The following is a 288,358-nucleotide window of genomic DNA, read 5'->3' as shown; positions in this document are numbered from 1 at the left end:
AATTCTTTGTTCATATAGCCATTGTACATTTGTGTCATTCAATAGTGTAGTTTTATAAACAAATGTTTCAATTTTTCTTTCTGTTCTTGTTACTTGTAGCCATTTAGGTGGTAATCTTAATTTTATTTTCACAAGGAAGTAGTCACTGCTTATTTCATATCCTCTGTGAACTCTAACATCTAGTGAAAATTTTGATGTCTTTTCATTTAATATGAAGTAATCTAATATTGATTTCCATCCTCTTGCTGCCCAAGTATATTTATGTATGTCTTTATGTTTATAGAAGGAATTCATTATTTTTAGGTTATTATAAACTACAAAGTTAATCAATTTTTTACCATTTCTGTTTAGAGTGTGTTCTCCATGTATTCCTATATTATTATTAATTTTCGTGTTTCCAATTCTTGCATTTAAGTCTCCTGCTAAAATTATGTAATCATTTTTATTTATTTTATTATATATGTTTTGTAGCTGATTATAAAAATCAATATTATCCTGTTCTCTTCCTTCTTCTGGGACATATAAACCAATTATTGTTAAATAGCCTCTATCTATTTTTATTCTAGCTTCTATTATTCTTTCATTCCATAATTTATAATGTTTTAACTGTTTTGAAAGGGAGTTATGAATCCAAATCATGACTCCTGCTTGTGCTCTTTGGTCTCTGTCGACTCCACTGTATATCACATTAAAATTTTCAGTTCTCATAGTTCCTTTTAATTTCTTTTTGTTTCAGTGATTACTGCTATTTTAAAATTTCTTTCATTTAATAACTGGTCTAATTCTATTTCTTTATATGCTATTCCTCTTACATTCCAGTTTGCTATGTGTATTATATTTTGTCGTTTCCATTTTTGTTTTCCCTTTTCCATTCCAGGGTTGTTTCCCATAGATTCAATCCGATTATCTTTTTCTGTCAGCTTACAAGTATGGTTATGTTCTCCATGTCAGGGGACTAGCCTGACGATGGAATAGTTCAGTGGTAGGGCTGCTACCTTAAGGCTTCTGAACTCGCCTTCTTCCGAATTTAAACCCGTAGGAGGAATAGGGTATATTGAAGGGGAAAGGGTAGATTATAAAAGAAATATAGTAAGGTTTATAGAGATGACATAGTTTTAAGGCCAGAAATGAAAAGACCCCATGGCCCTCGAGTACTCTAATAGCACAAGCATCATAAAGTAAGAAGAGTTGGCTGATAAGGCCTTATAGGAAAGATTAAAGTAAGTGGGTCTTCCTCAAAGTAGAAGATGGAGAGGATAGATGCAGCTAGGGGTCCATGGGAGTGATGCTTCCCTTACAATCAAGATGATTGCCCTTTATGGCCCTGTTGGTCCATGAGTCCTTATTCAGTACATTCGGACCACCCCACCATATATATATATACACACACACACACGCACGCGCATGTACACACACACACATGGTGGGCTCCCCTATCCGCCACCCAGGGGACGCGCTCTCTAGGGGTTACAGAGTCCCCTGAGCGTCTTAGGGTAATAATAATAATAATAATAATAATAATAAAAAATTTGCAAATTGAACTCGCATCCCCATTCCCGTACCCAATCACTCAATTTATTCAAGTCTTCTTGTAAGGCCACAACATCTCCTTTACTCTTCATAGTTCGTTCCAACTTTGCATCATTTGCAAACAACTGAATATCTCCATCCAAATCTTCACCAATATTGTTAACATACAAGTTAAACAGTAATGGCCCTAAAACAGACCCCTGAGGCACTCCACTAGTGACTTTCCTTTTCCAGGATATTGCTTCCCCCATATATAACTTGCTGATACCAGTCTCCAATCCAGTACTCTAATCTACTATCCAACCCCATCCGCTCTAGTTTGACTGTCAACGTTTCATGCGGTAATCTATCAAAAGCCTTTGCAAAATCTAAGTATGCTACTGTATGTCCCTCTCCTCTGTCCAAGGAAGCTGTCACCTTATTGTAATAAGTAAGTAGATTACTAAAACATGATATCCCTTTAGCAAATCCATGCTGTCCATCAAAGATAATACCATTGTTGTCAACCCAGTTCTCACAAGCTTCTCCAACAACTTAACCACAACACCTGACACACAGAGATAGACCTATAATTTGATATTTGAGTTCTCTCACCTCCCTTCCCAATGTCATTAATCTACAAATTGAGTAACAGTGTACCATGGACTGATCCTTTGGGTACGCTACTTCTTCTTCTTCTTCTGCAGCTTCTCCCACTTAAGTGGGGTCACTGTTTATTATGAGTCTCCTCCACACCTTCCTGTCTTGGGCTGTCACCACATCCAAGTTCTTCATCTTCAAGTCCTCTTCTACCAGCTCCCTCCATCTCTTCTTTGGCCGCCCACGCTTCCGCCTTCCTTGCACATCCATCTGCATGACCCTTCTTCCCACATATTCGTCCTCCCTCCTCATCACATGACCAAACCATCTCAACCTTGCCTCCTGTATTTTCGCTCCTAAGTTCGTAACTTTCACTGTTCCCCTGACTTTGGGTACGCTACTAGTTACCTTAAATCTTGCAGACTCACATCCTCCATGGTAAGCCCACTGGTGAAGAAGTTTGATTTTATATACTAGTAAACACAGTCCACCATAATAATTGTTTTGTATATTTGATTGTATTTTGCATTTTGAATATTCGACCAATATTCCACTGATAGTTGTGGGTGTACATATCATCATGTGTAAACATATTTCTTTGTTAATAAACCCATTTACTCTATAACATATATCATTGTAGTTATTCAGTACTGCTTTTTTGCACCATAACATGGCTCTTCAGTATTACTATTGTGATGTGTAGATTGAAAAATATATGTACCTGCATTTATTGAATGAATGGTTTTGGTGAAGAAGTTTGTTTTTATATAATAGTAAACACAGTCCACCATAATAAATGTTTTGTCTACCATTGTTTTCAGTATTGAGATAAAAATAGCTTTGAAAATGTTGGGATTCACTCTGGACCTCATAATTACTCACAATAGTGTCTGTAATTGTGTTATAATAGCATTTACTATGCAGATCTGTCTACTATAAGACTACAAGGCCATGCTGAACGTAAAGTCTCCTTTTCTGAAACAAATCCACTTAGCAGCATGGATTAAACTTCTATTAGTCTTCTATCAAGAAAAAGCAAGAGACAATCTATAAAATATCTGCACAGAAGTTTTCTAGCAAATGATATTCAAGACTACACCATCTGCTGGTAAGGTCATGCTCACTGTTTTTTTTTGGAATGTGAATGGTGTAATGCATTCAGCATTCATGTAGTGAAGATACAGTTCTGTCTTCAAGATTTTCTGATCTGTCATGAACTAAATAAATGACCTAAACATGGGCAGAACATGTGAAACACAGTATTGATTATATTGAGAAATAACCATACTACAGAAGTGGAAAGAATGTAAGGTAATCCCATTACACAAGGGTGGTGCAAAGACCAATGTATCCAACTATCAACAATTAGTATCTCAGAAGTAGTGGTGAAGATTTTAAAAAAGATTAGGGCTTGCATAATAAATGAGTTGACAGAGAATCTCTACTTTGCAATAAACAGCATGGGCTTACTAAGGGAAGGTTATGTTTTAGCAACTTGCTCACATTCTATAATAATGTTACCACCAAGTTAGACAAGGGGAATGGATACACCATGATACTTTTGGATTTTTCTCAAGTTTTTGACAGAATACTGCATGGAAGATTGTTACATAAATTGGAGAATATGGGTGTTGATTATAAAATATTAGCGTGGATAAGAGGATCGCTGGCTGACTGACAGATATATAAAAAAGAAAGTGGTATATGGAGGATGTGAGTCTTTAAGATTTAAGGTAAGTAGTAGTGTACCACATGGATCAGTTCTTGGTCCACTGTTACTCAATTTGTACATTAATGACATTGGGAAGGATTTGACAGGCAACATACAGCTATTTGCTGATGAAGCAGAGATAGGTAGGGTAATCAGAAATGCAGCTGATATGTAGTACTTGCAGAATGATTTGATTAGGCTGAAATTATGGACAAGAGAAAATGGATGTTGGTTCAATGTCAGTAAATGTAAAGTTATGCACTTTGGCATAATTAGATATCCACTGCCATATTATATTGGTAGGATTATGCTAGAAGAAACTTATCAGCCTAGGAATCTTGGAGTGTTAGTAGAGAGGAAGTTGAAGTTCAGGGGCCATGTAGCAAAGACTACAAATACAACTCAAAAGATAATTGCAATGCTAAAGCGAACTTTGACATGTAAAGATAAGGATGTCAAATTTGCCTCTTTACAAGACTTGATAAGCCCTTACTTGGACTATTGTGCACAGGTCTGGTCTTGTGGTTTCTGTTGTGATTCTGATACAGTGGAGAGAGAAAGTGCAAAAAAGATGTTAAAAATATTAGGATTATGGAATACTGATTATGAAGACAGATTGAGAATTTGTAGACTGCCGACACTAGCAAACAGGAGAAAGAGGGGTGATATGATTGAGACTTACAAACTTCTGAAAGGGTTATACAGAATTTCAGTTGATGGAATTTTCATTTTATGGAGAGTGAAGAAAGGACAAGAGGGCATCCTTGGAAGCTGAGAATGGAAGCCACCAAGAAGAGGGGAGAGATCAAGATTTTTCTCTCATAGAGTGGTTCTTGATTGGAATGGATTGCCATTGGATGTTGTGCGTGCAAGCAGTGTGAGGGAATTCAAGAACAATTATGATAGCTGGTGCATGTGGCCTCCTTCATGTAGTCCATAACTCCCTGGAGGTCTCTTATTAATAATAAGATGCTGACATCTGTCATGAACTAATGAAATGACCTAAAAATGGCAGAATATGTGAATCCCAGTAAGGAAATACCTTGAGTAGACATATTAATTAAAATTATAATAATGGAATTAACTCACGTAAAATATTATTTATTAGTAGAATTTTTTCTGATATAACAGGCATCTTCAGTACATGTATAAAGCTAATTAAACAATAACTGACAATTCCAAAAGATACTACCTAAGTAGCTAATGTAAGAATAAAAAAGGTCAATAAATTTCCTAACTTATTTTAAAAAAAAAACAGATAAATAAATAAATAAATTGTGTGTATATATATATATATATATATATATATATATATACACACACACAATTAAAAAAGTTAGGAAAGATTAGCTGATTTATAAAGTACTATCTCCCACAAAGAGGATAGACGTAGACCATCGGATCTGTTTAAGATAGGAGAGTGAAGTAAAGTTTCACATGTTTCTTCATAAAGCTGTTCCATGAGGAACCAACTTTTGTGAAGGACTCTTGTCTTATTCCAGTGAACTCTATGTCTAATGTTGATGGCATGCTCTGCAAGTCCAGACTGTTCAGGTTCAAGGTATTGAATAAAAGCAGATCTTCCTGTTTGTCTGAAATAAGATAACCCACAAGAGCAGGGAATCTGGTAGACACTTGGATAACTGAGATGTGGAAGCTTGTCCTTTGGAGAAGTGAGAAGGGTGGAGATTTTTTGATTGGTCGAAAGGCAACAAAAATATTTAGTGGTTATAAAACTTTTGCTATGCGTTCACTAATGCCTTGCACATAAGGGACAGGAATATGCTTTATTTCTTCTGCATTTGAAGAGGAAGATATATCAAAACTACTCAAAGCTTTTTTGATGAAGAAATTCTTATATCCATTAGATAAAAAAGAGGAAATAATATATTTCAATTCTTTCCGTAATAGTTCATCTGAAGAACAAAAGGAGTGATCCCGATGAACCAGTGTTTTAATAGTTCCTGCCTTTTGACTGGGATGGTAATGAGATTCAGCATGGATATAATAGCCTGTATGAGTCTTCTTCCTATAGACTGAGAAATGTAGATTACCATCTGGTTGGCGAAGAATTGAAAGATCTAAAAAGGCTAACTAACTGCTTATGTACTTCTGCTTCTAGGGTGAACTGAATCCTTGGATGAAGTGCATTTAATTTAGAAAGAAACTGTTGTAATTCATCAGAAGAGCCATTCCAGATAGCAAAAATGTCATCTACATATCTGAACGAATGAATAGGTCTAGGAGAAATGTTGTCAATAATACATTGTTGTTCAACATGCTCTATAAAGAAGTTGGCAATAGCAGGAGAAATAGGATTGCCCATTGCTGTTCCTTTGATTTGTTGATAAAACTTGTTTTTAAAGGAAAAATAACCAGAATATATTACAAAATCAAATATTTTAACAGTGTCTGAAGTAAATTCTTGTTGCGTAATTCAATGCTGTCAGTTAAAGGAACATTAGTAAATAACGAAACAACATATAAACTAATCATAATATCCAAAGCACCCAAATGAAGATCCAAAATTTTATTTCTGAAATCCAAATATTTTTTATATAAATAGCAGATATACAACCCTCTTCTAGTTGAAGAAGTGAGTAAATTTGATAAAATCAAATTTATAATGAAATTTTCAAGTAAATTTATCAAATTTACTCACATCTTCAACTAGAAGAACTGCTACTTATATAAAAATACTTTGGATTTCAAAAAGAAAGTTTTGGATCTTCATTTGGATGCTTCGGTTATTATGATTAGTTTAGATGTTGTTTCATTATTTACTAATGTTCCTTTATCTGACAGCATTGAATTACTGCAACAAGAATTTCCTTCAGACATTGTTAAAATATTTGATTTTGTAATACATTCTGGTTATTTTTCCTTTAAAAACAAGTTATATCAACAAATCAAATGAACGGCAATGGGCAATCCTATTTCTCCTGCTATTGCCAACTTCTTTATAGTACATTTTGAACAACAACATATTATTGACAACATTTCTCCTAGACCTACTCATTGGTTCAGATATGTAGATGATTTTTGCTATCTGGAATGGATCTTCTGATGAATTACAACAATTTCTCTCTAAATTAAATGCACTTCATCCAAGGATCCAGTTCGCCAATCAGATGGTAACCTACATTTCTCAGTCTATAGGAAGAAGACTCATACAGGCCATTATGTCAATGCTGAATCTCATTACCATCCCAGTCAAAAGACAGGAACTATTAAAATACTGGTTCATCGTGCCCACTCCTTTTCGTTCTTCAGATGAACTATTACAGAAAGAATTGCAATATATTATTTCCTCTTTTTTATCTAATGGATATAAGAATTCCTTCATCACAAGAGCTTTGAGTAGTTTTGATATATCTTCCTCTTCAAATACAGAAGAAATAAAGCATATTCCTGTCCCTATGTGTGCAAGGCATCAGTGAATGCATAGCAAAAGTTTTATAACCACTAAATATTTTTGTTGACTTTCAACCAATCAGAAAAATCTCCACCTTTCTCACTTCTCCAAAGGACAAGCTTCCGCATCTCAGCTATCCAATAGAAATAGGATTGCCCGTTGCTCCTTTGATTTGTTGATATAACCTGTTTTTAAAGGAAAAATAACCAGAATGTATTACAAAATCAAATATTTTAACAGTGTCTGAAGGAAATTCTTGTTGCGTAATTCAATGCTGTCAGATGAAGGAACATTAGTGAATAATGAAACAACATCTAAACTAATCATAATATCTAAAGCACCCAAATAAAGATCCGAAATTTTATTTCTGAAATCCAAAGTATTTTTTATATATGTAGCAGGTCTACCAGATTCCTTGCTCTTATGGGTTATCTTATTTCAGACGAACAAGAAGATCTGATTTTATTCGGCTAGAAGAACACCAGTCTTATATTCAATACCTTGAACCTGAACAGTCTGGACTTACAGAGCATGCCATCAACACTAGACATAGAGCTCATTGGAACAAGACAAGAGTCCTTCACAAAAGTCTGTTCCTCATGGAACGACTTTATAAAGAAACATGTGAAACTTTACTTCACTCTCCTAACTTGGGAGATAGTACTTTATAAATCAGCTAATCTTTCCTAACTTTTTTAATTGTGTGTATGTATATATATATATATATATATATAATTTATTTATTTATCTGTTATTTATTATTATTATTTTTAAAATAAGTTAGGAAATTTATTGACCTTTTTTAGTTATCTTACATTAGCTACTTAGGTGGCACCTTTTGGAATTGTCAGTTATTGTTTAATTGGCTTTATACATGTAATGAAGATGCCTGTGATACTCACACGAAAATTCTACTAATAAATAATATTTTATGTGAGTTAATTCCATTATTATAATTTTAATTCATGTAAATCCCAGTAGTGATTATGTTGAGAAATGACTTTCAACTTGCAGGAATTAAACTCAAGAAAAGCACAATTAACTCACACTATAGCAGACACCACTGTAACAAACTGCTGAAAAGTCCTGACCAATTATTTTAAATGAAATTTGATGCAGTAAACTACCTTTATAACCAACTGTTTTTATCATCTCTGTGAGTTTGTTCTAGAGATTGACTGTACCTGTTAATATTTCATTGAATAGAATTTTAACTACTTTGCATCATTAATTTTGACAGTTTGGTTGGCTGAGTGGTTAGTATTTTTGCTCTCCAGCCAACAGGCTGTGGATTCAATTTTTGCATTTTTGCCTTGTGCATGGATGTTTTGCAAATGTCATCAAGGATGAAGATGCATTTCATTGCCCCATGTATCATTCCATCACTCTACATATTTGAAGGCTAAGGTGGCTTGAAAAGTTTTCATACTTAGTCTCTGGAGGAGCATGCGCAATTTCCAGATTAACTAGCCCGTAGCCCATCCCCAGTTATTACTAGTAATATACTATAGGCTAACAGCCTTTCTTGGGTAGGATTCACATTAAAAAAAAAAAGTTAATATGAAGTAAGACTGGCTATAACAGGCAATTCATCTTAACTCATTAGACATTAGGCTTACAACAACAACAAAAAAAAAGGAAAAAGGGTGGGCACTGACATAAGAGGATAGTCTGAAAAAATAAATTTATAATTTCAGAATTATTTTTATTTTCCAACATAATTTCCCTTAAGACTAATACATTCATTCCAGCGATGCTCCAGCACCATTATCCCGTCCTTGTAGTGGTTCTCAGTAAGATCTGCAAAATACCATTCTACAGCTGCAATCACCGGCTGACCAACGAAAAAGAGTTTTGGGAAGAGATAGACGTCAGAGGGAGCCAAATCTGAGGAATAGGGTGGATGTTCTAAAAAGTTCATAGCGCAGATCCCTTAATTTTCCCATTGCCAAAACACCTTTGTGGGCAGGTGCATTGTCCTGACAAAAGATAATTTTTTTCTTCTGCAAACTGGGTTTTCTCACGTTTTCATCTAGTTTGGTTCAAAGATCAGAATAACATCCCCCAATCTTTGAACCAGACTAGATGAAATTTACCTTTTCAAGATAATTAATAAACAAAATGCTTTTAGCATCCCAAAACACCGATGCCATGACCTTTCCTGCTGATGGAACCGACTTTGTCTTCTTTGGCGCTGAACAACCGGCTTCTGTCCACTGTCTTGACTGCTGTTTGGATTCTGGTGTGTAATGGTGAATTCAAGTAATAAATCATCCATAGTAATAAATCGATGCACAAAATCAGTTTTATTCTTGTTAAAATGCTTCACGCACTGTTCAGAGATTTTCATGCGAGTGTGTTTTTGATCTGCTGTGAGTAAGTGTGGCACCCATCTTGTGAAAAGCTTTTTCATTTGCAATTCTTCATGCAAAATATATCCTACACGTTCTTTTGAAATGCCTATAGTCTCAGCAATTTCACGCACTTTGACTCGCCAGTCATCCAATACCATATCGTGCACTGATCAATGATTTCTGGTGTTACACTTTTTGGACATCTTTCACGTGGATCATCTTAAAGGCTGGTTTGGCCATGTTTAAACTTGGCAACCCATTTCTTAATTGTCGAAAACAAAGGAGAAGAGTGCGCATAAACTTTTATGAACTTCGAATGAATTTCTTTTGGTGTTAAACCTTCTTTTACAAAGAATTTTATAACCACATGATACTCAATTTTATCCATTTCAAGGTATACAGACAACACTTTTGCTTCAGACAACTGTATTAAACAAACTACTTGATAGAATGACTTGCAATTTCACATGGATGCTTATGACAGATGTACCAACTTAGAAAAAAAAATCTTGCCAATAGTGTTGCCATCTATGGCTGAGGCCAAGAACTTTTCACACCACCCTCATACTTATTGGGATATACATAATAGTTTTGTTTTTATAAAACAATCTTACATCTAAAAACTAGATGTAAGGAGAAAGTGAAAGTTTTCTAAGTAACACAGTTTGAATTACTTATAGTATAAGTAACTCAATAATAGTATAATGTGTAAATTGCAAGTTTTATAGAATTAGTGATTTATATTTTTAACATGATGCACATAAACAGTCATTGATTTTTTTTTAATATTGCAGTTGTACTTATTTAACAGTATCTTTGAATTTTAAATAAATCTTAACAGGTAAGAGCAGCTGGTGGACTTCTCAAATTTTTAGACCGCAAAAGAACTACAGTTCGTCTAGAAGATGATGACTTTGAAGTTCCTATAATTTCACTTTCAACATTTTCATTGTATGTTTTTAAAATAGTTTAACAATAGTATTTAAGTTTTCTTTGTTGATTATTTTATCTGGTAGGATACCATTTTTCAACTTGAGAAAACTGTGGAACAATTTTGGACTTGAAATAATTTGAAACAGCCCTTAAAAGTATTGATAACCCACATGTATGAGCATATGTTTCAAGGAATGCAGGACAATTATTATAATATATATATATATATATATATATATATATATATTATTATTATTATTATACATATACTCCCTGGAGTGAAGACTCATCAAGGGAGGCTATAGTAAAATGCATTCTAACAGAGATAATGTTATCATACCTCATCTTAAATTGATTCAATGTTTCCGCACTCGCCATCTCATTTGGCAATAAATTCCATTCACCATGTATATATATGTATGTATATATCTCTATATATTTTTTATTTATTTTATTTTTAATGTGGCTTTCACTCATGAAAGGTTGTTAACTTATAATACATTCTTACCATGGAATAAGAGATTGTTTAAAATTATTTTTTGCATAATTCTGAAACCATGCTCCTAGAGACCAATTGTGGAACATTTCAAGCTACTGAGGCTTCCAGTAATCAAGATACATACTGTATTTGTTGAAATTCATCTCGTATGTAGTGACATTCACAAATGTCCATTTTTGTGAGATTCATAATTGGCCAACCAGGGCAGCAATGATGTAATTACTTGTATGGTCTAAATACATAATTTTATGTATTGCATTCATTGATGACTCTCTTCATTTGCAAAGATCTGGATTTGATTTTAATTGTGATATAAGAGGAAAATTTATAAGTTTTTAATTAAAGGTGAATTATCCATCGTCATACTGAGGTGACAACATTTTTCCTCCCAGAATCTCAGATTTTTCAGTGATCTAACAGTTAAATTATTGTTGTCATTATTATCATTCCAAGACCACCATGGAGTGTTATTGCTGGAGGTCTCTGTCATACACACTGCTCACCATACTGTGTCTTAAATATATTCATCTGTGCAGGCAGTACATTCCGATTATTTGCAACCCCTCCATGCAAAAAAACTGCTGCTCACTCTCTTGTTCACACCCACCTTATACAGCTTCCAGGGATGATCGCTTGTTCTCCCTCCATCTCCCACCATTTTATGAAAAAATCTCTTCACCTTTTACCTTGTAACAGCCCCTTACCAACTTTTATGTCTCTATCATATTATTACCCTTCTTCCTCCTATTGGCTAGACTTAAATTGCATCTCCTCAACCTTTCTTCGTACTCAACATTCCAGAGACCAGAAACTATCTTAGTTAAATGCCTCTGGATCCTTATGAAGAGATATTGGAAAGGATAACAAGGCGACCAAATCCATGCACAGTCATCAATATGTGACATAATCAAGGTCTTATACAATGTAATGAATCAGAATCTCCTTACTTCAAGTTAGTGTCCTCTTCATCATTGCCAGAATTCATTGTGTTGTCCTCACAATTTTGGCAATTTGTCCTCTGAATTTTAGATTACTATTGGCCAGCACACCTAGATCCTTTTTTTTCTCCATCTCTTCCAATATATTCTCACCAGGGGTATGCTTTACATCCAAGTTTTGTTTTCCAAATTTTAAAACCTTATATTTCACAACATTGAACTGTCATTCCCATTTCTGTGCCCATTCACTAGACAGCAGATAGCAGACATTGCACATTATGGAGATGGGATTTACCATTAATATAATAGCAAGCAAGGTTATAGCAAGCTATTTATCATAATTTCATATTTATCTTTATAGAAGGAAAAATTCACAGTTGTGCTTCACAGTAATGAATATGAACATCATCAAAGGAATAAAATAAATTATTAAGTTGCTAATACTGGATTTCAAAACGCCATCTTCAGAACACAAAAAATATATATATGTTATAAATTATATATTTAGTTTAATCCTTTATCCAAGTGCAAGCAAACGAAGTTTGTGCCTGAAGTATCTTCAGGACTGGGGAAACTCATGGCAAAGATGGACTAAGTTCTCATCACTTTCTTTAGTATCCCATAATGCAAAGCACATCTCCTTGGAGATATGCATTATGGAAAGGGTCACTACCCAGACCGGTTTCGACCTTTATTGAGGTCTCTTCAGTGAGAGCCAGACCTGGAGGTGATACCAAAGTTAAAACAATGCAGAACTCATATTTCCATATGCCAGTTGCCAAAAGGTGTTATACCTTATTATTAAATTACTTTGGATTAGAGAAAGATGTTGGAAGATTTTTCCACTTGGTTAGACTTGATAATCTAGAGTAATTTAATAATAAGGTGTGACACTTTTTGGCAACTGGCATATGGAATATGAGTTCCGCATTGCTTCAGAGGTGATACCAGAACCAGAGGTGATACCTTGGTATCACCTCTGGGTCTGCTCTCACTGAAGAGAGACTTCAATCAAGGTCAAAACTGATCTGGGTAGTGATGCTTCTCATAATGCATAGCATTATGCATGACTGCAAGGAGATGTGCTTTGCATTATGGGATACTAAGGAAAGTGATGTGAATTCTGTCCACCTTTGCTATAAATTGTCCCAGTCCTGAAGATACTTCAGGTGGAAACTTTGTTTGCTTACACTTGGATGTTGTTTGCTGAGTTGAGACCTTCTATAAGTGTTAACTCCATAGAAGCTTGTTATAATGATAATAGTTTTATTCCATTATGTGATAATGTTTACAAATTTGGCTTCAAAGATTTGCTTGTTCCTTCCTATTTGAATATTAATTCCAGAATTCAGTTTTCACTATGTGAAATTGACTAATACATAACTGTTACTTTTGTTTACTCGTCCATCGCTGCCCCTCCTTAAAAAAAAAAGTCTTATTAATTCTAGCTTAGATGATCTCTTGAGAAAATCTTTTTGCACCAAGATCTTAATTAATACTTTTTTGTTTTGGTAAAAGAGGAAGTCATATTAAAATTTTGAAACCATTGATTTATTCCAATACATTATCAAAAAAATATAGTAATACTTTAAAAAAAAAGTTTACCGAAACATGTAACCCAACCATGGTTACACACAGAACACTGCTCAGGTTATTGCTATATGCACAATTGTTCTAAAGTGTAGAGTTCTACTTTCCTGTAATTAATATTAGAATATTATATATTAGCATACTGTTAAATATAAACAAAAATTGGATGCAGTAATGATATCTGCTGAAGTGTTAGTCAAAATAGGCACACATTATTTTAGTGAGCTGACCTTCAGCAGGGAAGCACATACACAGTTCACAGTAAGTTACCCTCCAAGTCAGCTAGTTGATATTCATTTATTCAAACTTAAAAGGCATCTATAAAATGCTTGTTCAGTTACAGTAAGTAACCTAATAATAGGTGACTTATTGCCTCAACTTAGTAGCATTTCAGAATCCATCTCTTTGATGAAATCCTTGGAAAATTCATTTAGAAAATATCTGATTATTCTAAACAAAACTTTCAAAAGTGTTTCATTGTTGTCTGTATTATTATTATTGTTCCGGGCAACTCCAAGGAGTCGACAGACTCATCAAGGGAGGCCCTAACATCATGTCAAGAACAACTATTCAACATTGACACAGTATCTATCATACCTTGCCTTGAACTCATTCACGGTCGTAGCACTCACAACAGACTCTGGAAGCTTATTCCAGTCATTCACCACTCTCCAAGTAAAAAACCTAGCTCTAACACCCTTGTCAACCACGCTCTTGCCCAGCTTCCATGCATGGCCCCTAGTCCTCCCACCACCAGTCATATTTTCAAAAATATCTTCTGGATCAATCTTATAGAAACCCTTCAGTAATTTGAATGTCTCAATCATATCACCCCTCCTTTGCCTATCATCCAATCTCTTCAACCTACAAATCTTCAACCTATTCTCATAAGGTTCATTCCACAGACCTGCTATCATCTTGGTCACTCGTCTCTGGATCCTCTCCACTTCCTCCCCATCACGAAGAAACCCTGGTGCCCATAACTGGACACAGTAGTCCAGATGGGGTCTTATCAAGGCTTGATACAGAGGAACAACAACTTGTTTGTCTCTGCATGTTAAAGTATTTTTCAGAAGCCAAGTGATTTGATGAGCTGATTTAGTCACTTTTGCAATGTGCCCCTAAACTTCAATTCCCTATCCACCAACACTCCCAAATCCCTGGCCTCATCAATCTCCTGGAGTACGGTTCCACCAATGTGATATACTGCTGCTATTCTTTTCACCCCAAAGTGCATAACCTTACACTTTGCCACATTAAATTGACATCCCTTTTTCCTAGCCCAGTCCTCCAAACTATCCAAATCATCCTGTAAAATTTTGACATCCTGTGCACTCACAATTGCTCTACCCAACTTTGCATCATCAGTAAACAAGTGAGCACTTCCTCTCAAATCCTTTCCTATATCATTGATGAACAAATTGAAAAGCAGTGGTCCAAGAACAGAGCCATGTGGCACACCACTAGTCACAAGCCATCTTTTAGACTCCACTCCTGAATAAACCACTCTCTGGTATCTCTCCTTCAACCACCCTCCTATCCATCTCACCAACCCTATATCTATCCCCATCTGCTCCAGTTTACTGATTAGGGCTTTGACAGGATACCATGTGGTATCCTGTCAAAGGCCTTGGCAAGGTCCAGTAGTATCACTGTAAACCCATTACCCCTATCCAGTTCAGCTGTTACTGTGTTATAAAACGTGAGCAAGTTACTGAGGTATGATCTACCCTTCACAAAACCATGTTGTCCCCCATACAATATCCCATTTTCATCTATCCAATCCTGTATTCTTTTCTTGACTAATTTCTCTAAGACCTTGACAATGATTCCTGATATGCTAATCGGTTGGTAATTTACAACAGCAGTCTTGGAACCACCTTTATGCAGTGGAACTATTTTCCCCTCTTTCCACCCCCTTGGAACTAACCCAGACTCGAGACTCAAATTAAACAAAATGGTCAAGGGTACTGACAATTCTTTAGCTACTTCTCGTACAACATGAGCTGGTATACCATCCAATCCCACAGATGTATTGACATTGAGGTTATGCAATCGACTACTCACCTCCACTTCATTCACCACAATTCCTGTATAATCTACTGGTTTATTCGTTTCTGCAATGTCACCACCTGGTTGATATATACTTGCAAAGTGCTCACTAAGTAACTTAACTATATCGACTGATGCAGTTACCTCCCTACCATCGGCATTCTTTAAAATCATTCTGCCATGTACATTTTTCCTTTTACTTGCTACATATCTAAAAAACTGTTTAGGATTCTCTTTAGCCTGCATGGCCAATGTTCTTTCGTAATCCTTTTTTGCTTTTCTTACCACACTTGTTACCCTTCTGGCCTGCGCTTTATACCGTTCATGTGCCTGCCGGTCACCTTTCTCCTTAAATTCCCTCCATAGTTGTTTCTTTTTTTGCAGCTCAAGCTTAATGGTGTTATTCATCCATTTAACCCCTACTTGATTTATTATTCGGACTCTAGGTATACAGTCAGCCATTGTTTCATGCAAATACTTCTTAACTGCCTCCCATGCACTATCAACTTCTAGTCCTTGCAGTTGTACATACCATGGCACTGAACCGATCAAATTTCTAAGCTTGTCATACTTTCCAGCCCGATAATTCCACATGTACACTGTCTTAATTGAAAATTCCACACCTTTAGCCACCTCCCAAGTCAACACCCTATGATCACTCTCACCAATTTGGTCATATTTTACAGCCAAATCCTCAGATGTAATTACTAGGTCAAGCACTCTCTGACCCCTAGTATTTTCCATTACATGCTGTCACAGATAGTTATCCCTTAATAACCACATAAAATCCAGTTCCTTCCTCCCGTGTGTCCTCTCCTCACTCCAATCAATGCGACCATAGTTGAAATCTCCCATAATAATTACCCTCCTTCCACTCATTTCTTCTATTTGCTTGTGCATACTATCTCCACCATCTTTACCATCACCTGGTCTGTGGCAGCACCCAATTGTATATTTAGTTCTGCTAGCCACAATCTCACACCAAATGGCCTCAAATGTGCTTGCTCTTTTTTCTATCCTGCAATTCAACTTCTATTCTCCTTGGCTGTAGCTCATCAGCTATCATCAACAATACTCCTCCCCCATTTTATTCTCCCTGTCATTCCTGAACACACTGTACCCATCACATTCAATCCCACTAGCTATATCATCTACAGTCAGCCATGATTCACTAATACCAATAACCTGTGGTCTGGAAGTGCCAACCATGGCCAAAAACTCTTCCTTCTTGTTCCTAATACTCCTATCATTAGTGTACACGAATTTAAGACCCCCATTAGCCCCAACCGTACCTTCATGCCTTATATTAACTATCCCACTCTGATTTGTTGTCCTTATTTGCTCGGGCATATTATATTCATTCGTACATTCAACTGCCTCCCTAAGGACTGTATATCTACCCTCCCCCCATAATAAATCTAGTTTCCCTTAATTTGCATATCCACTACATTCAGCAACACTTTCTCAAGTCTCCTTACGCCATAACCATTCAAATGCAAGCCATCCATCTTATATAGATCCTTTCGCCCATCGAACTCACTCCACACATCCACAAATTCCACACCACTCGTCATACATAATCCACGCATAAAGTCATTTGCAATTATGGCCCTCCTTTTAAACATTTCACTGTCATACCGTGGCAAAAGGCTAATCATTCTAACTCTCTCACTCTTTTCTTTTGCTACCTCACACAATTCATTCAGGTCTTCTATCATTTCCATTTTATCTCCTTTCAAATCATTCGTACCTGCCACAACAATCATTTCTTTCACCCTTTCCTTTTGCTCTCTAATAGATTCAGTTACATCCTTTATGGTCGCACCAGGTTGGTACGATTTTGTCAAATCCTCTACTAACACACCTCGTACTAACGAGTCTCCATACAGCACTCTATCCTTCATTTTGTTCATGTTCACACTCATACGCCTATTTTTCCTGTCATACTTTTTTATTATTGGCTGGTTCAATCAGTTCGACTTTTGCTCATATGCTCTAGCTGCTGTTTTGCCCTTTGTATCACACCATTCAACAACGCAATCTCACTCATTGCATCTATCTCATCTTTTTTATTCTCTGTAAAACCATTAATACTATCATTCACACTTTTTACATTCACACTCTCACAATTCTCTGGTACAACCTCGCCGTTTCTTATCATATTCCTATTTTCTTCATTCTGAAGTTTGACAAAATTATCACACTCACGATCTGAAATACACTTCAATTCCTCATTCTCTCTACATTTTCAACACACATTCACTCCTTTATTATCATCTAACAATACTGTGACTGCACTCCGTATTAAAACTATATGATTTTTGTATATTTTTTCTTCCATTCTTCATTTATGATTAAGTGGATGATAGCATAAATGAGTCCTTGTGTTTCCTTAAGGGTGTGTATTGAATATGAATTATATTGACTTTAAAGGTAATTTTCAGATGAACGAAAATTAACTTTTATACTACATATGTTCCTTTAGCTCACACAGAAATGTCATTTTTTTAAATTTGAAATACTACTAAGATTCTCTCTCTATGTTCACTGGGCATCTAGAGATGCCGTATGGTCACTCCAATGCTCGGTGATGTTCCACACCAGGCCTCGCCATGTAGTCCTGTTGTTTGCTTTTCTGGCAGCCTCAACTCTCTGAAGATCAGTCACTCCACACACGCCATCCATCCATCCATCTCATTGATGGTCTACCCCTGCCTCTTTTTCCAGGAACTTTACCTTCTATTACTGTTCTGAGAAGTCCTCCTTCCATCCTTTCTATGTGTCCAAAATATTTTAACTTTCTTCTGTCAATATCCTTAAGGAGCCTTAAAGTTCTACTAATGTTTTCTAACACCCATTCATTTGCACGCCTTTCAGTATATGATATCCTCAACAACCTTCTGTAACACAATGTCTCAAAAGCAGATATCCATTTCTTATCTGACTTCTTTAGGTTCCAAGTCTCGCATCCATAAGTCGCTGTTGGAAAAACACCTGCATCTAAAATCCTCTAAGATTAATCTAATAATTAAGTAATCTACTAAGATTACTGTCATTAATTTATTCATCATTAAAAGGTTACATAAAAAAGATCTAAATTTAGAATCATTTCTTTGGAAGAACAGTTTAAATAAGGTTGTACTTTTTTGTCGATCTCTGCAGAGAGCAAGGATTATGAATGATATGCTGGCTGAAATGTGTGAGGAGACAGGAGTACAATTTGTTAATGTGTGGAATGAGTTTGAGGGATGAAGTCAGCTGTATGGGAGTGATGGACTGCATTTGAGTGGTTTTGGTGTGAGTCGCTTGGAGAGACTGCTGCTGGAAGGTAGAGAAGTGAGTGGAGAGAATGAATCAGATCAAGTGGGAAGTGATGTGGAAGAGCAGGAGAGTAAGACAGGAGAGATTGAAGAGGTGGTTATCAATGGGGAAGTGAGTGGCATGAGTATAGAAAATGAGAGAATGGGTGTGCAAGAGGAACAGGAAAACTGGGAGACTCAGGGTGGACAGGGGTATACAGCGTGAGAAAGGTGGATGCTCCAAGAGCATGTGAGAGCATGTGTAGACAGGAGAGAGCCATGGGATGACCTGGGATCAAGAGGAAACAGTAGGAATTGAAGAGGTTTCTAAAATGAATAAACAGAAAGGGGAAATTGCCCCAGTCGAGCATGGATAGATCACATCAAGTGAGTGATATCATTGGAACTAGCTGTAGATCCAGAAATGAGCTGTTGTATTTGTATACAAATGCTAGAAGTATAAGAAACAAGGCAGATGAAATGGTTGCACTAATTGCATCTGTTCACCCAAAGATTGTCGGAATAAGTGAGACATGGTTGGAAGAGGATGACATCTTGACAAGAATAGAGATGGAAGGGTATGATGTGTTTCATGAGGATAGAAGGGGTAAAAAGGGAGGGGGAGTGCTATTGATGAGAGAGAAAGAATATGTCCATACAAAGGCAGAGATGCAAGAGGGAAATAGTGCCAGTGGTTTTGAGACAGTATGGTGTGAGATAGAGGTGAATGGAATCAAATACTTGGTAGGATGATGTTATAGACCAGGTAATGTGGATGGTGGTGATAATGAAATGTATAATCAACTTAGCCAAGCTAATAAGAAAAGGGTGATCATTATGGGCAATTTTAATTATAGCAATATAGACTGGAATGATGAGATAGCAACTGGAAGTAAAGAAAATGAGTTGAGTTTTTGAGGGAAAAATACTTCGAAGGTATGTAACAGAGGACACGCGAGGATTTGAGGGCCTTGGATTCGGTCATCTCATCAGAGGATGTAATTATAAATGAGGTGTCAAATCATCCACCAATTAGTGAGAGTGACCATGAGGTGATTACCTGGGTGGTTGTCAGCAGTGTGAGGACCTCTGTGAGAAAAAGGTATATGTTGAACTACAAGGGGGAGTGATTATGAAGAGCTCAGGAGACAGCTTGAGGGTGTAGCATGGAATGAGGAGTTAGCTGGAAAAGAGATCAATGCAGCTTGGGGGAGTTTCAAAAACTGTCTAGTAGTTGCAGTGTCTAAATGTATTCCAAGGGTCAGAAGGTTAAATAAAGTAGGTGTGAGATGGATGAATGAAGAGATTAAGCATGCGATACAGAGAAAAAGGGTATTGTGGAGGCAACATAAGAGAAGTGGAAATAACCAATTTCATGAGGTCTACAAAGACCAGGTAAGGAGGGGGATTGGTTGGTGAGGATATATTGCTACATATCGAAAGAATTCTAAGGAGTTCTTTCAATATGTAGCCAGCAAAAGAAAGAATAATTATGAAAGGATGACATTGATTGGAGAAAATGGTATAAAGACAGCTGTTGCGGAATGTGCGTGGTGGAGATACTTAATGAGCAGTTCATAAAGGTCTTTCAAGCTTGTGAATGTGACTTCATGGAGAGATTGAGAGCAGTTGATGATGGGGAGGAGAGACTGACTGTAAATGAGCAAGAGGTGTTTGGGGAGTTGAGTAAACTAGATGTTAATAAGGCTGTGGGACTTGATAATATATCACCATATATTCTGAAGAAATGTGCCAGGGAGTTGACACCTGCCTTGACATACTTTTTTAATCCGAGTCTTGCACTCAGTCAAGTTCCTAAGGAGTGGAAGGAGGGCAAGATTGTGCCACTTCATAAAGGAGGTGATCGAACTCAAGCATCAAACTATAGGCCTATCTGTGTGTCAGGTGTTGTGGTTAAGTTGTTGAAGAAGCTTGCAAGAACTAGGATCCAGAGTTGAGTTGACAACAATGGTATTATCTTTGATGGACAGCATGGATTTGCTAAAGGGAGGTCATGTTTTAGTAATCTACTTACTTATTACAATAAAGTGAATGCTTCCTTGGACAGAGGAGAAGGATACCCAGTAATATACTTGGATTTCTTTGTAATATGCTTGGATAGACTTTGTGTTTCTTACGGGGGACCTCCCCTCGATGAATCTTGATATACTTTCTGTTTCTTAGGAAGGACCTCCCACGATGAGTCTTTTGACTCCATGGAGGCCTGAATAATGATAATATAATAATAATAATTTTGCGAATGCTTTTGATAGAGTACCTCATGATAAGTTGACAGTCAAACTAGAGCAGATGGGGTTGGGTATGAGATTAGTGCATTGGATTGGAGATTGGCTATCTGATAGTATCAACAAGTTGTGTATGGGAGTGCGATATCCAGTAAAAGGAAAGTCACTAGTGGAGTGCCTCAGGAGTCTGTTTTAGGGCCATTACTATTTAACTTGTATATTAATGATATTGGCGAAGATTTGGATGGAGATGTTCAGTTGTTTGCAGATGATGCAAAGTTGGGACAAACCATGAAGAGTAGTGAAGATGTTGTGGCCTTACAAGAAGACTTGAATAAATTGAGGGATTGGGCATGGAAATGGGGATGCGAGTTCAATGTTGCAAAATATAAGATTTTAAAATTTGGAAAACAAAGATGGGATGCAGAATTTATACTTTGTGAGGATATATTACTGGAGGTGGAGGAAATAAGAGATCTGGGGGTGATAGTGGATAAGGATCTAAAATTTAAGGGACACATTGCCAAAATTGTGAAGACAACACAAAGGCTTCTGGGAATGATGTGGAGGACACTGACGTGTAGAAGTAGGGAGATTCTTGTTCCGTTGTGTAAGGCTTTGATTAGGCCACACATGGACTATTGTGCCCAGATTTGGTCACCGGGTTTTCAGAAGGATGAAGAGATGTTGGAAAGGGTCCAAAGGCGACTGACTAAGGTAGTTTCTGACCTCTGGAATGTTGAGTATGAGGAAAGATTGAAAAGATGTAATTTGCAGAGTCTCGTGGAGAGAAGGAAGAGGGGAGATATGATAGAGACCTACAAGTTGGTAAGGGGTTGTTATAGGATCAATGGTGGAGAAGTTCTACAGAGAATAGTGGGAGATCAGGGGAGAACCAGAGGTCATCCCTGGAAACTGTATAAAGAGGGTGTGAGTAGGGGAGTGAGTGGCAGTTTTTTTTGTGCAGAGTTGTAAATGATTGGAATGCCTTGCCTGAGAGTGTGGTGTCTGCAAGCAGTTTGAGTGAGTTTAAGACACGGTATGATGGGATGTGTGTGATAAAAGGACCTCCCAGATGAGTCTTTGACACCATTGAGGTCTTGGGATAATAATAATAATATACCAGATGTTTGATAACTCCGATATCATCAGAACTTAGTGGCAAGAAATAATTCCAGTTCCTTTCAACAGATTCATGGTGAGCAAATCACTATTTTGAGATGCTACTTCCATTCATTTGTAACTTGTGTAAAAATTATAAAAAAGTGATTTCTGTGAGCCTGGTTTGGATAAGCATTATAGTAAAATAGTAGTTTAAAACCCCTTCTCTAGTCCACACTAATCTATTTGGACATGGTACAGAAGGGGGTTAAGCACAAAAATCATATTAAAGAATTGACAGGAGGCCACAAATAATCACTCTGATTTTGCATTCTTGATTGATTCTCAACAAGTAGTTCATGTGAACTTTTCTTATGGACCACCAGAAGTAGATTTTTTATTGTGACAGTTCTTTAATCTTGTTGGCACCATCAGAATTAAAGAACTAAATTAACAAATAAAGAACAAAGCAACAGTTAAATAAGGAGATGAAGAAGAATTCAGCAATAATACAAGAGAGGGAGATAGAATAGTGAAGCTTTAGAGACTGTATTTTTAAATTATATCAGTTTTAAACCATTTTCTTACATAGTTATTTGTCCTTGAAAGTATTGCCATGTTGCAACTTACAAATTGCAACATCTCTAAAAAGAATTAATATTTTAACATTTCCTTCTTTTTTAAATATATGGTGTTTGCAGGTAATAAATGCTTACTGCTAGAAAATGCTCTTGAGTTTTGGAAATGTGATCTTTGCAAATTCAAATTTTCTCTTAGTTTCTGTTTCTCTTATTTTTGATAGTTTGGGGGTTATGTATATAAAAAAAAAAATCAGCTAACGCCTTTTTATTCCCCTATACGGGGAGTAGGCGAGGCCATTTAGCCCTATCTAACTTTTTGGAGACTGAGTGGGCAGTTCAGTCTCCACTGGTACCAATCAGAGATAGATGGCCCAAGGCTGTCACTAATTAAGCGGTACACAGTGAAGAGAGACGGCTCAAATGTGCCACCATCTCATGGTTCCTAACCCTAACACAATATATATTTAATGTCTGAAATGATGTGGGTTCTACGGTCGATTTTTTCTTGAGTTTACAGGACGAAAAACCCGAGTTTCCGGGAGGAAAAACCTGCTTGCCCGTGCCAGAGATCGACTAACTCGGGAACCGGTCGAAAAAAAGGCTTAGAAAAATTTCCTCTAGTCGCCGACTAGACTCGAAACCAAGTCTTCCTTCGTGCAGTCAAGCGCCGTGGTGTGCAAACGCCACATCCACTGAGCTACACAGGCTGTTGGGGTTATGTGATCTTTGCAAATTCAAATTTTCTCTTAGTTTCTGTTTCTCTTATTTTTGATAGTTTGGGGGTTATATATATAGCAGAAGAATTTTTTTTTCACACTAAATTATTGATTTTAATCTTAATGATACTGTAATATGGCTAAACTATAAGAAAATACTTAATAAAGCTTAAGCTTTGTGTTTTTTAACATGATTTTGATGAATGATTTAAATAATAGGGTGTGAGTGTGCATGTGTGTGTGTTTTATACTTGAATGATGAAGAATTCAGGGCAACCAAAAATTAATACAGTGACTGCATTTTAGTAAAACACTTGCCTTTAAAGTTTCATTATTTAAACAAAAATATTGATTGACATTAGAAAAAAAACAATTGACTTCAAAAATTGTGAACGAATATGCTTTGTTTATACATATAAACATTATTTTATTGTTGGTGATTAACACTATGAAAGTGTACACACCTGGTTGGCCGAGTGGTTAGCATACCTGCTCTCCAGCCAAAAGACTGCAGGTTCGAATCCTGCTGTGGGCATGGATGTTATGATTGTCTGTGAAAATACTAGTGGTAGGCAGTAAATGGCATTGGTGGATGATGAAGGTAGTTGCGATTGGTGGAATGGTGGAGACGGAAAAGCTATAGAGTAGGTGCCCTCCCTCGATGAATTTTTGGACTTCCTGGAGGTGTTACATAATAATAATAATAGTAATAATAAAGAATTAAACTAAATATATAATTTATAGTCTAACCAAGTGGAAAAAACTTCCAAATATATATATATTGTTATTTGAACAGAGAACCCTTCATCAGGTAGTCAAAACACATTTGGGCTTTCACAGTCAGTGAAAGCCCAAATGTATTATACCATACTGTCTTATACCATATACTATACCATACTGTCTTATACCATAAGACAGTATGGTATAGTATATGGTTTACTTATTCAAAGCTGAAGGTGGCCAAAAACCATATTTGCACTCCAAAGACATATCTTTCACCATGTAACATCAATTCTGATGTTTTCAGAATTAAGGCAGGCTTCACAGAAAGACCAAATGATCTTGCTGCCACTATTCTTTCATGTGTACCTACAGGTAATATGTGGGAAGCACTGCCAAAAACAAAGGTTGTAGAGGAGTTGGACAAAATTCTCCATCTATATGGCTAACTTATTCCTTCCTTCCTAGTTTCAACTCAACCTAAATAACCATGAAAATCTAGGAAAGAGAAAAATAGATTTCTTACAGGTAAAAGGCAAACCTACTAAAGCCTTTGATTAACTTCACCAGCATATGTGGTATTACTTCCAACCTCAATGTTCATTTCCATTTTCATCTAATAAACTGCACATACTTTTCTTAAGACAAACTCATTTCAGCTTCTTCGTGCACTGCTCATCTGAATTTTCTCAGTTGCTGCTTTTTTCACTCCTTTTGTTTCAAAAGTGGATTTGTGCATATCTTTGCTCTGATATACCATGTCATAGAGTTTCCAATTGATATCACCTCTTTGGCTAAAAATCTCTATTCCCCATTCTATCAAATTGCTGTATTTATTCCACTCTTACTGCCACCAATGATTCTAAATTTTTTGTATTCCTTTCTTTAAATGTTGATTTTCTCCATTCTTCCTTTTCTCATAATAGTGTCATCTTCCTTGGAGATTCACCGTGCACAGCTATAGTTGGTCTTCCTTTTTTCCAACTGCACTGATTTGGTAGACATGCCAGGATATCTACTATCACTAATAATCTTAAACATATAAACATATTGTTCAGATGAACAGAATGCCAGATAACTTTAAATACTCTCCGGTATGCTTCTAGGGAATTCAGACTCCAAAGGATTGATTTTTAGGATTTAATAGCTACTCTCATCCATGTGTTCTCTGGCATTATAAGAATGCCGTATAGACAGTTCTGTGACCCCATTTATCTCATTTCCTTTGATTATTGTTTTAATTCTTGAAATCCAAACATTTGCACTGCCGGTACCACTGAAACAATTATTATTGCTGTGGAAACATTTGAGTTGAAATTGTACCTAATCTTTGAGTTTGCAATATATTTGTGTGTGCAAGCATACACGTACATGCTAAAGCTATGCAGGGGTGAAGAATAGGTCATGTTGTAATTAGCTTTCATTGAATTCTTTTCTCTTTATACCAAACACCAAAATAACTACAATTAAACTATCACATTTGTGTAGAACTGATTTTGAAAGGGCTAAAATAAGGAAACTTGCATCTTGTCTAAATTGATGGTATAGTTGGCTGACTGGTTAACATATCCACTTTCCAGCCAGCAAACTGTGTGATCTTACCATAAGCATGTAATATTTGTGGTTGTCTTTAATCAGGAGATAAATTTCATCATAGATGGTAAAGTAGATATGGATGTGTTTTCCTTGTAAATTGATTTTTTGTAAACAGAAACAAGCATTATGTTTTTTGTTATGTTTTCTGGTTTAATTTTTATTTTTTATTTGCAATTATTTATGTAGCATGATAGATCTACACGACTCACCTGCAGAGCACTTTCTCATATTATCCATTGTATGTGATTGAAGTGCATTCTATATACTGTACTTAAACTTCCCCTGGGGGAACTAACTGAGTGATTGGAAGTTGGATTATTTGGAAGCTGGTCCAAAGTCCTAAACAGTGCCATTGTTTGACTGCTGAATCTTTAAAAGTATCGTAATGTATTACCATGTCCCATGTACTATTTATTAGCAAAGCCTGCATTATCACTTTATTGCTGTATCCCTTCGAAGTGGATGAGATTTAGGTTTCCTATAATGTGTTTGGCATGTCCGTGAGGTTGTCATTCACACAACTTGTATTGGTTGATGGATAAAAATAGCAAACTTTGCTCTGGCACCAAATCATCATCATCATCATCATTATTATTATTCAGGCCTCCATGGAGTCAAAAGACTCATCGCGGGAGGTCCTTTCTAAGAAACACAAATCTATCAAGACTCATCGAGGAAGGTCCCTCCTAGGAAACACAAAGTCTATCATACCACTCTTTAAATGAATTGACCGTTCTCGCTCTCACCACTCCGTTAGGCAATGCATTCCATGGTTCAACCACCCTCCATGCACAGAAACCACTCCTCATCCTCTTTCTCACAGTTTCCTTTCGTAACTTCCAGGGATGGCCCCTTGTCATGACTCCTTCCCGCTGTTCAACCAAGCAAAAGAACTCCCCAGTGTCAATCCTGTAACCACCTCTCAACAGTTTAAAATATCACTTCTCCTTCTTCTATCCACCAAACTCTGCAGTCCACATTCCCTCAGCCAATCCTCATAACTATCATTGTACAGTCCTGAAACCATCTTTGTTATCCACCTTTGTACCCTTTCCACAGTTAATGTATCCCCCTTCAAATCCTGGGGAGACGAAATCTGAGAACAGTAGTCTAAATGTGGTCTGATCAGGGTCTGATACAATGGAATGATAACTGTTTTATCTCTGAAGGTCAGCGTCCTTCTCATTATTGCAGCAATCCTCTGTGTTACCTTCACCACCTTTGCAATATGTCCCCTAAATTTCAGGTTTCTATCAATCATCAACCCCAGATCTCTTGTCTCCCCTACTTCCTCCAGTATAACTCCTCCCATAGAGTATTCAGTGTCCCATCGATGTTTCCCAAACCTCAAGACCTTACATTTTGCTGCATTAAACTGACACCCCTCCCCCCATTCATTTGCCCATCTGTCTAGCTTATTCAAATCCTCAATGGCACCAATAACTTTATCACAAGTCGGTGGTATTTCACTGGATAATGAAAGTCATCTACCACACAAATATGCATTTGGTATTTATTTCATCTAGGAAAAATATGCCATATTGAGTGAAATGCTTGCTGGAGTTACCAGAGCCCTGTTTTTGGAAACAGACCACAGTAGTTGTTGGAGTTAGCTTGGGTGGGATAGGCTACATGTCGTACATCACAAACATATTAGCAGTCCAAGATTGATGACTAGATCAATCACATTTTGACTAGTTTTTCTTTATTTCCAGTAATTGGATTTTCCAGATATTTGACTGCTGAATGTATTTCAACTTATTATGGCATTTATGTCAAATTCAAGAAGCCTTTAGAAATGCTGAAGAGGCATTTCTGTGCATAAAACAGTTTTTGTTTGTTTTTTACCAAGTTGTTTTGGTTTAGTAGACATTTTCAGAATGTTTAATTTAAAAACTGATTTATTTTAAAAATGAAATTTGATTTATTTAAGTGATCTACATTTAGTTTTGTATAAGAAACCACTCATTATTATGTTATGTTCATAAAATTTAAGTGTTTATATGCAAAATATTCACTTTTAAATTGAGAAGGTGAAATGTTGTTGTTAGCTGTGCTTAAATTTTTAAGTAGAATGAACATCACAGTACAGTCATACCTTGATTAACATTACCTCTGGTAACGAATCCTCGATATAACGAAGTCTGCAATTTCAAGCTCCATTTTATGTAAAAATATTAAAATTTCAAGGTCAATGCCCAGCAATCATCTGGTTGGCAAACGATGGCAACTCATCACTTACTCCCAAGCTGTGGTTGTGTCTGTTTTAACAATTTTGCGTGTCATCCGCAAAATTTAGTCATTGCTTACACTTCGAGAGTGTGTTTCAGTGTGGCGCATTGCACTAAATGATATATGTTCTCTGATAGCATTATTGTAGATTTTGTAAATATTAATATTTAGTTAAAATGTCAGAATCAAAGAAAAGAAAAGGAAAATTCTTTAGAAACTAAATTAAATATTTTACGTGTTGAAAGGTGTGAAAGAAAATCCGATGTGGCACATTCTTTAGGATTAGTGCAGTCAACTTTAACAACCATACTTAGTCAACCAGAAAAAATAAAAGTCTGCTGAGAATTGTATAGATGTTACAGCAGCAAAATTAACTTGCTTAAGGAGTTCCAGTTTTAGAACAAATGGAGAAAACGTTAAGTTTGTGGATAGATGATATGTCGCAATATCATATGCCTTTAACTCAAATGGTGATTCAAGGAAAAGCATTATTTTTGTTTAATCACCTGAAATCTAAACAAACTGAAGAAATTGCGACAAATTTTGTGGCAGCTTGTGGTTTGAGAAATTTAAAAAGTGGGCCAGAATTCATAGTGTAAAATTACCAGGAGAAGCTGCAAGTGCAGATGTTGAAGCTGTGAATAAATTTCCAGAAAAACTAAAGGAAATAAACGAACATGAAAAATTTTCCCCAAATTTGGTGTTCAATGTTGACGAAAGCAGTTTGTTTTGGAAATGGTTATCATCAAAAAGCTTCATTTCTGTTGAAGAAAAATTAGCAGCTGGGTTCAAAGCAGCCAAAGACCTTTTAACGTTACTCTTTGGATCAAATACCTCTGGCAATTTTAAATTAAAATTATTAGTTTACCATTAGGAAAATCTGAGGGCGTTAAAAGGTAACATAAAAACGAATTTACCTGTAATATGGAAAACTAATAGAAACACGTGAATTACCAAGGAGTTATTTACTGATTGGTTTGTTCACCGTTTTTGTCCAGAAGTGAAACGGTATTGCCAAAGAAATAATTTTGAAGAAGAAGCTTTTTTGTTGTTGGACAATGCTCCAGAACATCCTACTGATCTTAATAGTACATTAGACACTTGCATTCCTGTCAAAGTTGTCTTTCTTCCAGAAAACACAACTTCCCTGATTCAACCGATGGATTAGGGAGTAGCAACATTTAAAGCTTATTATCTGCGTGGTACATTAAGCAATTTAATTGAAATAGAAGATAAAGAGCAAATGTCAATTAAAACTTTTTGGAAAAACTACACCATTCAGTTGTACTATAGTTATACAATCCTCCCGCGATGAGTCTTCGGACTCCTTGGAGGTGTCACGAATAATAATAATAATTAAAGACACAATTGAAAACACTAATAGCGCTTGGTGAAGAAGAAGAAGAAAATAACATTCAAGAGATTAGAAATGAAGTTATCCGGATGTCTCAGTCAATAGGCTTTGAAAATGTCGACGAAGAGGATGTAAAAAATTTATTAAATGCAGAAGATGATGGTTTTTCATGGAAGAATTAGAAAAACTTGTTAGCAACAAAGCCAAAGAAAATGAAGACGAAATTAAAGAAGTTCCTACTGAAAAAGTGTTAGCAACCAAAGAAGATTTAAAAAGGTGTTTGAATGACATTGAAAACGTTTAAATATTTTCAGTGAAAATGATCTTGATTTAGGAAGTGTTATTGTTAAGCAATCAGTATTAAATTGCAATAAATCTTTATAGGCAATTGTTAAATGAAAGAGAAAAAAAGCATAAACAATCAACTTTAGATTTGTATTTTAAAATGTCATGATTTTATCTTTGTTAGGTGCATAATATTGTATATAATATGTGCAGACATATCCCTATTATGGCGATAGTATTTTTACCTCTGAGAACGAAGTTTCGCTTAGCAAAGTAATTTCGTAGAAACCATCCTCTTCGTTAATCGATGTATGACTGTATATAAATATACCGTGTTTCAGTCATATGGTATATAACTATATTTTTTTATTAATTGTTATTGCATATTTAATGATATTGCTTATTATCCTTTTAAGGAAAGAAATGGTCAACATTGATGAAAACACATATAGGTAATAATAATGTTTATTATTATTATTTTTTTTATAATGGCTACTTTTTTTATTTATTTATTTTTCTTTTTTATTATGTATATAATGATCATTAATTTTCTGTGCACAGATCTTTAGCAGCATAAAATAATGATGAGTAAAATAATAAATAAATAAATGAATAAAAATAATAAAAAGATAAAACCAAGCTTGCTTTCAGTAAAAGTTCTAGTTTATGGTAAGATTAGTAAGCAGTGAGTCATAATCAAATTCCTGATATATACCTGCAGTGGATGTACAGGATACTATGATAATACTACGTGAAAGGTTTACATTATTACTAACTTCCTACCAACAGTTTTCCACCAAATTAGTTTATCTGTCAAAACTCCATTACTGTCAGATTGTATATTTCAAGTGTTCAAAGGCATTTCTAACTGCATCAATCCAGCTAGATATTGGTCTTACCCTGGTGTCTTTTTCCTGCCATCTTTGCATCAAACACCTGTTTTGCTAACCTGTCCTTTCATATTCTATTTAAGTAATCATACTACCTGATATTACCAAAACACTCACACATTCTTGAAGATGACAGATCATCGGTCTATTCTCATAGGAAGCATTCCACAGTCCTGCCACAATCTTTGTCACTCACATGGATCCTTTCCACAACTTTATCACCACAGAATCTTTTAGTCCATATCTATATGCAGTAATCCAGATGTGGCCTTATTAAAGCCACATCCTATAGGTTATTGTTCCCCTATTAACCTTAAGGGGAACAGTAGCCTCTTTATCCTTGTTTGTTAGTGTGTTCTTCAACAACCACGTAACCTGATGTGCTGTTTCGGTTACCTTTGCAATATGCCCTCTAAAATTTAACTTCCTGGCATCATCAGTTATCTGCAATTCAGTTCCATCAATAGTGTACACAGCTTCTACTCTCTTCCTGAAGTGCATATTACTTTACACTTAACCATAACCATGCATTGAAAGTTTTTCCACTTGGTTATATATAAATGAAATAAATTATATTCTTGGCATATTTCATTATCTCTCAGCAGCTGTGTAAATTTCATTTCCTTTCCTGTCTGTGACCATTCAAACTCAGATATGGAGTTTGAATAGTCACAGACAGGAAAGGAAATGAAATTTACATGTCACCATAGTTGAAATCCCCATAATAATTATTCGACCTGTATTTGTCATGCTAATTTGCAAGTGTATGTCATCTACATTCTTCTATATATCCCCTGGATTATAGCATCAGTTAATTACATATTTAGTCCAGTTAATGTGTATCTCACAGATAGCCTCAAACGAACTGCCCTCTAAATCAGTGCTTCCCAAACTTCTGGATGTCAGGGCCCCCTTTGCAAAAATTAAAATATTTCACGGCCCCCCTCGAAAAAAAATCGTAATAGAGAGATATATTATTATAATATTTATTGTATTTATATTCAATACAAAACACACAGCGAATATTGCAAAAATCAAATGCATATATTACATTTTTTGCCTCTTACCGTTTGGTTCTGAAGACGATGCGGGCTGTTCTGGTAAAATATGAGATACTGTTCTTTTTTTTTTTTTTTTTGAGTCTGTTTCTGATTGTTTGCGGGAATTTTATTTTTTATCAGCCACTTATCCATCTCAGGGTTAAATTTTTTAATGTAGAATAGATCAAATAATATCATCACTTACCGATACTGGCACACCACAGACTGATAACATGAAATTAGTGAATATTACCTGAATAAGGGAATCCCCGGACCAGGAACATTTTTCTCTTTTGTGACTTTTCTCCCTTTACTGTAATTAAGCCTAACACGAAACAGCAAAGGCAGGTTATTAAAATGTGCATATGATTGGTGCAGTATTAACAAAAGATCGTGCAACCGAAAGATAAAAGCATAGCTGGCAATTGAGTTGAAATGCTAACTCTCTTCAACCGAATTCCATATGTGAAACTGCTATAACATTCATTATATATATATATAACTTAGTTTTAACACTTTTAGGAATTTTAACATGTTCGGTTGAATTGTATTGCTGCCTTGGGAAATCGAACTCACACACATCTAATTAATAACAATAGTTTTTAGTTAGATACTGTGTTTGCCTATGCAACATATGAAACAGCCTATGAAACAGCAAAGGCAGGTTATTAAAACGTGCATATGATTGGTGCAGTATTAACAAAAGATCGTGCAACCGAAAGATAAAAGCATAGCTGGCAATTGAGTTGAAATGCTAACTCTCTTCAACCGAATTCCATATGTGAAACTGCTATAACATTCATTATATATATATATATATATATATATATATATATATATATATATATATATATAACTTAGTTTTAACACTTTTAGGAATTTTAACATGTTCGGTTGAATTGTATTGCTGCCTTGGGAAATCGAACTCACACACATCTAATTAATAACAATAGTTTTTAGTTAGATACTGTGTTTGCCTATGCAACATATGATGTTGCATAGGCAAACACAGCATCCTGTTCCTTCTGTCCTCTTTGAAGACATTATATATTCTATTCCTATGACAATAACATCCTTGGTCAACCATGTCTCGCTAATGTCTATAACTTTTGCTTACCAATTTCAAAAAATCCTCAACCTTATTTTGAATACAACATCCAACGGAAATGCTGCCACCTTGTTCTAAATCCACCTTCAGGATGTAATGCTGGCGTATCTTTTCTTGCTACTTTAGCTACTTTTACACTTTTACTTATTACTTTGTTTTTGTATATTTTTATAATAAATTTAATTTAATCCTTTATCCAAGTATAAGCAAATAAAGTTTGCTCCTGAAGTATCTTCAGGACTGAGACAACTCATGGTAAAGGTGGACCAAGCTCTCATCACTCCTTGTCTTAGTATCTTCCATAATGCAAAGCACATCTCCTTGCAGACATGTATAATGCTATGCATTAAGGGACAGGCCAGTACCCAGACCGGTTTCGACCTTTATTGTGGTCTCGTCAATGGGAGCCAGACCCAGAGGTGGTGATACTAAGGTGGAAGCAATGGAGAAGTCATATTTACCTATACGAGTTGGTAAAAGGTGTCCCACCTTATTATTAAATTACTCTGGATTTAGAGAAAGATGTTGGAGGTTTGTTTCCACTTGGTTAGACTATAATAAATTTAGTTTAATCCTTCATCCAAGTGTAAGCAAACAAAGTTTGTGCCTGAAGTAACTTCAGGACTGAGGCAACTTGTGGTAAAGATGGACCAAGCTCTCATCACTCCTTGTCTTAGTATCTTCCATAATCCTTGCGGACATGTATAATGCTATGCATTAAGGAATGGGCCGCTACCCAGACCGGTTTCGACCTTTATTGAGGTCTTGTCAGTGGGTGAGACACCTTTTGACAACTCGTATAGGTAAATATGACTTCTCCATTACTTCCACCTTAGTATCACCACCTCTGGGTCTGGCTCCCACTGACGAGACCACAATAAAGGGCGAAACTGGTCTGGGTAGTGGCCCATCCCTTAATGCATAGCATTATACATGTCTGCAAGGAGATGTGCTTTGCATTATGGGAGATACTAAGACGAGGAGTGATGAGAGCTTGGTCCACCCTTACCATGAATTGCCTCAGTCCTGAAGATACTTCAGGCACAAACTTTGTTTGCTTATACTTGGATAAAGAATTAAACTAAATTTATTATAGTCTAACCAAGTGGGAAAAAACTTCCAAAATTTGTATATTTTCTTTGTATTTTCTCAGAGAGGAAAGAGAAATGAATACAATATCCTAATCAGTAATGAAAATGGGATATTGCAGTATCTGTTTATTAATGTCAAAAGGTTCAGAATAATGGGAAATCATTTTTAGCATTCATCAATTTGACTTAGCCAAAAATTTTACCAGTCAGTGAGACACGGTTTGATGCTAGAGGATATGTTTATGAGAAGAGAATGTGTCGGGACTCATTTCAAAAGTTATGCCTATTACACATGCATGGGTAGTAGAATGATGCAGTAGCTTCCACTTTCATGTCAGTTATTAGGCATATCTGTATAAAAATATTATGGTTGTATTCTGATATTCTTCTTTTGCAAAATGAAAGTTAGTCTGAAACTGGTTAAATAGCATGCATTTTGCATGACAGTACAAAACCACGTTTCATTTGAAATATCTGATATTATACCCCCCCCCCCCAATTCATCCCTGACATGAACTCTTGACAAAGTTTCTGCTTCAGTGACCCAACTAACAGATAAGTCAGTGACGACAACAACTGATTGGGTAAATGAGTAAAGTTACCCATTTAATTTCTTGAAATTTGGTGGGCAGTGTTGGGATACATAGTATACAATTAAGGAGCAATTTTCAAGGAGGTGAAAGAGATAAGAGTTCTGTGAATGATGGTGGGCAGAGACTTGAAGTTTAGGGATTACATTGCTCAAAGTACATGGGTGTTCTGAAAACTTATCAGCCTCAACCATAAATGGCAACAATATCGGCAAGATTTTTTTTTTTTTCCTAAGTTGGCACATCTGTCATAAGCATCGATGTGAAATTGCAAGCCATTCTATCAAGTTGTATATTTTTCAGTCAAAGTGTTGTCTCTATCCCTTGAAATGGCTGAAATTAAGTATCATGCGGTTATAAAATTTTTTGTAAAAGAAGTGTTGGGATACATAGTATACAATTAAGGAACAATTAACGGCAGAAGAAATTCATTCGAAGTTCATAAAAGTTTATGGGCACTCTTCTCCTTTGTTTTCGACAATTAAGAAATGGTCTGCCAAGTTTAAACACAGCCGTACCAGCCTTGAAGATGATCACAGGAAGGACGTCCAAAAAGTGTAACAACACCAGAAATCATTGATCAGTGCACGATATGGTATTGGATGACAGGTGAGTCAAAGTGCATGAAATTGCTGAGACTATAGACTTCAGACTGGTTTCAATATTTATTGAGGTCTTATCAGTCGATTCATCTGAGAGTTTTTTCAAATTGTCAAAATTTCTAAAAAAATTTCCAATATATTTATTCAAAAAAAACCCCCACATGTAAGTGGACTCGTGCAGTTCAAACCCACGTTCTTCAATGGTCAACTGTATTTCCTTTATACAAGTAGACAAAAGGTGTCGCATTATTACTAAAATACTCTGGATTTGGGCTAGTTGTTGAAAGTTTTTTCACTTGGTCATATTATAAGTTAAGTATACCAAGAAATTATATTTTTAGTTTAATCATTTATCCAAGTAGGCAAAGTTTGTGCATGAAGCATAATATAAAGTAGCATCATATATAGTATAATAATAGCATCTATATACAAGTAGCCCAGTTGTGAAATTACTTCGCATGCAAACTTTGTTTGCTTACACTTGGATAAAGGATGAAAACAAGAATATAATTTCTTAGAATGTTTAATTTATAATATAGCCAAGAGAAAAATCTTTCAATATCCGTCTCTAATCCAGAGTATTTTAGTAATAAGGTATGACACCTTTTGACGACTTGTTTATAGGAAATACGACTTCTGCATTACTTCAACCTTGCCATCTACTGAAAGCCTTCTATTCAAAAGAAAGCTGAAACAACACAAAATGCTCACAAAGAGCAGATGTAGCACAATACTACCCACAAACAAGAACTCAGATAAAGGGATAAGGAGTCAAGGACTCAAAGAAGTTAAAGGTTACCGGTTAACCTTGGCATCTATTCTAAGTCTGTAATGTGATGAGGCTGCATGCAGGATAGTGGAATAAGTATAGGATATGATTGTGTTGGTCAGAACAGAACAAATGAATTGAAAACATATAAATATGGTATTATAGAAAATATCAAAGAACTGTTGAATGAAGCAAAAAATAAATAAATAAATAAATAAAAGGAATCAAGATGGTGAGTTCATTGCCTCTTTCCCAGTTCAGTTGTGTCATACACAAGTGAGCTGAGACAGTGATGCCGAGAAGACATAGAGAACTGTTTTTTTGCAAATAATTCCATGGAATGACTGTGTGGGAGAAGTGGTGTGACATGTAAGGTGGAGATGAATAATGACTTCCTTATCTCCACTTGCTAGTGCATATTTCAATATTTAAGAAATCCTTTGAGCAATTCTGCTCACTTTGCAACATGCCCTCTGATCATCACTCTGATTTCTTGTGTTCTATTTTTTTCATTATCAGTCTTGCTTATTCATGTCATTATTTACATCCTACTCATCATTACCAAATCCATTTATGTTCTTAGTTGTTATAGTTACGGTTTGGTCTCGAAATTTGGTGGTCCATAAGAAAGGAGGCTAAGAGATAGTGCCACTGCACAAGGGTGATAAAATGTGAGCATCAAACTGTGGACCAATTTGTGTTTCTTCTGTGGCTGTTTAATGTTTTGGAGAAATTAGTAAGGGATCATATACAAAATTGGGCAGAGTGGGGTAATATTATCTCTGAAAGTCAGCATGGATTTGTTAAGTAACATTTGTTTCAGTAATTTGCTTATCTTTTATAAGTGACAAGAGCAGTTGACAGAAGGAAAGGCTTTGCCATTTTTTTGGATTTTGCAAAGGCATTTGATGGGGTTCCACATAATAAGTTGATAATTAAGTTTCAATACTTAGATATCAGATTTGGGAAGTCAAATTGGAATCGGCTGTCTGTTAGATATCAGGGTTGTGTGTGGGGAGCTGTAAACAGTTAGGGAAAGGTCACAAGTGGGATTCCTCAGAGCTCAGTATCGGGACCGTATTGTTTAACCTTTATATCCATGACATTGTGAATGGATTGCATGGAGATATTTGGAGGTTATTAGTAAAAGTTCTGATGTTTTGGCTCTTCAAGAGGATTTGAATGAGCTGGAGAGATGGGGCTGATGAAGGGGAGAAGGATGTTATTTTAATGCAGCTAAATGTAATATCTAAAAATTTGGGATCCACAGATGAGATGCTTCATACTCTGTTGGTGGATCTCCACTAGAGGAGGTGGACAAGGCAAGAGATCTTTGAATGATTTTAGATACAAATTTGAAGTTTAAGACAAATTTTGCAAAGGTAGTGAAGGCAACTCAGTCGAGATAGGAGTGGTGATTCCATTGTATGAAACTAAAAATGATGATCTGGATTTGAAGAAAATGAATTAACCCTGGAGAAGGATACAAAGGCAGATAACTAAGTGATATACTCTACAATGTTAGGTATGAGGTATTTAGAAGACTAACGTGGGACGGGAATTTTCATATAATAGAACAGGGTGGGGGGAGGAACAAGGACAATAGGCCATCTCTGGAAGTTGCAAAATGAGGTGGTGAGTAGGAGGGTGAGAAATAGTTTTTTTCATGGAGAGTAGTTTGACCATGGAATTCATTGCCTGATAGAGTAGTGAATGTGCAGACAGTAAATGACTTTAAGGAGTGGTATGATTTACTTTGTATTGTCTAATATGGCCTCCTAAGATGAGTAAAATGCACTGGACGAGATTATTATTACTCTGGACTCCCTGGAAGTCCAGAATAATAATAATCTTGTCCAGTGCATTTGTCGCCTTGTTTTTATTACCTCATATTTTTAGTATGTATGGTTTGCATAAGGAGATGAAAACCACTTATAGTTCATCATGTATTATTGCATTAAATACTTAATGGTTGGATCTTTAACATGTTATTTTATTATATTTGACTATATACTTAACATCAAAAATTTGTGAATGGAAGTAATAAAATAACCAAGGTATAGTATATAAATAGAAGAATTATTAAATATTTTATACATGTAAACTTTATTTCAGTGCATTACAGATCTTTCAACATGAATGGCATCCATCTGCTTACAAATATGACAGAGGAACGAAAGAAGGCTTAAGTCTTTTTGGTAGGCTGTGGTATAGTTATTTTGTTTTTCTATTATTTGATGACATTTTATATTACTTGTGTATAAAATATATATTGTGAATATGTTGCAGGTGTTTTCAATAGATGTAAATCTCTCCTAGGAATGAAAGACCTGAGGTAGGTTTTATTTATTTTAATTTTTATTAATTATAAAAAATTCCTTTAAAATATATGTTTAAAAATCTGGACTATGCATTCTGCAGGGAAAAACATGAAAAATGATACTTAGGGACATTTTTTGAAAATAGTTTAGTTCTTCTTTGTCCTTTCATGAATCTAGGCCAGGTGGCCTGTTTTTGTCTTGGCCCAGGTTTTCATTACTCTGCTCTGTTTTCTTAATTCTCTGGTTTGTAGTTTACTATCTTTCTGGGTATTTTATCACATGCCATTCATTTTAGATACTCTTTCCATTTGGTTTTGTATTTTTGTATTGTTTTCATTGAAAGTTTATTTTTCACTTGGTTAGAGTATAATAAAATTAGTTTAATCCTTTATCCAAGTGTGAGCAAACAAAGTTTGCACCTGAAAGTATCTTCAGGACTGGGATAAGGTGGTACAACACCAGGGTAACTCGTTACAACACCAGAACACCTGAAATTGCATATGTTAGTTGAGGAACAGTCTCTAAGGTTATGTCAGCATGGCAGTCAGCAGGACAAACATCCTCAGCGAAATGCAATAATAGATGATAGCACTTACTGCAAGAGTGGGACATTCAAGCATTAGTGCTCTGTACCAAGAAAAATAGGTGGGTTACTGTTGAGCAGTTGTGTGAAAAATTCAACACTGGCTGAGAGAAACCCATTTCAGCAAAAACTCTGTGCTGGGAACTACACGTATCATGGATATCATGGTGAGGTTGCTTTACACAAGCCTTTGATCACTCCCGTCTTCCAATGGTGCAAAGATCATGGGCAATGAACTACACAACAGTGGAGGGATATGACATGGTCCAATGAATCCATGTTCACATTTTTTGCTGCAAATGGATGAATACATGTGTGACGTCAGCTGAAGGAGGTTTACCAGCCAGAGTGCTTGTTTCCAACTGTGAAAAAGTTTAATGGTTCTGGAATGGTCTGGCATGGCATGATTTGGGTCCATTTATTGTATTGGATGCTGCACATTATATTTCAATCATAAGTGATGATCTTCGTCCCATGTGGACACACTTTTCTCCTATGCAGTTAGTCACGTTTCAACAGGATAATGCTCCCATTCATTGAGCAAATGTGGTCACCCAATGGTTTGCAGAACATAATAGTGAGATGTAATGTGTGCCGTGGCCATTCCAATTGCCAGACTTAAATCCTATAGAACATTTATGGGACATTTTGGAGCAAGCTCTCAGGTAACATTTCCCACCTCAAAAGAACAAAGAAGTCAAATTGATCTAGTTTCTGTTGTCTATCAACTATATATCAACTATAAAAGACTTTCTACATCTTTCTCTCATCCAGTGATTTTTATTAATAAGGTCAAGCAGCTCTTGTCTACCTTGTATATGAGATATATATGACTTCTGCATTACTTGAACCTTGATATCTCTCCCAGGTCCCACTGATGCGACCTCAATAAAGGTTGAAACCAGTGTGGATAGTGACCCTTCCCATTATGTATTGCATTATACACGTCCAAAAGGGGGATGTGCTTTGCATTATGGGATACATACTAAGGCAAGTGATATGAAGTCATTAAGCTCTATATACAAGTAGCTTAGATGTGAATATATTTTATGTGCAAAACTTAGTTTTGCTTCCTTGGGAAAAGGGTTAAAACCAAGTATAAAAATTTCTTGGTGTCTTTAATGTATGATAAACCCAAGGTAAAAAAACTTTCTACAACAGTGAATGAGTTCAAGGAGAGTTATAATGGGTATTATATGAATAATGGTTAGTGTGGGTCTCCCATGGTAAGCCTTCTAGCTTCATGGATATACTTCTATAATATTGATGACATGAACTGACAAATAGTGATGAAAAGATGGTTTATGCTTGAGCTAGCAAGACCTTGATCAGATTGCACATGGACTGTTGTATTCAGATTTGATCACCTTGTTTTTATTGTGATGGAAACTCTGGAAACAGTTTTTAACCCTTTAAGAGATAAAGTGACTCAGGTAATGTTAGTACCCTAGAATTTTAGTTTTGAAAAGAGGGCGATGAAATTTATTATTTTAATGCTAGTATGGGGATTGTATAGGATTATTACAGAAGAGATTATACAAAGAGTGGTGGGTTAGAGGGGGAGAATGAGAGCCATTCCTAAAAATTGTTTGAGGAAGTGGTGAATAAAGGAGTGGAGAGTAATTTTTTGTATATTAGGAGTGGCAACTGAATGGACTGTGGTATGAGTATAATTGAATAAATGAATATAATATTACTATGAGTATAAATGAGTTTAAGGTTCAGTGTAATGTGTTACTGGTTAAATGAGATATTACAGGATAATAAAATTAGTTTAATCCTTTATCCAAGTGTGAGCAAACAAAGTTTGCCCCTGAAAGTATCTTCAGAACTGGGGTAAGGTGGTACAACACCAGGGCAACTCATTGCAAAGGTGGAGCAAGCTACCAACACCCCTATCTCAGTATCTCCTATAATGCAAAACACATTGTGTTTTGCATTATAGGAGATTTGGTCTGGCATGGCATGATTTGGGTCCATTTATTGTATTGGAAGGCAAAGTGGAGTTGCCCTGGTGTTGTACCACCTTACCCCAGTCCTGAAGATACTTTCAGGTGCAAACTTTGTTTGCTCACACTTGGATAAAGGATTAAACTAATTTTATTATACTCTAACCAAGTGAAAAATAAACTTTCAACATCTTTCTCTAATTCCAGAGTAATTTATTAAAAAAGGGTGGCACACCATTTGGCAACTCCTATAGGTGGAGATGACCTGCTAATGCTTCTGCCTGGTATCTCCACTTGGGCCTAGCTCCCACCGAAGAGACCTCAATAAAGGTCGAAACTAGTCTGGGTAGTGGCCCTTCCCTTAATGCATAACATTAGACATATCCGCAAGGAGATGTGTTTTGCATTATAGGAGATACTGAGATAGGAGTGTTGGTAGCTTGCTCCACCTTTGCAACGAGTTGCCCTGGTGTTGTACCACCTTACTCCAGTCCTGAAGATACTTTCAGGTGCAAACTTTGTTTGCTCACACTTGGATAAAGGATTAAACTAATTTTATTATACTCTAACCAAGTGAAAAATAAACTTTCAACATCGAGATCTTACAGGATGAGTCTGTTGACTTGACTGAATTTGTTCAGGCTGTAGCTATTAGACTCTGGAAGTTATATGTGCATTCAGTCTGATTCTGTTTTACTCATAATGCATATGTATACATAAGCAACAAAAAAATAATTCTATCCTTCCTATTTATCAAAATTGAAAAAAAAAAAAAAATAAGTACAGGTAACCCCTGTATAATGCTGCATTCCTACAACACGTTCTCGCTCTAACACAATTTGAAAATTGGGGAAATCCTGTACAACACGGGATGTGATGAGAGCTTTTAAGAGGAAGCACCATCTCATTTGATCATGTGTGCTGTGTCAGATTTCCATACAGAATTTTAGAATTTATTAGAATTTTAAATTCATTTTGTTTGTGGAGTATTAAACATATTTTAAGACTTTTACTGTATTTTTCTTTGTACTATTTTTTGTATGTATTATTGAACCTTTTTTAAAGAAGTGTTAAATATTTATTTTTTCTTTGCATTAATTTGTAGTCCTGAACAGTGTCTGCTGGAAGTAAAAAAGTACCTCTTAAAAGACATTTCATCCTGCTAGAATTAAAAATATAAATACAAAATTAATAACGGAAAAACTCAATCCAAAATCTACGTGAGTAGATTTTGGATTGTCTTAAAAAGGGGGAAAAAGTATCATATGTTGCAAAAACCTTGGATTTAAATGAAGCAATAATCCAGACCATATAGAAAAATGAACAGAAAATTAGAGCTTCCATTGCTGCAGGTTGTTCTATCTCTGCAAATATGACAGCTCGTCCCAGAGCACCAATACTTGAAAAAAATGGAAAAAAGCTCTTAGTACTTGGATTGATGACTATTCAAAAAAACGGATCCCACTGGACACCAATGTTATTAAACATAAAGCTTTAAAAATTTACAACTACTTAAAAGAAAATGGAGAATCTGCTATTAACCCCGACTTTGTTGCTAGTAAAGGTTGGTTCAGCCATTTTAGAAAACACTTTTCATTACAAAACATAAAAATATAAGGGGAAAGCGCATCAGCTGATAATGAAGCTGCCAAAACTTATCCAAAGGAATTGCAAAAAATTATTGAACGGGGTGGATATACAATACATCAGGTTTTTAATGCCGATGTGATGAGCCATTGGTGAAAAAAATACCCAAGAGAACATTTATTTCAAAAAATGAAAAAAGTTGGACCAGGTTTTAAAGCATCAAAAGACCGTGTAACATTACTTATGTGCAGTAACGCTTCAGGCGATCACATGATAAAACTCCTGCTAGTTTATAAATCTCTCAATCCTCGTACAGTGAAAAACCTAAATAAGAGTGCTTTACTGGTATATTGAACTATAATAAATTTAGTTTAATCCTTTATCCAAGTGTAAGCAAACAAAGTTTGTGCCTGAAAATATCTTCAGGACTGAGATAAGGTGGTACAACACCAGGCAACTCGGAGCAAAGGTGGACCAAGCTGTCATCACTCCTTGTTTCAGTATCTCCCATAATGCAAAGCACATCTCCTTGTGCACATGTATACTGCTGTGCATTAAGGGAAGGGCCACTACCCAGACCAGTTTTGACCTTTATTGAGGTCTCGTCAATGGGAGGCAGACCCAAACGTGGAGATACCAAGGCAGAAGCAATAGGAGAGGTCATATTTACTTATACGAGTTGCCAACAGGTGTACCAAATAAATTTAGTTTAATCCTTTATCCAAGTGTAAGCAAACAATGTTTGTGCCTGAAAATATCTTCAGGACTGAGGTAAGGTGAGCTTGGTCCACCTTTCCTCCAAATTTCCCGGTGTTGTACCACCTTACCTCAGTCCTGAAGATATCGTCAGGCGCAAACTTTCTTTGCTTACACTTGGATAAAGGATTAAACTAAATTTATTATAGTCTAACCAATTGCAAAATAAACTTCCAACATCTTTCTCTAAATCCAGAGTAATTCAATAATAAGGTGGTTTAAAATCTAGATTTTAAAGTTCTACTGATATTTGATAATGCACCAAGCCATCTGAAAAATTTTAATCACCCAAATGTCAAAATAATTTTCTTACCGCCAAATATAAGTTCATTACTTCAACCATTAGATCAGGGAATTATAGCTACATTTAAAACTAATTACATCAGGAAATCGTTGCAATGAGTTTTGAATAAAGTCAACAGTGATCTATCGAAGTCATGGAAGCATGGAAACTTTTTACAATTTTGGACTCTATTAATCTCATAACTTCATCCATCAAGGAAATAAAATCGACAACGTTAAATGCCTATTGGAAAAATATATGGCCAGAGTCGGTTCAAAGCGAAAATCTAATCATGCCAGCAGAAAACAGAATGGATGCAATAATAGAACTTGCTAAGTCTCTAGGAGGGGAAGGTTTTGACGATATGAATGTTGAAGATATTCAAGAATTACTGTTGGAAGAAGAAACTGATGAAGCAAATTTGGTGGAAATGGCATCTGGGATAAACCAAATTAATTCAGAGGATGATAGCACAGATGGAAATGATGAAGTTAAACATTTTATCCTAAAAAGCATAAAGAAAGGCCTAGACTTAACCGAACAATTGGAGTTGTATTTTCTAAATGAAGATCCTTCACTGAAAGAAGCACAAAATTTAAGAGAGAGAGAGAGAGAATCACAAGTGCTTAGCTTCATACAACGAAATTTATAAAGATCTCTCAGCTAAATGCAAACAATCGAAAATAACAGATTTTTTGTAAAAAGTAGAGCATAGAACTCAAGATGCTGCTGAAGAAAGCTCAGAAGATGAGGATATTTTGCCAGAAAGAAAACTCCCTCGTTTAATGGTGCTTAGTAGTGATGACGAAGAAAACATTATGTAATTATGTTAACATTATGTAATAATATTAATGTGTAATACGTCTGATCAATTATTGTTTTAATAAACATACATTTCTCTTAGTTATAAAAAGAAAATAGGATAGCTTTTTTAACTTTTGGAACCTAACCCAGTTTTTTGTACTAGTTCTTTTTTTTTTTTTCAATATATATATATATATATATATATAGTACTTAAACACTCCTTGAGGGTACATATCAAGGAATTGATGATTATGATAAGAATATATAACTTTGCACAGATCATTACACCACACCCCATATTATATTTATTTCTTTACTAATTAAGAATATTTACTGTTTTGGACATATTAATAACTTCTTAAATTTAACTATATTTATGTTTGTGAAAATATTTATCTACAGAAAAATTTTTCTGCAACCTACAAATAATACTGATGTTTTAAAGCAAAGACTTGATGCAGTAACCTTTTTTGTTAATTCTGACAATACAGAAGTCATTGCAGCTTTACAGGACTGTATAAGTCATATAAAGAATGTATCAGTAAGTGGAAATTTTATATAAGAATTGCTTATTTAAATAATCTTCTTTTATTCTTATTTATTGTTATTATCATCATAGGACTTTCATGGAGCTAAGAATTACTACAGAAATTCTATTAAGTCCCACAAAACTCTCTACACGTGTGTTACCCTCTCAAACAATGCATTCTGCTCACTCCCCTCCCCCCCATGCATATAACTTACTTCCTACTTCTTATGCAGCTTCTAGGATATCTCTTGTTTGACTGTTTGGAACATCCTTCTCAGTAACTTATATCACAATCATATTACCCTCAGTCTGTTCTCATTCCTTGATATTATCTCCAATAGGAGAGCTGATATGTATAGTATATTAAAAATAGAACTTTTTAAGAAAAAGGGTGTTGAGAGAACGACAAGGATTATCACAATATTCTGGTGGATAGATGAACAATTTGCATAAGATTATTAGTAGTGCAGATACTTTGGCAGCATCTCTTCAAGCTTGATCTATGAAGTTAGTGAAGGGAATCTAGTTTGAGTTACAAATATTAGTCTCCAAAGGATGTGATCTCACTTCTTGGGTAATTATTACTATCAAAATCAGCTGTCATGAAAAATAGAGGTTGCAGTAGTTATCAGAATTTGAATTCTGCAAAGACAGCAAATGAATACAATAAAATGTGGCAAGAAAATTTTGAGCCAATACACATCAAAAAGAGGAGATTACAACTTCAGCAATCTCTAACATGGGATGTCAGAGACAGTACAAATGTACTCTTCTCTTATGACAGATGAAATTATTTAAGGTGTGCTTTGGATATTTGAGGCAGAGTAGTTTTTGAGGCTGCCAGATGATTTGAGAAATAAATCATATTGTCATGAATACTTATTGACAATATGTGGAAGAGATAGGGTCCTCACCACATGTCATTGCACCTGTAGTCAACCATGAGTCACATCATGGTAGTCAACCTCCTGGATAGAAGATGACACATGAATGGGGATGGAATATAGGAAATGATTTAAGGAGAAATATGAGTTGTTTGTTGGTGATCTAAAACTGAATAGAGCATTAGTTAATGTGTTATGGAGATCCCACAGGATGATTGAAATGGACTGGCAGTGTGGGCAAAGGATAATGGTTGTCAAGTTATGCACTTTGAAATGAAAATATTGTGAGCAGTATACTGCATTGACAGAGAACATAATTAAAAATTAGTAAAGTACTCAAAGTATCAGATCAGTGTTGAAGAACCCTTAGAAGAAGAAATAATTAGACCTTTATTTGCTCTTTGATACAGCTTATCTGGACTACTGTACACAGATCTGGTCACATGGATTCCTTGCAAATGGGAAAGTAGTGGAAGGATCCAGAGGCTAGTGACCTACATAGTGACAGATCTATGGAATGTTTCCTGTGAAGATAGATTAAAGTGGGTTAAAAAACTTAGTTGATTGGTAATAAAAATAGAAACATATAATCACTAAAGGGATTTTGCACAGGACTTGTTGCAGAGAAAATGTTCCAGTGAATGATAAGAGAGGAGAGAACAAAGAGCTGGCCTTGGAAATTGTGTAAGAATGTGATTAGCAAGGGCATGAAGATTGGGTGTTTTGCTTGGAGAGGTGAATGAACAGAATGGGTTATCAATTATTTGGGAGTGCATTGTCAGTGATTATTGAGTTTAAGGGGGGGGGGTATGATAGGTATTATATGAGTAATGTTAGTGCAGATCTTCTGCAAATGAGTCTTTGGACTCAAAGGAGATGTCTGAGTAATAATAATAGGTATGTTTATTATTATTAACTTTGCTGTTTTCTCAAAATGTTTCCAAAACATTTCTGTATGCCTATTAATTTCCTACTCTTCTGTTCAAATTCTCTAACAAGAACCAGCTTTTCCTTTTCTTTATGTCAGCTGTCTTCTTCAGTGACTTACTCTTCCACTTCTTTAGTGAAACTTTCTGTAGTTTCATATGCTCAAAATAAGTCTTTGTCCAATTTCCCCTTTTAAAATTTGTCCACATCAATATATGAAAATTAATTGCTATTCAAGATGTTTATCTTCATATACCGTGGCTGCTCTTTCTTATTCCTGATCACTGTTATCTGAATATAATGCTTTATACTTATTTAGAAGTATACCTCTATTTTAATTTATTTTTCTTGGTAACATCAGTTACGTGACGTAATGTTTCTCTGATAGTGATAGTATCTTTCTTTAATTTTGTTGTGTTTAAACTTATTATAGTAGCTGACTTTTCACCATTAGCTCTAGTTCCATTATGGCAACAACAAGACACTTGTTTAACCAGGCAATGCCCTATCCTATGAGATGTTTGATCATGTTGAACCATCATATTTGTTGCTCATTTCAGTTAGTACAAACTTTATTTTTAAAGAATTTAAAAAGCCAACCAAATTAAAGAAATATGAGGGAAGGATCTGGAAAGTTTTGATAAACACCTAGAACAAATATGATATTAAAGCAACTCTTCTTATATGTCCTAAAAGAAAAAGAACAAATTACTACAATTTGATGATACATGGAGTTGGGTTTTAAGGTATCTTCTTTCTTGTGGTTATATCAACTGCTTTAATATCATTTTTGTTCTAGGTGTTTATCAGAATTTTTTTAGCCCCTCCTCCAATGTATGGTTGTGTTAATCTTCCCAAGATTTGATAGAGATTATTAGACACACATATTCACAAGAATAAATAATAATTTTTATTATTGAAAATGTTTCGACCAAAAACTAACTGTCCATCATCACTGCACCAACAAAATTGACAAGGTAAAGATAGAACAAGGGACGTTAATCCTACTTACAGAGCTGAGCCATATGCTGAAATGCCACCATATGGGTGGTTACAAAATAAAATGAGCTTACAGATAAAGCCAAAATTAAAATGGGTTGAAATAAAAATTAACAAAATTTAGATAAATAATTGAATAGCACAGCATTACATTATTAAGTATTAATTAATTTTTTTGTAAGGAAGTTTACATAAATAGTTGAATGACAGCATTATATTAAAAAAAAATGGTGTGTGTGTGTGTGTGTGTGTGTGTGTGTGTGTGTGTGTGTAGAAAGGGACATTGCTGTTGTTTGCCATTTATGAGAATGAGACCCTCCCAAATTTTGATGATAGAGAAGCAGTTATTCTGATTTAAGTTTGGTCATTTGTAAAACTGCTTCCACATACTCTTTAAATAACTGCTCAGACCTAAACTTGCACCAATGTAAAAGGTAAATATTGGACCTGAGGATATTGTAGTCAGTGTCCACTCCATGCTGAGTAAGGCCAAATTTTTCAGGTTTATTGTTGTTGATATACGATTGGTGGTCTTATAGTCATTTCTTAAACAAATGTGAAACACTCACCATGAACCTGGTAAACACCAAGGGGGGGGAGGAGGAAAGAGGACTGCTTATCTTTTGTGGATGCTAATCAAGAGGAGATTTTGTTGCTAGAGAATTCAGATAGTCTTGTAAGTGTCCGGGATATCCAATGCATCATACACCATCCAATGTAGTATGATGCATTGGATGGTGCTCAATTTTTGTTGGAGAGCTTGAGTATTGGAGCAGATAATGTTCTCTATTGAGCAAAGATTTGAAGATCCTATTTTTTGAGATGGATAATGGGTTGAATTTTATTGTGTGTACAACATGTGAAGTTTATGGTGTATGTATTCTAGTACCCCTTCTGGAATACATACATGCATTCATAGATGATGTATTTATTCCAGCAGGGATACTGGAAAGGAGGACGTTCAGGAAGGCTAATTTTCCATTCTTTTCTTTTACCATGGTGAATTTGATGTTTGGGTGAAGGCTATTGATTTTGGTTAAGAAAATCATAGAGATGCTTCTGAGTCAGCCAGATGGCAAACACATCATCCAAGTATCATGCCCAAAAGGAAGATTGAAGTTGTATTGAAGAGAATAATTAGTCTTCAGGATGCTCTAAGTAGAAATTGGTAAATGCATGGGACAAAGGACCTCCCATAACAGTTCCTTCAAACTGTTTATAGAACTAGTTTCTGCAGATGAAATAGCCTGAATGAATAACAAAGTCGATCTGTTCGATTATGTCTGGGGGGTTAACTCCTCTGATAACAGTTTTAGTGTTGACCAGAGGTATTCTGGTAAATAAGAACTAGATATCGAAACTGACCAAGGTGTCTGTAGGCTGAAGGTTAGGTTTTTTTTATTTTTTTCAGAAATTCTGCTGAATTTTTCACAGAGGCTTATGCAAAGCCTGTATGGAGCTTTAAAGATGATTAAGGAATTTGGCTAAGTGATAGGTGGGACATCTATTCAGTCACCTATTGGTCTGAATGGGACTCCTTTCTTTATAGATTTTTTGTAGACTATAGAAATCTGTGGTTCTTCTAAAACAGGTCTTCAATTTTTTTATGGTGTCTTCAACCCAACTGATCATTTTGTTGAGTAAGGAAGTAAGTTTGCTGATTTGACTATTAGTAGGGTCAGAGTAATCTCCTGGTAAGTTGTCTGATCTTGTAATAGAAGGGAAATTTTTCTGTTGTATTCGGTAGTGTCCATGATTACTACAACTTTTCCTTTGTTTGCTGGTAGTTTATGCCTCAAGGATTTTAGGGCCTTGAATTTATCTGGAGATAAGTTGGAGGGGGGGGGGTAGCTCTGAGTAGTACTGAGAAGACTTCCAGATGGAGTTTATTAGCATTATCACTTGAAAAGGTGGTTAGGTTCCTCAGTATTATTCTGAAAATCCAGGTATGGAATTTTTTTAGGCACTGTAGCATGATCATGTCCTTTGGTGAGTACACAGGTTTTGTAGGAGAGATGCATTTCTTCTACAAAGATTTACAATATGACTGGATGGAAGATTTAAAAAGTGGCATGGATCAATTGGTGAAGTTGGGAATACAGTATCTGTGAATAGCAATGTAGACTATTATATTAACTAAAATAAATTGAATTAATACTTCCAATATTTCAGCAAATTCAAATTTCCATCATCAGGGAAAAAAAAACATAAGATACTTGCATGCAGGCACTACACTAAGTAATGAAGATGATGCATGTCAACTGAGAGTAGGACTAAAGTCCTAAATAGTGCTTTCTAGCAAACTAAATTTAGTGTTCCTTGTCTGTTGAGCTGAAGTGCAGAGGATGAGGGCTTCCCAAATTTGAGCAGTTTCATGCAACCGAATTTGTTGAGGTTAGGATAGTTTCGTAAGGCAAAATTAGATTCAAGGAAAAGTCTTTCATATTTATATATGCTCCAATGGAGTAGAGTGACTTTTTTCCCAGCTTATTCTATGGCTGGTGTCCAAACTAAACTATCCTAACCTCAACAAATTTGGTTGCATGAAACTGTCCCAAATTTGAGAAGCTTCCATTCTCCACACTTCAGCCTAATAGCCAAGGGTGCCCAATTTAGCCCACTGGAGGGCACTATTTAGGACTTGAGGCCTACTTTCAGTTGACATGCTTCATCTTCATTACTTAGTGTGCCTGCTGTTTATCTTATGTTTTTTATTCCCTGATGATGGCAATTTGACAATGCCAAAATATTGGAAGTATTAGTAGTCTACCTTGTAATTTCCTTAAAAAAAAATACAGCTATGAATATAGTCAACATAAAAGCCTTACCACAAGAAATGTCTCTGAATGAATAACAGGTGGGAATGGGTATTGTGTGTGAATCACATTTACTGTGGATCCTGTAATAAATCTGTGAACTCCATAGTGATGTCTAAATAATGAGGTAGTTGCATTTATTAAAATGTTTATGAAGTATATGGGAATTTGGAAGTTCTCTTTTTTAACATAACAGTGGAAATTCTAAATATTATAATTGGTTGTTTTTATTTATTATTCATTTATTTTTATTTTTTTCATTTCAGAAGATTTTGTCTCATATGGCTAGTGCTGAAGCTTCTTTAAATGACTGGCAAGCACTATATAAGGTATTATTGTGAAATGACTTATTTTTAATTTTCATTTATATTTAATTTCCTTTTATATTAATTTAATTTAAATAATATGATTAATAATAAAATTAATCATATTATTTTCATCATCACCATACCTCCCTGGAGTCAACAGACTCTGGTAGGATCCATTATCACGAACAAAGCTCATCAAACCTGCCATGAAATTAATCAACTTACACTTAGCATTTACTTTTCAAACAGAGCATTCCATCAGCCACCATTCTATATGTAAAAAACCACACTTACTACATGTCTTCCCAGAATTGCCTTTTGTTCTCCAGCAGTCTCCTCCCAATTCTATGAAAAACTTCTTCCACATTAATCTGGTAATAATCACGTAACAACTTAAATATCTCAATCACATTTTCTCTGTCTCGTATTCCTATCCACTAGCCTCTGCAAACTGTATTTCATTAGTCTTTTTTTTTTCGTTCACATCCAACAATTCAGAAACCACCTTACTTAATTACTTCTATACCCATCTTCATCCTTTTAAACATCATGTGCTGAAATCTATGTGCTATAATCCATGATCTAATCAAAGCCTTATACAAGGATATTATGATCTTATTTATACGTGTCATTGCCCTTTGCATTATTGCCCGAATCTGTTGCGATTCCCTTGCAGTTTTAGCAGTGTGACCCCTAAATTTTAGGTCCTTAACTACCATTACCATGCACAGATTCCTTCTCATTCAATTTCTGGATATCCCCTGTCAATTGTATTTTCTGCATATATCTGCTCACTTTTCACCTCACCAGGATATTCTTATCCTCTGATAAAGAAAGCTTCCTTGCTCAGTCAGTATTGACTATTGACAATTCCCTTCATTTGGAAAGATCTGGGGGGTCGAAATCTAATCTGGGACATAATAAAAAAAAGCTTTATAAAAGTTTTATCAACTGAAGGTGAGTTAGCTGGTCTTAGACAGATGTGGCAGAGTGTAGCTCAGTGGAAGTGGTGTTTGCACATATAGCACTAGTCTGTCTGAAGAAAGACTTAGGTTCAGTTCTAGTTGCTGCTTAGAGGAACTCTTTCTAAGCCTTTATTCGACATGCTTCCAAGTTAGTTGATCTCTGACATGGGGAAAGTGGAACAAAAAATCCAGAAACTCAGGTTGTTTTGTCCTGTAAACTCAAGAACAACCTTAGATCCTATCCACACTATTTCAGATAATAAATATAGTGTTATGATTAGGGACCACAAGATGATGGTGCTTGTCAGAGGTTTTTTTCACCAGGTGCCATTTATAATTAGTGATAGTTTGATAGCACTAAATGACCTAGCCCTTGCTATAGTGGAATAAAAGGCATTAGAGGATTTATTTATTTTAAAACAGGAAAATTGGCCAGACAAACACATGCAATTTACAGACAAGAATAACTGGCTTTATGGCCTTAGTTACTTCATCTATAATCCCAAATAAATAATCCCAAATAATAGCTACAGCAACATAACAATCTCTTGAAAAGCTACATCAGTTCTACTCCTCATACTCTTATCAACATTGCATCATCTGTAAACATTTGCCATGACCATTTGTACTTTCCTCAACATGTAAATGACTTGGTAATCTAGTAACAGCTCCTGTGTTTAGAGTGCTCCCAAAAACTAAGTTGCTTGCTTTAAAAATAACTAGTGATATTAGTTACAAATTGTATTTGAAGTTGATTATGTTGTGGTGTTAATTAAACTTAGGGTAATTTTGTCCTTAACCCTTTCTGCCCTAGTGATTCCAATTGGAATCACTAACTGTCTTGGCTTTCATAGCCCATATTACATGGCGAATGATTCCAATTAGTATTGTATGTCGTAGTTCCATTTCTTTAATAGAATAACAGGTATGTATTATACGTATAAATCTTACCAATATCGGTTTTTATGACTTAGTAGAATAATATGCATATATTGGATTATAGAGTATAAGCTCAGAAGTTGAATATTTGCTACCAGAATATAATGATTCCATATGGAATCAGTTGGTCAGAATTCCTATCCTGATAAGTATTTTTCATCAAAATACTTGATATACTCTTGCTTTTTTAGACCTAAAGACAAAATAAATAGAAAGAAAAATTTTTTTCACTTGAAAAAAAAATTCAGGTCAGAAAGGGTTAAATATCTATAGAAAGGGTTAAGTGTTGTTAATTATACATAATGATGCATCACAGTGTAATCAACACCAAGAAAGTTAAAACAATTTAGTAAACTCACTAATATTTACAGACAAAAAAATACTATTGTTGGTAGTGGTGGTGGGCAGTAGATAGTGTTGATGGTAGTAGTGTTATTGTGTAGTTGGAGAATTAAGTAGTAGGGGAGATGGTAAGTATGTAGCAGAGTAGAGTAGAGTGCCTTTCTACAATAAATTCTTGAATTCCTTGGAGGTTCACATAATAATAATAATCTGCTGGTTTCATACCCAGCATCATCAGAGCACAATTAACTGCTACAGGCACACAGCACTGAACTAATTGTGAAAAAAAAAACAGTTCAAATTATAACTGAAAATGGAACTAATGTCCTTACACAGCTCTCTCTCTGGATCAGATAACCATAAAGTTAACTTAGAGAACATCGGGCTATGAGATCTTAAAATAATACTTTACCATATTTTTAGTAAATTAATGCAGCTTCACTTGTTGAGGTTGGGAGAGTGCTTCATACTGATGCTGATTCCAAAAATAGTCTCTCAGACTATAACTTCTGTGTAATATACACTCAAATGGACACAGCATTAGAGATAGGGGAGATGGGAGGTTGACACTGGCATTCCTGATGAAATGTATCCAAATCGAATGCAGATGGTGAATAGGTAGACATTGGGACATCCCAGAAGTATATCACAATCGATGAAAACATGGGTAAATGTAGCAATCTCAGCGACTTTGATCATGGATGTATTATTTGTGCAAAACATGGATCATTCTATCATCCAAGTGGTAACAACTATAGGGTTCTCAAGGGTCTACCGCAAGTATACAATCAATAGACATACCAGTGCCCATCTAGTAAGTCATCAATGGCTGACCACATGCCATTGATGACCAGGGTCGATGTAGACTTCAGGCTCATACAGACAACCACAGAACAACAGCACCACACACATCCAGTTTCAATATCAGATGTCCTAGCATCATCATCGAGTGAATGGTACAGCATACCCTGCATACCATGGGCTACAGGAGCCGACAACCTAATCGTGTACCACTGTTGACAACTTGTCATCAGGCATTGCACCTTGCCTGGTGTCATGATCATCAAAACTGGACCTCTGCAGAGTGGACCAGAGTCATGTGGTCTAATAAATCTCTTTATCAGTTGTACTGAGCTGACAGAAGGGTGCTGGTGTGGCATCGACAGCATGAGGCCATGACCCCGTTGTGACAGGGCAGCTCTGTTCGCAGAGGTAGTGGCAGCTCTGTGATGGTTTGGGGAGCCTTCTCACGTGACACATTAGGTCTCTTAGTGTGTCTGGAGAGGTCCTTAAATGCTCTGAGCTATCAGAATGTGCTGGCTGATCACCTACACTCTTTCATGGCCCTTGCGTATCTTGCAGTGGATGGTCTGTTTCAGCAGGACAGTGTGCCACCCCACCAGGCCACAACCACCCAGGCATGGCTTGAGGAACACTCATATGAGTTGTGGATCATCCAAAGGCTCCCAAAGTCCCTGGATTTAAATCCATTCAAATCTCTCTGGGATTTGATTGTAGGGCGAGACATCAGATCCATGAATCCAGGACTGATGTCTAAGGTGCAGTTGTGGGCAATGCTGCAACAGGCATGGCTGAAATTACTTCTGGCATCTGGTGGAGTCACTGCCTTGCTTGGAGAGTATAGGCTATTATTCGCACTAGAGGAGGAAAGACACACTATTAGGTGGGTATCTCTAATTCTTTGTTTTAAGGTTACATAGTGGTCAGCATTCATAGTGAAGAATTTATGGAGATGCAACACACGTTAGAATAATTACTTATAATTAAGAAAGTAACATTCGACATTTTGACCTCTGTATTGAGGTCATCATCAGGAAAACATGTATGTACAGGACACAAGATTCATAACATTACACTACACAAAAGTAAGATCAATCTAAATGCTTGTTAATCATTGACCTGACCTCTGGTGAGGAAAAAAAAATTAGTGGAACTACATTAAACAATTTCTGAAGTCCTCTCATATTAGGGTTTTCTTCTGTTTAAGGTCAGGTTTAGCATCCAGAACAACCCTAAACACGAAAAAAAACCTAAAATGAGAGGACTTTAGAAAATGTTTAATGTAGTTCTGCTAAATTTTTTTTGTCATCAGAGGTCAGGATAGGGTAAATGATTATCACATGCATTTAGATTCATCTTATGTTTATGTAGTGTAGTGTCATGTAGCTTGTGTCATGTACATATGTATGTTTTCCTAATGATGACCTCAATACAGAGGTTGAAATGTTGAATGTTACTTTCTTAATTATAAGTAAATAATTATTTCGACACGTGTATGGTCTCCATAAATTCTTCACTAGGTATCTCTGTTTTGTCCATTGAGTGTAGGTGTTTTCCTCCATCTAATCCGATGTGAAGGTGTATCCAGAGCATGGTTTTCTAATTCCGACTTGCCATACAGATGATTGTGGATGTAATTTTTGTATTCTTCAAAGCAAATGTTCACTGATCTACCAGTGTATTCAAAGTAAGCTGAACTGCATCCATCAAGAACTTTATACAGTAGGATGTTAAAGAGGATACAGTTGATCTTTAGGAGAACATATGAAGGTAGCCGAATGAAAAGTTTGATAGTGGCATGGAGATCGTATTTGCGTAGAACTTTAGCTGTTTTTTTTCTGATTCACCCTTAACATATGGGACTGAATGGTTTTGCTGTGATTCTGTGTGCTGGATGTAAGAGGGAAGAAGGGGTGGGAATGTATGTAGTATTTTATCTATTTTATATGGGCTAAAAAGGTGTTATGAAAGTCCCTGAACTCACTTTCAATGGCTGTGTCATTTGAACAAGATATGTCTGGCTTAGTGAGTAGGTGTTTTGAGGTATGGCATCCTCAAAACACTTACTCACTGAGAAGAGTTGTGTGGAGAAGGGTGGCGATATGATTGTTTATGTAAATACCTTCCTGTATGAGTAGGTTTTTTGAAAATGGAGAAGGATAATGAGCCCTTAGGAAGTTATATCACTGGTATATCTAAAAAGGGAAGATAATTGTTACTTTCTTTTTCTATGGTGAAGTTTATTTTAGGATGCTGGCTGTTAAGATTCACCAAAAATGTATCTAATGTATTTGGACCAAACAGCAAACACATCATCAACATAGCATAGCTAAACTAAACTTGGTTTAAGTGTGGCTGTGTTGAGTTTCTTCAAAATGTTCTATACAGAAGTTAGCTGGAGGTGGAGAAAGAAGGGAACCCATAGCAGTCCCATCCAGCTGTTTGTATATTTATCATTCCTTAAGAAATAACCTGCATGTATGGTGAATCTATATAATTAATTATGTCAGTGGGAAATGTGGCTTAATGAAATCAAGGATCTCTGTCAAAGGTACTTTTAGTGAATAGTAAAGTGATATCGAAACTAACAATGTTGTCAGAATCTGTCTGTAAAGGAAACTGTTAGATTTTTTTTATTAATGTTTTAAAGTATGAAGAGTTTTTTAATAGATGAGGGAGAGTTGCCTGTATGGAAAGTGATTTGGATAAATGGTTTGGTTAGATATGTGAATTTTAGAGTCCTTGTATCCAGGTGATTTGACATACAAATGTGATCTCCATCCCATTTTCAAACATTCTACTTTCTTACATTCTTATAGAGATCAGTTGCATCCTATTGGACATCCTGGAGCATATAAACATGTAATGGCTGCAGTTTAGCCTACTTTGGATGTGCTGGTAGATCAGTTAACATTTGCTTTGAAGAACACAACAATTACATTTGCAATCATCTGTGTGGCAAGTCTGGATTGGCAAACAATGCTCTGGATACTTCACATAAGATCAGATGGAGGAAAATATCTATATTACATAGAAGTCGTTATAGGTTTGAGAGACTATTTTTAGAATCAGCATCAGCTATGAAGCACTCTCAACCTCAACATGAATGGTTACATTAATTTACCAAAGAGCTGGGAGACTGTCATTTGATGATCTGAAAATCTACTTGTCTAAATTAACTTTATAGTTATCTGATTCATAGAAGGTAGTGAGTTTCAATTATAATTTGAGTTCTTTTCCACAATTACTTAGTTTAGTGTTGTGTGCCTATCACAGTTATAATTATGCTCTGATGATGCTTATTATGAATTTGTCCTTAAATATAAGTTATTTTCTACAGTAACATACATTGCGTGGCACACAACTGACGCAAAGTAGAACAATGGTTCAAGGAATAAAACCTGAGGGACTTCATGCAGTGCATGAAGGTTTTATTATGGTTCAAAAGCAAGAGAGGTGAGAAAGTGTGTCAAAAATGTTACGAACATGTTATGATCATGTTACGAAAGCAAGTGTCAGAAGTTTGGGATAGATTGAGAGATTAAAGTGGTAGACATGATAGGGAATATGCATCAAAATATATGTGACAGTGTACTGGAAGCTAGGATTTAGAGAGTGAGAATAAAAGTGACAATCACAAGAATAGTAGTATGAATGATGTGAAGAATGAAGAGTTGGCCATAATGAAGGAGATAGTGCACTTATGTGGAGTGCTACAGAGAATGAAATGCGAGCTAGAGTGAATACAGAAAAAGCAAAAGTAATACTGAGATAAAGAGCCAAAAAGGTTATCTTAGTAATTCTTGGTGCACCTTTTGTCAACTCGTATGGTAAAGAATAGCTTCTTCATCACTTCAACCTCAGTATTTACATCTGGGTTTACCTACTCACTGATGAGACCTCAACAAAGGTCAAAACTGGTCTGGGTAGTGACCCTCCCTCCATAATGTATAACGTCATACATGTCCATAAGGAGATGTGCTTTACATTATGGAAAATACTACGAACAGTGATCAGAACTTACTCTACCTTTACTATGAGTCGCCCTAGCCTGAACCAGGTGTTGGCTTATGCTTGGATCCGCTGAAACTTTTATAGTTTCTATATATTCGGCATGAAACTCTTAGAGCAGTGGTCACCAAAGTGGTCAATATCGACCCCCAGGGGTTGATATAACATTGTTAGGGGTCGACAGAAACATATAAGACATCATTGTACGAGTAATATTTAATTCAGTTAACTTGGATTACCTCCATCCTGAATGACAACATAATTAAGAGTGAATTGTGGGAACAGTGTTGTATTCATCTTACATGAGTAGGACCTGTAAGATGGAGCAAGGTCATGAAAATAGTTATGGAGGCCAATCAAGTAGGCCAAAATGACATCTTTACCAATAAACTTATGTCGGTGGTTCTTGCCTGGCCAGTGGGGCGGGAGCGAGATTGCAACACGTGCTCAGTTGCTTATTTACTTATACTTGCATTTGATCCCAGTCTCATTTTTGTGCATCGACATACAAGTGAGTGTTAATGTTCTAAAATTATTTATCCCTCCTATCAAATATGTAATGTTAAGAAGGACATCAAAAACAAAAACGTATCCCTTTGACATTAAGCCAATATAATAATATATACTATATTATACATACAATAAACACTGTAACTATAAAATAAACAATCTAAAAACTCACATAAATGTCTTTTTTTGCTTGTCCTATTATAATTACGTAATAGTAAAATAGAGGGGGTCAATAAAAAGTCAAGAAACTCTTGAAGGGGTCGACGATCAAAGAAGTGCCATAGCATTGAATCAGTGCCATAGCATGTACAACTGCAAGGGCTGGACATCGATAGAGCATGGGAAGTGGTCAAGGAGCATTTACAGGAGGTTATGGCTGATTGTATACCCAGGGTCTGAATAGTAAAACAAGTAGGGGTTAAATGGATGAATAACACCATTAAGCTTGAGCTGCAAAAAAAGAAACAACTGCGGAGGGAATTTAAAGAAAGGGGTGACCTGCAGGCACACAAATGGTATAAAGTGCAGGCCAGAAGGGTAACGAGTGTGGTAAAAAAAGCAAAAGTGGATTATGACAGGAAACTAGCTATGCAAGCAAAAGAGAATCCCAAACAGTTCTTTCAATATGCTGCATGCAAGAAAAAACTGTACATGGCAAAATGATTTTAAGGAATGACAATGGTAAGGAGGTCACTGAATCAGTCGATATAATGGAGTTACTGAGCGCACACTTTGCAAAAGTATATCATCCAGGTGGTAACATTGAAGAAATGAAGGAACCATTAGTTTATACGGGAATTGTGATGAATGAAGTGGAGGTGAATAGTCTATTACAGAACCTTAATGTGAATACATCTGTGGGATTGGATGGTATACCAGCATGGGTCTTGCGTGAAGCGGCTAAGGAATTATCAGTGCCCTTGACCATGTTGTTTAATCTGAGTCTCGGGTCTGGTTTAGTCCCGAAGATGTGGAAAGAGGGGAAAATAGTTTCACTGCATAAAGGAGGATCCAAGACTACGGTTGCAAATTACCGACCGATCAGCATATCAAGAGTCGTTGTCAAGGTCTTGGAGAAAGTAGCCAAGGGAAAAATACAGGAATGGATTGATGAAAATGAGATACTGTACAGGGGACAGCATGGCTTTATGAAGGGTAGATCATGCCTCAGTAACTTGCTCAAGTTTTATAACAAGGTGACTACTGAACTGGATAAGAGTAATGGGTTTACAGTGATACTGCTGGACCTGGCAAAGGCGTTTGACAGGATACCACATGGAATTCTAATCCATAAACTACAACATATGGGAATGGATAGATGGGTGGTTGATGGAGAGATATCAAAGAGTAGTTTATTCAGGAGTAGAGTCCAAAAGACGGCCAGTGACTAGTGGAGTGCCGCAGGGTTCTATTCTTGGACCACTGCTGTTTAATCAGTTCATTAACGATGTAGAGAAGATCTAAGTGGAACAGTTCATTTGTTCGCTGATGATGCAAAGTTGGGTAGGGTGATAGTGAATGCAGAAGATGTCAAAATCTTGTAGGATGACTTGAATAGATTGGAGTTCTGGGCTAAGGAGAATGGATGTCAATTTAATGTGACAAAATGTAAGGTTATGCATTTTGGGGTGAAAAGATTAGCAGCAGTATACCACATTGGTGGAACTGTACTCCAGGAGATTGATGAGACAGAGACTTGGGAGTGTTGGTAGATAGGGAGATGAAGTTTAGGGGGCACATTGCAAAAGTAGCTAAATCAGCTCATCAACTCACTTGGTTGTTGAAAAATACCTTGACAAGCAGAGACAAGCAAGTTATTGTACCTCTGTCCCGAGCCTTGATAAGACCTCATCTCGACTATTGTGCACAGATTTGGTCACCTCGGTTCCTTCTTGATGGGGAAGAGGTGGAGAGGATCCAGAGGCAAGTGACTAAGATGATAGCAGGTCTATGGAATCAACCATATGAGAACAGATTGAAGATTTGTGGGTTGCAGAAACTAGTTGATAGGCGGAAAAGGAGAGATATGATTGAGACATTCAAATTGCTAAAGGGTTTCTATAGGATTAATTCAGAGGATATTTTTGAGATCAGGACTGGTGGTGGGAGAACTAGGGGACACCTATGGAAGCTGGGCAAGAGTGTGGTTAGCAGAGGTGTTATAGCTGGGTTCTTTACTTTTAGAGTGGTAAATGAGTGGAATAAGCTGCCAGAGTCTGTTGTGGGTGCTATGACAGTGAGCGAGTTCAAGGCAAGGTATGATAGATACTGTGAGAATGTAGTATAGTTGTGTGGACATATTGTTTAGGGCCTCCCTCGATGAGTCTAAGGACTCCCTGGAGTCACTTGAAATAATAATAATAATAGCGAGAATGTGTCAGAAGAGAGGATTGGAATATTATTATTATTATTATTATTACTATTATTACGGGCAACTCCAGGGAGTCATTAGACTCATCGAGGGAGGCCCCAAATCATGTTCATCACAACTATTTGACATTCATACAGTATCTATCATACCTCGCCTTAAACTCATTCACTGTCACAGCATCCACCACAGACTCAGGGAGCGCATTCCACTCATTCACTACTCTAAAAGTAAAGAACCAAGCTCTAACACCTTTACTAACCACACTTTTGCCCAGTTTCCATGGATGTCCTCTAGTCCTCCCACAACCAGCCCTATTCTCAAAAATATCTTCTGAATTAATTTTATAGAAACCCTTCAGTAATTTGAATGTTTCAATCATATCTCCCCTCCTCCGCCTATCAACCAATTTTTGCAACCCACAAATCCTCAACCTGTTCTCATACGGTTCATTCCACAGACCTGCTATCATCTTGGTCACTCGCCTCTGGATCCTCTCCACCTCCTCCCCATCAAGAAGAAACCTAGGTGACCAAATCTGAGCACAGTAGTCTAGATGGGGTCTTATCAAGGCTCGATACAGAGGAACAATAACCTGCTTGTCAACGTATTCTTCAGCAACCAAGTGATTTGATGAGCTGATTTGGCCACTTTTGCAATGTGTCCCCTAAATTTCAATTCCTTATCTACCAACACTCCTAAATCTCGTGCCTCATCAATTTCCTGGAGCATGGTTCCACCAATGCAGTAAACTACCGCCAATCTTTTCACCCCAAAATGCATAACCTTACATTTTGCCACATTAAACTGACATCCATTCTCCTTAGCCCAGACCTCCAATCTATCCAAATCATCCTGCAAAATTTTGACGTCATCTGCATTCACTATTGCCCTACCCAACTTCGCATCATCCGCAAACAAATGAACTGTTCCTCTCAGATCCTTTCCTATATCATTTATGAACAAATTAAACAGCAGTGGTCCAAGAACAGATCCTTGTGGCACACCACTAGTCACAGGCCGTCTTGTGGACTCTACTCCTGAGTAAACCACTCTCTGATATCTCTCCGTCAACCACCCTCCTATCCATCTCACCAACCCTATGTCCATCCCCATATGCCCCAATTTACTGATTAGAATTCCATGTGGTATCCTGTCAAAGGCCTTGGCAAGGTCCAGTAGAATCACCGTAAACCCATTTCCCTTATCCAGTTCAGCCGTCACTGTGTTATAATACGTGAGCAAGTTACTGAGGCATGACCTACCCTTCACAAAACCATGCTGTCCCCGATACAGTATCCCATTTTCTTCTATCCAATCTTGTATTTTCCTCTTGACTATTTTCTCTAAGACCTTGATAATGATTCCTGTTATGCTGATTGGCCGGTAATTTTCAACAGCAGCCTTGGAACCACCTTTGTGCAGTGGAACTATTTTACCCTCTTTCCACCCCCTTGGGACTGACCCAGTCCTGAGGCTCAAATTAAACAAAATGGTCAAGGGCACTGACAATTCTTTGGCCGCTTCACATACCACACGAGCTGGTATACCATCCAATCCCACAGATGTATTGACATTGAGGTTCTGTAATAGACTAGTTACCTCTACTTCATTCATCACAATTCCAGTATAAGCTGTTGGTTCTTCCATTCCTGCAAACTCTCCACCTGGATGATATACTCTTGCAAAGTGCTCACTCAGTAATTCCACAATATCGACTGATTCAGTTACCTCCCTACCCTCAGCATTTTTTAAGATCATTCTACCATGAGCATTTTTCCTTTTACTTGCAACATATTGAAAAAACTGTTTGGGATTCTCTTTAGCCTGCGTGGCCAATTTCCTTTCGTAATCTGCTTTTGCTTTTCGATTTTAACTACAGCAGTATAAATTGAGGAGAAGAAGATGCATTTAGCAATTAGGGAATGCAATTTCTAGAATTCTTGAGGGACAAATGTCTTAGGTACATGTAATAGAGGGAACAAGAGGTTCAAGAGTTTTGGATTTGGTTATAGCATCAGAAGAGTTGGTAATAACTGAGATGACATCTCTCCCACCAGTTGGAGAGAGTGACCATATGGTTTTGACTTGGAAAATGAATAAACATGCAGGAGTATCAAAGAGAAGGGAACATATGTGGAAATATAAAGCAAGTGATTATAATAGTCTTAGATGTCAACTTGGGGAAGTTTCGTGGAGGGAGGAATTGGAAGGCCGGGATATCATTAGTGCTTGGGAAATTGTGAAGGAATATTTGTTAGCAGCAATGGTAAGCTGTATTCCACGAGTGAAGAAGAGGACACAATTTGGAGTAAAGTGGATGACAAACAATATTAAATAGGAACTGCATGCGATAAAGAGGCTATGGAAGAGATATAAGGAGACAGGTGAAGAGAGGATGCGTGAAGAATATAAGACACAAGCCAGAAGAGTGACTAGTGTGGTAAGGAAAGCAAAACTGGAATACGAGAGGAGATTAACCCTAAGATCCAAAGAAAATCTTAGGGAATTTTTTAGCTATGTGGCCAGTAGGAGGAGAAATGACTGTGGAAGAATGACATTGTGGGATAAAAATGGGAATAGTGACTGATGCAGAGGACATAGTGGAATTGTTCAATGAACACTTTATTGGAGTATTTCATCCTGGAGGAGTCAATTTGAATACTAGAGGGATATGGCAAGTTCGAGGTTTAGAGGTGCAGGAGGAGAGTGTGTTCCACATACTGAGTACTCTGGATGTTAGTAAAGCTGTGGGACTGGATGGTATTTCACCACGAGTTTTGAGAGAATATGCTAAGGAACTGACGTGCCTTTGACCTGGCTTTTCAATGAAAGTCTGGCTGCGGGAAAGGTATCCATGGAATGGAAGGAAGGTAAGATAGTGCCTTTGCATAATGGTAGTAGCAGACTGGAAGTGTCTAATTATAGGCCAGTTTGTGTGTCCTCAGTAGTTAGTAAGATCTTGGAGAAAGTGGTGAGGGACCGTATACAGCATTTGGCAGATGAGGGTAATGTTATCTGTGAGAGTCAACATGGATTTGTGAAGGGTCGTACTTGTTTTAGTAATATGCTAGCTTTTTATGATAAAGTTACAAGAGCATTAGATGAGGGAAAGGCATATACTGCTATTTTCCTAGACTTAGCAAAGGCATTTGACAGGATGCCACACGATAAGCTGATATTCAAATTGCAGCACATGGGTCTCTGGATGTCAGATTGGTCAACTGTATTCAGGATTGGCTGTCCAATAGGTATCAGAGAGTTGTATATGGTGTAGCATTATCAAAGAGGCAGAAGGTTGCAAGTAGGGTTCCACAGGGTTCAGTACTGGGACCTATATTGTTTAACCTTTATATCAATGACATTGTCCGTGGATTGCAAGGGGATATTCAGTTGTTTGCAGATGATGCAAAGCTGTGAAGGGTTTATTAGTAATAGTGCAGATGTGGTAGCCCTGCAAGACGATTTGAATAAGCTAGATAGATGGGCAAATGAATTGCGGTGTCAGTTTAATGCAGCAAAATGTAAGGTCTTGCGGTTTGGGACACATTGATGGGACGCTGCATACTCTATGGGAGGAGTTAAACTAGAGGAAGTAAGGGAGACAAGCGATCTGGGGTTGATGATTGATAGAAACCTGAAACTTAGGGGACATATTGCAAAGGTAGTGAAGGTAACACAGAGGATTGCCGCAATAATGAGAAGGACACTGACCTGCAGAGATAAAATCGTTATCATTCCGTTGTATAACTCTGATCAGACCACACTTAGACTATTGTTCTCAGATCTGGTCCCCTGGATTTGAAGGGGATAAATTAACTGTGGAAAGGGTACAAAGGCGGATAACAAAGATGGTGTCCGGACTGTACAATGTTAGTTATGAGGAATGGCTGAGGGAGTGTGGACTGCATAGTTTGGTGGATAGAAGGAGAGGTGATATGATTGAGACTTTTAAATTGTTGAGAGGTGGTTACAGGGTTGACACTGGGGAGTTCTTTCGCAGCAGGAAGGAGTCATGACAAGAGACCATACCTGGAAGATACGAAAGGAAACTGTGAGAAAGAGGGTGAGGAGTAGTTTCTTTGCATGGAGGGTGGTTGAACCATGGAATGCATTGCCTGATGGAGTGGTGAGAGCAAGAACAGTCAATGTGTTTAAGGAATGGTATGATAGACTTTGTGTTTCATAGGAGGGACCTCCTTGATGAGTCTTGATAGACTTGTGTTTCTTCGAAAGGACCTCCCACGATGAGTCTTTTGACTCCATGGAAGCCTGAATAATAATAATAAAGTCTCAGCTCTGAGTTGGTGCCAAGGAAATGGAGAGGGGGAAAATAGTTTCTCTGCATAAAGGAGGCTCTAAGACTGAGGTAACCTACCTATTACTGACCAATCAGTAACTCAGGAGTGGTGGATAAGGCATTGGAGAAGTAGGTTAAGCGAAAAATCCAGGAATGGATAGACAGGAATAGGATACTCTGTTGGGGGGGTGGGATAACATAGTTTTGTGAGGGGTAGATCATGCCTCAGTATCTTACCTCTTTTATAAAGCATTGACAACTGAGTTGGATGAAGGTAATGGGTATGCGGTGATACCGCTGGACTCTGCAAAAGCTTTTGAAAGGATACCACATGGAATTCTGATAAATTGCAACACGTGGGAATGAATGTGAAGTTGGCAAAGTGGATAAGAGAGTAGTTGATGGAGTGATATCAGGCAGTACTTTATTCAGGAGTGGAGACCAGTAGATGGCCTGTGATTAATGGCTTGCCACAGGGCTCTGTGCTTGAGCCACTACTATTTAATTTATACATTAATGATATACGAAATGATCTCAGATGAAATATTGAATTGTTTGCTGATGATGCAAAATTGGGTGTAGAAAGAGTCAGTGAAGATGACGTTAGAATTTTGCAGGATGATTTAAATCAATTGGCAGTATAGGCAGAAATTTGGAGTTCTGACAAGCAACAGATTAATTTAGAAAAAAATATGAATATAAAAAAGTTGGAAGCCAGTAATAATGCTGAGTAATATTTTCATTCCTGATATGTAATTTGATGGCATGTAATATCAGAAATTTGATGGTGATGATTATATTCAAACAGTTAGGAGAACCCACATTATCCAACACTCATTTGACTTAATATTTAGAACACAGAATGATACCCTTCATTAGTAAACTGGCATTATGTTTAAGATTGCTTAATAAAATATTTTTTTACTATAATTACACCTGTTACAGTTTTTATTGTCAAAGTGATTCAAAATGATAATTCCTCCCCCAATGAAATTTAATGAAATAATTAATTGCAATCACTGTTAAAATTCATAGTCATTTCACTGATACCAGTAGGCCAAAAGAATTGCATATGATACATATCTCCTACCCCAAGAAGGAATAAACACTTGATGCAACTGTTGTGATAATGATATCACTCTAATGGAGTAAGATTAAAAAATGCATCTTTTTTAATGATCGTCTAGGATCATTTACGCTTGTATTTTAATCTGTTAGGGTTGATAAAGAAAATGGAAGAATTGAAGTACAGGTTGGTAGTGATTAAAAAAACAAACATTCACATAGAGAGTTTGTTAATGTTTTGAATAAAACTGCTTTCTCTCTCTCTCTCACATTCGAAGTTAAGAATAGTGGATAAGTCGATTCAAGTTAACCTATACTCTTATATGTGTCTTACATTGAATCTTTTCATTCTTATTGGGTATCAAAGATGTGCAGTGTGCATTACACTAGTTTTTGATGTATGGGTCATTGTGTAGTATAACAGAAAAGGATAAAATGAAATGTGTGTGTGTGTGTGTATTGTGGAACTGACCTAGTTTTAACATCCTGCAATAACAGCCATCTTGCCATTTTAGTTTATTCTCCACCATTATACATTCTTATTTATTTTTCATTTCATTATTTCCTTAAACTTCCACAATATCCTCTGTTAAATCTGCCTTCATCCTACCTAATAATTGCTTCATGTGGAATACAGTCTATCTTTGCTTTCTACTCAGTTTGAAGACATATATACCAAAAATAGAATATGTATTCCACTGTAATTGAGAGCTCTGCGTGTAACCAAAGAGATGGAATTATACCAAACAAAAGTGCAACATAAATAATGATAGTGTTTTGTTAAAAGGAGAAATGCAAAATTACTTGCATGCCACTTTTCATTACCAGCAAGCATCTCGTCATTCTCATTCCCTGTTGTTACATATGCATGTCCTCATGTACTCACAACACACTTTACTTTACATAACAACATGGTATGAAGTGTGTCATTATATTATTACATTACATACCGTATCAATTCACACTTTTTTTTTGTTTTACGAAACAAAGGTGCAAAGTGATATAATTAGTTACAAAGAAACAGTCTGGCTTTCAGATCCATGTAATTAATTGACAACTTTCAAAAAAAAAATAAAAAAACAGCATTATGAAAAAATATAGGAATCAATTTAGAAATGTGTGAAATATAGAAATTTGAAGGGGGGAAATGGTAACTAAATACTTAAAATTGAGCAGTTCTCTTTTAGTAATACTTTAATATGCATAGCACATCACTAATAAATAATTAGCAACTTTCAAAGGGAAATTTAATTAATTAGGCTATGAATCGGCTGCAAGTTGACTACTTTGCACAGATATAGTTACCTGGATTTCTTAGAGATCAGGAGGCAGTTAAGAGGATTCAGAGACAAGTGACTAAACTGGTGATAGGTCTGTGGAATGCTCCCTTTGAGGATAGATTGAAGGTGTGTGGGTTGCAAAGTTTAGTTGACAAGAGAGTGGACATGATAGAAACTTATAAGTTACTAAAGGATTTACAAGGGATCACCTCTCGAAATCCTGTAACAGCATGACTAGTAGGAGTTGCAGACTAGGTTCTTGGCATAGAGAGTGGTGAATGAGTGGAATGGATTGCCAGAGGTAGTTATGCGTGCCTCAAAGGTGAATAATGTTTAGTGTGGGTCTCTGTCGATGAGTCTTTTGACCCCCATGGATATACCTGTATAATAATAATAACATATAACAGTATATACATGATGATTGGGAATCCTTGATTATTTCTTCAGAGGATGTTGCATTAAATGGGATATCAAATTTTCTTCCATTTGGTGCAAGTGACTATGAAGTGATCCAAGATCACAAATGTGGAGGACAGAATTGTAGTATTAATATGCCTGAAAATTATTGGTGTAAGTGAAACATCCTCAGGATATCATCATCCTGAGTATGAGGATGATATTCTGACAGAAATGGTGATAAATGGGTTATAATGTGTTTCGAGAGGATTGGAAAGAGTGGATGCTATTATTATTATCTTTATTACTATTATTAACACCACACCTCCATGGAGTAAAAAAATTCATCATGTCACACAGAAAGCTCAACCTTGCTGTGCTTGAAACTTGAAACTTGCTGGGATGAGTGCTTCTGTTTCACACACTCCACTCAAAATCCTTGGCTCTTATACAAGCTCTGGTTCTCCAACAATGTGCCGCAGTCCAAGCCAAAATTCAGAATATGCCTAATGACTCAAGAATTCATAAATTCCAGCCACTTACTCAGCTTACATTATAGCATGTAATAACCATAAAAAAAATTATCAACAAATCCAAAGCAGGATTTCTTGATAATTTTTTAGTGCATTTGGCAGGATATGGGCCAAATGCACTAAACTTTTCTCCTGTCCATATGCCAATGAGCCTTCTGGTCCTTCCTAGGCCATGAGGCCCCAACTTCTATCCTTCCACATTCCCTCCCTCCCTCTTTCACATCCTAATGGGGACATCTCCTAAAGATAAGACAGCCCTGTTAAAATCAGTTTTTCCTACCAAATAGATGATCAAGGCACATCTCCTTCCACTATTCCATAAACTGTCCCTATAATGTCTCCTGAAATTTCACCAGAAGGACATCAGAAAAATGCTCAGTAGTCTTGATATCAGTAAATCTTCTCACCCTGATGGTATTCCTCCAGTTGTACTGAAACTTTGTGGTCCAGAACTTTGTGCATATCTTGTATTGTCTCGTTAAGCTCTCATACTCATCTGGTATCTATTCAATAGCTTGGAAGCAACTTTACTACACTTGTGCTGTCCTTATTAACTGAGTCACCTTCCTGGTCTACACTTTATACTTATTGTGCAACTGATTATTACCATTATTTATCTTGTGCTGCCTCTACCAGATTTCGTGTTTAATTTTTTTCACTTAGCAATTTGATACTTACCTTATTCAACCTTTTGACCATCAGAATATATTCTCATATTAATGCCATAAAATATCTCTTTGTCAGTACCTAAGCAGCATTTATCTTCTTCCTGCTTAACTCCTCATTCCATGCTATAGCTCCAAGCTATCTCCTGAACTTTTCCATAGTAAATATGAAAAAGCAGCCTTGTAGTTCCTTCTTTTTCTCACAGAAGTCTTCATATGGCTGGACACCACCCAGATTGTGATCACTCTTATCATCTGAAGGGAAATGCGACCCCCCCCCACTTGCATCTGCTGATGAAATTATCTGTGACTGTTGATCTGCACATGCCCTTCTTTACATACTGTGTAAGATATCTTATGTGTTTCTTTTTCAAGAATTTCATTTTCCTTATTTCCAAATACTAACTCTTCATTCCAGTGTATGTTACTATAATTAAAATTGTCCATAATGATCAACCTTTCCTTGTTCACTAACTCGAGTTTATACATTTCATCGCGACTGCTGTCCACATTCCCTGGCCTGTTACAACATCTACATGTCTATTAACCCTTCTGACTGTGTCACCCTTCACTTCACAAGATACCACCTGAAAAACAATTGCCATTATTTCCTTCTTGCATCTGCATACTATTGATTCCACTATATTCTGTTGATAATAACAGAAGAATTCTGGCTGCAGAAGGTGGTGATTACAAGAAGGAAATACCAACAGTAATTTTGAAGTCATATAGTGTGAGGAGTACAGAATGTAATGCTAATTTTTTTTTGTTATTATAGACCTGAAAATGTGGTGGCAGAGAAATGCATAAGCAAATTGGCTTAGCAAACAAGAGAAAAGTGATTATTATAAATCATTATAGTAACTTGGACTGAAATGAAGAGATGATAACCAGGAAGATGAACTTCTCAAGATTTTGAGGTCAGGGCACATGTCATACTTGCCATCATGGCTTTGATTATTTTGTTGGGAATGATGTAAATGAAATGTTGAATCTGACATCATTTGAAATGACTGTGATGTGATCACTTGGATAATGGTGGCAAGGTATGCAAAAACTTCTATGAGGAAGGGATATGTGTGGAACTAAAAATCAGCGATAATGAAAGGCTTGAGCAACATCATGGGATAATAGCATTTAATGAGGAGTTAGGTGAAAGGGGATGAAAGATTTTTGAGATTGGGTCAAAAACTGTTTCATAGCAGTAATGCTTGAAGGTATTATAGGACATTAAGTTAAACAGTTAATGTAAAATGGATGATAGGAGAGGTTAAGCATATAATCTAGAAGAAGAGGAGCATAAGGAAAATGGAAATAATCAGTTGCATAAAAGTATGAAGTACTGGCTAGGAATTGGACTTACTGGTAAAGATAGCCAGACTAAAGGATGAGCAACAGTTAGCTAACCAAGAAATTCCCCAGAGGGTTCTTTTAATATCTGGTTTATAGAAGAAAGAATGATGTGGGTTACTGGTAAATGGTAACCACCTCAAAAATTATCAGCATAGCAAAATTCCTTTTATGTACAACATTGGAATGTACAAGATACTATTATTATATGATTAAGTGTACATTATTATTAATCTCCCATCAACAATATTCCTCCAAAGTTATTATATTATCAGATCTTATATTTCAGTAATTTAGAGTGCTTTTAACTGCACCAAACCACCTACATCTTGGTATTCTTCTGGGTCTTTTCCTGCCATCCTGTCATCAAACACTTGTTTTGCTAATTTTTCCTTTCCCACACATTCATGAATGCTAACAATGTCAAGTTTCTTTCATATCTTTATCTGTTGTCTTTAGTATCTTTGATCAACTGCTTTATATCTAATTTAACTCTAAGATCCATAAGTTAAAATTGGTTTGAGATGTATAGTTGATTGTTTTGGCTAATTATTCTTGTGGTTCCCCACTATTCTACCTTTGCTTATTCTATTGCAGATATTTAATTTGCCATTTTCACTAAATATTGCCTAAATAGCAGAAATATTTTGTTTGTTCTGTACATTCTCCCTTAATAACATTGGTGATGTGTTCTGTGTTCTTTCCAATTTTCATGGTTTTTGTCTTTACTTTATTTTATTTATTTATTTATTTTATTATTTTTTTATTGCTGATTTTCATACCAAATTTGTTACAACAGTTTTTCAATTTAGTCATATAATCTTGACTTGCACTGGATTTATTTAGAGTATAACTTCATCTGCATAAAATAAATAGCTTAGTTAAACATCTCCAATTTGATATTAGGTTTAATGCCACTTTTCTTTATAATGTCATCCGTATAATAATAGTTGAGATAATGTCTTTTTGTTGTGCCTGGTTTCACATTAAACATTCTTCTTATATTGCCTCAATTTCTAACTGCTAATTTACAACTTCAGGACAGAGTATAGGATGATAGCAAGGGAGAGAGGAATTGGAGAGACATGGGAAGAGAGGAAATTGCAGAAAATCGAGAGAGTGTGAAAGCAAGGGATATAGAGATGAGAGAGAGGAAGGAAAGTGAGAGACAAAGGAGAAAGAGATTGGAAGCAGTAAGAGTCAGGGATGGTGAGAAGAGATGAATGATTCTGTTTGGAGTGTCATGTGTGGAGATATGATGATTGAGGCTGTGCAGAGTTCAGTGACAGAGGAGTGTTTGCCTGGTGGAATGATAGAGTTTAGTAATGGCAGTAAAGAGAGATGAAACCGTAGAGGAAATGATAGTAATGGCCAATGTAAATGACCTGAAAGGTGGCATGAATCGTTTAGCATAAGACGTGAAGTTGATGTTAGGGATAGTGCAGCAGGAATGTGTCTGAGGAAAGATGATGAGCATGTGTCCTTGTATTATAATACAAAGTGGAGGAGAAGAGTAGTGATAACAAATGAGATGATAGTGAGAGTTTATATGAAGAGAAGTCAGGAATCTGTAAATGTTTAGAGTATATTTGAGGAGAGAAGAGAGCTGTATGCAAGAAATAGATTACATTTGAATGCAGAGGGGTGCAATTTGGAGAGCTGTTGTTTTCTGGACAAGTGAGTGCATCAGGGCAGGAAAACTAGAATTCCAAGGGTGGGATATTGCAGGGATTCTCATGGGGATAGTGTCTTGAGAAATAATAGGATGTATACTGTATTACAGAGCCAGGTGGAATTATAAGGGAAGTAATAATGGCTATAAGAATAGTGGTGGTGCAATGATTTTTTTTTGTATACATGTGCTAGGAGCATTAGGAATAAAGGGAATGAGTTTGTAGCATTGATTGACTATCTCTCCAAAGATTGTTAGTATCATTGAAATTTAGTTAACTGGAATAGAAAGCTGAGGGTATAGCATATTTTGGCATGATAGGAAAGGTAAACAAGGTGGTGGAGTGTTACTCGTGATAAAAGATGAATTGAGCCATTAGTCACTATTTCTACTATGATTCTCTCAGGTGAGAATCATAGTAGAAATAGTACTAATGGCTTTGACAGTGGGTGTGAGAAGACAGATCTTTGTAAGACGAGAAGATATAAAACAGTTGTTGCAAGAAGCAAAAATGAAGAGTAAGGAAGTAAAAATTGTGACTCTGCTGGCTCAGTATTATAGGACAGAGTTGAAAAGAAGGGCCATGATTGCTAATGAATCCATGAGAAGATTGTTCAAGAGTTAGATATTAGGATAAAGTATTGCTTAGTGAGAGTTTGGAAGGTGTAAAACCAAGGAAACTAGAGATATTAAGGAGTATGCAATCAAGCATGTGTGTGTCTGGTCACCCTTGTGATAAATAACGGCACCTGGTGATTCCAGGTGCCCATACATTCTGTTATAGTTCCTGGCCACACAGGGCACTAATATGCTGTAAGTTCTGCAGCTGTCATAATGTCAGAGTGGTACAGATGCAGATAGCTAAGTGTGTAGGATTGAAATTAAACTGTCATTCATTTTGAAATTCACATGATGCTGCATTGAATACTATGTAATGATTTTAATCAAAAAAAATAATATGTGATATAACAGTTCTATGTAATGTATAAAGATATAAAGTATTTTAAATAGCTTTTAATATTTAATAAAATAATTATACTCAATACAGAATATTCTTTTAGACAATTTACAACGCTATGCTGATAGGAGACTTGTGTCGAACACTTCCTCAGGAGATCACTATATTTAAAAAGGTAAGTCCTTTTATAATGAGAAAAGAGAAAAATGTTTTGTAATGTAATAATTTATAATACAAGCATTTGAAGAAATGGAATAGCATTCATGGTTTAGAAGAGAATACAGAATGCATTTTGGGCTATAGTCCAGTGTCTGATAGAATAATTCTAATCAGAATAAAGTTATTGTTACACTCATACAGGTGTGTGCACCAACTACAGATTCAAGTGAAGATGAGGTCAAAGAATTTTACAGCAGCACTCAACAAGTAGTAGACAGTATTAATAAAACAGATTTTCTCCTGATATTAGGTGAGTGGAATGCAAAAGTGGGAGAAAAAGAACAAGGCATCACTAGAAAATTTGGTTTAGAACTGAGGAATGAAACAGGGAAAAGATGTTGGAGTTTTGTGTTGAGAACAGTTGCTTTATTGCATATGCTTGCTTTCAACAACATAAAAGAAGATTGTACACATGGACTTCACCAAATGGAGAATACAGAAATCAGATAGATTATGTTGTTGCTAACAGAAAGGGTGGGGGGTGCTATCCAATCAGCAAAAACATTATCTTATGCAGACTGTGTGACAGATCATGAATTATTGATAACTGAAGTTAAATTGAAGAAGAGAATTGAAAGTGCAAGGAAATTGAAGAAAGCAATATTACGGATAGAACAAGAGATCTGTTTAGAAAAATAAATGAAGTTACAGGAAGGTTTATCCCTAGATTAGCAATTGTAAAAAGTAATTTGGGAAAACGTCTCATGGAAGAAGAAGCAGTGAAAAAAAAATGGAAAGAGCATGTAGAGGGTTTGTACAAGGAAAGCCAATAATAGTGAAGGAGAATTTCAAAGGAGAGAATTTATTGAGGAACCCATAATAATGAAAAGCAAAGTGATATCAGCAATTTGTCAACAGGTTTGGAAGAAAATATACTGGCCTAGAGATTGGGAAACATCAGTATTCATCCCAATTCCAAAAAAAATCAAATCCCAGTGATTGTGATCCTATAGAACCATCACTCTTTAATTTCACACGTAAATAAAATTATGCTGAAAGTGATCCAATAAAGGCTGGAGCCATATGTGAATGGACAAATGCCACAAGAACAGCAGGCTTTGGGAGAGATAGAGGAACTGGAGATCAAATAGCAAACACGAGATGGATTATGGAAAGAACAAGAGAATTTCAGAAGGAAGTATTCATCTGTTTTATTGATTACAAGAAGGCTTTCGTTTGCATGGATCATAACAAACTGCGGATTGTAATGAGATCAGTGGGAATACCTGAGCATCTAATCCTCTTGATAAGAGAGCTGTATGACAACCAAGAAGCTTCAATAAAAACAGTCTTTGGAGAAACAGTGTTCGAGTGGAAAAAGGGGTGCGGCAGGGTTGTATACTCTCATCCTACTTTTTTATTATTTATAGTGTGAATATATTATGAGAATGGCTAACTTAGACAAATGTCCAGCTAGAATTAAGATTGGTGACAAGAAAATAAATAATTTAAGATATGTAGATGATACCACCCTCATAGCAGAAACTAAGGAAGAGCAGGTGATTCTGTTGGTTAAGAGGGAGAGTAACAAAGCTGGACTTAATTTAAACATCAGCATAACAAAAGTGATGGCTTCTGACATTTTAACTTAATTTATAGTAGAGGGAGATAAAATAGAAATCATTGAAGGTTGTGATTTACTGGGGTTCAGAATCAGAAATGATGGTAAATATGAAGATATGAAATTAAAAGAAGGATAGTTATGGGGAAAACAAGCTATGTTAAACCTGACAAAAATTATGAAAGATAAAGGACTGAGTAAGGCCACAAAAGTTAGAATTGTCCAAGCAGTGGTATTTCCAGCAGTGATGTATGGATGTGACAACCTGGATTATTAAGAAGACAGAAAGCAAATTGATTCATTTGAATTATGGATGTGGAGGAGATTATTAAGAATCCCATGAATCATTTGAAAAGTCAGTTATGTTAGGGAATATTGAAGGAATGAGAAGAAGACCACAAAAGAGTTGAATGGACAACATAAAAGTCGAAAAGACTGGATAGCACATAACAACAACGAACAAGCGTTCATCCTGATGCTTAATGATGTTAAGGACAGGTACAGATTGGAATAAATAGTATAATACATTGCTTATTAACATTTTGCAATAGTTTCTTTGGGGTATATTATTATTACTATTACCCTAAGACCCCCATGGAGTCAAAGACTTATCCAAGAGGTCCTTTTGTCACACACACAATTCATCATACTGCACCTTAAAGACACTCAAATTCTCTGCAGACACCACACTCTCAGCAAATCGATACAAAATTAATAATGGGAAAAACTCACGTACAAAGATTATTTAATAGTATAATTTTTGCCTATGTGTCACAGGCATCTTCAATACATTAAGCTCAAATTAAACAATAACTAAAAATTCCAAAAAGCACCACCTAAGTAGCTGGTAAGATAACTAAAAAGGTCAATAAATTTCCTTTAAAAAAAAAAATCAATACAACAAAAAGTTAGGCAAGATTAGCTGATTTGTAAAGTACTATCTCCCATAAAGGGGATAGAAGTAAGTCATTGGATCTGTTTAAGTTAGGAGAATGAAGTAGAGTTTCACATGTTTCTTTATAAAGGTGTTCCATGAGAAACTGACTTTCGTGAAGAACTCGTCTTTCTCCAATGAACTCTGTGTCTAGTGAAGATGGCATGTTCTGCAAGTCCAGACTTTTCAGGTTTAAAGTATCCAATATAAGATTAGTGTTCTTCTAGCCGAATAGAAGCAGATCTTCCCGTTTGTCCGAAATAAGATAATCCACAAGAGCATGGAATCTGGTAGACACCTGGGTGATTAAGATGTGGAAGCTTGTCCTTAGGAGAAGTGAGAAAGGTGGAGATTTTTCTAAATGGTCGAAAGGCAACAAAAATATTCAGTGGTTTTAAAACTTTTGCTATACGTTCACTGATGCCTTGTACATAAGGGATAGTAATGCACGTTATTTCTTCTGTGTTTGAAGAGGAAGACATATTTAAACTACTCAAAGTTCTTTTAATGAAGCAATTGTTATAACCATTAGATAGAAAGGAAGTTATAACCATTATGAAGAAAAGAAGTTATATATTGTAGTTCTTTCTGTAAAAGATCGTCTGAAGAACAAAAGGAGTGGGCCCGATGAATCATTGTTTTAATAGTTTCTGCCTTTTGACTGGGATGGTGATGAGATTCCGCACGGATATAATGGCCTGTATGAGTCTTCCTTCTATAAACTGAGAAATGTAGGTTACCATCTGGTTGGCAAAGAATTAGAAGATCTAAAAAGGCTAACTGCTTATTTGATTCTACTTTTAGGGTAAACTTGATCCTAGGATGAAATGCGTTTAACTTAGTGAAACATTGTTGAAGTTCATTCGAAGAGCCATTCCATACATTTCTTGTACATTTCAGCAAAAATGTCATCGACATATCTGAACCAATGAGTAGGTCTGGGAGAAATGTTGTCAAAGATATGTTGTTCAAAATGTTCCATAAAGAAATTGGAGATAGCAGGAGAAAGAGGATTATCCATTGCTGTTCCTTCAATTTGTTGATACAACTTATTTTTAAAGGAAAAATAACCAGAATTTATTACAAAATCAAATTTGTTTACAATGTCTGAAGGAAATTCCTGTTGTAATAATTCAATGCTTTTCGAAAGAGGCACATTTGTAAATAAAGAAACAACATCTAAACTGATCATGATATCAGAAACGTCCAAATGAAGATCTGAAATTTTATTTTTGAAATCCAAAGTATTTTTTATATAAGTATCAGTTCTTCTAGTTGAAGAGGAGAATAAATTTGATTAAAAAAAAAAAAAATATATATATATATATACAGGGTGTTCGGGATAAATTTGACAGTTTCGTAAGGAAAAAGAAAATCTTCTTTGTATCTATTAAATTTAATGAATTGACAAAAAAACATTACAGGCAGAGTTAATTACAATACTATCAACAAGATTTACTCAAAATAACCACCATTAGCATCGATCACAGCTTCAATTCTGCTTCGGAACCTCGAACAAGCTGATGCTACAGTCTCCCTGGGAAGGGCCGCAAAAACTGTTTTAATTTTATCCATTAACTGGGCTTTTGTATTACTGGAAGTGCGATTGGTGTCTTTTTCAACTGCGCCCCATACAAAATAATCCATGGGGTTAAGGTCTGGGGAGTTTGGAGGCCAAACATTTGGACTGGTGAAGTCGTAGAAATTTTCAGACAACCATTTTTGACTTTTCCCAGAGGTGTGGCAAGGGGCCGAATCCTGCTGCCATACATACAGCCTACCATTGGCTACCCTTGTTATCCAGGGCTTGACTACAGTTAGCAACTCCACGAACAAAGCCCGAATTCCAATGCCAGGGTTCTTCAACACCTGTTCCTGCAGATTTGCGAGGAATTCTGCTGTACGAACGCAATCAGATCGTCTGCTAGGGATCTTTCTTCTTGCTACATCCTCGTAGTCACCATTGCAAGTCTCTAGTTCATGCCTGATTGTTTTTACTGTATTCAGGGAGCATTGGGCAGCAGTCGTAATATCCTTATTTTGATTGCGGGCACGAATCATCATGATACAAGTTATTCTCTTCCATGATTCAGGTGGGTTCCAGCTATCCATCCTTTCTGACATCTTGTATATGAATGAAGAAGGGTCCAAACTTTTAAATGAAGAGAAGTGTGTGTTAATACATGTAACTTACGGAAAAATATAATTAATTATAAATATGTCAAATTTATCCCGAACACCCTGTATATACTATTAAATAATCTTTGTACGTGAAGTTTTTTCCGTTATTAATTTTGTATCGATATGTCTACTCACAGCATACCTCTTTTAAAACTTATTGCTAGACTTTACGGAGAGTCTATTTCCAAACAATCTGCTAGATATGGTAAAGTATTGGTAAAGAAGGCCAAATGCATTAACAGATTAATATTCCTTAAACGATGTAAGATGGCCCAGGTTATTCCAATCTGTTGTAAAATAAAAGAAGTTTTTAGGTCTCCAAAAGCTCATCAGATTTTTAGCTTCGTGTAGCTGATTATTTAAAAGAGACTAGCTTTGAAGTAGATCCTCTTAAATAGAGAAATTATGGACATAATTTCTCTATTTAAGAGGGCAAGGATCTGTTTTAACGGTTGAAACTTTTAATACTGTAATGCGCATATCTTCGAGTTCTTACCTAAAGGTCTTTAATGATTCTCGTGACAAGCTAAAATGCAAATTTGAATCACTGGTCAGCATACCTAGATCCAGTAATAATACTATTGATATAGATAAAGTAGTTATAAATGTTTCCAGACATCCACTAATAGATTGTGAACGTTTTGTTTTATCAAAAGTACATGATTTCACCGTTACGCCAAATAAGGTGCCACTTATGGATTTTTTTCATAACATAGACAGGGGTATTCGATCCTTATCCCAAAAAACAGCCAACAGATTACGTTTTGAATGTGCACAAATTCTTTTTCATGCCAAGCCTCCTCGTCCTAATCTTTCTTACTCTGAGTTTAAAGCATTGAAATCACTGAAGAATAACAATAATTTAATTATTACGAAAGCTGATAAGGGGAAGGCTGTAGTGATTCAAGATAGGAAGAAATATGAGAGAAAAATGTCTCTTTTACTTCGTGACTGTTCGACTTATAAGCCTCTTACATCGGATCCTACCTGGAGTCAATTGAAGAGACTTAATTCTCTTGTAGATAATGTATCTACATGGAATGAAGATCAAAAGAAAAAACTTAAAACCTTCTTCGGTCGTCCACCTAGATTGTATGGTCTTCCAAAAGTTCATAAACCAGGCATTCCGTTAAGACCAGTCGTAGATTGTATAGGTTTCCCCACTTACAAAATCTCAAAATTTTTATCAAATTTACTCTCCTCTTCAACTAGAAGAACTAATACTTATATAAAAAATACTTTGGATTTAAAAAAATAAATTTCAGATCTTCATTTGGACGTTTCTGATATCATGATCAGTTTAGATGTTGTTTCTTTATTTACAAATGTGCCTCTTTCGAAAAGCATTGAATTATTACAACAGGAATTTCCTTCAGACATTGTAAACAAATTTGATTTTGTAATAAATTTTGGTTATTTTTCCTTTAAAAATAAATTGTATCAACAAATTGAAGGAACAGCAATGGGTAATCCTCTTTCTCCTGCTATCTCTAATTTCTTTATGGAACATTTTGAACAACGTATCTTTGACAACATTTCTCCCAGACCTACTCATTGGTTCAGATATGTCAATGACATTTTTGCTGTATGGAATGGCTCTTCGGATGAACTTCAACAATGTTTCACTAAGTTAAACGCATTTCATCCTAGGATCAAGTTTACCCTAGAAGTAGAATCGAATAAGCAGTTAGCCTTTTTAGATCTTCTAATTCTTTGCCAACCAGATGGTAACCTACATTTCTCAGTTTATAGAAAGAAGACTCATACAGGCCATTATATCCATGCTGAATCTCATCACCATCCCAGTCAAAAGGCAGGAACTATTAAAACAATGATTCATCGGGCCCACTCCTTTTGTTCTTCAGACGATCTTTTACAGAAAGAACTACAATATATAACTTCTTTTCTTCATAATGGTTATAACTTCCTTTCTATCTAATGGTTATAACAATTGCTTCATTAAAAGAACTTTGAGTAGTTTTAATATGTCTTCCTCTTCAAACACAGAAGAAATAACGTGCATTACTATCCCTTATGTACAAGGCATCAGTGAACGTATAGCAAAAGTTTTAAAACCACTGAATATTTTTGTTGCCTTTCGACCGTTTAGAAAAATCTCTACCTTTTTCACTTCTCCTGAGGACAAACAAGCTTCCACATCTTAATCACCCAGGTGTCTACCAGATTCCTTGCTCTTGTGGAATATCTTATTTCGAACAAATGGGAAGATCTGCCTCTATTCAGCTAGAAGGACACCAATCTTATATTGAATACTTTAAACCTGAAAAGTCTGGACTTGCAGAACATGCCATCTTCACTAGACACAGAGTTCATTGGAGAAAGACAAGCGTTCTTCACAAAATTCAGATTCTCATGGAACGCCTTTATAAAGAAACATGTGAAACTCTACTTCATTCTCCTAACTTAAACAGATCCGAAGGCTTATGTCTATCCCCTTTATGGGAGATAGTATACTTTACAAATCAGCTAATCTTTCCTAACTTTTTATTGTATTGATTTTTTTTTTTTTTTTAGGAAATTTATTGACCTTTTTAGTTATCTTACACCAGCTACTTAAGTGGCGCTTTTTGGAATTGTCAGTTATTGTTTAATTTGAGCTTAATGTACTGAAGATGCCTGTGACACATAGGCAAAAATTATACTATTAAATAATCTTTGTATGTGAGTTTTTTCCATTATTAATTTTGTATCAATAAGTCTACTCATGGTATACCTCTTTTAAAACTCTCAGGCAAGCCATTCCAATCATTCACAACTCCATGCAGAAAGCCTACTTCTCACTCTTTCTTCACACTCTCCTTATATAGCTTCCAGGGATGAACTCTTGTTCTCCCCTGATTTCCTGCTGTTTTCTCTAAAATTTCTTCAACATTGGTCCTATAACAACCTCTTACTAACTTGTGGGTCTCTATCATATCACTCCTCTTCCTCCTATCCACTAAACTGTAGATTGCATCTTCTCAACCTTTCCTCATATTCAACATTCCAGAGATTAGAAATGACCTTAGTTGCCTCTGGGCCCATTCCAATATCTCTTCATCCTTTTGAAAACCAAGTGAACAAATCTTTGCACAATAGTCCATTGTGGTCTAATCAGAGCCTTATACAATGGAACAGGAATCTCCTTACTTCTTTAAGTCAGTGTCCTCTGTATCATTCCCAGAATTCGTTCTGTTGTCCTCACAATTTTGGCAATGTGTTCTCTAAATTTTAAATTCTTATCCACCATCACCCCAAGATCTCTTATTTCTTCCACTTTCAACAATATATCCCCACCAAGCATAAATTGTACATCCCATCTTTGTTTCATATAATTTAAAACCATACATTTTGCTACATTGAACTGGCGTCCCCACTGTCTTTCCCATTCCTTCACTAAACTTATTATACTAAAACTGACAAGGTAAGAGACAAAAACAGACAAAATAAATAAACAAGTTGATTCTCAGTGTAGCAAATTATAACAAATATATTCACTATATCAACTACTATAAAGGTCAGATCGAAGTCCACGCAGTGCTATGCAAAAAGAAATTCCTGTTTGCTGGAGAGAGAGAGAGAGAGAATCAAATATAGCATATTTATATAGCTAAGGTTTTATTAAGCATTCTCAAGTGCTAATTTAAGTGCTTGTCCAGATTGTCTGGCTCAGCAAATAGGGATTGCTCCTCCCTGGAACCCAGTCTTTTAACCAAAAAAAAAAAAAATTGCTGTAGACCTTTGCTATTTCAGACAGCAGTATAAATGTTAAGGTTTATGACAAAATGGTGGCAGTTGTCTGCTGTACTCCTGCCCTGATGCCTTTAAGAGTGTGTCTAACCACATGCTCAGCTTTTGATGATGGCTCTGAGGGTAGAGCCATCATCAAAAGGTGGCTCTTCCACCACCACTACCCCAATACCAGATTCAAAATAAGAGTTATGCCTATTCCATTTGGAAAATAAAAAGGAATTACAGGATTTATATTTTATTTGTCAAGATTGTATACATGGCTTGAGATGTAAAAGATTTCTATATATTTGTAACTTAAACACTTAAGTTATGAGGATTAGGCATATTTTGATAGCTCAGACTAATTTCAAGAGGATAATTATCTTCTTTTATCCATTTATCTTCTTTTTTAAAATTTAATTGTTTTAATTTTATAGTATACAAAATTCCTCACCATCACCAAATTCCCAATATTTACTCTTGTTGGGTGTATGTACTGGATATCATAATACTATATGATAAGTACTTTGTTCAACTGTTTCATTTCTGAGCCCTCTAAGTTAAAATTGATGAAGACTGACTTGTATATAGCTAGTGTTTTGACTAATTACTCTTTTTTTTTCATATAAATTTATTCTTTCGATTCTTTACTGTACCATCTTTACTAATTCTGTTGTCTTTTTCCGTATTTAATATGCCATCTTTAGTAAAATTAATGCGTGATCTAATACTACATTGCTGAATTTACTGTCATGTGTATTGTGAAATAATTTCATGCTGAATAATTTCAAGGTATCTGTGAGATATAAGGAAAATTTCTATTATATTAATTTTTTTTTTTTATAATAAGTTATTTGTGTTGATTATTTTTCCTGAAAGTGACTATTGTATTGGACAGAGGAGATGTTTATTTTTCAAAAACTTTTGCAGAAGTGTAGATGATGCAGATAGAATACTGCATTACAAACTATTGTTGAAACTGAAAAATGGAGATGGATATGACACTGTTAAGTGGATTAGAGGGTGGCTGCTGAACAGCTATCAAAAGTGATATATGGAGGGGCAGAACTGGGGCAAAAGCTGGTGACTAATGGTGTGCCACAAGGTTCAGTGCTGGGACCATTGCTGTTTAATTTGTACATAAATGATATAGGAAATATTCAGTTGTTTGCTGATGATGCAAAATTAGGTAGAGTAATAGTTAATCAAGGCAATGGAGAGTTGCAGGACGATTTAAATAAGCTGTTAGTATGGGCAAAAGATAACAGGTCTCAGTTTAATGTTGAGATATGTAAAGTTATGCACTTTGGGATAAATAGATAACAAAGTTTATCCCATTGATGGTGCTGTACTCCAGAAGCTAGAGATTTAGGGGCGGTGATAGACAGAGAGTTAAAGTACAGAAGACATATTGCTAAGGTAGCACATAAGATTACTTGGCTAGTGAAGAACATATTAACAAGTAGAGATATAAGGAAGTTGTAATTCCTTTTTATAAGGCCTTGATACACCCACATCTGGATTACTGTGCTCAAGTCTTGTCTCCTGGGTTTCTTGGTGATTTGGAAGTGGCAGAGAGGATTCAGAGGCGAGTGATCAAGATTGTGAGTGGCCTGTGGAATGTGCCCTATGAGGATAGATTGAAAGTGTGTGGATTGCAGAAGTTGGTTGATAGGAGAAAAAGAGAGGATATGATAGAAGCATTTAAGTTGCTTAAAGGATTTTACAGCATACATGCAGGGGAAATGTTTCAGCATTTGGTTAGAGGGACCAGAACAAGGGGTTATCCCTGGAAGTTGAATGATTGTAGTCATTAGTGAATGATTGAATGGTGTTGTCAGTAGGGATCTGAGGACTAGAGTTTTTGCTTAGAGAGTGGTGAATGAGAGGAATGGGTTGCCAGAGTCAGTTGTCAGCGCTTTTACTGTTAATTGGTTCAATGAGAGATATGATAGATTGGGTCTCTCGTGATGAGTCTTCGGACTCCATGGAGGTAGGTGCCCATATAATAATAATTACTGAAAGAGGATGGAGACGGATAGTTTGTTAATCAACTTGGATATAGGAATAGCTAAGTGATATGGAATTGGTTTAAGAAAAGTGATGCCTTGAAGAATAACAAGCATGTATTACAGTATCTGCTGTGGGACCACTGTTCATTTTATATATTTATACATAGTTCATGGTTTAACACCTGACATGATATTACTACAAGAGGATTTAAATAGGTTATTTGCTGTGTGTAAATGAATAGGATTGGCAGTTCCTTTGCATTGTATCTATGGAATTTCACTCCAAAAATGATTGGGGATCTGTCGATGATGACAAAGTTCTAGAGTCGCATTGCAAAAGTAGTAAAAGTTAGACATAAAATTTATATTGCTGTTGAGGCCATGAATGTTGGTGAAGTGGATACGGAAACTTTTTTCTTAACAAGAATTAATGTTTTTTTTAATGTATTTTTTAATTTTTTGGTTAGATTTTGGTGTTTTTTTGTTTTTTTCCAATTATTTTTTATAGGAGAATCTTTATTATCTACAGCAGAACTGTCTTTCATTTAGTTATAATCCATTCTCTGTGGGGAGGAAGAGATAATAATAAGGAATAGGAGCACAGTGAGAGGTGACATTCACAAACATGCTTTCCACACAGTGGAAATCCAGTCTCATGTCCGCACATGACCTTGACAGTTCCCCTTGCAAATAATTGCACTTGGTCTCCCTTCAGTCATGAATTATCAGAGTAAGTGGCAGCAGGATTTAGCACTAGCTGATCAGGCATCCTCCAGATTCATTATTATACAGTTCAGTCCTGTGCACCATATAGCAGTCAGTCAGCCTATGGAACCATTTTACTGTTATACCTGTGAATGAAGGAGGATCTGGACCTCTTATAGTGAAAAGAGGGCAAGGATAGAACCAAGAAACCTTGCTCTGGCAACAAAACATGGCTGCAAACCACTTCAGGCATCATATAAGCAAGATGTTGGTGTTTCATCAACACCTTGCGTATTGAATGAAAGACATCTTTCACTTAGAGGTCTAGTTGGCATTTTCTCCAACTAGGAAAGATATGCTTTTGCTGTTGCAGTGCTTGCTAAATATGACAGAATCCCATTTGTGGAAAGAGGCTATACCACAGGAAGGTGGAGATGACTTGATTGAGAGAAGCTGTATATTGCACATTAACAGCCCTTTAAATGCAGAGTTTTTTAAGATGATGATACCATCCGACCTTCCAAGGGTGCAAACCCTAGGAATTGAAAATCCAGGACGTAAGGAGGTCAGACAAGCAACTAAAATTTTAAGAGATGATAGGTACTAATAATATATGTTCCTTCTTGCCACATAGTGGAGAGAAATATTTAGTTGTATTTATTATTATTATACAGGTATCTCCATGAAGTCAGAAGATTCATTGTTGGAGACTGACACTGACCTTTATATACACAATACCTATCATACCTTTCATTTACTGTTAGGGTATTTGCAGCTACTTCTGGCAATTTGCTCTACTCATTCAACACACCCAAAACAAAAAATTTGGTCTGCATATCCTTACACAATTTCAAGAAGTGACATCTAGTAGTTCTCTTCCTATTTATCATGTATTGAAAATTTTCTTTTATTTATTATTATTATTATTATTATTATCACCCCAAGACCTCATGGAGTCAAAGACTCATCTGGGAGGCCCTTTTATCACACACACAGCTCATCATTCCATGTCTTAAACACACTCAAACTCTATACAGACACCACACTCTCAGGCAAGGCATTCCAACCATTCACAACTCTGCACAAAAAAAACCTGCCTCTCACTCCCTTACTCACACCCTCTTTATACAGTTTCAAGGGATGACCTCCGGTTCTCCCCTGATCTCCCACTATTTTCTTGTAGGTCTCTATCATATCTCCCCTCTTCCTCCTGTCCACCAGACTCTGCAAATCACATCTTCTCAATCTTTCCTCATACTCAATATTCCAGAGGTTAGAAACTACCTTAGTCAGTCGCCTTTGGACCCTTTCCAACATCTCTTCGTCCTTCTGAAAACCAGTTGACCAAATCTGGGCACAATAGTCCATGTGTGGCCTAATCAAAGCCTTATACAACGAAACAAGAATCTCCCTGCTTCTACAAGTCAGTGTCCTCCGAATCATTCCCAGAAGCCTTTGTGTTGTCTTCACAGTTTTGGCAATGTGTCCCCCCAAATTTTAGATCCTTATCCACTATCACCTCAGCCTTCTCTTATTTCTTCCACCTCCAAGCATAAATTCTGCATCCCAACTTTGTTTTCCAAATTTTAAAACCTTACATTTTGCAACATTGAACTCACATCCCCATTTTCATGCCCAATCACACAATTTATTCAAGTCTTCTTTAAGGCCACAACATCTCTGCTCTTCATGGTTGGTCCCAACTTTGCATCATCTCAAACAACTGAATATCTCCATCCAAATCTCCACCAATATCATTAATATACAAGTTAAAAAGTAATTGGCCCTAAAACAGACCCCTGAGGCACTCCACTAGTGACTTTCCTTTTCCTGGATATTGCTCTCCCCATACACAACTTGTTGATACCTATCAGATAGCCAGTCTCCAATCCAATGCACTATTCGCATATCCAACCCCATCTGCTCTAGTTTGACTGTCAACTTATCATGAGGTAATCTATCAAAAGCCTTTGCGAAATCCACGTACAGTGGTATCTCGCTAATCCGAACTAATAAAACCGCGCTCGTTCAGATTAGAGAAAAGTTTGGATTAGTGAATCCCCCCCCCCAAGAGGCAACAATAACTAGCATTTAAGACAAAAATAATCAGATTCTAATATGGTACATCAATTTAATTCTGTAAATAAATGAATTAACTGATAGAAAAAATGCTACTGTACTGTAATATAAAACTTAAAAAAATAATACAGTACGCAAGTTTATTTTAGTAAAATATTTAGTTTGTATTTACCTGTATTGTTGAGGATTCTGATTTAATAAAATTGCATAGTTCAGTACATAACTTAATTTGCGTAAAAAAATATCACTTTCTTGTACACAACACACAAAAATAAGTTTCACAAAATAACACAAAAAAGTTTTTTTTTTTATTTCTTTTGCTTCTTGGAAGCTAAACTTTTTTCGAATGCTTCTTCTCGGAGCTGCATTAGCAATAAAATTTTGTTGAATGGCGTATCATTCTGCTTAGCCCATTCTATACACATATTAAAACTGTTAACTGCTTCTTCATGTTTTACTTTTTTTTCTTAGTTGTTTATCGTCATCATCGTCTGCTAATTCATTCTGTAGCATCATATTTATAATTTAAGCATCTGATTTGATTTCTAATTCACTTTCGGTTCTGCCTGTAATCCATTCCGTACAATCTGTTTGTGAAATTTCAACATCTGGATTTATATTTTTAACCAAATTATGCCTGTTTTGAATATTCGCTTTTTGTGTATCACTCTAGTTATATTCGTAAATTCTAGAACGCCACAGTTTTTTCCATGATGCTCAAATGTGAACACACAGTAAATCAAAATAGGCCTACAATGTAACCATACAATCGACAGTATGAAAAAAATATATACTGTACTGTAATAATAATAAAATAAATAATAATAGTTAAAATAATAATTATTAAATAAAAAATAATAGCACACAAAATAATAATATGTCATAAATAAAACTTTTTTTTTCTTTCAAACCGCAGTTCGGATTACTAGAGGGTTCGGACTAAAGAGGTTCGGATTATCGAGATACTGTATATTACTCTGTATTCTTCTCCTCTGTCCAAGGAAGCAGTCACTTGTAATGATTGTAATAATTATTTTGTAATAAGTGTATTAATTAAGTAGATTATTAAAACATGACCTCTCTTTAGCAAATCCATGCTGTTCATCAAAGATAATACCATTGTTGTCAACCTAATTCTGGATCCTAGTTCTCACATGCTTCTCCAACAACTTAACCACAACACCTGATACACAGATAGGCCTATAGTTTGATGCTTGAGTTCAATCACCTCCTTAATGAAGTTGCACAATCTTGCCCTCCTTCCACTCCTTAGGAACTGGACCGAGTGCAAGACTCGTATTAAAAAAAATGTCAAGGCAGGTGTCAACTCCCTGGCACATTCCTTCAGAATATGTGGTGATATATTATCAAGTCTCACAGCCTTTAACATCTAGTTTACTCAACTCCCCATACATCTCTTGCTCATTTACAGTCAGTCTCTCCTCCCCATCATCATCTGCTCTCAATCTCTCCATGAAGTCACATTCACAAGCTTGAAAGACCTTTATGAACTTCTCATTAAGTATCTCCACCACGCACATTCTGCAACAGCTGCCTTTATACCATTGTCATCCTTCCATAATCATTCTTTCTTTTGCTGCCTCATATTGAAAGAACTCCTTAGGATTCTTTTTGGCTTCATTAGCTAACTGCTGTTCATACCTCACTTTAGCTACCCTTACTAACCAAGTCACCCACCTTGCCTGGTCTTTATAAACCTTATGGAATTGGTTATTTTCACTTTTCTTATGCTGCCTCCATAATGCCCTTTTTCTCCGTATCACATGCTTAATCTCTTTATTTGTCCATCTCCACCTACCTTATTTAACCTTCTTACCCTTGACTCGCTACTAACACTGTCTGTCATCAATTTCATATTAGCATTCATCAAATCCTCATTCAGATCACACTTCACACACACACCCTCCTTCCATCTGCCCTAAACATCCACAAATCATTTATGTAATTGAAAGAATACATGTAGCACACCTCATACTAATGAAACGACTGAAGTCTAAGTTAAAGTCATGGAATGACAAAGCTGCTGCCATGTTTCCTCTGTTGGTTACTACTCTAAGGTCTAATAATATTGAATTCGTAATTAAGTTTAGGCAAAACAAAATCCCCCATAATACTAGTAGCGCACAACTTTTATAATACTAGTAGCAACTAGTATTATAAAAGTAGTATAATACTAGTTGCCACTAGTATAATTATATAATACTAGTAGCGCACAACTAGTATTATATAATTTTATAATACTAGTTGTGCACTACTAGTAATAATACTAGTAGCGCACAACTTTTATAGCAGCTCTTACTCAAACAAATGCTCATATACAATTAATTATTTAAAGAATAATTTATCTCAATCCGGAGCTCTTCTTACACACATCCACCACACTTGCCTCATGAGCCCCCCCCTCTTTTCTGCCTATCAACAACTTTGAAACACACACACACACCGTCAATCTATCCTCATAGAACCATTCCACAGACCTGTCACATGCTTGGTTACTTGTCTCTATATCCTCTTCACCACCTTCTGATCCCCAAGAAACCTAGTGATCAAATTTGTGCACTATAGTCAAGTCAAGATGCATCCAAATCTTAACCTTATAAAAAAAAAAAGATGATAACCTTTCTATCTTTACTTTTAGTGTATTTTTCAATATCCAAGTGATCCATTGAGCTGTTTTGCCAACTTTTTCAGTATACCCTCTTAACTTCAATCCCCCAAAATCCCTGTCATCAATTTTCTGCATTCCACATCAATATGTACAGTATATAATCTTTTCAACCTGAAGTGCATAATCTTACATTTTGCAATATTAAATTGACAACCCCTTACCCTTCACCCAAATTTATTTAAATCATTTTGCAGGCTACATTACTTTATCAACTATTGCTCTCCCTAGTTTTGTATCATCAGCAAAGAACTGAATATCCCTCTTCCCCTTAAATCATTACCTATATTCTTGGTTTTACATTCAGTGATAGCATAAATTAAAGATACCAAGAAATTACAGACTTGGTTTAATCCTTTATCTAAGTGTAAGCAAACAAAAGTTTGTGCCTGAAGTAACTTCAGGACTGGACAACTCCTATATAGAAGCTAATGACTTCATATCACTTGCCTTGGCATCCCTAAGCATATCCTTACGGACATTTATAATGCTATGCATTATGGAAAGGATATGTGCATTATGGGTTACCAAGGCAAGTGATGTAAAGTCATTAGTTTTTATATACGAGTTGCCCAGTCTTCAAGTTATTTCAGGCAAACTTTGTTTGCTCAAGCTTGAATAAAGGATTAAACCAAGTATATAATTCTTGGTATCTTTAATTTATAGTATAACCAAGTGGAAAAACTTCCAACATTCAACAATAGCATCATAATTCCTGTAATAATTGGAAGCTAAATGAGAATTGTAAAAATTGAGAGATTTCCAGTAGAATATATAGAAAGCAGGAATGAAATCCTTATCCACTCATTCTCAAAATGAAATAAAATGAGCTGCATACAAAAAAAGAGTATCTTAAGTGAAGATATCCCAACTGTTTTGTCACCTTCACAGTTGATACGAAGAACTCCCATACCAAATTTTGTCATTGTCAATATAACTTGAGTTACGATGAACTATCAAGGGATTTCATGGATGATGCCTCTGTTTTAGCTCATGCAATCACCTATGCAGCAACCGTCCCAAAACTAAATGACTCAACTATCTAGAGACCAAACATTGCCAGTCAGTTTTCTAATCCCTGTCAGAAATGCAAAAGTTCAGAACATAGCAAGAGCAGAACCTCTCAGGACCACATATACATTGTAGGCTAACAAAGAAGAATTCCTGGGTCTTCTAATTCAATCAGCAGCGAGGAAGATGCTTTCAAACAAATTCTACTCGGTAAAATCGCAAAAAAAAGTGCATTATAGTATCGACCAGAAATTAGCCCAAAGTTTCAGAACAGCATCAACCACCTTCCCCATCAGCCACAGAAGGACGATCATTAGTTAAAACAAATAGTAATGAATTTAGTGTAACATCTGAACTAATCAAGTTAAAATGCAAACGGAGGATACCATTCCAGAAGGAGAAATCAAAGAAGAGTAAACAGAAAATAAAATAAAACATCTGAAAGAATTTAGCATCCAGTCAAGATCATTGAAAACAAAGATAAATTAATAAAAATAAATGAGGATAAACAGAAGAAATTAAAAGACAAGCTTAAAAAAAATGAACAAATAATTTTTTTCAAATGAAAAAAAATCTAAAATCAGAAGTGATAAAGATGGAGAAGATTGTGTGTCATGTAATGAAGACTCCTCAGACCCAAAAGAGTTCATGGACTGTGATGTGAATGAGTCTTTTGATTCCATGGAGATCTGCCACTAATAATAAAAACTTATCAGTTATATCTCACTAATCATATCTCCCTTCTGCCTCCTCATTAAACATCCAAGGATTACTTAGTCCATTTAAATGATGTGGAAACTTATTTTATGCCTTTTTTTTTTGTTGTTGTTGTTGTTGTTGTTGTTGCTAGTGTCGCAAGTGAATGTAGAGTGAACTGTGCTAAAAAAAGTGTTTTTAATTAGTGTATGGTGTGGATTTTTATTGCAAATTGTGCTGCATTTTTTCAATTTGGATACAAGTATCCTTCACTAGTGTTGGTTTAATCCTTTATTCAAGCTTGAGCAAACAAAGTTTGCCTGAAATAACTTGAAGACTGGGCAACTCGTATATAAAAACTAATGGAATTTTTTGTTGTTCATATTGTGTTTTGCTACTTGTTTGTTCGTTCTGCTTCTGAAAATGGCATCCATAAAGAAATGTACATTAGTGGTATGGAAGGCTTCAGTACAAAGATCTAGTTCTGCCTTGGATTTTTTGCAGTGGACACGTTGCAAAAATTGCTATATGTATGCACTGAAAAATGTGAAAGATTTGTGGACTATTTGGGTAAACACGAAGGAAAGCATTAATACTTTGAGCCCTATCGATGTAAATATACATCGATTGCGCATGAACCCAGAATCCCATCGATGTATATTTACATCGCTAAATTAAAAATTCCAAAAATAATAACCTATGCTTAAAATTCATTATCAGACTGTACTGTAGTTAAATTCTAATATCAACTATTTTTGATATTCTAAAGTTAAGTCCCAGTAGGTCTAGGATTCAAAGTGTTAATTATGTATTTTGAAAATCATGAAAAGTGTTTTGATAGATTAGAGTGATTAGAAATAGAAGCAAGTGTCAGGATCATATTAGAAGAGCTTCAGACAAATCAGCTTGAGTCAGTTTATATAACTCATTATTTCGAGTAGAAAGTGGGTATACATTCAAATTTTCAAATTGTGTGCAAAAGGGGTCACATGGTCGCACTCAACAGGATAAAAGGCTAAAGGCTGCACCAAGTGAATTGAGTTTGAAGAGTGATCTTTTCATGAAGGAATAAAGTTGCAAATTTGGATGTCTTGTAATCTCACATAGCATTGTATCCCGGCTCTGTGCAGCATTTCAAACCAGTGGAATGTGTTCCAGACATTTGTCAAGGAGCACGAAGACAAATTTTTGGTTATAACAGCAAAATGTAATTGATGCACCACGGCAGGTTAGCTTGCAAGTCGGGTTCATTCAAGTACAGGTATGCAGATATCTCTGTTGCAAGATGTCTGCGACAAGTAAGCATAGTCCTGTATTCCCAAAGTCCTGTACTCTGCATCACTTTATCCACAGCTCATCGTAGAGTACATTTTCAGTGGTGTTGTATCCATAAAAATTGGACAAGACCCAATGGGATAATGTACTCTTTACAGATGAGTCGTTTTAGTCTTTTTTCCATTTCTAGATGACACTTGATCTGATGGGAAAGTGGTACTGCTTACCATTGCGAGAATGTTCTTGAAAGGGATAGATATTATGGAGCTGGGGTGTGAGAGGCATTATGCTTAATGGATTCACTGAGCTACAAGTGCTGGTAAAAGGGACTATGATTGTGAACAATAGTGCAACGAAGTTCTTCAATGTCATGTTCGATTGTTCCATGGTGCTTAGGCAAAGAATTTATTTTTATGGATGACAATGCTAGACCGATCATACATCAGCAGTGGAGATACTTCTGGAGACCAAGGACATTAATCGAATTGAGCGGCCATCTTGACCCCCACAGAACATGTAGGGTCGAGATCAGGGATTAATAAGGAGATGCATTGCTGTCTGAAATTTCCCTCTAGAAAACAAACAAAGTCTTATCTTTGCTCTGAAGGAGGAGTGGGCAGTTTGCCTTAAGAACTTCTGATTCACTCGGTGTTAAGTATGTTATGAGAGCTGCATTGCAGTTCAGGTTGGACATATTCCATAATGAAATGTCACTCTTCATAGTTTTCTTTAAGCACTGTACATCAATTTCTTAACTACATTCATAAACTCTAAGTCTCAGCTGTGGTAGAGTTCCAAGGGAGTGGAAAGAGGGCAAAATAATACCTTTGCATAAGGGAGGTTTTAAGACTGCAGTAGCAAATTATAGATCAATCAGTATCTCAGGTATGGTGTAAAAGTAAGAATTCTCTTTTTGAACAGTTTCAAGAATGGGTATATAAAAATATGATACTTTATGAAAATCAGCATGGCTTTGTGAAGTGTCAGTCATGCTTTGGTAATTTACTAACTTTTTTATAATAGAGTAACAGCTGAGATAGATAAAGGATATGGCTGCATAATGATTTTGATGTATTTTGCAAAGGCATTTAACAGAATACCACATGGAACTCTGTTACACAAATTAGAACAAATGGGAATGGATATGACATTGGTTAAGTGGATAAGAGAGTAGCTGCTGGACAGAATAGAGGTGAAAACAGGTGATTAGTGGTGTGCCACAAAGTTCAGTGCTGGGAACATTGCTGTTTAACATTTTACATAAATGATATAAGAAATATTCAGTTGTTTGCTTATGATGCGAAATTAGGTAGTGTAATAGTTAATGAAGGCAATGAGGAGAGCTTGCTGTACAATTTAAATGGGCTATCAGTATGGGTAAAAGATAATGGATGTCAGTTTAATGTTGAGAAATGTAAAGTTATGCATTTTCAGTTAAATAGATTACAAGCCGTGTATCACATTGATGGCACTCTGCTCCAGGAAATAAATGAAGCTAGGGATTTAGGGGTGGTGGTAGACAGAGTTAAAGTATAGAGGACATATTGCTATAGTTGCTAAGGTAGCTCATAAGATTACTTGAGTATTGAAAAACATATTAACAAGTAGAGAAAAGGAAGTTGTTATTCCTCTTTATAAAGCCTTGATACGCCTACATCTGGATTACTGTGCTTAGATCTTGTCTTCTGTGCTTCTTGGGGATGAAGAAGCAGTGGAGAGGATTCAGAGGCAAGTGACCAAGATGGTGAGTGGCCTGTGGAATATTCCCTGTGAGAATAGATTGAGGGTGTGTTGATTGCATAAGTTGGTTAATAGGAGAAAAAGAGGGGATAAGATAGAAACGTTTAAGTTGCTTAAAGGGTTTTATAGGATTGATGCAGGGGAAATGTTTTAGCACTTGGCTTGATGAGTCAGAACAAGTAGCCATCCCTGGCCCCTTGTTCTGACTCCTCAAGGGGCCATCCCTGGAGGTCGAATAATGGTGTGGTTAGTAGGGGGTGTGAGAACTAGATTTTTTGCTTTGAGAGTTGTGAATGAGTGGAATGGTTTGCCAGAATCAGTTGTGAGTGCTCTATCTGTTAATGGGTTCAAGGAGAGGTATTGTTAAGTTTTTACTTTCCTCTATATTATACCTTGTTCTACCTCTAAATAGCCTGCGTTCTAATCTACTGTTGTGCCCTTAAAATATTAATTCAGTACTATTTCCTTTTCGGATATTGGCAAAATTTATTTTTATGCTGCACCAACCAATATCATATAACAGAAGAGACTCATGTTCAGGGAAGTAATTCTAAAGGGATACACACAATTATTAATCTTATGCTAGCACTGTGCAGATTCAGTTAGCAGTCGTGACCTGAATCTCACTTAAGTAATAAAATCTAATTCCTTCCTGCCAGAAGGTTCTATTTCATAAGTGGTGGTTTAAATTCCTAATCAGGCATAAACTCAGGTATAAGGTACAAAACATGTTTATTGGAAAATCATAGAACATTATACTGCCTATCAACAATTCTTCTTTGTTCCACATGGTCTTAACTAATTCAATCAAATTCTCACTTAAAAGTTCTCTATTAGTGTCCTTAGAAGAATAAGAAACTTGTGTATACTGTAAATTAAGTGATTTTTTTACATAGAATGAAATTCTTTACATTACCGGATCCTTTCAGATTTCATGCTGCCATCTCATGTAGATCTGGATTACCTTACTGTATAGTTATCGGCCGTCTTTGCGTCTGGCGATGCACTATGCTTTTCTTTGAATCATTTCCGGACTGTGGCGTGCTGTCTACTGCTCCGCAGGAAATGTTCTCCATTCTTTTCGATGAAACTTTATTCGAAGGCTCAATTCTGCATAGGCTGTCATAACACGATCAGCTTTGCTTGGAAATCCTCAAGCGTTCTCAAGAATAGCCCTCGTTGTCCAACATCACTGTAGTCGACCCACCGCTCTCTCACGAATCCCCCCCCGACAAACCTCCTAAAACTGGAATCCAGGAACCAAAGAAGAAAAATGCCCCGTAATACGGCGTGCATCAGCTTTTATTCACCCTTTCGGGCACCCTATATTCGATGTTTTTTTTTTACCCACAAACCCCATCGTTCATGCTCCTTGGGTGATCCTAGACTCTCCCTAATCTGTTAGGTTACCCTATTCCATGTAGTCGTTCTGACGTTACTTTCCGCATAGGTACAGCCTCCATCGCTGCGCTCGACTCATACAGATTATACACGATTATTCTGGATTACTACTTATTATCTTTCTGGAAATTCGTTATGTACTAGACAGCTTAATGGGATTTACAAATAACTTAACAATTCCCCTTACATAATTCTTACTATTCTGACACAAAATTCTCTGCTTCTCATTTCAGTTATACATGAATAAATTTCAATACATGCCACATATGGACTACACATTATCACATAACATAAAGAAATTTCTCATAATTATTAGTTGATGTGCAGGTATATCCTTAATTAGTAATATTAATCATGTTAAATCCTGAATAAAGAATTTACTTGTAAAGTTCTACATTCACGATCTAACGGTATGATAGATTGTGTGGATAAATTGGTCTCCTGCGATTAGTCTTCGGATTTCATGGAGATTTCCGTACAATAATAATAATAATATGTGTTACGTTAGCACCATTTGTACACTTAGTGACTCTTATTTGCATACTGCTGAGATCATCTTTCTCTCATTATTATTATTACGGACATCTCTATTGAGTTCAAAGACATCCTGGGAGGTTCACAGTGTATCATGACAGTTATTCACTGACAGTGTTCAGAACTACCTCTGGCAATTAGATGTAAGGACTACATCTCAAAAGATGTAGTCCTTACATTCTTACTAACAATGCTGTTAAACAAATTTCTAGTGACCACTTATTTTCTCCTGTCATTTCACAATCCTCCTGTTAAAACTTACATGTTTCTATCCTGTCCTCTCTTTACTGTTTTTTTTGGCTCAACTTAATACCACAAATTTTCATCTAACCTTATAGGGAGCACTTCACAATCCAGTCACCATTTTAGTGACCCATTTCTGAATCCTTGTCATCACTTCTACATTCTCCCTAAGAAATCCAAGTGACTGAATTTGGACTACTGTGCAAATGTAGTCATACCAAAACTTTGAAAAGAGGGATAGTGACTTCTTTATTCTTACTTGTCAGGTGTTTTTAAACCTCCAGAATGATCATTTGAGATATTTTGCCCACTTTTGCAGTATGCTTTCTGAACTTCAACTCTCTATTCATCCTAAAACCCATCCTCATTAATATCTTGCTCTGCAGTATGCAGCCTGTAGTTAAAAGATAAAAAAAAAGTATGAATCAAATGAAAAGTGAAGTACTGGCTGTAAGTTTATAATATAAAAGTGATATGATATATCACTTTTATATATCATTATGTCATATCATATATCATTTTTTATGTAATATTTTGGAAAACATACTCTTGGCTCAGCCCCTCTCAAACTTTCTATCTGGTTATGTGGGTGATGTGTTCTCCATTTAGCCTCATGGTCCAGTTACATTAATCTTTCCTCTCTCTCTCACCTCAGTAATCTTCATGCTAGAATCCAGTTTACCATAGAAAAAGTAACTAATAATTTTATTAAAAACTATTTAATAAAATATATGAAAGTGATGAATTTCCATCAGATTGGCTCAAATCTACATTTATCACTGTCCCAAAGAAACCCAAAGCAAATTCCTGTGGTGACTTCCGACTTATGAGTCTAATGAGCCAAACATTAAAAATATTTTTGAAAGTAATTCAGAATCGTATTTATAGAAAAAGTGAAGAAACTCTAAGTGAAACACAATTCGGCTTTTGGAATGGTTTTGGTACTAGAGAGGCCCTTTTCTGTACCCAAATATTGATACAAAAATGCATAGAAAAACAGAAATCTGTCTTTATGTGTTTCATAGATTTTGAAAAAGCATTCGACAAAGTCAGACACACTAACTTAATAGAAGTCCTTCAACAAATAAGGCTAGACGAACAAGACATAAGACTAATAACAAATCTGTATTGGAATCAGTCAGCTACCGTTCAGTTAGACAACATTACCACCAGTGATATTAACATCAAAAGAGGAGTGAGACAAGGATGTGTGCTCTCACCACTCCTATTCAACATATATGCAGAGGCAATCTTTAAAAAAGCATTGGAAGAATGTTCAGAGGGAATCACAATAAATGGAAAGATTGTTAACAACCTTCGATATGCAGATGACACCGTGCTAATTGCAGATAATATTATGGATCTCCAAAAACTCATTGACAGAGTATACATAGAAAGCCAAAGAATGGGAATAAATATAAACATCATCAAGACAAAATACATGATCATCAGCAAACATCCAGCCTCATCAAAAAACTGACACTCAATGGGAAAAATATTGATCAAGTGTCAAGATATAAATATCTTGGTTGCTGGCTTAATGAACGGTGAGATCCAGAAATAGATATAAAGACAAGGATTGAAGTTGCACGGCAGTCCTTCATGAAAATTAGAACACTATTCTGCAATAAAGACCTAAACATGGAAGTCAGATGCCGAATGCTGAAATGCTACGTGTGGTCTATTCTGCTCTATGGAGTTGAAACATGGACATTGAAGGCGACAACCATCAAGAAAATCGAAGCCTTTGAGATGTGGCTATACAGAAGAATGCTAAAGATATCATGGACAGAAAAAATTACCAATGAAGATGTCTTAAAATCCATTGGCAAAGCTAAACATCTTGTACGAATAATCAAGAAACGAAAAACATCATATCTTGGCCACATCATGAGAAACAGCAAATACCAACTTCTACAAACTATTTTGATATGAAGAATTGGTGGCAAAGGAACTAGAGGAAGAAAAAGAATATCATGGTTTGACAACATCAAGACGTGGACAGGAAAGAGCAGTGCACAACTGCTCAGATTAGCACAAGAGTGCAGTTTGTTCGCCAAGATGGTCGCTGACCTTCGATAGAAGATAACACAATAAGAAGAAGAAGATATGATATAAGATACTTATATGAAAAATAAAGGAGGAGAGCAAATTCATTTCCATATTTAGATAATATGATCATGATTAATCAAAAAAAGGTTAGAAAAGAAAACCTAATAACAATTCATGTGTTAAGGATTAAGTGGAAAATAATGTAGTATAGTCATCACCAAAACTGCTACTATTCTGAATAGTATTCCCCTGAATACAACAGATAAATGAACACCAAATCTCAGATAAAAATATTTGAAAAGTCTGCTTGAAAAAAGGTTTCTTCCTGGCCCTCTGAAATAAAAAAAACTTCAATTTTCACCTCCCCCACACACACACAGATATATGGATTACCAAAAATACACAAACCCAATTCCTCCCAGATTTATAGTTAGCAAGTTCTCCAACTTCCCTCACTGGTCATACCACTTCCTGTTTAAAAAACGATCCATTTTAAAATTTCTATTGAGAATTTAACATTTGATAATACAGATATTTTGGTTAGCTTTCAATATTACCTCACTGTTCACCAATATTCCCTTAAATGACAGCTTATCACTTATAAGGAAAGTTTTTCCTCCTGGTATTACTAATGTTTTTCTTTGCTATCCATTCTGGATATTTCTCTTGGAAGCACACAATTTATAAACAGATAGAGGGTATCTCTATGGGTTATTCCTCCTCCACCAATTTTTTATGTAATATTTTGGAAAACATACTCTTGGCTCAGCTCCTCTCAAACTTTCTATCTGGTTATGTGGGTAATGTGTTCTCCATTTAGCCTCATGGTCCATTTACATTAATCTTTCCTCTCTCTCTCACCTCAGTAATCTTGATGCTAGAATCCAGTTTGCCATAAAAAAGTAACTAATAATAGTTTAGCCTTTCTAGACACCTTGGTAACATGTCTACCAAATCGTAACCTGTCATTTTCAGTATACAGGAAGTCCAACTACACAGGCAGATATGTTCACAAACTTTCCCATCACCCCCCCCCCCCAACAATATGGTGTCATTAAATCACTAACCAATAGATCCTATAACATCTTTTCCATTGCGTACTCTCTTACAGGAACTTAATCATATACAACACACCTTATCTGATGACTACAGTTCCCAGAGCATAAAAAAAAAAATCAATCTTTCTCCAGAAATATTTTGGTAATGCTATCATCATCCCCTATGTCTGAGACACTTCATAAACAATAGCTAGTGTCTTAAAGAAATATAATCTCTGCACAGCTTTCAAGCCCTCCCCTCTCTCTCTCTGTGCCTGAAGTGTATTAAGTGCCTTGTTCTTGCATGTTGGTCTACTATGGACAGACAGCAAGATCAGCTAACATCTGCATGGGAAAACACAAAAAATACATATGTTGTCATGACTATGGTCAATTTTGTCTTGTAGACCATGCTTTAGATAGGGCTCATAGAATTAGTTGGAAAAACATCACCATGCTTTAGATATGGCTCATAGAATTAGTTGGAAAAACATCATCATGCTTCATCACAGTAAATTGAGAAGAATAAGATTATTTTTGGAATCTGCAGCTGCTCTTAAAAATCAGCCTGATTTAAATAAATACAGTTGCATTACACTTCCCAATAAAATATGGGAAACGCTAATACTTCAAGTTCCTAGTTTACATCCTAGGCTGCCAACAGGTGTCTGCAGAGGACATCCCGCCTAGTTAGAACTTTAGTCTTTTGTCCACATGGTTTCACTTTGTTTTGTGTTGCCTTTGTGTGTGGTGTATTACAAGTCTCATATTGTACTTCCCTGACAATGTTTCAGTGACTGAGATGATTAGAAGAAGTAAATAATATTTTTAATCCTTTCTCAGTGCTATCTATTGAGCCTCTAACATAGTGCTAACAACAAAATTTTAAAAGTTTTGAAGGCAGTCAAAATTTCCAATCATTTGCATGGATTCCGTAGTATTGCATTACTTAAGCACTTGACATTACTCGAGTGATCAGAAACTATAATAGTTAATATTTATGTTACATCTATGCTTTACATTATAATTTTAAAGAGATTGACCTGAAAGTGCTTTTCAATCACTTTGCATCAAAGTTATTCAGAAAAAGGAAATTATAATATACATAATCAGCTCTACTACCATGGCATTTCTTTAATACAGTTACTGCAGTTAGTAAAGCTAAGAGTGAAAGGAACCAAAACTGTGATGCACACAAACATCTATATACATGACTATTACTTTGGTACATATTGCACTAAAAGAATAAAATTCCTTTTTTTAAGAATAATGCATAAACTGACCTATGAAGCCTCCAACAGTAACAAATCACCATTTATTAACTTAATGAGATATGTTTAATAACAACAAAACTTTCAGGACTAGAGACTGTATGTTTTGCACAGCACACACCATGAGATTAAAGAACAACAACTTCTGAGCACTTGATGAACCTTCTTGTCAGTCCCAAATCAACAGCTGATGTGACACACACACACACACATAGCACATAGCACATAATTCCTACATTAATCTCATTGAACTTAACTCTTTCATCGTATATTATAGTTCTGTTTTATAAATCATTTGTGATTCTGTAAATAAAGCAAATTTTATTGAATCTGATAACTTTTTGAAAACTGTCTAAAGTTTGTCAGTGAAATTTAAATTGCTTATTTTATTTCTAGATTAGCAGTTCATTTACGTCTGATCTTTTCCGAGCAGGTAGCCTAATTCATAGAATTGTAAGTATTAATAGTATTTTCATGAATGACTTTCATATGATATCATCCTGTAAAAAATTCTTTTTTTTTTTTTTTTATCATTCCCACATGCATGAGAAGCTGCAAAGTTTACTACATCCAATAAATATAATATATTGGCATGGGTCAAGATCAAGTAATTTGTTTTACTTGCTCTTGCTTCAAATTTTTGAAGAGCTGGAGGTTGTAGTCTTCGGAGAATACTAGATAGGCAAGGCTGTTCTGCAGAACCAAGGTAGATGGAATGAATGAATGAGAGAGGCAGGTTCAGTGGGTCAGCAGTTCAACAGGATGTTGGTCAGCTGTTCTGCATGTTATTGTAGGTTTAGCAGAAATGAGGGATATGATAGATACCAGTTCTGATGAACAGTCCCTATGCAAATAGTTGTAGAAGAGACACAATACAAAAGCTGACCATCTGAGAGAGAGAGAGAGAGAGAGAGAAGCTGATGAGTTTGTGAAAGAGAAGTTATCATTCAACTGACCTGCCCTCTTCTGATCAGCATCAAGAATTTTTAGAGAGGTCTTAGGTGCACTGCTTCCAAATGTGAAAGCAGTATTCCAAGGTTGGGCAGATTTTGTATTTGTACAGAGTAAGCAGCCTGAGAGATGAAAGTAACATCTTGAGTGAAAAAAAACCAAGCTTTTTTGGAAACCTAGGACACTATAGAAGTGTGATATGATTGTACTAGAAGTAAGAGTTAATTTGAGATGATCTTGTCTTTAATGTTTAGTTGAGCACTGTGAAATAAAGGCAAGGGGGGGAAGGGGGGGAACTAAGGTATTTTTTTTTGTAGAAATCAGTGTTTAGGATGCTTGTTTTAGATGATCTTGAAGCTTGAGTAGTTTGAGTCTTGCATGGTTGGGTTATATGAGTAGGATGAGTGAAGAGTGCTGCCATTAATAAACTATAGGATTTGTGGTCAGCAAGAGGGAGAGAGATAAAAGGAACAGGTGTGTGAAATAGCTGACCTGAGGACCACCTGTATTAATAGGAAAATCTGGAGAGAGAGAACCACTTCCACCATTATAGTGAATAATCTGAGAGAGAAGTGATAATCCAATTACAAAAGTTAGAAGACAGACCATAAATTGCAAATAGCTAAGAAGCCCTTGATGCCAAACTTGATATCAAATTTGGCATCAATATCAAATGTCCTTGATATCAAATGCCTTGGAAATGTTGAGTTTCTCCAAACCATTCCATATCATCTGTCCAGAGATGGGTGATATAGGCTATGAGATCTGCTATGGATCTTGATTAGTTAAATTCATATTCGTGGTTACTGATTAGTTGAGTTTCCGAGGTGTTGACGTTGATCATTATGACCTTTGCCATTACTTTAGAAAGCACTGATGTGAGAGCAATAGATCTGTAGTTTGATGGTAAACACTTATCTCTTGTGTTTGGGTTGACTGTATACTTATTACTTCCACCATGGGATGCTAGCTAAGTATAATATAGCAGAGAGATGATAAAGGCATTCAGAGTTTCTTGAACACAATTGGTAGGATACCATCATGATCAGAAACTTTTTTGGTATACAGCTTTGTTCAAGATTCTTGCGATGACTTTCAGCCAGAAGGCATGTGATGAAGTATTATTACAGGTAAAGAAAGAGACAATTTGCCTTGGTTATCTATGCAATTTTATCTTTAGGTGATGTCAAGATACTGTCATCTTTACCCATATATATGGTACTATAGGTTGATCAACTAACCTCTCATGTATGGACTCAACATAAAAAAAAATAATAAAAGAGAGAGAGAGAGACAGTATTACAACATTATTAATATTATTATTACCCAAGACCCCCATCGAGTCAAAAGACTCATCCAGGAGGTCCTTTTATCAAACACACAGCTCATCATACCATGCTTTAAACACACTCAAATTCTCTGCAGACACCACACTCTCAGGCAAGGCATTCCAATCATTCACAACTCTGTTCTCTACATTCACTACAGTTTCCAGGGATGACCTGTGGTTCTCCCCTGATCTCCCACTATCTCCTTCAAAACCACTGCCACTATTTTACCCTCTTGTCTCAACCTTGTGTGGACATAATTCTCTGCTATTACCTGCACACCCCCCCCCCCTACTCCTTCCCTTCTTGCACTTCTGTTCCCATCAGGATATTTCCAACCATGTTTCACTTATTCTAGCTGTTTTTGTATGAATGAACTCAATCAGTGCAACAATTTTGTCTGCCTTATTTCTGATACTCCTGGTATCCTTAAATAAGCATAGCAATTCGTTTTTTGGTCTCTAACAAGTCCTACCCATGCCACCCATCACCTGTGACTACTCCACACCTGCTCCTGTCTGCTCATCCTAATACTTTGTCACATATATCTCCCCATGCATTCCATACCATCCCATTTCTGTGCTAGTCCTCCCCAAACATCCATTCATAACTACTACTAGAATACGTTCTCCTTACACTGTCTCTTCAAGACCTCCCTGGCTTCTTCCCTCCCCCCATGTTTTTAGTTGTAACTTGCATTCCTGATGTTTGTGAATGGAGATTAAAGAAACATGAAACATGCTACTTTAATCTCCATTCACTAACTTCGATCTCACTTTGGCCACTTTCCCACTCATTTACATCATCTCTGAATTTTGCTGATACCTAGTTCACATCACTCATTATACTTCATTCTAGCAACAGTTTGTTCATTTGACTTACACCAAATCCATTTAAAAGTAATCCATCTCTTTTATACAGTTTCATTCACTCCTCAGATGCATTCTACTCATCAGCAAACATCATCACTTCATCCTCATAACTCTTTTAGCATTATAATTCGCGATTTTTACTTCCCATCTCAACCGATCATTGTTATACCTTATACAGCACACTAATTATTCTTCCTACCGCAGTATTCTGTAACTCTCCTCATTGATCTTCTGATATTCGTCCTCACATTCTCCCAATGACTGACCAGATCATTCTTTCCTACTACCACTAACTCCCTTGCATGCTTGCTTCTCATATCCAGATCGTCAATTACCGTGTTCCTCCCTCCTAGAAAACAGTCCTTTTGCACTCTCATCCACACACTCTATATTGCTATTCTGGAATCATTTACCACTTCATTTTCATCATCTTTCATTCTATTCTTTTGCACTCTTCCATTTGTACATGCCAGACATCTAATCTCATTTTGCATATATCTCATCTCATTTTAATCATTTCATTCTTCAACTGTTGCACTCTGGCAATTGTACTCTCTTTTATATTGGCAATTGCCCTCACTTTTGCTCTCTCAGTCACAAATGCTTTTGCTCTGTGATAATCAGGTTCAGTCAGTTCAAGCTGTCACACCCACCTTTTCTTTGTCAGTACAGTTCATTTCCACACTCATGCTTGTTCTGCTTTTCCAGTCGCCTCCATATTCACAGTCACATTTTATGTACTCCGATTCTCTTGCTCACTTTCTTGCTGATACCATTCTCACTCTTACACCTATCACCACCTTCCATCTTTTGTTCAATATTCATTTTTCATTCTCAACTTTCATTTAAAACACCAATCAGTCTATTAAAATATCACACTTTCTACAAATCATTACCCTCTCACTTTTCTTTTTCAATCCCTTGATAAGCAGATCTTCCTTATTCACCTATGCATAAATATTACACTCTCAACAATGAACAATCTTAGAAAAATCCACACCACTCACTAGATTCAGTTTTTGTTTCTTATCTGGTTGGTCTAGTTCTGACTACTATTTTGCCTTTATTAACTGTATTAGACAAAATTCAATGTTACTAAAATATTATAAATTCAATATTACTACAATATTACAAATAATTTGATAATTACTACACATTAATTTTCTACACATTAATTAATTACTACACATTAATTCATAATAAATTAATATTATTTATAATTAAATAAATTTTAATTATAAATAATTAAAATTTATTTAAATTTTAATTATTGTATTTGTATTTTAAAATACAATTATTTTAAAATATTACAAGAAATAAAAATTATCTTTGTTTTAGCGATTCTATAACAGCTATTAGGTACTGATGACACACACAGCACCACTAGCCTCTACAGTTACTTTAACCCAGCGCTAGTAAGGTGGGAAAATGTAACAAAAGTGGTAAGGTGGGGTCCCACAGACCCACCAAAAGAATATAGTGTATTATAGAAATCTATATCTTTTTAATCAATATTAGTGGATTCTCTGTGGATCCTTCCTCTGAAGATTCTTACTCACAGTCTTGTTCTGTATCAGACTCATGGTTACTGACTAATTCTAAATCCATTTCACTATCATCATCTCTGCTAAATGGCTCCTCGCCTGTCAAAGCGTCATCTCTAAGTTGATTTAACCTCTGTTCTTCCTGCTCGTTACTGATCTGGTAAAAAAAAAAAGATATTATTCTCAAAATACCCTCTAAATATTTACGAAAACGTATTTGCTTATAGTTGGTATGTAAAAATATGGAAGACACAGCAGTAACGATAATATTTTAGTAGAATATACATGAAAACAACTTACATTTTGGAAGTAAATATAATCACACTTTTGGTAAGGTGGGGTTTGGTGGACCCAGCACATTTTACACCTCTGTACACTAAACTTGCTTGCGCACAACAGCCTGTCATCTACGGCATCGAGTAGCAGGTTACGGGAGAGGAAGCTATACTGAAGCATGACTCACTGCCACGCATTGTTAAACAGTTATAGTCAATTTAAAATCTTTGGGGGTCTGTGACACCCCACCATAGTAAAGCCAGGTTAAATTATCTTACAATTAGCTGTGAATTAAAAATGACTTATTTATGTTTGTTACTTTTCAGTTAGCTCTAAATTAAAAGTGAATTATCTATCAACATCTCAGGAATTGTGGCAAAGATTTTGGAGAAGTTGGTTAAGGGAAAATCCAGGAATGGGTAGATGGGAATAGGATATTTATTTGAGGAGAGTGGGCAACATGGTTTTGTGAAGGGCCAATCATGCCTCAGTAACTCACTGTCACTTTTTATAATAAAGTGACAACTAAGTTGGATAAACTTAATGACTAGGTGGTGATAATTCTGGACTTTTGCAAAGGCATTTGACTGGATTTCCACATGGATGTCTGTTACATGAATTGCAGCAAATGGGGAATGGATATGAAGTTGGTGATTTAGATATGAAGATAGCTAACAGAGAGATATTAGACAGTTTATTCAGGAGTAGTCGAGTAGAAAACCTGTGACTAGTGGTCTGCTGTAGAGCTTTGTACTTGGGCCGCTGCTATTTAATTTTCACATTAATCATATAGGAAATAATCTGAGGGGAATTATTCAGTTGTTTACTGATGATGCAAAATTGGATAGAGAAATAGTAAATAAAGGGAATGTAGAAATCTTGCGGTATGGACACTGGAGAATGGCTATCAGTTTAATGCAGAATGTAAGGTTTAATTAAGATAAGCATATGTGGGTGTTGGCGGATAAGGAGTCGTAGTTTCGAATGCACGTTGCAAAAATGATTAAAATAGCTCGTAGATTACCTTGTTATTGAAGAGCATCCTGACAAGCAGAAATAAGAATGTTATTATTCTTATTTATAAGGCCTCATTTTGGACTACTATGCAAGAACTTTGTCACATAGGTTATTTGTGAAAGAGGATCCAGAGGCAAGTGACAAATGTGGTGGCAAATTTATGGAATGCTCCTTATGAGGATAGGTTGAAAAGTTATTGATTTACAGAAATTAGTTGTTAAGTAGAAAATAGGAGATATGATGGATACAAACAAATTACTTGAAGAATTTTATAGGATTGATTTAAAAAAAAAAAAAAAAGAAGAAGAAGAAATTTTGGTTTTCTAGAAATCTAGATTTTTTGGTTAGCAAGTGGTGAAATGAGCAGAATAGGTTGGACAAGTCTATTGTGGATAACTTGTTGGTGAATGAGTTCAAAGTAAAGTATTACAGATAATCTGCAAATGTCATTTTGTGCTTGGTGAAATTTTTAAGGCCTCCCATGACGAGTTTATGAACTCCATGGAGTTGCCTGTGTAATAATAATAAAAATAATTAATATTTTATTTATCCCTTTTATGTTACAATTAATTCTGAATTAAAAGTGCATAAAAACTGAATTTTGCCACCATTTTATCAAGATTATGATGAGAACTCTACTCACTTCTTTCTTCATGACTTTTACTGCATTGATAAATGTACCAACCTGGTTGGCCGAGTGGTTAGCATATCCGCTCTCCAGCCAAAAGGCTGCGGGTTCAAATTCTGCCGTGGGCATGGATGCTTGTGATTGTCTGTGAAAATACTGGTGATGAGGGTCAGCAGTAGATGGCATTGGTGTAGATGATGAAGGTAGTTGCAGTTGGTGGATTGGTGGAGACGGAGAATGGTTGTGTAGGTGCCCTCGTTTGATGAGTCTTTGGACTCCCTGGAGGTGTTATATAATAATAATGAGGGTTTAATGACTTTTCAGTTTCCAAAACAGTTCATTTTTCCTGTCACTCGGTTTACTTTATTTATCTGGACAACATAGAAGGTATTCTGATTTTATAATTTCTCCTTCACATTTTTAGATTTAGCTTACCTTATTCTGTTAATAATTTCTCAGGAGCCAGCTTGGAATAGCCTAATATCTCCAAAATATCTTGAATTCGTAGTAGTCATGATTACTTGAATACTACATTGCAACTAATTATGATTGTATGCTTTAGTGAATGATTTGTGTAGTCCATTGCTCAATAAATGGTTTCATTATTGTGTAAATGAATTGTTATCACCATATATATATATATATTGGACCTTTCATCTAAACTGAATAGATTTATACATGAAAATTAGATGTTTGTTTTTTGTATGTATTGCATGTTCTCTCTCCCTTTACAGATAGATTTTGATCAGTCACTCAGCCAGAACCATTTCGTTGTAAAACATGGAGTAGATGAACATCTTGATCAAAGTAGGTATAAATGTTGTAAAAATTTGCAAATTTTTTTTGTGTTAACATATTTTTTTATGTGAGTGATTGATATGTATATAGTCCCAGAGGTTGGGGAGGAAATCCTATATAATTCTTGCTTATTAATTATTATTATTATTACTATTATTACGGGCAACTCCAGGGAGTCATTGGACTCATCGAGGGAGGCCCCAAATCATATTCATCACAACTATTTGACATTCATACAGTATCTATCATACCTCGCCTTAAACTCATTCACTGTCACAGCATCCACCACAGACTCAGGGAGCGCATTCCACTCATTCACTACTCTAAAAGTAAAGAACCCAGCTCTAACACCTTTACTAACCACACTTTTGCCCAGTTCCCATGGATGTCCCCTAGTCCTCCCACAACCAGCCCTGTTCTCAAAAATATCTTCTGAATTAATTTTATAGAAACTCTTCAGTAATTTGAATGTCTCAATCATATCTCCCCTCCTCCGCCTATAATGAGGGTGTTAAGGCTATTATGGCTATTAAGGCTATATGTCTATAAGGCTATAAGGCTATTATGTATTAAGGCTATATGTCTCTTTCCCCTAAGACTGGGTACACCAAAGATGATATTTATTATTCTCATTTTTGAAAATATTATCACTGCATTGAAATTTTGTTCTGGTTGATAGCATATTACGTTTCTGATGTAGACAACTTTTAACTTTCAATGGCACAAGTTTTGTAACAAATCACAGTTTAACAAACATTTTCTGGATGGAAGTATTTTTAAATAACTAGTTTCAGTTTAAGCTTCTTTCACTTATCTCCATTTTTAATGGTAATGCAAGAAAGCTAGGCTTAGTGGAAAAGGTGCCAGCACATAATAAAAGCATAAGGCTTAAAATTAATTGCTGATTAAAATTTATTTTAAAAGGAATATTAATGAAAACAATTTGAATATTCTTAAAGGGAAAGATAGTAACCATGTTGAACTTTCAAATTTGGTTACCTAAAGGATTTTTTTATATTTAGTACTGAACTTAATAACAGAGACAACAATAGTATAGAAAATTGCATGAAGTGCAGAGTAAATGAACATAAAAATATGAAATAGCAAGACAGTAATACAATAAAACAGTATGAAAACACAGAAAGCTGAACAGACAAAGAATATACATCTATACTATTCATAACTAAACCAACTAGTAGTAATAATGCTGGCTGCTCACATGTACTGTAGGTCATATAATCAAAGACATGACTTTCTATTTTAGACAATTATCAATGGAAAAAGTAAAGAAAAGAAGACAACAAGGCTATCCAAGAGCATTTATCTATCAACTGAAAGAAGATACAAGAAAGACAATCTACTCAGTGATCAGTAACTTGGCAGATGATGGAAGTGTCTTGAGTGAGGTGGTGAAAGATGCTGCTAACTAGTTCATGGTCTAAGGGATTCAAAAAATTTCAAGAAGCTATTAATAGCTTTCTTTCACATTAATTTAGTATTTATCATGTCTTCAGAGTGATCAGATCTTATGTCCCCAAAGGCATTATTAATTGCATCAATCTACTTAAATTTTGATTGTGCTCAAGTCATTTTTCTTCCTTCCATCTGTTTTGCTAAACTTTTCACTTCATTCAATTAAAGTTATCATACCACTTTAGATTAGCTCTAGTCACATCCTTGAATGTTAATGATGATAAGTAACTTTATTATATCTTTGCTTTGATATGATTATGCAACTGATTAACATTTTTATTTCTCAGCCAACTTTCAGATTCATAAGTTAAAATCATTTTCAGTACCATCATGTATACTGTTAATTTTGTGATATGGGTAATTTATCTCCATTCTATATAAATTTATTCAACCTCCCACCATTCCAACTTTGTTTATTCTGTTATTTATTGCCACTGTTGCGATGTGATATTTGTAATTAATGAGTCATGTTTAGTTATATTCTGGAACAAAAAAATAGCACTGAGGAGACCATTGCATAGGTCAGTGAATGACAAAGTGAATGGCATAGATTTTTTTGAGAATGGTATGCACCATGAGTTAATATGTATGTGTGGAGAAATGTTGCAGATGTTTATTTGGAGAGGGTGAATAAAAGATGAGCAGATGTGGGTATGCATTAAGTGTTACATCCTGATGGACCACGAGGTGTTTGAATCAGAATGAGCAACATGGTGTAGTAAGCATGATGGATGTTGAGTGTGTATCTGTTAAGAAAGCATGCAAACCTGATGGCAAAGAAAAGAGTGCAGCTGATTATAGAAAGCATATGATAATGATGGTGAAAGACAAAGTGCAATTTGCTGTAAGGTGAGTGGAATGATGGACAAAAATGTGTATAACTGACATTATATTGCAGTATGTTTTTCTTATTTTTTAAGATATAGGATAAATAAGTTCCTGCAAGTTGTGAAATTGGCCATTGCAGTTGCATATAAACTAGTATATTCATAATTATATTCACTGGAAAGGACATTCAGGGAGACCACGAACTGTTAACATGAATGAGAATCACAGGCATGTGCTGGAGCAAGTGTTATAGTCCTTGAAATGCAGTCAATGCTGAACAGCAGTAAAACTTGGGATATCGAGTCAGTCACTGCAGAGAATCGTTAAAGAGCTGGGTGCCTTTTTGTACATTATTCAAATGAGTCAGTGTTTAACAGCAACAGATTACTCAGCATGGTGGGAATACTGTGCATGCGTTCTGGCCAATGTCTATGAAGATCAGTCCTTCCTCCATAATGTCTGATTATCAGATGAAGTTGCATTTTTATTTAAGCGGTTATGTAAACAAATGAACTTGCATGTTTCTTGGTTTCTTGAGGCCTTAATTTGTTGCAGAGAAACCTCTTCACAGTGAGAAGATCACCGCATGGTGTGCAGTTTCTGGCAATGACATAATCAGACCCTACTTCATTGAAGAGGGTGGTGTAATCATGACCTTGACTGCTACATCAAAAATATGGTTCCATTCACCCAAGATTTGCCTAGGATGTGTTGTGCAAAAAATTCCATTTCATGCACAGGTATTCCAACAGGACAGAGCAACCTGTCACACATCATGGTTCTAGAACCTATTTATCAGAATACTCTTCCTCAGGAGTCTCATTTTGAGGTTCATAGAATTCCCATACCCTTCACGTTCTCCTGATCTTTTAATGCCCTCATTTGGGGTATGTTGAAGGAATGGGTATTCCACCATGACCTGTCTTCAAACCTTGATGAATTAAGGGATAAAATCACTTAATATGTCTAGCAGATGTTCCAACTCTTGTTCTCCAAGATGACAGAGAACTATTGCACGTGCTATGAAACCTGTCTTGAAAGACAAGGTGCCCATTTTGAGCATGTAGCCTACCATTGTTAATGCTTTATTTGACCAAGATTCTGCAGAGAGTTGTGGATGTATTGAACATATATTTCTTTGTTAATAAACCTGTTTACTTCATAACATATATCATTGTTGTTATTTGGTATCCCCCACCATACTGTAGTTTAGGCACTCCATACAGCTGAATTCACAGATCTTAAAAACATCTTAACTCTAGACACCCAATCATGTTCAGACTGTATGGGGTGCCTGAAGTACCTAAAAGTGGTCATCCTTCTCCATCCAATAGAGGATGGTAGAAGCTCTCTTCCATATCTTCTTTCAAAATCCCTATCAAAACTCCTCAAACCTCATATCAAACATTCAAATTCCGTCTCGAAAAACTCGATGTAATTTTTTTAAAGTATAATTTACTTTATGGATCATATCTGTAAAGAAAATTATTTTAATCCCATTGTCAGAGTGAGAAACATTAAGCTTAATTCTTTATTCATTTTAAGGTAAATACAGCACATATAAATAATTAAACACAAGTTTCATCAATGCTGTATTTCATCTCAGTCACTGAGAGTAATCAGGGAAACAATATTAAAATTGCAAAAAACACACACAAAATTGCACAAAACAATAAATGAAAAAAAATAGACTGAAAGTCTAAAGTCCTATGAGGGATGCCTTCTACGAGTGCTGTTAGTTTGCTTTAGCTGTGTTGGGCAGGAGGCCCAAGAATTAGTTTCCCAATCCATGGGAAGTTTAATACAACCATATTTATTAAGATTAGGTTGGTTTTTTAAAAAAATCTGCTGATGATTCTAAAAAAAAAAGTCACTCTCAGATTTGTATTTTTTTTTTTGATTGAGATGTTATTAAGGAAACTATTATGGTGAAGCACAGTAGTTTTTTTCCATTCGATTCTGTGCAAGGTATCCAAGGCATAGTCAGCAAGCCAAGACTTGCCATACCTATGATGACAGATATAATTTTTATGTTCTTCTAGGTGGATGTTAGTAGATCTCCCAGTTTGACCATGATATAAGTTGCAGGAACAAGGAATTTTGTAGATGAGTGTTGACAGCTTCAGATAAGGTGTTAATGCAGTGTAGAGATTTAGAGTTCTGGCTTTTTTTTTCTGAGGTACCCCCAGATATAAGGAACAGTGGTATCATTACTCTAGTCAGCATGTTGAGAAGGATGTGAGGAGATAAGAAGAACACTTAATTTGTTGATCTTTTTGGCATTGTGGCAATTGATCAGGAAAGGCTGGTGAATAAAGAGTTCAGCTGTAAGTTCAGCCTTGGTAGAACAGAGATTGGAGGCTGTATTAACAAGAATTTTAATAACACCATATTGTTGAGAGAGGCAGTGATGATGTTGAAATTTGTATATGTGGGTGGGTGGGTTTTCTGTAAGCTGAGAAAGAAAGAGCATTGATTAAACACAAGTTTCACCATTGCTATATTTTATCTCAGTCATTGAGATATCATCAAGGAAACAATATTAAAATTGCAAAAACACACACACACAGAATTGCACAAAATGATAAGTGGAAAAAATTAGACTGAAAGTCTAAAGTCATAGGAGTGCATCCTCTATGGGTGCTGTTGACTTGTATGTATGAATGAATGTATGAATACCATGAATGTGGAAAGTCTGGAGATACCAAAAATTAGATGTGGAAGAAAGAGTACCAGAAAGAGAATCAAAGCTGATAAAAGTGGCAGATCTCTAAAATTAATTTGATATTATAGTGACTTAAACAGAATGGGAGATGAAAGGTTCACAAAAAAGATATTTCAACCAGAAATTGTAAAGAAACAACCTGGATAAAGATTAAGGAAGCAAGGTACACTTCTATTAGCTGTGTAGTTAAGAGTGCATAAGAAGACAGAAATTTAAAACTTGACCATGTTAGAAACCTGACAAGTAATAAACTACTTTTAAAGAAATTGCCAATAACAATAATTAAACCTGTTTCTAATCAATAATTAGAAACAGTTTTAAGTTAGATCATTTCAAAGTTGCTGTCAGGCTAGTGAAAACTTTATTAGACACATTAAAAAAAAATAACTATGCAAATTCCTTGTCAGAGTTTGTGCATTTTAAGTTGTGCAACAGCATGGCCTTTTGCTCTTTTTGTGCATTCTCAGTTACTTTTCAAATTGTTCATTTTCACAGTGTATACTTGGTTGACCATAATATACATATTTGTTAGCCATTCTTTTAATAATTTCTGTTATAAAGGTACTTAAATGCAGGTGTGCATTTAAGTACCTTTATTCAATATTTATGAGCAAATAAGTTTATTTATTTTATATTTTTGTAGAAAAACGAAACTACAATGGGTTACCAGAGTTTATGAACAAAGTAGCTCAACGAGAACTTGCTTTATTGAGTAAAGACATTCAGGAGTGCAGTGTAATTTATTTACCTCAAGTAAGTCCTTCTCTTATACATATTTTTATATTACTGAATAACAAAAAAAAAATTGCCTATTTCTTCTTATTTCTTCATTTTTTTAATTTCTTATAATAGTTAGGATACCTTTTGGCTATTCCTCAAACTGAAAAAATGAAAATATATCAGGATTTTAAAATACCAGACCTGGAGTTTATGGTAAGTTCACATTTTCATTTAATTTTTGCCAAATATATATATACTTTTTTACAAATCATAGGTTGTTTCTTTGCAAATGCTGTATATGTCCAGTGAGTTATATTACATCCCACCACCTAGCAACTGATGGTTTTGTTATCTAGTCTATCATAAGACTTTATAGTTAGTTCTGTCTTTAATCATAAATTTAGCTATATGTTTTGCCTTCCAGTGAATTGCTTTGAACTGGTTATATATAGTCTTAGTTCCTTTGATTTTAACATCTAATCATAAACAACATTTAACCTTAAAATCTGTGCGTCTGTGTGAGAGAGAGAGAGAGAGTGAGTGAAAGACAAATTATCTAGACTTGAAATTTATTACATTGATTTTTATTATTATTATTGCATGACACCTCCAGGGAGTCCAAAGACGTATCAAGAGAGGGCGCCTGCTCTACAACTCTCTGTCTCCACCAACTACAACTAACCGACTACACAGCACTATCTACCACCCATCACCACCACTAATATTTTCACAGACAATCACAAGCATCCATGCCTACAGCAAGATTCGAAACCGCAGCCTTTTGGCTGGAGAGTGGATATGCTAACCACTCGGCCAACCAGGCTGGCATTTGTCAGATGAACCATTGGATTCTTTTGATGTGAAGTTCATACACACAGAAATTTATATTGAAGTAAGCACGTACACTGACTGGTACACAATTAATGGTTTTGAATCAGTTTTGTAAGGTTTTTGCATGGAGAGTGGTAGGAGAATGAATGCATTGCCTGAGAGGATGGTTAGCGTGCAGACAAGGAATGAGTTTAAGGAGTGGTATGATAGACTTCGTGTTCACTAGTGTTGACCTCCTGCAATGAGTCTTGTGACTCCAGGGGGTCAGGAAAATAATAATCTCTTAGTACTTCAAATGGCACATCATATTTTTGTGAAAATGTCAAGTTTGATTTCACGGTATGATATGAACACAGATAAGAAAATAACTATTTATGAACTTAAAAGCTAATATTTCACTGGTATTATATCCAGCATCTTCAAAGCACACAACACAAAGTTTGTTACAAATGCAAGACAACCACAATCCAGTGTAACAGTGGGGCTAGTATAAGTAATTGCAGCGTGCAACATAAGACTAAAGTCCTAATATGGTGCCATTTAAGTTCAAAGTTTTGAAATAGTAGTCCAAATGATAGTCTTAGAAAGTTTGAAAAAATAAAATAAAATAAAAAATAAATAAAAGTAATAAATATTAATTTGGTCTTAGGATGACTGTCTCCCAAATCTTTGGTAGATTTATACAGCCATACTTGTTAAGGTTTGGAGTATGTTTTAAGGCTTCTGTTGATTCCAGGAATAACCTCTCTGACTTGTAGAAGCTTTTGTGCATTACTTTTGTTTCTTTCCAATTGATCCTGTGTGCAGGGGTATCCAAAGCATGGTCTGCCAGACCGAATTGCCATAGCGAAAGTGTCGGATATATTTTTTGTGTTCGCTGAGGTGGATGTCCACAGTTCTTCCTGTCTGTCCATAGTAGGCTTGATGGCAAGAACAGGGCACTTCATAGACTCCTTGATGTGATAAAGGAGTGCATTTGTCCTTAGGTGAACGGATGAGAGTTGCTAATTTTACATAAGGTTTAAATACTGTGCGTAGTTGGTGTTTGTTAAGCACCCTAGATATTTTTCAGATGTGCCTTTAATGTATGGGATGGTGATAGTTTTGTTGTAGTCTCCTGTGGTAGATAGATGGGATTTCTGGGTAGCATTTAGTATGTTATCTATCTTATGAGGATTATAACCATTGGTTAAGAAGGTGTGACGTAGGTGAGAAAGTTCAGCAGTGAGAGCAATGTCATTGGAACAGATTGCTCTAGCTCTATGAGTTAGTTTTTTTAAGATACCATATTGTTGAGAAGGGTGATGGTGTGATTGTTTGCATAAGTATCTCCCTGTATGTGTGGGTTTTCTATAAACTGAAAATGATAAGGAACTTTCTGGAAGACGTGTGATCAGTGTGTCCAGGAAGGGCAGGCAGTCATTGGCTTCTAGTTCCATTGTAAAGTGGATTTTAGGGTGCTGGCTATTTAGATGCACTAAAAATGTATTCAATGTGTCTGGACCATGTGGTCAAATAGCAAACACATCATCAACATAGCATAGCCAGAGACTAGGTTTGAGAGTGGCTGTATTGATAGCTAATTTTTCAGATGTTCTATGTAGAAGTTGGCTAAGGGGGGAAAAAAGGGGCGAACCCATAGCTGTCCCATCTAATTGTTTGTATATTTTCCCTTTCCATCTAAAATAACCTGCCTGTACTGTGAATTTAAATTGAAATATATCTAGGGGAAATTGTGAATTTAGTAAGTTAAGTGTTTCAATCAGTGGTACATTAGTGAATAATGAGGTGATATCAAAACTCACCATTAGGTCTGAACTATTTAAGGTGTGGTTTTCTAAAATACTTTTTAGGTGGGTAGAATTTTTAACAAAAGAGGGAGAATTGTTTGTGTAAGTGGTTAGTAATTTGGCTAAATGCTTAGCTAGTTTATATGTAGGACTGTTTATACTACAATAGGATGAAAAAGTGTACCTTGTTTGTGTATTTTAGGAGTACCATATATTCTGGGTGTTTTAACGTGCAAGGGTTTGAGTTTTTTGACAATTTCTTTTGGCCAGGAAGTGACTGTTCATTTTTTTTTTTTTTTTTTTTTTTTTTTTTTTTTTTTTTTTTTTTTTTAACTTGCACACCTTATTCTTTTGTGAGTTGGTGGGATCTCGATATATGATTTGATGTGTAGACCAGTCTTGGAGAATTGCATGCATTTTGCTTTCATATTCTGTTGTATCCATTACTACAGTGCCGTTTCCTTTGTCTGATTTGGTTATTATTATTGCATAGTTCTTTTAGAACTATTATTTCTTTATGTGGGATATTATTTTTGGGAGACTTAGAATTGATAAGGATGGATATATATATATATATATATATATATATTTTTTTTTTTTTATTTATTTATTATTTTTTTTTTAACCTGGATGGCACCATATTAGGACTTTAGTCTTGTGTTGCATGCTGCAATTACTTATACTAGCCACTGTTACACCGGATTGTGGTTGTCTTGCATTTGTAACAAACTTTGTGTTGTGTGCTCTGAAGATGCTGGATATAATACCAGTGAAATATTAGCTTTTAAGTTAATAAATAGTTATTTTCTTATCCATCTGTGTTCATATCATACCGTGAAATCTATCACAACATGTCTGACGAACACATAAGCCTATCCATGCATATGTCAAGTTTGAAGCGAGGTTTATATTTGTTTCTGCATTTTTAATTTCTTTAGCTTCCAAAACATGAGTGCTCTTGTAGCATAGTTACAAAGATATTTTGAATTTTTTATTTTATTTTATTATTATTATTATTATTATTGTACTATTTTCATGCACAAAGCCCATAGGAAATTAGTCCAATGTGTGGACAGTGGTCAAGAGAAAGATAAGCTATATATTAAAGATGCCAAAAAAATATATTCTCGGTTTAAACTTTGCTCAAAACACCTCAAACACCTCAAACTTTGCTTATACTTATCCAAATGTAAGCAAAATTTGAGGTGTAAACTATCTTTATGACTGGGCTGCTTGTATACAGAGGCTAATGACTTCAACTCAAATGTCTTAGTATTCCATAATAACAAGCACACACACACAGATGTGTGCAAAGGATTGTTGGATAAAGGATTAAATCAAGAATATCATTTTTTGGCATCTTTAATTTTGTTTAACCAAGTGGAAAATTTTTTTTTCAACATCTTTCCCTGATCTAGAGTTCATGACTTATTTTTCACGGTATTAACAACACCACAAACACTTTTATCAACAAAGATGTTTTATTAACGCTAATATTTCGCTGATTTTCAACTCAGCATCATCAGAGCACAACACACATGTAAACGTGGCAGTGAGTGAGTGAAACAATATAATTGCAAAAGACAAAAGATCTAAAGTCCTATTTTTGGTGCCCTCTAATGGAAAAAAAAAAAAAAAAAAAACAGTTATCCAGGAGTTTTTCGTAGGATAACCGTCTCCCAAATTTTTGGCAAATTAATGCAACCATATTTGTTAAGGTTGGGAGAATTCTCCAAAGCCATTGCTGACTCAAAAAATAATCTTTAAGATCTATAACGACTCCTAAATAGCAAATTCGTTTTCCTTCATCTAATCCTGTGTGAAGGAGTGTCCAAAGCGTGGTCTGCCAGTCCCGACTTGCCATAGTAATAGTAGCGAATGTATCTTTCATGTTCTTCCAGGCGGATGTTCACTGATCTTCCTGTTTGCCCATAATAGGCCAAGTCACAGTCACATGGAACTTCAAACACTCCTGGGTGTGTTAAAGGGTGAAGTTTATCCTTTGGCGAGCGGATCAGAGTTGCCAGCTTGACATGAGGTTTGAAGGTGGTGTGAAGGCCATATTTCAACAATACTTTGGCTATCTTTTCCGATGTACCTCTGATATAGGGAATAGAAATGGTCATGTTGTATTCTTGTGTATTAGGGGAGGGCAGAGTAATGGGCCTATGTAGTATTTTATCTATTTTGTAGGGATTGTAGCCATTGGCTAAGAACGTATGGCGCAGGTACTGGAGTTCAGTGGTCAGAGCTGTATCGTTAGAACAAATGGCTCTGGCTCTGTGTGTAAGTGTTTTTAACAGGAAGATCAGTGAACATCTGCCTGGAAGAACATGAAAGATACATTTGCTACTATTACTATGGCAAGTCGGGACTGGCAGACCACGCTTTGGACACTCCTTCACACAGGATTAGATGGAGGAAAACGAATTTGCTATTTAGGAGTCGTTATAGATCTTAAAGGTTATTTTTTGAGTCAGCAATGGCTTTGGAGAATTCTCCCAACCTGAACAAATATAGTTGCACTAATTTGCCAAAAATTTGGGAGACGGTTATCCTAAGAAAAACTCCTGGATAACTGTTTTTTTTTTTTTTTTTTTTTTTTCCCCGTTAGAGGGCACCAAAAATAGGATTTTAGATCTTTTGTCTTTTGCAATTATTTTGTTTCACTCACTCACTGTCGCGTTTACATGTGTGTTGTGCTCTGATGATGCTGAGTTGAAAATCAGCGAAATATTAGCGTTAATAAAACATCTTTGTTGATAAAAGTGTTTGTGGTGTTGTTAATACTGTGAAAAATAAGTCATGAATAACCATCAATGCCTAAGCTTATCTGTTAGCCTGATCTAGAGTGTTTTAATAAATAAGGTAATACACCTTTTCACTACTTGTACATGGGTAATCTATGATATCCACATTACTTCAACCTTGGTATCTCTTCTGGATCTGGCTCCCAATGATGATATTTAATGATGTCTGTCTATGGGTTTGCTTGCTTCCTGGGAAGTAGAGAGGCTGTACTCAGGGATGGGTTTTTGCCTGTCACTGAGTGGAGCCACTGTAAATTTCATAGTGATCGCTTATGGTAACTCATTGCAATTTCGAGTGACTTTGTAGATCACTCAGAATTTTTGGAGAGATATCCTCGCACTTTAATGTATCTCAATAATGGTCGAAACCGGTCTGGGCAGTCGCCCTTCCCATAATGCATAGCATTATACACATCTGAAAGGGTGTGTGCTTGGCATTATGAGATACTCAGGCAACTGATATGAATCATTAGTCTCTATAAACAAATACCTCAGTTGTGAAGATACTACACACGAAAACTTTGTTTGCTTATGCTTGGATAAAGGATTGTTAGATCCTAAATGAAGGAATCTTGGAAAGAAATCATTCATTTGGAATCTAGCATATAAAATTTGCTGACAAAGAGAAATACCTGCACATAGCTGTAATTAAAAGTGAAACTTCTTCACTTTAAGTAAAATTTGTATTCTTTATTTCAAGTGCCTTATATTTAAGCTGATGTGATTATATTAAGATTTCATTTTTAAGTATGTCTAAAAAGAGAGATAATCTGATTTAAATTTAAGCCTCACTTAAGCTATGTAAAATTTATTGTGAGTCATCTAAAAAGTTGCTAAGTAATAATTTCTGGAAGGCATAAAGCTACACGTGTACAGCGTAACGCTAGTGGCTATAGTTTACTCAGAAAATTACGTTGCCATGGATTCTGTGAATCCAAGTATAACAGTGTCGTAAAGGCGAAGGAACCCAAAGGGGTGAAAAGATAAGGACTGCGTGCAAAAAGGGGACTGAGAAAAGTGGGCGCTCTATAGAAGAATATAAGGGGTTGAGCCCGTATCGGAAGACTCTCTCTGGTCATAACGTTTTCCTGTTTTGGTGGTTCAGAAGTTAGCGGGGAGTTTCACGTAGGGGGGGGTGAAGTCTGTGATAAGTTGTCAGACAGCGAGTGTTCTTAAAAATGAAGTAGGATTCTATACAAAGCTGAAGGTAAAAATTCCAGTCCTAGCAGAATCAAGCCGCCGCTGAAAAGTCCCATCGAGTTGTTCCTGAAATGCAAAGATTTGAGTCCGGTTTCAGCATAAGGAATTTAGATAGCATAACCCCTACGTTGGCGTCTGGACAGCTAATAGATGAGAAGTATCCAGACATACACGTGGTGCAGAATGACGCGGAAAAAGTTAGGTAAGTGCAATTACTCTATTTTGTGTGAAAGTTCATTAGAAGAGAGAAGATTTTTGTGAATATGAAATTAAGAACTGTATTCTAAAGAACTCTGTGGACAGTCTCAAATTAGAAAGTTAACCTCCTTTGAGGTTAAGAAGAATTGTTTGGAAGAGATCTTTTTGTAATATTTGTATGTGATAGGATTAACTTAATGCGATAAGAATAGTAGAATTTAGTATTTACGAGTAATACTACTGAAAGGAATTTAGCTTAATTTCATATCATTTGCTATCTATATCCCAATGTGCAGTTACTGTGTTTAGCATGCCTTATAAGATTTAATTAGTTTAGAATGTGTTAATCTCTTAGTTTGAGTTTTATTTAGTATTGAGCATAATTGAGTGTATGAATTTTGTATTGTGTTTTAGATATTCCAATGAACACGTCATATTTACCTGAACCCGAGTCATGCCTGATTAAGATTCCAACTTACCACTTATAAAAATAGAACCTAATAGCCTTTAAAGGAATGCGGAGAACCGACCAGGGCTTCTGACCTAATGTCCAATCCTCACCTTCTCGTGGTGCACCCTGTTGGGTATCTACTTTGATACTGAACGAACGAGGATGGGCTGGCAATTTGGGATTTAGCCGACCAAATTGTATTCTTATTGGTTAAACCAAAATAAAAAATGATGGTACAACATGACAAAATTTCATGCCGGCTGGGGCGTCGCCCGGTTAAACAAGGCCCCCGTTGTTTTCGCCAGGGAACCAGGGCGAACAGCGAAAAGTCAGCTACTGGAACAAATCTGAAAACAAACCCCAACTCAACATCACCAGAGTTAAAGATCGGTACTATCAACGTAAGAAGCCTGAATGGCAAAGAAATGGAGCTAGCTGAGGAATTAGATAAGTACCAGATCGACATAATAGGGGTGACTGAAACAAAAAAGACCAAAACTGGTGAGATCTTTCTGAGCAATAAATACAAAATGTTATATTCAGGCAATAACAATCAAGGAAAAGAAGGAGTAGCCATAGTATTCAACACAAAATACGAGGCTAATCTTCTTGAATGGCAGTCAGTCTCAAGTAGAGTAATGTGGGCAAATATCAGAATGGGGAACTGGACAATGAGACTTATTTGTGCCTATGGTCCCACAGAAGGTTCTACTAAGGTAGAAGTGGAGGAATTTTTTGAGGCTTTAGAAAAAGCAACTGACACAATGAAAAAGGAAAAGTTGGTCCTTGTTGGGGATCTAAATAGTAGAGTAGGAAATGATTGTGAGACATACAAAAATATTTTGGGAAAATTTGGAGAAAAGAGCAAAGCTAATAATAATGGCAAATATCTGTTGGATTTCTGCTCAGGACATGGACTGGTTATTACTAACACCATGTTCCAACATAAAAATGTGCACAAATTCACATGGAGAGAAGAGGCTAGGAATAAGAAAAGTCTCATTGACTATGTTATTGTTGATAGTGATGTTTTCTCCCTGGTGCAGGACACCAGAGTGTACAGAGGATTTGAAATTGGAAGTGATCACTATTTAGTCTTGAGCAGGATAAAATTGAATTTCATATTGAAAAGAATAACATGTAAGAGAGTTTTAAAGCGAATAAAAGTTGAGCAGCTCTCAGATGTAAACTGTAGACTAAAATACAGAAATATTATTGAAAAGAAAATGAAAGAGTTTGAGAACAGGAATCAAACCTTGGAGATTCAGTGGCAAACTCTGAAGGAAACATTGATTGATTCTGCCAGAGAGGCATGTGGTGAGGTTGTGTGCAAAGATAAAAAAACCAGAACTCCCTGGTGGACACAGGAAGTTAAAGAGGCAGTGAAGGAAAAGAAGAAAGCATATCAAAAGTTCCTGGCAAATAAGTCAGCTTTTACTCTTACAGAATACAGAGACAAATGTAAGAAAGCTAAACAGTGTGTAAAACTAGCTAAACAAAAGTCATGGGAGGACTTTGGCAAGAATATAGAAAATAAATATCAAGAAGGTGGCAAAATATTCTGGAGGTTGGTGAAGAAGCTTAGGAATGGAGGAAAGAGTGCTGTAAAAGGAATTAGAGATGATAAAGGTGAAATGAAAACAGGAGAAAAAGATATCCTTGAAGTATGGAGTAATTACTTTGAAAAACTGCTAAATGAAACAAGCAGTGATGACAGCACGGTGATAAAAAACACTGACCAGGCATGCAGTCAGGAATACATATCCATACTTGAAGTAGAAAAAGCCATCAAAGGCTTGAAATGTGGAAAGGCAGCAGGAGTAGATGATATTCGACCAGAAATGCTGAAGTATGGTGGTATAAGAGTCTTACAGTGGCTGCACTGCATAGTTCAGAAAGCCTGGACAGAGGGACGAATTCCCGATGATTGGAGTAGAGCTCTCATAGTACCCATATATAAAAAGGGAAATAAAACTGAATGTGAGAATTACAGAGGTATTTCCCTACTGAGTGTTCCGGGCAAGATCTATGCAAGTATACTTGAGAAACGGTTGAGAAGAATTGTGGAAGAAAAGCTTGGTGAAGAACAAGCTGGATTCAGGCCAAATAGAGGCTGTCAGGATCAGATCTTCACTTTACGACAAATAGTCGAGAAAGCATGGGAATATAACAAAGATCTGTATTTAAGTTTTGTCGATTTGGAAAAGGCATATGACAAGGTGCCAAGAGAGAAGCTATTCAATACGCTGCAGTTATATGGTGTCAATGGGGCATTATATCAAGCAATACTTAGTCTTTATTTGAGTTGTGAGTCAGCAGTTAGAATTGAAGGAAGTACAGGAAGATGGTTTAATGTTAAATCTGGTGTGAGACAAGGATGTACATTATCCCCTCTGTTATTCATTATCTATATGGATCACATTATGAAGGAATGTGGTATTAAACCTGACATCAAAATTGGAGATGTTAATGTCAGCTCTTTGCTTTATGCGGATGATGTTATACTTCTAAATAAATCCGCTACAAGTCTGCAAGATTCTCTGACTAAATTGAATAGCTGTTGTAATAGATATGGTATGAAGGTCAGCAATAAAAAGACAAAGACAATGAAAATAGGCAGAATCATTGAAAATATCAACTGTGTTGTGAATGGAGAGCCTGTGGAACAAGTAAAACATTTCAGCTACTTAGGCACAATTTTTACTGAAGATGGTAAACTAAATATAGAAATAGACAACAGAATCAGCAAAGCTGGTATCGTGGGAAGTCAATTGAATAAATTCATATGGAATAAGAAAGAAATTAGTCGGAACACTAAATTAGCTGTATACAAGACTGTGTTCAAACCAATTTTAACTTATGGATCTGAGAGCTGGGTCAGAAGTAAAACACTTGACCAAAGACTAGAGACCGCAGATATGAGAGTCCTGAGAAAGATTAGAGGCGTGAACAGATGGCATCAATGGCAATATCATATTAAAAATGAGGATATTAGGAAAGAACTTGACATTGTCAGCATCCAGGAATGTGTTAGCAGAGCTAATCTCAGATGGTATGGTCACTTAAATAGAATGGGAGAGGAAAGATTAGCAAAACAAGTGTTCTCTGCCAGGTTGGCTGGAAAACGACCCAGAGGAAGACCAAGATATAGGTGGATTGATACGGTACAAAGTGCCTTAGACGATAGAAATATAAGATCTGATAATGTTGGAGTCTTGACAAGTAACAGACTGATTTGGAGGAAAATTGTAGATAGGAAGTTAGTAATGATGTAATTTTTTCATGTAGTACTGTCATATCCTGTACACCCCTTGAGGGTACATGGCAGGAATTTGATGATGATGATGATGATGATGATGATGGATTTAGAGAGTGAATATAATAATAGATTTAGGTCACAACTGCAATAATCTGAATCTATACGACAGTTTAAATAAAATATTGTGTAAAAAAGCTAAGAATCTAGTATTGTCTCCTTGAGTAAAGATCTTTTCTACTATAGGATACTGGCTGGCGCAGCAAAATATAAATTCGCCAGTATCCGAAGAGGAAACAATCCTAGATATAAGAATAAGATTAAAGTAAGAGAAGAAAGAATAAATAATGAAAGGTAAATATGTAACAATAGAGCAGCCTGCAGGATTTTGATTTTATAAAGTTTTAGGTAAGAAAGGATAGATTTACGTAAACAACTAATTAAGCATAAAGCATATAAAACATCAATGTAACAGGGTTAAACCAAGAATATAATTTCTTACCATCTTTAATTATAGCCAAGTCTAACCAAGTGGAAAAACTTTCAACATAAAAGTAATCTATTTATTCTTTTTGAAGAGCTGGAGGTTCTTGTTTATGCAGAATATTTCATGAAGAAGACTGTTTCACAGAACTAAGGTCAGCAGAATGAAAGATGAATGGAGGTAACAGGTTCAGTAAATCTAATGCAGCTGTAAAAGGATGTTGGGGAGCTGTTGCTCATGCTATTGAAGTTTAACAGAAATGAGACTTGATAGATACTGTTTCTGTGGAACACTACACAAAAGGAGGACTTTTAGCTGAAGATGAATTAGCTGGTCTCATACTGTGAGATGGCCTGGTTTTTCCCTTCCAGAAATGTGGATTTTTTTTCATCCCAAGAAAAGCACTCAGTTTACAGACATAATGCATTGTCCTCATCCAATCAGCCAGGAGATACACAATATGGAAACTGTTAGACACTGTGAGACTCTCTCTAGCTAGCTGTGTGTGTGTGTGGGGGGGGGGTCTGGGAGAGAGATCATCAATTAGTCAAACCTCTTCTGGACAGCATCAAGAATTTTGAGAGATTTTGTTGCACCACTCCAATGCTAGAACTGTATTCAAAGGGTGGACTCTGTATAGAGTTAGTAGCAGAACAGATGAATTGTAACGTCATGAATAAAATATGCTTGAACAAAAAAGATTATTTTTATTAGAATGCTATAGAAGTGACATGTATGTCAGCAAAATGCTGTGAGTAAGTGTCAGTCCAAACAGAGAGAGATCTGAACATGACTGTTAAGCTGAGCATCAACAAACTGAAGGGAGAATAACCGTCACATTTTTTTGCAGTAATGAAACAAATTTGAGTTACAGAACATTTAAAGTGACTAGAGATTCAGGGAACAGGACACATTATGATTGGAGATGATCTTAATGCTTGATGTTTGAATACTGCATAGTTTGTCATGCGTATGTGTCGGAGAAATAGCAAGTACCATTATCAGCAAAGATAGTGTTTGAGGTCACCTAGAGAATGTTGTTTAAGTATATGAGGAAGAAGTTGGGTGAAATAACAGAGCCCTGAGGAACACTACATTAATAAGAAAATCTGAAGAAATTAAGCCCTTCACCATAATAAGCAGTGAGAGAAAACCTGAAAACAGAGAAAACTGACAATCTAATTACAAAGGAGTGGAAGACAGACTATAAGAGGGCAGTTTGCTTGTCCTTGATGCCTTGGAAATATTGAGTGCAACAGGTTTCTCTGCACATTATAAAAGCAATACGTCAAATAGTTTGATGGCAAACACTTCTTATGTTCTTTTCTTGAAATTGGCTGTATATGGCTTACTTCCAAGCTACCACGTGGATGGTAGCTGAGTGTAATATGTTGTTGTTATGTGCCATCCAGTCATTTCTGACTCTTGGTGATCTTGTGAACAAAGGCTCTCCATCCCACTCGGTCTCATGTCTTTTCTTTCAGCAGTTTTAAGTTCAAGTTAGTAAATTCCTTTATATTATCCATCCAATTCTTTCACGGTCTTCCTCATCTTTTTGCCCTCATTCATTCTCAACATTACTGCAATTTCCGATGATGCATCTGGATCAGTGGTGTAGCTAGAGTTTTTGCCGCTCGGGGCGGTCCCTGAGTTTGCTGCCCCTCTCAATATACACCAAAAATACTACAAAAAGTCAAAACGACATATAGGGAAATAAATTAAAACACTGTTTATTTTTGAAGTAAAACTTTAATTTCAATATTCTAAAATGTTATTTTTCTTGCTTTTCTGTTAGCAAAATCGTTGATGACATTGGTGAAGTCTGTTGCATAATAATGTAGGTAATTCTTAATCTCTTTTATTTAGAAAACTCCTTTCACAACTACCCCACTTACAGGCATTGTGAGGAAAATTTGCAGTAGTATTACAATATTTGGAAATAAGATCTCGAGACTGTATATTAGAATTAACTGAAAAGTTCAAAAAGGTTCAAAGTGCCGCCCTGGGCGGACCGTCCCCTCTGTCTCTCCCTAGCTATGCCTCTGATCTGAATGCATATATCCAAAATACATTAACTTCTGTTTAGCAATCATTGCCTCCAAGGTGCATTCTGTCTTTATATTCTCTGAAACCTTTTCATTAGTCATTCTTGCAGTCCATGAGATTCTTAATAGTCTCCTCCACATCTATAATTCAAATTAATCAATTTACTTTCTCACATTTTTCTTAATAATCCAGCTTTCATACACCACTACTGAAAATACCATTGTTTTTCTAACTTGCATAGCCTTACTAACATCTGTCTTTCATAATTTTTGTCAGGTTTAACATAGTTTGTTCTCCCATAGCTATCTTTCTTTAATTTCATCTTTGCATTGACCATCATTTCTTATTCTGAATGATAACTTTCCAATGATTTCTGTTATCTCCCTCAATCATAAACTTATCCAAATTACAAGAAGCCTTCACTTTTGTTTTGCTGATGTTTAAATTAAACCTGGCTTGTTTGCTTTCCTTTTTAACCAACAGAATCAATAACTTCAAATTTTCCTTTGTTTCGACTAATTCAGATTGTATCATCTGCATATCTTAAATTATTTATTTTTTTTACCATCAATCTTAATTACTACTGGATCTTTGTCTAAGTTAATCATTTTCATAATATATTCACTATAAATATTAAAAAGATAGGATAACAATACAGGTAACCCTTATATAACGCAGATGTTAGGTTTCATAGAAATTCTGAGATTATGCGAGACTCAGATCACATAGAAAAAGTAAGGTTATGTTCCAAAATCTTTTTTTTTTAAATTATATAAACAACAATGATATATCCAGCAAAAATATATTTTTATTTAATTCAGGTAATTCATGTAAGTTAAGAAAACATATAAACTATAAAACATAAAATAGTTTATACTATATATTTTGTATAAGTTTATATAAAATATATAGTATAAACTTATAAAAATTACAAATTGTACGTAAAGTTCATTGCACGTAATGCATAAATGTTTTAGCCTAAATAAAATAAAGTGGATATTTTAATTGTCATCACTATCTTCAAAAATAACATTTTGTAGATGCTCTTTATTTATGACTGTCCAGATGGCATCATCACTTGAAATCTCTTGGACATCATTTGTATAATTCTCATTGCATACTTTGGCTGGTTTAGTTATCAAGAAAGCAGAAAACTCACCAGAAAATAAAGTGTTCAGCTTGAGATTACCACACTTATCATTTTTAATGCTCTTTCCTGGCAGAAAACGAAGACAATTTTCAACAATAAACACTTCAACAATTGACGTAGATGCGTGCTAAAGGGTATTTCCCCTAATATAAATTTGCTACTTATAACTACATGTAGTTATAATTCGCTACTTATAACTACATGTGCCAAAAGGGCAGACGCAAATTTAATGCAGATAAAATTTGATTTTTTTAAAGTTGTGCAGTGAAAAATATATGAAAAAATAAAGAGTTACTACAATTTGTATACTGCGTTATATCGAAACCACGTTGTATAAATGCCGCATTATACAAGGGTTACCTGTATATATAATCCTGCGACACTCCATTTTCCACTCAACACTTTCTCTAAAGACTGTTTTAACTGAAGATTCTTGGTTGTCATACAGTTATCTAATCAAGAGAATTTTATGCTCAGGTATTCTCATTGTTCATCACATTCCACAGTCTGTTGTGATCCATATAATCAAAATTTTCTTATAATCAATAAAACAGATGAATACTTCCCTTTGAAATCCTCTTGTTTTTTCATTAATCCATCCCATATTTGCTGTTTGGTGTCTATAGTTCATCTGTCTCTCCTAAAACCTGCCTGTTCTTGTGGCATTTCTCTATTCACATATTATTGCTGACTTTTTATTTTTAATCACTTTTAGCATAACTTTACTTCCAAGTGAAATTAAACCAGTGGTTCTCTAATTTTTACAGTCTCTGGGATATGATTTTTTTTTTTTTTTGAATTGGGATAAATACTGATGTTTTTCAATCATCCTTCATTTATTATATATACTCAAGAATCATATATCATATCATATTTCCTAGTAAAATGAGCTTTCACAGAATGAATCAATAACCTGGATGTTAAGTCATATTTAATTGTAAACAAGTTTCCTTAAGCTGCATAATTTGTTTGAAAATGTTTCATTTTATAGAAATTAAATTAGACAAGGAATTATATTTTTGTTTTCATCCTATATCTAAGCATAGCATATGCTTAGATATAGGATGAAAGATATCAGTTTGCATGTGAAGTATCATGAGTACACTGTTTTGTTTTGATTAGAGCAGTTTAGCTATGTGGAAAGACATAAATGTGTTTAGGACTTAAATAATAAACCAAATAATAGACTAAGCTTTTAGGACTAAATTATATGGATAATATAGTAGTTAACCATGCATTATTATTATTATCATCCAGGTCTCCATGGAGTTAGATAGATTTTTTTTTTTTTTTAGGCCTCCATGGAGTCAAAAGACTCATTGTGGGAGTCCGTTTTTAGAAAACACAAAGTTTATCATACCAATACTTGAACTCATTGACCGTTCCTGCTCCAACCACTCTCTCAGGCAATGCATTCCAAGATTCAACCACCCTCCATGCAAAGAAACCACTCCTCACCCTCTTGCACACAGCCTCCTTTCGTAACTTCCAGGGATGGCCTCTTGTCATCGCTCCTTCCCGCCGTTCCACCAAGTGAAAGAACTCTCCAATGTCTATCCTGTAACTGCCTCTCAACAGTATAAAATTCTCGATCATAACACCTCTCCTTCTTCTATCCACTATACTCTGCAGTTCACATTCCCTCAGTCGATCCTCATAACTCATATTGTACAGTCGATCCTCATAACTCATAATTCCCCTTCAAATCCTAGGGATCAAATCTGAGAACAATAGTCTAAGTGTGGTCTGATCAGGGTCTTATACAACAAAATGTTAACTTTTCTATCTCTGCAAGTCAGTGTCCTTCTCAGTATTGCAGCAATCCTCTGAGTTACTCTCACCACCTTTGCAATATGCTCCCTGAATTTCAGTTTTCTATCAATCATCACCCCCAGATCTCCTGTCCCCCTCCCCCCCAGCACAGCTCCTCCAATCGAGTATGCATCCTCCCATCGATGGATCCTAAACCCCAAGACTTACAAAAATTTGCTGCATTGAACCGACACCACCCACCCACCCATCCGTCTACTTTATTCAAATCCTCCTGCAAGGTCGCCACATCTGCACCACCACTGACAACCCTTCCCAGCTTCACATCATCTGCAAACAAGTGAATGTCCCCTTGCAATCCATTGACAATATCATTGACACAAAGTTTGAACAACATAGGCCCCAGCACTGAGCCCTGCGGAAACCCTCCCCGACACTGCCCAACTACACACAACTCTCTGATACCTATCAGTCAGCCAATCCTGAATCCATTTGACCAACCCAACATCTAAACCCATGTGCTGCAACCCGAATATCAGCTCATCATGTGGCACCCTGTCAAACTCCCCTACAAAATCCCCAAAAAATGGCAGCACATGCCTCCTCATCATCAACTGCCCCTGTCACTCCATTATAAAAGGCAATCACATCACCAAAGCAAGCGCACCTCCCCCCCAACAAATCCATGTTGATTCTCACAGATAACATTACCCTCATCTGCCCAAAGCTGTGCATAGTCCCCCACCAATTTCCCAAAGACCTTAACAACTACTGATGACACACAAACAGGCCCATAACCAGACAGCCCCAGTCCGCCACCACCCCATGCAGTGGCACCATCCCCCCCTTCCACTCCCTGGGCACCTCTCCCACAGTCAGACTTTCACGAAAAAGCCAGGTCAATGGAGCTGTCAACTCTCCAGCACACTCTTAAAACCAGTGGTGAAACACCATCCAGTCCAACAGCTTTATTGGTATCCAAAGTACTCAGTATTTGGAACACACTCTCCTCTTGCATCTCCAAACCCCGAACCCGCCCCATCCTTCCTGTATTAAAACCGCCTCCAGGATGAAATACTCCAACCCCCCCCCTTCCCATGGAACTTCCCCCAGTTAATACCCAAGACCACTATAACCACCCATCCCACAACTCCACACACATTCCCCCTTCTTTGATACACTTGCATGTCTGTTCATCCCCCAAGCCAAAACCACACGGCTACTCTCTCTCCAACTGGTGGGAGAGATGTCATCTCACTCATCATTATCTCTTCTGATGCTATGACCAAATCCAAAACTCTTGAACCCCCTGTTCCCTCCACTACATGCTGCCGAAGACATTTGTCTCTCAAGAATTCCAGAAATTCTATCCCCTTCTTACCACATGCACCCTCCCTCCCAGCCCACACTGCTGTAGCTAAAATCTCCCATAACAATTATTCTTCTTGCACTTGCCAAGCTCAACTGCCTAAACATCTCCCAATCCCAACCCCCTGTGCTCCCTGGTTTATAGCAACACTCCACTAAATATCCTGTCTTGGCCACTTCAACCTCACACCATATGCTTTCAAAGCCATTTGCATCACCACCTTCCAAAGCCTCCACTCTCAGAGGACATGTCATCACTTATCATAAGCAGCACTCTACCACCACGTTTTTTCCTCCCATCCTGCTGAAAATGAACTCAAATGTATATCATACCTCTACTTCCACCAATTACTTCTGTAAGCACACTGTCTGTTTGTTTGCCATTTTCCAAGCAACAATTATAGTCTATGTTTTTGCTAACGACACTCTTACTCAACTTACAGAGGTAACTGGTAGAATTTGTCATCCTGCAAGAGATCCTTCCTATACAAATGTTTATCAGACTTATTGTCCCTTTAAACTTCCCAAATTTTGAACATACTATACATTGTCATCTCAGTCAGAAGAGAAGAACATAAAAGACTGTATAATACATCCATTGTAGTAAATCCAATTGAAATGACCATGCTGTCAGTTACCAATCTCAGAATAAAGTGAAAAGATGCCTGTTCACTCCACAACCAAGTAATATTTCATAAGGAAATTCAGAGAAGCAAGACAACAGTAAGCAAACATCAATAGAAATGATTTTAGGACTAAATGACATTATATTAATAGAATTGATTGCAAGATGAGCTTCACCATGATATTGTTATATTTTTGCCCTTTGCGCCATTTTATGTCGTTGCTTTTCCTATAATATTTTACTTCCCTTATGAATTTACCATCTCTACAATAACTACAAGACTTATAAGATTTCCCTGACTAATATCTCTATCACTTCTTACGCGTTCATTCTATATAAGGAAAGCAAATTCTTTATCTCTAGTCGATTCCTAATTTTACTCACATGCTTACCCTGACTGTTAAAGGTCGTTCCTTGCTAAAAGAAACGAATGCTCTAATTTCTTTCTGGGGCCGTCTCCTCTTCAGATATTGACAAATTTATTTTTTAAAGCTGCACCAGCCAATATGTTAGAATAGAGTGGACTCTTAATCAGGGAGACTTTTCCAGACCTTTGGTGCACATAGGTGAATAAATTTAGTGCTTAAACTCATAAATTAAATGCTCTACTGTAGCTAAGTAAATTCTGGTTTGCAGTCGTAACCTCTATAATATGTTATGCCTTTCTTTCAATCCCTTCCCCCTGCTATGGTTCAGATTAATGAGTGGTAGTTTTGGTTCACATCACAGGCAAGACTCAGGTATAAAAGAAAAAGCATATTTATTGGAATCTAAAGACATAATATACACTTAGACCAATCTCACTTTGAATTAGTTCAAGGACATGCTAAATCAAACTTTTTTCAAACTGATTAATACTCTAATACATGAACAATAAATCCTTCTTTTGAGTTAGAGACTTAACACACATAACATACACATTATACACTTCTACTCAATTTTCTACCTACTATTTTAGTCTTGCATATTAAGCTAGTCACAATCATCTATAATCATTCCTAACAATTTGTCTTATGGATATCAGCCACTGCTAAATAATCACTTAAAGTTCTCAAATACTGTCCATACTCGATTAATACACTACAACGATCTTTCCCTTTTTTGTGACTGGGTAATTATACAACAAAATTTGTACTTTACTATTTCTTGGGGTAGGGTCCCCAGGTCCGTCTGAACTGTCCTTCTTTGTTTGAATTCTCTTTCGATACTTCCATAAGCCTGCGTCCACGTGGTGGGTCACTATGGTCATCAGATTAAACTATGCTCTACACCTGGCGTTTTTTTCCTTGTCTATTCTCGATTTGTTTTGGGCCATCCTCGTTTCTAGCTGCCGGTTCATAATATATGTCTGCGATAGTATTCTGTCGGAACTTTCAGCGAAGGCAGCATGTGCCGACATCTCACGTTTGAGTACCGGCAGAAATTCAGACATCGAAGGGAAAGGCACACCCTCCGATATCTAACTATCGCCAAGAAACACCATCAGGAACCACCGGTCTACGAGAGAAGTCAAATCATCATACAGCAAAACAGGCGAAAAAAGCCTTGAGAAAGGGGTGCAAACCCTTTTTATTCTCTCTTCACTTCCCCCCTTTTAGCACCCTCTTACTAGCTGCTATAGCACCCTCTTACTACTTTCTGCGATCTTTTCCTGCCCACTATTTTCTTCTCCCACAGCAACTTCAGCACATCGCGAGATCATAGCAGCGTCTTCCAGGAAACGAATGTGCGTCGCTTTCCGAGATTGCCAATGCCTCAGGCTCGCCTGTGACCTTTGGACTAATGTTTACATCTAATTTACCCATTCATTGTATACATGATGCATTTCATATAATACTAATTTATACACAAAGTTCTTTACATGGTATTACAATTCTACTAAAAGTAGGTAATTCTATTTCTATTTACAGTTAGTACTTTATTTATTCTGTTCGAGTACAAGTTTTTTCTCTCAGCTGATTTTTCTGACTTGTTAAATCCTGAATGAATTGTTTCTTTAATAAAGTGCTTCATTCAGGGTGTAACAATATCCTTGGGGACATTCTGCAGACACTTCTGGACTGTTTTCTCCATTTGTCAGTAGCATTCAGGTAAGCACACTCCTAAATTATGTTCTTGTGAGTTATATGTAGGGGACTTTTCTGCAATTGATGTAAAGACTTTTCATTAACAATAACTAATTCACATTTTAGTTTCAATAGTTAACTCGGGAGTTATGTCCTATCCTGTCATGCGTCATCTCCATCCAGGAAGTTAACTATTATGGATCTCTACTTGAGATCTACGACATGCAGTAGAAAGATACAATGGTGGACTCTAATCTCTTCCATCTCACAATTAGTATCTTATATCTGTAGTTGCATTTTCACGGGGTCTGTTTGCCTATTTTGAGGAACCAAAATGAAAAGTTTCCAGGATAAAAAAGCCTTCCACCTATGTATGAGAGCAGATAACTCACCATTTGATTGAAAATCCCTGTCATCATAGATGGAATTCAAACCCAGGTCTTTCCAACCAGAGGACTCATTTATACCAACTGAGCTACAGAGACTCTAACTAGGGAGTTACAACTCTTATCTGGAGTTAAATCCCTAGTGGATATTAATATTATGAATAGTAATTTATGCCATTGTGAATTGCATTTTTTTCACCTATAATAACTGTTAGTAAGTATAATTAGATGATCTAAATAGTACTACCTCACAGAATTTTGGCCATGCATTACTAATTTTAATGGTTTGTCTATTTATAATTTATATAATTTTTTTATAATTTTAACACTAGAAGACATGGATCAACTGTTTGTACTAAGATGAATGCTGAATATGCATGCTCTCTCTCTGTATAATATTCGATATGTAGTTATTGTGCTTGCTTGCGCACGTGCACGCGTGTGTTCTTGAGGACACCCTCAGTTGTGAGGACTGAACATAAAGTAAAATAGCTGTAAATAAAGTTATTTCAACTAAACATTAAATTTTTTAAATGTTGCTCCTTATTTTATTCTGAAATAAGAGAGATCTTTTTACATTGCTAACATTTACAATTCTATCTATAGAACTGACTAAGCATTTCATGTATATGTGGTTATAAATAATAAAGTGAAATGTAAACATTCAATATGAAAGTAATTATTTGTCTTTTTATTTAGTTTGTGTCAAATGATGTTGCATATTACAAAAGTGCAAGTACAACAGGTAAGTTAATGCAATTTTCTGTCATCTCTTGTTTCAAAAATAATCATAATGATATATTTTATTCATTATTCATTTACTCATTATTGCATTAAAAGAGAGGAAAAAATCTTTAGTGGTATGATGTTGCATATTATAAAGTGCATGCACAAACATAACTTTATCCAATTTTTCACCATTCTCTTCTTTGAAAGTTTTTAATTATATAATTTATTCATCTGAACAACACCCTGCCTTGCTTTCTGATGAATGAACCAGGCTACTTTACATACAAAGATTACAGATGATTGGCAGGCCATATTGCTAAAAGAACTGGCTGGTGTTGGACTACAGAGATAAATAACTGGACATCCAAGAAACGTAAAAGACCTAGAGAATGATAATTTAACTGAAGGAGGGATGAAATCAGGAAACACTTTGGAGTGGCCTGGCTATAAGCAACCGGGGACAAGACGTGTGTGTGTGTACGCCTGTGTTTTTTGAGCATCCATTGTTCATTGAGCATTCAGAATTGTAGAGTTTGTGATAGTGCAGAGTGTAGAATTGGCCACGTTGCATGAAGAATTTTTTAGGGAGAGAGCACAGGTGACTTTTGGGTTCTGGCATCCTTAAGGAGAATGAATGAGAGAAGAATCTAATGATGCTTGGATATAGTCCCTCAGGTTCTGAAATTGAGTGGGATACCCAGTTCCTGTGCTGGATAGATCCTGACACAGAATCCATCAGAAAAAAACCACCTTACTTCACCAAAGCAAATTTGAGTTAGAGAGGCTTTTCCTCGAATCTGCTGCAGCTCTTACCAACTATCCCAACCTAAACAAATATGGTTGTATCAAATTGTCTCTCATACGGGGAAATCCTTATCGGCAGAAAGTCAGCCCAACAACCAAGAACACCCAACCAAAGCCAATAGGTGGTGTAATTATAGGACTTTAGGTCATCCTGTATCTCTCCTGTTCCACCTTTATTACTGAAATGTGCCTGTGTGCACATGTTTAATACCAGTGTATTAATCCCTAAAGATGGATTTAACTTCAGTGAAATATAGGAAGTAATAATTAAATATTTTTAGTTATTATCTAGTCTACGTTGTCAATTTCTTTAAACGATACAATGATGCAATAGAATCTTCTTAGTGTAACAGTGATTTGGACTGTGTTGGAGAGAAATTATGGTCACTGGCTTTGCCAAGAGACCACATATAGCATAAATGACTACCATTTGGAGAGGTTGCAAGTTTCTTACATGCCAATAAGGATTATCTTAGTGACACATTCATTATGTGTATTTGAGTTAAAAACAGTATCTCAGTCAAGGAAACGAGGCACAGTTGTCCCACATTTTTTTTTTTTTTTTTTTTTTTTGCATGTGTTTCCCACTCATTAAAGGATGTATATATCAGTACCTTGGGCAGCTATGGTATTTTTAAAATACTTTTTAGTTATTTTATTTATTTTTTGCATTTTCTGAAATTTTGAAATTTATGTTTATATAATTTGGAAACCCTGCTCTGCAGACAGTCAAAAATATACATGCCCAATGTAGGATTAGAACCTGTTAGCTGGAGAGAAACCACTTTCTGCTATTTGCTACTCGGCCAACTAGGCTCGCACTAGTCAAATTGACGAACACACAATTTTAAGAGATCATACAATACATGGATGGGAGTGGCGGTGTGCATGGTACTCCATTGAGGCAGAAATAATCATTATTATTAATATATAGTAACTCCATGGAGTCCGGAGATTCATTGTGGGTGATGTACACTAACATTTGTACACACAAAACCTATCATACCTCCTTAAACTCATTCAATGTCAGGGCCCTCATAACTAATTCTGGCAATCCATTCCACTCATTCATCACACACACACACACACACACACACACACACACACACACACACACACACACACACACACACACACACAAAATAAAATAGTCTAGTCTGCACATTCTTACACAATTTCCACAGATGACCCTCTTGTTCTCTGTCCATCACATGTTGAAAAATGTCCTTTGTATCAATCTTATAAAGCATTTTAATACATTATAAGGTTCTATCATCCCCTGTTTCTACTTATGAACTAAACTTTGCAACCCACACACCTTCAACCTTTCATCACAGAGAGCATTCCATAGAACTCTTGCCAGTTTGGATATTCTTTGGCATTGTATATCAGTGTAAATATATGTGCAGCTGTCACCTTTGAGTTGAAAAGTCAAAATGTGTAATTTTGGAAGTTGAGATAAGCAGCACTTGAAGTTGCAACTTGAGTTTCTGTCAGGTAACGCAGGTGAGGTTTTACAGATGAAAATAAACATTACCGAAATTGGAACTAAGACTGCTATGTTTATGAAGTGGATTTGGAATTCTCTGAGATTTGTGTCAACCGCTTTAGCTAAACATGTTACCAGGACAGCATTTGAATTTTGCTTTTAATGGCAGCTATTAGTAGCACGTGATTTTTGCACCAACATTCCTTGTTTATAGTAAGTGGTCCATATTTCATCGCTAATATGACATTTTCCTCCAGTTGATGAGGTTGGCCTTATTCCTACATAATGAAGGAGCATTAACTATGTCATCATCATCAAGATCTAGACAGTCTTGTACACAGGATAGGGATGAAGTGTTTTTGAATTAATTGTTTACAGCTGCTGTGAATTTTGAATTTGGTTTTGTTTGTCGACATGTTCAAGGTCACTTATCAAGTGCAGGAAGTTGATCCATCAGTATGTGTGCACATGGGTCTGAAGCAGTAGCGCATGACAATTTTTTGGTGTTGAAGATACATGTTTTGGTGAGCATATCAATTTGACCTTTAGTATTGTATCTCTTTCTAGGAAGTTAAGATGACCACATTTTTTTTATTCTTATTTTCTTCTTCTATTGCAGTGGTTCTTAACCAGTGTTCCCTGGAACACTTGTGTTTCGCTGATGAAAGATATCACATGACACAGTTCTGAGTTTAATTGTCTATTCTGATCCTAACAACTGAAGACTGCTGTGCGTGTTGACTTCTAAACCGATAGAACATCGTTTATAGGTCATGTATTTGCAGGAGGGGTGGAGGGTAGCGCCTCTTTTACAGTCATTCAGTGATGTGTGTGTTTCGTTTGTGGGTTGTCTGACATCATAGTAACACACAATGGATAAATTTATTATTAAACAAAAACGTGATTCTAAGGCAAATATTAATAAAAATACGTTGCTGCAAATACGTCTCATACAGAAGACAGCATTATACGTAGTAAAATAAGAAAAAATAATAGAAAATATTGAGACAAATATTTAAGTTGCAGTTTTACATGGACCAGTGAGGAAGAATGTCCTATTCCCCAGTGTCTTATATGTGGGGAAAACTATCCAATAGCGCAATAATTCCTGCTAATTCGAAACGCCACTTTACTACGAAACACGCCAATCTTGCTTCAAAAACTGAAGATTATTTCAAGAGATTGTTGGACATGCAAGTTAAACAAGCAAAATATTTTGAAAAGACTGTTAAAATTTCCTACAAGGCACAACTTGCATCATATAAGGTAGCTGAATTAATTGCTGTATATTAAAACCACATACTATAGTAGAGTCTCTTATTTTACCAGCATGTTGTGAAATAGTAAACATTGTGTTTAGCGACGAAGCAAAAAGAGAAATTATGAAAATTCCTCATTTGGACGATACAATAAAAAATAAAATTAAAGATATGTCAGATAATATTGATAAAACAGTTACCAATAAACTTTCCAAACAACATTTTGCTTTACAAATTGACTAGTCCACATGGGAGCAGCATGGGAGCAGTAAAGCTCATATATTAGGATTCGTTCGTTTCATTAATGAAAACGAAATATCGAATCAATTTCTATGGTGCAAAGAACTTACCGAATGTACAACAGACAAGATATTTTTGACTCTATTACATCATATTTAGAGAATTTTAAAATTTCATGGGAGCTGTGTGTAGGAATTTGTATGAGTGCTCCATCAATGGTAGGCTCTATTAAAGGGTTTGTTACCCTTGCAGAGAAAATAAACCCAGACATTATATCTATGCACTGTTTTTTGCACAGAGAATCCCTACTTTCAAAAACATTACTGGCAACATTAAAACCTGTGCTAGACCAAGTTGTAAATATGGTAAATTACATCAAGTCAAGACCTTTAAAACCACACCTTTTTTTTAAAAAAAACCTTGCATAATCTATGAAAGCCAAGTACGAATCTTTGCTTTTGCACGCTGAAATAAGATGGTTATCCAGGGGTATAGCGCTATTCCGAATTTTAGAACTTGAGAATGATAATTGGCCTTTTTTTTTTAAAAATGAAGGTACAGATGTTTTTGTAAAATGCCTTCAAAATGATATCTGGTCTGCTAAAATGGCATATTTAGCCGATATTTTGAATTACTTAAATAGCATTAATACAAGTATCCTAGGTAAAAATGAAAATATTTTGACATCCACTGACAAATTGTCAGCTTTTCAGAAAAAAGTATCTTTTTGGAAAAACCGCATAACAGGAAAAAATACAGTGGATACGTTTCCTTAGATCCATAATAAAACGTCGAGGAAATTATTTCCATTATAACAGAACATTTAACAATATGGGAAGAAAAGATTTCAAGTTACTTTCCTTCCTTAAATACACACAATTATGACTGAATACAAAATCCATTTGGCACTGTTAATACATCGGGTTGTGAATTTTCATTACAAGATGAACAATTAGTTACCTTGTTAACAGATTGCACTCTAAAAATTAAATTCTCTGAAATAGCTCATAAGGAATTTTGGATTTTTGTCCACGAATACCCAGCTCTCTCCACAAAGGCACTGAAAATTTTGTTACAGTTTTCAATATCATATTTGTGTAAGTTCGGTTTCTCAATATTAACCAATATAAAAACTAAAAAGCATGAAAGACTTACTAATATATAGACAAAGAGGTGAGGGAAGCTATATCTCAGGTCTAATATCTGAAATCTGCAAGAGCTGACAAGCTCAAGTATTGCATTAAAATAAGTTTTATTTTTATAAAAGGCAAGCCCATGCATATTTTTATTGTTAGTTTTATGACCCAAATGCTTTTGATGTTCCCGAAATTTTTCTTTTAATCAAAAGTGTTCCATGACTTCTAAAAGGTTAAGAATCACTATTCTATTGAGTCATGCACATTGTTGCAGTAAGGTTACAGAGGTTGCTGGCATTTTCATCAGTATTTACTCAATATGTGTAGACATTGGTTGTAAATTACTCAGTGCTTTTTCTTTTGAATGAGTTTTGCCAAAGACAAACTCCTCAAGAATGATTAAGAGCTGTTTGAGACCATCAGTGCACTTTCCAGAGTTCAAAAATTGTTTCATGGAAGGGTTGGCACAGAAAACAGAAAACCAGTTGGTTGAGGTCAGCTAGATGTTTGTATGCTGACTCATCTTGCCATAGCTATCCTGCATCACTGAGAACAGAAATCACTCTTAAAACTCCTCTCTATTTTGCTGCCATCATAGAGAGCAGCAGGAGTTTGAGAGGGATTTGGTAATAGCTTTCAAAGATACATCCAAAATCAAAGTAGACACTCTGTCTCCAATTGGAGAGAGTGACCATACAGTCTTGTTCTGGGAAGTTGCTAAACATGTGGAATTCTCTGTCAAGAAAAGGTTTGTTGAACTATAAAGTTAATAATTATGATTAACTTGGGAGCCATATGTGAAGGTGTCAGGGATTTTTGAGAGAAGCACTATCAGACTGCATACCCATGATCAGGAGGATTAACCAAATGGGGGATTAAGTGGGTGAGTAGTGATATAAAGCAACAGCTGAAAAAAAAAAAACTTTTTTGAAAGGTGATCAGCATACATGATCTGTACAAAGTGCAAGCAAGAAGAAAGATTGAAGAATGAACAGTATGGTAAGAAAAGCCAAATCATATTCTGAGAGAAAAATAGCTAAGCAAGTCAAAATTAATTCAAGAGTTTTTTTTTTTTTTTTCATTATATAGCAAGTGAGAGAAAAAACAACTATGGAAGGATGAATTTGAATAATGCTGACTGATGGTAGGAAGGTGCAAAAGAGGTAAAAGAAATAGTTGTGTGATGATTCATTTTGCAAAGTTGTATTATCCAGGTGGAGATTTTTCTGTTGCTGATATGACAGACACATGTCAAAATTGAAGTAGATGAACAGGAGGTGCATATTAAAAAATATCAATGTGAATGCAGCAGTGCGATGACATGTTAGACTGTGTTCTATGTAACTGTAAGAGAATTGGTGTTGCCTCTGTTGAAGTTGTTGTTGAAAGGGGTGGAAAGGGGATAAGATAGTTTTATTACATAAAAGTGGCTCCAAGACAGACGTAGCAAACTATAGGCCAATTAATTGGTCTGTAGCTGGTTTGTCAGGTGGAGTGTGACATATTCCAGACAGTGGCCCTCTTGGGAACTGATTAGTTGCCAGATACCTGGACAGTGACCACCTTTGGGGGCACTGATGAGTCTCCTGATACTATGAAGGTCCTGAAAAATAATAAAAGGCATAGCTTGTCCAGTTAATAATATTTGGGTGTGGCTGAATTAACAGTATGTCTTCACTTTTAAATGTGATTTTTTTTTATTATTATTTTTTTAATTTGTGAAAGGCTATTATTATTATTAACAGTATCTCCATCAAAACATAGTTCACGATATACCTGTCATACCATTCACAAAAAACATGCACCATTTGAAGTATTATTATTATTGTTGTAGTTCTGTAATTAGATGCATTTTGCAAGATTCACAAGCACCTATTTATTTTTGCACATGGCTGATGTAAGAGATCAGTTGTGGATATAGATTTGCAGAATCCATGCTGGTTGTCACTGATTAAATTGTGGTCTTGGGATTAAATTGTAGGTAGTGGAGATGTTGACTGTTAGTAACTTTTTCCATTAACTTCAATTCTCTCCATTTTGGAGAGAATTGAGGCAATGGTGATCACTCATTAATTTGATGGCAGACTGTTATCTCCATTTTTTTGGGATAGGTTGCATAAATGCTTGCTCTTATGCTTTCGAATAAGTGCCAGCTGACACTGTAAAAATTATTAAGGACAGTTAGATCTAGAGTACAGCATTTGAGTGCAAGTGAAGAGATGTACCAGAAGACTTTTTAGTGTCCAAGTAGCATAATATTCTTTTAATGTCTTTTTATGCTGAAAAACTACCAGAGGTATGTGATGCTCAGTATCTGGTTATGATAGGAGGTGATTTGCCCTGGTCATATATGCAGGATTTTGAGGATAAGGCTAATGCCAGGTCAACTTTATCTTAGTGGGTGTGCCATCTGGAAAGAGGTGGAAGTGCAGATGAGTAGAAGTTTCAACTAGTGACTTTTGCAAGAGCCAGAAGGTGGCTTTCATTTGGACATTTCCTGATTTCTGATGTTCTTAGTTGAGTAATGGTTTAGAATTAAAAAAAAAAAATAATACTTGATCATTGATTTAAAAGAATTAATAAAATAAACATGGTGCCAACTAGGATAAACAGGAAAAATCAGCTAAGGACAAACTCCAGCTCAACATCAACAGAATTCAAGATTGGTATCCTCAGCATAAGAAGCATCAATGGAAAAAAAGAAAATGGAACTATCTGTAGAAATGGAGAAGTACCATTATTGCTATATTTAAGCAATAATGATCAGAGAAAGGAAGGAGTAATTATAGTATTCAATACTAAGCACAAGTGTTAATTACCATCAGTGTCAAGCACCATGAAATGGAGTGATGTGGACAAACATAAGAATGGGGGAATTGGAAAAATAAGACTTGTTTTTGCTTGTGGTCCAACAGAAGGCTCTACTAAGGAAGACATGGAGGGATTTTTTGAAGCATTAGAGAAGACACAAGAAAAAGTTATCCTTAGTGATCTAAACAGCAGACTATGAAATGATAACTAGACATATAGAAATGTTGTGGGAAAATTTGTAGAAAAGAACAAAGCTGATAAGAATGGTTCCTGCTGGATTTCTGTTCAGCCTGTGTGCTAGTCATTATTAACACCATGTTTCAACTTAAAGATTAGTTTAAGTTGAAGGTGTGATTGCAGCAGGACAAAGTGATGCATAAAAGTAAGATGGGACAGTTATGAATGGCATTCAGAGCCATGATCAGGGAAATGGGAGTGATCAGATAAAAGAGAGAGAGAGAGGTGTGGTGTAGCGACTGGAGTAGAGAATGTTGGTGCTGGTAGAATGGCCTCAAAGACACAGGGATTGTTATGCTTGTATGCAAATGTAAAGAGTATTTGAAATAAAGGAGATGAGTTTGTCACGTTGAGTCAGTATGCCCAAAGCTAATTGGTATAAGTAAACTTAGTTTTCTGAAGATGATGTGCTGTCAGGAAGAGAAATGGAAGAATATACAATTTTACAGAAGGATAGGAAAGATGAAAAGAGGAGGGGGAAGAGAGTACTGTTAATGATTACAGAGAAATTGTGCCTACAAAGCTTGGAAGTTGATAGTACATGTACAGATTTTAAATCTTTGTGGGGTGAAGTTGAAATTAACAGGCTAGTATATCTAATAGAATGCTGTTATATGCCAGGGAATGTAGAGAATACTGATTGCAAAATGTCTATCTAGGCAAAAAGGCATGTAAAAAGAAGTTGATTCTGATGGGAGACTTTAATTACAGATAAAAAAAAAATGGAAGGAGCTGATAGTGTGCAGGATCAAGGAGAACAAGCTTGTCGAGTTTCTGAGGGATAAACATTTTAAGCAGATGTGACCGAAAGAATCAGAAGTTTTAGTGTTTTGGATTTGGTGATAAATGAGGTATTAACACTACTGCCAGTTGGTGAGAGTGATCATGAGGTACATGTGTGGGAAGTGTGAAAAAGAAAAGGTTATTGCCAAAAAAGGATATATGTGGAATTATAAGGTGGGTGGTTATGGAAAACTCTGTAGTCAACAAGCATCAAAACATTGGGTAGATGAGCTGAGCAGAAAAAATGTTGACAGTGCATGGGAACTCATAAGGCAGTATCTGACACAAGCCATGTATAACAGCATACTAAGAATCAAGCAAGTAAATAGAGTAGAAATAAAATGGATGAACAGTTAACTCAAGCAAGTTGTGGTGGAAAAGAAAATGCTATGGACGAGATACAAGACAATTGGTAGTGATTGTGTCCATAAAGAGTATAAAGTGCAGGCTAGAAAGGTGGAGAGTATGGTAAAGAAAGCAAATGTGCAGTTTGAGAGGAGATTGGCTGGTTAGGCCAAAGTTAACTCAAGGGAATTTTTCTGCTATATGACAAGCAAGAGAGAGAAAAACAAGAGAGAGAGAGAACAGTGGATTGTCATGGCAGCACAGTGACTATTGCAAAGGACAATGTAGAATTATTGAATGAGCACTTTATCAGCGTATATCATACTGGTATAAATGATGCAGCACAATATGTAGAAGGAAGGCAAGTATTAGCAGAATTAGAAGTGAAAGAATCAGAGGTGTATCAGGTGTTGATTAGGTTAGATGTTTATAAAGCTGTTAATAAGGAATTATTATTATTATTATGGGTATCTCCATGGAGTCAGTAGACTCATCGCGGGAGACCCAAACTAGCAAAACAATATCTGTCATATCTCTTCTTGAATTCATTTACAGACGAAGAGCTCACAACTAAGTCAGGCAATGAATTCCACTCATTCACCACCCTCCATGCAAAAAACCTTGTTCTGACACCTTTGTTAACCACACTCTTCTTTAATTTCCAGAGATGACCTCTTGTTCTTCCATCACTATCACACAGCTGAAACAGCTGAATGGATGATATATCATCCACATATTTTTTTGCATTGTGCATAACAGTTAGCTATATCCTTGACATGGTTATTTAATGAAAATCTTGCAATGGGTAAGGATTCTAATGAGTGGGAAGAAGTCAAAATAGTTCAGTTCCACAATCGTGGTTCTAGTACAAGAGTTTCCAATCATAGGCCATTCTGTATAACTGCATTTGTAATCAAGGTGTTGGGTGGTTAGGTTAGTATTGATGGATTTAGTATTCTTTATAATGGTCAGCATGGATATGTAAGGGGTAGGTCTTGTTCTAGCAATTTACTTGAATTTTATGATAAGGTAACGAGTGTGTTGGATGAGAGAGAGAGAGAGTCATATGCAGTGGGATTCTTAGACTTTGCAAAAGGGTTTGATAGATTACCATGTGATATGTTGCTACAAGCTGTAGAGGATGGGAATGGATAGTATATTGGTAAGATGGGTTGATGATTGGCTCTCTGAATGATACCAGCAAGTTGTGTATGATGGAGAAGTGTCTCAAAAAATGAGGATAACCAGTGACATGCTCCAGGGTTTTGTTCTTGGGCACCTGCTGTTTAACTTGTTGATAAATGATATATCATGTGGACTGACTTAGGATCTTCAGTTGTTTGTTGATGATGCAAAGTTGGAAAGAATTATAAATAGCAGTGCTAATGTTAATTCCCTTCAGGAAGATTTGAATAAACTTTTGACTTGAACAAAGGAGTGGGGGGCTGTAGTTTTAATATTAATAAATGCAAGTCATTGCATTTTGAAGTGCAGAAATATAAGGCTGTGTACTATATTGATGGTGCTGTACTGCAGAAAGTGGATGGGATTCGAGATCTGGGAGTGATGGTTGGCAGTAGCCTGAAGTTTAGAGGCCATATTGAAAGTGTTGCAAAGCGTGCACATCATAGTGGCACTATGATGATCAGTACATTAACATATAGGAATAAGGAGGTGATTGTGCCATTGTATAATTATAGCACTGGTCAGATCACACGTGGAGTATTGTCCATCTTGCATCCCTGTTTTTCTCATACCTCTCTCTTCCTTGGATCATTACTTTCTTCCAGCAAAAGTCTCTCCACTTGACCTGCATCAGTTTCATTTAAATGCAATTCAAACATCTATTCAATTTCATGCTATCTTCAAATGCATCCCACACATACTGCACCCATTTTTCCTCACACAACTTTGCTAAATATGTTCATGATTGTTGCTTGCCTTCTCAACTCATCATTTTTGTACATCAACATGAAAAAATCACTTTTTTTTTCTCTACTTTACTTCATTATATTCTTTCACACATTTTCATTCGTATCTACCGAATACTTGCTCTCATTGTGCATTTACCTCATCTCAATAACTTGTGACCCTTCCCATAATGCATAGCATTATACATGTCTGCAAGGAGATGTGCTTTGCATTATGGGATACTAAGGAAAGTGATGTGAAGTCAATACCACCTTTACCATGAGTTGCCCCAGTCCTGAAAATACTTCAGGCACAAACTTTGTTTACTTACACTTGGATAAAGGATTAAACCAAGTATATAATTTCTTGGTATCTTTAATTTATAATATAACCAAGTGGAAAAACTTTCAACAACAATCTACTTTTATTTCCATTCTCAGTTGACCCTCTGTCTCCTTGTTTCTCCTCGCACCCATTGCATTGTTGTTCTGTTAGGTTTTGCACCCTCTTATTTTATTTTATTATTATTATTTTTTTTTTGAGGAGTGACATATGCATATATAAACATCTCTTTCTGTCTTCTAAGGATGGCCTTATACAGTGATTTACTGTTACCCCCTTTATCCCTACTTGTTGGTGTCCTTGCATTCTGGCACAATTTTCTGGATAACTTTTGCAATCTGTTCCCTTGATCTTAATATCTAGAGAATAGTGTATCTGAAGATTGAATATCACAACTTCATAGTACATATTCACCCAGTTATCTAAGAATCTTAAATTATTCTATAATTTCTTTTATTTTTTATTTTGCAGAATTGGATAGCTTGCTTGGAGATACACAGACTGAAATAAGAGGTATTAGTTAATTTCATATTTAGAATAAAAATAATATTAAAGAATGATTAACTGTAAGTATGAGAATTTCATTATATTTCAATGATGCAATTTAATGTTTCTGTAGTATTTGTGTAAATTTAATCGTTTAGATGATGAATTACAATGATGCTTTTTTTCCCCCCATCATAGTTATGAGTATTTAGGCTTAGGTGCTGGTTAATATTACTGTTACATTTTAATGGAATAATAACAGTACAAAGAATAATTAGACTACAAATTTAATTGTTTCAGTATTTTGTCTCAGTCACAGAGAATACAGTGACTGAGACATTTAGTGAAAGAAATGAGATTAGAATAAATTAAGACGAAGTCCTATGAGGGGGTGCCCTCTATGGCCCTTAGATGTTGGGCGGGAGTAGGCCAAAGAATTAAAGTTCCTCAAATTTTGGGAAGTTTAATGCAACCATATTTATTAAGATTAGGTTGTTTTTTTCAGTCTTCTACAGATTCTAAAAAGACTTTCAAGTTTGTATTTAAGAAGGATCCACTTCTTAAATAATTGAAGGATCCTCCCCTTTCTATACCAGGTGTTTACAAGGTTCCTTGTTCTTGCAACTTAATATATTATTGTCAGACTAGGAGATCTGTTAACATCCGCCTAGAAGAACACAAAAATACATTCACCACTACAACCATGGTCGGTCAGGTCTAGCAGAATACCTCACACAGAATCAGATGGAAGAAAACTACCATTACTCCATCGCATCAAATACAAACTGGATTGGCTCTTTTTAGAATCTATAGCTGACTTAAAAACTACTCTAATCTTAATATATCTGGTTGTATTAAACTTCTCAAAATGGGAAGGTTTAATTCTTAGGCTTCCTGTCCAATATTTAGCTAACTAGCAGCACTGATAGAGTGCAAGGGCACCCCTTATAGGAGTCCTAATTTATTCTAATCTCATTTCTTCTGCTTATTGTTTCATGTGTTATTACAATTTTAACATTGTATTCCTGAAGATGTCTCTGTAACTGATAAAAAATATTGAAATTGTTAAATCTTGTTTAATTATTTCTCGGTGCTGTTATTATTCCATTAAAGTGTAACATGAACATACACTATCTGATCAAAAGTATGTGGACACCTACTCAAAACTGTAATCAGACTTTCCCTGTGACACACTTTCCAGTAGGGGACATTAATACGGGGTGAATCCACCCTGTATTAATGTCCCCTACATAGAAGAAATGTGTTCTTCTATGACAGCTCTAATTCCTCCATGTGTCGGAACGTCTCTGGAGGAATGGCAGCCCATTCTTCCTGAAGAGCTGTAGCCAGAGCAGTTTGTGATGTGGGTCGTTGGGGTCTGGAGCAAAATTGGTGTTCTAATTCATTCCAAAGAGCTGCCACATGGTAGAGCGTGATTCATCACTCCAAATCACTCGTTTCCAGTAGTCCACGTTGCTCTTTACACCATGTATGGGATTCAGGTCAGGGCTCTTGGCTGGCCATTCCATTTCTGGAATGTTATTGTCCACAAACCATTCCTTCACAGACTTGCTTCATGGCAGGTAGCATTGTCATGCTGATACGGACAGTAGTTATCACCAAATTGATCTTGTACTGTAGACAGTACACAGCAGGTCAAAATGTCCTTGTACCCTACCACATTTAGATTTTCATGTAGTGTTATGAGATGGTCGAGTCCATTCCATGGAAAACACCCCACACTGTTACACCATCTCTTCCAAATTTCACTGTTGGCACTACACACACTTGCAGGAATTGTTCTCCAGGCATTCGCCACACCCAGACCCTCTCACCAGACTGCCACATGGTAGAGCGTGATTCATCACTCCAAATCACACGTTTCCAGTAGTCCATGTTGCTCTTTACACCACTGCAGGCAGTGTTTAGTGTTTACAGGAGAAATGTTTGGTTTATGGGCAGCTGCTTGACCAGGAACCCCATTCCTTTTAACTCTCAACATACAATCATGGTTCTGGCTGGACAGTTAGTAGCACTGTGGAACTCCTTGGTGATTGTTTCACTCAATGTCTGATGATTTTCATGAACCACCTTCTTCAATGCTCGATGGTCCCTGTTTGTCATTAAACACAGCCTACCCAACCATGGTTTTGTTGTGGTTATGCCTTCACATTTCCACTTCACAATCACGTCACCAACTATTGACTTGGGCAACTTGAGGAGGGTTGAAATGTCTCTGACAGATTTCTTACTGATGTGGCAACCAGTAACTAGTCCACGTTTGAAGTTACTGAGCTCCCTTGACCTACCCATTCTGCTCATACTTCTTATCACTGAACAACACACAGCTCCATGCCTCTTTTCATACTGGTAAGTGAGGTCGTAGTGACATCTAGACATCAGTTTATGAATTACAGAAGGGTGTTCAGATATTTTTGATCAAATAGTGTATATATCACCCCACACATGGGTGGTCCCAGGACCTATGACATGATGGTGTTGTGTGTGCATAAGTGGTAAGTAGAAAGAAAGGAATTGTATATGTGTTTTTCAAAGACAAGCTGTTTCAAAGAGCAAAGGATGAGAAGTTGGTTTAGTGGGTTTGGAGTTGAACTATATATGGATGTTAACTGGCAACTGCTCATGAGTACAAGAAAGTGGAGGGATTCTAGCAGCTAGTTCAGTGGAGCAGTGCCCATGGAAATACCTATGTAAGAGACATAATTCAGCATCAGAGCATCTCAGAAAGTAACTCATCAATTAAGTCAGTTGATCACTTCTGTATACAATCGAGCATTCTCAGGAAAGATTTAGGCGCACCACCACAAATGTGGGAACAGTATTCAAGATTAGATGGATTTGAGCTTTATACAAGGGTGGGGGTCTGGAATGTTCTTATAAACACCTAGAACAAAAATGATATTAAAGCAACTGATATAACTACAAGAAAGAACATACTAGTAGCAGAGTTATGAAGGTAACTTATGTTTTTATATTCTTAAATCCTCATATGTTCTTTCTTGTGGTTATATCAGTTGCTTTAATATCATTTTTGTTCTAGGTGTTTATCAGAACTTTCCAGACCCCCCCCCCCCCCCTTGTACAGTGTCAGGAGATGAGCAGGAGAGAGAGAGAGGTATTATTTGAAACAGAAAAGAATACCAAGTATCTGTAAGCTGAAAAGGCTACAGACCTGATATGTTCATACCAGGATAGATTAGATTGAGAGAGTTATCTAAGGAGAGAAAATTGTTCCTGGTTGGCAAGAGGAATATTGTCAAAGTGAGGTAAGAGAGAGAGAGAGAGAGCAGCATTATCTTTCTTCCTGGAAAGGAAAGTGAATCTTAATACCACCAATTGCATTTTGGTGGTATTAAAATTCACCAGGTTATCTTATCTTCATCCTACTTAAGAAAGGTAATAAGGTCAGTGTTTAAGGTATTGGCTAAAGAAGATCTTGAAGTGTTAGTTACCTGAGTACTACAAGGTTTTTGAAAATGAAAGAGGCTTGGAGAGTACTGTCATCAAAAAAGCTGTAAATAGGATTGGATGTTAGGGAGAGAATCCTTGACATTCCTGGCTTAATATATAGGAGGAATAGTGTAGGTGACAGCATTTAACATGACTTGAATGCATTAAAGACATTAGGGATGAGAATCTTATTCTAGTCTCCGTTACTAAACTACTCTGGTCAGTTTTGGAGATTAGAATTAGATTCCTATCTCTAATGTCTTTAACGCATTCAAGTCAGGAAGTGTTTTGCAAGTTTTTCGTACCGATGGGACTTCTCAATTCCATTTGTGTGCTGCTCCCACATCATGCAAAGTTTACACAGTGTGTTAGTTGCAACCCTTTTGGCAGTATTTTATTATTTCTTGTTTGTGTGCTGCTCCCATGTTGGGCTGGCAGGCAGCCTCATGCAAATCTCTCAGTAGAATTTTGTGATGTGTCTTAATGACATCCACAATTTCAGATGCAATCGAACAAACACTTGTTTTGTGTGACTGAAAATTTGGACAAATGTTAGGACAATTGTTCTTAGATGCTTTGTTTGTTTGTCGGTACAGCAAACGGTTTTCCTTGAGTCTATGCAGCATAGTTTCTGTGGCAGGTGACATGTTTCATTTAGTAGTGCTGTTTTTATCCTAGTTGTCTCTGATTGCACTATTTGTTGACAAATACATTGCACCGACTGCAGATGTCTCTATACCATATTTGGTGATACAATAAAGTGACACAAGAAAAACAAGTTGTTTTTCTTACACATCTGCAGTATAGTGTCTGTTAGTGATTTATATTTTGCAACCTAATCGATTTCCATCTATTCATAATTTTTTTTTTTTTTTAATTATGCCCATCATAAATGCAAATATGAAAGTCTAGAGTTTATAGGATTATGTATTCATCACTCTATTCTCAGATACGTATAACACAAGTGCACATATAATATCACTAATGTAAATTATTCATAATCCATTTTACAGTACCAAAAGTATTTTTCTTCGTGCCTGTTCTTTCTCTATCTTATATTTGCTGTTCTTTACATCTTATAGGAAATCAAGTATAGTAACTAATAATCAAATATATTATTCTCTTTAATTATTGGTTTTTAATATATTCTGAAAAAAACATTGCTTTTCACCTATCCCCCTCTCCTCAATGTGGGATTAGTTACAATCAAAGAAACCGTTATGAAAAGCGGCGCATTTGAAGACATGCATAAATGAAATTGCCAGTAATTTTGCTCACTTTTGCCAGATAATTAGGTTCACGCTGAGTGAGCTACTACTGCCCCAATCTGAACGTGCTAAAGCAACTTGAAGGTATTCTTCAAGAAAAATGATACAAAATTCCACCAGAAACTATTAAAAACTTGAGTCCACTCCAAAATGAATTTGGGCTGTACTGAAGACAAAAGGTGGTCAAACACCATATTAATAAAGAAATAAGTATGTATAACTGTTTTCATTATTTTGTCCAACCCCTGTATATTTTTACTATGTTGAATTTTTTTTAAAAAATTAAAAAAATGTAAATCATGCTAAGAACAAGATAGTCTGATTGATCATCCATTTCAGGTTAACTTCTAATGTTTGTTGGTATCATGAATCAGCAGAAAGCACTGATTATATTTTATGCTGATCATTCTGTTTCCTGAATAGATGTAGGCAGAACATGAATTCCAAAATTTAAACGATGTTTAGACAATGACAAAAACACGATAAGCACAGTAATAAAATTTTAATAAAAGCACAGTTATTGCATACTGAAATTAACAATACATTGTAAGTGTACAGAAACAACATGCAATTCAAGAACAGGAATACAAGATAAATACAACAATCTGTTTACTAATTAAACTACCGGATTGCACAGACTGAAGGCACAGCCAAGGGGGGGGCTGCACCCTTCAATAAGTAGTAGATATTCAGAATGACAGTTTCCTGAAGACTGCCTAAGAGGATCCATTTGGGTTATCCTTATATATGCTTACCCAAGAAGGACCCATTTCTGATAATTTTGCATTATTTGATTAATGCCAAGTCATTTCTAAATTCAGAAGAAATACTATATATGTTAGATCTAATTATAAAGTAGTAGCTTCTTCGAAAATTATTCCATGGATAATTTGACAAGCTATAGCATAGAAGACTACATAAATTGGAGTTGGGTTATAAAGTATTAGTGTAGATAAGAGGATGGCTAGCTGGCATATATTGAGAAGTGGCATGATGGGGGGTGTGAATCTGTAAGATTTAAGGTGACCAGTGATGTACTACAGCAATCAGTCTTTGGTCCATTGTGACTTTTTTGATATATATATATTTATCCTACACACAAAAGGCAGAAGACCTCTAGCAAACAGATGCTGTGTGAGGGCAAATGCCATGTGAGGATATTCAGCTGTTTGCTGATGATGCAAAGATAGAGACGGTAATCAGGAATGTGACATCTGAATATAGCTTGAAATTCTTCACTGATCACAGTTGATGCTGGCCAACTAAATTTGAGCACAGTAGTCCTTAGGATTTCTAAACCACTGAAATAAATATTAAAATTCATAGTCTCATTCTGTAATTTAAAAAAAATTATTATGTCTATATAGATCTAATTTTTTTTTAATTAGATGCAGAAACAGGAATTATGCATCGTTTACAAAACATTATTTTAGAACTCTCTCCTCTGCTACTTGATGTTATGAAATATACTGCTCAATTAGACTGGTAAGTTAATTAAAACTATATCTCCACTTACCACATTCACATTCAGTGTATGTGTACACACACACACATACACATTCAGTGTATGTGTGTGTACACATATATGTGCATAACGTCTTCTTTAATATTCTTATTCTTCCAGAAAACACTACATTACCATATTACAAATCCTCATAGGATAAGCAAACTCATTCAGTGAACAGTGTTTCTATCCAATTGAACCTTAAATTTATTCATCCTCATAGTATTCACAACACATTCCAGTCATGTATTCCACTCACCTACCACTCTCCATTTAAAAAATATACTGATAATTTTTCTCAGTGCTGTATGTTATCATTTTTTGGATTAATCTAGTGAAATCGACTTAACACATCCGTCATATTACCTCTTTTTTTGCTTATTCACTAAACTCAATCTTTCTTCATAATCCACATTCCAGAATTTTGATATTGCCTTAATCATTCATCTCTAGATCCCCCCCCTCGCCGGCCAGAATTTACTCATCATAATTGAGACTGCCTGACTAAATTTGAGCACAATAGTCCTAATATGGTCTGTCAGTATATTATATAGTCATACAGTCATTTCCTTATCTCTGATTGTTACTGTGCATCTTAACATACAACCATATTCTCATAGCTTTAGGACACTTCTGACGATCACACCTACATCCTGAAACTCATTCACTTTCTGAAGCATAGTTCCATTAGTATACAGCTCTATATTTTTGCACTACAAAGTATGACACCTTCCACTTATTACCACTAAAACTGTACCTCATCTATTTGTTCAAGCTAAAAGTTTCGTGCCGGCCTGGTTGGCCGAGCGGTTAGTGTATCTGCTTTCCAGCCAAAAGGCTGCAGGTTCGAATCCCACCATGGGCATGGATGTTTGTGATTGTCTGTGAAAGTACTAGTGGTGGTAGTCGGCGGTAGATGGCATTGGTGTTAGATGATAAAGATTGGTGGAGTAGTGAGACGAAGAGTTGTAGAGTAGATGCCCTCCCTTGATGAGCCTTTGGACTCCCTGGAGGTGTGATGTAATAATAATAATAAATCTTGTGTCATCATCAGCACCATCATCCAATTCCTGATGTGTACCCTCAAGGGGTGTAGAGGATAGTATGGTAGTACTATGTGAAAAACTTGCATCATTACTAACTTTCTATCTATAATTTTCCTCCAAATTAATCTGATACCATTCAAGATGCCAACATTATCATATCTTATATTTGTATCTTCTGAGGCACTTTTTACTGTATCAAGTAAATGCTAATCCTTCTAATTGCTAATCCTTCCCTTCTCATTCTGTTTAAGCAACTATATCACCTGAGATTATCTATGTTAACACATTCTTGGATGCTATCAATGTTAAGTTCTTTCCTAATATCCTCGTTTTTAATATGATATTGCCACAATTGCTATCTGTAGTCTCTAGTCTTTGGTCAAGTGTTTTATTTCTAACTCAGCTCAAAGATCCATGTTACAATTGGTTTGAACACTGTCTTGTATACAGTTAATTTAGTGTTTCAACTAATTTTTCTGTTATTCCATATAAATTTATTCAGTTGACTTCCTACCATACCAGCTTTGTTGATTCTGTTGTCTATTTCCATATTTAATTTAACATTTTCACTAAAAATTGTGCCTAAGTAGCTGAAATATTTTACTTCTGTAGTTTTTCCATTCACAATACAGCTGATATGTTCATTTCTGCCTATTTCCATTGTCTTTGCCTTGTTATTGTTGACCTTCATACCAAATCTATTACAACAGTTATTCATTTAGTCAGGGAATCTTGCAGAATTATACTGGATTTATTTAGAAGTATAACATCATCTGCATAAAGTAAAGAGCTGAGATTAACATCTCCAATTTTGATATCAGATTTAATACCACTTTCCTTCATAATGTGATCCATATAGATAATAATAATAATTATTATTATTATCCAGGCCTCCATGGAGTCAAAAGACTCATCGTGGGAGGCCATTTTTAGGAAACACAAAGTTTATCATACCACTCCTTGAACCCATTGACTGCTTCCGCTCCAACCACTCTCTCAGGCAATGCCTTCCAAGGTTCAACCACCCTCCAAGCAAAGAAACCACTCTTCACCCTCTTGAGCACAGCCTCCTTTTGTAACTTCCAGTGATTGCCCCTTGCCATCGCTGCTTCCCGCCATTCCACCAAGTGAAAGAACTCTCCAATGTCTACCCTGTAACTGCCTCTCGATAGTTTAAAAATCTCGATTATATCACCTCTCCTTCTTCTATCCACCAAACTCTGCAGTCCACATTCCCTCAATCGATCCTCATAACTCATATTGTACAGTATGTACAATATGAGTTATGAGGCAGATAACAGTCATCTTTGTTATCTGCCTCTGTACCCTTTCCACAGTCAATTTATCCCCTTCAAATCCTGGGGACCAAATCTGAGAACAATAGTCTAAGTGTGGTCTGATCAGGGTCTTATACAACAGAATGATAACTCTTTTATCTCTTTTGTTTTATTGCAGCAGTCCTCTGAGTTACCCTCACCACCTTTGCAATATGCTCCCTGAATTTCAGTTTTCTCTCAATTATCACCCCAAGATCTCTTGTTTCCCCTACCTCCTTTAGTACAGCTCCTCTAATTGAGTATGCATCCTCCCATCGATGGATCCCAAACCTCAAGACCTTACATTTTACTGCGTTGAACTGATAATCCCATTCATTTGCCCATCTGTCTAGTTTATTCAAGTCCCCTTGCAATCCATTGACAATATTATTGATATAAAGGTTGAACAATACAGGTCCCAGTACTGAGCCCTGTGGAACCCCACTGAAGGAATAATGTACATCCACCAGAATTAATATCAAACCATCTTCCTGTACTTCCATCAGTTCTAACTGCTGACTTACAACTGAAATAAAGACTAAGTATTGCTTGGTATAATGCTCCACTGACACCATATAACTGTAGCATTTTGAATAGTTTTTCTCTTGGCACCTTGTCAAATGCCTTTTCCAGATCTACAAAACTTAAATACAGATCTTTGTTATATTCCCATGATTTCTCAACTATCTGTTATAAAGTGCAAACCTGATCCTGACAGCCTCTATTTGTCCTAAATAGAATAAGTAGAGTTGCTTTCCCCAACTTGATGTGATTTTGTGATGTAATTGAAAAATAATACCTTTAATAAATAATTAATTTTAATTATTAAATTAAAATTAATTGTTAAATTTCTTTAATATATGTATAAATTAAATTAAAATAAATTGTTAAATTTCTTTAATATATGTATAAATTAAATTAAAATAAATTGTTAAATTTCTTTAATATATATATATATAAATTAAATTAAAATAAATCGTTAAATTTCTTTAATATATATATACACACACACACATTGTGTTTGTACACACATGCACACACACACTGGTGTCCAAAACTTAAGGACAAACAATATTTCTGAAGATAAGATTACAACTGCAAATTCAGACAAATCAGCTTGTGGCAATTTGCATAACTGATGATTTTGAGTAGGAAACAAGTACACATTAAAATTTTCGAATCACATGCAAAAGGGGTCACGTGGTAGAACTCAACAATATAAAAGGCAAAAGGATATGCTAAGCTAATTGCAATTGAAGGAGGCTCTTTTCATGAAGAAATAAGTTGCAAACCTGGGTGTCTTGTAATCTCTCAAAGACATCATCTAGATCAGGGCTGTCCTAAACACTACCCCGCGGGTGCAGTCAGTGTTTTGAATTGAATTGAATTTCAATTTAAATTTGAATTGAATGCATATTACATATTTTAATTCCATCACTAATCAATAATTTCAATGTTGGTAATTTTATTTGGTGTTTTTACATCATTATATACCCACATGTTTTTCAAATATTAGATGTGCCCAAGAAGTGTTCTTACACTATTTTGTTCCAACGCGCATGTTCCGAGTGCTCACTGGGAACGTGAGTGTGTGATTAGTATGCAATCAGTGTTATTCGTTTGTTCAGCTATCGAGGTTGTGTCATTGCTGCCACCAAATTACTAGAATGCATTGTGATGCGACTCTCAGATAAATATTTTTTTTAATGTGGCCCTCGGATTACCTAACGTTGGATAGCCCTGATCTAGATGGTTTCACACTGGGAACAATTGGAAAATCTTGAAAAAGGCCGCAAAATTACTGATATTGCAAAGAGAGTTTGGGATCTCAGTGTTGTATCCAGGCTCTGAATAGCATTTCAAACCAATGGAATGTGTTCCAAAAGTTTGTAAGAGGTTGCCCTCACCCTACCATGGACTATGAAGACAGATTTTTTGGTTATAACAGCAACATGTAATCGACACACCATGGCAGGTCAGCTTGCAAGTTGGCTCCATTCAAGCACAGGAATGCAGATATCTTGACAAACTGTAGCAAGATGTCTATGACAAGTAGACCTATACATCCAAAAACCTGTAGTCTGCATCTCTTTATCTATAGCTCATCATAGAGCATGTTTTCGGTGGTGTTGTATCCATAAAAATTGGACAAGACACCAATGAGATAATGTGCTTTTTAGAGATGATAGTTGTTTTAGTGTTCTTCCGATTCTACACAACAGTTGATCTGGTGTGAAAGTGATACTGCTTACCATTGGGAGAATGCTCTTGAAAGGGATAGATAAGGGATAGTGCTGGAGTAATGGTGTGGAGTGGTATTATGCTTAATGGATGCACCAAGCTACAAGTGCTGGAAAAAAGGAATATGACTGGGGAACAATAATGCAATGAAGTTCTTCAATGTCATGTTCTTTTGTTCTGTAGGCAAAGAATTAATTTTTATGGATGACAATGCCACACCGCATCATACATGAGCAGTGCAGATGCTTCTGGATTCTGAGGATATTATTCAATTTGAGTGGCCAGCACACTTCCCAGATCTCATTCCCATATTTGGGATACAACAGGGAGATGCATTGCTGCTCGAAATTCACCCTCCAGGAAACAAAGTCTTATCCTTGTTCTGAAGGATAAAGCCTTGTTTGTTTTGGGATAAGGAATTGTTGAGGAAAACTGGACCACTCTTAGAGGAGTGGACCAGTTTGCCTCAACAATTCCTGAATCACTTGATACCAAGCATACGTCATTGTGATAGCTACATTGCAGTTCGGGGTGGACATATTCCATACTGAAATGTCTCTCTGCATAGTTTTCTGTAAGCACTGTACATTAATTCCTTAATGTCAGGGTTAACTATGTCTTTAGGAAATTTGTAACTTTTGCCAAAAACATATTTAAATTTAATTTGTTTGAAATTTATAACACATTTTTGTGTAATATAATTAATGGTATACTGGCAATAAATTTATGTCCACATTTGGTTATAGTCATAAAACGTTTTCTTATAAAGAAAAAAATGTAGCTCATCCTTAGCTTTTGAACACGGTGTGTGTGTGTATATATACGCACGCACGCACGCACGCACACACACACACACACACACACACACACACACACACACACACACACACACACACACACACACAACAGAAGAAACTTAAATGACTAGAACTGAGGAATAACAATATAGGAATAAAGCTGTATATTACCTTGAATTCCTGACTATTTTTGTCTTCCTAGAAGACTTCTTCAGGTGCATAAAATGAAAAGAGAAATACATATACATGACTAGAGTAACAGTCAGAGAGGTTATAGATCAGGTTAATATTAAAGTGGACTGGATTGAGGGCATTTCCTGTTGATTCAACAGTTCTTCTCTCAAGCTCATCATAGCATCTAAAAGTGTTTTCTGATTTATCCCAGATCACTGGATGAGTGGTAGAATCTTCATTGTCAGGGTTAGCAGAATTATGAACTAGAGCCATAGGTGATGTCTTGCACATGCCCCCCCCCCCTTTATATTTAAAAAAAAGCATTTTTATGTTGCTCCCTCTCACAAAAGGTTACTTGTAAAACCAATAGTACAATTTTAATACTTTGGGTGGGCCAAGGATTTTTTTTTCTATTTTTTTTATGAACTTTAGATATATGGAGTTCAGTGGATTTTTCTATCTGACCAAAATACAGTACTTTGCAGTTACACCAAAGGCGATAAAACCCTTGGATATTTTCAACTGTCATGTTTTGGTTTTGCTGTACCAAGCAAGGAAAGAAGTTTAGTTAGAGGAGTGAAAGAAATAGTGCAGATTTTATATATTTTGAGAATTTTGGCTAACCCTAAAAAGCTTATGAGGAAAAAGCCATCAGTTCTTTCCCAATGAAATGAAGATTATAGAAAAGATATATAGATAACATTTTCTTAATTTGGAGCTATAGTCAAGATTCCCTCCATGAGTTCTTCAACAACCTTAGCAACCAACACCCTAGAATACAATTTAGTTTCCTGCTCCTGTGTCAGAAAGATTGAAGATCTTTATTTACAAAAACACATACATACCAATAGATACTTTCATGGACAATCTCATCATTCCCCTCCCCAAAAGCATGGTATCATTTCTATATTAGGTAAATAGCTTGCTCCCTCCTCAGTGAAGAAGAAATCACCAAAGAAATAGTTTCTTCCATCAACCTTTCAGGGAGTTGTTATGAGAAGCAGACCATTAATGAACTCTTGTTTAATCCACCTGCTCACCATATTGAAGATAATGCTGTAAAAGCTTTTATTTCTCTTCTGTATATCAGCTCGAATTCACCAAGGTAACCAAAATTCTCAAAAAATTTAAAATCCACACTACTTTCACTCCTCTAACCAAATTATGTTCCTTGTTTGGTACAGCAAAACTAAAACATGACAGCTTAAAATGTCCAGGGTTTTACCACGTTTGGTGTAACTGCAGCGTACTGTATTTGGTCAGATGGAAAAATCCACTGAACTATGTATAGAGGAACATGTGAGAGACATCACCTATGGCAGAACTAGAGCTACCACACTATCTAATCACATTCTTAATTTTGCTAACCCTGATAATGAAGATTCTACCACTAATCTAGTGATCTTGGATAAATCAGAAAGCATTTTTAGATGGTATGATGAGGTAGAAAGAAGAATTGTTGAATCAACAGCAATTGTCCTCAATCCAGTCAAACTTAATACTAACATAAGCTATAACCTCTTTGATTCTTCAGCCATTCATTCATTCATCTTTAGCATATATGGGATCATATTCACATGAACATGCTCAAAAATTACAAAAATATATATTGTAATATATATTTTTGTAATATATACTTAATATATAGCTGTTATTATTATTATGTGACACCTCTAAGGAGTCCAAAGACTCATCGAGCGAGGACACCTACTCTATATCTCTCTGTCTCCACCACTCAATCCACCTACAACTAACTGCAACTACACCAATGCCATCTACCACCCACCACTAGTATTTCCACAGACAAACACAAACATCCATGCCCACAGCAGGATTCGAACCCGTAGCTTTTTGGCTGGAGAGTGGATATGCTAACCACTCTGCCAACCAGGCCATTGAGATGTCAAAGAAATGAGAATGGTGATTTACTGCTGTTTTTGTGAAATGAATATAGCTGTTGAAATGTGAAATATAGCTGTTGTTCTCTAGTAATGCCCATTTTGTATTTCTCTTTTCATGTTATAACCCAAAGTGTTATAGAAAAATGAAACTAGTAACATGTTCAAGATAATAGTTTTTCTTCATTGCTATCCCTTGGTTTAGCTATTTAATTTTTTTTCTGTTATGTCAGTCTGTTATGTCAGATAGTTGAATAAAGGCATTGCATTTGTGCATGTGTGTATTTATGTATGTATGTGTGTGTATGTATATGTGTGTATTTATGTATGTATTATTATTTTTTTTTTTTAGCATAATGTCTTTGGCCAGTTTGGCTAAAGAATGTAACTACGTGAAACCTGAAATTACTACTGATGGGATCATTAATATTGTAAAAGGAAGGTGAATATCTTTATGGTTTAATTTAATTTACTTTTCTGATGTTTTTTTTTTTTTTTGTCAAATCATCATCAATTTCCTGAATTGATATATATGTATATATCAATTTCCTGATATGATCTGTCATAGTAACCTGAACATCCCTCAAGGGGATGTTCAGATTACTATGACAGAACTACATGATGTTTACATTATTATTAATTCCTATCAACAATTTTCCTCCAAATCATTTTGATATTTTTGTTAAGTTTTATAATGGCTAGATTATAGTCTTCCTCTTATGCTTTATCCCATCTATTTGGGATCAGCCTTCTTACATGTGACCTTACGCATGCAACCCCAACCAACTTGCCGCAGAGCCTGACGATGGTAAAGAGGTATTTTTTTCTGTAGAAGTATGTGTTCACGGGGCTGGTTTGCCTGTTCTGAAGGATGAAAAACCTGAGCTTCCAGGAGAAAATACCCTCCACCTCCTATAAGACTGGCTAACTCACCTTTAGTCAAACGAGACAATATAAAGGTTCCTCACATCACGGATGGGAACTGAACCCAAGTCTTTGTGACCAAAGGGCTTCATCTATACCGACTGAGCTATGGAGGCTCTAATGGCTCGATTATATTTAAGTTATTTACCATCATATAGATTAATAAACCCACAAATTATAAGAATCATGTAGAAAAAAGAGGTCTTGGAAGAATTACAGGAAAAATATATAAAACAAATACCTAAATATAGCATGATTATTCTTACAGTTATATGAATGTCAAAGCAGAAAAAAAAACGAGTGAAGAAGACGAAGAGCAGAATTATTGAGATGTCAAAGAAATGAGAATGGTGATTTATTGCTATTTTTGTTAAATGAATAATTTTATGCTTAAGGGTCATAACTGTATAACTGGAGGAGACTTCCACATAGACTTGTAAGGAATGTGGAAAACCGACTGAGCTTCTGACCTAAAGTCCAGTCATCATCTTCTCGTGGTGCATTCTGTTAGGCATCTACCTGGATACTGAACAAACGAGGATGAGCCTGCAATTTGGGATTTGGCTGATCAAATTGTGTTCTTATTGGCTTAAACTACAATGTAAAATGCTGGTAAAACATGACAAAAATTCAAGCTGGGTAGGGCATCACCCAGTTAAGTTAGGCTCCCATTGTTTTCGTCAGGGAACCAGGGTGAACAGCAAAAAATCAGCTACTGGAACAAATCCCAGAATACATCCCAACTCAACATCAACAGAGTTCAAGATTGGTACTATCAATGTAAGAAGCATCAATGGAAAAGAAATGGAACTGGCATAAGAACTGGATAAGCACCAGATTGACATAATAAGCGTGACTGAAACAAAGAAAACAAAAACAGGTGAGATCTTTCTAAATGACAAATACAAAATGTTATATTCAGCAATAACAATCAGGGAAAGCGGGAGTAGCCGTAGTACTCAAAACTAAATTCAGTAAAACCCTGTTTTTACATTCCCGCAATTTACGTTTTCCTGCCATTTATGTCATTTTCCATTGGTCCCGTCTTAAGGCCTATTCTTACGATATATTGTTTTCCCGCCATTAACAACTTGATGTGGACGTTATTTCCTGTGATTTGTGTTTTTTTCTCGGGTGGCAATACTGATTTTCGAATCGATTTCTGCGGAAATCTGCGCATTTCTGTTCCCAGGTGGCATTGCTTTCGGCTGTATTTTCGTTTCCGCCATTACAGTGACTTGCATGCTTGCAGCAGTAATGTAGTGATGAGCGATACCGTGATTTTTCAATCACAGTACAAATTGATATTGCAGAATTTCTGCTATGTAAATTAGCATGTGAAAGTTGCTTTCAAGTTGCGGTGGTGGATTGTCCATGTTAGCAACATGAATAATCCACCAATTAACTCAAAAAAGATAGAAAATGTATTTTGGTAGAAGAAAAGATGGCAATTCTGTGACATGTAGATTGGTATGCCGGAACACATGTGCATTTTGCAAAAGATCTTGGACTCTCCGTGTCCACTTTGAACATGATAGTAAAAAACAGGTCAACCATTGAACTCAATGCAAAGCAATCTGGTGCTATGTCAAAAAAAAAAAAAAAAATGAAAAGCAAAAATAATCGACAATTAAAGATTTTTTTTAAAATAGATAAATGTAAGTAATTGTAAATTCATTTGTTTTCAGTTATTAAATTTTGTAATCTAGTATGTAGACTCACATACTACCAGTAAGTCATCTTTTAGCCTTTTTTTAATGTTTTTTTTTTTACATTTCCTGCTATTTACACTTTTTTTCCATTAGTCCCCTGAAAAGTGTAAAAAAGGGGTTTTACTATATAAGAATAATCTTCTTGAATGGCAGTCATTATCAAATAGTGATGTGGGCAAATATCAGAATGGTGAACTGGACAATGAGAATTATTTATGTATGGTCCGACAGAAGGTTCTACCAAGGAAGAAATGGACGAATTTTTGAAGCATTAGAGAAGGCAGCTGGCTCAATGAAAAAACGAAAAGTTGGTCCTTGTTGTAGACCTAAACAGCAGAGTAGGAAAGATTACCAGACATATAGAAAGGTTTTGGGAAAATTTGGAGAAAAGCACAAAGCTAATAATACTGGGTAAATGTCTCCTGGATTTCTGTTCAGGACATGGATTAATTATTACTAATATCATGTTCCAACATAAAAATGTGTACAAATTCACATGGAGAGAAGATGCAAGAAATAAGTCTCCTTGATTATATTATAGTTGATAGAAGTGTTTTCTCACTGGTTCAGGAGACAAGAGTATACAGAGGATTTGAAATAGGAAGTGATCTCTATTTAGTTTTGAGCAGGATAAAATTGAATTTCATATTGAAAAGAAGAAGGATACACAGTAATATACTTGGATTTTGCAAAAGCTTTTGATAGAGTACCTCATGATAAGTTGACAGTCAAACTAGAGCAAATGGGGCTGGATATGAGATTAGTGCATTGGATTGGAGACTGACTATCTGATAGGTATCAACAAGTTGTGTATGGAGGTGTGATATCCAGGAAAAGGAAAGTAACCAGTGTAGTGCCTCAGGGGGTCTGTTTTAGGGCCATTACTGTTTAACTTGTATATTAATGATATTGGCGAAGATTTGGATGGAGATATTCAGTTGTTTGCAGATGATGCAAAGTCGGGACGAACCATAAAGAGTAGTGAAGATGTTGTGGCCTTGCAAGAAGACTTGAATAAATTGAGTGCACAGCAGATCAAAAATGCACTCGATTGAAAATCTCTGAACAGTGCTTGGAGCATTTTAACAAGAATAAAACTGATTTTGTGCATCGATTTATTACCATGGTTGAGACTTGGATTCACCATTACATACCAGAATCCAGAAGCAATCAAAACGGTGGACAGAATCTGGTTGTTCAGTGTCAAAGAAGACAAAGTCGGTTCCATCAGCAGGAAAGGTCATGGCATCAGTGTTTTGGGATGCTAAAGGCATTTTGTTTATTAATTATCTTGAAAATGGTAAAACAATAACCAGGGAATATTATTCTGATCTTTTAACCAGACTAGACGAAAAAATTTGTGAGAAAAGACCCGGTTGGCAGAAGAAAAAAATCATCTTTCATCAGGGCAATGCACTGCTCACAAAGGTGTTTTGGCAATGGGAAAATTAAGGGATCTGCACTATGAATTGTTGGAGCATCCACCATATTCTCCAGATTTGGCTCCCTCTGACTTCTATCTCTTTCCAAAACTAAAACTCTTCCTCGCTGCTCAGCATTTTTCTTCAAATGAAGAGGTGATTGTAGCTGTAGAGGAGTATTTTGCAGATCTTACTGAGCCATTACAATGACTGGGATGGGATAATGGCTCTGGAATATCGATGGAATAAATGTATTAGTCTTAAGGGAGATTATGTTGAAAAATAAAAAATAATTTTGAAATTATAAATTCATTTTTTCATTGTTAAGCAGAGAACTTTTCAGACCACTCTCATAGAGGTTGTCAGGATCCGATTTTCACTTTAAGACAAAGAGTTGAAAAATCTTGGGAATATAAAAAGGATTTGTATTTAAATTTTGTTAATCTGGAAAAGACAGGACAAGGTGCTCTTCAAATCGCTACAGTTATATGGGACATTATATCATCAATACATAGTGTCTATTTAAGTTGTAAGTCAGCAGTTAGACTTCAAGGAGGAAGATGGTTTGAGGTAAAATCCTGATCGAAACAGAAATGAAAGGATACAGTATTTTTTCCGGGGCTAGAAAGGAGAAGGGAGGGGATGCTACTGATAATAGCAGGAGAATTATGTCCACATAAGTAGACATTAAAGAGGGGAAATTATTATTATTATTATTATTATTATTATTATTATTATTATTATTCAGGCCTCCATGGAGTCAAAAGACTCATCGTGGAAGGTCCTTCCTAAAGTCTGTCAAGACTCATCGAGGGGAGGTTCCCCCTAAGAAACACAAAGTCTATCATACCACTCCTTAAACTCATTGACCGTTCTCGCCCTCATCACTATCAGGCAATGCATTCCATGGCTCAACCACCTTCCATGCAAAGAAACCACTCCTCACCCTCTTGCTCATAGTTTCCTTTCGTAACTTCCAGGGATGGCCTCTTGTCATCACTCCTTCCCGCTGTTCAACCAAGTGATAGAACTCCCCAGTGTCAACCCTGTAACCACCTCTCAACAGTTTAAAAGTCTCAATCATATCACCTCTCCTTCTATCTGCCAAACTCTGCAGCCCACATTCCCTCAGCCGATTCTCATAACTATCCTTGTACAGTCCTGAGACCATCTTTGTCATCTGTCTTTGTATCTTTTCCACAGTTAATTTATCCCCTTCAAATCCTGGGGACCAAATCTGAGAACAATAATCCAAGTGTGGTCTGATCAGGGTCTTATACAACGGAATGATAACTCTTCTATCTCTGAAGGTCAGCGTCCTTCTCATTATTGCAACAATCCTCTGTGTTACCTTCACCACTTTTGCAATATGTTCCCTAAATTTCAGTTTTCTATCAATCATCAACCCCAGATCTCTTGTCTCTCCAACTTCCTCCAGTATAACTCCTCCCATAGAGTATGCAGCATCCCATCGATGTTTCCCAAACCTCAAGACCTTACATTTGCTGCATTAAACTGACACTCCCCCCCCCCCATTCATTGCCCATCTATCTAGCTTATTCAAATCCTCTTGCAGGGCTACCACATCTGCACTATTGCATCATCCGCAAACAACTGAATATCCCCTTGCAATCCACTGGCAATGTCATTGATATAAAGGTTAAACAATATAGGTCCTAGTACTGAGCCCTGTGGGACCCCACTTGTAACCTTCTGTCTCCTTGAAACTGCTCCACCATACACAACTCTCTGATACCTATCAGACAGCCAATCCTGAATCCAGTTGACCAATCTGACATCCAGATCCATGTGTTGCAACTTAAATATCAGCTTATCATGTGGCACCCTGTCAAATGCCTTTTGCTAAGTCTAAGAAAATTGCAGTATATGCCTTTCCTTCATCTAATGTTCTTGTAACTTTATTATAAAAGGCTAGCATATTGCTAAAACAAGAGTGCCCTTTCACAAATCCATGTTGACTCTCACAGATAACATTACCCTCATCTGCCCAGTGCTGTATTCGGTCCCTCACTACTTTCTCCAAGATCTTAACAACTACTGATGACACACATACTGGTCTATAATTAGACACTTACAGTCTGTTACCACCCTTATGCAATGGCACTATCTTACTCTTCCTTCCATTCCCTGAGCACCTTTGCCAAAGCCAGACTTTCATTGAAAAGCCAGGTTAAAGGCACGTCAGTTCCTTAGCATATTCTCTCAAAACTCGTGGTGAAATACCATCCAGTCCCACAGCTTTACTAACATCCAGAGTACTCAGTATGTGGAACACACTCTCCTCCTGCACCTCTAAACCTCGAACTTGCCATATCCCTCTAGTATTCAAATTGACTCCTCCAGGATGAAATACTCCAATAAAGTAGTCATTGAACAATTCCACTATGTCCTCTGCATCAGTCACTCTATTCCCATTTTTATCCCACAATATCATTCTTCCACAGTCATTTCTCCTCCTACTGGCCACATAGCTAAAAAATTCCCTAGGATTTTCTTTGGATCTTAGGGTTAATCTCCTCTCATATTCCAGTTTCGCTTTCCTTACCACACTAGTCACTCTTCTGGCCTGTGTCTTATATTCTTCACGCATCCTCTCTTCACCTGTCTCCTTATATCTCTTCCATAGCCTCTTTTTCACATGCAATTCCTGTTTAATATTCTTTGTCATCCACTTTACTCCAAATTGTGTCATTTTCTTCACTCGTGGTATTCAACTTAACATTGCTGGTAACAAATATTCTTTCACAATTTCCCACGCACTAACGATATCCCGGCCTTCCAATTCTTCCCTCCACGAAACTTCCCCAAGTTGACATCTAAGACTATTATAATCACTTGCTTTATATTTCCACATATGTTCCCTTCTCTTTGATACTCCTGCATGTTTATTCATTTTCCAAGTCAAAACCATACGGTCACTCTTTCCAACTGGTGGGAGAGATGTCATCTCAGTTATTACCAACTCTTCTGATGCTATAACCAAATCTAAAACTCTTGAACCTCTTGTTCCCTCTGTTACATGGTGCCTAACACATTTGTCCCACAAGAATTCTAGAAATTCCATTCCACTATTGCTACATGCATCTTTCTCTCTCTCCAGTTTATACTACTGTAGTTAAAATCTCCCATAACAGTCATTCTTCTTGCACTTTGCCAAACTTAGCTGTCTAAACATCTCCTGGTCCCCATCCTCTGTGCTCCTGGGTCTGTAGCAATACCCACTAAATAGCCTGTCTTGCCTACCTCTACCTCACACCATATGCTCTCAAAATCATTTGTCTCACTTCCTTCCAAAGCCTCCACTCTTAGAGGACATAGGTCATCACTTATCATAAGCAGTACCTCACCACCATGCTTTCCCCTCCTATCCTGATGAAAAATGCTATACCCAGCGACTTCTATTCCTGTTATTATATCCCCTTCTGTCAACTACGTCTCAGTGATCCCAATAATTTTTGGACAGGCTGATGCTATCTTCGCCACCAATTCCTCTCCCTTATTCCGGATACTCCTGGCATCAGTATAAAGCATATAAATGCCATTGTTTCTATACCCAGCATTATCCCTTCTAGACTCCACTGGGCTCAGTGTTACCTGACATCGTCTCCCTTCTCCCAAGTATCCATTCCCACAAGAGGCCACCGCTGCTATCATCCTCCCTGGGACACACTGACTCGTTCAGAACAGCAATCTCTCCAGATGCCTACGTCCTTCCTCATTCAAATGTAAATGGTCTCTCGCATACAATTCCTCTCTTTCCTCAAACACACTCCAAGCATCCACATATACTAGTCCTCTCTTTTCACACATTCTTGCTATTATGCCATTCAATATCACCGCTCTTCTGCTCAGCTCATCATTATCATACCTAGGCAACACACACACTATTTTTCCTCTCTCTGTCTTCTTCCGTACAGTCTCAAGCAAAAACCCCACATCTCTCGCTGCCCGACTTACATTACCACTCAAGTCATTCGTTCCTACCATCACAATCATCTCATCCACCCCTTTCACCTCTCTTAATTGCCATAGCCACCCTTTCTATTGTTCCTCCTGGCAAATACTCCTCACGCATCCTATCTTGAACACCACGGATCATTGAGTCACCATACATTAAACCTCTTACCATTCCCTCTCTCCTATTGTTTCCATTCTCTCCTCTTCTTTCATTCCATAGGTCTCTCTCATTCCCTCTCTTCTACTTCTCTCTTCTAGCATTCCCATACCTCTCTCTCCTACTGTTTCCATTCTTTCCTCTTCTAGCACTCCCATACATCTCTCTCATTCCCTCTCTCCTACTGTTTCCATTTTCTCCACTTCTAGCACTTCCATATCCCTCTCTCATTCTGTCTCTCCTACTGTTTCCATCCTCTCGTCTTCTAGCATTCCCATACCTCTCAGTGGCAATAGTGTTGAGGCAGTCTGATGTGAAGTAGAGGTTGACAAGAAGAGAGATTTGGTTGCATGTTATAAGCCAGGGAATATGGAGGGTGCTAATGAAGAAATGTATAAGCAACTTTTGTTAGTGAACAAGAGAAAGGTGATTATTATGGGTAATTTTAATTATGGCAGTATAGATTGGAATGAAGAGAGATTATTTTGAAATAAGAAAAATGAATTTCTTGAGTTCTTGAGAGACAATTATCTGAGGCGTCATGTAAAGAAGAACACATGAGGATCGAGAATTTAGGTCTGATCATTTCATCAGAGGATGTGGTTGTGAGTGGGGTTTGGCACTTTCTTTCAGTTGGTTAGAGTAATGATGAAGTGATCACCTAGGTTGTGGCTAACCATATGAAAACTTCTGTGAGGAAAGGATACATGTCTAATTATAAGGTTGGTGATTATGACAAGCATAGACGACAACTTGGTGCTATAGTATGAAATGAGATCAAGCAGGATGAAGATAAATACTGCTTAGGCACTGACAAAGAGATATTTTACAGCATCAGTATGTGAATGTATTCTGAAGGTCAAAAGACTGAATAAGGTAGGCATTAAATGGATGAATGAGGGAATTCATCGTGAAATCTGGAAGAAGGCACTTTAGGGGAAAACACATGATGAATAATGGTGATAATGAGTTGTATTGAGGGTATAAGGAGTAGTCCAGGAGAGTGAGTCAGTTGGTAAAGATAGCAGAAGTATAGTATGAACAGAAATTAGCAAATCATACCAAGAAAAACCCTTGGGAGTTTTTGTGATATGTGGCAAGTAGAAAGAAGAATGATGTTAATGGATGAAAGTGAGAAATTGGTAACTGCTGTAGAAGACATAGTCAGGGTATTCAGTAAGCCATTCAGCAGAGTGTTTCATCCTCACTATAAAATCAGAAGCTCAAGTGTCGATAATGAAATGACAGAAGACTTAATCACCTAAATGGCCACCTGGATAAAATACATCAAAATTATATGCTTCACATCCATATTGTTTCTATAATATCCAAAGGTTATATTGACTTCAATGGACACTTTGCATCAATGTAAGTTTGGTTGTATATATGTCAAGATCAGCATGGTGGTTAATGGTGAGAGAGCAGAGAGGTATTTGAGATGTTAAATAAATTAGATGTTAATAAGGCATTAAATAGGCATTGAAAGTTTTTTTTTTTTCACTTGGTTATACTATAAATTAAAGATGCCAAGAAATTATATTCTTGGTTGAATCCTTTATCCAAGTGCAAGCAAGCCAAGTTTATGCGTAAAGTCACTTCACGACTGGGCTATTTGTGTATGGAGGCTGATGACTTCATATCGATTGCCTTATTATCCCACAATTCAATCCACATATCCCTACAGACATGTATAATGCAATGCATTATAGAAAGGGCCACTACTCATACTAGTTTCAACCTTTATCGAGGTCTCTCATTCATCAGTACAAGTAGCCCAGTCGTGAAGTGACTTCACGTGCAAACTTTGTTTGCTTGCACGTGGATAAAGGAATTAAACCAAGAATATAATTTCTTGGCTTCTTTAATTTATAGTATAACAAGTGTAAAAACTTTCAACATATATCTCTAATCCAGAATACTTGTATTTTAGTAATAAGGTGTGACACCTTTTTGACTACTTGCATATGGAAATATGACCTCTGCATTACTTCAGCCTTGATATCACTTCTGTGTCTGTCTCCCACTGATGACATCTTGGTTTTTTGGCAAGATAAGTAATTAGATTTCTTTTGTTTGTTTTTCACTTTGATTTTATTTTACAGGTGCTAGTGGTGGTTTCGCCCCATTTTCGGTTTTTTTTTTTTTTTTAAGTGTATATTTTAAATTTGCTGGTAGTGCAGTTAATACCTGCATTACAGGATTACATTTGGCAGTATCATGGCTGCCATTTTATAGTAGTTCAAATAGAGCATTTGCCGGTGGTGTAGAATTATTTCTACCTTACAGGATTATTTAATTCTCAGTCTGATGACTGAAAGTTTCTCTCTCTCTCTTACAATCAAACACAGAGGTTTTAGTCTTTTCCCCACCTGAGATAATGGTACTAATTCCACCAAGGGGGTGCTTAAGGGTCAAAGCTGTATAACTGAGAGGAGACCTCCACATAGCCTTTAAAGGAATGCGGAGAACCGACCAGGGCTTCTGACCTAATGTCCAATCCTCACCTTCTCGTGGTGCACCCTGTTGGGTATCTACTTTGATACTGAACGAACGAGGATGGGCTGGCAATTTGGGATTTAGCCGACCAAATTGTATTCTTATTGGTTAAACCAAAATAAAAAATGATGGTACAACATGACAAAATTTCATGCCGGCTGGGGCGTCGCCCGGTTAAACAAGGCCCCCGTTGTTTTTGCCAGGGAACCAGGGCGAACAGCGAAAAGTCAGCTACTGGAACAAATCTGAAAACAAACCCCAACTCAACATCACCAGAGTTAAAGATCGGTACTATCAGTGTAAGAAGCCTGAATGGCAAAGAAATGGAGCTAGCTGAGGAATTAGATAAGTACCAGATCGACATAATAGGGGTGACTGAAACAAAAAAGACCAAAACTGGTGAGATCTTTCTGAGCAATAAATACAAAATGTTATATTCAGACAACAACAATCAAGGAAAAGAAGGAGTAGCCATAGTATTCAACACAAAATACGAGGCTAATCTTCTTGAATGGCAGTCAGTCTCAAGTAGAGTAATGTGGGCAAATATCAGAATGGGGAACTGGACAATGAGACTTATTTGTGCCTATGGTCCCACAGAAGGTTCTACTAAGGTAGAAGTGGAGGAATTTTTTGAGGCTTTAGAAAAAGCAACTGACACAATGAAAAAGGAAAAGTTGGTCCTTGTTGGGGATCTAAATAGTAGAGTAGGAAATGATTGTGAGACATACAAAAATATTTTGGGAAAATTTGGAGAAAAGAGCAAAGCTAATAATAATGGCAAATATCTGTTGGATTTCTGCTCAGGACATGGACTGGTTATTACTAACACCATGTTCCAACATAAAAATGTGCACAAATTCACATGGAGAGAAGAGGCTAGGAATAAGAAAAGTCTCATTGACTATGTTATTGTTGATAGTGATGTTTTCTCCCTGGAGCAGGACACCAGAGTGTACAGAGGATTTGAAATTGGAAGTGATCACTATTTAGTCTTGAGCAGGATAAAATTGAATTTCATATTGAAAAGAATAACATGTAAGAAAGTTTTAAAGCGAATAAAAGTTGAGCAACTCTCAGATGTAAACTGTAGACTAAAATATAGAAATATTATTGAAAAGAAAATGAAAGAGTTTGAGAACAGGAATCAAACCTTGGAGATTCAGTGGCAAACTCTGAAGGAAACATTGATTGATTCTGCCAGAGAGGCATGTGGTGAGGTTGTGTGCAAAGATAAAAAAATCAGAACTCCCTGGTGGACACAGGAAGTTAAAGAGGCAGTGAAGGAAAAGAAGAAAGCATATCAAAAGTTCCTGGCAAATAAGTCAGCTTTTACTCTTACAGAATACAGAGACAAATGTAAGAAAGCTAAACAGTGTGTAAAACTAGCTAAACAAAAGTCATGGGAGGACTTTGGCAAGAATATAGAAAATAAATATCAAGAAGGTGGCAAAATATTCTGGAGGTTGTTGAAGAAACTTAGGAATGGAGGAAAGAGTGCTGTAAAAGGAATTAGAGATGATAAAGGTGAAATGAAAACAGGAGAAAAAGATATCCTTGAAGTATGGAGTAATTACTTTGAAAAACTGCTAAATGAAACAAGCAGTGATGACAGCACAGTGATAAAAAACACCGACCAGGCATGCAGTCAGGAATACATATCCATACTCGAAGTAGAAAAAGCCATCAAAGGCTTGAAATGTGGAAAGGCAGCAGGAGTAGATGATATTCGACCAGAAATGCTAAAGTATGGTGGTATAAGAGTCTTACAGTGGCTGCACTGCATAGTTCAGAAAGCCTGGACAGAGGGACGAATTCCCGATGATTGGAGTAGAGCTCTCATAGTACCCATATATAAAAAGGGAAATAAAACTGAATGTGAGAATTACAGAGGTATTTCCCTACTGAGTGTTCCTGGCAAGATCTATGCAAGTATACTTGAGAAACGGTTGAGAAGAATTGTGGAAGAAAAGCTTGGTGAAGAACAAGCTGGATTCAGGCCAAATAGAGGCTGTCAGGATCAGATCTTCACTTTACGACAAATAGTCGAGAAAGCATGGGAATATAGCAAAGATCTGTATTTAAGTTTTGTCGATTTTGAAAAGGCATATGACAAGGTGCCAAGAGAGAAGCTATTCAATACGCTGCAGTTATATGGTGTCAATGGGGCATTATATCAAGCAATACTTAGTCTTTATTTGAGTTGTGAGTCAGCAGTTAGAATTGAAGGAAGTACAGGAAGATGGTTTAATGTTAAATCTGGTGTGAGACAAGGATGTACATTATCCCCTCTGTTATTCATTATCTATATGGATCACATTATGAAGGAATGTGCTATTAAACCTGATATCAAAATTGGAGATGTTAATGTCAGCTCTTTGCTTTATGCGGATGATGTTATACTTCTAAATAAATCCGCTACAAGTCTGCAAGATTCTCTCACTAAATTGAATAGCTGTTGTAATAGATATGGTATGAAGGTCAGCAATAAAAAGACAAAGACAATGAAAATAGGCAGAATCATTGAAAATGTCAACTGTGTTGTGAATGGAGAACCTGTGGAACAAGTAAAACATTTCAGCTACTTAGGCACAATTTTTACTGAAGATGGTAAACTAAATATAGAAATAGACAACAGAATCAGCAAAGCTGGTATCGTGGGAAGTCAATTGAATAAATTCATATGGAATAAGAAAGAAATTAGTCGGAACACTAAATTAGCTGTATACAAGACTGTGTTCAAACCAATTTTAACTTATGGATCTGAGAGCTGGGTCAGAAGTAAAACACTTGACCAAAGACTAGAGACCGCAGATATGAGAGTCCTGAGAAAGATTAGAGGGGTGAACAGATGGCATCAATGGCAATATCATATTAAAAATGAGGATATTAGGAAAGAACTTGACATTGTCAGCATCCAGGAATGCGTTAGCAGAGCTAATCTCAGATGGTATGGTCACTTAAATAGAATGGGAGAGGAAAGATTAGCAAAACAAGTGTTCTCTGCCAGGTTGGCAGGAAAACGACCCAGAGGAAGACCAAGATATAGGTGGATTGATACGGTTCAAAGTGCCTTAGACAATAGAAATATAAGATCTGATAATGTTGGAGTCTTGACAAGTAACAGACTGATTTGGAGGAAAATTGTAGATAGGAAGTTAGTAATGATGTAATTTTTTCATGTAGTACTGTCATATCCTGTACACCCCTTGAGGGTACATGGCAGGAATTTGATGATGATGATGATGATGAATTCCACCAAGGGTGCGAACACTGGGAATTGAGATTCCAGGATGTGAAGAAGTGAGACAGGTGACTAAGGTTTTAAGAGATAGTTGGTGCTAATAAGATTTATTCTTTTACCCTATACAGTGGAGGGAAATATTTAATTGTAATTAAAGATGTAATAACAAGGGACAACCTATTATGGGGATTTACTTTCAAAGGCAGCACAGTTATTCCTGTAATGGTCAGGAGCCAGATAAAAACAGTAAAGCTCAAAAGATTTCCAATAGAATATATAGAGAACAGTACTGAAATTCTTCTACAGACATTTTCAAAATGGGGTAAAATCAGTAACATATGAAAGGGTTTATCAGGTGAAGATCCAAACTGGTTTTCTGGTGATGTCACCTTCACAATGGATATGAAAACGCCTGTATCAAATTTTGTCAACATCAGTACAACCCAAGTTATGGTAAACTGTCCCGGAGTACAAAGACAGAGCCTGTGGTGTGGTTCATGCGATCACTTGGGTGGTAACTGCCCCTAAATGTTTCAATTGCATGGAGATTGGACATATCACTAATCAGTGTCTCAAACCCTGTCAGAAATGCGAAAGTTCTGAACACCACGGTAACACCTGGCCTTTTAGAATTTTCGCCAAAAGAGTGGGAGCACAGGTAGAGCCAATTAGAACACTATACCCTCTGTCCAAAAAGAAACAGAACTTTTCGAAAATAGAAGAAACTAGTGGCGCCACCTGTTGTATCTTTTTGTTGTCGAAAGCGGTAACCTTCATTAGTGTTGTGTCAACTGTTTATGACATTTGTTTCATTAGAAGCCGAGTTATAGTGCCAAGAGTGACAGTGCATTTTGACGAAAGGTAGGAAAATGAGCTTCAAACAGAGAGCTGCGATTGACTTTTGTATTAAACTTGGTAAAAGTTTTACCGAAATGCATCAAATGCTTCAAAAAGCGTACGGTGATGAATGCTTATTCCATACTCAAGTTTATGAGTGGTTTAAGCAATTTCAAAGTGGTTGTGAGACGCTTGAGGACGACGAAAAGCTGGGCCCTCCAAAAACTGAACTGAGTGAAGTTAACATCCAAAAAGTGTGTGATTTCATCAAAGAAAATCTGAAATCGTCTGTGAGATTGATTGAAGATGAATTGAGGATTCCAAAATCAATCGTTCCCAACAATTTGACCGAGAGTTTGAGCTTTCGTAAATTGAATTCAACAATTTGTTCCCCATAATTTCACTGACGATCAAAATATGTATGAATTGAACACTGCAAGGACCTTATTAAAACCGTTCATAAGGACTCAGACTTCCTTAAAATGATTGTTACTGGTGACGAAACGTAGTGTTTTGTCACCAGTCTCCGTTCTGCCTCATTAAATGTATGAGGATTTCACAGCCAAATTAAACAAGAAACTGTATGGAAACTTATGCTACGCCATAATATCAGATTTTTGTGTCTCCAAGAAACATACTTCTGCAGATATAAAGATATGAAAACTTTAACAGTTAGACATCCACTTCATTCTTATAGGAAATTTGGAAGATTTAACATGGCTGGAGTAGGAGTTCTTATTTTTGTCCCCCCCCCCCCGGGTCATTCTGTAATATTCAAAGAGATGCAGAAGAGTGAATCTTGACACTAGAAATACTGGGATGTATAATAATGTTTATATATGTTTATGCTCCATTCAATGTAACAGTTAGAGGAAATTTCTTCCAGTAATTGGAGCCATATTTATATGGTTCCCACTACATCATACCAGCTGGAGACTGGAATTGTATTGAAAACCCCGCATTAGACAAAATAGGACACCCCAGGAGTGGAAAAGTGAGATATACACTGTTAAAGACATGTCTCGACAATGCTTAACTAGTAGACATATGGAGGATTTGCAATCCTAATCTCCAGGCTTACACATACATGAATCAAGGTATTGGTACCCGTCTTGATTGAATTTATACCCCTTCTTCCCTTATAAATAGGATAATTCATCTTGACATCAATGTGTCTGATCATAATCCAGTTCTGTTTAAAGTTCCACTGCATGGAACAAGTAGGGATCAGTTCTGGGCCATGGAGACTTCCACCAAATTTTCCATTGATCTTTTCAACCAAATTCTGGATCCTCTGTTCATATTGAAATAATATTACCTGGAATTAGGATATGTGGTTGAAATTCAAGCAAGCAGTAAAACAGAATATGATGGAATGTGGATAGGAACAGGCTTTCCCCAAAAGGAAAAAAGTTGAAAGACCTATATGAAGAGAGAAGCTGGTTCCTAACAAATCAACATAATGGTATGGAATGTAGCAACATCATTAGAAATATTAACATGTAGATAGATGTGGAAAGGCAGAAACAAGTAGAAGAAAGAGATTTTAAGATAAGACTACAGCAGCACTTAGCTGATAGCACTTCAGCTACATTCTTCAATAGACAAGTCACTTAATTCCATAAAGAAAGGACTAACTAGCACTGAAATCTATGTTAATGGTGAAGACATGTCCATCACTCAAGACATTCTTGACTCCTTTCAAAAATACTACAAAAATTTGTTTGAAGACAATAGTACTGTGGGAAATTACAACTCTTGGAACATTAATGGATTTTCTGTTCATATCCACGATGGGCTTGACACAACCCATTACAGCATCTGAAGTTACCTCAGCCTATAAAGTATGCTAGACAAGAAAATCCCCAGGACCTAATGGGCTAGGGATAGAACTTTACCACGAGGCCTGGGATTTTATTCTTCCCATTCTAGTTATGCTATTTAATTCTTTTCTCTCATCAGGACACATACCAAGTGAATTTGTAGCAACCCATACTGTCTACATCCCAAAACTTAACACTTTAATCAGCAGCTGGAGACCTATTTCTCTATATAATACTGATTATAAGATATTTTTCTGCATTATCAATAACAGGAAGAAAGTGGGAATGAGATACATAATAAAAAGCACACAGGTACATGATCTGATCTGCTTAGTTAATACGAAAAAGCAGTTGATGACAGTGCTATCAATAGACCTTACTCAGATCCAACTAGGGGTCTATGGCACTCCCATAGACCCCTAGGTGGATCTGTCCTCTCCTTCTTCTACTTTGAGGAAGATCCACTTACTTTAATCTTTCCTATAAGGCCTTATCAGCCAACTCTTCTTATTTTATGACCCTTATGCTATTAGAGTACTCGAGGGCCATGAGGTCTTTTCATTTCTGGCCTTACAACTATGCCCTCTCAATAAACCTTACTATAATTCTTCTATAATCTACTCTTTCCCCTTCAATATACCCTATTCCTGCTATGGGTTTAAATTCGGAAGAAGGCTAGTTCAGAAGCCTTAAGGTAGCAGCCCTACCACTGAACTATTCCATCGTCAGGCTAGTCCCCTGACATGGAGAACATAATCCTATTTGTAAGCTGACAGAAAAAGATAATCGGATTGAATCTATGGGAAACTACTCTGGAATGGAAATTTAATCCACTGTATATCACATTAAAATAAAATTTTAATGTGATATACAGTGGAGTCGACAGAGACCAAAGAGCACAAGCAGGAGTCATGATTTGGATTCATAACTCCCTTTCAAAACAGTTAAAGCATTATACATTATGGAATGAAGGAATGATAGAAGCTAGAATAAAAATAGATAGAGGCTATTTAACAATAATTGATTTATATGCCCCAGAAGAAGGAAGAGAACAGGATAATATTGATTTTTATAATCAGCTACAAAACATATATAATAAAATAAATAAAAATGATTACGTAATTTTAGCAGGAGACTTAAATGCAAGAATTGGAAACATGAAAATTAATAATAATATAGGAATACATGGAGAACATACTCTAAACAGGAATGGTAAAAAATTGATTGACTTTGTAGTTTATAATAACCTAAAAATAATGAATTCCTTCTATAAACATAAAGACATACATAAATATACTTGGGCAGCAAGAGGATGGAAATCAATATTAGATTACTTCATATTAAATGAAAAGACATCAAAATTTTCACTAGATGTTAGAGTTCACAGAGGATATGAAATAAGCAGTGACTACTTCCTTGTTAAAATAAAATTAAGATTACCACTTAAATGGCTACAAGTAACAAGAACAGAAAGAAAAATTGAAACATTTGTTTATAAAACTAGACTATTGAACGACACAAATGTACAATTGCTACATGAACAAAGAATTAACCAATATCTAGATAAAATAAAAAAAAATGAAGAAATAGAAATAGAATGGCTTAATATAAAAATGATACTAAATGCAACAGCAAATGAAAGCCTTAGGAAAGGCCAAAAAATTCAATGAAAGGAAAAAACTGAAGATCTGGGATGATACAATCAAAGAAATAATCAAAAAGAAAAAAGAAGCCTGTCACAAATGGTTAAGCAGTAAAAGATTAGCAGATGAAATAGAATATAAAAGAATAAGAGCCATAGCTAAAAGAGAAGTCAGAAAAAGACATAGAGAATCATGGAATAAATTTATTTCTAATTTTGAACATGATTTATATAAAATAAAACCCAATGTATATAAAATTTCAAAACACTTAAATGCAGATACCAAAGAAAACATAAAATTAAACACTGAATTGAAATTAGAAGAATTTCTAAATTACTACACAGAATTGCGGACAGACAAATATTTTAAAAAAGACAACTGGCAAACAATTAATGAAAATGAAAAGGAAATAACCAAAGAAGAATTAGAAACCAGCCTCAAACAAACAAGAAACGGAAAATCACCTGGAGAAGATAAGCTAGGTTCAGAACTATATAAATACTTAGGAACAAGATTCAAAGAAAGACTCTTATAATTTTTAAATAAAATTTACTCAACTGGTATCCCTCCCAATAGAATGGAAAAAAAGCAATTGTGATTCCTATCTTTAAAAAAGGTAATAGAGATGACCCTAAAAACTATAGAGGTTTCAGTATACTAAATTCCTGTTACAAAATATATAGCAGAATCTTAAATAGCAAACTAATGAAATATTCCGAAAACTTTATTTTAGAAGTACAGAATGGATTTAGAAAAGGATGATCATGTATAGACCCGGCCTTTTGCCTAAAATTAATAATAGAGAAAAGAAGAGAATACAATTTAGAAACACATATTGCATTTATTGACTTTGAAAAAGCATTTGACAAAGTTAAAAGAAACATATTATTATTATTATCCAGGCTCCCGTGGAGTCAAAAGATTCATCGTGGGAGGTCCTTCCTAAGAACATAAAGTCTATCATACCACTCCTTAAACTCATTGACCATTCTCGCCCTCACCACTCCATCAGGAAATGCATTCCTTAGCTCAACCACCCTCCATGCAAAGAAACTACTCCTCATCCTCTTGCTCACAGTTTCCTTTCGTAACTTCCAGGGATGGCCTAACATATTAAAAGAAAGACAAATACCAAATAATATCCTAAAAGCTATCACAAGTATATATGAAAAGAATCAAATACAAATAAGATTAAATCACAAGCTATCATATACGAGAGAGATAAACCAGGGGGTCCGACAAGGATGTCCCCCTCTCTGCAACTCTTTTTAATATCTACTTAAATGAAATAATTATAAAATGGAATAAAAATTTACATCAAATAATTAAACTTTCTCCTACAGTAAACTTAAACACTCTCCTCTTTGCTGATGACCAAATAATAATTACAAATTCTGAAGATAACTTACAGAAAGCTATTTTAGATCTAAATGAGATATCCAAAGATTATGGTATGATAATATCAACAGAAAAATCAAAAACTATGGCCTTTAAAGGACAAGATCCAGCAAGAACTAAAATAATAATAGATAACAAGATATTAGAACAGGTGAATTCATTTAACTACCTAGGATGTATGATCACATATGAAAATGAAAAAGATATAAACGTAAAAATTGCAAAATATTTAAAAATAACAGGTGTAATTAACTCTATATTTAAACCAAACCTAGTTCAAAAACAAACCAGACTAAAAGTATACAATACATTAGCCCTACCAGTCTTAATGTATAGAAGCGAAATCTGGACAATAAAACAAAAAGACAAACCAAGATTAACAACAGCAGAAATGAAGTTTATGAGAAAAACTGCAAAGTATACTCTATTTGATCACAAAAGAAACGAAGAAATTATGAAAGAATTAAACCAAGAACCAGTAATAGAAAAAATTAAAAAATATAAACATAAATGGATGGAACATGTTCAAAGAATGAAAACAGAAAGATTACCAAAACAAGCCTTAAAGTACAAGCCATTAGGAAAAAGAAAACTAGGACGTCCTCTTAAACGATTCAACGATGACTTCTAAGGCCGGAACAGGCCATGCTAGGCCTAAATTCTTGATATGCATGATGATGATGATGATGATGATGATTTTGTATTATTTTTAATTTGCTTTAAGTATATTGCTATTGTTTATTTATTTTTCACTAAAATTGTCAAATCAGTAATTTTCTTATAAGTCCGGGTAAACGAATTAATTTGGATCAGTGGAAGTCAAACAGCGAGCCAACTGAATACGATTATAAGCAAAGTGTACAAACTCGATTGTAGCTTGAATATTAAATATTCCAAAGCACATTACATTGATTTTTTACTTAGGTTATGTCCCATGTGAATATTGTAAAAAAATAAACTTTGTTTGTCTCGGAATAGTTTGTATTAGATGTTTTTGTAAATAATTCTTTTGATGCTAACTGTGTATACTGCTTTAATAAGAATATGCTAGAGTGTTAAAAACAAAGGCAATGTTTTTGTCGCCGAAGCTGTACATGGATGCATTAGAAAGATTGTTATTGAAACTTGTATGTATGAGAAAGGCTTGCAGGCTCTAAGTGTAAACATCTCCGAAGTCATTCAGAAAGAGTTCAAACAACTTTTCGATGGCCAGCAACTTACAATCAAAAGAAAGTGGAGGAGAACAAAAGGTGTGCCGAACTTGTAACTTAAGATGAAAGACTCATACTGATTCTTCGGGGTTGCCAAACTTCATGCGAGGTCTCAGAGGAGGCCTAATAAAAAGGGACTGAACCAAGAAGAAGGGGTCCCGGTTCCAGAATTGCTGTCAGAGAGGAGGCCGCCTGGTCCAGAGTTGCCATCAGAGAGACTGCCCGGATCAACGTTGATTGAGAGAGGAGTTTCCCCGTTTCCAGAAAGGAGCTTCTCGGGTCGAGACATCGCTAGAGAGAGAGATACTTCTAGGCCACAGACAAGGTTTCAAATTGCCGAAAGGAAGCGTTCCAATTGCCGGAGAAAAGTTTCCAGGCCAGGTTAATGTCAGATATTCACCAGTGTGTTGTGTTTTCATTACAATTTGATGAATCAAACGACTTCACTGATATTGCTCAGTTAATGGTATTTATTTGCATGGTATTTCAAGATTATTCAAGTAAAGAAGAACTTTTGAAAATTATACCATTATTGGGAAGGACTAGAGGAGAAGACATTTTTTCGACATTTGATGAATTTGTGAAACCATACAAACTTCCGCTTTTTAAACCTGTGTCTATTACTTCTGATGGTGCTCCTGCAATGATAGGTAACAAATCAGGCTTCATTTCATTATGTAAAAACGATGACAAATATCCAGATTTTTTAACGTACCACTGTATTATTCACCAACAAGTACTGCGTAGTAAAAGACTAAACAAAAAAGATGTTTTGGATATTACATTTAAAATGTAAATTCTGTTCGAGGAAAAGCCCTGCAATGGCGGTTATTTAAATTACAGGCAGATAATGATAGGGAACTTCTGTTGTGTAATAATGTTCGCTGGCTCAGCAGAAGTCAATTTTTAGAAAGATTTCTTGTATTAATTAATGATATAAACATTTTTCTTGATGAAAAAGGAGATATTTATCCACAATTGAATGATAAAAGATGGTTGTTACGTTTATCATTTTTAGTAGATTTCTGTATGAAATGAAGCAATTTAAATTTAGAGTTACAAGGTAGAGATAAAAATTTAATTGACATGTTAAGTTCAATAAAAACTTTCCAACAATATTTACTTTTATGAAAGAAAAGCATAAATGATTGCAAATTTAGACATCTCTCATATTTATTAAAATTTTTTGAACAAAATCAAGAAATGCTTCACTATGATTTAAAAGAATTTATTCGTAAAATAGAATTAGTTGAGGAAGAAATAAATTCAAGATTTAAAGATTTTAATAAAACTGAAATGATTGTATGTTTTATCAATAATCCATTTCAAGAAAACTTGAGCATCAAAGAAATTTCAAATAAATTAGCGGGCTGTTTAATATAAACCAAGCTGAAGTAGAACTTGAGATAATAAACATTCAGAATAGTTTACATTTTCAATCAATAAACAATAAAGTCATTTGGAAGTATGCACATGAAAAATTCCCAATATTAACTGATATTGCAAGAAAAATTGTGTCGTTTCGGATCGACATACTTGTCAGAATTCGCTTTTTCAAATATGACTGTCATAAAAAAATCAATTAAGAAACCAAATTACAAATGATCGTTTGGATGACTGTCTGTGATTGGCCACTTCTTCATATCAACTTGACTATGAAAATATTGCGAGGTCCAAAGAATGCCAAATTTCACATTAGCTTTTTTTTTTTTAATCAACCAGCATTTCTTGTAACTTGTGAGTTTGTAACCAATATGTTGTTTTTTCTAACTTTGGTTTTCAGAGAAATAAATATTTTATTCCAATATATATATATTTTTTTTGTTGTATTAAAATAATTAAAAGTGATAAATAAATTTTAAATACACATGTAAAGTTTTTAGTTGTGTATTTTTTTTTAGTTGTTTATTTGTGCATAATTAGAAATCTGGTTAGGGAACATGATCTCTAACCTGATAGATCGCCGAATAACTTATATATAAGAGAGTAGATTGCCGAATAACTTTTTATAGAAAAGTAGCTTGCATAGTAAAAAAAAGGTTGAACACCACTGGATTATTGTCATCAATTAACATCCTCCCATAGTCATATTTCTTCTACTTGCCATATATAGAAAGAAATCACTAGAATTTTTCTTGGCTCAGTTGGTTAATTTCTTCTCATACTTTACTTTTGTTTTCTTTTCCAATCAAGTCACTTGGCCTTATCTTTCTACTCTTGATGCGACTGATTATCACTAAAATTCATCTTGTTTTGCTTCCACAGGCAGTTTCTTCTTCCAGATTTCATGCTTAACATCTTCATTCATCCATTTTACTCTTCTTTATTTCATATTTTTATCTTAAGAATACACTCAGGCATTGCTGCTGTTAAATAGCTCTTGATCAGTGCCTGAACCAGCATCTGTCTTCTTTTTACTAAACTCCTCTTTCCATGTTATAGCTCCCAGTTGTCTCATTGGCTTTTCATACAAAAAATTAATAACCTTCATCACAAGAATCAATTCCACTGTGGAACTTGAATCAAATGGAACTATATCTTTCAATTATATATTTGGTTTAATCCTTTATCCAAGTGTAAGCAAACAAAGTTTGCACCTGAAGTATTTTCAGGACTTGGGCAACTCATGGCAAAGGTGGTATAAGTTCTCATCACTTGCCTTAGTACATTATATCGTGTGCTTTGCATTATCTCCTTGTGGACATGTATAATGCTATGCATTAAGGGAAGGATCACTACCCAGACCAGTTTCAACCTTTATTGAGGTTTTATCAGTGGGAGCCAGACTCAGAGGTGGTGATACTAAGGTGGAAGTAATGGAGAAGTCATATTTCCATATGCCAGTTGTCAAAAGGTGTCACACGTTATTATTATTAAAATTCTCTGGATTAGAGATAAGTTGATGGAAGTTTTTTCACTTGACTATGCTGCCAATTATATATTTGGTTTAATCCTTTATCCAAGTGTAAGCAAACAAAGTTTGCACCTGAAGTATTTTCAGGACTGGGGCAACTCATGGCAAAGGTGGTATAAGTTCTCATCACTTGCCTTAGTATTCCATAATACTAAGGCAAGTGATGAGAACTTATACCACCTTTGCCATGAGTTGCCCCAGTCCTGATAATACTTCAGGCACAAACTTTGTTTGCTTACTTGGATAAAGGATTAAACCACACATATATAATTGGTAGCATAGCCAAGTGAAAAAACTTCCACAAACTATATCTTTCCTTGATGTTCTTATAAAAAGAGAATTGGATGTCTCTCTATCAACATCTGTTTTTTGCAAACCCTCGTTTTCGGGTCAATATACTCATCCTACTTCAGCTCTCCATCTCCCTCACAAAAATATGGAATTATCAAATGCCTTCTTTCCAGAGCTCGTTTTATCTGTTCTTCATCTGATCTACTTCAGAAAGAAATTTCTACAATTAAAGAAACTGCCATTTGTAACTGTTACAAAACTCAAAACAGTAGAGAAGATTAACCATTTTTCTTCACCCTCTATTAAAGAGAAGACTTGCACAGAATTCCCATCCCATACATTTAAAGTCATTTCAGAACCCATTTCTTGTTCCTTAAAGACGTTTAATATTTCCACAACTTTTAAATCTATAAATTTAATTAGCTCATTGATACTATTTGGAAAGATAATAATTTCTTCTCGACTGCTACATAGTCTATTCAGTCCAATGCAGCTACAAGATATTTTACTTTGAACAAACAGGCCAATCTGTATCTGCATGTTTTTCTGAACACTTATCCTTCATTTCCTCCAGGAAACAGAACAAAACAGGTCTAGCAGAACATGGGATTATTAATACTAGCCACAGGATCCTTTGGAATGACTTCAAATTACTACATAGATATTCCCATAAATACGAGCATCTCTTTAATGAAGCGAATTACTTTGCCATCTCCAAAATCTCAGCCTTAACAATGGACTCTCTATGCCAAAAATCTGGGAAATTATTATTAAGACCTATATACTCTTTAATTATATAAGTTTTAATTACATTTAACACATGTGCTTAAATTTTTGGTTATAATTGCCCACACTCATTCAGAAAGCATAACAATTCCTTTTCTTGGTTTATAGCCAGCCCTAACTATGCCACCCCTAATCTCTGACTTCCTCATACTTGCTCCTATCTACTCACCTTTGCCCTTTGTATCTCTCCAGACTCAAATACTCCTCATTCATTCTAGGCCATGCCATTGTTATGCTGACTCTACCAATATACACACATTCATTACTGCTTCCAGAATCCATTCTCCTCGTGGTGTGTCTCTTTGTCTCTCCCCCCTCCCACACACACACATTGCTGTCCAACTTTCATTTGTATTCTCATCTACATCATTCATAATAACTTCAGTCTCACCTGGCCCACTCTCCTGCTTATTTCCATAACCCCTGATTACTGCTGATACTTTCACTCACTCATTACACTGCCTTCTACCGACAGTCTCTCCAGTTTATTTACCTCATATATATTTAAATGTAATTAATCTCTTTTATACAATTCTGATTTTTGTATAACAAATTCTTTCATGCTGATGTTAACAGCTGGTTCTATAGGCAAATGATAATGAACATCAGGACAAAATGCAAGGTATTCATTTTGGTTTGAGACATTGAAATAAGAGTATTTTGTTAATGATAATTTAGTACAAGTGCTAATAGAAATCAATGGCAACTATAAGCTTTTCAAAATGAAAAGACAGTCTCTCCAGTTTATTTACCTCATATATATTTAAATGTAATTAATCTCTTTTATACAATTCTGATTTTTGTATAACAAATTCTTTCATGCTGATGTTAACAGCTGGTTCTATAGGCAAATGATAATGAACATCAGGACAAAATGCAAGGTATTCATTTTGGTTTGAGACATTGAAATAAGAGTATTTTGTTAATGATAATTTAGTACAAGTGCTAATAGAAATCAATGGCAACTATAAGCTTTTCAAAATGAAAAGAGATGTGCAACAAGGCTGCATATTTTTGCCAGTGCTTTTTAACCTATATTTGAAACCCTTGACCTACCCTTGGTAAACAGCAGTATTCGAATTATAGTTGGTGGCAAAAAAATCAATAACCTTAGATTTGCCAATAACATTGACTTTGTATCAGAGAATGAACAGACAGAGTTTCTAGGGCACTCTGTGATTATGGATTAAAGATTAGCATTCAGAAATTAAAAATAATGTCTTTGCTCAAAGAGGCTAGAAAAATTTTAGTTAATGATGAAAAATTGGAAGTAAAAAGATTTACTAACCTAGGAAGTGTACAACACAGAGATGACCAGTCCAAACATAATATTAAAATTCACTTTGCTAACAACTGTTGCCCTTCAGAGGTTATAACCTTTAGAGGGACAATAAAATACAGCAACTGCAAAACTATACTTCCTCAGCACCCTTCTTAACTTTGTCTTATCATATGGTATCATTGGACATTGCTAAAGGAAGATGAGTAAAGCTATTGGCCTTCGAGATGAAATGCTGCAGAAAACTTACTTTTGAAGATACCATATGCTACACATGTGACAAATGACAAGGTGTTAGAAAGAAAATCTGCTCCATCCTCACAACACAAGAAAATGTTATCACTAAAATACATCAAAAACAGCTCCAGTGGCTGGGCTTCATAGCTAGATCTGCTAGTTTACCTGAAATAGCACTGAGCATTTCACTTCTGGTTAAAAAAAAAAAAAAAAAAAAAAACACCAGGGGTACGTGATCTAGAATCAGACAGACAGATAATATTTAAAAATAGACTAATTCTTTGTTCTCCACCTTGTTAAGGTGATCCTAGTACAGAAACAATTGAAGAGACTATATCAAGACTTTCACCTTTACAGTTCTTCAGTTCATTTCTTGTACTGTGAGTATATAGATTATGAGTGAAGAAGAAGTCAGTGAAGCTAGATCTACATCTGGGAATGTATCATTGACAGAGTTTTGAGACTGTATTGTTGGGGTGATTATGTCATCACATTGAATACTTGCAGTGTTGAAGAGGACATTAGCTTTTCTGAGTAAGGAAATCATTCTTCCACTCTACAAGGTTTTGAAAATACCACATGTTACTGTGCTCATATATGAATATACATTGACTGTTTGTGCTCAGACACAGTCATCTGTATCCAAAGACAATGAAGAGACCATTTAAAAGATCCAGCAGTAGATAACCAAATCAATATGGACTGTAGAATTGGTTATATGAAAATATGGTGAGGAAATGTTGTATTCAGAGTTTGATTAATAGACAGAAGAGAGGAAACATGACAGAAACATAAGTTGGTGTGTGGAAATCTTGCAATATAGATACATGTGAAATTGCACAGTTCATTACAGGTAGGTGAAGAATATACCTGAAAACAAGTTAAGAGTGTGGTAAGGAAGCATGTGGTAGATATTTAGGTATTGTGTGATTTGGAGAGGTCCTCCCAACTTGACACTCTGGGGGAGTTTGTATTTCAATAATAATAATAATAGCAGTAAGTACTAAGCAAATAATGAGCTCAGTAAATAATTAATAATAAAAAGTCAGATAGAAAGCAGGATTTGAATTTTCTTTTCTGTCTTACATTGTTATTCATAGTTTCAATGAGTTTACACTCTCGTATGATGTTATATTATACATTATGCAATAGCTAGCATACACACAAACACTGACTGCTTGTTGAACCTCTTCATTAAAGCAGCTTTCTCTATGAGTGTCTTGAATAAATACATGCAGCTGTTTTGCATGAATATCATTATTATTTTTTTTAACATTTTTTTTCAGCCATTTTCAATCCTTTGTATTAGGGCATTTAAAATTTTCTAAAATAATTTTGAATGCCCTAATACAAAGTTAAAATTCTTCAGAAATGATTTTATTTTAGAAAGGAATACATCCATCATTCGAGCCCAAACTAAACTAGAAAATGATCCAAAGACATGTTTTTCAAAATTTTCTATACTCAGATGTTGCTATCTTTTACCGACCCACTTTAAATCATGCTGTCTAGGCTCCAATCAAGTCTTCTGTCAAGTTTTCACCATCTTTATTTCAAAGGCTTTTACAGATATATGTTAATATCCTTCATTTTAAAGTCTATTAAATTTAAGTTATAAGCCTAGTTGTTACAAAGGGTCTGCTCCATTGACAAAATTGCTTAGCTTTTTTCTTTTCTACTGTAAACATTTAGGAGCATCGTGATTTTTCAGTAATTGAAAGATTTATTTTATTTTTTCTTAAAGGCATCCTCTTCAAGAATTATGTTCATCATCATTTGTTTCAAATGACTTTCAAAGTGGAGGAAACTATACTAAAATGAAAGTGATTACAGGACCCAATGCTAGTGGAAAGAGTGTTTACTTGAAGCAGGTAAGTCATTTCTCTGTGAATCTAACTGCTCTTTTTCTTAAACTTAAATCTAATTTTTGATAGCAACAAATTTTTGATATAATCAATCTTTATGGAAAGTCGTAACTGGATGGTTTACACATATTTTCTAGAAAAATATCATTTTCAACATTATTTTCAGTACAGTACAGTATCAAATGTATTCTGATATTCAAGTGCATCTTTTAGAATAAAACGTTATGAAATGTTCTAAAGAATATCCATGCTACAGATATTTTGTAAGAATTGCTAGAGACTATATTATTATTACCATCTGTGCTCCACAGAGTCAGATAATCATTATGGGATGTATACAGTATCACACACAAAGCTCATTCAACCATATCATAAACTGATTCAGTGTGTGTCTTACATTCACAACTTTCATTCAGGCAATGTATTTCACTCTCTGTGCAAAGAATTCACTCCTCCTTCTCCTCTCCTCAAAGAATTGTTTCTTCACACCCTCCATACACCTTCCAGGTATGGCTTCTTGTTCCACTGTCTCCTCTCCCATTCTAATAAAAATTTCTTTCATTTACCTGGTAACAATCTCTGACCAACTTGTGTGTCTCAATCATATCCCCTTTCCTTCCCCTTTTCCGAAGACTTTGCACATTACACTCTTTCAATCTGTCTTCACATTCCAAAAATCAGTTACCTTTTTGAATCTTCTCTGGATCCTTTCTAACATATCATTTTCACCATGAAAACCAGATGACCAAATCTGTGGACAAATAACCCATATGAGCCTGATCAAGGTCTTATACAGTGGTATCATAACCTCTCTATTTCTGCATCTCAAGCCCTCTGCATCATTGCCATTATCTGATCCGATCACTTCACAACTTGTGCAACATCGTCCCTTCCCTGAATTTCAGACCCTTGTCCACCACCACTCACAGATCTCTCATCTCTACCTCCTTTAAAGTTTCCCCTACCAAGTATATGCTTTGCATCCCATCATTGCTTACCAAATTTTAATATCTTACACTTTACAACATTGAAGTGATAGTTCCACTTATCTGCCCGTTCAAGGGCATGACATCTGCTTGACTCTGAATTGCTCTCCCCAGTTTTTGCATCATCTGCAAACAGTTGCAAAATATCAATAGTTAAACCCATCCCAATATCATTAATATACAAATTAAATACCAATAGTCCAAAACAGACCCCTGTGGCCCACCAGTAGTAACTTTCCTCTTTTGGGATTCTGCACTCCCATATACAATTTTCTGATACCTATCTAACAACCATTCACAGATCCAACTAGTCTGTTATCCAGTCCCATCCATTCCAGTTTATTTAACATCTTGTCATGTGGCAGTCTATCAAAAGCTTTTGCAAAATCTAGGTGTACCACTGTATGTACATCTCCCTTGTCTAAGACAATTGTCACCTTGTTATACTACATAAGTAAGTTGGCAAAACATGACCTCCCTTTAACAAACTGATGATAATCACAGAAAGTACTGTGATTATCAACCCATTTCTGTATCAGAGTTCTCAATAATCTCTCCAATTCCTAAACCACAACTCTGGATATACAGATTGGCCTATAATTTGTAGCCCAGTCTTATTACCACTTTTATGTAGTAGAACAATTTTAGCTTCTTTCTACTCTCTCTCTCTGGAATGTGTGCCTGTTTTAAAATTCTTATTAAACAGGCATGCCAATGCTGCTGCCAATTCCCTTAACACATGAGGTGATATGTTATCAAATCCGTATTCTTATTGATATCAAACTTATTTATTTCCTCATATAACTCCTGCTCACTCACAATTAAGCCATCTTCTCCTATGTTCTCTATACTTAGTTTGTCATGATTTCACCCTGATGAGGATGAAACACCCTTATAAAGTGTTCACTGAATACCTCAATGATGTTTTCTGCAGCAGTTACCATTTTCATTTGTTAACATCATACTACCATAATCTTTCTTCCTTCTACTTACAAATTATCTCAAAAAAAAAACAAAAAAAAACTGCAGTTTTTCTTGGTCTGATTTGTTAATTTCTGCTCATACTGTAGTTTTGCTTTTCTTACCCACTCAGTCACCTTCCTGGTCTGCTCTTTATATTCCTCATGCAATTGATTGCTACCATTATTAATCTGTTGCCTTCATATTATTCTTTTCTTACATGCTTAATCCCTTCATTCATCCATTTTACACCTACTTTATTCAGTCTTTTGACCTTTGGAATACATTCACATGTTGATGTTAAATATCTTTTTGGTTATTCCCACACAGTAATTTCTCCCTCCCACTCTTAACACCTCATTCAATGCTATTACTCCAAGCTGTCTGCTAAGCTTTTCATAATCACCACCCTTGTAATTCCACATATATTCTTTCCTCACAGTAGTCTTCATATGGCTAGCCACAACCCAGGTGATCACTTCAAGATCACTGTCTCAACCGAAGGGAAATGCGAAACCCTACTCACAATCGCATCTTCTGTGAAATTATTAGATCTAAAACTCTGGATCCTTGTGTGTTCTCATTTACATAGTGCCTAAAATAGTTCATTTTCCTTATTCCCAAATGCTATCTCTTCATTCTGATTTATACTCCTATAATTAAAATCACACGTAATAATTGCCCTTCTCTTGTTCACTAATCCAATTGCTTATACATTTCATCATTGCCACACTCCACATTCTCTGACTTATAGCAGCATCTGACTAAATATCTCTGTCAACTTCCACCTCACACCATGCTGACTCAAAACTATTGCCACCTTTTACATCTCACATCTGCACTTTATGCAGACATAATTCACTTGCTATCATCAACAGCATTCCTCCTCCCTTCTTGTCCTTTCTATTGTCATGAAAAAGATCGTATCCTTCTGTTTCTATTCTCTTTCAAGATATCATCCATATCAAACCATGTTTCACTTATTCCAACAATTTTTGAATGAATAAACTCAAGCAATGAAACCATTTCATCTCCTTAGCGTTTCCATTCCATAGCATTTGTAAATAAACAAAGAAATTCACTTTTAGGTCTATAACCAGTCCTGCTCATGCCACTTGTAGGTTATGATTTCCAAGTCAAGCCATGATATGTTTCAATTTCTGTAATATTTGGGGGAAAAAAATCTCAATATATTTCAATGAAACTTTATTTATTCATGATGGTTGAGTCTGAATGTATAGTGTGTGTGTTGAAATTGTTAGTAGGTTTGTTCATGATTTTTGTGTAATTGTAGCTTCTGGGTAAAACAAGGTCAAAATGGCAGTAAGAACAATTATGAGATACATGGTATGAAAATTAGGTGTAGTATAGATTTTTCAAAACTGATTAATTATCTAGAGCAAGGATTCTCAACCTGTGGTACGTGAGCCACTGCCTTACTGGTACATCTAATATCTTGAATTAAATATAGTGGTATGCCACTGGAAAAGGTTGAGAACCCCTGATCTAGAGTATTTATATGGGAGAGTTTTGAGGATGTGTTCATCAAGAGATTAATTGAGAGAAGTAAAAGGGTACGAATGTGCAGAAAGCATGATAATTTGTGGACTTTGAGGTGTTAAACAAGAGTTGAGAATGAGGAGTGAATATTAGACAAATAATAGAATTCTGTGAGGAGCATAACATTGAGAATGGTATCAGCTAGAAGGGTAAGTGATAAAATATGAGGTCCTGAAAATATGATTGAGTATGGTTGTTGAACAGAAGAGAAAATGGCCAATGAAAGTTTTTTTTTTTTTACCTTGGTTCTATTATACATTAAAAATGCCAAGAAATTATACACTTGGTTTTAATCCTTTACCCAAGGAAGCAAAACAGTTTTGCATGTGAAATATATTCACGTCTGAGCTATTTGTGTATAGAGGCTAATGACCTCTCATCACTTGCCTTAGTATGTATCCCATAATGCAAAGTACATACCCTTTCGGATGTGTAAAATGCTATGTATAATGGGAAAGGCCACTATCCAGACTGGTTTCGACCTTTATTAAGGTCTCATCAGTGGGAACCAGACCATGGAAAGACACCAAGGTTGAAGTAATATAGAAGTCATATATATCTCATATACCAAGTAGCCATTTCTTGCACTTGTAAACCTTGAACACATCCCATCCCTCTAGTATTAAAACCTACCTCTTTAGCTTGAAATACTCCACTAAAGTGTGCATTGAACAACTGCAACATCTCTTTTGCATAAGGCACTCTATTTCCATTTTTATCCAACATACCACAATGTCATTCTTCCACAGTCATTTCTCCTCCTACTGGCCACATAACGAAAGAATTCCTTAGGATTTTCTTTGGATCTCAGGACCAGTCTCTTCTCATATTTCAGTTTTGCCTTCCTCGTCATACTAGTTATCACTCTCCTGTCCTCAGTCATATTCTTCATGCATCTGCTCTTCATCCCTCTCCTTATTTCTCTTCCATAACCTTTTGTTTGCTTGCCGTTCTTGTTTAATATTATTTGTCATCCATTTTATACCATATTGTGTTCTCTTTTTCACTCAAGGTATACAACCTGTCATTGCTGCTAATCAGTATTTCTTCATAAATTCTTATGTACTGATGATATCTTGCCCTTCCAAATCCTCCATCCATGGAACTGTCTCAAGCTTATTTCTAAGATTATTGGAACCTGTCCTATAATTCTACATAATTTCCTTTCTCTTTGATACTCCTGTATGTCTATTCATTCTCCAAGTCCAAACCATGTGGTAATTCTCTCTAACTGGGGCAAAGTTGTCATCTCAGTTGCAATCAGTTCCTGTGATGCTATGACCAAATCAAAAACTCTCAAACCTCATGTTCCTTTTATGTGTTGCTAAGACATTTGTCCCTCAAGAATTCCAGAAATTCCATTCCCTTACTACTACTAAATGCAGTTTCCTCTTCCCAATTTATACACTGTAGTTAAAATCTCCCATAACAATCATTATTTTTGCACTCGCCAAGCTCAACTACCTAAACATCTGCTTTTTACTCTCTCCCCTTCCTATCTTACAAAATGCTATACTCTGCTTCTTCTATTCCTGTCAGTATATCCTCTTCCATTGGTAGAGCCTCTGCTACTAATGGCTCAGTTAAGTAACTTTGAGCGCGGTTAGTAGTTGGTAGGGGTCCAATCGTTCGATGCTGTCGGCACACTCTCCCTCAATGAGTCTTTGGACTCCCTGGAGTTGTCAAAATAATAATAATAATCTGCATCGTCTTATAGATTCCAGCAATTCTTAAGCAGGCTGGGTTATCAGCACCACCGATTCATCTCCTTTATTCCAGATGCTCCTGGCATTAGTATAAAGAAACATCAAACATTATCAGTGTTTCATTATTATTTCATTAATTATTCTATCGTTATTCATTACTATCATTATTCTATTCAGACTCCACTGGATTCTGTATTACACCATGTGTTTTCCCTTCTCCCAAGTGAATATTCTCATAAGAGTTCATCCCAGTACCATCCACCACAGTAATTCTAGTTTTCTTGCATCAGCACTTTCACTTGTTTAGAGAACAACGTTCTTTCCCGATGTCTGTCCTTCCTCATTCAAATGCAAGCCATCTCTCACATGTAGTTTTCTTGTGTCATCAAATGCACTCTAGGCATTCACATATTGCAAGCTTCCCTTTCGACACATTCTGACTGTAATTTCATGTCATATCAATGATGAATTACTATTCATCATTGATACTGTTCTCCTCAGCTCTGTGTTATCATACCCTGGACAACACACTTACTGTCTCCCTCTTTTAGTCTTCTGTCATTTAACCTCAAGTATGAACCTCAGATCTCTCTCTCTCTCTCTCTCATCATCTGATTTATACTTCCTCACAAGTCATTATGGAGGTGGCCCAAGACGATAGATAGTAATCTGTTTGCATTAGGAGCACAGAGAGTAGGCCAGCAATGTGACTCATTTGGTAAAGATAGAAAAAATGCAATATGAGCAGGTTTTGCCAAGAAGAATCCTAGGGAGTTCTTTGATATGCGGCAGATAGGAGTAAGGATGATTGTGGGAGGATAATATTAGTAATCAAAAATGGTAGCTGCTACAGAGAATATAGTTGAAGTATTTAGTGAGCAATTTATCAAAATATTTCATGCTCATGGATGAGGCAACATGAGGTGCTTGAGTGTAGAGCAGTGTTTCCCAACCTTTTTGATGTCGTGGACCCCCTGTAGCGAACGTTAATTCACCGCAGCCCCTATAAAATCCAAAATGGAAATTTTTTATATTTTACATATCATAAAGATGAAGTAGTAAATTACAATTTTACAACACTAAATGTGTCATTTATGACAATGTAATACTGTTATAAATGGAGATATTTGGAAGAATATGAACATATCAATTAGGCCTAATATTATGAATTTAACACTCACCTAATGTGATGGCTGGTGCTATTTTTCAGACGTCAACTTTCGCATGTCAGGATCAAAACTGGATAATTTCAGACCTAGATCTGGCTCCACATTAACTCTGTTCCTTTATTTGTTTTTCATATATACAAGATGAGAAAATGTTGTCTCGCATAGATATGCAGTGGCAAATGACAACAGATGTCTTACAGCCCTTTTGAAAATTTCAGGTTAAACAGACTAGCTTGGAACCAAAACTCCAGTAAAGGTAATGAAGGACACAGCATTTTGAACGTCTAATCACAGGACAGCTCAATAAGTTTTCTGCTTCGACAGAAGGAAGTTCATATTCCGAGTCTAGAAAGAGAGTTTTCATCCAGTCGTTTTTTTTAGGACAAAGCGGAAAATACAGACGTAGTTGAGATGCCAATGACCTCATATGTTCAATTCATACTTTCAGCAACATCACTAGAAATGGGTTGTTCATTGAAATCAATGAAATCACTCAGCGTGTGAAAGGAATCATATTTCCCTTTCTCGATACAGTTGCAAACCACAAATTTAACTTCGTGATTGTTGCCTCTATCTTGTCTTGCACAGAAATCACAGTGACAGATGTACCCTGAAGGCTCGAGTTAAGAGTATTCAAGATGTTAAAAATGTCTGCCAAGTGATGAGACAAGAGATGAGAGCCATGCAAAATCATTTAAATAGTGTGTTAACTCAAATTTAGAGTTTATGAGGAACAACCTTACTTTGTCACAAAGCTCAAACAACCGTGTCAGAGCCTTACCCAAGGACAGCCATCAGATTTCTGAGTGCAATAATAAGTATTTGTGATCACTTCCCATTTCATTACAAAGCGCAGATAATAACTTGCTGTTAAGAGGACGGGCTTTAATAAAATTGACAATTTTTGCTGCCTCATCTAGAACGGTTTTCATTTTGGAGGGCATAGGGCATGTAGCTTCAGCGTGTACTTTGCAGTGTATACAACAATGTGTCCATCTCACAATAGGTGCGACTTTCTGGATACATGCAACCAAACCTTTATGTATTCCCGACATTGCCTGAGCACTATCTGTTCTGATACCTACACATTTTTCCCATTGAAATTTATTTGTAGTTATGAAGTCATTGACAACGAGAGGTAACGATTCACAGAACAAAAAGTCTTCACAAACTTTATTTTCATGTTCATATTGCACAAAAGCTAGCAAATTAGCATTATTTGAAATATTGTGACTTTCATCCGACTACAAAGTCGATTCTTCTTTTCACAGTATTGTCAGATAATGATGTTAGAGACACCTCGTTGACATGTTTTCTAAACAAGTTCTTTGTTGCTTTTGTCACAGGCAAAATTAAATCTTATCTTCCCCAATTGTATGGGGTTGTCTTTTCTAGCGATCAGAAGGACGACTTCATAAGAGGCAAGAACAGCCTTTTCATATTTTGTTCCACACACAATGTCCTTAACTAAATTCTGTGAACCACAAAGTTGCAGATTTTTATTTTGAAAATATTCTATTGGCTTATTAACTGATTCACCATGTTTTGTTTCAAGGTGGCGTCTCAACTTCAACAGTTGCATAGATTCATTCGATAACACTTCGCAACAAAGAACACACTGTGGTCTGTCTTTGCTGTCTTTATTCAGAACGGAAAATCCCATTTGCAAATAGAATGGACAATATTTGCATGATTTTTTGAGGGAAGGAACTTTATCCGCACTAGTACTATTTTTGACAACACTAGATCCACTCAGATTATCGTCTGTCTTGCATTTCAACGATCCACACTTTAACCACTGATCCATATCTAAATAAGTTCGTGAACAAATTGAAAATCAGAAGTTTCATTGTGAACTCAATTATTTCACCAAAAGCAGAAAAACTGAATATTAAACCGAGAAAAACTAGTATAATATTTTAAAATTTATTTATAATATAAATTATATTATAATATTATAAATCTCAAACCCAATATAATATTATAAATTATAATTAATTAAATTTATTAAATTAAATTACAAAGGATTGGTTATTCACCTCTGCTTTACAAAGGGAAGAAGTAATGGTACCAACATTCATGTTAAATTTTACTTAAACCATGGGCCTCAAGAGCCAGAGATATACATTGCAAATATCCCAGGTGTGAGCAACATGATAATTATTATTATTATTATTATTATTATTATTATTTTGGGCGACTCCAGGAGTCCTTAGACTCATCGAGGGAGGCCCTAAACATCATGTCCACACAACTATGCGATTACATTCTCACAGTATCTATCATACCTTGTCTTGAACTCGTTCACTGTCATAGCACCCACAACAGACTCTGGCAGCTTATTCCACTCATTTACCACTCTAAAAGTAAAGAACCCAGCTCTAACACCCCTGCTAACCACACTCTTGCCCAACTTCCATAGGTGTCCCCTAGTTCTCCCACCACCAGTCCTGATCTCAAAAATATCCTCTGAATTAATCCTATAGAATCCCTTTAGCAATTTGAATGTCTCAATCATATCTCCCCTCCTCTGCATATCAACTAGTTTCTGCAACCCACAAATCTTCAACCTGTTCTCATATGGTTCATTCCATAGACCTGCTATCATCTTAGTCACTCGCCTCTGGATCCTCTCCACCTCCTCCCCATCAAGAAGGAACCGAGGTGACCAAATCTGGGCACAGTAATCGAGATGAGGTCTTATCAAGGCTCAGTACAGAGGTTCAATAACTTGCTTGTCTCTGCTCGTCAAAGTATTTTTCAACAACCATGTGAGTTGATGAGCTGATTTAGCTACTTTTGCAGTGTGCCCCCTAAACTTCATCTCCTTATCCACCAACACTCCCAAGTCCCTGGCCTCATCAATCTCTTGGAGTACAGTTCCACCAATGTGGTATACTGCTGCTAATCTTATCACCCCAAAATGCATAACCTTACATTTTGTCACATTAAATTGACATCCATTCTCCTTAGCCCAGAACTCCAATCTATCTAAGTCATCCTGCAAGACTTTGACATCTTCTGCATTCACTATTGCCCTTCCCAACTTTGCATCATCAGCGAACAAATGAATTGTTCCACTTAGATCCTTCCCTATATCGTTAATGAACAGATTAAACAGCAGTGGTCCAAGAATAGAACCCTGCGGCACACTACTAGTCACAGGCCGTCTTTTGGACTCTACTCCTGAATAAACTACTTTTTGATATCTCTCCATCAACCAACCACCTATCATATAAGATAAAGTTTAATGAAAAAAACTATCCCGCGGACCCCCGGAGGTCCACGGACCACAGGTTAGGAAAACTAGTGTAGAGCATATGATGAATATGAGACTAATATTGAGTAAGCAGAATGTATATATCAATAATTAAATAAAATTAATTTTAATAATTATGGAAAGTTTTTTACTGGGTTATAAAGTAAATTATACTTGACAAGAATCCATATTCTTATTTAATCCTTTACCCAAGTGTAAGCAAACAAAATATGCATGTGAAGTATCTTCATGACTAGGCTACTTGTATAAAGGCTGTTGATTTTACATTAGTTGTCTCAGTATCCCATAATGCAAAGCACACTTACTTTCATATGTTTATATTGCTCTGCATTATGGGAAGGGTTATTACACAGACTAATTTTGGCATTTATTGATCGAATACTAAGGCCATTTATGTGTCTATATCCAAGTAGCCTAATCATGAAGATTCTTTACATATAAAGTTTGTTTGCTTACACTTAGGAATGATTTTTTGTAATGTATGACTTACTTTATAACTAAGTCAAAAAAAACTTTCTACAACTGTCTCTAATCCAGAGAGATAGTTGTAGAATAATAATAATGTGATACACCTTTTTACTACTTATATATTGAAAATGTATATTTTGAATAGATACTTTCCTGGCCATTGTTCTTGTTGAACTGGCCATCACCATTCCTCCAATTTGTTCTGATCATGTAAGGAATAGAACATCCATAGATTGTTTAATTACAAATATACTGAACAAACTTCTCATCTTTATTCATTTCATCCACCAATGTTCTTTGAAATAGGCTTCTCTCAGACTGTTTTTCCCAATAAGAACATTCCCCCAACTTTTCAAGAAACACTTCAATAGTTTATTTCTCTCTCCTTAGCCACTTGCTCACACATGGCACTGACATCTTGTAGGTAGTGTGACCTATTATATGTACAATTGTTATAAAAAATTTTGTCAATAAATCACGGACATTATTTTTTCTCTGGTGAGGGAATACTGAGCTTCTAGTTTTGAGATGAATTTTTTATCTAACGATTTATTTAGAAATAGCCTCATTTTTTTATTAACCATTGTGCCTCTGTTAAGTATCATGTAGAGTGAATATATAGCTTCTGATTATTTATATGCAAATATGCTTCTATAGCACAATCGGAAGAATGACATACATTGCACCCTTTGAATGGAAAAGATCTCAGTTTGATTTTGTCATGACAAGAGGAATCTTTATATGGGTTGTTTCAATTGTGAGTTAGCAAAAATGCTAGTGGTGGTGGGCAATAGATGGCATTTGTGTAGTTGATGATACTAGTAGTGGCAAGTCCTGTTTGTTCACAATATTTATCCTGAAATGTGAAGAAAGTGTTTTCTCTGCTGTGTTTAGAAACAAGTTGTCTCAATACCAGAAATTAAATGAAGATTTGCTAAAACACAGAAATATTTGTGTTCATGCTTTCTATGTATTAATTCATTTCATCATATAACTCAGTATGCTTATTGGTAGCCATAATTGATACTTGGGAAATTATTTTTAGGTTGCTCTTATTATATTTTTGGCTCACATTGGAAGTTATGTTCCTGCAGAATCAGCTAAAATTACTTTACTAGATCATATATGTACTCGGATTCACACTCAAGAATCAGTATCACTAAATCTATCAACCTTTTTAATAGATCTCAATCAGGTAAGTTCTTTGATTTACATTAATGATTTCATTTGTTTTTTAAAGCCATACTATCTGGAAAATAATATCCATAGGCAATGATAAACAGTTACTTTTATTGATTCCAACCAATTTTAATGGACATTTGAAGTTTGAATTGAGACTACATGTATTTGTAAAGTGAATTTAGAAAGTGGTGGTTTGAATTTTTTTTTTTTTTTTGTGTATCTTATATGTTTATTTATTTGGCTTTTTATTGTTGTTTGTAGTAAGCTGATATTGATAGAATGAATTTAAGATATACTCATGGAGAAAATTCATCTAAGTTTTTTGTTTAAAAAAAAAAAAATAAATCAATCATCATCACTTGAGCAGTGCACACATACCACTATCCTAACTTTGTCTAAGTGCATTTGACAAATCACTGACAGCTCTGCACTCGTTGGCCTTGAAAGCTTCTAAAGTATTCACTGTATTCAATTTTTTTCTGTATACCTTAGTAGTGGAACAACCATTTGACAGTGCAGTACCCTTAGTGATATACACTGTAACTCATAAAATATCCTTCATATTGTATAGAAGGAAGGGATGATAGAGACTAGAAATTTTGCTCTGGAGTTCAGTCATGTTTATAGCTTAGGATTTCAAGAGCCTAGAATAAGCAAAGAGGGATGGTGTCTCACTGGGCACTAAAATTGATCTCCACCATGCTGATGTTGATTGGCTAGAATGAATGGTGTTCAGTTTGCAGTTCTGTGAAGTTTATTCAACAGATGAAAGTAATAGTATACTTAAAGAAGACCAAATTGCACTTGAATAGATTTGAAGTTAGTTGTCTAGAGACAGTATTGTTCAGTGAGAAATTGGAAGTACAGTAATCCCTCAATTAATGCACCCCCGATTAGTGCATTTTTGATTAGGCATCATTTTTTTTTTCGATACCGAAATTCGATTAGTGCGCCTCTAAAATTCAATTAATGCACCTATATACATCTTAAAAATAAATGTTACAGATTTTAAAAATTTTCTATCTATACATTTTTATGGCTAACTATTTTAAAAAATCACTCACCAGAATGAAATAATTTAGTTACTGATTTAAAGCATTTTACAAAGTTATTTTTAATGGCATACTACACTACTTCCATGTACACTATGTATACTATGTTCCAAATTTTTACTGCCAAAATTTATGTCATTTGTTATAGTACGCCCACAGATTCGAGACCCTTCGACACTTCTGCACATGTCAGAAAAAGGAGAATCCATTCCGATAATAGGGTAATCAATCCATCTTCTGAGATGAGTTGTTTATTATTACATGTCGGAAAATTAACTTCTCTTTTATGATCATTGTAGTTTTTAAAGTGGTAACTATTTTGCTTGTATAACAGTTGGGAAATTTTATCTATAAAGCACGTGATTTCATGTGTTTACGACCAATTCGTATGTCCTTCATTTCTTTCTCCCCTTCAATGATAACGTCCAAGAGTTAATTAAATCTCATTCTGAAGAATTGAGTGATTCCGACCTGCCAAATTTAGATGCACAGCAGGAAGAGTCCAAAGAATATGAAGAAAATTTAACCACTGATAGTTTAAGATTTAACCACTGAAAATTTAACCACAGACTCATTTGGAGGAAAATTGTAGATAGGAAGTTAGTAATGATGTAAATTTTTCATGTAGTACTATCATATCCTGTACACCTCTTGAGGGTACATGGCAGGAATTTGATGATAATAGTGGAGTAGACAAACAAATATGTGCAAAAGCTGGCATAATAATTTGGATCCATAAATCAATTAAAGCAAAAATAACTGATTAGACATACTGGAATGAAAGAATATTAGAAGTGTGATTAAAATTAAATAAAGCAAATTTGATAGTTCATCATCATCATCACGAACCATGGGCTCACTGCCCGTTGATGTCTGATGCCTGTTTCACTATCTTCTTCCACCTTTCTTTGTCCAGTGCACAGTGTCGCAGTTTTTGTACACCCATTCCACACCAGTCTTTTATATCATCTATCCATTCCCTGTATGGTCTACCTCTTCTGTTTAAACCATCCAAAATACCAAACATAAATGTCTTTATCTTCCGGTCCTCACTCATTCTACAGATGTGTCCAAATAATTGCGGCTTCCATTTTATAATCTTCTGCATTAGATTCTGTTTTGGTTGTATCTTCTGATAGAGCTCTTCATTGCTGATTTTCTGTACCCATCCTATTCTTAGAATCTCCCTGTAACAAGTTCTTTCAAATGCCAAAATTCTTTTTCTTGATTCCTTATTTATTACCCACATTTCAGATCTGTACAGTACACCGCTGAAGATGCATGTTTCCAATACTCTTAGTTTTGTTTGCAGACTGATCACTTTACTTTTCCAGATGTTATCCATGGCTTTCAGATTTGTTCTTCCCTTTGCAATCCTGATCTTTATTTCTTTTTTACAGTCCAAGTCATATGTCAGTTTACTTCCCAAATATGTGAATTGTTCTACATTTTCTATATCCGTTCCATCCACTTGTATCTCTTGTTTCATGTTCTTCTCACCAAATACCATTGTCTTTGTTTTTTTAAAGTTCATAACAAGTCCAAATCTCTTCCCTTCCTCATTTAACAGTTTCAGTGTTTTTTTTGTAGTTCTCTTTCGTCTTCTTCAATAATAACAATGTCATCTGCAAATCTCAGATTGTTAATTCTCATTCGGTGTACAGATATTCCTTTGGCTTCTTTTTTCATTTTATCCATTGCTCTTTCTAAATGTGTGATGAAAATGCTGGGTGATGTTGGGTCTCCCTGTCTTTAGTACCTCTGGTTGTTTTAAACCATTTCCCCAAATCATCACCTATTCTAACTGCTGCAACTGCATTCTGATAAACATCTTTTAATAAAACTATTAGTTTTGTTATCAATTCCATAGGATTCCAGAACTGCTAATGTCACTTTCTGGTCAATACTGTCAAATGCTTTCTGAAAATTAACAAAGCAAGTATATATGTTTTTGTTTTTTCTCCTAGCTTTCTCTGCTGTTAACCTCATTGTCAAAATCTGTTGAATTGTAGTTCTATCCTTCCTAAATCCTGCTTGCTCATCTGCAAGGTATGCTTCCAATTGTGTTCTCAATCTTTCTGTCAATATGATCATCATCCATTTACCAAGGTGTCTTATCAAGGCAATTGTTCTATAATTTTACATTCTAGCTTATTTCCTTTCTTGTATAATGTTACTAATATCAATTTCACCCACTCCTCTGGCATTTTCCATTCTTTCCATACCATATTACATAGTTGGTGCATTTCTGTAACCATACTTTCACCACCATATTTAATCATTTCTCCAGTAACGTTATCATTACCAGGACTCTTGTTGTGTTTTAGCCGTCCTATTGCTTTTTCTACCTCTCCTCTTAAAATGTCCATATCGTGCTCATTACCTGGTGGTGATATCTGCTTCAATTCTTCAGTCAGTTTCCCAACGCCATCTGAATCTAGTTTTTCTTCATATAACTCACTACAGTATCTTGTCCACCGCTGTACAATTTTTTCTTTATTCATCAGTACTTTGCCTTTTTCATCTTTAATTGTCGTCTGTTTTGGTTGCCACTTTCTATTAATGGTTCTGATCATTTTGTATACCTCCCTTGTTTTATGCTCTCTATAGTACTGTTCTATATTGTTGCATTGGGCTTCTAACCATTTCATCTTATTCATTCTGACTGCTTTTTTCACCTCATTACACTTTCTTCTATATTGCTCTTCTATTTGTTCTGATGTATCCCTTCTTATCTTCAACATTCTTTTCTCCTGTACTAACTTCAGTGTTTCTTGTGTAATCCATTTCTTCTTGATCTTCTCTTCTTCTGGTACTGTTTCTTCAACTGCATCGTCTATTACTTTCATTACTCTTTTCACTCTTAAATTCGAGTTTTTTTCTTTCTCCACACTTTTAAGTTTCTCTTCTAACACTGTTCTGTACCTTCTTCCTATTTCTGCTTCACTTATTTGTGCTGTATCTCTTCTATTCTGATATTTGGGTTTATATTTCTTTTTTAATTTCATCTTGATGTTTGCAATCACTAAACTATGGTCCGAGTCTATATCCACTCCTTGAAAAGTTCGACATTGCTGTACTAATGTTATCCATCTTCTTTTAATCATAATCATATCAATCATGTTTTTGGTTTTCCCATCATTTGATCGCCACGTCCATTTTCTACACTCCTTTTGTTGGAATCTTGTGTTACAGATCATCATCATCTCATGGTCCACAGCAAATTCTAACAATTTTTCACCTTGTTCATTTCTTTCTCCAAAACCATATTTTCCCATGACTCTTTCCCAACCATCATTATCTATTCCAACTTTGGCATTCCAATCTCCTTCAATAATTAGCACATCTTGCTTTGGTATTGTTTCTATTGTCCCTGTCAGATTTTTGTAGAATAAGTCAATATCCTCATCTGTGCTGTCAGATGTGGGTGCATATATCTGGACTATTGATATGTTGAATGGCTTTGCCTGAAATCTTGCTACTATGATTCGTTCATTAACTGGTTTGTAGCCTAACAGTGCCTCTCGAGCTCTTTTGCTAAGAAGGAAGCCAACTCCTGCTTTGTGCATGGTGTCATGTCCTGACACCACGCATCCATTGATCTCTCCAGATGATGTCCATCTCATCTCTGCCAATTCTAGTATATCCCAAAATCTAGTATATCCCACCGATATCTCTTCATTTCCTCACAAAGTAGTTCTAATTTTCCTGACATCCAGAGTGTCCGCACATTCCACGTTCCTACTGATAACAGTTCTGTTAGTTTCAGTTTCTGTTTCCTTTCGGTATCCCACTTTTCGATCCAACCCCGATCGCTCGATTGGTATCGCCGGCCTTGTTTATCCGGGTGACGCCCGAGCCGACATGTTGTAGCTGTTGATTGTATAGGCATCAGATAACAATCGTGTTTTTTTCTTTACAGTCAGAGTATCGACACTCATCTGACCGACCCTCCTCCTTTATTCAGGCTTGGGACTGGCATGAGATCCCTAAGGATCCCTTGGCGGAGTTAATTTGATAGTTGTTGGAGTGTGTGTCCCCAAAGAAGGGAAAAGAAGAAGAAAATGACTTTTACAAACAGTTACAAGGAATATATGAAAAATTAAATAAAACAGCAACATATTATAGATGGAGATCTTAATGCCAGAATAGGAATAAAAAAAGAAATTAATGATAATATAGAAAAATTTAGAGAACTGATAGTAAACAAAAATGGAAAACGACTCATTGATTATATAATATATATATATTTCAAAAATCAATATTAACTACTTTATTATTATTATTATTCAGGCCTCCATGCAGTCAAAAGACTCATCGCGTGAGGTCCTTCCTACGAAACACAAAGTCTATCAAGACTCATCGTGGGAGGTCCCTCCTAGGAAACACAGAGGCTATCATACCACTCCTCAAACTCATTGACCATTCTCGCTCTCACCACTCTATCAGGCAATGCATTTTATAGCAAATAAAAAAAAGTAGCAAACCTCTTACTAGGTGTTAAAGTCAGGAGAAGGCAAGTAATAGATAAAGATTATTATTTAGTGCAGGCAAAATAAGGTTTCCACCAAATTAGTTACAAAAAATACAAAAAATAAATCAATGAACAAGAGAAACAGAATCTAATTACAAATTAAGATTGTAAACGATTTAAGCATAAGAAATTTATACCAACAGAGGATTAACAGCTATTTAAAAAAAGACAAGAAAATGAAGACATCAAGAAAGAATGGAATAATATAAAAGAAATTGTTACATCAGCAGCATATGAAAGTCTAGGAACACACAAAAACATATATATATGTATATAAATTTTATATATATAGAACAATGAAATAAAAACAATAATTGAAAATAACAAGCTGGCCTTTAAAAGATGGTTAAATAGCAAAAAACAAGATGAAATATATATATATATATATATATATATATATATATATACACTATGGCGTCCCCCCCCCCCCGAGTTCCAGGCTGGTAGGCCAGTTTTTTATGAACCTCACTTTATTTATTGAAAATCACAAAATGAAAATAAAATATTTACTATATAATTAGTCATGACATGCTCGTTATGCTAATTTCAGTAATGAATACTAACACACACTGTTCTAATGGTCGACAGTGAGTTTGACTGTTGTAATCCTGAAACAATAAAATTGTTGTCTCGTGAAGGCAAACATATTGTTGGATGTTTCAAAACAGTGAAGACGCGACATAAAAACGTGACAAATTTCTTTTCAAATTTTGGCTTATGGGCTTAACAAATTGTTTTCTCATGAAAGCAAACACATTGTTGGACGTTTCAAAACAAAAAACGTGACATAAAAACATTTCAAATTTCAGCTTATCTTTTTATATATATAGAATTTATATAAAGCAAAGTCTGTTTTCGATGTTCGCTTATAACTCAAGAATGAATTGACCGATTTTGATGATATCTTCATCATATATAGATAGAGATAAAGAATGTTCCAAAGATGGTTTATTTGCATTTTCATCGATGTACGCCTCTGGATTATGGAGTAGTGATTAATTTTTTTTACCTCCCTCAACAATATCTGGTCAATATTTTGTAACCATTTTTTTATATATTGTTAAATTCTATTGTAAGTCAGCAGTTAGAATTGAAGGAAGTACAGAAAGTGGTTTAATGTTAAACCTAGTGTCAGACAAGGATGTACGTTATTTCCTCTGTTATTCATTATCTATATTGATCACATTATGAAGGAAGGTGGTATTAAATCTGATATCAAAATTGGAGTTGTTAATCTCAGCTTTTTACTTTATCCAGATGATGTTATACTTCTAAATAAATCCAGTACAATTCAGCAAGATTCCTTGACTAAATTGAATAACTGTTGTAATAGATTTGGTATGAAGGTCAGCAATAACAAGACAAAGACAATGAAAATAGACAGAAGCATTGAAAATATCAATTGCATTGTGAATGGAGAACTTATAGAAGAAGTAAAACATTTCAGCTACTTAGGCACGATTTTTACTGAAGATGGTAAATTCAATATGGAAATAGACAATAGAATCAAGAACTAGTATAGTAGGAAGTCAACTGAATAAATTTTAACTTATGGATTTTAACCCAGTTTTAACTTATGGATCTGAGAACTGGGTTAGAAGTAAAACACTTTACCAAAGACTGGAGACCACAGATATGAGAGTCCTGAGAAAGATTTGAAGTGTGAACAGATGACATTAATGCACTATCATATTAAAAGTGAGGATATTAGGAAAGAACTTGACATTATTAGCATCTAGGAATGTGTTAGCAGGGTTAATCTCAGGTGGTATGGTCACTTAAACAGAATGTCAGAAGAAAGATTAGCAAAACAAATGTTCTCTGCCAGGTTAGCAGGAAAATGACCCAGAGGAAGACCAAGATATAGATGGATTGATACAGTAAAACATGCCTTAGAAGATAGAATTATAATATCTGATAATGTTGGAGTGTTGACAGGTAACAGATTGATTTGAAGGAAAATTGTAGATAGAAAGTTAGTAATGATGTAAATTTTTCATGTAGTACTATCATATCCTATACACCTCTTGAGGGTACATGTCAGGAATTTGATGATGATAAACTCTATTGTTAGATATTGTGATATTAAGTGTGATATTACAAAAGGTTTCTTTGATTGTTGAAGCAGTCAACAGAACACTGAGCAATATCAGATCAGATGATCGAAGAATGGATGGAATATCAGAAGTATGAGAAATAAGGGGGGATGAAATGGATTCAGTGATTGAGTTTATTTGCCCCAAAATCATTGGAATAAGTGAAACATACTTGAATGACAATAATATCGTAACAGGAATAGAAATGGAAGGATACAGTATTTTTCATGAGGATAGAAAGGGCAAGAAGGGAGGGGAAGTGCTGCTGATGAGATTCATGGGATTTATTCCACATAAGGTAGATATGAAAGGTGGAGAAATAGTGGCAATAGTTATGAGGCAGTGTGGTGTAACGTGGAAGTTGAGAGGAAGATATATTTAGTTGGATATTGTTATAGGCCTGGGAATGTGGAGGGTGGTGATGAAGAAATGTATTAACAACTTGGATTAGTGAACAAAGGAAGGGTAATTATTAGGGGTGATTTTAATTATGGCAGTATACATTGGCCTCATTTATGTGCTGCCAGAGATAAATATCAGGCAGTACATAAATGAGGGTAAACGAGGAACAACAGTTCTAGATCAGATCAGTCCATCAGAGGATGTAATTGTGAGAGGGGTTTCACACTTTTCTCCAGTTGGTGAAAGTGATCATGAAGTAATCACCTGTGTTGTGGTGGCTAGTCATTTGCAGACTTTTGTGAAGAAAGGATATATGTGGAATTATAAGACTGGTGATTATAACAAACTTAGGAGACAGCTTGGGGCTATAACAAGGAGTTGAGTGGTAAGGAAATAAATGTTGCATGGGAAAAGTGAAAAAGAAATTACATAACAGCATCAGTGTATGTGAATGTATTCCAAAGGCCAGAAGGCTGAATAAGGTAGGTGTAAAATGGATGAATGAGGAGCTTAAGCATGTAATCTGGAAAAAGAAAGTACTTTAGAGGAAGTACAAGATGAATAATGGTAATAATCAATCACATGTAGAGTATAAAGAACAAGTGAGGAGAGTGACTCAGTTAGTAAGGATAAACAAAAGCAGAGTATGAGCAGAAATTGGCAAATCAGGCAACAAAAAAAAAAAAAGGAAACTATAGAGAGTTTTTTTTAGATATGTGGCAGGTAGAAGGAAGAATGATCATGGTAAGATGATGTTAATGAATGAAAGTGATAGAATTGTAACTGCTGCAGAAGACATTGTTGAGGTATTCAGTGATCAATTTATAAGGTGGAATCATGAGGAAATTAAATGGTAGAGGAAACAGGAGGGAATGGCTTAATTGTGAGTGAGCAGGAGATATTTGAGGAAATAACCTTGATGTCAATAAGGCGATAGGATTGGATGACATATCACCACACATCTTCAGGGAATGTTCCAGGAAATTGGCATGCCTGTTTAATAAAAGTCTTACAATAGCACAGGTTCCAAGTGAGTTGATGGAGGGTAAAATTGTTCCACTGCATAAAGGTAGTGATGAGACTGTAGCTTCAAATTATAGGCCGGTCTGTATATCTGGAGTTGTGATGAAGGTACTGGAAAGATTGGTGAGAAGTGAGCACAAATGGTTTGATAGCAGCAGTATTCTCTGTGGTTATCAGCACGGGTTTGTTAAGGGGATATCATGTTTCACTAACTTACTTATGTACTATAACAAGGTGACAAATACCTTGGACAGGAGAGATTCATATATAGTGGTGTACTTTGATTTTGCAAAGGCTTTTGATAGACTGCCACATGACAAGCTCTCAAATAAATTGAAACAGATAGGATTGGATAACAAACTTCTGAGTTGGATTAGTGACTGGCTGTTGGATAGGTATCAGAAAGTTGTATGTGGGGATGCGGTATCCCAAATTAACTAGTGGTGTGCTGCAGGGATCAGTTTTGGGGCCATTGTTGTTCAATTTGTATGTTAATGATATTGAGATGGGTTTAACTAGTGATATGTAGCTGTTTTCAGATGATGCAAAATTGGGGAGAGCAATGCAGAGTTAAGCGGATGAGGACTTGAATAGATTGCATGAATGATGAATGGGCAAGTAAGTGGAACTATCAGTTCACTGTGGCAGAGTGTGAGATTTTGAGAATTGGTAAACAATGATGGGATGAAAAGTATACGCTTGCTGTTAAAACTTTAACAGGTAGAGGAGATGAAAGATCTATGAGTGATGGTCGACAAGGACCTGAAATTCAGCAGCCACATTGCACAAGTTGTGAAGATGTCACATTGGATAATGGCAGTGATGCAGAGGACATCACTGCTATTATTATTCAATGTGCAGAAATAGAGCGTTTATGATGCCATTGTATATGGCCTTGATCGGGCCTCATATGGGTTATTGTGCACAGATTTAGTCGCTGGGTTTTCATAGTAATGAGGATATGTTGGAAAGTGTCTAGAGAAGATTCACAAAGGTGGTCAGTGGTCTTTGAAAAGCCAGTCATGGGTTGTTATCAGGTTGATATAGAGGAGATTTTTCATAGAATAGGAGAGGAGGGGTAGAACAACAGGCTATCACTGGAAACTGTATAAGGAGGGTCAGAGCAGAGGAATGAGGAGTAGGTTCTTTGCATGGAGAGTGGTTGGTGAGTGGAATGCATTGCCAGAGTGTGTTGTGGGTGTAACACATTGAATCAGTTTAAAGCATGGATGGATGAGTGTTGTGTGCAATAGTGTGTACCTCCCACAATGAATCTCTGACTCCATGGAGGTCAAATGTTAATAATAATTAATAATAATAAGATTCAGGAATTGGGGAGGGGAGTTTTTTAGGAGACCAAGAAAAAACTTGTTTCTTGCTATGTTTAGCTTTGCATTATGTTTCTAATAGAAAGCAAGCTGTTTGTTTTCTGACTATACTTATTATCATCCTCAGACCTCCGTGAAGTCAAAGATTCATTATTGGTCCTCTGTCATACAAACATCTCATCATACTGTGCTTTCAATGCATTCCAATCCTTCACCACTCTGCTTCTCATTCCTTTGCTCACACCCTCCTTACACAGTTTCCTGGGATAACCTATTCTTTTCCATCTGTCTTCATTCTATGAAAATTCTCTTCAGTGGTAATCTGATTTAAAAAAAAAAAACCTTACCAACTTATGTTTCTATTATATCACTCCTCCTATCTTTTAGATGCTGTAAATCACATCTTCTCAACCTTTCTTCACTCAGCATTCCAGGGATAGGAAATCACCTTAGTCAATCACCTCTTGACCCTTTCCAGTATCTTTTCATTTTTTTGAAAGCCAGGTGACCAAATCAGGGCATAGTAGTCCTTATGTGACCTTATTAAGGCTTTATACAATGGAACTAGAATCTCTTAAAAGTCAGTCAGTGTTCACCACATCATTGCCAGAATTCTTTGCACTCTCCTCACAATTTTAGCAAAGTGTTCTCTAAATTTTAGATTCCTATCCACCAGTATATCTCTACAAGGTATATACTCAACATCCTATCTTTGTTTTCTGAATTTTAAAGCCTTACATTTTGCAACAATGAACTAACAAAGACACTCTGATACTTATTCACTCAGTCTATTCAAGACCTTTTCTTAGCCACATCTGCTGTACACCTCATAGTTTTTCTCAACTTTGCATAATCTGCAAACAACTGAATATCTCCATTCAAACCTTCCCCAATACCATTAACGTACAAATAAAACAGCAATGGCCCTAAAATAGATCCTTGTGGCACACCACTAGTGATGTTCCTCTTCCATAATACTGCTCCCACCATACACTACTTTCTGATATTTAGCAGATAGCCAATCACCAATCCAGTGCAGTAATCCAATTGCATGCATTTATTAACAAATAAATATTACTTCTTTCTCAATTAATGAGCTTGCATAGCAAGCATGGAGAATTTGCCCCTGTCTCTTGCTCATTCACAGTCAGTTTCTCTCTCCCTCCCCCTCCCTTCCTCCCTCCTCATCCACTGCGCTCAAACTCTCCATGATGTCATATTCACAAGGATGAAATAAATACCTTTATAAACTGCTCATTTAGTATTTCAGCTATATTCTCAGCAGCAATTATCCTTATACCATTTTGTTCAGTCATTTTTTTCTGCTGATTACATATTGAAACAACTCCCTAGGAGTATGGACCTGATTATTACATCTGTAATGGCCAGCCTGGTTGGCCGAGTGGTTAACGTATCCACTCTCCAGCCAAGAGGCTGTAGGCTTGAATCCTGCAGCCTGGCATGGATGTTTGTGATTGTCCTACTAACCAGTTACCATATGAATTGCTGTGACCTGTGTCCTGGTGCAGTATGACTTTTGATGTCTTTGCACCATAAAAAAAATCAAATCAACTCAACCTCTCTAATGCCTTTTTCCCCTGCTTTGCTTGCACATTACCTTTTCACAGTTATCTCATTTAACCTTTTGACTCTTGAATGCATTTAGATATTGCTTCTACTAGATAGTTAATAGCACTCAAGCAGCATGAATCTCCTTTCCGCCCAACTCCTTATTTCATGATACATGCAAGCTATCTCCAGAGCTTTTCATAATCACCAGCCTTGTAGTTCCACATATATCTTTTTCTCACAGAAGTCCTTATATGACTGGCAAAACCACCTAGGTATTCACTTTATGGTCACTCACCAAGTGACCATAAAGTGACAGGAGGAGGATTTAACACCTCATTTATAACGAAATCCTCTCATAAGATAATCAAATCCAAGAATGTGCCATCTGTTATATACTGCCTGAGGTAGTTTGTCTCTCAAAAATTTTGGGAATTCATTTTCTTTATTTCCAGATGTCACCCTTTTCCTGTTTCTTGGCTAATTTGCTTATACATTTCATGGTCACCACCTTCCACATTACAGGTCTGTAGCAATCTAAGTATTTCATTCTGTTCACCTCTATCGCACACCATACTGCTTCAAAATCACTACTACTATTATTCCTTGCATATATTTGCCTTGCACGGACATAACTCCTTTCTTGTCATCAGTAGAACTACACCTCCCTTTCTACCTTTTCTGTCTTCACAAAAAACATCATACCCTTTCATCTCCGATTCCTGTCTGGATGTCATCCTCATCCAACCACGTTTCACTTAAGCCAACAATTTCTGTGTGAATGAACTCAATCAGTACTACAAGTTGTTCCCATTGTTACTGATATTTCTAGCATTTGTATACAAACTTAACTGTTTATTTCTGGATCTATAACAAGTTTTACTGATACCATGTTTTAGATATGACTGCTCCATTCCTCTCTCACTACCCATCTCAAGACCTGCTTCAAACTCAGCTGTTTCCCCCTACGTCCCAGACTATCCCATTCCTTTCTTGTCTACACACATATTCACTTCCTCTTTGAGCATCGACCTTTCTCATGCTGTGTTTTCCTGTTCTCCCTGAGTTGCCCTGTTTCCCTATTTCTCTTGCACACTTGTTCTCTCATTCCCTATACTCATGCTACCCACTTTTTCATAAGTATGACTTCAATCCCTCTTCCACATCACTTTTTACTTGCACTCATTACTTTCTCTTCCAACAGTCTTTCCAGATGACTCACCAAAACCATTCAAATGCAGTTCATCACTCTTATACAGTTCAGTTCGTCCTTCAAACTCATCCCACACATTCACAAACTGTGCTCCTTTTTCTCAGATTTCCACTAACATATCATTGCTCTCCCCTCAACTCATCTTTATCTCTCCCCTCTATTTACTCATCATACCTGGAATCATGCCGACTACCTTTCCTGTCACACTATTATCTTTTATTCTTCTCAGCAACTTCCTTATATCCAGTCTTACATTCTACTTGCTTGCTCTTCATATGCAATGTTCAGTCACTTTATCACTTTACTAATTGTACCTCTGGGAAAACAGACCATAAGCAACTTCCAGTGGCAGCTCATAAGAATTTGTAGTGATGGGACTAGCAATAAAAGTAAAAATAAAAAAAAATCAATATGGATTGAAAAAATAATTATATCATTAATGAAACTAAAATATAGGAAAATTTAACAATATTTAACAGAATTCTTCTCTTCGTTCATTTCTACAAAGATATAAATTAAATGGTAGAATTAAAATAGAAAAAAGAAAAATCACACAATATTTATCTACAATAATGATAACAACGTTCATGTGTGTTGTTTGTGCTTGTGTTGTAGTAGCAACATATCTTGCGCTGCAATATTACCAGCCCAAACTGCACATAAATCACGCATTACCCCCACTACATTATCTATACTAGGTAGTGGTTTGGTGCGGTCTGCATTGAATGCAGCTCCAACATTGAACATACTAGTCAGTACTGATACTAGCCCTAGCCTGCACATTCTATTGCAAAATACAACTATTACTACAAAATGAATTATATAAAATATATTTGAGCGGTATTGTGTTACAAACAAGAAAATAACAGTTTTTAGATAAATATATAAAAATTTAAGAATGGCGATAATAAAACAGGAACTTTCATTTTATACTGGAGAGACTGCAGCTCTGCACTGTCATTGGCATCTTCTCATTCACCACATCTCTAATAATTGAATTCTCATACAGTGCCACTCATGAGTCCTTTACCTCTTTCATAACATCATTCTTTTCAATCTTCTTCACTCTTCCATACATATATACAGTTTTCTTCATTTCTCTCAGCATCCACTACATCTCTAGTCTCATCTTTGCCAACTTCACTTTCAAATGTTCACTGTCATGCACTCTCATCAGTCATGCATGTTTTTATCCATCATCTCTGTTCACCATCTTGTTGTTAATTGCACCCTGTTTTTCGTCATTCTCGTTTACTTTCTTATCAGTCGCATTCATTTTTTCAGTATCAGTTTCTCGTTCTTAACACTTGCACAACCTTTCTCAATATCCATTATACCTACAACACCATGTCCCCTTCCCTGATTCAAACAAGCCTCATAGTCTATCAGCATATCACACTTCCTGTATAACCCACTCTTGCTCTTTTCTCTTATTCAGCTTCTCCACATAAACATCCACAGCATCTTCCCAAACATACATATTGTGCCATGTCATTATCGAAAAATCCACACTATTCACTCACAAACCTACAAAATGATCTCCTTTTCACTGCCAATTTTTTTTCCAGAGTACTAACAAGAAACAAAGAATTTAAAATTATACTACGTATATAATTGATCCAAAACACCACATTTTAACCACAGATGTCACACAGCAACACTTGATCTAAAATTTATGCAATATTTTCCCATGGGCAATTTTAAGATATGATTACATTCACTACATCATATGCAAAATGTATGGTCTTCACAGAATGAGATATTTTTGGAAGGAGAAAGAAACTGGAGAATGCATTTGTTGAAAGTGTTTCAAAAGCAAATGCCAGAAGTGTGAAGAAAGCAAGAAGAGTGATAGTGGTGAGTTGAAAGATGAAATGCATGATAATGCGATTACCATAGTTAGTGTTGCAAGCAATATGAGTAATTGTATTAATGACACAGTGGAAAATGAAGAGAATGACCAGATGATAATGAAAAGATATTGCACTTACATGGAGTTCTCCAAAGAACAAAATATGAGATTGAGTGGTTGGAGAAATGTCTGACAATGAAAGAAAGGGGAGCAAAAGCAAAGCATGAAGAGTGAAAATAAGAATAGGATTTTGTGTGGTGATTCATTGATACAATGAGTCCTTGAAGGAAGTGTGACAAAATCATGTTTTGCTGGAGCAAAGATAAAGGATGTCAGTGATGCTGTAAGGATGTAGAGTGAAGGTGAAAATGCATATTTTGGCTGGTGCAAATGATTTAGCAAGTGACAAGTGTGGTATGAAGAAAACACAAAAGGGTTGTTAGTGTATGTGAAAAAGAGGAGTGAGAAAATAAAATCTGAGTATGATAGAGGTGAGCTGAGATGGAGAGCTATGATCACGCAGGAGTTAATGCACTGATTGTGCAAGAGGAATAGTGTTGAGTTTGTGGACTTGTGGAGTGAGTTCAGTTGAAGGAAAGATTTATGTAAGGTGGATAAGTTGCATCTAAATGGATTTGGTGTCAGGCCTCTTAAGAAAATGTTGTTCACTGAAAGTTTGGGAGTGCAAAGTCAAAGAAACTAGAATGTTGGAGGGGATGTGTAGGTGAAAATGGGTCCAAGCAACCTAGAGGTTAGTAAGTGGGAGAGTGATCACATGATGCAAAATGTAGCACTCCAGGTTAACTTTAGTGGGCTAAGCAACACGAGGTGTAAAGGAAGTTGTGGGATGAAGCTGGTATTACAATTTATGAATACTAATGCCAGAAGTATTTGAAATAAGATAAAGGAGTTTTTGGCATGGGTTAGCACAACTTGGCTAAACATTATAGGCATTAGGGAGATGTGGTTGACTAAGGATGATATGGTCATAGGAATAGAATGCAAGGGATATAGTATCTTCAGAGAAGACAGAAGGAACAGGATGGGGGGGGGGGTGCTTATGATAGCAGAAAAGAACAGAAGTACATCAGGGGAACAGAGATTCAGAGGGCAGGTCATTTGAAGCTATCTGGCATGAGATAGAGGCCAACAGGTCTAAATATGTTATTGGTTGCTGCTATAATCCATGGGTATAAGGGAGAATAGATAACATGCACTTGCAGATAAGCATGATAAGTACAGGTCGAGTAATTATCATGGGAGGATTTCAATAACGGGGACATAGATTGGGAAGAGGAATGGTCACATGCAGGGAAGGAAATGGAATTTATACAGCTGCCGAGAGAGAGAGAGAGATAATTTACCTGGGACAACATATAATGGATGGGACACAAGGTTCAAGAGTGCTGAACTGATCATTGCATCTGAGAACTTAACACGAACTAATTTAGCTATGCTGCCTCTGATTAGAAAGTGATCATGTAGTCTTGACCTGGGGGGGGGGATTGCCAGACATACAGAATTTTCTGTTAAGAAGGAATATATGTGGAATTACAAAGCAGATAATTATGACAAGCTGAGGAATCAGCTTTCAGGAGAGTAATGGCAGAGGAAGTTGGAGGGAAGAGATGTTAGTAGTGCATGGGAGATGGTCAAAGAGTGTTTGGAGAAAGCAGTATCTGAATGAGTACCTAGAATCAGAAGGATTAATCAGGTAGAAGGTAGATGGCTGAATAGCTTCATTAAGCAGGATTTGCACACAAAGGAGAGGTTGTGGAGGGATTACAAAGAAAAAGGGTGATCAGCCCCATCAGTATTTTGCATGTGTACCATGTAAGTGGTGACATTGCAATGCCAGATGTGATATTAACTGATAGGAGAATAGAGGTTGGAAAAATAGAGGTGCTTAAAATATTGCAGAACCTCGATGCAAACACAGCCATGGGATGAGATGGCATATCAGCCTGTGCATTACAATAATGTGCAAGGGAGTTATCAATCTTCTTACCAAGATGTTTAATTTAAGCCTCAGTAATGAAAAAGACCCAGTCAAGTGGAAATAGGGGAAAATAGTACCATAGCAAATTATAGGCCAGTCAGCATTTCATGGAGTATCAATTAAGGTATTGAAGAAATTCGTGAAAGACAGAATTCAGGACTGGACTGAGTGGATAGAAATATGATACTCTGCAAGGGACAATATGGTTTTGTGAAGATAGGTCTTACCTTAGTAATTTGCTTACTTTTTATAATCACATGACAAGGGTTGGATTACTAAGTGATATTGTTAGACCTTGCAAAAGCATTTGACAAGATTCCACATAGAACTCCATTGCATAAATTGGATCAAATAGATGTAAATCTGATTATTTGGATTTAGAGGGTGGCTGATGGACAGATATCAAAGAGTGATTTATGGAGGAGTTGGGCCCTGGAGAAGTACCACAGAGCTCAGTACTTGATCATCTGTTATTTAATTTGTATATCAATGAGATAAGAAATGACTTAACAGGAAACATTGAATTGTTTGCTGATGATGGCAAACTGGGAAGAGCAATAGTAAATGAAGGTCATGAGAGATCCTGTAGGAAGAGTTAAACAGACTACCCAGTGTAGGCAAAGGCAAATGGCTGCCAGTTTAATGTGGCCAGTGTAAGGAGATGCACTTTGGGAAGAGATGACAAGCTGTGTACTATATTGATGGAACTGAGCTGCAGTAAACGAAAGAGGCCAAGGACTTGAAGTTTAGAGGGCATATCACAAAAATAACCAAAACCGCACATCAGATTACATGGTGGTTGAATAACACATTAACAAGCTGGGACAGAGAACTTATTGTTCCCCTATATGTGGTTTTTTATAAGGCCACATCTGGAATACTATGCACAGATCTGGACTCCCAGAATCCATGGTGATGAAGAGAATCCAGAGACTAGTGACAAAGATTGTGATAGGTCTTTGGAATGCTCCTTATGAAATTAGATTCTGTGGCCTTCAAAAATTAGCAGATAGGTGAAAAAGAAGAGATATGATAGAAGGATTTAAGTTATTTAAAGGGTTTTATAGGATTGACACTGAAGACTTTTTTCAGTACATGGCAAGAAGGGAGAACAAAGTGTCACCATTGGAGGTTGTGTAAGTGTATGCTCAGCAAGGGTATTAGGACTATACTTTTTGCTTGGAGGAGTGGATAGGTTTCTAGAGGTGGTTGTGGGTGCTTCATCAGTGAATGAGTTTAAGGAGAGATATGATGGGTATTATGTGAATGATGACTAGTGTATGTGAGTAAATGGTTCTCCCATGACCATTGTTCTAGCTTAGTGGAGATCCTGTATAATAGCAATTCTAACTACCACCCAACTCAAAAAAAAAAAAAAAAAAATATATATATATATATATATATATATATATATATATAGGGTGGTTCAAAATTCCACCTACAGACTTTGAGGGGAGGTAGAGAACATCAAAATCAACCATGTTCAGAAAGCATGACCGCAAATGCCACCGGAAGGTACTAACAGGGACGCAAAGATACAGAAATAACACAAGGCAGTAAGTAGTTTAAAAAAAAACTTTATTAGGCATTACTGAATGGTTCAATAGTAGTTGGATACATAATATGGTTTCACACCAGGTGCTCAAAGTTACGACCATTAGCAGTGATGCATGCCTGACACCGACGACACATCGATTGTTGTACATTTTCGAAAATACCTGGAGTTTCCAGGATATTAGCAGTGGCGATGCCGATTCTTGCCACGAGGTCCATGTCAGAGGCAACAAGCGTTTCATACACCATGACTTTAAGGGTCCTCCACAGAAAGAAATCTATGCTCAATAAATCAGGTGAGCGTGGGGCCATGCGACAGCTCCACCTCGCCCAATCCATGAAGCCCCAAAAGACCTATCCAAATACTGACACACAGAAATGCCAAAATGGGCTGGAGCCCCGTCATGTTGGAACCACGTTTACCAATGCACAGTCATTGGAACATTGTTCAGTAAATCTGGCAGAACTTCTTCCAGAAAGGTACGATACTTCTGTGAGTCCAGTCGGGGTTGTAACAGGTATGGGCCGACTAAACAGTCAGCAACGATACCTGCCCATACATTAATGGCGAAGCATTGTTGTGCAGTATATGATTGCATGGTGTGTGGGTTCTCATGGGCCCACACATGAGCATTGCGGTGATTGAAGACCCCCTTCACTGGTAAATGAAGCTTCATCTGTGAACTGAACACAAGTTGGAAAATCCTGGTCTATGGCACTTTTCTGCAGAAACCACTGCATGAATTCCTTACATCGAGGATAATCTTCGGCTATCAGTAACTGGACCCATTGCAGGTGAAATGGATGTAAGGACTCAGAGTGCAAAACGTGTAATACACTGGATCGAGCTACTCCTGTTGCAGAGGCAACAGCACGTGTGCTTGTCTCTGGATTATTGTCCATCGCATTCAACACCTCTTCCATGGCGTGATTTCGTGTCAATCGTGGCCACCCACTATCATGAATGATCCATAGTCACACAAATTCTGATGCAGATGCGCAAATATTTAGTGATGCAGTACATGTCTGTTTGGGTACCTTTCGCGATACATTCTTACAGTGGCTCGTCCATTACCGTCAGCTAACCTGTAAACGAGGTGCATGTCTGCCATCTCAGATTTGTAAAGTGACGTATGTCACTTTACGAAACTGATATTTCTAAACTGAATTTTCTAAACTGATATTTCATACAGTTTAGAATGATGTCTGAGAGTTGAGATGATGATAACTATTGCTTTTGCAAGGTTCTCATAAGTCCTTCAAGGTTTTTTGTCTGTAAGGGGGAGGGAATTGAAAACAACAACATATCTACTTAGAGCATCTCAGACATTCTTAATAGAATTAAGGTCAGGAGACCTGCTGGTTGGGCCATAAGTGCTATAGTTTCTTTTTGAAGATATTGTTCTACGAACTTTGCTCAATGAGGACAAGCATTATCGTCTTGTAGGATGTCTCTCCTGTCGTATTTGCATATGGATGAACATAGAGATCTAGGATCTCATCATTCATGATTCTGCTAGAATGCATATACAATTTGGTGTGTCCATCCAATGTGATTTCTCCACACTACCCGTCCCCCCATCCCTTTTACAGATATTATTATTATATGGGCATCCCCATGGTGTCTGAAGACCCATTGCAGGAGACCCAATCTATCATATCTCTCCTTGAACCCATTAACAGAAAAAGCACTAACAACCGACTAGCAACTGCCATTTTACTCATTCATTACTCTCCAAGCAAAAAATCTAGTCCTCGCACTTCTACTGACCACACCTTTATTCAACTTCCAGGGATGACCCTCTAGCCAAATGTTGAAACATTTCTCCTACATCTATTCTATAAAACCCTTTAAGCAACTTAAATGTTTCTATCACATCCCTCTTTTTCTACTATCAACCAACTTTTGCAATCCACACACCCTCAATATCTTCATAAGGAACATTCCACAGACCACTCACCATCTTGATCACTCACCTCTGAATATTCTCCACCACTTACACATTCCCAAGAAATCCAGGGGATCAGACTCAAGCACAGAATCCAGAGTAGGCATATCAAAGCCTTATAAAGAGGAAGTACAACTTTCTTATCTCTACTTATTAATGTGTTCTTTACTAGCCAAGTAATCTTACGTACTGCCTTAGCTATATGCGCTCTAAACTTTAACTCTCTGTCTACCACCACCCCTAAATCTCAAGCTTCATCTGTTTCCTGGAGTACAGTGCCATCAATGTGATAAACTGCTTGTAATCTAATTATTCCAAAGTGTATAACTTGACATTTCTTGACATTAAACTGATACACATTAACTTTTGCCCACACTGACAGCCTATTTAAATTGTCTTGCAAGTTCTCCACATTTGCCTTCATTGACTATTACTCACCTAATTTTGCATCATCAGCAAACAACTGAATATTTCTCTTCAGGTTATTTCCTATATCATTTATGTGCAAATTAAACAACAATGGTCCCAGCACTGAACCTTGTAGCACACCACTAGTCACCTGTTTTTGCTTTGATTCTCCCTCCCCCCTCCCCCCATATACCACTTTTTTGATATCTGTCCAGCAGCCACCCTCTTATCCACTTAACCAGTATCATATCCATCCCCATTTGTTTTAATTTGCATAACAGTGTTCCATGTGGTATTCTGTCAAATCACTTTGCAAAATCTAGCAAAATCATCATGTAGCCATTTCCTTTATCCAACTCAGCTGTTACTCTATTATAAAAAGTTAGTAAATTACTAAGGCATGACCAATGCCATGTTGACCCTCATATAGTATCATATTTTTATCTATCCATTCTTGAATTCTCTTTTTTTACCAATTTTTCTAGTACTTTTACCATTTACTGATTAGTCTATAATTAGAGGGATGATAATGTGTTTCTGGTTCTCTTCATATCAGAGCAAACACCTGGTATCACTTTGTAGAGCAAATTGAGACTCATCTATAAACAATACCAACTCCCATTGGTTTTGGGTCCAGTTGATGTGGAGCCTGTCCCATTTAAAATGTTCTCTCCTGTGGTTTGAGAATAGAGACACAGACTACCAGTTACCCTGCATACAGAGACCACCTTTGTGAAACCTTCTGCTCAGTGGAAGCAGATAACAGTGTTCCTGTAGCTGATGAGAGGTCAGTTCATAGCTAATTCAAGGTAGCACTCCTGTTTTGGTATGCGGATAATCAGAGATATCAATCACCCACTGTGGTTGTAGCCTGTAACCTGCCTTCACTGTATCTTTGAGATGCTGTTTGTGAAACAGCATCTCAAAGATACAGTGAAGGAATCAGTTTCACAGTCTGTTGAAATTGATTCCACAGCCTGTGAACTATGGAATGACTTATGTGCAGCCAGCTGGTCTCACTCTTATGATGGCTCACCACCTTAATTCATTAGTTTAATGATGTCTTGCAACCACATTCAAGATTTTGTTATCACAAAATGTGTTATTCTCACTTCAGACACAAAATGAAAAACCTTTCCAAAATGCATACTTTTATGCCATCACTCATTTTCAAATACGGCTGACAGCTCATTTGTATATGCCAATCAGACTCAGCTTAACATTTTTACATAATGTACCTGACTTTCATATACCCCCTTCCCCAAGTTACTGCAGCAGTTTTTCTCTGTCCTTAATTTATGGAAACTAGTGTATTTAATTTTCGCTTTTAGGCTATCAGCTATGTTTTGTGCCTATTATTATTACTGCATCCTCCATGAAGTCAGTAGACTCATCGTAGGAAGTTCGTTCAACTGACAACATATTTATCATACCAAATCTTAAAATCCTTGCATTAACAACACATTCTGGTTGGTGGTGGTGGGGGGGGGTAATTTACTTTAAATTCTTTGTCGTAAAGTATGTAGTCAGTTCTTTTACAATTCTCTGCATTGTTGTAAACCCTTATATTGATAGGACCATTAATGCTGTTTACTGTGTCTGCCACTTCCTTCTGTACTATTGTTAGTTCATCTCTTAATTTCAAGAGGAGGAGGAGGAAGAAGAAAGTTTGAGTAGAAAGTCCTACTTTCCTGTGTTATAATTTTTTTTTGCATTAATTATGGTTTTTTTTTATTAAATATGTTTTTTCATTTAAAAATTCATTTTTTTAAAAAAGCAAGTTTACAATAAATTAATTCTTGACATTGAAGCATTGTTATTCATTTATATCTTGACCTGAATTTCAGGCATCCAAAGAGGAACATATTCTCATGATATAATATGAACACCTAGCTAACAAAAATTATGATCATATTCATTTAGAAAAGAGAAATTTGAAGAATTTATTAAAGAACTTGTTATTTAAAATTTATTTTTCAGGTGTCTGTTGCACTTTCCCATGCAACTTCACATTCTTTGGTGATTATTGATGAATTTGGAAAGGGAACTGAAGCAGTAAGTTAATGTTAACTTGTTTTTTAAATACAAATTAAGTTTCTGACATAATGATATCATTAGCAACACACCCTCTTCTCCTATCTTGTCTGTCCTCCTTAACTGTGCTTTATACACTTGATTCCAGTTAGTATATCTGCTTCTGAGAGTTAGGCCTCACTAATAGCTACAGTCTGAGGCCATAGCTTATTCTCTGAGGCCTTAGATTATTCTCTAAGTTCTTAACCTGGGGTGTGTCCCCTGGGGGTGCGAGAGAAGTTTCTAAATTTTGAACCAGATTCGATGGATGACAGCTATTTAATAAAAGATGATCTTATTGAAATACGAGCCAATGCACGTATTCAAATGGAATTTGAAAAACTGGACTTAGAACAATTCTGGTGTACACAGAAAGTTAGAACCTTATCCACAGCTGGCAAAAGCAGCATTGCAGACAATTTTACCATTTGCCACCACCTACCTGTGTGAAATGGGATTTTCATCACTTTTGCACATAAAAACAAAATCCAGAAATCGCTTAAATGCAAGTGATGACTTACATGTGGCTCTTTCAATAAAGGAACCTCACTTCAAAAGTATTATTATGAATAAACAACAATAACATAGCCATTAAAAATTGAGATATTGTTTTGTATGTATATGTAAATATATGTGTTTATTTTTCAATAAATAAATTACCTTGCAATAGATGTAATTTCCTAAATAAAGAAATAGAAACACATTTTTCAAGGGGGTGCAAGAACTTATTTTTAGATTCAAGGGGGTGCCGATTACTAAAAAGGTTAAGACCCACTGCTCTAAGATAACAAACTCTCTTTGTTCCTGAAGCTCTTGGCATTTGTGATTTGTGTACAGACATAAATTTCCTCCAGGTTTTATACACTCACATCCAGGGCTCCAAGAATACAATTACTAGCCACTGAAACTTTATTTGCTTGCCCAGATGGCTGAGTTGTTAGCCATCTGGGCAAGCAAATAAAGTTTCTCTTTATTTGCTTGATGTCTCCCAGATGTCTCTTTCCACTCTCCAGCCAAAAGGCTGCAGATTCGAATCCCACTGTGGGCCTGGATGATTGTGAAAATACAGGGGGTGGTGGTAGTGGGCAGCAGATAGCATTGGCCCTCCCTCAATGAGTCTTTGGACTCCCTGGAGGTGTCACGTAATAATAATAATAGTAATAATAATAAACTATATCTAAATATTTTTATAGGTGATGTTTAAAAAAAATAAATGTTTATGATCAAAAAAAGTAATACATTCTTTAATTCTCACCATACATCACACATAATGATACAGAAATATCCTTTCCTTTAGAGTGGGGTTAAAATGAATGCCACAACACAACACAACTCATCACAACATAGTTTGTGTTTTCTTTCACTTATTATTCAGAAAAAATGGTGAAGTTACGCAAATTATCCATAAAAATAATTTAATAGGAATGACAAATAACAGAATTCAAAAAAAGCAAGTAGGTATCACTCACTATGGAGCCAGACTCCTTTTCATGATATAATCAGACACGTGATCTGGTCTTTGACTTGTCTTTGCAAGATCATTGTATTTTTTAAATAACAGTATTAAAAAGCCTTTTCATTATGTGAAATGTTCAAGCATCTAAGCTAATTTATGTTGTGAACATAAGCTTAGGACAATACTATACTATAACTGTGCGCCTATTTAAGGGGTAGAGGTCTTGGAAGAATAAGCTTTATAGATGAACTACAGTACTTAATTAAATTGTGCCAATTCTAATTTGTGTTTATATGAGGGTTGTAAATAAAGTAGTGGCAACATGTGCACAAAATGTAAACCAGTTTATCAAGTCTATACAATTGCATCCCTTCAACGTAATATCCTGCCATGTTCTGCACCTGGTTCCAAATTTGCGGTTCCAAATTTATCTGTAGCGACATTGCTCATTGAGTAGTGTCGCTACAGATAAATTGTATGCTTGTGCACATTATTTCTGTTTAGATACAAAACTTTTATTATTGGTGTGTGTTCATGGTGAGGATGAAATATTTTTGGCAAAAGTAATTTTTGCCAAAAATATTTCATTGTAATTTTGTTGTAATATTTATGAAAAATATTTCACCCTCACCATGAACAGACACCAATAATAAAAGTTTTGTATCTCACAGAAATAACGCACCCAAGCATACAATTTATGTGTAGCAACACTGTGCAACGAGCAGTGTTGGATTCACTTGTTACGGGCAGTGACAAGTGTAAATGAATATCGGCAAGTCTAGCTGAAACTGACTGAACATGCTAATTCTGACACTGCGTTAGATCGCAGTGCATTTATTCCATAAACTGAAGCATTAATCGAACAATTGCAATTATTAACTATTCAGTCAATGTCGAAACATAAGCTGTAACCTTTAACATGTTGTATTGCATTTATATAATGTTTTAATGGACACTGCAGCATCCCCAAGGAAAAAAAATTTGTTTTTTCCTTGGGGATGCCGCAGTGTCGCAGTGCTTATGTACAAGCCGTCACTGCTGTTAATATCAGTGATAGTGTGACCTACTGCTTTCAGGAATCTTTCACATCATGAAATCGCATACCTCTGAGGAGTTCTTTCATTTTGGGGAACAAGTTGAAGTCCTCATATGAAGTCACATGAAGTACTCATATCCAGTGAATACAGAGGATGATCCAATGCTTCCCATTGCCACCTGTCCAACATCTCTGTCATCAACAAACACGGTGGAGAACCTGTGAAAAAAATGTGGTTACTTTCTCCTTAAAGCCAGACACAAATGGTGCTTCAGAAATCATCGATAGTACTGTGTATTAACAGTTTTCTCTTCGGGCACATCATGATGAAGAAAGACACCTTGAATGTTGTGACTATCGCATGACTTTAACTTCACTTGGTTCTTGGCAAAGTTTTTATGCACGGGATAATGCTGAATGGTGCCATTTGTTGGATTATTTCTTCAATTTGGGCTCATAAGCCTTTGCCCAAGTTTCATCAATGGCTACAATACAATTCAGGAATGTGCATCCCTTTCAATTGAAAGGGATGCATTCCTGAATTGTATTGAGGTATGCATCCCTTTCAATTGTGTATTGAAAGGGCCAGTAATCCCTTACCTGTGCCATTTTTGCATCTCAGTCAAGTGATGTGGAATCCCAATCAGTTGATTTGTGCATAGTGAGCCTCTCTTTTAACTGAACAAGCTTAACATGTTCATCTGAAATGGCAGACTGTCCTGCACAGCAGTTATCACCTGGGTGATCTTGCCCCTCACAAAATACACTTAGCCATCGTGTGACAGTCTGGTATGGTGGGGCTCTGTCACCACAAGCTTCCCTAAGGCCATGATAAGTCACTCACAGTTTTACATCGTGCAACCTGGACTTGGATCCAGAATCATTGTTCTAATCTTGTGAACATACCTAATAGTGTTTCACACTGAGATGTTTGACTTTAACTACTTCTCCACACAAGGACACTCTCCTATTCGGGAGAGTATCTGTGCAGTCTTGTTCTGGGAAGTCCTTACATGTGGATTTTCTGTCAAGAAACAGTTTATGTGGAACTATAAAGCTGGTAATTATGACAGACTTAGGAGATATCTTGGATCAGTGTCATGGCTTGAGAATCTACAAGGAAAGAATGTCAGTAGTGCATGACATGGAAAGTGGGCAGGACTGTTTGAGAGAAGTGGTATCACACTGCATACACAAGCTCAGGAGGATAAACTAAGTGGGGATTAAATGGATGAGTAGAGATATAAAGTAAGAGGTGCAAAGAAAAAGAAAAAAAAAAGAAACCTGTTGAGGGAATATAAACAAAAAAATGCAAGCAAGAATGGTGACTAGATTGGTAAGAAAGGCCATATCAGATTATGAGAGAAAATTAGCTAGCAGGCCAAAGTAAATTCAAAAGAGGTTTTTTTTTTTCATTATGTATTTTATATGTAGCAAGTAAGAGGAAAAATGATAGTGGTAGAATGACTTGAAACAATGATGATGGTAAGAAGGTGAAAAAAACAGTTAAGTTGCTGTGTGATTAATTTGCAAAGGTGTATCAGCAACAAATATCCAGGTGGATATTTTGTTGCTGATGTGACAGAGATGCATATCAAAATTTTGAGATAGATGAACAGGAGGTATTCAGCATACTGAAACATATCAATGTGAAAACAGTAGTGGGACTGGATGGCATGTCAACCCATGTGCTACATGAATGTGCAAGAAAAATGTTATTGCCTCTGATGAGGTTGTTCAATGTAAGTCTCAGTGCTGGAAGGGTTCCTGGAGAGTGGAAAGAGGGCAATTTAATTCCATTGCATAAAGATGGTTCCAAATCAGAGGTAGTAAACTACTGATAAATTAATATTATTATTATCAACAGACCTCCATGGAGTCGAGACTCATCGTGGAAGGCACCACTCTCACATGCACAGCTTATTGTACTTCACTTTAAATGCATTCACTGTCCCTGCCCTCACAAAACATTCAGTGCATTCCAATCATCCCCCACTCTCCATGCAAAAAATATACTCCTCACCTCCTTGCTCACACCCACCTTATACAGCTTCCAGGGATGGCCTCTCATTCTCCCCCTGTCTCCAGATATTCTAAGAAAAATCTCATCCACGTTAATCTGGTAATCACCCCTTACCAACTTTTATGTCTCGATCATGTCTCCCTTCTTCCTTCTATCCACCAGGCTCTGTAATTTGTATTCTCTTGATCTGTCTTCATATTCCATATTCCAGAGACCATAAACCAACTTAGTCAATCATCTTTGAACCCCCTCCAACATATCTTTTTGAAACTGGTGACCAAATCAAAGAGTCCATATGCAGCCTGATCATAGTCTTGTATAATGGAATCATAATATCTTTACTTCTATATATCAGTATTCTCCATAATCTGTTGTGTCATCCTCACAATTTTAGCAAAATGTCCATGAAATTTCAAGTCTCCACCACATCCTCAAATCCTTTATATTTTCAAAAATATCCCCACCAATCCTGTACTCTGCATCCCATCTTTGCTTCTCAAATTTTAAAACCTTACACTTTGCAATGTTAAACTGACATCCCTACACCCTTGCCAATTGAGACAATCTGTTTAGGTCCTTTTGCAATGCTGCAACATCTGCTTTACTTCTCATAACTCTCCTCAACTTTGCACCATCTGCGAACAACTGTACATCACCATTTGAGTCCTTTCTAATGTCATTTACATACAAATTAAACAAACCCACCACTGGTGACTTTCCTCAACATGTTGATACTTATCAGACAGTCAATCTGCAATCCAAAGCACTAATCTACTATCCAACCCCATCTGTTCCAATTTAACCACTAGTTTGTCATGTGGTAATCTGTTGAAAGCCTTTGCAAAATCTAAATATACTACTGTATATGCATCCCCTTTGTCCAATATATTCATCACCTTGATATAATAAGTATGCAGATTGTTAAAACATGACCTTCCTTTAGCAGACCCATGCTATCCATTAAAGAGAATTCTACTACTCTCTATCCAGTTCTGAATCCTTGTCCTCACTAGATTCTCCAACACCTTCGCCCCAACTCCAAACAAGCCAACTGGCTCATAATTCAAAGCCTTAGTCTTATCGCCATCTTTCCATTTCTTTGGGACCTGAGCTAATCCAAAACTTATGTTAAAAATATGTTACAGGGAGTTAACAAGCTGTTAACTCCCTGTTACATTCTCTCAAGGCACGCAGTGATATACCATCAATTATTATTATTATTACGTGACACTTCCAGGGAGTCCAAGGACTCATCATGGGAGGGCACACTACTCTACTTTGCTAAATACATCTCATCCTCTCCACTACTACTCAGTTCTCCAACTATGACACTACTACCATCAATGGCATCTATCGCCCATCACCAACAACCATTGATGCACCCAGGGAGGGGGCCAAGGGGCCCTGGCCCCACCAAAAGAAAAAGGAAAAAAAGACTAGAAAAATTTCCAAAAATCTTTTCCTAATTAAAATTCTTTTTTTTTATTTATGTTGTGTCGTGTCTTCTATTTCTATACTACTTATGAATTAGCGGTCACATAAGGTGGGAATGCCCTCTGGCTCTCGGGAATCACGCTGTTGTGAACACAAGGCGAATGAGGTAGTGCTCGGGCGATACTTTGTTTGCCCGAGCCGGGTCAGAGATCGAGGGTATCATGTATTGGCGATCACTACAGATGCTCAGTCATAGGTCGTATGCAATGCGTAGGGCGTATTCTTAAATCATCTACTCAACTCACTCCCCCTCCAAGATTAAATCCCGGGTGTGCCACTGCCAACAACAGTATTTTTTGTCTGTAAATTGTGTGTGTTCTAAAGGCCGATTTGTCTGTATGCGAGATGAAAAACCCGTGTTTCCAGGAGGAAAAAATCCTGCTACTACCGTATGAGATCGGCTAACTCACCTTCAACTGAAAAAGCCCATATAAGGATTCTCCTCATCATGACAAGAATTAAACCCAGGTCTTTTCCAATTGAATGGCACAATGTTCTGCTATTCTTCCAATTGTGCTATGGTGATGTCAAGTCCCATGGCCTTGTTGACTACAAGTTTACTTAATTCCTCATACACCTGCTTCTCACTCACCATCAGTGGTTCCTGCCCCATTCCCACTGCTCTCAAGTTCTGCATTATGTTACAATCACAAGGATGAAATACTTTGAACTGCTCAGAGTTTATCATTCTCCCATTATCACTGACCAACATCATCCTCCCATAATCATTCTTCCTTCTACTGGCCACATATTGAAAAAAAAAAATCCTTAGGATTTCTTATATCGTCATTTGCTAACTGCTGCTCTTACTGCACTTTTGCTACCCTTACTAAGTGAGTCACCTTCCTTGCTTACTCTTTGTACTCCTCATGTACCTGATTATTTCTGCTCATCTTGTGTCACCTCCACAATACCTCTTTCTTCCAGATTGCACGCTTCACGTCTTCAATCATCCATTTCACACCTACCTTATTTAATCTCCTGACCTTTGGAATACCCTCAGTCATTGCCTCTCCTGGATAATTCCTGAGTAGAGACCAAGCAGCATTGATTTCCTTCCCATGCAATTCCATGATATCGCTGCAAGCTGCCTCCTGAGTTTGCCATAATCACCTGCCTTACAGTATCACATATAACCCTTTCTCACAAAAGTCTGATATGAAGAGTTGGCTGTAATGAGGGTGAGAGTTCAATTATGCAGAGTGATACATAGGATGAAGTGGGAGCTGCAATGAATGCAGAAAAATCTGGCAAGTGAGTCAGTTGATATCAGAAAGAAAGGAGTGTGAGAATAAGAGAAATGAATGATTGACCAAGAGAAGAAAAAATCAAGGAATTCTATTATAAAAGGTGTGATTGGTGAGAGATTAACAAAATCATGCTTCCCAGGTGCAATAATTAATGATGTTAGTGAAGCTATTAGGGCACAAAAGGGTAAAGTGAAAGAGTTAATCGCTTTGACTTAAATGAATGATTTGAAAGAAAAGTATAGCATGAGGAGGATATGAAAGAATTACTGGAAGTAGCAAAAGAAAATAGTGGGAGAGTTAAGATAATGAGTCTGTTGCTGCAGTATGACAGAGTATAGCTGAGGAGGGCCATAATAGCAAATGACTCTATGCATAGATTATGCAGGAGGAATAATGTGAAGTTTATGGATGTGCAAAGTGAGTTTCATGGGTGAAAGGAGTTATACAAGAAGGATGGTTTGTATTTGAATTTATTTGGTGTTCAGAGTCTGGAAGAAGTGTTGTTGAAGAAGTGCAAGTGGATGTGCCAAAATCAGGAAAACTAGAGCTTTGTGAGGCAAGGGAGCTGTTGAGTGGATATGCAGACATCAGTGAGGCAGGTGAGTGTACGAATGTGTGATGAAAGTAATGGAGGTGAAAGAAATCAAGGCGAAAATAATGGAGAAGTCATATTTACCTATATGAGTTACCAAAAGGTTTCACACCTTATTATTAAATTACTCTCGATTAGAGAAAGATGTCGGAAGTCTTTTTCACTTGGTTAGACTATAAATTATATGTGTAGTTTAGTTCTTTATCCAAGTGTAAGCAAACAAAGTTTGCACCTGAAGTTGGCTCAGCCCTAAAAATACTTAAGGCACAAACTTTGTTTGCTTACACTTGGATAAAGAATTAAACTAAATATATAATTTATAGTCTAACCAAGTGAAAAAACTTCCAACATCTAACATGTTGTCCCTCAACCTGCCACCATTTAAAAACTACATTATTGGTAGCATAGTTGACAATCCATAGCATGCTATGCATGCATCTGGAGGGTTAAAATTATAATAGGTAAGAAATAGTAATGTGTATGTGGGCATTAAATGTAGCAGTGAGAAGTGCTGGCTGACATAAGTGGTTTGATCTCAAGATTCAACAGCATTGAATATGGTGCTTTTAAAATGAGCGCGTGCTAATTTGTTGATAACAATAGTGTGAAAAAGATGCATTTATGGATTTGATCTTGAGAAGTTTGGTAGAGGACAATGTTTTTTTTGATGGATGTAATTGTGTGAGTGAATGTCAGGTGAAAGCAGTATGTATGGGGAGAGAAATAGGACTATTGAGAAAGGAGAGGGGGCGGGGGCATGAACACTGATGTGATAAGGGTGAATGAAGACATTAGAATGCTGGAATGGCTGGCTAGTGTGAGGAGAACAACTATAGGTATGAGAGAAGAGTATGATAATACAGAGTGGAGGAGAAGAGTAGTGGTAATGAATGAGATGATAACAAGAATGTGTAGGAAGACAGGTTTGGAATAAATAGGGCATGCAATACCTTTCAGGATAGAAGGGAGCTGCATACAAGAGATGAATCACATTTGAATGCAGAAGGATGGAGGCATTTGGAGAGATGGTTGTTTCGCTGGCCTGATTGGCTGAGTGGTTAGCATACTCACTCTCCAACCAACAGGCTATAGATTTGAATCTTGCCATGGGCATGGATGTTTGTGATTGTCTTTAGGTGGAAGATGAACATCATCTCCTGGTGTGATGAAACTACCATGCCACTTATTGTAGTCCTTGAAGTGGCTTGAAAAAGTTCGATGTTTGGTCTCTAGAGGAGGGTTTCCAGACTATGTAAAAAAAATAAATGAAAATTACAAAAAAAAAAAAAAAAAATATATATATATATATATATATATATATATATATATATAAATTTCTAAAAATAAGGAAAAAAATCCTTAGCCCACCCACTTTACGAAATGTACTATAGGTTTACAAAATAATCTTTCGTGGGTGGGAGAAATATAAAAAGAGAGAGAGAGAAAGGCATGAGAATGCAGGGGAGAGAGAGGGTAAGAGAGATAACTGGAGCAGAAAGGATACCAGTGAGAGAAGAATGAATGAATTTGTTTGGATTATCATGTATGGAGATTGATGATTCAGGGTGTGCAGAGGAGTGCTTGTTGGAAGGAATGATGAAGAATCTGCATTGGTAATGAAGTGGGAAGAAAATACAGAGGAGATGATAGTGATGGTTGTCATGAATGACCTGAGAGATAGCATTTAACCATGTACGAAAGATTTGAAACTGAGTTAATGAGGGTGAATGAAGAGATGTATAGACTGGAGAGGTTGACCAGTGCAAGGAGAAGAAGAATAGGAAGAAGAGTAGGTGTGAGAAGGCCATAAGTAAAGAAGGTGAATGGGAGAAACAGGGCAAGAGAGATATCTGGAGAAAGTTGAGGTAGTCCCATTGGAAGGGAGAATGGAGAAAAAATGCGAGAGAAGGAAGAGAAGAATTGCAAGTAGAAAGTGTCAAGGAAGCAACGAGAGTAGAATGAGTGAAGCCATTTGGATTATCATCTATGCAGATTTGATGATTTAGTGTGTGCAGAGTAGAGTGCCTGAGAAGTAGCATGAAATTTGTGGCAAAAGATTTGAGATTGATGTCATTGATGATGGTGCAGCAGAAGTCTATTACAGGAGAAGAATTTGAGTGTGCTGCCTTGGTATGATAATACAGAGTGGAGGAGAAGAGTAGTGGTAATGAATGAGATGGTAACAAGAAGGTGTAGGAAGAAAGGTCTGGAATATATAGAGCATGTAGTACATTTCAGGATAGAAGGGAGGTGCATACGAAAGATGGATCATATTTGAATGCAGAAGGATGGGGCATTTGGAGAGATGGTTGTTTTCCAGGTAACTTAGGCTGTTGGGGAAGGGATGTTCTCATGTGGTGATAGTGGCTTGAGAAATAAGAGTGTATACTATATTGTGAAGCATGTGAAAAGACAATAACAGCTATATGAACACTGGTAATATGTTGGTTTCTACACACACACACACACACACACACACACACAATCTACCAATAATTGTCTGGACACCCCCTGTTATTTGAAGTTATGGAACATTCCAGGTTTGTTAATAACATAAAACTAGTATACAGATAGTAGGAAGCAGTATTTCATTGTAGCAGTTGAATACAGGTGGTATGGCAACATAATGTGAACTCAGTGACTTTGAGAGGGGATGTCATCGTGTGCCGTTACATTGGTGGCATGTCCATACATGCCATTGCTGCTCAACTGGAGCATCCAAAATCATGGTTGGTGATGTGATCAACAAATGGAGACATTCTGGCATCACTAGTGCAGGAAGACACCCAGGGCAGCCATCAAAAATGACTAGCAGAGACAGGACAATGTTAAAACGGGTGGCACACAAAAAATTGGTTACAATTGGTACAGACCATCCATGATGAGTTCCAGAGTGCTAGTAACACTGTGGTGAGCACTAATACTGTTAAAAGCACTCCATTTACTGGGTTTCCACAGAAGAGCAACAGCACACAAGCCGAACATCACAACAACAAACAAGGCAGCTCATCTGGCCTGGTGCAAAGAGCATGTGAACTGGACAATTGACTAGTGAAAAATGGTACTCTGGAGTGGTGAATCGAGATTCACCTGGCTTGCAGGTGTGGGTGGAGGCAACCTGGTGAATGATTGTTATCACAGTGTGTTGTACCCACAGTAAAGTTTGATGGAGGAGTAATGGTGTGGGGTGCATTCAGCTGGTTTGGAGTGGGACCAGTGGTCATTGTTCATGGTTCCAGTACCTTGATAATCAGGTGCTGCCTATACGGTGGAGTTTTTATGGAATGGACCCATGTTCTATCAAGACAACAATGCCACAAAGCTGCAGCTGTTATGGAATGGTATGAAGTGATGGCTGTTAAATGACTACCCTGGCCTGTGCAGACTCCTGACCTCAATCCCATCGAACACCTGTAGGACGAATTGGAGTGGTGATTGAGATCCAAAGCAGCACTTCTTTCACTGAACTCAGTGCTGCTTTGATGGAGGAATGGAGACAAATTACACCTGATGTCTGCTGCACATTGGTGGAAAGTCTCCCTCAAAGGGTGCAGAAGGTGAACAAAGCCAAAGGTGGACATACCTGTTATTAGGGCTCATTTGCTTGTATCAATTGTAAATTACTAAAGTGTCCGGACAATTATTGGTAGATTGTGTGTGTGTGTGTGTGTGTGTGTGTAGATAGATAGATAGAGAGATAGGTGCTAGGAGCAGTAGGAATAAAGCAAATAAGTGTGTAGTGCTGATTGATGCAATCTCTCTCTCTCTCTCCAAGGATTGTTAGCATAAGTGAAACTTGAGTAATGAAGGAGAAGGATGTTCTAACAGGGATAGAAATTGAGAGGTATACCATATTTCAGCAGAATGTGAAAGATAAACACAGTGGAGTTCTCCCCATGATTAGAGATGAAATTGTACTTTCTCAGGATAGAGAATCAGAGCAGAAATGATGCTGATGCCTTTGAGAGTATATATATTGTAAGATACAGTACAAAATATTTAGTGGAATGTTGGTGTAGACCAGGAAATATAGATGATAATGAGTAGGAAATGTTTAGCAAATTAGTTTGACAAGTGTTATATTGAGTAATCATTATAGGTGTGGGTGGACTTCTAACTAAACCAGTCAGAGGATGTAGCATACAGTAATAAGGAAGCTGAATTTTTGGACATGAGGAACAACTCTATTAGGTAGCATGTTGAAGAGGGAACACAAGGATAAAGAGTGTTGGACTTATTCCTAGCATCAGAGAATCTGATTGTGACTGATGTCATAAATTTCTATAGTTAGTGACCACGTAGTCCTGAGTTGGAGGATGAATAGGCACATAGAGAGCTCAGTACTGCATGGGAGATATGTAAGAAAAAATTGTTGATAGCAGTGGCAGATTGTTTAGCTTAACTGGAGAAGATAATACAGTTTGCAGTCAAATGAATGGCTAGAGAAATGAAAGAGGAATTGTAGATGAAAAAGAGATTATTGAAGGAATATGAAGAGAGAGAGGTGCAGAACAATTGCATCAGATATATACAGCTTGGGCTATGAAAGTGATTAGTAAAGAGAGCAAAATTAGAATATGCGGGGAGATTAGCGCTGCTATCGAAAGTGTTTTTATTATTCAGCGAGTAGGAGGAAGACGTTATTGTGGATGGATAACCTTGCTGGATGAAGATTGAACTTGGTGATCAGTACAGATGACATAGTTTAGTTGTTTAATGATCACTTTATTACAGTGTTCCATCCTGGTACAACAGCCTTTGTTCCTAGAAGGATAAAGAGTGGTTAAGTGTTAAAAGTGAATGAAACAGGTGTATTCTGATTACTTGGGTACGGTAGATGTCAGTAAGGAAGGGGAAACTAGATGGAATTTTGCCACATTTTAAAGGAATGTGCTGTAGAACTGAACATTTCATTGATCTGGCTGTTTATTTAAAGTCTTACAATAGGGCACGTTTCTAGAGAATGGAAGGATGGTAAGATAGTGCCATTGCATAAGAATGATAGTCGAATGGAAGTATTAAACTATACGCCATCTCAACAACTATACAAGTATTGTATTACTTGTATAGTTGTTAAGATTTTGGAGAAATTAGTAAGATCTCATATAGAATTGGATAGATGAGGACTATTATTTATGCAGGCCATTATATATCTGTAAAAGCATGCTCTTATTTTAGTAATCTGGTTGTCTTTTACATTAGAGTGACAACAGCAGTAGATGAGGATAAGGCATACACTGTCACTGTTTTAAGCAAAGGCATTTGACTGGATGCTACACGATAAGTTGAGTTTTAAGTTTGCAATATATGGGTTTGGATATCAGATTAGTGGATTGGATTGGTAACCAGCTTTCTGACAGGTATTAGATAGTTGCATATGGGGAGCACTATCAGAAGGTATAGAGTACTGCAAGCATCACTGTTAATTCCTTATATCAATGATATTTTCAGTGGATTGCAGGAAGGTATTCAGTTGTTTGCTGATGATGTGAAGCTCAAGAGAGTTATTAGTAATAGTGCCAATGTTTTGGCTCTTCAAGAGGATTTGAATAAGCCGGAAGGATGAGCAAATGAATGGGGATATCAGATTAATTCAACTGAATGTAAAGTTTTGAAACTGAAGAATCCACAGATGGGGATGCTTTATACTCACCTACTGGAGTTTTACTAGGAAAAGTAGAGGAAGCAAGAAATACTGGGGTAATTATAGATAGAAATTTGAAGTTCAGAAATTTTAACGGCATGTTGCAAAGGCTGTGAAGACAACTGAGAGAGAATTGATGCAGTATTGAGGATGACATGGATCATGAGAGATGAAAGGGTGGTTGTCCCATTGTATAAAGCTTTGATTATGCCATATCTGGATTTTGGTGCTCAGATTTTATCACTAGGAGTTGAACAGTATGAAATAAATTTAGAAAGGATGAAGGGAAGAGAAGGCTATCATTTTTGTGGCATGCACAGTATTTGTTATGGTGATAGACTGTTGGCATGCGAACTACAGATTTTGGTTGATAAAAGATGAAGGGGGATATAATTTTTTCATGTGGTGGAATGAACAAGAACAACAAACCATTCCTGGAAGTTGCAAAAGGAAGAAGTGAATGACATGAGAAATTCACCACTTATCACAAAAATATAGAATCATTAACACCCTTAAAAACAGAGCTACAATAATTTGCTCTAACCAGCAAGCCCTGAAACAAGAACTAAAAATCATCAGCGACACATTCATAAATAATGGCTATAAAATAAAATACTATTAATAAAATACTCCATAAAACAACAACAAAAACGAATCTAGATTACAGTAAAACCATAGCCATCCCATACATTAAAGGGTTATTGGAAAAAATCAACAGAATCCTACAACATTATAATCTCAATGCCACCTTTAAACCACCCACTAAACTTAAAACCATATTCAGCTCCTCTAAGGATCCTCTCCTCCCATTAGCACATCCTGGAGTCTATTGCATCCGCTGCACCTGTAACTTACGCAAGAAAGAACACATTAAACACATTAAATATAACCATTATGGTGAAGCAGGCCTCTCAGACCACACACTCAACACCTTACACCAAATCAACTGGAAAAGCACCCGCTCTTTACACTGCACAAAACCCTGGTACGAAAGGAAATTTAAGGAAGCCTGTGAAATCCTGATAAACCACCCAAACATTAACAACAAAGATGACATGAAAATTCCAAGGATCTGGATGGCACACATTCAGCCTACCTAATATATAAGATCCAGCATAAGTCAGGACTCTAGCCGATCTTCAGCTAGTATTAGAAACCATTCCATACCAACTGGCTGGAATGTACATGATGTTAATATATGTATATAGATAGATACTCGTTGTTGTGTCCAATGTATTTCTACAAACAGATAACTCCTATTATTGGTGTTATCTGACTCTAGCGTTGATGTATAATTTTTTTATTTTATTTTATTTATTTATTTTTTTTTTTTTCACCAGAGGTCAGGCCAACAATTGTTGTAGCAGTTGGTCAGTGTCTTTAACAAACTAGTTTGATTGTAGTGTAGCTTGTTTTCTGTGTATAGTTGTATGCTCCAGAAGATGACCTTGACATAAAGGTCGAAACGTTGAATGTAGATTTTAGTTATATTAAACTAAAGTTTTTATTCAAACACGGTAGTTGTCTCCATAATTTTCAAAAATACACGAGAAATAGATTTTTTGTATGGAGCTTGGTAGGACCATGGAGTGTATTACCTGAGATAGTTATTGAAAGTGCAAAAGGTTAAGGAGTAGTGCAGTAGACTTTGTGTTGCCTAGCATTGACCTTCCATGACTCCATGGAGGTCAGGAAATAATAATAATTTCCATTGTCATTAAATTTTGTAATATTATTATTTTTATAAATTAGGAACTTAATTCAATTTTTTTTAAATAAAGAATATTTATTTGCATGTTGTCAGAATTTTTCAAAAATATAAGCTTAAACAATTTTAGGGTCTTATTTCATCAATGTTTATTTCACCACTCCATGCTGTTTTCATTTCAGCCATAAATGCTACCTCTTCTTGATTTACGCTCATGCGTAGACCTACAATTTTTACCATGTAGGCATTTGGAACTGAAATCCTACGGAATAGATTGGTTACTCTTTATTCCTGGAAGTATCCTATGTCTGTAGAAGTGTGTGTTCATGGGACCAGTTTGCCTGCTTGCAGGAAGAAAAACCCCATATAAATTGGGGAGAAAAACCCTGCAATCCATGCCCAAGACCGGTTAACTTGGCTATGTCTGAGAAAGATCCTAAGCTCCTCACGTCAGCGACGGGAATCGAACACAGGACACCTTTCCTAGTCATATGGTTGTGAAGTACATAACCACTCAGCTAACTGCACAAACAAATGCTACCAAATTATCTAAATTCAATTTCTAGCAGTTCAATTATTATTTTTGTACCTTTTATATTTGACATCTGTTTTTATTCTGCTTTAGAATTAATTGATCATTCATTTTCAGAAGTTAATATCAGGCCTCACCAGTCATTAAGAACTAACTTCTTATTACAGGTGGATGGTACTGCACTGTTTACAGCAAGTCTTCAGTATTGGCTTGATCAAGGTATACATTGTCCTCACATTGTAGTATCTACACACTTTCATTCACTTCCTACTCTTTTACCAACTTCAGAATTACTCTTATATCAAGTAAGGTTTTGATTTATATTTTGTTTTATATATTTTCAATTATATCCTTGAAACTAATGAAACTTTTTTAAGTGTTATAAAATTTGCTCTGTGTATTTGGTAAAGAAGGATAAAATAGCTGGTTCTCCTAAGGATCACAACTAAAAATCTGGAAAGAGACCAAGTCATGTAGAGAACCAGTGTCCAATCCTCACTGTCCCTGGTGCAGTCTGTAACCAGGTATTCTCTTAAATACTAAATGACAATAAACTGGTAGTGGTACTTTGCTCGTGAAAGTGCATTGTATATTAGATGTAATTACATTTTTGTAGTTTTAGAAAAAGGATTTTACACTGAGTTAGCTTTGCATTAGCAACACCAACATAATAACGTGTTGGTCCACCTCTCTGTACATTCACTGCTTACAGATGTCCAGGAACAGATTCCACAAGGTGTTGAATATTTACATTCTGAACAATGTAAAAATAAATAAAAAAAAATTACAAATAAATATAAAATTGATAAAAATGGGGGGCTGGCTCAGGAAAACTCCTTAACCCACCCATGGTACAAATATACTATAAATTTACTAATGTTTCAAGGGTGGGAATCACACACACACACATATATATATAAAAACTAGCAGTGGATGAGGGTAAGGCATAGACTGGCATTGTTTTTTTTTTTTCTTTTCTTTTTCCAACGCATTTTACAGGGTACCACATTCCGATCCTTTTGCAACTTCCAGGGCTTTGACATGTATTAAATAGTTGTATATGTGGAGCAATATCAAGGAGTAGGAAGGCTACAAGTGGAGTTCCATAGGGTTCACTCCTGGGATCATTATCGTTCAATCTTTATGTTAATGACAATGTCACTGTATTTACAGGGAGATGTTCAGTTGTTTTCAGATGATGTGAAGCTTGATAGAGTTATTAGTAATAATGCTGATGTTTTGGCTCTTCAAGAGGATTTAAATAAGCTGGGAAGGTGAGCAAATGAATGGGGATACAGCTTCATGTATAAAATTAAATGTACAAAGGTGAATGCAACTAAATGTAAGTTTTTAAAATTGGGGATCCACAGATGGGATTCTTCATGTTCACTTGGAGTTGTACTGGAAAAAGTGGAGGAAGCAAGGGATCTTGGGATAATTATGGATAGAGATTAGAAGTTCTGAGGACATATTGCAAAGGCTATGAAGACATCTGAGAGAATTGCGGCAATGTTGAAGAGAGCATTGACCATGAGAGATAAATGTGGGCTGGTCCCATTTTATAAAGCTTTGATAAGACCATATCTGGATTTCTTTGCTCAGATCTAGTCACCAAGATTCGAAGGGGTATGAAGTATCTTGGAGTGGGTGTAGAGGCAGATAACAAAAATGATATCAGGACTGTACAATGGTGATTATGAGGATAGACTGAGGGCATTCTGACTGTAAAGTTTTTATGGATAGAAAGCAAAAGGGGATACATCGTGACATTTAAGCGATTGTAAAGTTATTGTATTAACACTATGAGGAGATTTTTCATATGTTAGTACGAGGGAAAGGAGCATGGACAAGGACCATCCCTAGAAGTTGCAAAAGAAGGTGGTGAGTCAAAGGGTAAGAAGTAAGGTTTTTGCATAGAGAGTGGTAGGAGTGGAATGCACTGCCTGAAGGGATAGTTAATGTGCAAACCAGGGATGAGTTTAAGGAGTGGTATGATAGACTTTGTATTGACTAGAGTTGACCTCTATGGAGTCTTGTGACTTCATCGAGGTCAAGAAAATAATATTCACAATAATAATCTCTTGCACATTAACAACTCTCTCAGACATTCTATGTCTGAGAGGGTTGCGAATGCGCATTCCATGCTGCTACTACTATTGTTCTTACAAAAAAAACTACACGTACTAGCCACTGAATTAGAAACATTTATTTAATACCATGGTTTCTGTATACAGTACAGATGATGTGAAGCTTGGTAGAGTTATTAGTAATAATGCTGATGTTTTGGCTCCTCTTCAATTTTCTGCTCTTCAATGTTCAGTGAGATATGGATCAGGAACACCCTTCATTAAATGCTTCGGTGAATTGCTGCACACAGGAAGTGCTGTTTGTCTGTACAAGCTTTCTCAGACAAACAGCAATCTCATTCCTGACAAACTGTCTTAGGACCACAGTTACGCCTCTTATATAAGCAATGTGGGTTATTTTTCAATGAATAAATGCACTGGGATATCTCAACTTTTGAGAAACCAGTCAGCTCTGCCTGTTTTCAAAATCATGGCTCCAGCCAGATGAGCACCCATATTGCCGGCTTGAGGGTATGTGGCACCCCTAGACCAATTTTATCAACACATTATAAGATAAGACAGGCATCATAAAATTCTTTATTATTAAAAGCAGTTTATAGTTATTGCCAAAAATGTGTGTATAGAGCATTGGGATGGGGGGGCACTGTTTGTACCACCAAGGCTTGACTATTACTTCGACTAATACTATTACTTTTCTTACGATGTTGGTGCCCCAAAGCCATTTCCTCTAGGCTGGTGCCTCTTGTGTCTAAGCCTAGAGCCAGCCCTGTGCACCCACAGTAAGCCCTTTATTGAACTCCAAAAGATGCTTTGTTTCTCCCATTGTGATCAGCAGCATTCTTAAATAGTTGCTTAGAACACATGGCGACTCAAGTGATTAAGCATTTTTCATATAAGCTGTGTAAGTGACATTTGCATGTATCTGCATAAAGGTTTCTAATTCAGTGGCTGGTATGTGTGTTTCTCAATACATTATTTACTACTTCCTTTTGCAACTTCTAGGGATGGTCCCTTTTCCTTGTTCTGGCATATAAAAAATCTCCCCAGTGTTAATCTTCTAATAATCTTTCAACAGTTAAAATATCTCCATCATAACCCTTTAATTCAATTTGCTACCTCCTCCCTCCAAATTCTATAGCTTGCATGCCTTCCATATGTATAACCAGCTTTGTACAGTCCTGATATCATTTTTATTATCTCTGCACCCTCTCCAAGGATATTTCTCGTTCAAATCCTGTTGACCACATCTCTGGTAAATTTGATTTACCAGATTTAGATCTGGTAAATCAAAGCCGTATAGGTAAGTCAAGAAAGAATGGAAATCAGGTAAGTGACGTTGTTAGTAAAAAGGAAGAAGTTATTTGGCATGGTGACTCTATAATAAAACATTCTATTGATGAGCAAGTTAGTCATATGTTGAGTTTTCCTGGAGTGAAAATTAAGAATATAAAGGAAGCAATTCAAAAATAGAAAAGTAAATGAGATTGCAATTGTAGTAGGTACTAACAACTTAACTAGTGATCAGTATTAAGAGAGACATGAAAGGGTTGTTGGAAGAGGCAAGAGTGAAGAGTGAGAAAGTGAAAACCATCAGTATTTTACCTCGATATGATAAAAATGAATTAAGAAGGGCTATGATGGCAAACAATTAGATGCGTAAATTGTGCAGGAAGGACTAGATGTGAATTTTTAGATGTGTGGAATGAGTTTGAGGGAAGACTGGATTTGTATAAGAGGGACAGCCTCGACCTGAATGCGTTTGGTATCAGAAGTCTAGAAAAACTAATAAATAACTAAGAGAGTCAGGGAAACTAAATTATAAAGGGAAGAATGTGAGAATGTGAGTGTAAGATTGACAATGTTATATAACTGTGTTATTGACGGGAATGGACTTTGTTATGGAAATGTTGACAAGGAGAGAGAACGATTTCAACTTTGTGTTCATACAGTTCAGACCAATCCAAAGTGTGCAAAAATGTCTACATGTCTCTTAGTAACGGAATACCGTGAGTAGACATATAAATACAAAATTAATGACAGAAAATCTGACGTAAAAAGATTTTTTTAATAGTATAATTTTCGCCTCTTCAGTACATGTTAAGCTCAAATTAAACAATAACTGACAATTCCAAAAAGTGCCACCTAAGTAGCTAGTGTAAGATAACTAAAAAGGTTGATAAAATTTCCTAACAAAAAAAAAATATATATATATATATACACAATAAAAAGTTAGGAAAGATTAGCTGATTTGTAAAGTACTATCTCCCATAAAGGGGATAGACGTAAACCATCAGATCTGTTTAAGTTAGGAGAGTGGAGTAAAGTTTCACATGTTTCTTTATAAAGCCGTTCTATGAAGAACCGACTTTTGTGAAGTACTCTTGTCTTTTTCCAATGAACTCTATGTCTGGCTAAGATGGCATGTTCTGCAAGTCCAGACTGTTCAGGTTTAAGGTACTGAATATAAGACTGGTGCTCTTCTAGTCCAGGGGTCGGCAAACTGCGGCTCGTGAGCTACATGCGGCTCTTTGGGTACATGCATGTGGCCCTCAAGTAAAATTGAAAATGAAAATAAAACTATCATAGTTTAATTTATCAAATTTTTAAAGATTATACAGAGGGAGTGGAGGAGATGGTTGAGCACATGGTAGGCAGGGCAGCCAAACAAAGTGACTAATTAGGATTAGGTTTTAGGGGGCCTCATCATCTAAGGTCATTTGCAGAGCAACAAAGTGACTAATAAGTGATCGCACATGTGTGTTAGCATTTCAACTCAACTGGCGGCTTGCTTTTATCTTTCAGTCTCGTGATATCCGAAAAATATATAAATACTGGGGTTAACTCACAACACTCATCTTAACCAGACATAGAGTTCATTGGAAAAAGACAAGAGTACTTCACAAAAGTTGGTTCTTCATAGTACGGCTTTATAAAGAAACATGTGAAACTTTACTCCATTCTCCTAACTTAAACAGATCTGATGGTTTACGTCTATCCCCTTTATGGGAGATAGTACTTTACAAATCAGCTAATCTTTCCTAACTTTTTATTGTATATATATATATATATATATATATATTTTTTTTTTTTTTTTTTTTTGTTAGGAAATTTTATTGACCTTTTTAGGTATCTTACACTAGCTACTTAGGTGGTGCTTTTTGGAATGGTCAGTTATTGTTTAATTTGAGCTTAACATGTACTGAAGATGCCTGTGACTCACAGACGAAAATTATACTTTTAAAAAAATCTTCTTACGTGAGATTTTCCATCATTAATTTTATATTTATATGTCTACATGTATAAGGCACTAGAGAAGAATAGAGATCTGCAAGTTGTTCTGCTGTGTCATGCAGACAAGGGTATACAAAAGAACATGCAGGTAGATTAATACCCATACACGAATGTTAGGAGTATCAGAAACAAAGGGGTAGAGTTTGTTGCCTTGGTCAATATGTTGGAACCTCAGATTGTGGGCATTAGTGAGACATGATTATCAGAATCAGACATAGCTGGCATTGGGTGTAAAGGGTACACTATTTTCAGGAAGGATAGAGAGGGGGGCAAGCTATTAATGATATTGGATGACTTAAATCCAGTTTGAGATGAGACCTGTGATTATAGTAATACTTCTAACAGTATTTCCTGTGGCAGCGAGTTTGAAGCTATCTGGTGTGAGGTAGAATCTTACAAGATCAATTACATAGTGGGGTATTGTTACAGACTTGGTGGATCAGTTGCTAATGATGAAGAAATGCCAAATAGATAAGATGAGTGTAAAAAAGAGTAATTATAATGGGAGACTTTGATTATCCACATATTGATTGGGTAGCAGTAGAATCTCATGAGAAGAATGAAAATGCATATATTGAGCTGTTGCAGGACAAATTCCTCAAGCAGTATGTGACAGAAGGAACTCGAGGTCAGAGTGTTAGATTTGATTATAGTGTCAGAGGGCGGTTCAGTTAAAGATGTAACTATTGTGCCTCCGGTTGGTGACAATGATCATATGGTACTCACTTGGAAAGTGACTAAGTTTATGAATGTTCCATTCAGAAAAGGTTACATGCTGAACTACAAAGTAGGAAATTATGACCAAAGGAGTATACTGAGTTCAGTGGAATGGGATCGGTTGATGGATAGGAAGAATGTCGACAGTGCATGGGAAGCATTTAAACAATACTTAAATGATGTGATATCAGAATGTGTCCCGAGAGTTCGAAGAATAAATAGGGTAGGAGCCTGGATGTGTAATCTTATTAAGCAAGAGATTCATAAAAAAAAAGGATGAGGTGCAAGGAATTATGCACAATACCATGTACATAAAGATGATGTGCATTATGAAAATTATAAGCAGATGGCTAGAATAGTCAACTGTTGTATGGAAAGCAAAGTCTGAGTATGAAAAAAACTGGCTCTGTGTACTAAAGACAACCACAAGAATTCTATCGATATGCTGCAGGTAAAAGAAAGAATGAATATCAAAGAGAATAACTATAATCAATGCAGTGGCATGATGGTTACAGATGCAGAAGAGGTTGTTCAACTAATGAGTGCCCATTTTGTTAAAAATTATCAACCTGGTGTGTGTGACATTGAGCTCACTGATACCTCTTCATTGGATGAAGAAACTCAGGTGTATGAGGACAAGATATTAGAGCTTTTTTAAATAACGAAACCTGTGGTGCGTTCATAATTAGAAGAAACACAGGTATAAACCACAGTGAAAATTATTTAATTGTAAATTATTATTTAAATTAAGGGGATATTAAATCCCACATTGTTTTAAAACCGAATAAGAAACTCAAAGATTGGAATCAGAGAGTTTCTTGCCGAATATAATATAGTAAACTATAAAGTATCGGCGATCACTAAGCGTCCACTAAATGCAAGTGACCCTAGCACGTAGTACAATACTGGAAATCTCACAGCAAAGTCGGTAAAGTTCTGATCACTATTCTTAGGTATTTTCCATAATGTAAAAACACATTTCCTAGGAAATGTATGCTGTAATTACATTATGGTGGGGAGGTCACTACCCAGACCGGTTTCAGCCTTTTTTGAGGCTTCATCAGTGAGTAGCTAGACCAAGTTAATACCAATTAAAACAATGTAGGATTTAATATCCCCTTAATTTAAATAATGTTTTTGTTGCCGAAATGAAGCTTATTAGCTCTTTATATTTAAGTAACTTAATGGTTGCACCTGTTTGGAAACTCGTATAGCAGAGTATAAGTTCTTTTCACTATACACTTTGGTATTAACTTGGTCTAGCTACTCACTGATGAAGCCTCAAAAAAGGCTGAAACCGGTCTGGGTAGTGACCTCCTCACCATAATGTAATTACAGCATACATTTCCTAGGAAATGTGTTTTTACATTATGGAAAATACCTAAGAATAGTGATCAGAACTTTACCAACTTTGCTGCAAGATTTCCGGTATTGCACTACGTGCTAGGGTCACTTGCATTTAGCGGACGCTTAGTGATCGCCGATACTTTATAGTTTACTATACTGTATTCGGCAAGAAACTCTCTGATTCCAATCTTTGAGTTTCTTATTCGGTTTTAAAACAATGTGGGATTTAATATCCCCTTAATTTAAATAATGTTTTTGTTGCCGAAATGAAGCTTATTAGCTCTTTATATTTAAGTAACTTGATTGTAAATATTTCATCCTAAGTATCTTAGGACATCATTAGTACAGTATTTAAACAAAAATTAGGAATAACATACAGTTAGGGCGCATGATTACAATAGAATCTCATGAAAACGTGCATAACGTGCTAAAGTAGTACAAAAAAAAAAAAAAAATCTGGCATTATTAAATCACTAGTTTCCAGAGCACACAAATTCTGCTCCTCTGAAGACTCTTTAAACCAGGAATTAGAAGTTATCAAAAATACAGTCATCCTAAATGGATATAATCCCAAAACAACTCAAAAACTCATCAGTTACTTCTGCATACATCAAACCAGACAGGAAGAAGTGCATAGGATTCCCATACCTTACGTTAAAGGCATCTCAGAACGTCTTTCTAAAATTATGAAGAAATACAATTTTGCCACTATTTACAAACCTATCAACCAAATTTACAACTTATTACCTTCTCCTAAGGACAAATTCTCACTCTTGATGTTACCTGGTGTTTATGAGATTCCATGCTCATGCAAATGATCTTACTTTGGACAGACAGGTATGTCTGTTCAGAAACGCATCTCGGAACATCAAGACCACATTCGTCTTCTTAAACCGCAGAAATCTGGCCTCTCTCAACATGGAATTGAAAATCCAAACCATAGGATCCATTGGGAAAAGGCTAAACTTTTACATAGATCTTTATTTAAACATGAACGTTTATACAAAGAAAGTTCTGAAGCCCTACTACACAGACCAAACCTAAACCGCAATGACGTTCTTACTATTCCTAAAGTATGGGAAATTATCATACAAAACTGTGTTAAATAATTAACGTTTTTTTTTTTTTTTTTTTGTACTACTTTAGCACGTTATGCACGTTTTCATGAGATTGTATTGTAATCATGCACCCTAACTGTATGTTATTCCTAATTTTTGTTTAAATACCGTACTGACGATGTCCTAAGATACTTAGGATGAGATATTTACAATTAAATAATTTTCACTGTGGTTTATACGTGTGTTTCTTCTAATTAGATATTAGAGCTGTTGCAAAAACTGAATAAGAATTCAGCAATAGGAACTGATGGGATATCAGCAAGTGTGCTAAAAGAGTGTTCAGTTGAACTGGCTATTCCTTTGACCATGCTGTTTAATACAAGTCTCAGAACAGGGACGATTCCGCAAGAATAGAAAGAATATGGTAATTCCATTGCACAAGGATGGTGCAAAGACTGATATATCCAACTATCAACCAATAAGTATTTCAGGAGGTGTTGAAGATTTTGGAAAAATTGGTTAGGGCTCACATTCAGAAATGGGCTGACAGTGAATCTCTACTTTGCAATAAACATCATGGGTTTACTAAGGGAAGGTCGTGTTTTAGCAACTTCCTCACATTCTATAATAATGTTACCACTCAACTAGACAAGTAGAATGGACACACCATAATACTTTTGGATTTTGATAAGGCTTTTGACAGAATACAGCATGGTAGACTTTCACATGAATTGGAGAATATGGGTTTGGATTATAGAATATTAGCATGGATAAGAGGATGGCTGACTGACAGATATCAAAATGTGGTATATGCAGGATCTGAGTCTGCAAGATTTAAGGTAACCAGTGGTGTACCACAAGGATCAGTGCTTGGCCCGCTGTTATTCAGTATATACATTAATGATATTGGGAAGGATTTGACAAGTGATATACAGCTATTTGCTGTATATTTAGGCACTTCTCAGGTCAAGACCATATGATCACTCTCACCAGTTGTGTAATCAGGAACGTAGTGAGATCACTACTGGTGAGAGTGATCTCACCCTACTGGTGAGATCACTCTCACCAGTAGGGTAATCAGGAACGTAGCTGATTTGCAGTACTTGCAGAATGATTTGAATAGGCTGGAATTGTGGGCATGGGAAAATGGATATCAGTTCAGTGTCAGTAAATGTAAAGTCATGCACTTCAGTGTGATTAGATATGCAATGTCGTATTATATTATTATTATTATGGGCAACTCCAAGGAGTCCTTAGATTCATCGAGGGAGACCCTAAACATCGTATCAAGAACTGTTCATTCACACAGTATCTATCACTTTGCTTTGAACTCATTGACACTCATGGCACCCACAACAGACTCTGGCAATCTATTCCACTCATCCACCACTCTCTAAGCAATTCTAACACCCTTGCTAACCACACTGTTACTCGTTTCCATGGATGACCCCTGGTTCTCCCACCACCACACCAGTTCTGAAACATTTCATCTGAATTAATCTTGTAAAAACCCCTCAGTAATTTGAATGTCTCAATCATATCACCACTTTCTGCCTATCAACCAGTTTCTGTAACCCACAAATCTTCAACCTGTTCTTAAAGAGGAACAATAATAATCTGCTTGTCTCTTCTCTTCAAAGTATTCTTCAGTAACCAAGTGATCTGATGAGCTGCTTTAGCCACTTTTCTATGTGTCCCCTAAACTTTGACTCCCTATCCACTAACACTCCGAAGTGTTGGGAGTACAGTTCCACAAATGTGGTATATTGCGTGTAATCTTTTCACTCCAAAACACATAACCTTACACTTTGCCACATTAAACTGACATCCATTCTCCTTACCCAGTCTGCCAATCTATCCAAATCATCCTGCAAAATTTTGACATCGTATGTATTCACTATTACTGTATCCAACTTTGCATCATCAGCAAATAACTGAACAGTTCCTCACAGAACCTTTCCTATATCATTAATGAACAAATTAAATAGCAGTGGTCCAAGAACAGAACCCTGCAGCACACAACTTGTCACAGGCCTTCTTTTTGGACTGTACTCCTGAATAAACTACTCTATGATATCTCTCCATCAACCACCCTCCAATCTATCTCACCAATCCTATATTCATCCCCATGTGCTGCTGTTTACTGATTAGAATTCCATGTGGTATCCTGTCAAAGGCCTTTGCAAAGTCCAGCAGTATCACTGTACACCCATAACCCTTATCCAATTCAGCCATCACTGTATTATAAAACACGAGCAAGTTACTGAGGCATGATCTACCCTTCACAAAACCATGCTGCCCCCTCAATACAGTATCCCATTTCCATTTATCCATTCCTGTATTTTGCTCTTGACCAACTTCTCCAATACTTCGACAACGACTCTTGATATACTGATCAGTCAGTAATTTGCAACAGCAGTCTTCAAGCCTCCTTTATGCAATGGAACTATTTTCCCCTCTTTCCACCCCCTCGGGACTAACCCAGAGCTGAGACTTAGATTAAACAATATGGTCAAGGGCACTGACAATTCCTTTGCCACTTTGTGTAAGACTCGAGCTTACCATCCAATCCCAGAGATGTATTCACATTAAGGTTCTGTAATATGCTATTCACCTCCATTTCATTCACCTTCTTTCCTGTATAAACCATCAGTTCACTCATTCCAATATCACTGCCTGAATGATACACTCTTGCAAAGTGTTCACTTAATAATTCTACTATTTCGACTGTTTCAGTTACCTTCCTACCATCGGCATTCCTTAAAATCATTTTGCCTATACATTTTTCTTTTACTTCCAGCATATCGAAAGAACTGGTTGGGATTCTCTTTTGCCAGCATTGCTAACTTTTTCATTTCTTGCATTTCTTACTACACTAGTTACCCTTCTGGCCTGTGCCATGTACTGTTAGTGTGCCTGCAGGTCACCTTTCTCATTCCCTCCATAATTGTTTCTTTTTTTTGCAGCTCCAGCTTAATGGTGTTATTCATCCATTTAACTCCCACTTGATTTACTCTCCCAACTCACCATTACCTCCCTCAAACACTCCTTTACCACTTCCCATGCACTATCAACATCAAGTCCTTGCAGTTTTACATGCCATGGCACTGATCAAAACAATCGCCTAAGCTTGTCATACTTACCAGTCCAGTAATTCCACATATACCCTGTCTTAACTGAAAATTCCACACATTTAGGCACTTCTCAGGTCAAGACCATATGATCACTCTCACCAGTTGTGGCAAAGTGATCATATTCATTATAGACAAATTCTCTGATGCAATTACTAAATCGAGCACTCTGGAACCCCTAGTATATTCCATTACATGCTGCCTCAGGTAATTATCCCTTAGTAACTGCATAAAATCAATTTCCACCCTGCCATGTGTCTTCTCCTCCTTCCATTCCAGGTGAAGTTAAAATTCCCCCATAATAATTACCTGTCCTCCACTCAATGAGTCTATTTGCCAATGCATACTATCTCCATTGTATATTCCATCCCCTGGTCTATAGCAGCACCCAACTGTATGTTTTGTTCTGCTAGCCTCAATCTCATATCAGATAGCCTCAAATGTGCTGTTTTCACTGTCCTGCAGTGAAACCTCTATTCTCTTTGGCTGCAGTTCATTGGCTATCATCAATAACACTCCTCTCCCCATTCTGTTCTCTCCATCCTTCCTGAACACACTATACCCTTCACATTCTATCCCACTAACTATATCATCTTCTGTTAGCCATGTCTCACTAATGCCAATAATCTTTGGCCAGGATGAGCCAACCAAGGTCAAAAATTCCTCCTGCTTGTTCCTAAAGCTCCTGGCTTTAGTATACATAAAGTAAAAAGCCCCTAGTTCCACCCCTATCTTTACACCTTATACTAACTATTCCATTCTGATTTGTTACCATTAGTACTAACTCAAGCATATTATATACATTCTTACACCCAACTCCTTCACTGATGCCTGCATATTTACTCAACATCCCCCTCCCCCAAAAAAAGCTCTAGTTTCTCTGATTCTGCACATTCACTTTCACTTCATTCAACAACAGTTTTTCCAGTCTCCGAACACCAAATCCATTCAGATGCAAATCATCCTTCTTGTATAAGCCCTTTTACCCATCAAACTCGCTCCACAGACTCCACACCACTCCTCCTGCATAACCCATGCATTGAGTTCTTCGCTGTTATGGCCCTCCTTCTCAAATCTGCTGTCATACCGCGGCAACAGACTCACTATCTTAACTCTCTCTCACTCTTTTCTTTTGCTACTTCCAAATTCTTTCAAGTTCTCTCTCATGCCATACTTTTCTCCTTTTAAATCATTCATTCTGGGCACTACAATCATTTCTTTCACACTACTCTTTTGTGCTCTAATAGCCTCACTTACATCATTAATTTTTGCACCATAATTGGTGGGATTATGCTTGAAGAAACTGTTGAGGCTAAGGTTCTTGCAATGTTAGTAGATAGGAAGTTGAAGTTTAGGGGACATGTAGCAAAGATTGCAAATACAACTCAAAAGATAATTGCAATGCTGAAATGAACGTTCACATGTAAAGATAAGGATGTCCTTTTGCCTCTTTACAAGGCCTTGATAAGACTTCACTGGACTATCTTGTGCAGGTGTGGTCTACTGGTTTTCGTTGTGATTGATATATTAGAGAGAGTGCAGGAGAGAGTTAGAAATGATATCAGGATTATGGAATACTGATTATGAAGACAGAACAGATTCAGAACTTGTAGACTGCAGACACTGGCAAACTGGAGAAAGAGGGGTGATATGATTGAAACTTAAAAACTTCTGAAAGGATCATACAGGATTTCAATTGATGGAATTTTTCAATTTATGGAGGGTGAGTATAGGACAAGAGAGCATCCTTCAAAGCTGAGAATGAATGCTGCTAATTAGAGAGCGAGTGTGAAATTTGTCTCTCATAGGGTGGTGCGTGATTGGAATAGATTGCCATCGGATATTGTGAGTGCAAGCAGTGTGAATGAATTCAAGAATAAGTATGATAGCTGGTGTGTGTAGTATGTGTGGTCTCCCTTGATGAGTCCCTGATTCCCTGGAGGTCTCTCTCTTAATAATAATAATAATAATAATAATACAATGGGACAACCGCCCTTTTATCTCTCGTGATCAGTAGCCTCCTCAATATTTGCAGCAATTCTCTGAGTTGTCTTCACATCCTTTGCAGTATGCCCTCTAAATTTCTATTTTCTATCAATAATTATCCCATGATCTCTTCTTTCTCTGCTTCTAGTAAAATGCCACCAGGGGAGTATGAAACATTCCCAACTGTGAATCTGACAGTTTCAAAACTTGACATTTAGTTGAATTAATCTGATATCCCCATTCATTTGCCCATTATTCCAGCTTATTCAAATTCTCTTGAAGAGCCAAAACAGCACTATTAATAATGACTTTCACATCTCTCTGTAGTCCACTGACATATCATTGACATAACAAGTAATGGCTGCAGTACTGAACCATGTGGAACTCCACTTATAACCTTCCTACTTCCTGATATTGCTCCTTGTATATAACTATCTAATACTTGTCAGAAAGCCAGTTACCAATCCAATCCACTAACCTTAGAGTCAAACCCATTAATTGCATTTTAAAATTCAACTTATTCTGTGGCACCCTGTCAAATTCCTTTGCAAAATCTAGAAAAAAAAATGCTTTATTCTCATCCACTGCTCTTGTTACTCTATTGTAAAAGGCCAAAATAACTAAAAGCAGTGTCCTTGAACAATTCCATAAATAGTATTACCGCCATTTACGATTTCTGTATATGAGTTTTTACCAGTTTCTCCGAAATGTTAACAACTACAGAAAAAATACAAAGTGTCCCATAATTTGATTCTTCTGCTCTACGACCACCCTTATGGAATGGCACTATCCTACCCACCTTCCACTCTTCAAGAACTTGCCCTGTTGTAAAACTCTCAGTGAACAGCCAGGTTAATGGCACAGACAGTTCCACAGCATATCCCCTTAAAAGAAATGTCAAAATTCTATATATATACCCCCCCCCACCACCACCTTACTCATATCTATTTTTTTTTTAATGTCAAGTTTAATTTTAACTTTCCTAATTTAAAGTAATTATTCTAACACGTGTGTTAGAATAATTATTTTACTTAACATGTGTGTCTCCATAAATTATTCGCTGTGAATGCTGACCACCATGTAACCTTAAAAGAAAGAATATATTCTTCACTATGGATTACTCACGTCTAACATACTCACTGGGAATACATGCTCTCTATTCACTTCTAGCAATTCAATCTCTTTACCACTCCTTATTCCTCTAGGAAAAAAGCTTGCATTACCAGAATGGAATGCTTCATTAATTTAAGGCAATTTAGCATAGTTCAGCATTAAATTGCTGAAATATGTTATCTGCATGGGTCACATGATTTCATCTCCATGAAGGAAGGTAATCCATCCACAATCAATTTTACTTCTACTTGGCCCCATATCAGAAAAAGTCATTGAGATTCTCCTTGGATTGCAGCATCAGTCTCCTCTCATATTCTAATTTTCTCTCCTTATTATACTAGTCACCTTTGTAACCTGAGCCTTGTATTCCTCGCACAACTCTTCTCCGGCTCTCTCTTTATTATTATGCCTTTCATAATCTCTTTTTTGTCTGCAACCTATTTAATTTCTCTAGTGATCCATTTGACTTCAAATTGCTTTATCTTCTCACTGGAGGTATACTACATATTATTGCTTTCAACAATTTTTCCGTAAGTATCACCCACGCATTATTGACCCCTCTTTCTCCAGATTGCTTTATCCATTGTGCTGCTTCATGCTAGTTCCTAAGAATAGGATAGTTTCCTACCTTATAATTCCATATAAATTCCTTTCACTTTGATATGTCTACATGCCTATTCATCCTCCCCCAGGTTAGAATTTTAATGGAGTGAAACAACACTAGGAAAGGATTCAAAATAATATTTAGTTCTTCCAATATTTTGTCTGTTACAGATACGTTATAAGGGGGTTTCTTTGAGACTTGTGTTACAATAAGAGACTTTGTAACAATTCCTTTCCTAGTGCTGTTTCACTCCATTAAACTTCTAATGTTAGTTTCTCACAGCATTTAAGCCTTAACATGGTAAGGTCTAGGTCTACATGGAGGATGAATTATGGTCAGGACTACATGGTCACCCTCACCAACAGTGGACAAGTATAACATCTCAGTCACAATCAGATCCTCTGATGCTCTTACCATGTCCAAATCTCTTGTACCATATGTTCCCTCCATTACATGCTGACTATAATAGTTATCCTTCAAGATGTCTAAATTTCTGCTTCCTCAGTACTGTATGTTGCCTTTTCTGCAAAGTTAATATTGCTATAGTTGAAGTAAAGTACCCAATAAGGATTACTAGCTTTGCACTTGCCAAACTAATTTGCCTAAACATACCCCACTCATCACAATTTAAATTTCCTATAGCAACATCCCACTAAATATCTTACCCTGCAAACTTCTATTTTGCACCATATACTATCAAAGCTATTAAGGCCATTTCCACTCTAATTCTGTGCCCTTAAAAGACACAATTTATCTCTTATCATGAGTAACACTTCACTACTGCATGTACTTTCCCTATCCTGGTGAAATATGCTATACTGATTTATATCTCTGTTAGAACATCCTCCTCAGTTAACTAAGTTTCATTGATACCAACAATTTTTGGAGACAATCAATGCCATAGTGTATTTCCTTTATTCTTAATTCTACTATTATTTGTATACAGAAATACCAGTACCTTGCCAGTGTTAATACAGCTATTATCACTCTCTGCATATACCTTCTGGCTGTGCAATATAGTGTACACCCTCTCCTTTCTCAAGCCACTATCTCCCAGAGGCCATCCCTGCTATGTTCCACCCTTGCAATTCTAGTTTCCCTGATGTAAATCATTAATTTGTCTTTTTTGCTGTCTCTCCTGTTTCTTAACTTTCTTCTCTTCTTGCTCTGTCATGCCCTTCTCTCACATGTTCTCATTCTCCTTGCACTAACCAGCCTCCCAATCTCTTTATTCACCCTCCTCACCAGACAAAACATTTCCCTTTGCCACACTGCTCGAGGTTAAAATATAACCATATCTTGAACATTCTCTTATCCTTCTTATCACACTACTGATATCCACAAGCCAGCACTCGTCTATTTTTTAAAGGGCTATCTCTGCTGTTAAATCCCTAGATCAAAACACTTACGTCAACCAATGCTTCCCATTACCCACAAATGCACAGATACAAATTCCTCTTTCTGACCTGCCATATGTGTAGCAATCTACTAAACTGATGACTATGTTATAAATAATAGTGTCTTTAATGAGGGACCATATACAGCATTGGGCAGATGATGGTAATGTTATCATGGATTTGTTAAGGGGCACTCTTTCTTTAGTAATATGATTGCCTTTTATAATAAAGTGACAAGCAGTTGATGAGGGAAAGGCATATACTGCCACCATCATTTTTTTTTGGATTTTGCAAAGACATTTTACAGGATGCCACATGATTAGCTGATATTTACGTTGCAGCATATGAGTTTAGATGTCAGGTTAGTCAACTGGATTCAGGATTGCCTGTCTGATAGGTATCAGAGAGTTGTGTATGGTGGGCCAATATCAAGGAGGCAGAAGGTTAAAAGTGGGGTCCCACATAGCTCAGTACTAGGACCTGTATTGTTTAACCTTTATATCAATGACATTGTCAGCAGAATGCAGAGGGATATTCAGTTGTTTGCAGGTGATGTGAAACTGAGAAGTAATAGTGCAGATGTGGCAGTCCTGCAAGAGGATTTCAATAAAAACTGGAGAGATGGGCAAATGAATGTGGGTATCAGTTTAATGCAGCAAAATGGTAAAGGCTTAAGTTTGGGATACATCGATAGGAAACTGCATACTCGATTAGAGGAGCTGAACTGAAGGATGTAGGGGAGACAAGATCGGGGCATGATGATTGATATAAACCTGAAATTTGGGGAATATATTGCAAAGGTGGCGAAGGTAACCCAGAGGATTGCTGCAATACTGAGAAGGATGTTGACCTGCAGAGATAAAAGAGTTACCGTTCCATTGTATAAGACTCTGATCAGATTACACTTGGAGTATTGTTCTCAGATTTGGTCTCCAGGATTCCAAGTGGATAAATTAACTGTGAAAAGGGAACAGCAGGAAGGAGCGATGACAAGGGACCACCCCTGGAAGTTACAAAAGGAAGCTGTGAGCAAGAGAGTGAGGAGTGGTTTCTTTGCATGGAGGGTAGTTGAACTGTTGAATGCATTGCCTGATAGAGTGGTGAGAGCAAGAACAGTCAGTGAGTTCAAGGAGTGGTATGATAGACTTTGTGTTTCTTAGGAAGGACCTACCATGATGAGTCTTTTGACTCCATGGAGGCCTGAATAATAATAATAATAATAATAATAATAAATGGTGGCAGGCTGAGCTGGCAGCTACCATGATGGATACAATTGCAGTTGAATACAATGCAATGACATTGAATCGTATGAAATGAAAACACATCAGTTATACAAAAACTGTTGATTTTAATATTATGTAAGTTATTTTTTAAATTTAAATTTAAATTTGAAATTATAAATCAGATATATATGAATAATATGAATGATATGTATTTGGTTTTCACTTTCTATATTATTTCCCCAAATCATATAATTTTCATCTCAGTTTTTAAGAATTTTATCTAAATATCACCATCTATCTAATCTTCATATTATTCAGATATGTCTGATTTATTATTCTTTCAAATTGTAATTTAAAAAATAACTTAATATAATGTTGAAAGTTTATTAATATAATGTTGAAGGTTAAGGAGTTGCCAAATGGTGTGCCACCCTTTTATTAAATTACTCTGGATTTAGAGAAAGATGTTGAAAGTTTATTTTTCACTTGGTTAGACTATAATAAATTTAGTTTAATCCATTATCCAAGCGTGAGCAAAAAAGTTTGTACCTGAAAATATCTTCAGGACTGGGGTAAGGTAGTACAACACCTGGAAACTCGTAGCAAACGTGGAGCAAGCTATCATCACTCCTATCGCAGTATCTCCCATAATGCAAAACACATCTCCTTGCACACTGAAGAGACCTCAATAAAGGTCGAAATTAGTCTGGGTAGTGGCCCTTCCCTTAATGCATAACATTATACATATCCGCAAGGAGATGTGTTTTGCATTATGGGAGATACTGGGATAGGATTGATGGTATCTTGCTCCACCTTTGCTACGAGTTGCCCAGTGTTGTACTACCTTACCCCAGTCCTGAAGATATTTTCAGGCACAAACTTTGTTTGCTCACACTTGGATAAAGGATTAAACTAAATTTATTATAACTTAATATAATGTCCTGCTGTCTGATAATATAAAAAGTGGTTGTTTAAACAATAAAGCTTAGCTTTTATTAACATCTAACATTCTAGCAGCCATGTGAAACTCATGTTTCAAAATATTCCAGATATTGTTTTTGATTTCATTTAACAAATAAAATTCAAAATCCTGTAACATGATATTTCATATATATTTCTGTATCATATAAAGTCTCTGGTACATCAACAAATTTTGAAATATAGATTTTGTCTAAAGTTCCATGTTTTCTTATTCCACCTCAGGTGATGACCAAAAAAGATTGAAAGATTAGCTAGATTTTTCTTGGAAATAAAATGAAAACACAAAGGAAATCCTTCCTCGGGGTTAAAAGAATAACATAAGATGTGAGATTGTTAAAAATTCTCTCTTATGTCAAAATTTTTTGCTTGCTCATTATTTTGAAATATATATTGGTTAAGAAATTGTCATGTTTACTGCTACAATAAAACTTCTTTGTTTTGTTTATGTCTATAGTATTCAGGATGAAGGAACATTATTCACTATGCACATCTACTCAACTAAGAAGACTGTCGTTTCCTTTCTTTTCTTTCATGCTGTTGTTTGTTTGTTGTTTGTTTCATAGTACATAAAAATGAATCCTGTGTGTTTTACAAGAAAAGGTCCGCTTACATTTGACAGTTTCTCATGTTCTTCCTCTCCCCCACAGGAATGTACACCACAGTGCTTATTTGCCCATATTTCCTAGTGTGAACATCCCACTAGGAATGTATTTTAGAATTTTTATTCTAAAATACAATTTAAATATGATTAAGCTACTTTTGTTAATAGAAATGTGCTAAATTGTATGAACCTTTTTTAAATTTGAATTCCTGCTGGGTGAGTGTTATTTTACTTAAATCACTAGGTACATAGATAGCTGAATGGTGAAACTACACCTCACTTGCCTGAGTTAAAATGTTATGGTTTTAGTTATATTTGTGATAGTAGGAAGAAGAACTGCTTGGTCTTTCTTAGGAATGACAGTTACTCAATATAAGGAGAAGGTAGTAGAATTTCTTCTATCAACTTGCATTCCTTTCCCACCTCCTGCAAAATAAGCTAATCAGATTACATGTAATTACATGTACAGCAGTGGTGTAGCTAGAGGAGGGGGGGGGGGGATCTTCCCCGGGCAGCACTTTGAACCTTTTTGAACTTTTACAGTTAATTCTAAAATACAGTCTCGAGAACTCATTTCCAAATGTTGTAATACTGCTGCGAATTTTCCTCACGATTGCTGTAAGTGTTGCTAGTTGTGAGAGGAATTTTTCTAAATAAAACTGATTAAGAATTACCTACATTACTATGAAATAGACTTCGCCAATGTCATCGACAATTTTTCTACAGAAAAGCAAGAAATATAACATTTTAGGATGTTGAAATTAAAGTTTTACTTTAAAAATAAACACAGTGTTTTAATTTATTTCCCTATACATCGTTTTGACTTTTTGTAGTATTTTTGGTGTGTATTGAGAGGGGCGGAAAACTCAGGGACTGCCCCAGCTTGCAGAAGCTCTAGCTACACCACTGATGTACAGTGCTAACCACCTTTTGCAAAATAAGGTATCAGAATAAGTATTTCATTATAACAAGCCACTAGGTCTAATACTAAAAGAGAATCATTTTTAATATTATACTGTACTTGCAGAAATGAGCAATGTAATGAAATAAAACATTCTTAATTACAGTTTAAGTGCTTAAATTTTCAACCTTTATTTGGAAACTGTTTACAAAGAATAGAATTACAAGAAAAGACTAGTATAATATAAATATTATAAATGTTAGTGTCAATTAAATTACCTAATTAAGCATTCATTACTTTCATTACACATTTTTCTTTTTTTTGTGTTTTATAAAAGTCAATGGAAGTTTTGCACAATGAAGGGGAGGAAGTCGTTTTTTTGTATCGGATCACTAATGGGAATGCCAATGGAAGTTTTGCTCATCATGTGGCTTTACAGGCTGGTATTTCTGATCAGGTCGTTCAAAGAGGAATTCAGGTATATTATTATTATGATTATTATTGGTAATATTGCTTTTTTTTTTGCTGCAAATAGTATTGCATTATTTTTTATCTGGTTAAGGGTTACACAAAGAATCATTAAATTTACACTGTCAAATTGATGAATCTAGTTATTATATGCATATTGTTGTTGTTGTCGAGTCCATTGAAGAGCTTCTAGATATGACCATGGATTTGTAGAACTGCTTTGGCAATGTTTTGAACTTTGATGGAGTCAAGCTTTTCTCTAGGGTTATTGTCAATTTTCTGTAGAGCGGCATCAATTGCTGGATAAGAATAGATATGAGCAGGTGTTAGTTCAAATTCCTGGATAGTTCTTTTATGTTTCATAGCTCCTGCTACCATCTGGCTGTATTTTCATGCCTTTAAAATGTTCCGTCCTTAGTCTGGTGGTGATTGTGGTTATTTCTCTATTTTCATTAATTTCACTGATTTCATTCTTCTTCTTAATAGTTTGTTTTACCAATCTTATTTTGTCAACAGAGTTAGCATAAGTTGGTGGGTGTAATTTTTAAGGTAAGTACCTTGCTTCTTTGGCTAGTCTGTCTGCTCTTTCATTGCTTTCAATATTTACATGGACTCATATCCATTGCAGTTTGCAGTTCTTATTTTACAAATTTAAAGTTGTTAGTAGTTCATGAGTTTCCTGTGTGAGTTTTGTTTTTCCAGTTTTTAATGCCTCAAGTGCAGATTTTGAGTTGCTGTAGATGGTTATTCTTTCTGTGATGTTTATTACTGGATTAGAGAGATAGAACTTCAGAGCTGCTTGCATGGCTGTTAATTCACAAGTGAAGTTTGAAGCTATTTTGCCAGCTGTGGTTTTGATTTGCATTTCCTCACCTCCAGGTAGAGTTAGAAAAACCCCTGATCCTTTTTGGTTGAGTGCTTCATCAGATGATCCATCAGTGTAGGCAGTGACATGGTTTAGATTAGATTATTTAAGTGATGTATAGTGTCAAGTTATTTTCTTTTATCTTCATGCTGTGAATCCTTTTTTGAACAAGGTTCAAGTAGATTTAAGTTTATCATTATGTTTTTTTTTTTTTGGTAGAATAGAGGAAAAGAATGGCTCTTTGCTTATTTCAGCGTACAAGTGCCCTAAGTCAGTCTATTTTCTAATTTCATGATCATATTGTAAAGTAGATGATCTCTTTAGTCTAGATTTTCTTGTCCAGGCATTGAGAGTCCTGAGTGAAATGTGATCCTGTTGTTGACTCCTGATTCTCTGGCCAGCCTTGCTGGCCAAGTGGTTAGCGTGTGCACTCTCCAGTTAAGAGGCTGCAGGTTCGAATCCCGCCATGGGCATGGATATTTTGATTGTGTGTGGAAATCACCACCACTAGTCGGCAGTAGATGGCATTGGTGTAGTTGTGGTCAGTTGGTGGATTGTGAGTGGTGGAAGCAGAGTTGTAGAGTAGATGCCCTCTCTCGATGTCTTTGGACTCCCTGGAGGTGAAAAATAATAATAATAATAATAATTCTGTTAGTGAATTTAACTGTGCAGTTTTGTTCTGTCTTCTAGTATGTGAAGCCCACACTCTTGTTGAGCTTTTAAATTATTCGTGGATGAGACTGTGCTTATAATAATTTTTGCTGCTCTTGATTGTACTCTGTCAAGTTTTTCTTTTGAGCTAGTAGAAGCTGGAGCCAGATTGATGACACATATTCCATATTGGGTCATATGAGTGCTGTATATGTAGTTTTGAGTGTCTTCGGTTTTGCACCCCACTTTGTTCCACAAAGCCTTTTGATGATATTAAGCTTTTTAAGAAACTTTATTAGATATATTTGTAATATGATTTGTAAATCTCGGTTCAGTATCTAGGATTAGGCCTAAGTATTTTGGAGACTGTTTTTTTCTATTTTGGTATTATATATTTTAATTTGAGGGTTGTAATTGTGTCTGTTTTTTCTATAAGTGAAGATGCTCAGTTTTGTTTTTTCTGGGTTTATCTGTAATTTAAGTTCTTTTGCCCATCTTTCTAAGCCTTTTATTGAATTATTTAAGACTTTTTCAGATTGTTGAGGATTACTGCTTGTGTGCCAGATTGCTATATCATCTGCATAGCATGCTATTTTTGTGTCATTTATTATGTGAGAACGGATATTGTTCGTATACATGAGAAATAGGAATGGGCTTAAAACAGAACCTTGTGGGACTCCAGCCCAAGTTCAATGCATATTGGATGCATCCAGGCATAGACCATTAACTTTTACTTTCATTTTTCTTCTTTTTTGCAAAATCTGAAATCCAAATTAATGCGTTCCCCCTTATTCTAGTATCGTATGCAATTTTTATTAACTTTTGCCCCCCAAACACAATCAAAGGCTGCTGTGAGATCCAAGAATATTGCTGTTGTCTTCTTTGGTGGTTTTTCTTGAAAGCCATTGATGACCGATTGACAAAGATAAAATAGTTGATCTTCTGTACTGTGTTGAGACCTGCATGCAGCTTGGTAGAAGTTGATCTTATTATTTTCTAAGAGCCAGTTCATGTCTGGTATATTATTATTATTATTATCCAGGTCTCCATGGAGTCAAATGACTCATGGTGGGAGGTCATTTTTAGGAAATGCAAAGTCTATCATACCACTCCTTGAACCCATTAACCATCCCCACTCCAACCACTCTCTCAGGCAATGCATTCCAAGGTTCAACCACCCTCCACATAAAGAAACCACTCCTCAAACTCTTGCGCACAGCCTCCTTTCATGGCCGTTGTCATTGCTCCCCCCCCCTTCCACCAAGTGAAAGAACTCCCCAGTGTCAACCCTGTAACTACCTCTCAACAGTTTAAAAGTCTCGATCATATCACCTCTCCTTCTTCTATCCACCAAACTCTGCTGTCCACATTCCCTCAGTCAATCCTCATAACTCATATTGTACAGTCCTGAAACCATCTTTGTTATTTTCCACAGTCAATTTATCCCCTTCAAATCCTGGGGACCAAATCTGAGGACAATAGTCTAAGTGTGGTCTGATCAGGGCCTTATACAACAGAATGATAACTCTTTTATCTCTGTAGGTCAGCATCCTTCTCAGTATTGCAGCAATCCTCTGAGTTACCCTCACCATCTTTGCAATATGCTCCCTGAATTTCAGTTTTCTATCAATCATCACCCCAAGATCTCTTGTCTCCCCTACCTCCTCCAGTACAGCTCCTCCAATCGAGTACGCATTCTTCCATCAATGGATCCCAAACCTCAAGACTTTGCATTTTGCTGCATTGAACCGACAATCCCATTTATTTGCTCATCTGTCTAGTTTATTCAAATCCTCTTGCAGGGCTGCCACATCTGCACTATTACTGATAACCCTTCCCAAGTTTACATTATCCACAAACAACTGAATGTCCCCTTGCAATCAATTGACAATATCATTGATGTAAAGATTGAACAATACAGGTCCCAGTACTGAGCCCTGTGGAACCACACTTGTAACCTTCTGCTTCCTTGATATTGCCCCCATCATACACAACTCTCTGATACCTATCAGTCAGCCAATCCTGAATCCATTTGACTAACCCAACATTTAAACCCATGTGCTGCAACTTAAATATCAGCTTATCATGAGGCACCCTGTCAAACACCTTTGCAAAATAAAAAAAAAATGGCAGTATATGTCTTTCCTCCCATCAACTGCTCTTGTCACTTTATTATAAAAGACAATCATATTACTAAAGCAAGAGTGTCCCTTAACAAATCCATGTTGATTCTCACAGATAACATTACCCTCATCTACCCAATGTCGTATATAGTCCCTCACTAATTTCTCCAAGACTTTAACAATTACTGATGACACACAAACAGGCCTATAATTAGACACTTCCAGTCTGCTACTGCCCTTATGCAGCGGCACTATCTTACCTTCCTTCCATTCCCTGGGTATCTTTCCTTCAGCCAGAATTTTATTGAAAAGCCAGGTCAGTTCTTTAGCACATTCTCTCAAAACTCGTGGTGAAATACCATCCAGTCCAACAGCTTTATTGGTATCCAGCGTACTCAGTATTTGGAACACACTCTCCTCTTGCACCTCTAAACCCTGATCCTGCCCTATCCCTCCAGGATGAAATACTCCAATAAAGTGCTCATTGAACAACTCCATTGTCCTCTACATCAGTCACTCTATTTTCCCATTTTTATCCTGCAATGTCATTCTTCCACAATCGTTTCTCTGCCTACTGGCCACATAGCTAAAAAATTCCCTAGGATTTTCTGTGGATCTTAGTGCCAATCTTGAAATTATCTCATATTCCGGTTTTGCTTTCTTCACCATTCTGGTCACTCTCCTGGCCTGCGTCTTATATTCTTCATGTATCTGTCCTCCACCCCTCTTCTTGTATATCTTCCATAATCTCTTTTTCAAGTGCAGTTCCTGTTTGATATCGTTTGTCATCCACTTTACACCAAATTATGTCCGCTTCTTCACCCGTGGAATACAGCTTACTATTGCTGCTAACAAATATTCTTTCACAATTTCCCAAGCACTAATAATATCCTGGCCTTCCAATTCTGCCCTCCATGGAACTGCCCCTAGTTGATACCTAAGACTACTATAATCACCTGTTATAATTCCACATACGTTCCCTTCTCTATGATACACCTGCATGTCTGTTCATCTTCCAAGTCTAAACCACATGGTCACTCTCTCCAACTGATGAGAGAAATGTCATCTACTTATTATCAGCTCTTCTGATGCTATGACCAAATCCAAATATCTGTGTGTGTGTGTGTGTGTGTGTGTGTGTGTGTGTGTGTGTGTGTTCTTTCATTTAGTTTACAGAGAGTTCTAGTCAAAGCTATTGGTCTGTAGCTTTTACAGTCACTAGGATTTTTGTTAGGTTTTAGTAAGAGTATAATGACTGATGTATTCCAGATTTTATTTTTGGTAGTTTACGTGTATTCCAGGAAGTGTTAAATATCTTCAGAAGACAGTTTTGGGCTATTTTTCCCATGTTTTTAATCATATGGCTAAAGATAAGATCAATAGATCAATTCTGGGTGATTTGTCAGGGTCAATTTGACTAATTGCTGTTTCTTATTCTGTCATTGTGAGGTCCTGAGTAAAGATGTCTTCAGAAGGATAGGTTCTGGATTGTATTAGCAGATGTTTTGCAATTTTTCTGCACTTTTTGTCTTCTTTGTTGTATTGCAGCTTGCTTGCTTGCATTAGAGTAATGTTTGGCTAGTATATTTGCCATATGTTTGTTTGCTGCTGCTGTATTAATTCCTGAGGAGGCTGTGTTCAAAAAGTGATCAGTATCTGGAAGTGTTGTGTTATTTAATAATCTGATGATATTCCAGTGTTGTGAGTCTTTTCTTAGGTCTAGTCTATTTGCAGAATTCTTCCCACTTTCTTTAGAAATTTCATCTTCTATGTTTTGAGTTAATGCTATTAACTTCTTTCTGTTGTCTTCTGTATTATTTTCTGGTACACCCAATTCCATGAAGAGCATCTGTTCTGATCAGAAACATACTACCACATCTGGGGTAGTCGATGAATCGAGACCTGCATTCCAGGATCTCAATGAGAAATATTATATGCATATCTCCTCTTAAAATCTAAAGATGTTTAGGATGAACCTCCATAGTTTTTTTTAGAAGATATGATTTTCTTTGCTCAGTGTAAGCTCCCATCCTGCTTATTAAACACCTGAAGTGGCTGGAAAAACTATCTTTAGTCTGTAGATCAGGATTTTCAAATTATCTTTAGCCCATTCAAAGAGTACTAAAGATTTGAAACCTGTAACACATTAAAATGTGCCATATACATATAATCTTACATAGTTAGGAATTAATCTCACACGAGGGATTACAAACTTTTAATATACCATTACCTTGTGTGGGTATATGGTTAAGGAGGAAAAACTGTTACAATATCTGTCATACCACTGTCATTCTCTGAATATGCTATTATCCTTTCACAGGCTATCATATTCTTGTCCACCCATCCCTGAATTCTGCTGTTAACCAGCTTTATCCAATACCTTAAATCCACTACCTCTGAGATAACTGATCAATATAATTTGCTGTCTCTGTCTTAGAACTTCATATATGTAATTAGAACTACTTTACCCTTCTTCAACTCACTTGGTATCTTGCCAGAGCTGAGATTTGTGGTCAGTAGTACTGCCAGTTCTCGTGCACCTTCTCATAACATGTTCTAGTATTGTGGCCAACCAATTGCAGTATTATGTCAGTATATATTTATTCCCACTGAGATTTTGTAATATTCTTTCAGTTCATCTAACATCAATCTTAGTCATGTCTGTCACTGCAACATCTCATTCTGGATAATAATGATCATTGTCATCCACAATCAGAAAGCAATCACTCAAATAATTCAATTATTTCTTCGTCTCCAATCACCTTCCTACCATCTGCATTCATTAAAATTATCATCAAATAATCATTCTTCCTTTTACTTTTCACATAGTGAAAGAACTGTTTGGGATTGCCTTTGAATTGCTTGGCTAATTTCTTTTCAAAATCTGATTTTGCTTTCCTTACCATGTTAGTCATCCTTCTTGCATATGCCTTGTACTGCTCATAAGATTGCTGATGGTTTGTCTCTCCTCTATTTATATTCCCTCCAGAACAGTTTTTACAGCTTTCATTTAATAATGCTATTGTCCTAGGTTTCTGTAAACAAAGAATGCCAAGAATCTGCCAGGTTGGACCTTATCCAGGATGAATTTCCTCCTGATATCTCAGTCAACTTTCCATACATCATGAACTAAGGCTACTGTTATTTTCTTTTCTAAAGTGAATTAGATACTGGGATAGTATAGCCAAATAATAGGCTCATGTGAGGTGGAGTTTAGAGCTTTTGAGAGAAAGAGAAAGCAGAAACCAATGATTGTTCACTCTAAATTAAGGGGATAAAAATCCCTTATTATTTTACAGCCAGTATGTGAAACTCTAATCGAAAACTACGATCTAAATCTAAGAGTTTCATGCTGAAGAACTATCAGCAAATCCAAGCGTAAGTGACCACTTAGTAGTACAACACCAAGGCAACTCGAAGCAAAGGTGGAGCAAGCTCCCTCACTATCCTTGATATTTTCTCATAATGTAAAAACACACAACTCCTAGGAGATGTAATACTGCTTTACATTATGAGGAGAGGTCACTACCCACACCGATTTCAACCTTTTTTGAGGTCTCATCAGTGAGTAGCTAGACCTGAGTGATATCAAAGTTTAAGTTAAAAGAACTTGCATACCTTCACTATACGAATGCCAGAAAGGTATGCCCCATATATTATATTATATTATAACTAAGATGAAAAGCCAAACGGCTGTTTTTTCTGGCAAAGTTAATTAAATTAAGGGGATAAAAATCTCTTATTATTTTACAGCCAGTATGCGAAACTCTAAGATCGAAAACTACGATCTAAGAGTTTCGTGCCAAAGAACTATCGGCGAATCCAAGCATAAGTGACCACCTGGTAGTACAACACCCAGGCAACTCGAAGCAAAGGTGGAGCAAACTCCCTCACTATCCTTGATATTTAATTAACTTCACCAGAAAAAATAGCCGTTTGGCTTTTCATCTTAGTTATGATTGTTCACTTTTTTTTATTTGTAAAATTAGCCTGAATTCATGGTGAACAGAAAGTTGGCTGACATAGCAGGTGAAAATTCATCTTGGATAAAGTCAAAGGTGTTTTTTAATGGAACAATGGCAGATAGAACTGACCATATCAGTGTGATGGATGATGAGGTTTGCTAAACAGGACTTAAAGTGAGCAATTTTTTTGTGTGTGGATAGGTATTGCCAGTATATTGGGATACTAGAAAAGCATTTTGGCTTAGTATTTGGCAAATTTGTGCGGGGGGGGGGGGGGAAAGTGAATCAGTGCCATTTACAATGGCACATATCACACGTGGATTTTTGGTAGCTATGTATCTGGGAGGAAGTTCTGGAATTGTATAATTTTAATTTATTAATAATTTCTGAATGGAAGAAGGTGCATTTAAGTTGTCTGTGAAGGGTTTGATCTGTATGTTGGTAGCATCAAAGTCCAAAGGATGATAGATAGAACGATCTTTAAGTAGATAGTTTACTTTACTTTTATAATCATGGTGGTTTAAGACTAAAGCATTTTCTTTATCCACTTTCATAGCTGCTGTTGTTTTGTTATTCTTCAATTCTAGTAATGCCTCAAATTCCTTGTGAGAAAGGTTGCCTTTAGACAGTTTTGCCTGTGTTACAATGTTGGATATATCCAGTCTAATATTGTTTAAATATTGGTAGAAAAGCTGTAGATACTTCACTCAGTCTGGATCATAGTATCATTTGACAGTATATTTCTGAGTAAGAGTGTAGTTATGGCTGTGCCTCAAGGTACTAGACTTCTGGTTTCACAGTGAAAGAAGATTCACTACAATGTTTTCTTGTAGCTGTTGAGATTTGGATGCAGCGTTTTTTAGGATTGGACAAATTTGTTGATCTTCCAACTCTTTATTTTTTGGAATTCTGTAGCTGCTGAAGCATTGGAGATAACTATGAGCAGAACCGGCGCTAGGGTCTTTGGCACCCGCATGCAATTTCTATCTAAGCACCCCTGTAACAATCCGGGTGTGTGATTCTTTCACGATAATAAAAATTTAAATTATTTGAAATTTCTTAAATAAATTTTGACAGAACAGCCACACGTTGGTTTGCTAAATGCAACGAACCAGGGGTGTTGACTAGGCAGGATAATCGTTAAAAATCCGAATATTCAAAAAATTCTTAAAAGTTAATGCAAATTTTGACAAAGCCAATTCACTTTAATCGTTGAATATAGTGATTATATTCGGGCTTTCTCACCGACCCAAATTGCTAACGAAATTAAAATGAATTTTAATTAAAGGAATTTGGAATTCTGTAGCTGCTGAAGCATTTTTTAAACTTTAGTTCAAATAAATTAAAATTTATTTGAACTAAAGTTTAAAAAATTCTTTCATTTTACAAGTTAGTAAATTCTTAGTAACTTGTAAAAAAATTTTAATAATTTTTATAAGTGGAACTATCTTTTAGGAAAATAAAAGAAACTCAAGATAGATGGGAAAATAAGAAAAGAATTCAGAAATAATTAGAACATTTACTATAAATATTCAAAAAATAACATATTTACAGAATAACATAAATAATTAAATTACATAAATATACTTGAAATTTTTTAAATTAAAATTTCAGGGTTTTTGATTTCATATTCACAAAATTAGAAATAATGGTCTTAATGTCTCATTCTGCACATATATCATTTTCAATAGCTATTAACTCCAAATTAACAAGCCTTTTATGTGACATACTTACTCTTAAGTAGGTTTTAATCACTTTCAACTTGGAAAAGGAACGTTCACCGCTCGCTGATGCTTGTAGTCAAATTTTCGTGTCTTCTTTTGTCGTGGAACTTCCGTACCAGTTTTGAATTCTTGTTCTCCATCCACCTCTTTTAGAACTTCTTTAAAATTTATATCTGATCGATACGCTTGTAAGAATATTTTTAAGTTTTCGACAGATTGTAAAGCAAGCATAATGTTCATATTTTTGTCTTGAAGCATTTTACCCACAGGTTTATTCTGTTAAGTAAATCATGCCAAGTTATACAAGAGCAAATAAATTTGTAGTCCTTTATTTTAGCACATAATGTTTGTGCTTCATACTGAGTTACTTTATTAAAATTTTCATTATTTAAAATTTCAAAAAGTGCATCATAAATTTCTCCTAACTGATATTGTAGAGGGCGGATTGCATTAATTTTACTTTTCCATCGCGTTTTTGATGGCTGTTTCAATGTTAAATTTTTTGCAAACTTTAAAAGGATTGCCCAATGTTTGTAAGAGAATGAAAAGAAATTGTATATTTCTTGAATAATTGAAAAGAAACTAATTGTATCTGCATTCACTTTGGCTGCATCGTTAATGATTAAATTTAGAGTATGAGCAGTAAATGGCACGTAAAAAGCTCGAGGATTTTTGTTCAAAAGGAAATTTTGGAGCCCATATTTTTTTCCCGTTCATATTTGCCAGATTGTCATACCCTTGACTTCACATGTCTTCAATGGGGATGTTCCATTTTTCCAGTTGTTCCATTATTGTTGCACATAAACCACGTCCTGTGGAATCTGATATATCTACAAAACCTAAAAAGTTTTTCCTGATCTTGACAATTCCATTGTCACAGGAAACAAAGTGAATGATAATGGTCATTTGTTCTGTTTTGCTTGCATCACATGTGCAGTCTAAAATTATGGAATAATATTTAGATTTTCGAATTGATAATAAAATTGTATCCCTGATTGCGTTACTTAAAGTTTCCAACATTTCCTTTTGTCTGTCTTTACTCAAATGGTGTTCTCTATTGTTTCAATGTAGGGCCCTTTCAACATGATTTTTCCATAACGGGATCAAACTTCGCAAACAGTTCAACTAATTTTAAAAAATTGCCGTTATTCCTTTCATATAATTTATCAGATGATCCACGAAAAGCTAAAGTTTGGCTACCAAGGAATTTTATAATTTCAGTCAAGCATTCTAAAACACTCATCCAATGTTTCTTTTCCATTTCACACATGCTTTGAGTCTGGCAATCAATAATAGTTTTGATTATTAAATTTTTATCAAGTTCCTTCCATTTTAAGAAATTTTTCATGTGAGTTAAACTAGTCTCATGTCTATGCAAAGTTTTACTTAAATTTCTCCAATCGTTATAACCTTCTACAAGACTACTTGATTCAGTAGGTGCAAAACGTTTGCAACGAAAGCAAAAAAAAAAACAGAATTTAAAGTTTCAGAATAAATGAGCCATGTTATTGGCACAAGCTCCCCGTTTTCCATTTTTCTATTATAATACGTGTTGCCATATTTACGACCTATGTATCTCTGGGATATATTATATTTTTCTTTTGAACAGGCCCCATTTCAATTAAAACAACTTGTAATTTTTCATCAATATTTCTCCATTCACCTGGATCTTCTAAATTTACAGAGACTAATAATGTGTTAGTTTCGTGGTCAACTACAACTAAATTTCTCCTAACTGTTTTTCACTTAAATCATGCATCTTGTTATCTTGTTCAGTTGCAATAGTACTTTCATGAAAATTGGATGATGTGCACAGTTTCAACTCTGATTTCTGATGTATCGAGTTGGTTACAATCTGCATCAGAATATTTTAATATTTTAACAAATTTATTATGAGCCCCAGTTTGTTTCTTAATAACTACTTCTATCACAGCATGACACTTACGATTTTGTGCACCAGATAACTTTTTTTTTAATTTTTGATTCCATTTCTATTTTATACCCACACAAAATTATTACACAACACGACACAGAGACGAAATAATAGTCTGCACTGCGCTGCTGTCAGTAGCCTACTGAGATGCGTACCATATGACTGGCTAACTAGCAACAAATATTTTGTACGAAAATTCGTTTCTGCACATAAAAACCGTTCACCGTTTCACTTTAGATAGACTGCAGTAGACACAACATTCTGCAGGCAAATTTAGCCTGCTCTCGCTGCAAAATTGTAAACAGCCGACTGATCAAAGAGGCGGCAATATACAATTTTTTAAAATTTTTATTTGGTGTATCACCGTTTCACTTTAGATAGACTGCAGTAGACACAACATTCTGCAGGCAAATTTAGCCTGCTCTCGCTGCAAAATTGTAAACAGCCGACTGATCAAAGAGGCGGCAATATACAATTTTTTAAAATTTTTATTTGGTGTATCCGGCCTTATTTATTTTAATATTGATTATTCTAAGAATTTTTTGTTTTTATGATAAAAATTTTGTTTCCTAAAAACGAACTTATTAACCATGACCTGGCAGCGGCACGCCCCCTTCGTGGTGGCACCTGCATGCTCTGCATGCCCGCTTCCGCCGGCCCTGTCTACAAGGATCCTAATATGGCCAAGCAGGACAACCACACCAGAACTTTCAAACATAAAGATTACATCCAATCCAATTCCAACACTTTGGTCTCATTTGGATGCATAAAACTATCTGAAATCCAGAAAACATTCAGCCTTAGACCATCAGCCCAATGAATGGTCAAGAACACAGCCCACCAGGGGGCATTATTTAGGACTGTAGATCTACATATATATATATATATTAGGAGAATTCATTTTTACTCGGTAGGAATATTATAAAATAAGTTTAATGACTATTACCGAGAGAAAAGATGGCAAGATATATTTAACAAGATACTACTAGTTTACTAGTTTCGTTACAAGAACATCATCAGGTATCATACTCAAAGAAATATATAAAAAATTACAGAGACTTAAAATTGTATTAACAGAACAAGTGAAAAACAGTAGCATGTTTGAAAAAATGCAAGTATGAGTTCCATACAAACGAATACTACGCGCTGTCGCGAATGCGCCAGTACTGAACAGAAGCAACGTGTGCGTCCGAGAGATTGTAACTCAGGCTGTTGTTGATATGAGAAGAATCTAGAGAAATTTCTCTTGATTCAACAATCTTTCAAGTTCATCATAGCACACATGGATATTAGCAGTTTGAGTCCAGTTTACAATGTGCTGGCGGCCTTCGTCTGAGTTAGCAGAAAAGAGAACGTGGCTAGAGAGAGCGCTAGCTCTAGTCCTGTTATAGGAGATATCTCTACGGTGTTCATCCAAACGTAGAAGGATGAATTTAGCAGTCTGTCCATAATAAGGCTTTCCGCAATCACACAAAATCTTGTAGACTCCTGGAAACTGAGTAGGAAGATGTTTCTGTTTATGTTTGCAAAGTAATGAACGAAGTTTTGGAAGCGTAGTGTAGCACGTTTTGAAGTTAAATTTCTTGAGAATCTTTGCCAGTTTTGGTGAAAGAGAGCTGATGTAAGGCAAGGAGATGAAGGCTCTTGGGGGAGGGGGATCTTCAGCAGTAGTTGAGTGCGGGAAAGAAATTTGTCAATCTAGAGAAGCCATTGTTAATAAACGTTTTTTTAAGAAAACTGAGTTCATTTATAATTTCTGTTTCTTCGGTAAGTAATGATTTGGCTCGGTAGGCTAAAGTGGAAATAATACCACATTTTTGTGGAGGATAATGATGGGAGGAAGCATGAAGGTATCTGTCAGTATGAGTAGGCTTTCTAAAAATTGAGATTTTAATGTTCTCAGCACATCTGGTAAGTTTGAGGTCTAAAAAGGGAAGACAGTCATCCGATTCCAGTTCGAGTGTGAAAGAGATTTTTTCGTGGCACTTGTTTAGGTGGTCTAAAAATAAATAGAGGTTATTGACGCCGTCTTCCCAGATTCTCAAGAAATTTAACTTCAAAACGTGCTACACTACGCTTCCAAAACTTCGTTCATTACTTTGCAAACATAAACAGAAACATCTTCCTACTCAGTTTCCAGGAGTCTACAAGATTTTGTGTGATTGCGGAAAGCCTTATTATGGACAGACTGCTAAATCCATCCTTCTACGTTTGGATGAACACCGTAGAGATATCTCCTATAACAGGACTAGAGCTAGCGCTCTCTCTAGCCACGTTCTCTTTTCTGCTAACTCAGACGAAGGCCGCCAGCACATTGTAAACTGGACTCAAACTGCTAATATCCATGTGTGCTAGGATGAACTTGAAAGATTGTTGAATCAAGAGAAATTTCTCTAGATTCCTCTCATATCAACAACAGCCTGAGTTACAATCTCTCGGACGCACACGTTGCTTCTGTTCAGTACTGGCGCATTCGCGACAGCGCGTAGTATTCGTTTGTATGGAACTCATACTTGCATTTTTTCAAACATGCTACTGTTTTTCACTTGTTCTGTTAATACAATTTTAAGTCTCTGTAATTTTTTATATATTTCTTTGAGTATGATACCTGATGATGTTCTTGTAACGAAACTAGTAAACTAGTAGTATCTTGTTAAATATATCTTGCCATCTTTTCTCTCGGTAATAGTCGTTAAACTTATTTTATATATATATATATATATTTATATATATATATATATATATGCTCTACTTCAAGTCTTGCTTATCTACTGCAGTGCCTACATGAATGTATTTGCTGTACATTTTTCCATGATAATGCCATTGTGCTTTGGTGGAATATCGTAAGTACAGTCATACCCCGACTTACGCGAATCCGGAGTTACGCGGTTTCTTATATGTATGTATTCCCGTCCTGCTTCACCACTAGTCGTATGTTTCAGGCACCGGCCGCATTCGCCAGTGTCGCACATGCTATGAACAAGCACTGACGTGTTTCGCGCGTCCTCCATTCATACATGATTTTTATAGTCTACAAACCTTGCGATTGTTTAATGTTATGTTCCTGATAAAAATTTTATCACATAAAAAATAATAATATCATCCAAAAGAAGCAAGTCCAATTCTTCTACTGCTAGCAAGAAAAGAAAAACATTGACTTTGGAAACAAAACTCAACATTATTAAGGATTTTGAAGGCAGAATGAAAATTTGTGAGCTAGCAAAGAAGTTCGATCTACAGGAATCCACAGTAAGAACAATCATAAAAGAAAGGTTTACAGATTTTGGAGGATATAGATTCTAACAAGAAACGAATTGTAGCCACAAGGCAAGGAATAAAAAAATCATTAGCTTGCTATGAAGAAATTTTGCGTGACAAGAAAAAGACATTATGCCGTCAGACGTATCTATTAGATTTTATGAAGACATTGAAATAACTTTCTTTTTTTTTTTATGTACGAAAAACTACAATTATGATTATATTTCTTAAAAAAAAATAGGTATTTTTGTAAACCTTTGGTCCCAATAGTATGTTTGTATATATAAATTACATGCAAAATTATATCCCGAGTTACGTGAATTCGACTTACTCACTTTTTGTTGGTCCCCCCTACCGTGTAACTTCGGGGCTTTACTGTATTAATGAAATTATTTTAATTAGTATATCTTCCATTTTGTAATATCTTTCTTAAAAACATCAATATCTTAAGTAGGTGTTGTAGGTTTATTTTACACAAAATGAAAATATATCTTTAAAATGATGCTTACATTACTGACTGAAGTTATGACTTTAAGTTATGCTTGTTTTAAAGGTATCTGATTCCTTAAGAAGAGGTGAACAAATCCTTCCATTTGATACTGTCAATGGAACTAAGCAGTTTAAAAGGTAACATAAAAAATATAAAATTTAATGGATATAGGAAACTGGCATATATTATCACTGTTCTATATTTATGTGTTGTATGTATACAAGTATATGCCATTAATTGCCAAAGTTAATCTCATCATCATCAATCTTCTGATGTGTACTCCAAAAGGGTGTTGGGGTTACTATGACAGCACCAAGTGATTAAATTTATATTATTATTAATCTCCTATTAACAATTATCCTACAAATCAGTCTATTACTTGAGAACTCCAATATGTCATATCTAACATTTCATGCTTCTAAGGCACTTCTAACTGAATCATTCCACCTAGACCTTGGTCTTCCTCTGGTTCTCTTTCTTACCATCTTGCATCAACACCTGTTTTGTTAATCTTTCCTCACCCATTCTATTTAAATGGCCATGCCACCTTAGATTAGCTCTGCTGTCACATACTTGAATGCTAATAATGTCAAGTTCCTTTCTAATATCTTCATTTTTAATATGATTCTGCCATTGAAGCCATTGGTTCACTCCCCTAATTCTTCCCAGAACTCTCATATCTTTGGTCTCTAGTTTTTGATCAAGTGCTTTATTTCTAACCCAACTTTCAGATCCATAACTTAAAACTGGTTTGAACACTGTGTTGTATACTGTTAGTTTGATGTTTTGGATAATTTCTCTCTTATTTCATATAAATTTAGTCAGCTGGCTATCCATCATAACAGCTTTACTTGTTCTGTTGCCTATTTCCAGATTTAACTTGCCATCTTCACTAAAAACTATGCCTAAATAGCTGAAATATTTTACTTGTTCTATAGGATCTCTATTCAGAATGCAGCTGAAGTTTTCTATGCTCTTTCTTGCCTATTTTCATAGTTTTGGTCACTTTTGATTGCTGATTTTAATGCCATATTTGTTAGTTGTTATTCAGTTTTAGAGAATTTGGGAGACTTGCACTAGATGTGTTTAGGAATAAAACATCATCATCTGCATGACATAGAGAGCTGAGTTTGACATTTCCAATTCTTCTATCAGGCCTAGTGCCACTTTCTGTCATAGTGTGACCCATATAGATAATGAATAAGAGTGGAGGATTTGAAGGGGATAAATTAACTGTGGAAAGGGTACAAAGGTGGATAACAAAGATGGTTTCAGGACTGTAAATTGTTAGCTATGAGGATTGGCTGAGGGAATATGGACTGCGGAGTTTGGTGAATAAAAGAAGGAGAGGTGATATGATTGAGACTTTTAAACTGATGAGAGGTGGTTACAGGGTCGACACTGGGGAGTTCTTTCACTTGGTTGAACAACGGGAAGGAGTGATGACAGGGGGCCATCCCTGGAAGTTACAAAAGGAAGCTGTGAGCAAGAGGGCAAGGAGTGGTTTCTTTGCATGGAGGATCATCAGTCAACAATCCCTGTAAGCAGGCTGCCAAATTACTATCCATCTCCATCCTGCACAATTTCAACAGTAATTTATCATGTTGTACTTTATCAGATGCTTTAGAAAAATCCAGATAAATCACTGTATATGCATCTTTTGTGGCCAGTATACACTAGTCATCCTATTATAAAATGTAGTTATTAAAGCATGACCTAATGCTGCTCTCTGGAAAGATTCCAGGTTCTCATCAATTCAGGTTTGTATTCTGTCTCTAAACAGAATAAACATTGATATATATACACTATTTTATATGTTGAAACTCCTGACTTGAATTCTCTCTTTTGCAGTTGCAATAGTTTTCCTTCTTTCCACTACTCTGGAATTTTTCCTGTTTCTAGACCACATCAAGAGCACTGTCAGCTCTTTCACACATTCCTATAATATACACGATGATATCCTATCCAGTCCCACAGCTTTATTAACATCAAGGTTACTTTATGTTTAATGATAAGATTCATGGCAGCATTGTCGTAACACCTTCATAGAATTGTTCGCAGTATGAACGGTTTTTTTCATGCAAGGATCTCTTTAATTGAGACATTAATGAATGTGTAATATGACATTAGATAAGGGAAATGGCTATACCATGATCCTGCTGGACTTTGCAAAGACCTATGACAGAATATCACATGAAAAACTATTACTTAAATTGAAACATGCAAATGGATAGGAGGTGGCCGACAGACAGTGAATAGTATATGGTGGAGTGGAATCGATTAGAATGAAGATTATTAGTGCAGTGCAGTGCCCCAGAGCTATGTATTGGAGCCACTACGCTTTAATTTTTATAGGCATGATATAGGAAGATTTAACAGGGAGAGAGTTATTGAGTGTTTGTTAATGATACATAGCTGTGGACGGAAATAGTTGATAAAGGTAATGTAGGTTTCCTGCAGATGATTAAAATAAATTTGGCATTGTTTCTGAGCGATAATAGTTGTGAATTTAATGTTTCAAGATGAAACATTATTACATAATCAAAGGATCACTTGGATGTTGAAAAATACACAAGTAAAGAAAGGTAGGTTATTATCCCTCTTTATAAGGGTATGATTTGGTGGCTTCTTGACAAATTGTTCCTGTAATGCTTTCAGTTTTTTCTCTTCTTTTATCCTTTTTTTTTTTTTTAAGTGTATAACCTTCTATCTCCAGGTTTGAAAGTAGTCATTCTTTTAAAATAAGCTCTAAAGGAAAAAAGATTGGGAGAGGGAGTGATGCAGGGATTTCTTTTAAGAGCTGTGCCAAGGAATATTCAAAACTTGCACACATGAACAAGTTTGTCAGCATGGATACAAAATGAAAAATTTCTAGAGAGAGTTAGGATACTAACACTCTAATCATTGAAATGATATTGAAATGCTGTTCTCTAACAAGAAACAGAAATTATGCTGGAATTTGAACAATACAGAATGGCTGATGAGCTTGAATTTCATGTAAAAGTGTTCCTTCGATACGTATTTGACTTTCCCTCTGCTGCATTTTATGGTTCAGCAACTCACAGCATCATAAGATAGAGTGATTTTACCAGTCCATTCAAATGGTCAGGTCTTACAGCTTTCACAGAAGCAATTAGATTTTTACGAATGCTATTTTCTGATCGTCAGGTGACAAGAGATTCAATGGTTGAGACATAGAAAATCCTGAACATCTTTGCATTTTAAAAGACAAACCAATAACTCCTGATAGGCACCCCAATCTTCTAAACATTGTAAGTTGAGGAAAGCTTTTTGGTTCAGAGGCCTAGTATCAAGCCCTGTTGATCTGGATTTTGTTAATTTTCAGTTTTTATTCATAATAAATATAGTAACCTGAAGAATTTAAGCCATTGACACTCCATTTCCCTTAATAGCATCATTGATTATGAGGTACTGATGACTATTATTTATTTCTGCATGAAGGTGAAGTTCACAATCTTATTATCAGCTTGGGTTTTTGCTATTTAAAGTAGATTTTCTTAATCTTTACAAGAGCTTATTTAGAATGCAAATAATAAAAAAAATCTGCTTCTACTAGTTTTCATTACACCTTGATAAAAAGCTATTGATTGGGTTGAAGAGTAAGAAAGTAATGAAGTGATGAAGAGTAAGAAAGTAAAGATTGTGAGTGCTGCCTCAGTATGATAGGACAGAACTGAGGAAAAGGGCCATGATTGCCAACGAGTCAATAAGAATATTGTGCAAGAGGAATGGTGTGCAGTTTATTGATGTATAGAATGAGTTCGATAAATGAAAAGGACTGATATATGCCCAATGGACTACAGTTGAATGGTTTGGAGTTAGATGTTTCGAGAAAATGTTGTTTAGTGAGAGTGTGGTAGTGCATAACCAGGAAAACTAGAGATATTAGGGAGAATGAAATCAAGCATGTGTCTGGCCACCCCTGTGATAAATGAGTATGTGCACAGTAGTGATTATGCAATCTCGAATGGGATTTTACAGATTTCTGATTTGAATGGGTCAGTAATGACATTACACAAGAATAACTATGGGTACAAAGGGATATTGAAATGCATGTACATGAATGCAAGTATCAGGAATAAGAGTGAGGAGTTTTTGGTATTGGTCAGCTTGACTTGGCAAAAAATTATAGACATCAGTGAGACCTGGTTGACATAAAATGATATAGTTACAGGGATAGAATAAGGGCATTGTATTTTTAGGGAGGATAGAGGGGAATAGAACAGGAGTTGGGATATTGCTGATGATAACTGAAGAACTACAACCAATAAAATTAGAAGTTAAAGAGCATTTTATCTGGGGGAGATGGTTTATTTGAGGCAGTCTTGGTGTGAGATAGAGGCAAATAGGACAAAATACATAGTTGTGTAATAATATTGATGGTCTTATGCAGTATTGTAGACGTATGTATTAACTCTTTATTCTAATTAGCAGTGCACTTTTGCTTTCGTGACCTTTCTTACTTATTCTACTGCGTACGATGTTTATCCACCTTTTGCATTTACTAGTTGTATATCTATGAACACTGGAAAATTTATTTGTTAAGACTGCACCACCAGTTTTTCTATATCGGCATCTCTCTCTCTCTCTCTCTCTCTTTCTTACTAGCATAAATTCCTTCAATAAAGTTTACACATAAACAGTCGTGGTTCTTAAGTACTTAAACTACACTTTTAATGCCTTAGTTGATTCCTGCTCACAGATCTGAGTCGTTTAGGAACAGTGCATTGTAAAATAAAAGATCAGGCAGCACTCTATTGACATATAATTAAAACACATTTATTTACATTAATAACAAAGTACATTAATTAAACGATAGGGAGGTTACTCTCTCTACCTATCTGTTAGACTTTTAGCATAAAGAAACAAACTTTCCCTTTTCAATACTAAATAACTGTACAATATAATTACTCAATTACTTCTCTGCTTATTAAATCAAATTACTGAAACTAATTTACTCACAAAGAGGTCAGCTAGCTATGCCAAGTTATCTCACAAATTATATTCCAATTAATAACAAATCAGAGGACTCTCATATAGATACTTCTTATTACTATTTCTTATTAGTCCATCTATAATATATCTCCTAGATTACAAAAGGAATGTAACAAAAGGAAAGACGGAACAAACTTACAGAGGCTGTGTGTCGCACACTCATCCAAAGGTCCTGTACTAAAGTCCTTATGCTTTTCCTTTCATCTAGGGCCTTAAGTTTCCGTCTGGAGAGTCTTGCTTCATTTGTCAGTATATTGGTGAGCTTTAGACTGCAATTTTCTGGTACTTGAAAAGCTCAAGCAAGAGGTTTCAGCAAACGGGCTTGAAGATCACTCTGTAGCTTTTGGCTTCAGTTGACCTCCCATGGCAAAAGGACATCCAACCAACACTTGGCTCGAGTATTTACATCGGCTGTTCTCTCGTCATTCCCATTCTTCTCCTCTGGCATGGGTTTGCCGTAACGTCCGGTCCTCTGGATCCTATTTCTGGAACTTCTGCTTCTAACTGCCGACTCTGATATCTTTAACTGCTGATAATTCTAACTGCCGATGACTCTAACTGCCTCTGGTTCTCTGCCGACTCTGATAACTGCACACCTGATAAACTGCCCTCTGCGATGTTCAGCTCAATCCCTTTTTATTTCACATTCTCCAGGACCTTGCACGAAGGGTTGTAATCCCCGAAGAATTTGGCACGGCTCCTTGATCTTCTGTTAAGACCGACCCGTTCTTTCTTCTCCTGCATGCACTCCTTTAATCCTATCTTGTCGGGCAGCAGAAACTTGTCTGAACATTGCTGATCTCTTTGATACTAACTTTGAAGGTGTTTATATGCAGAGCTCGCAAAGAACTTTCTCATACACTTAAATCGTAAACAACTTTCTTGTGCCCTTATACATAGCTATTATACAAGGTGCCAATGGCAAAGCATTGCCTTTGTTTTTTTTACATTCTAGAAATTTCTATTAAAGCAGAAATTTAACCTCTGTAAAAATCGATGTAAAGTGCTTTGGTATTTCCAAGCTACATTGAGTTTTACAGTTGGTTCCTGCTATAGCCCAGGAGCTCCATAGGAAGATGTAGATGCCATGCATCAGCAGAATACCACAACGAGTGCAGCCCAAATAATTATTATGGGAGACTTTATTCGGACATAGATTGGAGGGAGGAAAGGGGGCATGGCAAGATGGAAGTAGGATTTATACAGTGGCTAAAGGATAATTACATGAAACAACATGTTATAGAGGGGACAAGAGGTTTGAGAGTGTTGGATCTGATGATAGCATCAGAAGATATATCCATAAACAAAGTAGACACCCTGCCTCCACTTGGAGAGAATGACTATGTGGTCTTGTTCTGGGAAGTTGAAGTCTCTGTCAAGAAGGGATTTATGTTCAACTATAAGGCTGGTGATTATGAGAGACTCAGGAGTTATCTGGAACAGATGACTCCTGGCTTGAGAAGCTACAAGGAAAGAATGTCAGTATGCATGGCATGTGGTCAGAGATTGCTTTAGAGTAGATTTGCATACCCAAGGTCAGGAGAATAAACCAAGTTGAAATTAAGTGGATGAGTAGGGATATAAAGCAAGAGCTGCAAAAAAAAAGAAGACATTATGGAGGGAATATAAAGAAAAACGGGATCAGCATACTCATGAACAGCACAAAGTGCAAGCAAGAAGAATGACTAGTGTGGTAATAAAGGTCAAATCAGAATATGAGAGAGAATTAGCTAAACAGGCCAAAGTAAACCCAAAAGAGTTTTTTCATTATGTAGCAAGTAAAAGGAAAAATGACGGTAGTAGGATGACTTTAAACAATTCTGATGGTAAGAAGGCTATGATAAGACAGAACTGAGAAGAAGAGCCATGATTGCCAATGAGTCAATGAGAATGTTGTGCAAAAGGAATGGTGTGCAGTTTATTTATGTATAGAGTGAGTTCGATAAATGAAAGGACTGATATATATTATCAGTCTGATAAATCTATCAGATAAATGTATCAGCATATCAGCACTGATAAATGAAAGAACTGATATATATTGGTGGGCTTTAGACTGCAATTTTCTGGTACTTGAAAAGAAATTGAATTGCTGAGTGACATTTTGCAAAGGTATATCATCCAAGTGGAGATTTTACAGTTGCTGATGTTATAGAGGGCACATATCAGAATTGAGGTACATGAATAGAAAGTGTTCAGCATATTAAAAAATATGAATGTGAACACAGCAGTGGGACCGAATGGCATGTCAGCCCGCTTACTGCATGAATATGCAAGAGAATTGGCATTGCCTCTGAAGAAGTTGTTCAATTTAAGTGTCAGTTCTGGAAAGGTTCCAAGGGAATGGAAAGAGAGTAAGATAGTACCATTGTATAAGGTGGCTCCAATTGGTCTACAGTTATATTAGTTTGCTACCAGAGGTAGCAAACTGTAGACCAATTAATATATCGGGAGGGGGGGGGTGTTAAAGTATTGGAAAAGTTGATGAAAGCTAAATTACAACAGTGGGTGGATATGGATGTAATACTCTATAGTGGACAGCATGGCTTTGTAAAGGGTAAGTCCTGTCTAAGTAACTTATTCACATTTTATAATAAAGTGACAGTAGACACCAGAAAGTAGTATATGGTGGAGTGGAATCTAGGATGATGATGACTAGTTGAGTACCTCATGGTTCATGTTATGCACTTTGGGTTGCATATAGTGTATCATGTTGATAGTATTGGATTGCAGGAAATTGATGAGGCTAGGGCTTGGGGATAATGGTTGACCAAGAGTTGAAGTTCAGAGGGCATATGGCAAAAGTTGGTAAAATAACTATAAGGATTACTTTTGTTGAAAAACAAGTAAAGATAGGGAAGTTATTATCCCTCTTTATGAGGCTATGATTTGGCCAGATTTTGACTACTGTGTACAGATTTGGTCACCTAGGTTTCTTGGGGACCAGGAGGTGGTAGAGAGGATTCAGAGGTGGCAGGTCTGTGGAATACTCCCTATGAGGATAGGTTGAAGGTGTGTGAGTTACAAAGTTTAGTCGATAGGCAAAAAAAAAAGAGGGGACATGATAAAAACTTTCTAGATTCAAGATATTAAAGGGGTTTTTATAAAATTGATACAGTTGAATTTTTTTAATATATGAGAAATAGAGAACTAGGGGCCATCCATGGAAGTTGTGTAAGAGTTTGATTAGTAGGGGTGTTCAGACCAGATTTTTTGCATGAAGAGTGCTGAGTGAGTGAAATGGATTGCCAGAATTGGTTGTGAGTTCTCTGATGGTGAATGGACTCAAGGAGAGGTATGATAGGATTTGTGTGTAGGATGTATATAATGGCTAATTTGGGTTTCAATACAAGATTTGATTGATTGGCATAGTCTTCAATTGTTTGCTGATGATGCAAAGTTGGGGATAATTATATGTAGCACTGCTGATATTAATTCCCTTCAGGAAAATTTGAATAGACTTTTTACTTGGACAAAGGAGTAGGTTTGCAGTTTTAATATTAATAAGTGCAAGGTGTTGCATTTTGGAGTGCAGAATTATAAGGCTGTGTACTATATTGATGGTGCTGTATTGCACGAATTAGATGAGATTCAAGATTTGAGAGTGATGGTTGACAGCAGACTGAAGTTTAGAGGGCATATTGCAAGATTGCAAGTGTTGCAAAGACTATACATCATATTGCTGCTATGATGCATAGTACTCAGATGTGTAAGGATAAAGGAGGTGGTTGTGCCACTGTATAAAGAACTGGTCAAACCACACTTGGACTATAGTGCTCAGATTTGGTCACCTGGTTTTCAATGTGATATAGAAACATTGGAGTGTGTTCAGAGAAGAGGAGTGACTAAGCCAATATCATGACTCTGGAATGCTGCTATGGAGAAAGGTTGAAAAAATGTGAATTGCAGAATTTGGTGAATAGGAGGAAAAGTGGTGATGTGAGAGACATTTAAGTTAGTGAGAAGATTTTATTGGATTAATTCAGAGGGGATTATAAAAAGAGTAGTAGGTGAGAGGGGAAGAACTAGATGCCATCCTTGGATTGTTTAAGAGTGTGGTGAAGAGGAGTGTGAAAAGTAGATTTTTTACATGAAGAATTGTGAGTGAATGGAATGCATTGCCAGAATATGTTGTTAATGCAGGTAGCATTAAGGATTTTAAGATTCAGTATGATAAATTTGTTGTCAGTTGAACGAACCTCCAACAGTGAGTGCCAACTCCATGGAGGATGTAATAATAATAATATTTAATTTGCCATCTATGCTAAAAACTGTCCCTAAATGGCTGAAATGTTCTACTCCTTATGTAGGTTTCTCATTCTGATGATATCAGTGTTCTCATTTACAAAAGTGAATCATTCTATAATGAAATTTTAACACTGAACGACGTTTTCTGCTTAAAAAGTAGACTGAATAATATCAGTTATTTCCATGTTCACCAGCTTGATTTGCTGAATAGAATCTCAGCTCTTTAACCAACAGGCTTTGATTGGAGAGCAAAGTGAAAATGTTGTTGCTGGTAATGAAAGTTTTAATGTCCCAGTGTAAGACCACTAGCCATAATTGGGGGACTGTGAAAGTGGCTTGAAAAAGTTCTGTGTTTGATATATGGAGCTACCCATAAATGGAGCTACAATAAAACTATGATAGGTTTACAACATTTTCTGAGGGTGATTCACTTAAGAATATACTTTTACATTGTTAATTATTTTTGTTATCTTAAGCATCCTAGCATTTTGTACAAAGCAATAATTTGTTTCTGACAAAAAAAAAGTATTTGTAATCCTTTTATTGAAAAATGCATTTGGAAGATACTGCCGCTTCCTAAATATGACTGTGTCTATAATTTTGCTGTTTATGATTTTACTGGTTAGTGTGATTATGGACAGGGTTTATAGGGCATGTTGCAAAGGTGGCCAAACAGCTAATCAGATTATTTGTATACTTAAAAACAAACTGACATGCAGAGATAGAGATGTTATTTCTCTTTATAAGACCCATTTGGATTACTGCACACAGATCTGATATCCTGGTTTAGTTGGAGATGGTGGAGAGAATTCGGATAGAAGTGACCAAGATTGTAACAGGTCTGTAGAATTTTACCTATGATTTCAGACTGAAGGTCTGTAGGTTACAAAAGCTAGTTGATAGGTGGAAAACAGGGAATATGATAGAAACATGTAAGTTCTTAAAAATGGTTTTTACAGGATTCACACAGAAGACTTTTTTCAGTACATGGCAGTAAATGAGAAAAAAGTAATGATTATTGTATTTATATGTGATATAATTAGTTGTCTGAGGTCTTGTTATACGGTATGTATTTCTGACTGTCCTGTAGTTGGCATCGAAATAATGTTTTAGCAAAGCTGTATAGTGACATAAATGTTTTACTGTCAGTATTTTGTGTTCTGACATTGCAATGTATATAAGGTCGTTATTTTCTCTTTGTTCCCCAAAAGATCAGTTTTATCGTTTTGTACTGTAGCAACATTAATCTATTTAATTTGTAGGGTGCACAGAAAGCATACGTTGTTATAGCGTATCTTAGTATATTTTGGCATGCTTTGTATATTAGTGTTTTGGGGCGTATGGGAACTATGTCTTTTAACCTGTAGAGTTTGCCACTTATTGTTCGAAGTTTGTTGTGTAGATGGTTTATGTGGCTATTCCAGTTCATATCTGCATCGAAGTAAATTCCAAGGTATCGTATTGTTTCAACCTGAGTGAATGTAGTGGTTTTGCTGTTCTGTGTGTTTTTTATGTTGGAAAGTGGATGTTGGATGGTTATATATTTGTTATCAACTGGTCGAGTCAGTGGATTTCTGCATATCATTAATTTTGTCTTTTCTGAGTTTAGGTGTATGGAGTTTTTCGTGAGCCAGTCTATGATCAGATTTATGTCATGTTGCATGTTTGTTTGGGCTATGCTTGCATTATTATGGATGCATATTATTGCTGTATCGTCTGCGTATTGGAATATCTTACCTTTGAGTGGTAGCTGATTAATATCATGCATGTAAATGTTAAATAGAGTTGGGGAGAGTACAGCTCCCTGTGGTACTCCACAGGTTACTGGTAGCTCTCTGCTTCGGTTTGACCCGATATGTGTGATATGCTTTCTATTTTGAAGGTAGTTTGTAAACCACCTGTGAAGAAGCCCATCTATTCCAACATGACTCAGCTTTTCTAACAAGGTTTGATGTGTGAGTGTATCGAATGCTTTAGTTAGATCAATAAAGACTACCATGGCAATTTTGTTTTTGTCTAAGGCGGTATTAATTGTGTCTGTAAAGTCTTCCAAGAGAGATGTTGTTCCCTTATTTTTCTGAAAACCATATTGCGTTTTGGAGATAATATGAAAGGTCTCTGTGTATGCTGTGAGTTTCTTCAGTATGATCCACTCCATAATTTGATTGATAATTGGTAATGTTGCTATGGGTCTGTAATTGCTGATTAAATTTCTTTTTCCATGTTTGTATATGGGTGTGATTATGGCGGTCTTTAGCATACTTGGTATCTGTCCTGTTTTAAATCTTTTTATTTATTAATTTTAGTAGGATAGGACTTAAACTAGTTGCATGTTGCTTTATATCTTCCTGGGCCTTTGTTTGGTTTGATTTGACGTATTACTGAGAGAAGTTCTGCTTCTTTTATGGTTGGGAACCATAATGTCTGTTTTAATTGTGGTCCAAGTGGAGGGTCATGTTTTGTGATTGGTGGAATATTTCTGTGCAGTTCTTGGATGGAGTCTGCAAAGTATTGGTTAAAGTCATTTGCTAGTTGTTGATAGGTTTTGCATCTTTCATGAAGCTGTGTTTTATGGTTTTGGAGGCGGTGGTGTTGGGAACACAATCTAGCATCTCATTGATCAGATGCCAGGTTTGTTTCATGTTGTTTTGTGTAGAGGTTAGTTTGTCTCTTAGTAGCTTCTTTTTGCATTTCTGATTTGTGTTGTAAGGCGATTCCTTGTTATCTTATATTCAGTTTTTAAAGCTGAATATAATTTGGATTATTTGGATATCGCTTTAATTCTTTCCATAAAGTGTCCTTTCTGTGTATTTCTAGGATTAAGTTTTGTGTTATCCAAGGATTTTGTGTTGTTTTTGAACGAATTCTGACTAGGTAGCTTTCTTATATATTTCCTCCAGTGTGAGTTTAATGTTGTTGTATAAGATATCTGCTAAATCTGATGCCAGATGTCCCAGTCTGGTTTTCTTATTTCGTGGTTGACTATTTCTTTGTCTATTATTGTTTTCTGTTGCTTTTCTTCTGTGGGACATTGCATAGATATTGTCTTGGTGTGCAGGTTTAGAGCGGTGAAGTAATGGTCTGCTACTTTGCACTTTATGACTGATGCAGTGGTGCTCGGACGTTTATATGATCCAGACAGGAGGCAGTGATAGTATTTCCGAATATTTCTTCTCTAGTACATGATGTTATTGTTGGTATTAGATTATACATGGATAGCGTGTCTAGGTATTGTACAGTGTTGTTCTGGTTTTCATTTGCAATATTTATGTTTATGTCACCAATTATCATTAGGTATTTGGTTGAGCATATTTCTTGGCGTGAAAGCCAGCAATTGAGTTCGTGCATGAATTTTATCCTGTTAAGGTTTGGTGGCCTGTAAATAACATTTAGCATTATGGGATGCTGTCTATTGGTGGTATTAGTGATTTCGAGGCAAAGGGTTTCGGCATGCTCAAACTGATAGGCTGTTTCTTTTGCTATTCATTTTTGTTTGATAAATATTAATATTCCACCCCCTCTTTTTGTTTGGCAGCATGATCTATGTTGTTGGAAGCCTGGAATTTGGAAAGCAGTCACTTCGTCATTAGTTATGGATATTTCTGTTAGAATCAGTATATCAATAATATCAGTGTAATTCCTCAGATAAGCCTGTAACAATAACCAATGTTTTCGGATGCTTCTGATGTTAATATGCAAGATTGAGAGACCTCTTGCTTGTACTGTGTGTTGTTTCCATGCAGTAATAATAATAATAATACTTTTGAGGTTTTAAACCTTCCTTGAATACCCGCCAAGCTGCTGGATTGTTATTTATGTTCACTAATGCCCAAAATATTACAAATATACACAATGAGTTTTTAATACTGGTAAGTAAGTGCAGAAAGAGCATAAATCATTGGAATTAAAGAGACCTAGTTGACAGAAGAGATTATCTTTACAGAATGAAATCTGGTGAGTACAGTGTATTCAGAGAGAACAGACAACATAGAAAGAGTAGGAAAGTATTGCTAATGATTAACAACTAACAATGAGTTCCAAGCTGTTTGGTGTGAGATAATAGTTAATAGGACAAAGTACATGCTTTGGTGCTATTACAGACCTGGATTGTATAAAGAGACCGTGAACTGCTTAGGTAGATAAACCTTATCGTTACAAGAGCAGCGTAATGGTTGATTTCAGTTGTGGACAGAGCTCAACAAATTATGCAAACTTTACTCACCACTCAAAAAATTTACCCATTCAAACCACCCTTTCCCCATTTTTGTAATGATATGTACCACTAAGTCAATAATTAGTTCCACAAAATGATAATAGTGCTTTATTGTGGATGGAGAGGTTTTTTATTAAATAAAAACAAAACATTATATTTTGTGCAATCTGCAACTACTTACCATGTGCGATGGACAAATGTATTTTTCTAAGCCCTGGTTATGGGAATGCATCCTGAAGAGGAAGTGAAAGCATGCAACATGTAATAGTATCCGATAATATCTCTATAAATGAGATGACTGTTGTGCCTCCAGTTGGTGAGAGGATATATGATTTGTGACAAACTATATGGGAGCTTTGATAAAGAAGCAAACTTAAATGTAGAACTCTAATTAGGTGATTATAATAAACTGAGTGGGTAGTTTGAAGTGTTGCTCTGGCATGAGAAACAATGTTAGATGCAAAAGAATGGCTGAATTGTTGAATGATCACTTTTGTAGGATAAGCGTACTTGGCAGAGCCATTATCTCTCTTTATCTCTCTCTCTCTCTCTCTCTCTTGATATCAAGGGTGAGAGAGAGAGAGAGAGAGAGAGAGAAAAAGAGGGAGGGGGGGAACTGGATGATTCCCCCCTCCCTCTGCATGAGTTAGAAGAAATGCATGAGTTAGAAGTATTAAAGTTATTTGT

At 36.1% G+C, this 288,358-nt stretch overlaps 1 protein-coding gene across 1 annotated transcript; it reads left to right on the top strand.

The window, feature by feature from the left end:
* Window positions 1-72,840: 72,840 nt before the first annotated feature.
* On the top strand, window positions 72,841-266,954 carry LOC150101203 (mutS protein homolog 5-like). Its single transcript, XM_090402188.1, has 15 exons — window positions 72,841-72,897; window positions 100,488-100,544; window positions 107,442-107,514; window positions 113,175-113,284; window positions 113,384-113,464; window positions 134,382-134,427; window positions 146,240-146,281; window positions 152,382-152,478; window positions 160,322-160,411; window positions 188,065-188,191; window positions 199,360-199,509; window positions 222,456-222,530; window positions 238,451-238,588; window positions 241,586-241,696; window positions 266,817-266,954. The coding sequence occupies exons 1-15, from the start codon at window positions 72,841-72,843 to the stop codon at window positions 266,952-266,954; spliced, it is 1,392 nt and encodes a 463-aa protein (XP_090258314.1).
* Window positions 266,955-288,358: the final 21,404 nt, after the last annotated feature.

The sequence above is a fragment of the Typopeltis vanoorti genome, chromosome 12 (genome assembly GCF_054136105.1).
Source record: "Typopeltis vanoorti isolate ZY-2024b chromosome 12, IOZ_Tvanoo_1.0, whole genome shotgun sequence".
Taxonomy (NCBI): Eukaryota; Metazoa; Arthropoda; class Arachnida; order Uropygi; family Thelyphonidae; genus Typopeltis; species Typopeltis vanoorti.
This window is presented reverse-complemented; position numbering and strand designations above follow the sequence as displayed.

Bases quoted from the DNA above. Each gene is read 5' to 3' on its own strand.
- LOC150101203 (XM_090402188.1), top strand. From the start codon at position 72,841: ATGCTGATAGGAGACTTGTGTCGAACACTTCCTCAGGAGATCACTATA. The intron at 146,282-152,381 runs GTATTAGTTAAT...TTTTTTAATTAG, and splicing joins TACACAGACTGAAATAAGAG to ATGCAGAAACAGGAATTATG. The intron at 238,589-241,585 runs GTAAGGTTTTGA...ACCCTCTCCAAG, and splicing joins CAGAATTACTCTTATATCAA to GATATTTCTCGTTCAAATCC.